The sequence below is a fragment of the Scomber japonicus genome, chromosome 2 (assembly GCF_027409825.1).
Source record: "Scomber japonicus isolate fScoJap1 chromosome 2, fScoJap1.pri, whole genome shotgun sequence".
NCBI classification, from domain to species: Eukaryota; Metazoa; Chordata; class Actinopteri; order Scombriformes; family Scombridae; genus Scomber; species Scomber japonicus.
In genome coordinates this window covers 13,192,992-13,436,756 of record NC_070579.1, presented here as the reverse complement: position 1 = coordinate 13,436,756, position 243,765 = coordinate 13,192,992, and the positions used below count along the sequence as shown (strand labels likewise).

Below are 243,765 nucleotides of genomic sequence, written 5' to 3'. Positions count from 1 at the left end.
GTCCTTCAGGGGCGCTTCCTACTATGGAGACACAGGATAACGGTCACTGCCCCGAAAATTACCCCGAAGTTCCTGCAGTGGAAACGGCCCTCTGGTGGTAGTTTTCTACTTTGCTGCTGTGCTTACATATTGTTCTATTTCACCCAACAGATGTTGATGTTTTCAAAGACTTTTTGGGTGGTGGTTGTAATCTGTGGGTAGTAATGTGTGTCTTTGATGTCTATACAGTGCAGCTTGGTTTCCACACAGTCTGTCTGGTCTTCCTGTGGTGGCCTCTCTTCTCAGTAAGGCTGCACTCACTGAGTAGGTCAGGTCAGGTAATCTACCGCTACGTATGCTCTGTTTAGGGTCGAATAGGCATTCCAGTTTGCTCTGGTATTATGTCCAATGTGTCAAATAGTTTTCTTATAATTTAGTTTAGTCTAGTTGGGTTTCTGTCTGGGGGCTCTGCTTGTGTTAGTGAACAGAGTCCCAGGACAAGCTGGCTAAGGGGGCTTCTCTCTTGGGTCTGTCTGTAGGTTGAGGGTTTTGTTATTCTTTTTGGTGATCATGAAATTTAAAGGCTCTCTTTTTAATTTCATCATCCTTATTCAGTTCTTCATGCATTATTTGGAGTTTTCCACTGGACGCAAACAATTCTGTATGTTGCATCTCAATTTGTTGTTTGTCCCATTTTGTAAAATGGTTGGCGAGTGGACCCCAGACCTCGCAACCCTAATTGGAAATAGGTTCAATAACAAAGTCCAAGTCTACCACTAATTTCTACATGTGTTACACCTGAAACAATCATCCACTGTCAATACAACACAAGTTCAATCACATAATTTCAGTATTTTCAGTAGAATAGAGAATAAAATACACTCCCTCTCACTACCAACTCAAAGTGGGCAACGCACAGTCTGGGGCGGGCCTGTTTGTTGTCCCCCCCCCCCCCCCCCCCCCCCAAATGGGCCCCCAAAAGAAAAAAGTGGTTTGGGTATCTAGGGTCTCCATATGAACACTGAAAGAGATAATGTAATGTAATCATCCCTCCTATTCATATTGGCTATTGAACCATCCCCTTCAAATGTGCTTTCAATGTAAGTGATGTGAGCCAAAATCCAGTGAGTCCACATCTTGTGCAAAAATGCATTTAAAAGTGAATCTGAAGATTAGATGAGTCTTCATTCTAAATAAGTCATATCAGGATATCTGCCACATTTACAATCTTTTTAGCATCAAATTTCCTCTTTGTGTTTCCTCCAACAGTGTTTCCCTGTTCAGCTGTATTGAAAGTATGGTAACAAAAAGAAGGACTTTGACACTAAATACACTGTAATGTTGAAAGATATCTCCTTGATTTGACTCATTTGGACAGATTTATATTAGCTTCAGATAAAATTAAAAAAAAAAAAATTTGCAAAGAAGGAGGGCTGCGGATTTGCTCATCACTTACATTTTAAGTGCATCATGAAGGGATCGTCTAGATCTAAACAGGAGGAACGATTACTAGCAAGAAAAACCTGTTTCAGTGTTCATTTGGACTACTGATTATTGTTTTTAGGTAGATTTCAAAACTTGTGAACCTTCTCGTTAATTCCAAGTATTATAGAGAAATTACAAGATCAGCCAGAGGGTACTGTATAATCAACTTATTTTGTGGCCATGTCTTATTAAAAAACATATGTCAAAAATGAGTCTTCGTTCACATTGTATTGTGCTTAGTTTATGCACTTCACAATGAAGTATTATTCCTGCCCTTCACCAGAATTAGCCCAAAGTTCAACATTTTGGGAAATATGCATAATCACTCTCTTGCTGAGAAATACCACAGTGGTATCAATCTTCTCATCTAACTCCCAACAAAGAAATCCTATAAGTATGTTTTTACAAAATTGTTGAAGTGTGTCTTCAATGCGTACCAACACATTTCACAGAGTCAGATAGGTGGGGGTCAGCAGGGGCCCACATAGCAGGTTAATCCACACACACAAGGCTGGATTGTCAGATGTGCAAAATTAGCAGCTGGCCAGCATCAAAGACACCCAGGGACGCCAAAGTCTCAGATACACTGCATGAAAGACGGGTCCTGGATTATTAGCTACGTAATCTCTGTCTCACAGAGCAGTGCCTCCCAAACTTGGGACTGGGACCCCTAAAGTGGTCACAAGATAAATCTGAAGGAGTCATGAGATAATTAAAAACAATCAAAACTCTGTATCTTCTCTATGGTTTGTGAAATACTGGATAGTTTTAGCAGTCAGGCTCATAGTATCATTAAAACAACATAAAACATCAGTGCTTGGTGAAAATGCTCACAACTCAAAATGCAACATGTGACAAGAGGTCCGCAGTAAAACCAAAAGAGTACTAAATGTGTGTAAGCTTTGGGGTATGCACCGCTATCGCAATATTGGGTGACATTATCACAGTTTTAAAGTGAACTTTGCTTTATGCTCTGATCTCGAGGTTGTTTTTTTTCTTTGAATAAAAAAGTTGTAAGACCTGCTGTTTTAGTTTTGTGCTCAACGTTACAATCCTAGATTAAATTATGTTTAATCAGGATGGGCACAGCAAACCAGAGATCATGTTATAAGTACTTCAGCATAAAACTTGCTCACTCTGTAAAAAGAAAAGTGAAGTGGTGTTGTGTAAATTTCTTATTTTAGGAACTTGAACTTTATGTTCCCATTGTGCATATTTCTAAAAAAAGGTGAGTTTGACTAAATTACCGCAAACATTTTGACCCACAGTCCACTTGACGTCAGGTGGTATTATTCCAGCACCAGTACTGGTCAGACCAACACATTTCTGCACATGCAACCCCTAGTGGTTACATTCAGCCATTATGCCTGAAATCACAAGGTTGTCTATGTGAGCTGTATTCAGTTTGGCGAATTGCAACTACTATGAGGACTTTGCTCCACTTTGATATATGATGAGCTAAGGCAGACCATGTATTACTTCCTTGTGTTCAGTTTAGCTCATATCTTTACTGTCCCATCAGAAAAAAAAACATTTTGCAGCAACATAAAAACACAAAATCGTGAAAAACAAACACAATAAAAACACACAGAGACAATAAAATGTGCCGGTACTATATTCACAATTCATATTAAAAGTAAGGAAAACATCAACAAGAAGAATAAAGATAAGAAGACTAAATTGCTTGTGGAAACTTGTATCTCTGACCAGAGGGCAGGATGACAATTTCCTTGACAAGAGGATAGTCTGGCTTTGATAAGATGGATTTGGAGTCCCCACCCCACCATTTCTCATTTCCTTATGACAGCTTTTTTCCTTTTTCTGCTGGCTGTATTCTCATTGACTCACTTGGCAAGCCTTTTTCCACAGTTTTGGACTTTGTCCTCAGTTGATTTATTGGCCATTAATAAAACACTTAATTACAACCTTTAACTCATTTCAATGGGTACCTGATTAAACAGTGCTGCTGGCAAATAATGTCCTTAGAAAACTATTTTCTAGACCTCAGGAATAAATAATTACACTTTGACCTCACTGTCACAGTGTTGTTTTATAGAGCCAACATTCAGGCTCTAGGCAAAATCGGATTGGATGAAATTAGTCAATTGTTGCCTATTGACGTCAGCATGTAATTAATTTCATTCAGAATTCAGAAACATTATATAGTTCGTTTTAACAATACAGTACTAGAAAACAAAGATGTATGTGTATGAGAAAAGTATGTTTTTTTAAAATGTCTGTCGAGCAATTTGGATGTGAAAATGGCTTCTCTCATTTGAAGGTGGTGTGGTGTCACTTATGTTTATTGTGCCTTTAATCTATCTGAGACAGTTATGTTATGTGTAGGAGGTTATGTGTGAATGACAGAAACCTCAGACACATCTCAATAAACTGAACTTGCAATGTTACAGGTTTAAAGTGAGAAAGGGGTTTTTAAAAAGGTGTTTCTTCTTTCACAGGAACCCGCCCACAGCTCCACGCAATCATACCAGCAACGATACACTTCAGTTGCGTTGCATTTAATGGAAAATGAGATTTAGTATTACACAGATTTGTGTCAACCAAGACTTGACATGATGGTGAAAGAACATGCTGAACTGGTGCACCAAACACACCTTTAAACTTCTAATCAGTGCTGTGACTATAAAAAGGGGAACTCACCGATGAAGAGGAGCTGCCTTTGTCTGAGTCCCACAGGAAGGAGGGAAGACTATATATATCTACTTGCATTTCTGACCTCTTTTAGAGATTAAACATAAACAATTAAACAAAATGTCCAGTGCTGGCACTTAAGAAACACTGATCAGTCATAAAGTGATTTTAAGGTGCTGAGTGTGAATTACAAAGTCCCTAATCGATGTCCCTGGGGACCTTTGTGCAAGTTGCTCTCTATCTCGTCATCTTTCTACTGCTGTGGCCAAAATAAACTTATGATCATCCTCTACCATAATTACATAATGATCAGAGAAACATTAAAGTGCCCCTCCACTCTGAAATATGTTCTTTTTGTTCCTTAAAGCAGGAGTCCAGGACTTTTGTCTCCCCCCTTGTTGCAGTGAGAGTAATTACAAAAACACTGTGGACACGTGTACATCATAGGCTGCGCTGTAGCCTACTCTGTCGCTACTGTCGTGGCTGTAAAACAGTGGTTTAATTATTTTGAGTGTCACACACACCCCACGAAATGACTCATTTCACTATAAGAATGTGATCAATTTGGTCTGACAAGTTAGCAGAAGGTTTACAAAGTCTCCATGAGCGTGCAAAGTATGCATTCATCTGGCCAGTGTGGGACAACTTTATTGTGTGCTCAATTGTTCTTTATACTATTGTATTGCTGGAGTTTTGACCTTTTCATACATTTTGGTTTAATGCATAAACAGCTAATGCAGTAGGTGAGAGAGTGATATACAATTGTCTTTGTTTAGTCAGTTAGTTAGTTGTGTTTTGGGAGTGCTTTTACTGGTGTTGATTTGTCTTCATGTTTTATTGAATAACCAAGGAAACTATATTTGTGTTTTGTAGGATACCCTGTGAAGCTGGAAATATATATATACAATTATATATTAGAATTTATTTTAAAAAAATCAATAGTACAATTATCATAATACCTGTTTTGAACCTCCATTGTTAAATCTGACCGTTAGAGAGAGAATACACATGGACTACATTCATATATTTACAATTTAATCAGATAAAGAGTCCTGAGATGTAAAGGATACGTTTGTCAAAGGCAACATTTGGTTGAGAGTTTGGTTGTTACAGTGTGAGCTTGTACAATGACAGAAGAACAGATCGATAGATAAGCCACACAAATAAAAGTATAGGCAACATTTGGTTGAGAGTTTGGTTGTTACAGTGTGAGCTTGTACAATGACAGAAGAACAGATCGATAGATAAGCCACACAAATAAAAGTATAGGCAACATTTGGTTGAGAGTTTGGTTGTTACAGTGCGAGCTTGTACAATGACAGAAGAACAGATCGATAGATAAGCCACACAAATAAAAGTATTGCATTTACATAGTAAAACACGCTTAGTCTATCCAGGTTGTTGTTCTGAACTCGAAACTAGTTTCAGTCACACTCCCACTCTTTTCCTCTGAATACACACACTCTGCTGCCAGCATAGAGGTGATGGTGCAGGTCGGCAGCTCAGCAAAGGTCTGCAGTGGGAAGGTGGAGGAAAAACTTGCGTATTTGGAGCTTTGCCATTTTGTATGTTTGTGCTTAATTGACCAAATTCTGCAGAACGTGGGTGTGTTTGTTGGCTTTCCTGTTTGGGTAGGGTATAAATATTGAGACCCATCCCAAAGAAATAACATAGAATAGCTTTTTTCAGTTTCAGACTTGAATAACAACTTATGTCGTGTATATTTAGTGTTTATTTGTACTTACTAACAAGCCCCTGGTGGACCTGTTTCTAACACCTAGTTAAAGGGCAGTACTGATGTTCTTCTCTGATTAGACTGTTGCCACATTTTCCATTAGACTGTTGTGTTCATTTGCATTTTTCACTTGTCATGTTTCAGTTCGCATTAGAGAAAAGAGAAAGAGAGACAGTACGGGGGGGGGGGGGGGGGGGGGGTATCACATGAGGAAAATGTAGCACACACGGTGCCAAGTTCAAGGTCTTCACACCAAATATAGCCTAAGTTTAAGAATTATTATTAGGCTCATATCACTCACGGCCATGTGGCAAATGTTCAGAGGCCTGGTACTAGTCCACCGATCATGGTTTGGGATCCCACACAGGGGGTGCAGGTCCTCAAAGAGCCAAAACAGGGCTGACACAAGTGACAAAAGTGAAAAATGACTAAACTACAGCTGAATCAGCTTTTTTCACAGCAGATATTTTGACTTGTCCAACACAGTTGTAACTAACATTAACTGCTGCATTGCATTGTGGGACCGAGCAGCGATTAATGTTTGACTGGAGGAGGGACTCAACCCTTCTTTGAACTGTGGAAATTACAGCACTTCCTCCAGGCAGTTTCTCAAGAACAAATAATTATAAACTAGTTTCTTTTTAAAGAATGAGCTTGAAAACCTTGAGGAAGTTATTACAAAACTACTTGACCTGTAAAATAAAACAAGCGTCCAGAGCGTCCACAAATCTGATGAACAGTTAAATCAGTCACGGTGCAGCAATAACACTAAAACATCTGTACCTCCAAATTATATATATTTATTCTGATTTTAGAACACAATATTTAATAACATGTATATATATATATATATATATATATATATATATATCAATTACTGTTAAACATACTGTCCATTTGACTGCCTGTGCTGTACATAACCACCGGCTGTATGTATATTAAGTAACTTATCACTTTCATTTTCAGTACTTTTTCACACCTTTGCACTGTTTGTATCCTGTTAACAGTTTACAGAAATATTTCGCTTCTAAATATACATCATATGCTTGTTGTTTATATATTTATGCATCTTTTTTTTACTCACTTGCTTTAATATAAAAGTGATATGTTTATATTGAGTTATCTTTGTTCATCTTATAATAATCAGCCCTAATCCACCATGGATAGATAGATAGATAGATAGATAGATAGATAGATAGATAGATAGAGAGATAGATACAGAGTAGACAGATAGAGTGGATTAGGGTAATGTGGGACAACTAAGTTCCAGTGCATTTTTCTTTTTTTCTATTCAACTATTTTAAAGCTAACTGTATATGCGTACTGTCAAAGTTATATTGTTTAAAATGACACATGTGAACATACAGACTGCTAGTTTTATAAGCTTAAAGCTGTAGGCCTACTAAATTAAATGACCAAATATGGGCACGCACATTTCAGAATGCTTGAGTTCAATATCCAAAAATTGTCTGTTTTAACAAGGAAATATCTTTCATAATGATATTAGGTGTTGATATAATATATTGGATTCATATGTGAATAGGGTAAACAAGTCAGAATTGCAAAAAGTGTCCCACATTACCCTAATCCACCCTACATAGATAGATAGATAGATAGATAGATAGATAGATAGATAGATAGATAGATAGATAGATAGATAGATAGATATATAGATAGATAGATTGATTGATTGATTGATTGATTGATTGATTGATTGATTGATTGATTGATTGATTGATTGATTGATTGATTGAATTAATTAATTAAAGGCTTACTTATATACAATAAAATATAAAGTATGAAAATGTGAGTACAACACAGGCTTGATTGTTGCGCCCTCTCGTGGTTTGATGGAGGACTTGTTCAGATCTGTCGTTTGTGTAACCTCCTTCAGGTCCCGCCCCCCACCTCACATCCTATTGGTCAGCGCTCTGCGGAGACACAACGTCATTGGTCAGAATGCGCTCGACGTCACAGTACCCGGAACGCGGCGTACACATGAATGTGTTGTGTAAGCGTCCCGTCGTTACCTGCAGCACAGTGACAGTAAGTATCAATGTGAAGCTGCTTTAACGCTCATTTTAATAAAATCTGAGGTGTGTGCCAGAGAGGAGAAACAATGTGACGACGCATTTCTGTTTAAACCGTCTGCAGAAATGCCGACGTCCCCTGTTAAAACCCGGATCCCGATCACCAGCTTCGGGCATCTCATAACAGAGGTGAAGGTAAGAAGAGGAGTCACTAATGCATGCTATATCTGTGATGAATGGATTTAACTATATTCTATATGTAGTGACAACAGTATCAGTCCAGTTATAATCAAAATATCACATTGTTTGAACTTATGTGTGTGTGTGTGTGTGTGTTTTTTTTTTATTATTAAATGTGGATTTCTTTGCATTGTCCTGTCATGTAATTTTAAGTATAATGAGTTAGTTTTGCTGGCTGATGTTTGGAATAAAAAAGGCATTTTAATTACTATATGTCTGTTAAATAAATGTTTTTTTCCCCTACGATAATCTAAACCATTGGTCCTCTGTTTCACGTGATAAAGACCCCTAAAGTGACAAAAAATAGACAACAAACGCCCATTTAGGTTAGGGTTAGGGTTAGGGTTAGAATTAAACAACAGAGTTACAGAACAGAGTTAAACAATAATAATAATACTAATAAAAGTAATAGTACATTTTATTTGTAATGCACTTTACATTTGAAGCAAATCTCAATGTGCTACAAGATAATACAAAAAAACATGAATAACATAAACATAGTACAATTAAGAGCAAAAAAGCAGCAACAAGCAAGGTTAGTTAATTAAAATTCAAAGGTCCTGCTAAAAAGAAATGCTTTAAATATTTTTTTAAAAACTCTCAGTAGTTTGTAGTGCCCTCAGCTGGTCACTTAAGAGCATGTCATAGACGAGAGACAGCAGAACAGAAGACCCAATCACCTATTACAGAAAGTGTGACACTCATGACCTTTTTGTTATTACAGTGAAAATAAATCTTTCCACTTTTTGATGGGGACCCTTCAAGGACTCCTGGGGGTCCATGGGCTCCCAGTTTGAGAACCACTGGTCTAACCTATATCAAATATAAAAGGCAGCACCTTACAGTAGATCAGTTTTGAAATTTTAGGCAATTACAATGAAAGTTACACATGCCTTCATTAAGACTGCTGCTTTATAGTATTGTGTGTGTGTGTGTCTTCTCTTACATTGAAGCTGTGTGTGTGTGTGTGTGTGTGTGTGTGTGTGTGTGTGTGTGTGTGTGTGTGTGTGTGTGTGTGTGTGTGTGTGTGTGTGTGTGTGTGTGTGTGTGTTATGAAGGATGCTCTAATCGTCATTAATTATTTATCTACCGGCTACATTCTTGATAAATCGATATCTTGTGTCTTGTTGTGTAATGGTTTGCATGTGAGAGTTTCGTTTTCATGCCCGTCTGCAGCCCATTTTCTAGGAATGTTTCAGTTTCAAGATGAGACTGGGAACTGATTTCCTCCTTTTGATTCCCATTTGAGACATCAGCATCAGCTAAGACAAATTAAGTCATCCATTCACATTTCTTAGAACACATGAACATGCAGCTTCAGGATCATTTCAAATAAATACACAGCTGATAGCCAGCTGTTAAATCCTTATGAGTTAATCTTGCATTTCTGTCACTTAACCCTTCTGTTGTCCTCCCATCAACTGTGCACGGTTTATAAAGCATAAAGTATAAATTATCACCCAATTCTGTGTTAGACCTTATAAGCCAAACTTCATTCCAACTTATTACCACAGCTTTAACACATATTTTTTGGGAAATTATGGTCAATACGCCTCATTTAAATGATTTAAAGCCTGTCGAACTCCTGGGTTAAAATTCATCCGAGGACAACAAGAGAGTTAAACATTTTGATCTTTCATACTTGTTATACTACTTTGTTAACAGACTTTCATTGAACATCCAGTTATCTCCTCTGTTAAAATGCTCCTCCTAGTGGCAGCTGGAGGTATTACATAACCTAATTGAGGTGTTTGACATGCTCCTTAAGGTATTTAAAGCTTTCGATGTCAGGTATATCTACATGGTGAGAAGTCATATTTAAAGCTGCAATTAATTATTATTTTCATTGCCAATTAATCTGTTGACTATTTTCTTATTTTATCAATTAATTGTTTAGTCCATATGAGGTAAAAAAAAGAAGTGAACACAACTTCTTAGAGCCCAAAGTGAAGCCTTTATATTACTTTTTTTTTCTTTTACTGATCCAACAGTCCAAAACTAAAAAATATTAAATTTACTATCACATATGATAACAATAAACATAATTGCAAAGTAATTGTTGCAGCTCCAGTAAAGTCAGTAGATACATTTAAAAGTATTGTAATCATGGTAACCAGAGTCAGACATCTATGTTATGCTAATGTGGGATATCGATTTACGAAGACATTCAAGCCTGAACTGTTCTCGAAGAAATCTTAATAGAATCAGGAAAAACCAGGAGTGCAGCTGCCGTTAGTAAAAGGTTTAAACAGCCACGTTTCAATCCATTACACTCCAGTAAAAGAAAATGGTTTCGTTTTGAACAATGATTCAAAAAGTGTATTTGGATTGAAGAAAAAAAAAAGGATTTCCTCTCTACTCTGCAAACAGTCGAGTAGCCTCATCAGCACTCTGCGGTCGTTCTGCCTCTCCCCACCCCTGGCATTCGTCATGCAAGTCTAATGTTCACAATGGAAATTATGTGTATTAGTGTTAATCAAGACAGTGATGGAGGTAGTGGTGTTCCTGAGGTTAGAGAAACAAGCTTGTGACAGGAAGGCCATGAATTCCATCTCCAGACTGGCAGAATAATTCTGGGTGGGGAAAATGAAAACAATATGCTTGGACCTTCCTCCAGACCACCACTGATTGTCCCTTGAGCAAAGCCCCTTAACCCAAGGTTCTCCAACTTTCAACAGCTCTGGAGACTTTGTAAAACAAACAATAGCAGCAGGATTTAACTAATTTTTCTCATTCAACTTCTCAAATACATTGTGCATGTTTGAGCTGAAATCCAATCTGAGATGCGAGAGTGGAAAACGGCAAGAAAACCATCACAAATTAAGTGTTGAGAGCAAGCTGGCCATGTTTAACATCGACATCACAGTATGGAAATAAGAGATGTCGTAGCATCTCTTATTTAGCATGTAGCATAATATGTTGGCTATACTGTTGTTTAGCCCAGACACATATATCCTGTTAAAGGAAGTATTTAACATGCCTTTTCACTTTCTGGCCGAGAGTTGAATGAGTTTATTAGCTTTAGTCTTCTGAAATATGAAGCTACAGACAGGAAAAGGGTTGCTTTGCTTTTCCAGCTGATAATGACGAGATACAGAAAGGAAATACGAGATTACATGCAGCAAAGGTACACAGGAGGTATCAAACCAGGCATGTTCCAGTTAAGTTTAGCGTCTGAACCACTTGGCTACCGGGTGGAGCCATTTGTCCATTTTCATCTTCATTTTTTGTACAGATTTTTTAAAAATCAAGATAGAGCATAATGAATTAATTTGTTTAGTTTAGTTTAAGATAAAGACTGGAAGAGAAAAGGCTGTGCACAACCAAGAAATAGTCCAACACATATCCTCCTGTAAAGATAAGATAAGATAAGATAAGATATTCCTTTAAGTGGAACTATATTATATACTTATTGTAGCAGCAAGTGGATAGTAAAAAGATAAAAGAGCATTGGTAGAGAATTAAGAACAATAAAGAATAAGTACGCAAGCAATAAAAAGGAAACCCGAAGGGCCTCAGTTAGAAATGCTTGTTTGAAAAAGGCACCAAAGGGCCTAACATTTATACATTTTAGTGACATCACCTAAATAAATATAATGTGTTCAGCATCAATAACAAAAATGTTCAGTCATTAATTAAGCAGTAAGTTAGTAGTTGGTTAAATAATTGTCTGCAGTTTTGGGAAAAGCCCCTCAGTGTTTGACCGAAGGTAAATCCAGCTTTAAACTACAGATACACAGCAAAAAGACAAGGGAGAGTCTGTGGATGATTTTCTGGAGTTCAAACTTATGAATAATTCAGTTTAATACGACGTGAACCAATAGTTTGTCAAGCCAGTTCTGCTTCATCATGCCATTCAGCTACTGTGGGTTTCAACATGCAAAAGCAATCAGCTTCTCTTTTGTGTTCAGGCCTCAGCTGTCACTTTGTTGTAGAATAATTGCTCAATTTCTTGTTACTGAAGCTTTCTTTTTTTTGATTCAGAGTTTATGTGCAGCACTTTAACCTTCTTACAAACAACGTTATAAATGTTTTTATCATGATAAATGTACTTTATTGTGTAGATTCAATTTATAACGTCATTAAATGTGATGGTTTCACATTCACTATGAGTCGAAAGAGATTTGCATAGCTGATATGCAAGCAGGGCTGGGTGGGTTTATTGTTAGGTTTAAGTCTGTAGTTACTCTTCTTTCATTTCCTCGAGCTGTTTGAGTTTTTTTGTGTTTGTGTGTTTTATTTATTAGATTGTTGTAATTATTTTCATGCATATTGAGTTTAAATGAAAGTAAATGTGATTTTATAAATTACACTGCTTTGTCCATAAAATCATGAAAATGTGTAAAAACAACTGACTTCTGTGCCTCCTCCTGTGTGCTTGTGTGTGTGTCTGTGCGTGTGTTTATATCTGCGTGTGTGTGTGTGTGTGTGTGGTTATTTCAGAGGCAGCTGTTTGGCATTGAACCACCAACTTCCGTGGAACTGACTGGTTTGAGGAAATACTTTAATAGCTACACCCTGCAGGGTCGCAGAAATGTACATAACACACTCACACACGCACATCTTCCATTAAACATGAATTTTAACAAAGTTAACACATATCGAGCTCACACAGTCATTAATGTGTCCTCATCTGCTCGTTTTACAGTGTGTCGTGGCTACTTATGGGATCCTGGTGGTAACAGCAGCTGCCTACATGGTGCACAGGCAACACAAAAAAGAAAACCAGACATCCATCTCTACAGCGTGAAGGATCAGCGTCTTGGAATAACATTTATTGGCACTATTTATAATGTAAGGACAAAGAATGAAGAAGTGACACTGCCTATGAGTGCAGGACTGCTAACATCTGTACTGTACTTTGTGAATAAATGTTTATCTATCTCTAAACGCTTCATGGGGTCTGATTATTATTCAGTGTTTCAGGAGCAGTCACACTGGTTACCATGGTATCATGGTGTGTGTAGTAACATTGTTTCCCCACAACATGTCAAACTGCTGCTGCAACTAAGTCGTTTTTATTCATTTTTAGATAATTTATTACCCACAGAGCCTGGTGTGCCCAAAATCATAGTGTTTAGACTAGTGTTAAACTAGTAGCCCTGACAACGATCAGTATGCATCACTGTATTTAAGTCCACATTTAGGATTTTAGGTGTTTCAGTTTTACAGTCTGAATAATTTCTAAGTGCAGTTCAGTGCCTGTTGTTTGTGTCAATTACAGTGTTTGGTGTCCCTCAAGGGATTTGTCTTTGTCTGTAGTGGTACATACAGCTAAATATAGAAAAATAGGTACATTATCTCAATATGTATAGACACGATAGAACTCACTATCATTAATTGTAATTAGATATTTTTCCTAAAAGAGAGAGAGCAGGAGCAAATCAGAGCATAATTAAAATAATTAAATGTTTAAAAATAGAGATGCAAAAGAGGCAGAGTCCATACATTGGATATCCAGTCACAAGTTAATTGTACCCTGGTCCAGTTTTTAGCAGTGTCATGGAGCTGGGGACAGAGGAGAATCCTGAATACCTGTCCTTTTTATGTGTTGACTGCACCTTCTGATCTGTTCTTTTCTCAGTGAATACGCAGGTCTGCACATCAAGACATATGCAGACACTGGGTAAGTCTGAAACTTTGAAATTGTCACCAAGGTCTGATAATGTATAGCCTACATACTCGTATTTCCTATAGGTGTATTTATTATTATTATTATTATTGTCATTGTCGTGGGATTTTAATTTTAATTTTATATTGTTATATGTTCATGTATACACACCAGACAACAGATCCAACACATTTATGGTATACTTTCCCTGTTTTAAATAAACCAATAAATGTCATAAAATTATTTTTATGCTATCATTGTTCTGTATTAAAAAAAACGTAAATCTTGCATCACATTGTTTTTAGCCTGTAATGATTTTTGCAGGGTTCTTTTTGTGTTAAATGAATGTGTTTTAAAAAGATATGCACACACACACACACACACACACACACACACACAATATACACACAAAACTGCACACACATTTATCTGCACATCACGTGCTTTACGGGAAAGAGAGAGCAAAGTGAAAGCGAAAGTACATAACACCTGAACGTTAGGGCGCGCGTGCATGTGTGTATGTGCACGCGCGTGCATACTACTTGCTTGTGTTCCTGTGCTTAATGAAGACTAATGACTTTTTGCAGCCACAACCCGCAACCCTGTTTACACCAGTCTGACTTTATCCATAAGATATGGGGAGTGCGCGGCTCCTCCCACCAAACGCTGCACTTCAAATTTAAAACCGAAAGTAAGACTCTCTTTAATCGAGCTGCGACCTTGCGCAGCTTGCGACCCTGCAGAGAAACTGACAGCTCCTCACTCGTCTCTGGACTCAAACAGTCAGTTACCTGCATGTAAGTACGTTTTTTTAATAGCTTAAATACTGCAGAAATGATTGAGGTGTGTGTATGTGTGTGTGTATGTGTGTGTGTGTGTGTGTGCGCTGAATCTTCCATCTACACTCCCACGGGTAGCATCATTTTGTAACAGAATCAATTAATCAAATCTGGACCCTTCTGCAGCTTTCATGAATGCATAATAATGAGAAAAAAACCCAACAATAAATAAGCAACTTTAGATTTTAGTCACATGTAATTAAGTTATGAAAACGTTAGTCAGCTACGTCAGCGCCTGTTTTATGGATTAAAACCATAACAAGCTCCACGTTATCAACATGTCATACTTTTTTTTTTTTAGCTTAATTTAATACGTTTTAAATATATTTGACTTCATTAAAAAAAAATGCATTAATAGTGACAGAATGATCTCTACGATTTAGAGATTGAGTAAACTGTCTGCACTTGTGCTGCAGTCCGTCAACATTTGAACACTTTTTTTTTTTCGTTGTTGTCACTGAACTTTGACACAAATTGGACTTGAAAATGAACAGTGACTGTGTGGTTGACTTTCTGCCCTTTACAACTTTAATTTCAGGGCATTTTCATCAACTCTGGGTGAACCGTGAAGGGATCGTATCTGTTATTGTCCTGCTGCATTGTTTAAATACATTACTGGATATATACATATGAATCAGTCAATTAAACCATTGTTTCATAGAGGTTAATGCAGTTAGAAGCACTTTCACAGATGACTAACAACCTGATGATAGCACAGATTAAAAAATGAAAGTTAAGTCTTAAACTGCAAAGTCATTGTTTGGTGTACAAACATATAACAATAGAAAATATCCCGTTATAATACAGACTACACTGAGAGAGAAAACACTCAAGAGATACCAATCTAAACAAGTAGTAAAAATAGTCTCAGTGTAGTTTGTCTGTACTAGGACTGAGGAAGCATTTTGTAATTTAAAAAAAAAAACTTTCAAGAATAAAAAGTGCCCTAGAGGAAAACTTCAGTGACATATTTTGTTCACCTTTCAAATAAAACTTTAGATCCTCTGTAGTATTTTAAAATGATTTGATAGAGAAAGTGAAAGTGTTACTTTGTCATTATCTGACATCCGGCCTTCTCCGTGATTGATGAAGAGGTGCTTTATTGTTGCTTTATTGTTAGTCACATGATCTGTAATTCTACAATGGGCGAGGACACACGCACACGCACACACACACACACACACACACACACACACACACACACACACACACACACACACACACACACACACACACACACACACACACACACACACACACACACAAGTTGAAACGGTCCTAAATGCAGTGCAGTGGAATATACAATTAAAAGACTAGGCTGCTGTTTTCTTTAATGTGAGCAAACCTTGTGTGCAGAGCCGAATCAACAAAGAACAGATCCTGCTTGCAAATCTATCCACAATATCATATTACCCCGTAACTGTATGCCCCCATTGTTTTTCAGAAGCCATTAAAAACAGTCACATTGCAGCCCTGAGTGAAATTTTCCTCCACCACAAAGGGTTTCGTTACTGTGGTTTGATATTGGTTATCGGTTCGATCTTAAAATGGTCCGTAAAATCAGAGAAAACAGAGAAAAATGTTGATCAGTGTTTCCCAAAAGCCCAAGGTGACATCATCAAATGTCTTGTTTTGTCCATAACCTGGTGATATATCAGTTTACTATCATAGAAGATAAAAGAAACCAGAAAATATTCACATTTACGAATCTGGAACCAGAGAACTTGCACAATAAAAAAAAACTTAACTTGATTATTTGATTATCAAAATAATTGTCCATTAGTTTTATAAGTTGGCAACTAACCCTAACCCTAACCCTAATCGTTGCAGCTCTACAGCGATCACATTATCAGCCACAGCAGAGCGCTTCTTTGTACACCAGATGCCACTGAGCATGTGTGGGATGTGGTTCACTAACTTCTTGTGCTACATATATTTGAGAAACTTATAATGTGGCACAAAGTCAAGAGGTTTTTATTAAATCATTTTGGAAAACAACAGAGCTCTACAGGCACAGAGGGATAACATATATCAGGCTTTGTATACATTTCAGCCTTATCCTTTAAATGTGAATATCTGTGTTTCAGCTCCATCACATGACAGAGAAGAAGATTCAGCCTCTGCTCTCTTCCGGTGCTCTGCCATGCTGCTGATGAATCTTTATTAAAAATCAGAAGCTGTTGTTTGAGAGACATGGAGCCTCAAAGAGGACCGAGCAGCAGGTGACAGACCCGAGAGGAGTAGATAATGGAGGATCTGCCGGTGAACAGAGGAGGAACTGGTGCAACAGATGGCCAAGAAGAGGATTCTTCATTCTAGAATGGTCAGAGACAATCTTGATAGAACAGTTGTACAGAGCCTAGAACAGAACCGTGCAGCTGAGACACAGAACCAGAGTCAGCCTCCTGAAGAACCCGCCAGACCCGAACAGCCGCGGAGTCCAGAGGGAGCTGAACCAGAGAGCCGAGAGCCGTCCAAGAAGCAACTAAGTCTGCTGCACTGGAGACAATTCCTGACTCAACACGACTCGGAGGAAGAGGCAGAAACCTGGAACCAAGTTAGTACTCAAACTGTTTATTTTCTACAAATGACAACTTTTAAGAAAATGTGGCTTTTTCGGATTTGTTTATTTTTAAACTGCAAAATTTCTCTCTCTCTTTATCACAAGGAAGTCAGATGTCAATCGAGACAATTTCATTAAATGTTCTGCTTATGTTAGGCGCATGCCTTTATAAGTACCCTTTCCTGTATGAGATGACTAATGAAAATGACGTATGATGTATTTTCCACAAGGAACTTAGAGTCAGGGATGTGGGATGTGTGACTGGGTGATACTAATACTACTACTAGTAATATAAATAAATAAATATTCTAAGTATAATTCATAGTATTATTTGTTTTTATGGAGTCATGTAGATTCAGATTTTTATTCCAGCCAATTCTTATTGATAATAATTAATGCATAAAAATAACTAATTCAACTAAGAACGAACCACGGACATCTAATACAGATGTTTGAATGCATTTTAATTGCTGATAACAAAATGTGACGTGTCTGCTATGTTTGTGAAGTTAAATTCTCTTCACTATTTATGATTAATATGGAGTTTGCATATCAGTTTATCTGTATGAAATCCTTCAGAGAAAACAAAGTCACACACTACATCACTCTGGTCAAATTCAGACAGCAAAAGTCAAAAGATATTTTCAGTGTCATTTTTTTCTCACAAATCAAACCCCAGTGTCTGAACACAGGACTTCTAATCTGTAGACATTTGTGCAGAGCATTAGTAGTATTATTTGTGGTAGGAATAGGGATATTATAGTGTTATTATTCATACAGTTTAACATCTCTTAAAATGTAACATTGTAGCATCAAGTAGCATCACAGACATTCACAGGCAACCAGAAGAATTACATGATATGATAAATAAATGGTCCTGAAGCAACAAAAAACAAAAAATATGGAAAAGTGATTGTTAAAAAGTAAATGTGAATAGAAAGTATTTGAGGTAAAAAAAAAAAGAAAATGATTTTTTCTTGGACTTTTTTGCAAACTTTCTGTTTTTTGTCTGAAGTGCAAATGAAAGAGAAGCTCCAAGATTAAATTAATAATAATTATTATCATTTTTATAATAATAATAACCTTTTTCTTTCCCACTGTACCTTGGACACACATATAGACGATCAATATTTGTGACTAGCAAATTGTTGTTATTGATTTACAGTTTTTCACATCATCAAATTGATTAAAAAAAAAATAAGATTAACATGTTCACACAAATTAAAACATTATGTGTGAACTAATGGCTACACCACGAAAAGCTTTATCATTAATATCATCAAACCCTTCAGAGTCACTTTTTTTGGGAATCCTGGAAAGGTGGATTCAGGAGTTCTTTAAGGATATTTTCAGGATGTTTGTGAGTGAAGCTGAGTGATTTCACTGGTTAACGTCTTCAACAACAGGAACCAGCTGGGGGAAATCTTTCGTGTTGTGTTTTGATTAACAATGAGAAGAACAATCTGATTTATACCTGCAACAAGGTTTTTTGAAGTTAAACACTGCCTTCTGTATATTTTTACCAAATCATTTCCACTTCCTGTTTCCGCTGCAGCCGGTGCCCAGAGACAACACTGAGACCTTGCCCACTCACCTCCGTCCATTCAGCAGCTTTGCAGAGTATAAACTGGTAAAACACACTTACCAGCAGCTTCAGTATAGTGGATTCTACTGGGGGCCAATGACAATGGAGGAGGCACATGAAATACTCACACGCGCACCGCTGGGCACCTTCCTCATCAGGTAATCCAACACTTTCATTTTCATTTTTTAAAGATTGTTTTATCTCCTTCGACTGTTTGAAACGTTGTATACTGGTTGCCCAAATCTCCCTTAATAGTGCTTAATAGACTTCAGTGGTTTCTTACCTGATAAATAAACATGAAATAAAACTAATACATTACTACTACTACTACTACTATAAATTGTAAGTTAAATTAAGACTTCTATACTATAATATACTATAAGTATTTAAGGGTTTAATTAATTTCACTATAATGGAAGAATTTTTGCCTCTGCTACGAAAACACATTTTATTCCATTACAACTTATATTTACTATAATTACCGTAATAATATTTTATTTCTATTCATTATCTTTTTTTTCTCTGAACTTTATTAAATATGTAGACAAGCCACAAAACAGAAGTGAAGGGACGTCACCAGGGGATAAAAAAATAGCTTCTAAACAAAAATAAATCAGTAGCAAACAATTTACTTTAAGAAAATACACATGAGAAAAGCTGAAGTACAATATAAACTTGAACTTCTTTCTTATCGTCAGAAGAAATGATTGTTTACACTTACTGTTTTGTTTTTTTTAAAGCAATGATTTCAGCTTATTAGGTTTGTTCCTATAAACATTTTTGGGGGATTTTTTGTCTTTATTTTGTTAGTACACGGTGGAGAAGCTAACAGGAAACAGAGAGAGAGAGAGAGAGAGGGAGAGGGAGAGGGGAATGACCTGCAGCGAAGGGACGCTGGCATAATGTGGCATGAACCTTAACCACTAGATTACGAAGGCTCTCCTACAAACATTTAACTTAACAAAAACAATAATTCAATTCAATTTCTACTTGTGTTTGGGCTCCTTTGTTTTATAGACATGAAAACCAAACAGCACATGTTCAAAACACAAAACAAATTCAAGAAGGATGTGATCCACAATAAGCAGTGATTATGACACGAAGCCTGACTCGAGGACTAATTTCACTTTTAAATGTATTTTAAATAAATGTTAGATTGGTTATATTTATTTAAAAGCTTGAAAAAGATTTCTTTAACTTTATTAGATATCAGACATTTATGAGGTTAGCTTCAGATCTTTTTCCATTGAAGGTTTTGAATCAGATTATTCCAATAAGATATATAAAAATAGAGACAGTATCCTTCTGAGATAATGTCTAAATGCGTTTCATAGGGTTTTGATTGTCTAGCAAAACAGAGCAGTATTACCATTACTACACAAAGATATAAAGGATAATAAAGGATTCTTTATGTTTTTACACCAGCACAGACGTTATCTAAATACATTATAGTGTATTATAAACCATTTAATAAATATTTATATACTGCTTATAAATAAAGATATAATAGATAAAGCGTTATCCAGTCATCTGTTTTATTCAATTAGGGTGTGTTTAAGTAATGTTTAATTTATTTTATTTAGTGTTAAACAGTTAAAAACAAAGTCCAATAACATGTCCTATAAAAAGTATTATACCCCCCCCCCCCCCCCAAAAAAAAAACTAAAGGTGTATAGAAAGTGACTGTTTGTTGCTATGGTGTTGCAGAGACAGTGGCCAGCCAGATGTTTTCTTCACTCTGAGTTACCAAAGCGATGACGGCCCGACTAGTGTTCGTGTCTTGGTGAACAACCTGCTCTTCAGTCTGCACGGCAGCCACAAGACTTTCCCTTCACTCTTCGCTCTGCTCAATTATTACACCGGCTCTTCCTGTAAGCTGACCAGGCCGTATCGCAGGCAGCGGCCGGAGAGCCTGAAGCAGATGTGCAGGAGGGCTTTTATACGCACTTATGGAGCAGACAGTACATTACCTGGACTCAGCACTCAAGTGAAAGACTATGTTCATGCATATCCTTACTGTATATAGTATATAATAGTTAGTTAGTTAGACAGTTAGTCAGTCATTACAGGAAAAAAATCAACATTACACAATATTCAGAAATACATGAAGTAGCAACAGGGGAAGCAGTGAGCAAGTCATCGTATTTAGGGCTGCTAAATGTTATGTGTATATGTAGAAAGAGATGCTTTATGATATTTATCATAAATGTCATAAGTAACACAAATTCATCTTGAGTATTTGATCTTCAAGTTATTCACAGATGATTTGCACACATTATCAAAATGGTATGCAAGGAGTTACAATCTGTGGCTCATGTCATTTTTAATTTTTTTTAAATTATAACATTTACATTAACAAATCCTCACTTGTTATCTGTGAATGATGACCACTTTCAACAATCCCTGTGTTTATGCTGCACCAGTGCCTCTTTTTATGTATATATACATATATCGGTACATAGTGTCCACCAAAATGTAAAAGTTTGCTGCTGTTTAAATCTGTATTAACTATTTTTTGGGGGGAAGAAAGAAAAAGTCAAATAACAGCATGCAGGTGAGTTACTTCACTATCTCAGCCTTCCTCTGTTCTGCTGTGTTGTCTGTTAGGAGCTATCAATGAGGAGAGTCACACCCACCTGCTGCATAAAGCAGGTGGGTGTGAACAAATAGGAAAAGATCTTTCTATGCAGTGATGTGCATGTAGTTTTCTGTAATTTGAGTTAGTATAGTATAGTATAGTATAGTATAGTTTATTTATGAACACTTATTTTAACACTTTAATATCCTAAAATCAAAAGTGTAATGAAAAACAAAACAATATTTTTACACCTATTTCCACTTTAATTTTTAAATACAAACAATTAATTTTGCTGCCTCAACAAATATGAAATACAAGCACAAATAGATCAATTCTATCTGAATAGAAAAAAGATACAAATAGAAATACTGGGCATTATGATTTATTTTGGGCTTTTTCTGGCCACATGATGAATGTAAGTCTATTCTCTTTTACTCTGCTTCTTTATGGAAGCCAAAAGCCACCAAGTTTGCAAGATCATGAGTTAATTATCTCATGATCCCAGGATAACAGGGTTTTGTTTTTTTGTTTTTTTGTATAATGAGACAAATACCTCACCAGTTGTTTTGTTAGTGGATGAAAGAACAATCCAGCTAATCTGTATATTTTATCCAGCAGGATTACTGAAATACACACCTCTGAAGTTGCAGCTAGTCTTCTCATTAAATGAGGAAGATTTGAAGGATGTACTAAAATCATCCTGTTATTTTAAGAAAATTACCTTTTTGTTTTCTTAAAATAATCCATCATCCAGAGAAAATCATTTTCTGAAGAGATCAACCAAAATTATTGCAACCTTGGCCGCTTTCGGCTTCTATAGTTTTGGTCTCCACCGACTTAAGAAATATCTATCTTTGATCAATATTTGAGTTTCTTCACAATCACTTCAAAATAGTAAGTCCTTTATTTTTTATCTTGTACTGAACAGGGATGCATTAAAGGGGTATACAGTGAATGTGGCATAAAGCCATAACAAATCCACCAAAAGTGGCTAAAAGGCTCCAAAGCTGATGATATTTCCCTATGAGTTTTTTTTTTAAAGTTTATTTATTTTTTAAGATTTTGTCTGGCATAGAAACCTTTATTTAGTGGTATACAGACTGGAAACATGGGAGATGGAGGGGGGGTGTGGCATGCAGCAAAGGACCTCCGACCGGGATTCGAACCGGGGTCGGCTGTGTATATGGAAGGCACTCTAACCACTCGACCACCGGCGCACCTTTCCCTGTGAGTTTATCTCTAACAGTCACATTAGATGTAGCCATTGGATTCATTGCTAATCTATAAGTATTGATTAATGCAGTTTTAAAGTCCGGACTTTGATCCGCTGTTCTTCAACACTTGAAATTGTCTTATTATTTGTGTCTTTAGTTTTTTTTAGTGCTGTTTAATATCAAACATTGTAGAAGTGTGATATTCTTTGTAACATTGTGCCAATACTTAATAAATGTTTTACTCTAAAAGCATGCAATTGAAGCAAAGGCTGGATTTGTGATGGGTGTGTACTTGGGCAGCAGGATTGGAGACACACATGCAGACACTGAGGCAGAACAGGTGTGGAAAGTGACTTTACTAGAAACAGATCACAGAATCTGTAAGAAGGCTTGCAGATTGATGCAAGAAGACCATCTAAAGAGCGCATGTGGGGTGGGGGGGGGGTACACAGAATATTAGGAACAGATGGCTAGACAACATGATGATGTGTTATTGTCAAGGCAAAGGGCTGGAGAGCTGGTTACATACTGAGGAACTGATGGGATAATGAACAGGAGAGCAGGTGTAGGTGTCAGGTGACCTCGGGAAAGTCCGAAGGAGTCTGGTGGACAAGTGAAGAATGGCAGGTCTGGAGGCAGCCCATTACCTTGAGGTAATTAGATTAATTTTGTAACATGCACCACCGAAGCACATATAGAGGAAACCTTTGTCCCCATTTCATACTAAGTGCATGCAATTTGTCTGCTATACTAAACTTTATACTGTTTTCGTATGTGTAGTAGTACACAGGAAATGAACATACCAGGTAGATTTATTCTCACAGGAAGCCACTTCAACCTCATAGATGATTTTTTTTATGTTGTTTTCCCAGATCACTCATGAGGTGCGTGAACACCTTTTGCAAATTTGTGACAATAGCGTCTCAACAGCACTGCATCAACACTGACAAAAATGTTTTTAGTATCAATTTTGAATACAACACACTACAGTCTTTAAACCTGTTTCATATATAGTATGGAATTGGGACACAGCTCTTTTAAAATACCTAATACAGTTTACACACTGCATATACTCAAAAAATATAATAATATAATATAATAAATATCTGTTTAATGTCAGTGGTGAAAGGAAGTAAGTACTCAAGTACAATTTTGAAATACTTGTACTTGAGTATTTCAACTTTATGCTGTTTTTTTTATTGAACTTGAACTCTACTGCATTTCAGAGAGAAACATTGTACTTGGTTACTTTACTGATGAACCACTGGACTAAACTAGCTAACTGTATATAAAGTAGTGTAAACTAGCTCCACCTCCAGCAGCTACAACAGTAACATGCTGCTCTAACACTGATGCTTCACTATTAATAATCTAATGATGTCATATATAATAATATATCAGTCAGAGGGACCAAACCACTACTTTTACTGTAATACTTTAACTACATCAAGCTCGTAATACTTCTGTATTTTGTACTGCCATATAGGGCTGTCATTCTTCACTCAAGTTCGAAATAATGGGTTACGCAAAAAAAACTAAACAGACAAAAAAATTGTAACACAGATTCAAGGTCTGTGTATCATTTGTTTATTTGAGCTGCTATATGTTTGTCTGAATGTAAAGTGAAGCTGCAGCGGTCTGTCAGGTGGTCGTTCATATATTCATATGCAGGAATAGTAAATATCACATTTATGAAGTAAACCTACTGCACATATCTGGTCAGTGGTCTGGGTCTCAGGAGGTTAAACCAAACTAACTTGATGTGAGGGTCCACAGCTAATTTGTGCCCCAGGTCCCTTTAATGGGGTATTCCACCTCTGTATGAAGAGACTCTCAGCAGGGGGGAAAAAATCTGCCAGTGACACAGCCTTTTTTGTCAGTACATTTGTGTCACACAGATGCACCAAAAAAAAAGGTCCACATGGTACAAAACAGTTTAAAAAAAACAAAACAAAGTAGCCTACAAGTCTTCTGTCATCTGTTCCACTTCCTGTCCTAAATCTGACTGGCAGTGGCCCCTTTAGTCTAAATTAGCCCTGCACCAGGGACACACACATACACACACACACACACGCACGCACGTACACACTTTCCCTGCCCTCAAATTATCTCCGTCTCATTAACCTTAAACATGTTAATGTAAAACCATCACCACCCTGACACATTTAGAGAAAAAAACAGAGTAAGGAAAGACGAGAAAAAAGTGCTCTACATGATGCATAATTATCATGTATACATAATTATCTATATCTATCTATCTATCTATCTATCTATCTATCTATCTAATTGCTGTTGATTGCCCCATGGGTACACGCGCTGCCCCTCGCTGAGTGCACCCCATGCACGCGACTGGATGAATTATGATTACGATGTAACTACCTCTCCTGACTTGTGTGACCGCACGCGCTCAGTCAAGTACGCACACTGACAGGGATTACAACAACTGGAGTGGCGCGCGCACAAGTACTTCGTGTTTAGGCCTATGTAATGCCATATGTGTGTGTGTGTATGTGTGTGTGTGTGTGTGTGTGTGTGTGTGTGTAGTGTGTAGTGTGTGCGTGCGTGTGTGTGTAGTGGTGTAGTGTGTGCGTGCGTGCATGCTTATGCGCACTGGCAGTGGTGGCGCGAGTTTAACCACCACGGCGGCGACAGCGGTCACACGTTAACATCAGCGGCGGCTCGCGCGTTTCACTCTGCGGATTGAGGGCTCGTGAGATTTCAGTGGTGCGGATTTGACCCAGCATAGAGGAGGGCGCTCGAGCTCCACCGTTTTCACGCACGGCACGCACGCACGTAGACCCGGTGAAATCGTCACGCGGATAGAATCTGTGGAATCTGTCGCGAGTGACCGGGGAGCATCCGGACAGCGCGCGAGTGGCGTCCGGTCGGCTGTCGGTTGTCGGTGGTGATCGGCGCGGGTCTGCAGCAGCGCGAGGTGTGGAGGCAGAGTGGGACTTGAGCTGGACTCCCGGCTGAATCGGAGCATCCCAGTCCCGGCAGCAACCATCCCTCCTCAGCTCCAGCGGGAGGCCCGGAGCGGAGACAGGATGTAGCAGCGGATTAACGGAGGAGAGAGGGGCGCGAGCGGACCGGGGCGGGACGGAGGGGACATGGGGAAGGACCAGGAGCTGCTCCAGGCCGTCAAGACCGAGGACCTGCTGACAGCTCAGCGGCTTCTACAGAGACCTCGGCCGGGGAAAGCCAGTCAGTATACCTCCATCCATCCATCCATCCACACACACACACACACACACACACACACACACACACACACACACACACACACACACACACGTCATTACCAGGTCAGGGCAGTGCAGGCTAAATCTGATGTGATGCCTTTTATCCTAAATGGTGCACTGTGCGTGTGTGCGTGCGTGTGTGTGTGCGTGCATGTGTGTGTGCTTTCCTGCGTGCATGTGTGTTTATAAGGGTGTTTGTGCTGTGACGTTGAGTGTGATAGTGATGACGTTGCACATGTGTGAGAGCAGTCATCATACAGTAGAAATTAGGAGTGTCATCTATGCGTGTGTGTGTGTGTGTGTGTGTGTGTGTGTGTGTGTGTGTGTGTGTGAGTGCGAGAGAGAGAGGTGGAAGTACATGGAGGTCCTACACTGCTCTCGGGACAGGGGGGATTATTGGTGCGTGAAGACGCCAGATGTTGGTGGTAATAATGTGATGATCGTAAGTGCACACGTGCAGACATTTTGTGCATGCGCGCACATATGTGGCGCTAAAAAAAAAGTGCACGTGCATGTGTGCGGGTGCTTGACGTGGAGTCAGCTGGGACTCGAGGTGATAATTAGATTTCAATTACAGCCTTCAAACAGCTCTCCTCCTCTCCTCCTCTCCCATTTCATCGCCACAGCTCCTATACTCCCTGTTTGTCGCATCTCCTCTCCTCCTCTTCCCTCTTTCGTATCTCCTCCTCTCATCTCCTCACCTCCCATTTCTTTCCTTCTCTTTCCTACCCCCCCACCCTTTTCCTCTCTCCTCTTCCTCCTTCTCTCTTATTTCCTCCTTTTGCCTCATCTTGTTTCCTCTCACACATCACTTACTCCCCTTCCTCCATCCTCTCCCTCCTCTTTCCTCTCTTCTCACTCCTTCACTTCCACCTCTCCTATCCTCCTCTCCACCTTTCCCTCTCCTCTTCCTCACCTCCCTCTCTTCCTTCTCTCTTTCTCTCATCCTCTTTTAACCCCACTCCCTCTCTCCTCATCCCTCCTTTATCCTCTTACCACTTTCATATCTCCCTTTCCCCTCCTTTCCCTTCTCTCTCCTCTCCTCTCATGTTCAGTCCTGCCCCTGTTTCCCCTCTTCCTTTCCCACTTTCCCTTATTCCTTTTCCTCTTTCTCTATTCTCCGCTTCCTTCTTCTGTGCTCTTCCCCTTCCCCTCCCAGTCTTCTCTTTTTCCTCTCTTCCCTTTCCCTTTATCCTCTCCTGTCCTTTTCCTCTCTTCCTCCCCTCTTCCTTTCCTCCTCATTTCCTCCTCCTCTTCCTCATGTGTATGTATATTTATCTCTGAACATTCCAGCAGTGCCACCGAAAAGAAAAATGCTTCTCCTCAAATGCCAGAACAGATCAGCTCTGAGTGCTCAGTCCACTGCACAACGACAAAGAGGAAAGGGGGGAGGAGGGGAGGAAGGGGGAAGGGGTGAGGGAGATGAGGTTTAGAAAGGGAGAGAGGAAAAAAGAGTAAGAGTACAGACCAGCGGGAGGGACACACGGAGATCTGAATGCAGCGTGGTAAAGAGACAGGAAGTGATGGGAAGAGTTTAAAGGGTGAGTTATGGACGTTGTGTATTTGACAGCGTGAAACCAGGTTTATGTTTGAATAATTTAACAGGAAGCCAAGTTTCCCTGCTGGAGATGAATCGCTGCCTACACACACACACATGTGTGCACACACACACACACACACACACACACACACACACACTGACACATCAGGTGTTAGTCATGTGTGCACGGTTGTGCTTTGTATTATTAACAGTATTCTGGTGATGCTCAGAGCACCAGTGTGGCAGGTGAGAGGGAACAGCTGGAGCAGCTGTTTGCGTTGTCAAAATATACAACATTTAAAGAAATTTAATTGGTAAAAGAATTGTGTGTGAGTGTGGAATTGTAAAGATGAATCGATTTATTAAATAAGTCGATAAGTCGAGTCATTTTAAAAAGAATCTTTGGCTACAGCTTCTTAAATGTGAATATTTCATGTTTTTTTTTAGTCCTCTATGACAGCAAACTGAATATATTTGGGTTATGGATTTTTAGTTGGGACTAAACAAGCCATTTAAGGTGGCATCTTGGACATTTTTCACCATTTTACTGATTTTCTAGACTAAACAACTAACCAATTAATAGAAAATAAGTGACAAATCAATCTATAATTCAAATATTTGTCATTTGCAGTTCTACATGTGTGTCCTTTTTTACCTTACAATCCTTTTCAGTCACTGTGTAGTAGAGCTGTCAACGCTGTACTTCTAAAATTTATGGTTTGAAGATACATCTTAGGAAGCGCTGGGACACATCATCAGTGATGTTCCTGAGCTCATCGGGTGTGTCGGCTCTCACAACATCAGATCACTCACTCAGGTGACCCAGCCAGAGTTGATCAGACCCTGACTTGTGTCCCAGCAGAATTAACCCACAGTTCCGACCTAATGATCCATATCCACTTAGAGAACTGCCCCTATGGTGGTTAATGGCTCTTCTTTTATCCACTCCTGTGATACCAAGAAGGGTGTAGATCTTCCAGAGTCCATATTAAAGTCATAGAAGCAACTCTGACATCTCAACAAACACATCTTCACACTATATCAGTCTGTTAAAATAAACTTGAAATCAAAAATGTTTGGCAGTTTTCAGATTTCAGAAATTTAGAAGGTGTTTGTGATTTAAATGTTATTTTTCTCACGGTCAACAAATCTCATGGACAGACCGAAACCAGCATCGTGTTAAGTCCATGTCTCAAAACTTCTGACTTCCCTGTCTCTTGCTCTCATCCCCAAACTCATGAAATACTACTGGAGACTAAAAAAGTTTTAGGGAAGCAAAAGATTATTTTCTCATCAGCGTTTCATAGATGAGACTTTTTTTTTTAAAGTGATATCTTCCGTTTGCTTGTTTTGTGCTACCAACAGTCAACTCTGACAGGTTTTTGGCACAGCTTGTCTGGTTTTAACATTAGAGGAAGTAATCTGACCAGTAAACCAACAAGAATATTCCAGGAACTGATGAAGATGAAGTTGAAAGTTGAGTGTCAGTCACATACTCATAGCGTCATTCACCTCCAAATATAATCAAGGAGGGTTTAAAATACAATTAAAGCTGGAAGTCTCAGTAAAGTCATTGAATTGCTGAATGCACAAAAGTATGCTAGTTATTGTCTGGTTCATGGAGTACTGTGGTTATCATATCCTGGTTTCAGAAATGTGAAGATTATAGCTAAAGCTATCTTCAGATTCCACTAGAAACTAGGACACTGTTGCATGTAAACACCTTAACCAGGTTTCTTATCACTGTCTGCAATGTGTGAAAGTGTTTTCTCAACATAGACCACAGAGAAGTTGGCAGGAAAAACAAACAATGACACTGAAACGAAAGTAAAAGTCTTATATTGGTAATAAAAGAGGATGTATTGTATTGCTCAGATCAGATGTCAAGGCCAGATTTAGTAGAGTAGATAAACAGAGCAGGAAACAAAAGTTAGTTTGTTCCATTTTTGCTGAGAAATGGCAGCGGGAGGGGCTGGATGTGAAGATATGCCTAGACTAACAGTCAGCTCGATACTGGTAGATTCATTTCTAAAAACTAGGATACTAGCTAATATACTGAGCTACAACCACAATAAACAGCAGCAGATATATTTTGAGACAAGTGGAAAGTGAAACAAAAAAAAGACAATTATCATAAATGTGTCTTGTAATCTTCTCTCTTTATTTTTAAAACATTAGTGGGGTATTGGATGTTTATGTTAAAAATGGTCAAAGGTCCAAAATGTGAGGTGAAAGTAAGTTTTAAAAAAAGTCAAAAGCCTTCAGTCTGCTCTGAATGCTTAATTTGCAATGTGACCTCTACTTCCCCCATCAAACTGACATCAAATCGTTTGCGCATGCCTTTGTTGCCTCCACAGGTTGTTCATGTTGTCCACTCACATATTTCAGATCAGATTTCTGCTTAAATGTTTACAACTGTATTTGAGAAGTTCCCATTTACAGTAAAGGACGAGAAAAAGAAGTGAAATCTGGCACAGAACAGAGCGGGCTCATCAGGAGGGGGACTTTAAAGAGACAGGAGCTAAAAAACAGCCTGTTTCAGACAGAGACTGAACTGAGAGGCTGCATTAAAAGGGCCAGTAGAAGATAAATAAGGAGTTTTTTGAGCTGTAAATCATGCAATGGTATTCTTGTAAAACCACAGAATAAAAATATAGACCTGGAAATGTGCATGATATGTCCCCCTTTAAAAAAATGAAAGAACAAGGAATCAAAATGTAATTGTACATTTCATTGACTGCTGAACGAACATTTGGGGTGTATTTGCTGCAAAGAAAGGTGAGGATGCCTTTTGTTCTTTGAAACCATAACTGATAACTAAAATGTGTAACTAAAACCAACCAATTTCCCAAAAATGACTAATCTTTGGATATCTCATAATTGTAGCTTGTTTTGTGATGCATTGTCTGGACTATTTGCATAAAGTGACCCCTTATATTCAACTCACTTTTACATATGTGGGTGCAATTGTCTGAAAACTGATGACATTTAGTTTTAGGCTTTACTGGAACTGGAAGTGAAAACATGTTTCCATCACCTCCAACACAAGTCGGAGGTGATGGAAACAGGACTTCAGAACATTTCTAGTAATGAGTACCCCTGAGAAAAAAAAGCCTCCACTTCACCTCTCCTGAGGTTTTGGGGAATCTGCCCTGTTACATTGAAGGCTGCCAGTAGCCAGTCGCTCATCTGTGCTCTCGGCTTATTAAGATGGAAAGGTTTCAATTTAAATGTGAATGTTTCGATTTCAAGTCAAATAAATAATATAAAACGGGGGCTCCAGATTGAGGGAGTTTTTATTCAGATGTCGCAAAAAAAAAAAAAAAAAAAGATATCATAGTGATCGCTGCCAAGTGATTGACAGTCTGTGAGAGTGGCACGTTGAGGGGTTGCTGTGGTAACCGGGGCTCGGTTGCAGTGTTGTGCCTAAAATTAACATAAAAAAAAGATATGAACCCTGGTCCAAGGACAGAAGAAAAAGCAGAAAAAACATTGTGGTACACGCAGTTCATAACAGGGAGGTAAAATTTATCAATGTAAAAAATTTAAGGCAACAAATTTATGTAACTGATACGATTAGAGAGTTATGAATGAAATTATTTGGAGGATTAAAATTTGTTTTAGCTCTCAAAACAGAAAGGATGAATTGTTTTGAGGGCAGAGTGATACCCCATTTTGATTAAATATACATGATGGATTCAGGTTAGAGGGAGAATATTATGAAGTGGTGCCCTGATTCAGACTTTGTGTGAAGAAAGAATGAAAAAAACCTACAGAGAAAAAGACTGGATGGGTGTTGGATGTTGTGGTCCCGTCATAAGTTAGCGGTCGGAGGTCATGTGGCTATCTGGTAGTCTGATGGTGACACAGATATCTGCACTCATTGATTCATCTGCTGGACAGGGGGGGAGGGGAAGGGATAGTTCTTATTTTTAATCCACGATAGATAGGGGCGAACCTACACGTGCATACAAACACACACACGCACACACACACAAACACATGCACGAGGATGATGATGTCAGCCGCGGAGTGTAAACGGAAACTGCAGAACTACCAATCAGCACGCGCTCTTTAGCAAATTACACAGAAAATTAGAGTGTGAGAGCAGGATAAAGGGATGAAGTGCAGATATAGCTGCGGAGAGAGAGGGAGAAGCTTTTCCACAGATTACAGAACAGCTACAGATTACGGCCTGTGGATTAGGAGGGTTTGACCAAAAAAAAAAAAAAAAACAGGAAAAAAAGGGGGAAAAAAAGTAGAAGCTGAGAGACAAACAAGCCGCTTTTTTCTGTGTCCTTTTCAGAGTGTCTGTGTATTTGTGAATGTTGGCGTCTGTGTGCGTCTTACTGGATATCCTGCTGCCTGCTGGCATCTTCATCCTTCTCACGCTCTGTCAAAGATCAAGGTTATCACTTGTGCACATTCATACAGTCACAAGCACGGACACACAAACCTCAGGATATACATTGTTTTGGATGGATTGTATGAATGTTGCTGTACTGAAATGCCTGTGTAGTAAATAAAGATACACTCTAATGACAGTTACAAATGCATCTGAGATTAAAATTCAATCTGAGATCCACATGTAAACAAACGATGAAGCCATAAATTATTCAATCTCCACTCCAGATTAAAACCTGCATTCACTCTCAGAGCGATTGACAAGTCCTTTTAAATCCAGAGGTATGACTTTTCAGGAATAGCTCAACATTTTCACTGTGTTATAAATCTCCATTTCCTTTTCTTTTTTTTCTAAGAGTGAGATGAGGAGAGGAGATGAGATGTACCGAGTTAGAACAAGGAGGCTTAACTCTACAAAAGGCTAGAGCAGATGGAAACAAGCTAACGTGGCTCTCTCTAAATTTCGAGATTAAACCTGCCAGCACCTTTAAAGTTCACTTATTGACATCTAGGGGAAGTTACTTGTTGAACTTTTTTGTGCAATCACTTCCCAGATTTTTGCCATCACTGTGACATTGCCAGATTTGGTGTCATCTGTACAGAGACTGGAGTTCACTGACAACATCTGGCATCCTGCACTATAGCCAAAGACCCTCAGCACAGAGGTGTAATAAGTGGACAGTAAATCACTTTAAAACCATAATTAATTGTTTGCACATTCCTGTAAGAGATTCAATCTGTTAGATTATGAGCTTTAGAAGTGCTGCTAGGTGGAGCTTTACAACTTTAAAGAGAGCATAGGGTAGCAGTTTCCCTTAATATTTAACACCGAAACATGAGAGTGGTATCAATCTTCACATATAACTCAAATTTACCAAAATGCTCACTTATTACTTCGACAATAACTAAATTAAATGTATTAATGTTTTCAGATGATGACAGTAACGTGTGTTTTACATATCAGGTCTATATATTAATAAGTTGAGAAACACACAATATGCAGATTTTTCATTGTAGCTCAAACTTCAGGTGAATATAGCACAGGCTGAGCATTTCAAGAGTCAGGTTTAGTTTCCATAAGTAACTTCTCATCACAGACTTTTTTTTTCTTGCCTCTTCACTTCTCCTTGACCTTTGTTGTTGTTGGAGTGAATAAACTGTTACAAAGCAGTGGGTTGTTTTAGAGCAGTCACAGGTATAAAAAGAGCTGCCGTCTACCTGCAGAGAATATTAGAATATGTAAAAGAGGGAATTCATTAATCACTGAATCCTGAATAGGTTTAAATTTGGACTGGTGCTATAATGAGTATGGCACTCGTCTTCTTCGCGCTCTCTTTCTCACTCGCTCTGTCTCTTTTTGCTTTTATGTGTTTCAGAGCTTCTAGGAGCAGCAAAGCGAGTGAATGTTAACATCCAGGATGCAGATGGGTAAGAGACAACAAGTCCTCTGTCCTCTTCTTTTGTTTGGCTCATTATTTTCTTCTTTTTTTTTGATCATATTGAGCCATTCCATTTTTTACATAACACAGTAGCTTCACAGTTGAATCAATATTATATTTTTTGCTCTGATTTACTCACACTTGTTTATTTATATTGAAAATAAACATTGTCAGTCTATTAGGAACACCTGGCTAAAAGTAATGCAGTCTTATACTCCAGCCCAGCAATACATCCTCCCTTCTTCATGATTATGATCATGTTTCTGTTGAAGCTGTTTTACAGAGGTGTTGATCCAACTTCACTGTTATTTTGTAGGCTGTAGTTTTTGATGCTATTGAACTCTATTCATTTATATACTGTGAGGTGTTTTTCCACTCATTGATATAACTGCGGGTGGATAAAAGATAAGAAACAACCGTCAGTATAAAGGAACATCACCACAGACAGAGCCTCCAAAAGGACCTTCAAGTTGAATTAACGCCTTTAGAAAACGATTTCCACAAAAGCAACAAAAACATTTCACCCTCATCTCTGCAGAGCTGTTGCAGTAGACTGCATTAGCTACAGTAGGTGTACGTAATATAATGGCTATTGCAGCTAAGAAATAAAAACATCATTTGGTGATGTGAGACAAGAAGACCTGTTGCAAATACTGTGTGACAAGGGAGCATTGCAGTGTTTATGGTAATGGCTCCCAACCTGGAGGTCAGGAGCCCCCCGCTCCCCCTGCAAAACGATTGCAGAGTAAATCTGAGGAGTCACAAGATGATTAAAGAGTTAGAAAAAATAACTTTTCTAATTTTTCAAGTGAAATACTGCAGGCACTGTTAGGCAGAGCAAGTTTTATGAAAAGCTTTTATTAAGTCTGTCATATCTGTTTAAAATGCTGACCAGTTCCGACCTCACAGGGTCTTCATCAGGGCGGATAGGGTAGCAGTAATTACCGATATGCTCTGCTGACTACAGACTTTTAATATGACTTCTCTCCTTGCTCTGCCTATGAGTGCCTGAAGAGCATTTTCGTGTCTGATAATTTTCTCATCCTCTAGAGCACCTAAAAGTTCCCTGGGCTAACTACGTGTGAAACTGATCTGTATTCTTCCCCAAATACTGGGTATTTCCACATTTCCACAGGCCTCTACAAATGCCTAAAACAAATCAATCTCAAAGAGGCAAAATCTCTTTTTTGGCTGACATGCCAACATCTCATGTTCACATTAAAAGCCAGAACCTGATGCTGAGTCACCAATACACATTTAAAGGGTTCACATGCAAAAAAGGTTGAGCACTGAGATCTCAGATTCAAACCTTGAGACATGAAACACCCACAATACCTAAAGATCCCCTCCAGGTATGTTTTAAGATTTAAAAAAATCTTGGTGTTCTTGTACCTTATTAGAAATTCTTAAAATAACATCTACTCCTTCTTTCTTATTGAAAAAAAACCTGTGCACTGGATGCTTCAAGTTTTGCACATCACACTTGTGTAAGTTGCATATTGGACCACGATTAGCTCCAAACTAGCTCTGATGTCACTAATCATGCTCGTACGTACACAGCGCAAACACAGATAGAGAAACTTTCCTCCTTTCAGCAGATTAACATGAAACAGTCGTCTTGAGTCAAGCTTTGCACATACATCATTCTGCACAGTAAGGCTCAAACATCAAAGTAGAGGAAAAGAAAGCAAAGCATATCTTTTACTGGGGGGGGGGGGCTTTAAGTGTTATTGAGCAAAACACCAAACTCCTGCGAGGCTGGCTTTATTGTGTAAAGCCAGCCTCTGATTTCCCCACTGACACAATACAATAAGAAGGAAAGAAAAATCTCCCTCTGTAATCAATAAATGATCAAATATATCACGTTACTCATTATCCCCTACTTCAATCTGTCTTTGAAATATATAGCCAGCTGATGAGCTCAAATCTAAAGACCGTGATTACCTTAAAGGAAAGCCAGCTCTTAATTTGCTCAAGAAATGTTCCCTTATCAACTGTGAATGTATAACTATGGATTTTGGCTATATTTAGACTCATGATTGGTTAAGCTTTTTATGTGCACATGCTTGGTTTACGATTGTGTTCCATTTGGCTCCATCAGATAACAGACATCTTTTTATTATGTTGATTGGAATCAGATAATTGGATTCTGCTCCTTGTGTAATGACCGATGATTCGTTGATTTGACTCCAGGGCTCGGCCCTTATATTCACCAGGGACCCATTAGACACACACACAGAGAGGCGCTGTGTGTACTTTCGGCTTCGGGGTAGAGAGATTGCTTATTAATGGAAGTAGGTCATTTGCCCCCTCCCGTCGCTCACACAGAGCTGAGGGGCGGAGCTGCTCTACGCTGGAGATTATTTCAGCAAAGTTATGCTCTGGTTTTACACGTTACGTGTATAAATGTGTATTTTTACACATAATCTGTGTCTGTGTGAAGGTTGTCGCCGATACACCATGCTGCTCTGAGTGGCAATAAGGAGCTGATCTCACTGCTGTTGGAGGCCCAGGCAGCAGTGGACATTAAGGACCATAAAGGTAAAAATACACACACACATCCACAGAATAAGACTGTCACTACAGCTTACTGTGTTACTATGAAGCAGGAACAAAACACACAAGGCAGGCCAAAAAAAACCCAAACTCAAAACAGACAAACAAATATATATTTCCAGAGTTCCCTTTGTGACAAATAATGCCCTCTTATGTAATACAAGGTGATCTCTCTGAAAATACAATCATATTTTTTTGGTGTGTTAGTATATTTGTGAGAAGTGACAGATTTGTGTGCACAGCAAACAATAGAAAATGAAAAAGGAACGCTCCAAGGCTGCAGGACTGAGAGCCAAGTGGAAGCAGAGCAGACCAGATTTCCTTTTTTTCTCCATCTCCACCCAAAGTCTGGCAGATTCCAGAAGAAGGAGGAGGAATCTCAGGGCAGATGGGAAATATAATCCCTCCAGGATGTAGGTCTACTAGCTCTGTCTTCCCAGTCAGTCGTGCCCAGTGTGTCTCTAAATAGAGGCATACACATGGCAGGCATCCTCACCAGGTGGCCTGACAACCTCGCCTGGGTTTTCTTGGTGGAGGTTGCAGGAAAAACCTTAAATCCTTCTTTCAGTGGCTCCCTAAGTCTCATGGAAAGCTTGACTTGTTCCTCAACCTTGTCGCCATTACACTTCGGTATATTGCTCGCATTATGGTACACAATGCTTGAACTTAAAGGCCAATCATAAAACCTACACAGAATGTGCAGCTTCCCTTAGCTCTAAGAGTGTGTCAGTATCTTTCAGATCATTGTTTTGGTTTTCCAGCTTCCAACTATGTTGTTTTGGTTCACCAATCACTCTCAAAAGCATTGTTTTCAGCTTCAGCAGGCAGCTCTTTTCAGCAAACAACGCTCTGGAAACTCACTGTACACTACCTGCTCATCAACCACACTGCAGAGAGACAAGCTGGGGAACACAGTGGAGCATTAAGCAGCTCAAGAGCCAGATATCTCCCCTCAGAACAGAGCCAGAAGAAGAGTGATTGTTAGACTTCAGTGCAGAGTTTGCTTCATCAGAACTGCTTGTCGGACTGCCAAACACCTTTCGGTTTCTGACCTCTTTCCAAAAACCGACGATCTGACACATTTGACCAGCTGTGCAGGCGTGGGAAAGTAAGCGGGGTTCACACTTATCTCTTGAACTCTCTTTTTTGTTCATTACACAACTGAATCACTCACTGTTCATGTAAACTATGTGGTGCAAAACTATGAATGACTCATAACACAATGCCTGACGTGGTTGGATAGCACCTCATATAACCCAGTTATTTTATAGCATAACACCGCCCATGGATTTACCAGGGGGCCGCAAACACAGCTCCAAATGAATGTTCGGTGTTTGCTAGATGTTAAAATACGCAATTATTTTCTAACAAAGTTTACCATCTAACCCTAAAAGAATATATCAGTGGCGCGCTTGTAGCTTGCTTATGTTTGCTCCCAAGTGGCCAACAAATCACAGGTTTAAGATTTATGCCTCACCCAGTTGGGACAATAGTGTTTTCAGGTTTCTCTTGAAAAGGAGATCTCATTCTCAATGAGTATGAATAAACCTGACTGAATGAAGCAAAAAGGAGTCATCTCTGACTTGGACTATTTGATCCCTCATCATAAGCAACTACAAAATGTTTTTGTGCAAGACCCCAGTTTAGGTCACTGACCTGCATATCCTGTAGGCCTGTACTTGCTCTTGTCCTTTATGAAATAAGAGATAAACAGGATATGATGCAAGCAACTGCATCAACAACTCTGCCAAGACACTCCTGGCAATCCAGTTAAGGGTATTTCCAAAAAAGATAGCACATAGTTAGGAATATCAAATTCTCTTTTTATTACCAGTGAATAAATAAACTGAAGGGTTCGCTGCTCTATGAGCTGATCATGGTCCACATAGCTTCAACCCTAAATGGGTTTAGCCATGTAGTTAATCATTAAAAAGGAGGAAACTAGGAAACCCAGCACTGCCTGACAAATAAAACACACTGTTTCCAAAATACACATGGTATTCAAGGTAAAGCACAGGATACCTCTGCTAATGAAAAGGGCTCACAACTTTCCAGCAGTTCTCCAAAAGCACCTCCTCAGTGTCCATTACATCAAGAATTCACCTCTCATCAGTCTCTCTCTTTCCCTGCAGTCTGGGTGATATCTTCATATACACAAGCTTTAGCTGCTGCAACTCCTGCAGCTGTCTCTTTATCCTGCTGGCCAGCACCTTCCCTCTGAGTCAGAAGTCCTTCATGCCAACCAACCGGGCCTGGAGGGCTTCTTTATTCAGCTCCATGATATGGCTCTTCACTGGTATCAAGACTGGGGGTCTTGGGTTGCTGCCATGAGAAACGTGCTCATTTCTCCTTGTAGCTACTGCCACAAAGTGGTGTTTAATGTGTCCTGGCTAATATCTCCTCACTGATTATTTGCTTCGTGCTCAGCTGGACTTTGCAGTGACTTGCATTTCCAGCGAGGCTCCAGGTCTTCTCTTGGGTCTTGTTCAGCTATTTATGAGGGTTTTCTTGTCTTGCACTTTGTATGAAAACAATTTGTCTCGGACGTCCCGTGAGCATGATGCTCCCACAAACAACGCTCCCAGGGTCATCAAAGGTCAAAAGCATGTCAGCCATAATAAAATTGCCATTCCAGGAGGGACTGAGAGTCTGTGTGTACATCTGCTGCTGCAGAGTCAGATATGAATGACACGCCTGCAGAAATTGCAAAGCGTTGGGCTTCCTTGTTTAAAATAAACCCAATGTGAATTATTGTAGAAAATAGTCAATTTGAGTGATTCTACTTTAAAATTAAATGAAAATCAGAGATGTGTTTGCATATTAGATAAGCAGTGGTAGTAGTAGAATATAACTAAGTACATTATTATATTATATACTTCTGTTCCACCTTTCAAAGGGAATAGTTCCACTTTTTACTCAACTACATTTACAAAACAGCTACAATTTATTTTCAGATTACATTCAAAACTAATTCTTTGTTTAAAAAAAATTGATGCATTGTTAATGATTTAACTGCCAAAATTCTGTAGTTAATAGTTAATATAGCATCAATAGTAATAATAATGATAATAAGTTATATATAATAACTATGATTATATGGATAACAAAGTATGACTTCATTGACATTTACTTGTTGCAGAGTTCCTTTTTTTAATTGTAGTATTTCTTTTTACTACCAGAAAACTACAAGTTATGAATACTTCTGCAAACACATTAACATTAAGTGATTGTGTATATTTGCATGCATTCATGTGTCTTTATGTTCTCATCTCTTTGTATGTGTCTGTGTACATGTGCTCATGGGGTCCTCTGTGTGTGTTTTACTGTGCCGTCATGTTTGGCTGTGTGTACTTGTGTGTGTGTGCGTGTATGTGTGTGTGTGTGTGTAGGGATGCGTCCTCTGCATTACGCTGCATGGCAGGGGAAGACTGAACCAATGAAAATGCTGCTGAAGGCTGGCTCATCAGTCAATGGACAGTCAGATGAAGGACAGATCCCTCTGCACCTATCAGCTCAGCATGGACACTACGATGGGGTAACTGTGTTTGTGTGTGTGTGTGTTTTAGTGTGTATAATGGCCTTGTGTGTGTTTTTGTGAGGTATGTGTATCGGTGCCTGATGATGTATGCATGATTTGCGAGAAAATTCCCAATACCAGTAAGATGTTTGTTTCTGTGTGTTGCAGTCGGAGATGTTGCTACAGCACCAGTCCAACCCGTGTATCTCAGACTCAGCTGGGAAAACTCCGTTGGACCTCGCCTGTGAATTTGGACGTGTGGGAGTGAGTAGATTTGACAAAAAATAACCAAATCAACTCACACACTAATACATACATAAACACTTTTTTTTTTATATAAAATTGAATCTTTTTTAATCTTTATTCAACCTGAAAGCTTAATTTCTGTGTCCTGGCAAAAATAGGCAGCAATAACAATGAGTTACAAGGTATGTTTCCTTACACCTGTTTTTATTCACAGTCTCAATTTTCTTAAATTTGAGCAGATTTAAATCTGTGCTCATGTTTCCGCTCAACTGAAGAAATGAAAATCAGCAGTAGATTTAAACATCAGATCAGGACACATGAGAAAACTTTAACACTCATCAAATGAATACATGAAACAAAGAGAAATGTCATATTTCTGTCATGTTATTTTTTTCACTGTTTCAGGTTTGACTGGCGCTCTTTTAATTATGTCATCACGTCGTGCTGCTTCTTCTGAAATTATCTCATTTGGGAAAATAGAGCCACCGGCTCTTCATCTTGATGAACTGACTCCAAATACTGTATATGCAGAATGGCAGTATCAGGAAGAATTTTTTTTTGCCAATATTCTGGAAATGTTGTTAAAATCCTATATGTGTTAAATGTGGATGGTAACTAAGATACAGACAAAAAACAGACAGATGACACAAAATATTCAACAGTCAAATTTAAACAGAAGGAACAGAAACTGCATTGTCAACAATCTAAATGGCACTTTACATTTATAATCTGTATGATATCATCCCTGGTTTATTTGGTGACAACTTTGGTCACCATGGTAACGGCATGTGTGGTATATTACTGTAGCCAACACTCGTTGAACAGCTACTTTGTCATACATATCACCATTACAGCCAATTGTGTATCTGTTTACAGCAGAACCAAGCATCCTCACTCAGTGGTTTTTCACACAACAGCTGCACTGTTCCCTGCAATATATAAAACTGATCAGCTGTCCAAAAATGTGTCTACAAAACAAGACACAGAATACCTTAACTAACAGTAGAGGGAAATATTCGGTTTGCAGTTGCAGTGACATAATAAATCTCTGATGCAGTGTTAGGAGAGTGAACAATGAGCTACAATTAAAAACAATCATGCTGCGTTACATGCATGACTCGCTTCCTGTAAATCTCTCATGCATGTGAAGGCTAGTTCAATGTGAGAATGGTGGACTGAGAATAACCACTAATATACAATGAAAACTACTACAGAGAGAGGTAATTAATGAATATAAATACATAAAAAATACATCTAAATAGTTTGATTTAATGAAAATCTCAACTTCAAAGCAAGAGCCATAAAATGTGTGAGTGTGTGTGAATGGGTGAGCATAGAAACATTATGGCGAGCTTTTGATAGGAAGTGCTGTATTGGGCCTGATTAGCAAGTTGGCACCTCTTATGGCGGCATCTGCCATCAGTGTATGAATGTGTGTGTTAATGTTGGCATGTGTTGTAAAGCACTTTGAGTGGTCGATACAAGTAGAAAGGCATTAAATGAATGCAATCCAATTAACATTTACATGTAGGTATAAGTTATGCTGCATGTGTGTGTGTGTGTGTTCTTAGGTGGTCCAGCTCCTGCTCAGCAGTAACATGTGTGCAGCAATGCTGGAGCCAAAACCCTCCGACCCCAACGGAGTGTCACCTCTCCATCTCGCAGCCAAAAATGGACACATAGATGTCATACGGTCAGAACAACTTGTCCTTTCAGTCTGCCTCATTCAGTTTGTTTCTGTCTTCATTCCTACCCTATCTACCCGTCTTTCAGTCCTTAATTGCCTGATGTAATTTAACCTCAATCCAGTTAAACATCTGTTGCAATGTTAGATATAAGCAGGTCTGTAAAGTGAGTCTTTTTAGAAATGCATTTAAAGATACTTTTGTAGACTTCCTTTTATGTTGATGTAGATTTTATTTAAAGCACTTTTTGAGATATGTTTTGAAAGGTATTTTTCAAATAAAGATTATTAATATCATTGTTTTGTGCACATAAACTTGCAGGTTGCTGATTCAGGCTGGTATAGATATCAACAGACAGTCCGAGTCTGGTACAGCACTACATCAGGCTGCCCTCTGTGGGAAGACAGAAGTAGTACGCCTGTTACTGGATGTAAGTCTATCTGTCTATCTGTCTGTGAGTTTAATGTGTCTATATAAGCAGCTGTTGTTAACGCTGCCTCCCTCTCCTCAGCCAGCCAGGTTTGCACCTCAGATCTTGTCGTTCGTCCCACTGAGCTGTGTGATGAAACATGTTTCAGTCATGTTAACTTGACAGGAACACAGTGGTCATTTGTCTAATTTCATGAATTCGTCCCGTATTGATTAAGATCTGTTGGAGAAAATTTGTAAAACTACCAAGGTTAACAAAGTCATTGCAGCCTTGCAGTACTAAACAAGGCCGGAGAGAGGTCTAATCTGTCAAATTACCATGAATAATGCTCATTTTATTATGAACAAATATAAGTACTACTAAAATACCCTGCCCCCCACTCCAAGCTGAGGTCAAAAGTTGGTAGTCCTGATAAAACTGTAGCACACTGGCTAATATGTTATATGTCATGTAGTATTCAAATCAACTTTACTTTGTGTTTTAGCACTTTTGTCACCTTGTGAATGAAATGCCAGAGTGAAAGAAACTTTAAAGGCTCATATACATAGAGGGTCGAAGCCCCTCAGAAACACAGTGTATACTTGTTTTTTGCTGTTATTTTAATACTGACAAAAGTAATAGTTCCTTCACTCTACCTCCATCCAGAGTGGCATCAGTGCAGGCGTGAGGAACACCCTGAGTCAAACTGCTCTGGACATCGTTAACCAGTTCACCACTACACAGGCCAGCCGAGAGATCAAGCAGCTACTGAGAGGTGAGAATAAGAGTGCAAACACACAATACCACAAAATGTAGTTTTGACATAATACCAAGCAATAAGAAAATCACAAATACTGTCACAGATTCCTTTTAATACCCCTTAAAAGCAGCTAAAAGACTATCATGAAGGGGAGAGTCATGTATGATGTTGTGCTACTTATGAATGCTTTTTCTGTAACATTAAATGATTGCAAAACAAGCATTTCCTCTTCCTCTTTTTATCACCTGACTCTGCAGCCCCCCACAGCTTTATGAAGCTGTTTACAACTTTACAGTTTTGATTCACTTTCACTGCTCATCATCATCATTGTTGACCACAGCAGGCAGCTGTTTTCAGCGTATAAACTCTAAAAATTCAATCTGCACTACCTGCTCAGCACCAAACTGTAGACAGACAGAGTTGTAGACTAGCTGATAGACATAGTCTAGCATTTAGCAGCTTAAGATACTGTAGATAGATACTTTATCCTGAGGGACATTCATGTGTGGTTGGATGATGCTATCAGTGCAATTAAGAGCCAGATATTTCCCATTGGAGTTGGTGGAGACCAAAATCAGAGCTAAAAGAGAGTAAATATCGCACTTACTGTCGCCAGATGGACAGAAACACGACTCCAAATCAGCTGTAATGTTACTCTGGGTCTGCTGGATGTGTAAATAAACAACTATTTGCAAAGAAATTCACATTATCAGCTTAAAAAGTGATGATGCGTCAGTGTTGTATTCACAACTTGTATCCACAGCCCTCAAGTAGCCAAAAAATATGATATTGCAGGTTTAATTACTAAATCAAACAGATGAAAAGACAGATTTTAATCATACATAACAAAAATGTTTATTATTTGATTTCTTGGAACAGCAAAGTGATCACTGTGAGCATATTGATTATTGATGGTAATATCAATACTAAAGTAAAACTTTTAACTTCTTCCCTCCTACACTACTTGACTCTTCTTGCCTCTACTGGTCATATTATATTTCTGTCTTACAGATGCTTCAGCTGCGATGCAGGTACGAGCACTGAAGGATTATTGCAACAACTACGACCTTACCAGCCTCAACATCAAAGCTGGAGACATTATCACGGTATTCATAACTTCGAAAATGCAATTAATTTCTGTCCACTAAAATTCCTCAGTCAGTGTAGTAAATTATATCCTTTATAAATGTACTATATGAGCAATGTTTTTAGCATTATTAATAACTTTTTATTCATATTTGTATAGCATTGACTTAAACACTGATGCCAGTTGCATGAGCTCATATTTAATTTTAACCTAGTTGTAACATGTTAAAGTGTATATAAAGTGTTCACAATAGGGATTTGCACATCACTTAATTAAAGTGGGATTAAAAGGTGAGATTAGTTGTTACTAGATATTTACACCTAATAACTGCCAGGTGTAACGTACTGTAGCTAACAGAAGTAACCCACAAAGCTAATGTTACCGTGTTAATACTTCACCAATGACTGAAATGTAAATTAGGTAAATATGGAATATGGTCGACATATCACTTGACGCTTAATTAAAATGATGGGTAATACTAAGGAACATTTTATGAATTACATTTCACAAAAATAAAACTTTTACTAAACATTATGCTAATAATGTTAGCTAGACTACGTAAATGACTAGCTACTTAAATAACATTGGTTAGGTTAGCATGAACAGATATTCTACTCACTACAAACTGCATAAATATAAATGGATGTATGCAGAAAGTCCCAGTTTCCACATTACGTAAGTCTCTACTAGCTAAGACCTTTTTAAAAGTAAAGTGGTGCCCAATTCAGTAAATCACTATACTCAGAAACTATTTAGCTCTAGTTACTAAGAATTTAGAAAGAACTTTACACCCAAACTTAATTATGGTTTTATGACTAGCTGGTGCAACCCAAGTGTAAAAAATTCACAATCTTATTATTTAATCAGGATTTTGTAAAATATATGTGTGTTTGTGTGTATCGTCAGGTTTTGGAGCAGCACTCTGACGGCCGATGGAAAGGCTGTATTCACGACAACCGCACAGGAAATGACCGGGTGGGGTATTTCCCCTCCAACATGGTGGAAGTCATCAAGAGGGCAGGTGACCACCCACATCACAGCGGTGTGTGTGTGGGGGGGTTTTGGGTGGGGGGGTTATATGTGTGACTGTATGTGCGTGAGCTCAGCAGCTGTTGTGTAGCTATGACTAATCATTAGTTGTAGATAGTTGCAGTATCATCTGCCTCTTTAGGCAGCTCATCTGTTTTTCCCAACCATCTTCCATTCACACAAGACTGTCCCCTACTGGCTGTCAACACTCCTCTCCGCTTCTATTTCTTCTCCTTCTGTCACCCTCCCTAGTTAATAAACCCAACCTGGGGCCTGTATCACAAAGCAAGAATAGTGGGTTAGCTAGCGATCTTTGCTCTTGACTCACTTTATTGTATCACAAAGCTGGCTCGCTATTAGGTGGTAACTTATCCTGCAAAGCTAACGAGCACGTTAACTTCAGAGGATCAGATCAAAACTTGTCAGTAGGCGCACTACTGACACATCATCCTGACAGAGACAAAAGTACCACATTTACAATATAAAGTGATATCCAATTGACGCCATGCAAGTCATCCAAGTTTTGGTTTGTTCCATTTGCTGTCTCCTAACTTCTGGTTGCTGTTGCTGACTTTAGTCAGTTCCTCTCAGGATTTTGCAGTTTTTTTGTGATTACTGTAGCCAAAAATGCTTCTTCTTTTTTTTGGCATAGACACCTTTATTCAGCAGTAGACAGACAGGAAACATGGGAGAGAGAGGGGATGTGACATGCAGCAAAGGACTTCCGGCTGGGGTTCAAACCGGGGTCAGCTGCGTATGTGGCATGTGATGTGGCAAAAAATTCCAATAAAATTTGCAACATATTAAGTATTGTATTAAGTATAGTATTTTTAAAAAAGAGTTCCATTTATAAGCCTTAATTAAATAAATTAACATTAAGCTCAATAATGTCATTAAAAGAAACCCATTAACATAAAAAAATGAAGTGTCATTTCCAAAGTGCCAATTTTTATATTTGAGGTAGATAATCTCTGCTGTCTGAACAACACATCAACTCGTATCCTCCTGACTAACTGAATGTAACCCTTATTTAAGAATTGTTTTGCATGGTCTATGGCAGTGATTTCTGTTGGCAAGCAAGTTTTGTTTATCTTCCACCTGAATATGCTCCTGAATCTTTGCTGAATGCATGCTGTGTACTGTTATAACAAAAGTTAGCACAACACAAAATGTGATAATTGGTCCAAATTACAAGTGATCTGTTGATTTGAACATTTCATGTGGAAAACTTGAGGTGATTTAGCTAAATTGCAAGTTCTGGCAAATATTGCAGCGGTTTCTTGAAATGTACATTAATTAAGCTAGGTTATCACAACCAGATAAGGTCAACCTTCACAATGGAAAACAGTCTGGTGTAGACAGCAAGTTAAACAACAGAGTCAGTCCACATCTTTGTTGCAGAAACACATAAGATCAGTAAAGCACAAGATTAACCCCACTCTGATAGTTGTGTGAGAGATAGAAGAAATGGTCTTCATACAACCTTAAGTCTACTGGACTTCTAATTAATTCTTCATGTTAGACCTTATAATTTCTTATCTACAGGCCTTTTTTGACCATTTAAAGTAATAGTTCATAGTAGTTCATCAAAATGTCAGTATTCATTTATTCTCCTTACTCATTCTGGGTAGCTGAACATTCTCAGCATGTATTAAAAAGTCATAGGATTTAAATGTGTACATTTCACCTTACTAAATATCACATTTTACTGCGGCAAACCAAACTTCCCTGCGCTGTTTCATCTCATGTCATATTAAATTCTCTATCCATGATCCTGAGGATGATACATCTGATCGACCTGAAAAAAAGATCTGTACTTTTTCCTTGTGAAGGAGCTCGTAGCTGGATTAGAAAACTCAAAAATTGGCTTCATGATAGCAGTTATCCAAGATTACAGACATTAGGCTCAGTGAGACCAAACTCATATGAACTTGCTTTGTGATAAACGTCCCTGCTCTGCTTGACTGTGATGCTTTTGTTCATATTTCAATTTGCTTTATTGCTACAGTGATATTATATTTTAATTTATATAAATATATTCCCTGTGGATATATGGATGTATTTTTCTCATATTTTGATTTTAAGTAATTATTCTTTTACACATTTTCTGATATGATTAGACTTGTTTTGTTTCAAGTTGACTGATCAGTTGTTGTTGTTGTTGTTGTTGTGTTGTTGTTGTTGTTGTTGTTTTGCACCTCCCTCCTCCTGGCATGAGTCCAGGTCACTCCCCCTCCCAGCAGTGCCACACCCTCCTGCTCCGCAGGCCCAACCCCTGTCCCATTGCCTCGGTCAACGGACATTCATACCCCCCCACCAAAGTCCTCCCCCTGCATCTGCCTCCCCCTCCATCCCCTCACCCCAGCACACAGTCCCTACCTCGGTTCTCCTCCTTTGGGTACGTTCCACTTCCCATTTCTCCTCCTTCTCTCTCGACTCCTCCTCTGTCCACTCCTCCTCCTCCTCCTCCTCCTCCTCCTCTCTCCACTTCTCAGGAGCAGCAAAGTCAGACAGGTACATACTGTAGTACACTTTAAATCACAGATAAGCATACTTTTTAGTAGATAGAAACAGTTTCACACACTGTTTAACAGTCACATATAAAGTGTGTTAACTATCTGTCTGTTTTAATAAAGGATAAGTACACAGAATGGTATCTAGCTGTGCAGATGTTTTGGGTTTTATTTGCCAAAGTTTTGAGATATCGCAGCTTATAATTTTTTCATATGAGATATTCCCAAATCCAATTATCTCAGAGGCAGGTGTGTTGGGATCTGTCACTTCAGTCTAGAGAAAAGAGGCTCCTACACTCTGCTGTTCATCAATAAATTGTGATGCTAAGCAACAGCTGAGTGCAAGATCTTGTTTTCTCAAGATTGAAGAGATATCTGCTGCAGAAACATCAAAAGCCAAAAATGACAAACCTCATACACTTACTCACTGACTGCTCAGCAGAGAGATGCTCCTCAGCTTTTATTGAAACAAAAAAAGGGGAAAAGGAAAATTCAATTTTCAACTTTCAATTCAAGTTATCTTAAGGCACTGTTCAAATAGAGCAGGTCTAGACAGTACTCTGTAATTTTATTTAGACACCTAAAATTCTCCCATGAGCAAGCACTTGGCGACAGTGGCAAGGAAAAACTCCCCTTTAATGGGAAGAAACCTCAGGCAGAACAAGGCTCTAGGTGGGCGGCCATTTGCCTCGACTTGTTGGGTTGAGAGAGAAAGAAGGAGAGGGAGAGTGATAGAGAGAGAGAGTAAGAGAGGGACATGGATTGTTTAAACTTCTAAATATAGATTGGCCTCAAAAATCCAGGCTCTACTATGGATTGTCTTGATTATCTGGGAAAATGTTCAGTTTTTCAAACCTACTGTCATTTTCAGTGCTGTGGTAACCACAAAACAATGTTTTGTTATCATGGCCCATGAAATATCAGTGACATATCTCAAAACCTTTGCTAATTCAAACTGAAACTGATACGGCTACTTTGAAAAAAAAAAAAAGTTTCACAATGTGAGTGAGCTGAAATGACTAGATTCATGGCTTCACTGTCATGTAACCTTTTAGAGGCATGTACATCATTTTGTATGAAATTTCCTGTCAACTGGCATGAAATATCTGTTATCTATTATGGTTTGAACAATGTTTGCTAGCACAATATAATATATGAACAAACCTGCTTAACAGTACTTGGGGTTACACTTTTCAAAACTGCGGTGTTACCACAATGATTAACTCAGCATTCATGAATTTGCAGCTTTGTGAGTGTATCTTTGTGAGCCTGAGTGTTTGCTTCTTTAGTGCAGAGCAGTTAAACTGATTGTATATATTAATATATTTTACTTTGTTGAGTAGTTGCTGCATTTGTAGTTAAAAAAAAACTGAATGAAAATGAAACTTAAATGGTGGCAGTAACCTGTGTGTGTGTGTGTGTGTGTGTGTGTGTGTGTGTGTGTGTGTGTGTGTGTGTGTGTGTGTGTGTTTGTGTGTGTGTTTGTTTGTTTGTGTGATTGTATGGATTTGTGCGTTTTGTGTATATGTGTGTGTGATTGCGTGTGACAGGTTCGCGTACTGCCGAGTTGAGTCCTCAAGGCTCTCCCACTTTGGGCCAGCAGAGCAGCACCAGTGAGGACATCTGGGTACTACGCAAACCACTCTCAGGTAAAGCAGTGTGTGTCTGGTTGACTACGTGTGAAACTACAAATACTATCCTGACATACATATATACTATACTGAGCAACGTAGTCCATATAATATCCTGAAATACTTGTTTATGTTTGGAGGTGGTGAACGCAGTGGCAGTGTGGGAAGCATTGGCAGCGCTCGGTCATCAAGCAGCCTGCAGAGCTCTGGGAACACACATGTTCTCACCACACCTGCACCCAGTCCACACCCTGCACCCACACCAGGAGTCAACACACACGGCCTTAACGCTCCAGGCCTGAACGCACAAGCTGAAGGGCTCAAGGTAAGAGAGATGTTTTTTGCAGGTGTTAACAGTTTGTTGCTATTGATACTTCACAAAACAACATACACATCATTTCTTGAAAACAGCAAAACATTTTCAGGAAGCAATTCTTGTTACCAAGTAAACCACATTTCTGCTTCCTGCTGTTTCCCTTTCTTCTTTTCTGTTTTTTTTTTCTGAAGTAGACCAAATGCATAAAGATGATGGCCTCCTGAAGTGTCAGCTACACCAAATGTAGCAGTCAATTGTGTGTCATATTATTTCATTTACTATTATTTGCATGTTTTGGGTCTGAAAATGAAGCCTGGTATTTCAGTCTGATGAGCATCAGTGTCACTGGAGTCATTCTTTATCGTTAGTCTTATTGAGACCTCTTGCAAACGCAGATTTGTACTTTCATTCCTACATTTGGTTTCACTTCCGCTGTTGAGTGCACAATGAAGTTATAATTACAAAAATGATTCAGGTGAAAGGTCAAGATGTATTAGATGGTTTATTTACATCCAGTTAGTTTCCACAACAACACAAACTTACCCACTGCAGTTAAGACGGAGAGGTGATAGATACAGGTGTTTGCCTTTGGTGCGTCTTATTGTCTGTGCATCATTTTTCTTCCAAATTCTAGTGTACTTTCATTTTATAGTCTCATGCACCTTGTAGGTCTGCTGTCTGACACTTTCATTGCATTCTAAATTTGTTTTCATCACTGGATGTAACTAGTCAAATTTTAGTTGCTACCTAAAAAATACAGAATTAGCGATTAGCCAAATTGGATGGTGTTACTACATTATGCTGGAGGGACATCATCTATTTTATGAAGTTTTTATTGCAGAGCTTTTGCTGCACCAGTATTGGGATATTGCAGGAAATGCATGAGGAGGAGAGTCGCAGGCCTGTTATATGTGCACTTAGTCCACTGAACTGAATCACATGGCCCTTTTGGGATCTGAATGATTATGCTTGAGTAAATGTTTCATTTTCTGTGAGTGTGTATGAGCATGTTTGTGTGTTTTAGCTCCTGGCCACCGTGCTGTCCCAGTCAGTAAAAGCCAAAGAGCATCTCTTGGAGCAGTCACAGTCTGTTGAGCAGTCAGCGAGTAAGCACACACACTCACTCACATATTTTCAGCATTATTTGAAGTGATAATTTGTGTAGTAGTTAAAAGTCAGTTTTGCCACTGCATTCTCCCAATTGATCAAACACAACAATTTAAACGGATAGTGTAGTGTAAAGTTCATCATCGTCTACTAATAACAAATACCTGTGATCCAGTGATTCAAAAAAGACATTCAGTCTGGAGTAAAGTGGTTAAATGCTCTAATTAAAGATCATTTAAGCAATGTTCACAAGTACAAGTACCTTTAGGCTTGTTTAGATCGCTGCTTTTGTGAATCATGTTTTCCTTCATTTCACTTTTAGTCAAACAGGCTCCTGAAAGACCAGCTGTCTGTTCATATCAGACACAGGCAGAATTTCTTTCCACCACCCTTGTACAACTGAAACTGAACTCATGTCTTATTTATAAAAGCTGCCTTTAAACGTTTCTCTAAAAAGCCACAGACAAGTCACTCTTTCTTGGGATAAATCAATTGTGGTTCTCAGGAATGAAGGTTTGCTTCTAGTAAAGCAGAATAATCTTTGTGTAATTAGCCTGAGCAGTGATAACATTCCTGAAAAATTAAATGATTAATGAACTGCATTCGTGTAGTGTCTTTCTAGTCTTCCAAGCACTCAAAGCGCTTTTCACTAAATGCCAACATTCGCACACACATTCACACAAAGATGGCAGAGGCTGCCGTGCAAGGTGCCAACGTGCTCATCAGATGGAGTTTCTAATACTCATTCACACATACACTCACACACCAATGGCACAGCAATTTGAAGTTCATGCCCAAGTACACTTTGACATGTGGACTGGAGGAACCGGGTATCGAACCGCCAGTCTTCCAATTGGTGGCTTAAAGGAGGCATAATGAAGGCATATTAACATGTAAACTCAAAAAAATTGAAATGGGCATTCCTTATGTTTTGGACTGGCAAGTTGTGCTATAATTTATAAGCCACAGCCTATATTGAATCACTGTATTAATAACTATGTTTGGCCCAGATGTAACTCCAGTCCTGTCAAATGAATTACAATTTAAATGGTGCTACCAACTATAAGGAGCCACAAACTGTAACAATGTAATACATATATGATGTGTGTAAAAACATGTTTGATGCATTTATATTGATATAAAGTGCATTGTGTCTGCATATACTCTCTTAGGTTATATAGTTGTTGGACTCATCCTTCTTTGATAGAAGGTATAAATTAGCATATTAAATCTGTCATATGTCCAGTGAATTTAATGATATGTGGGAAGTGTAAAGCTGAAACATCACCACAAAGCCTGCCAAGTGTGAAACCAGTTACCAACACTATTATGAAGAGCTATATAAGCAATATAAACACTAACGAGGACTTAAAAAAAAAAAAAAAAAAAAAGTTTGAAAAATATATCTACATCAAATAAATATCACAGCACTGGCTAGATCTTCTTTGGATCAAACTAAACAGATTTTAGTTTAAAGTGAATTCATAAAAATTAAATCAAAAGGTATGTAATAAACTATGTATGTGTAATGGTAATATATTTTAACGTTTTTCTCTCTTTTTTTCATCTTCTCACCCTCCTCCGGCACAACTCAACCTCCACCCCAAGGCTCCGCCAGTTCCACAGTTCATGAACAGCGGTCATTTGAGCGCAAGGCAGAGGAGGATGATGGGAAAGTGAGTTTTTGGATCACAGATTGGTTCGCTCGGGGTGCTCCTCTTTCTGTTGCTTCTTCTCAACAATCGCTGTGGTTGGACCTCTTCAAGGGGTGGGGTTCACTGGGTAAAATGAGGTATCTGCTAGGGTGGTTGTGTTTCACCTGAAAAGATGACACCATGAGGATGGGCATGCCACTGCAGTCTCTGTGACTGAGCGCGTCACCATGGAGACAGGCAGAGTGATAGACACATTGAGGAGTCAGTTGCTGTCTTGCCTTCTTGTCCCTCCACCCTCCCCATGCCCTCGCACCACACTGAGACACCAGGCACCCGCATGCTGCCACTGTGTTCTAGAACCTGCCAGCACTGTGTGTTCCGTGAAACTGAGGGTTAAACTGTGTGTGTGTGTGTGTGTGTGTGTGAGTGTGTGTGCGTGTGTGTTCTAGAAGCAAGCAGGCGCTGCATTCTAGAATTAAGCATTTTCTGGTTGCCAGGAAACAGCGATGTTCTATGATAGAAGTTTTAGCTGTAGTGTTTTACTGTGTCCTCATTGGTTGATCTTATTGATTGGGATACAGGTTTTTAACATTCTACGACTCATCATTTACATCATTCAGCATATACTGCGTGTCAAAGGTCATTTAAAGGGTCAGTTCATACAAATTGCAAAACCATTCATTTGCTTTTATGCTCATTGGTACCTGGTTCCAGGCCTCTGAATAACCATCCATATCTCCAATTTGTTGTTGTTTTTATATATTTTTCTGCTGTTTTCATGGCTGGAATAACAATCAACCAATCAGAGCCTTTTAAGCGGGATAAAAAATTGATACGTCTTCATGCTACATAGCTAGCTAGCTACCTTTATGCAAGGTAAAAAAAAGGGACATGGCAACAAAAATGGTGGAAACCAGTGTATCAGTACAAGTTGTTATAAGTTGATTGACAAAAATAACTTGGTATAATTCTTTGATTGTCATGAAAATCATTTAGTGAACCGGTCCTAGTTATGCCTACTGCAACTTCTGGTTTTTGTGATTTTGGTGAAATGAAATTTAAAATCTTTCATATTATCTTTGTTAACAGTTAGTTATGGAAATATCTCATCACATGACTTTACTCTATATAGCCCTTGGGGTGTCCCTGAATTCACAACTGTGTTGGAATTGTAGAAAAATCATTTGGAAGTATTTTTCTGGGTCTCAAATGACTGTACTGATCATACTAGCAGTACTTTACAAACCTTGGTTCACCTAAATGTAGGCAGTAGACTAAAGACAGGTTGTAGTAGTGTCTGTTTTATGCTTTTTTGTATCTTGCTATTTTGTGATTGAGAATAAGTTCCCATTCATTGCTCATAAAAGAGTTTTCTAGATTTTGCTGCAGGGCAAGTTTCCATTTTGGGGTTTCTATGCTGTTTTCTAGAGCAGTCTTCTTTGCTGTGTTCTAGAACTGTCTCTTATTTTCTGGAACGTTTTTCCTCTTCTTTTCTAGAACAGTCTTCTCCTCTGTTTTCAAGAAAATACTTCTCTGTGTTCTAGAACAGGCTGCTATACTGTGTTCTAGAACAGGTCCCAGTTCTGTGCTCTAGAAGAAGCCTGTCCTAGAACTGTATTTTCTTCTATTTTCTAGAACAATTTTCTCTCCTGTGTTCTAGAAGTGTTTTCTCTCCTTCATTCTAGAGCTGTATTCTTTCCTGTGTTCTAGAAGAGTCTGCTCTGTATTCCAGAGCAGGCTGCTATGCTGTGTTCTAGAACAGGTCCCAGTTCTGTGCTCTAGAAGAAGCCTGTGGACTCTTCTAGAAGCAGGCAGTGGTGTTTTGTGCTCTAGAAGCAGGAAGTAGTGTTTTGTGTTCTGTGTTCTAGAAGCAGGCAGTAGTGGCGTGGCTGGGTGAGTTTCAGCTGCAGTTCTACACCACCCACTTCCTCACCGCGGGATATGATCTAGACACCATTAGCCGCATGACCCCTGAGGTAAGGTCATGACCCCTGACCCCCTCACGCCCTGCCCCTTGTTTGTCAAGGCTCCTCCCAGCTCAGCTCTCAAATCAGCTCCCCACTGACCTGGATGATGTCATCATGACCCTCCTGTCTCTGTCACCTGACCCCCGGTGTGAGTCCTGAGCCTCAACCAGTCACTTCTCATACTCTGTCTGCTTCATTTACATACCTGTGTTCACACATGGCTGTGTGCTCCAGTCTGTGCTGGCTGTAAACGCTGTTCTTTGTTTGTCCTGTAGTGTGTTTGGAGTGCCATTGTGTGTGTGTACTGTATGTGTTTATGTGTGTTTTTATGTGTACTGAAGCAGACACAGTGGTATGACATAAATCCCCTAAGGGCAGGGGACATTCATCAGAGATTACCCAAAGCAGAATATTCCTGAAGGCATATCACACACAGTTTATGTAGAAATGTCAGATGTATGCAAAAAAAAAATGTTTACATTTAAAACCCAAGCACCTATAGTGGTGTGGTGAATTTCTGATGCAACTAAGTGTGCTTTGCTTTGAAGGACCTGACAGGGATTGGGGTCATGAAGCCTGGGCATCGGAAGAAGTTAACATCAGAGATCAGCAAGCTGCCCTCCACAGACTGGCTGCCAGACCACAAGCCTGTAAGGCTCTCATGTGCACTATACAAACTAGAAAAAAGGGGGATGTATTGTATTTTGGCAGCTGCACACACACAAGCTTAAGTGAGCAAGATTTATTTTATTCATCTCTGTGTATGTGTGTGTTTTAGGCCAATCTAGCAGACTGGCTGTCTCACCTGGGTCTTAGTCAGTACTACCAGGTTCTGGTGCAGAATGGGTATGAAAATATTGACTTCATCTCTGACATCAGCCTCGAGGATCTGCAAGAGATTGGCATTACTAAGCTTGGTAAGTGACAGCTTTAATTGGTAGCAGTGGGATAGAGTAACATCATTTATTATTTTAGCATTATCATTATTCTGTAACTTGTTGTATTCCAACTTTAAGACATTTTGTGAAGTGGGATCTTTGCTTCCTCAGTACGATACACTGAATTTCACATTGGAACAGGATATTGTGTCATATAAAAAGAAGGAAGTGTCAAAACCAATTTAACGGTTTGTTTACTGGTGCAGAATAACATCCCTATTAACTCCTTATCATTTCACTTCCCCCTTTGTTTAACCTCAAGTGGTTTTAAGGTTGCTAAAATCTTCTTATTCTACATTCACTGACAGTATGGTATATATATTCTGTATATTTACAGAGTGAAATATTTAAATCTGAGACTCTATGTTTCTAAGGCTGTACCATCCATCAAATGGGTATATTCAAGATGCCTTGTGCATCATTTTATACATATTTTCCCCAAAATTCAGCCTGACATATTTGGTATCTTTGAAAAACTGGAATCTCACAACAAATTTAAAGTAAAGTTGCAAAGTTGCTGCATTGACTAGCTCACCAGCAGGCCACTGATTACTGAGGGCTTAGAGATTCACTTTTTAAAAGAAAATGACAGTTTTCCAAGTTATTAGAATGTCCTTTTCATTGTGAGTCTCGTCCAGCTTTGCAGTCTATATCTACATTTTTATACCTCACGCAATTTTTCCCTTCTTCTCGCCCACATCACTGCCTTCCCTCAGGCCATCAGAAGAAGCTGATGTTGGGAGTGAGGAGACTGAAAGAGCTACAGAGAGGAGAAAGTGGCTTGGAGCCTCCTCAGAGCCCCTCTACACCTCCGTCCAGCCCAGGAGGCAGCTCAGAGCCACGGAGGGAGGCGAGGATGCAGAGGGACGGTGCGCCCAGTCCCCTAGCCAAACCTCGCCCAGGTCTCACTCATTCACAGACCCCTCCCCACACACCGACGCAAACTCCACCACAAACCCCACCACATGCTCGCACCCAGCAGGCCTCCCCCAGGGCTCGGCCGCGTCCCTCCACCCAGATGGCAGCAGTGGATTCATCGGTGCCGCTGCTCCGCCTGCCCAGTGATGAGGAAGACCGACGGAGAACTCACAGTCTAACTGGCTCAGAAACAGACTCTAGATACGCCACTGTGTGCCGCAGCAGCTCCTCGCGTACTGCCGCCCCTAATGATGTCACTGTTAACCGCAGCCAATCATCTGTCACACTCCGTCCTCGCCGAAAAGGTCGGCCCCCGACGCCACCTAAACGGTCCTGTTCTTCCATTACCGGGGGTGATGGAGAAGGAGAAGGACAGGGGGAGGGGCTTCTAGGGCTGCCAACCTATCGAGAACGGCGAGCCAGTGACTGCGGCAGCCTGGGATCAGCTCTAAGAGCTCAGGGCTCAGCGGGCCTGGAGAGATCAGAGGGGGCTTCTGGGAGTGTGCGCAGCCTTGCCGCCATGCTGGAGACATCCATTGTGGGTGGAGCCAAAACCCTGCCAAGGAATCTGGGAAGCAGCACCAGCTACCTGCAGGTGTTTGTGTGTGTGTGTGTGTGTGTGTGTGTGTGTGTCTATGTGCGCATGGGTGTGTGTGTATGTGTGTTTGTTGTGTTTGTTTGTTCAGTGTGTGTTTGTTTGTTCAGTGTGGGCTGTGAGCTGTGTATTTCAGATAGCATATTAGCAAAGAACATGTAAAACAGTTGTATGTTCTCCAGGTGAGTCCACCTATGCTTCGTCGCCAGACTGGCGCAGGTGGACTTGGATCTGAGGAGGATGATGTCATAAGTCGACGCAGGACCATCAGTGGACTAGAGGGCCTTCCTGGTGATCAGTCTGGCCTTCTACCTTGTCAACCAGCCCTGAAACGTCCAGAACCCCGGCCCCGCTCCATTGTCGTCACCTCGACAACAGAAATTACAGATGGTACTGCAACACTCCGGAGGAAGGCTCGTCCTCTGGCGACAGACTCCGAAGCATCTGCGAACGTGCCCACCACTGTTGTCACCATGACAACTGGTTCTGACACAATACGCAGGAGACCACGCATATCTGAGCATTCAGAAATTGTCACCCAAAGCAATAACCAATCAGACTCTCCCAGCAGTCAAACAGATGGCGGCTGGAAAAACGGAGGCGAGCCGCAGCAGAACGGTGGCGTCGTCCTGAGGCGGAGGCCGGTGTCTGAGGTCTCTGATAGGACGGAGGCCAGCAGGGAGAGCTGTGAGTGGATGGAGGCCAGGAAATCTCTGAAGCCACCTGTCTCACCCAAACCATCCACAGTCACCCTGAAGAAGGCACAAGTTGATCCCCCAACTCCGACTCGAAGGGTCCCCATACCTGGTCCTGATAATCCTGATACAGCACAGAGCCCAGGTGAAATATACATATATATACGTACACACATTTTAACATTCACAATGTAGCTTCTGTGACTGTGTATGTAATCAATCAGTATTCATATCACTTTAAGGCCACTATGAGTACATTTTGTGATCATTACATGAAATTATTCTGCCACTGAGGTGTGCCAGAGTCAGCAATGACAAATTCCACATTAAGCAGAGATTCAGACCAAGGGCCACATTGCATTAAAACAAGATTCAAGATTCCTTTTATTGTCATTCAGCACAACATCAAACATTGGTGAGACAATGAAATATGATCCAGGATGTTCAGTTGGAGAAGATTCATGCATTTAAAAGCTTATCAAACACCAAAACACTGATTGTTTGTAATATATCATGAAACAGATCATTTTGAAGTTGTCATGGTGGCAGCTATTTTATCTTTGGTTGAAACGATGGTATGCATTATCTTTTATTACTTTATACTAATATACTTTTATATCATAAGTATTACAAAAATGCAGTTTTTGCCTCTGTTTATTTAAGTGACAGAGTGTTTAGTACAGAAAACATAAAAAACATTCATGAATTATGTATGCAGAATATTTAATCAATTATTCATGGTATCAGCAACAGAATGGCATTTACTTTGTGTGTGATAATGTAACACAGATTATTAATTTGAAGTAAGTGAAGCTTTAGCAAAACCATTCAGAATAAATCAGTGTGGTTTGACCTTTTATCACCCACCAGAGAGAAAGGTCTGCCTTAGTTATAAAACAAATCATTTTGATTGTTTCACCCCTGTGATGAATTTGGACATTAAGTTTTTTTTTATGATTAATGACATTGTTTAGAATGCCAGGCAGCTTTTGGAGACGCCATATTTTCTGGTTTTAGTTGTATGCTCTGCTGTGCATCGCAACTGGAGGATATAGATTATTATTTATTCATGCTTATATTTAATGTTCATATTCATGTTACTTTTTATAATGTTAGATATTTGTGAATGTTCTCCATAGTGTCAGCGTAATATGGACAAAGCGTCAGAGGTCATTGTAAACTTTTTAATTTAATTAAATATCACCCTTTCATCAGATCTTTAAATACTGGCTCTATAGGTTATTTTCTGCTCCTTCATTCACTTTTGTATCGAGCATCAATCTCACTGTAGGTTTGCTAGGTGTTAACACACTACTATGGCCAGATGTGTATAAACTGACATTGTTCTCTCCGATTGTCACCAGAGCCGAAGCGTGTCCCTCCTCCTGTGTCCCCGAAACCCCGTGGACCTCCAACAGCACCCAAACCAGGCAAAGCAATAGTAGCTTCAGCTACCATGAGCCCGAGTCCAGTTGCTACCAGCCCAGCTGAAGCTAGCCCTACTCCAGCCACTAAACCCATCCCCTCTCCGCTCCCTGCCACCCCTCTTCCAGCCCCCGACACTCCCTCTGCTCCCTCCCTCTCTCCGGGACTCCCTCTTACCTCCCCTTCTCCGGCCCAGAGTCCCTCCACCCCCTCTCCCCACCCTGTCAAACCCCCTCGCTCCTCCATCGCCGGCCTCTCCATTGATCTGCTGGGAGGACGGGAGGTCGAGGAAGAAGAGGAAAGGAGGAGAGAAGAAGAGGAGAGGAGGAGAGAGAGGGAGCAAAAGAAGCACAAAGAGCAAGAGGAGGAGAGAAAGAGAGCAGAGGAAGAGAACCTAAGGAGGGAAGGAGCGACAGAAGAGGTGGAGAGTCCAGTAAAAGAAGAAGAGCAGGTGGAGGAAGTGGAGGAGGAGTCACAGCATCGTTTGGAGGAGACCAGTGCCTCCTTGGCTGCAGCTTTGCAGGAAGTAGAACATAAAATGAAAAACGAGGAAGCACAAAATGAGTGAGTATTTAAAGATTTTAATTAGAAAATATAATTTATATCCAACAACAAAGTATTCATGATTTGTTGTTGGATATAAATGATGATGACACCCAGGAGCAGGCAAACATTACTCACACTACAGTGACTCCCATTTTAGGTGATAAATCTCAGGGTTATGAGATCGTTAATGGGATGGAAAGAAGAAAAATAATGCCCTATACTCACATTTAGATCCGTTTTTGTCACTTTCTTAGGTTTTTTTGTTTTAAATGAAATATTAGATATTTTCTCCTCTTCAGGCCTCTCAACAGTTATTCATATGAAACAATCTGAGAGTTTTAAGGGGGAAGAATCACTCTCTGGTTAAACTGCTCACTACCTGTGACAAACATTTACCAGCAAATACTGCTTCATTTCATGGGTTAGGGTTCGGGGGTTAGGGTTAGGGTTAGGGGTTAGAGTTAGGGTTAGGGTTCAAAAAGCTTGCAAGAAGTTGTGTATGGGCTCATCCAGGGGTTCCCGTTCAAGTCATGTTTATTTTCTACATAGACAATGACAGCGGCTTCTAAGGCTTGGGTGGGTATGAAAATGTGTCAGTTAAATCATCGGTATAATATATGAGCAACTTTATTAGAAAATATTTAGTTGTTTGATAAGTGTGTGAACATAAAAACACAAGTAGAGAGGTTTGTACTCTCTAGGTCTGTACTACTAAGTGTATAGTAAGAAACATCCATTCACCATGTTTAAAATCTGTTGCATAAACCGCTAACATTGAGCTGAAGCTAAAAATAAAGCTTTGCAGAAACCGGATAAGCTCACTTTCACTGGTTCGCTGTCAGATTCTCGGTCAATGTTGGATGAATTAAAAAACCAGGGTGCAGAGTTTTGTTCCCATTTGCAAGTGCTGCAGCTCTAATTAGCGCCTCTGGCATCTAAACCATTGCAAGGCCGCTGAGACTGATGGATACTGCAGGAGAAGTGAAAGCCACTCTACTTAACAAACAGAAAAAAATTTGATGTCGAGGCACATTTAGGAAATCATTAAAAGACTATTATAGCCGATGTGAAAAATCTCATTGTGGAATTATCTTAATGTATTATCGCTCTACAAATTCCTGTTGTCAAAATCAAAAAAGTGATTCTGAGTAAGCTTTATGGTTACACCACTTTGACATTTTTGCCATAATCTTCTAATATATTCTCTCAAAATGGATCAAAAGCAGAAATGTTATTTATACATTTATTTTCAAATTTTAACCCTATTAAATTTGACCTTTATTTGTGATTTTACATAATTTTTGCATATATTGATGTGATACTCATTAATTAATCCTCATTAACTGATTATAAAATATTGATTCCTCCACTTTACAACTCTATTCTGCTGCCATGACTACATATTCAGCTAAATTCTTCCTTTCTGCTACCCAACTAACTCCCAGCTCTCTCTTTCCAGCAAAAAGGCGACCGTCTCCATCTTGGACGACATCGGCAGCATGTTTGACGACTTGGCAGACCAACTGGATGCAATGCTCGACTGATCTCTTGCCCAAGTCTCATTTCCAACAAGCCCTTTCCCTCTCCCCGATCATGTGTAGGTGTATCAAGAAAACTCTCCCAAGGCTTCTCGCTGGCGCTCTGAGTGTGTGCGTGTGTGTTTGAGCGGGCGTGTCCCTCCTGCGCGAGAACTTCTCATGTAGCCTTGTACAGTGTACTGAAGAAGGGGGTCCTCTCCGTCTGGTGCAGTAGCTCTAGTGCGCCTCCTGAATGCGAGGAGGCTGCTCCCACACAACCTGTGACCTCTGCAGCCCAGCGAGTTATCGCCCAGCCTCGGGCGGCTGTGTGGACCGAGAAGCACAATCATTTTCCTCATTGTTTTATCTCTACAGACTCTGGCTAGGACAGAGACGCTTACTCAGTCAGACAGGAAGACAGACAGATAAGCATATTGCTTGCAAAAATAAGCACATACACTGACTGACTGATGGGCAGACAAACAGACAGGCAGATAGATAGATAAGTAGATAGATAGATAGATAGATAAGATGCATACAGATGAGATAACCAGAGAGAATTTTTAAAAAGCACATGGAAAGACAGGCCGCTTTCTGAGTCTGTCTCACTCCTGCGATGTCAAAAGGATGCATTTTTCCAGATGAATCGTAGCCTCTATTTCTCTTCTGTATGAGTGGAGGATTGTGGTTAGCCGGACTTCCTGCCCTGTGTGTCGTCTCTGTTCACGTTGTTGTTGTTGCTGTTGTTGTGTTATCGTTGCCGTTGTTGTCGTTACGAGTGTGTGTAGTCCCTGCTGATGCTCATGTCAATGTCCTCCCACTCGTACAGTAGTTATCCTAAAGATCAGAACGACGATATAGATGTGTGTCCATGAGTTTTGAAACACTCACACACGCGCACAAACACACACACACACACACACTCTTTCGCACACAAACACACACACACACATTCATATTACATTGGTTTTAATCTTGCTGGTGTTCTGCTTTGTTGGTGTTTAGCTCCATCTATGGAGTTTTGCTTGGAAATGAATCTATACACACATTACACTTACACACACATACACACACACACATACACACGCACATCACACATGCAAAGACACATATATATACAAGCACACTCATGCGGTGTATCCCTTTTGTCCTGCTGCAGTGAACAGTGTTTTTAAAAGATAATCCTATATTTCAATGCTTTATATAGTATATCCAGTATACATACATAGAGTTTATAATATATCTGGGTATTTGAGCTGTTAGAGCTCCCTCTAGTGTTGGTTAGTGAAACTGCCTCTAATCTGCCCACCTTCCATCTTGTCCTCCCCCCTTTTTATCTCCCTCTGTGTCTGTTTTGTTAACTCTGCATCTCTCTGTGCCTTGGTAGTGTTCTTTCATATATTTAAAATTACTTTTTTTTTGGGTCTTTTTTTTCTTGCTTTCCACTCAAAAATGTTTAACGGTTTCTCTGTTTCCTTATGAACTCTCGCTCCTTGTGTGTCTGTGACGTCAAAAAGTAGCTTTTTTTGGTTGTGAGTCCTATATGATCCCTTAAATCAGTCGCCCTGTCTGCAGTCCTTCTGTAACCATTGAGAAGCCTCGTACGAGCCCATATAAACCGCCCCTGTAAGCTGTAATAAATTGGCTCCGCTTCTCCTCGGCTCCCCAGTTTTCAGTGGTCTCCCCGCCCCCCCCCCCCCCCCATGTAGGCCAGATAGTGGGTCAACCACAAAGTGTTCATCCTGATGAAGAGTCCACTTTTATTTTTATGCTCTTTGAAAAATAAAGATATATTTGAGAGACAGATGGTTCTATGTGAATAATGACGATATTAATTCTAAACATTGACTCGAGGTGAGCTGATTGAGCCTGTACATTTATGGTTGAGTTCTGGATGTGTTGTGACGGCTGTTGTGCCATGGTTGGGTTTAGGTTGTGTTTCTGCTGTGATGATGCATTCCTGTACAGCTGTGATCAGAATAAATGTATAAATTAAACCTTAAATGGCTTTGAGGTGTGCTTCTTTTAGCTCTCAAATGCAAGCGATCAAACAATTTCCACACTAAATGAATTACACCACAACACAAACACTTTTCTCACTTTGAATCACATACCATTTAATAAATATATAAATGAATACTTGAACATTACACCCACACTGTATGTTATAGCTGAACGTGTCACTCCAAAACCATGGGCATCTACAACCACAACAGACTCCACTCTTCTTGGAAGTTTTTCCATATGATTAGTTTAACCTGGCTGCTGGGATTTACTCTCATTTTGTCACAAGAGCTTTAAAGGGGCACTGAGTGAGGCCTGGCTCGCAGTTGGTCGTCTTTTTCATCATAAAGGTTTTGCATGAGGTTGAGGTCTGGGATTTGAGAGGGTCAGCTCTCAAGATCCAACACAAAAACTCAAGATATTATTTATTTACAAATGTAGTTTTGTCACTGACATGTTGAAATTAATCAGAAAGACTTCCCATGTAACGGTAGCCACTGAGAACACCAAAACCAGATTTCACCTATATTAGACAGTTTTAGGGAAAAAAACAAGATAACATAGAGGTCTTACAGTGTAAAGTAACTTACATCTGATACCCTAACCTGTTTCCAGCGGTTAGGGTAAGTGTAGGCTATATTAAGCCCACCAAAATCTAAGTTCAGGTGTTTTTTTATGGATACTGACATGATTTATAAGGGAGATCATTTCTTATAAAGTAAAATTTATCTCTCATTTGAAAATGTATTCATTAGTTCATGTAGATTTTGGAATATAAAATAAATATATTTTATGTGCTCCAAATAAGCCCATGTCATGATTTATTTACAAAATATAAAAATATATTGTTTTCAAAGAATTAAAAGCAGCAATATTTGTACTCAGTAACATGTTAAATATTAAAAAATGAGGAAAAAACCCTCCTGAGTAAAATGTTAAAGGTATGGCTTCAGATGTAATCCCCTGTCATCATCAACATTTAAGTAACTATATTTAATGACACATTTTTTCTCACTAACTGTAACAGATTAAAGTTACATTTATTTTGTAATTAATTACAAAACGCTGTTACATATAACTTGTTACTTCCCAACAATGTTTAATCTGTAACATTACAAGCTAAAAAACTATTGAACGCATCATCAGGTCTGGTCTAACTATGATAACGCAAATATGATCCCAGAAACTACTATTCCCGTGATGCTTTAGTAACACCGGAAGGGGCGGAGCTTATACTTGGACGGAAGCCGTGTAAACTTACCGGTTTGAAAGGAACTCGTTCTTTCTCTGACTCTCACCATGAGCAGGAGGACGTGTCTTCAGCGTCCACTTCAAACTTTATATAATGGCAGTAAAAATGTTCTCAAGTCGCCCTCCTTTCCTCCAGGAGCATGAAGAGGAGCAGAGAGAGACTTTTAAGAGGTGAGTTTGGTTTAAACACGTGGAGGACTTTTGTGTGCTACCATGTTGGTTCGAGTAGCAACACGTGGGCGAGGAAGGGTTGCAGAATGACCATGAGGTTAAATCAACACATCTTTAAAATAGTTACAGCTTAACATGATTATTTAGAGCTTGGAAGTGACATTTAAAAAGCTCCACCGTTAAGACATGAGACAAAGCTGGAATGTAATAGTTTTTCCCTCCCCCCTCTCTCTCTCTTTTCAGGAACTCACGTTGAGGCCTTCTGGACTCTTTGCATTGATGAAGAAACTGAAGATGACTTTCCTTGAACATCGGTTTCATTGGAGAACATTAAAGGTGAGTCATCATATACTGTAGTGTGAATAAATAAGGATTATGATGCTAATAGTTTGGTCATTAATATTAGAAAATGGTAAGTGCCCAAGGTGACGTCATCAACCCGAAGACACAAAGCTTATACTCACAGAAGATGAGGAAACCATAAAATATTCACATTTGAGAAGCTGGAATTAGATCATTTGGACTTTCCTTAAGAAAATGATTCAAAAAACAACTTATCAATAGTTTAAAACTTTAACTTTTTTAACTGCAGTTCTTCTCTTGTGGTAAACCTGAAAATGTTAAACACAGTGAGTCTCAGTTCCTGCCACACTTTCCTCTATAGAAAGTAAACTGCAGTAATCAACACTATAATGTTTGCAAATATGTGATTAACAACCAAATTATCCTCCATGTCTTGTGAGATCTGAATAACACCACCTAATTCTATCTCATGAGGCATATTTTTCTAATCCTCCATATTTCTCTTACAGTCGAGGCTGGAGCAGGTGAGACTGAAGACCTCAGAGCCAGCTGCATGAAGATCAAGATCCTCCAAAGATGCTCTTAATTGAGTGAGACCTCATCAAGTCTGGTGAGTCCACTTCCATGTGTGTCGGCAAATAGTTTTCAGCCGGTGATGACAATTACATTAACGATGAGAGTTGTTGTTCAGCTCCTGATTCCAACCCTTCTCTCTGAGGCTTCATTATCAGTGTTTTAAAGTAAGCCAGGTGTGTGATATAGGCTCTAAATTGTAACCTTTTTTTTCATACAGGTGTGAAATGGGAGACTGGTGAGCTCTGGAGTCTAACCCTCGAGGGATGTTGAGTCTCGAAGGTCAAAGTTGTGGCTGAGCAGGACCTCGCTGGATGCGAGAGCTGGTGGGTTTACAGTGTGTTTGCATTTTAATTGAGACCTTTTCAGCCGGTGATGACAAAATCAAACAACTTTTCTGACACCTACTATGAGAGTTGTTCTTCAGCTCCTGATTCTAACTTCTCTCTGAGGCTTCATTATCAGTGTTTTAAAGTAAGCCAGGTGTGTGATTTGGTCTCTAAATTGTAATCTTTTCTCATACAGGTGTGAAATGGTAGACTGGTGAGCTCTGGAGTGGAATCCTTGAAGGACGTTGTGTGTCTCGGACTTCGCTGGATGTGACAGCTGGTGGGTTTATAGTTTTTGCATTTCATTTGAGACACTTTTAGCCGGTGATGACAAAATCAAACAACTTTTCTGACACCTACTATGAGAGTTGTTCTTCAGCTCCTGATTCTAACTTCTCTCTGAGGCTTCTTCAGTCGATGCTCACAGGATTATCTTTTTTCATAATGTGAAGCATAACTGAGCTTTTCTCTCCTACAGTTTGACTCCGCAACGCTGAGAGTGACTCTTAATCCTGCCAATGACTGACAGTGATCCATTTATTTCACTGGTAAGTCTGTATTTATGTTTCAGGTCGATGACACAGCCGGTGATGACACATATAAATATATTTTCTGACACCTCGTATGAGAGCTTTCAGCTCCTGATTCTAACTGCTGTCTGAGGCTGCTGTGGATCGTTCTCCTTTTCGCCTGTTTCACAGATTATTCTAATCTGCATTTTTGTCTCTTTCAGGAGTCTCAAACACATCATGCAGATGTTGTTGCTGGCCAGAAAACTGCTGCTCCCTCCACACTGTATATGAACCCTGTTAGTAATATGACACTGTTGGATTAGCTTGTGCAGAAACAGTTTACTGTGTGCTCGGGCCAGAGCCTCCGACACGAAGGATAATCTGAGGGTGACGCATCACAACTGTGATAGTGATGCTTTGATACTTGAGGAGCTGTATTACATCACTGTGATGATAACTACACTGAATAAATATTTACTGTCTTCTGAATGGTGTCTCTGGTGTTAATTTAATCTCCAATTTCAGTAAAGCATCAAAGATCAGGCATGGATGAATCATTTTTAGCTGTCTGAAGTCGGTCTTGGAAGTGATGTGTGTGTGATAAGGCTTTTATTCAGTTTTGATTGTTTGATCATAAATTGGTGTCTAAACCAATGGCCTGTTTGGACCTTCAGATTTACGCAATATTTGGAGCCCTCTGCTCAGAAATGTTCCTTCAGCCAGATGTTGATGGGAAAGTTTCTGTGTACTTAACTCTGAGTTAACGTGTGTGCATGCATGAATTGACATCACACCCGTTTGAGCTGTTTGCCCTCTGCTAATTATTAAACCAGCTATTTCAACTTGTCTGCCAGTTTCCTACCAACAAGGTTTCATCAGGTGTTAAACTGACTCAGGTTGGTGTGAACTACAGGCCACTTGCAAAAAATCTAAATCACTTGATGGTAGTAGCTTTACTGTTGGTATATTGAGTCAGACTACATTATAGCTAAATTTAGATAGGACTCAATTTAAATACTGTTTTGTTTTCCTCGTGTGGATAATTTGTTTAATTCAAAAAATGTCCCAATGTGTTGCGAGTGTATCTGGAAACTGGTTTGGAAACAGTGCAGCTCAGTAACAGCACATATAACAGGATGTTTTATCCATCTCAGATATTTCTTGTTAGATTAAAAACAGAAAAAGAGACATAATAATAGTCTCATGTCACTTCCCTATAATTCTTGGCTGTTTAACCTAAAATGTCTAATTTGCTTGGGGTGGGGGTGGGGGGGGGTCTCTGGGGATTCAGCCTTGGTATTATTAGCACAGGCACCGACATCACCCCCTGCGGCCATTTCAATATAAAATAGTTTTCCCTTTGGAGTGCGTCCTCATTTGCGTGTTTCCTTCCTCAGCTCAGCTCAGCTCTGTGTGCTGGATTTCCATACAGGTGCGTCCTCGGCTCCAGCCCTCGTTTGACAGTCAAAACAGGCGGTGGGGCTGCTTTTCTCCGCCCTGTGCATCCTGCAACCCAGTCTCTATCACAGAGGGGCACTGCGGTGAAGTTAGTTCCAGGTTGGAAACATTGACAACAAGACATCGAGGTGTGTCTGTTTGATCTCCAACGTAGCAGAACAAAATTGTTTATTGGTTTGGGGTCTTTAGGTCCCATTCATTATCTTTGACTTTTCCCCACAGGAAACTACTAGATTCATTAATATATTAAGTAATTAATATACAATAGAAGGTGGAGGAAAACCCATTAGGTGTGTGTCTGATTAGTGCTATATAGCAGAACCATTGTGCATTAATTTGAGGTCTCTAGGTCCCATTCATTATATGGAAACTATTGAAAAAAAGACTGCCCCCTACAGGAAACTACTGGATTTTCTTTTAAAATTAATATAAAATAGAAGGTGGAGGAAAACCCATTAGGTGTGTGTCTGATTAGTGCCATATAGCAGAACTATATTGTACATTCATTTGGGGTCTCTAGGTCCCATTCATTATATGGAAACTATTGAAAAAAAGACTGCCCCCTACAGGAAACTATTATATTTTCTTTTAAAATTAATATAAAATAGAAGATGCAGGAAAACCCATTAGGTGTGCCTAATTAGTGCCACATAGCAGAACCATTGTGCATTAATTTGGGGTCTCTAGGTCCCATTCATTATATGGAAACTATTGGGGGGGAAAAAGACTATTGAAAAAAAAAAGACTACGGGGCACTATGGGATTTTCTTTTAAAATTAAATTTAACATTTTGTTTTTTTAAATGAATAATGCCTATAAAATAGAAGATGCAGGAAAACCCATTAGGTGTGTCTAATTAGTGCCACATAGCAGAACCATTGTGCATTGTAAATTTGCACTGAGTGAATTAAAGTAAGGTAGAAACCACTGTTGAACCCAATATAGCTGTCGACTACCCAACCTGAAACGTACTTCACCGCGATCAGGGGAGTGCCTTGCACCGAGGACAGCCGACACACACACACACACACACACACACACACACACACACACACTCAGCCTCCTCCTCCTCCTCCTCCTCCTCCTCGCCTATCTGTAGCCGGACTCCTCTCTCTCTCCACCAGAGAAACTCCAGCGCTCACTCCCGCTGCTCCAAGCCCCGTCTGCATCCCACATCAGCCGGCTGCACACAAAATCGACCCCCGGTCCCTTTTTCGGTAGGCCTGGTTACGGTAAGAGCTGTTGTTTCTCATGCACAAACAATTTCGATAAATCTGCTCGTTAACCGGATGTTTTGACGCACAGTAAAGCCGTCGATATGCGTGATTTTGATCCTGCCGAGATCGCTTACATTGATATGATAAGAGTTGCGACTTTAATCGGCTGTAAATGACAAAAGAAAGATGTGGGATGTGCTCATTGATGGAGAGACATGGAAGCTTCAGGGTTAATGTCACCGCTACATATTTGGATATTGTAATTAAATGATGAAGTGATGAAGGCCCCCCCCCTGTTTTTCCTCCTCTTCCTCCTCCTCCTCCTCCTCCACGGAACAGCTGGCTGTGAGGAGCACACACAGCCGGATGGATGCTGGTGGAGCAAAACAGGAGGCACCGGACAGCCGACCTACTTAGATCCATTTAGATGAGGAGGAGGATGAGAGAGGAGAGGAGGAAGATGAGGAGGAGGAGGAGGAGGGAGAGACAGTTTCCAATAGAGAGGACTGAAGTGATCCATGGTTAGCTTGAACTCTCATGTGGGCCCTCTCTCTCTCTCTCTCTCTCTCTCTCTCTTCCTGCTGTAATGTGGCCTGTGGCAGGGTGGGGCACAATTTACAATAAGCAGTAATATAAAAAGGAATGAGCAGCAGCCTATCATGGCCTACTGTACTGTAAGATTACTTCATGGTTGTTGTTAACCCCCCCCCCCCCCCCACCACCACCACCCTCCTCTCCCCCCAAAAGTGCTTTTCCTCATCTGACATACAAATACCTCAAAACTGCATATAACTTGATACTTGATCTGAAAGCTGCAGTAACCCAAGACTAGAGCGCTGTTATTAAGAAGCACGGATGTAAAGAGACAAAGTGCATTTCCTCAAATGATGTTCCTACTTGAGCATAACTTCATGTCATTTATCTGATAGATACCATTCACACTGTAAAGGTTTCATTAAGTGTATATTTTATATGACTATTCTACATAAGACATATTTTATAAGCTCTTGAAATATGATTCACTGCTATGGATAAAGCAGAAAAAGGCGTTACGCTCCAGTACATAAGGCCTTTTCCTGACTTATACTTGGCTTATGTTTTTTTTTAATGACTTATATGACATATATGGATTGATATCAAGCATCTTGGCACGTTAGCTTGTATAGAAACTGCTCCAAAGATCAGAGAATTGATACGACTAACAAGTATTACCTGTCTAGCCGAAGCCTGATGACATGTGTCGTTCACTACAATGAGCACAATGCCACTTTATTTTAGAATCCCTGCTGCCAGAAACACTCACTACCAGAGCACCAAATGTGTATTAATCCTCTGCTTAAAATAGTCCCCAACACATGCTCTATTTACTCCTGTCTGAGTCATGTTTATTATAAAATAAAGTACAGTGGACAGCTGTGTGTGTTAGGAAATCTTTTTATTTAATAACTACATATTTACAAGAGCTTTTAAAAGATTGACATGTGACAGACACAGTGGGGGAGACGCGGATTAATACACTGTTGTTTTTTGGTCTTTTAATGGGACAAAAAAGCTAAATATAGAATATCGATATTATTTAAATTAAATTTTGGGCAGGATTGGCATATTTCTGTATCATGTAATTGCTGCTTTTACTTGATTATTCCAAAACTTCTTCTATCACTGTTAACAACTATTTAATAACTAAGTAGTTTTAGGAAAAAGTCACAGTCAAGAGGTTCAGTTTTCACTTATTTTAGAGTAGAAACCTTTATTTAAAAAGTTGGTCTCAGTTGAGGGGGTCAGCGTGGCATTGGGACAGTAACCATAATCATATGTTCCTCTGTAAGTGGTGATCATCTGTTCTTTATAAGAGTTTTTTTTTTTTTAAAAGATACTTTCATAAATCAAACTGAGCAGTGGGAGAGAGCGAGGACTCCCACAAAGGGTCATAAGATATTTCTGAGGGGTTGTGAGATTATTTTGGGACAGAAACATTTTCGGCTTTTTTTTTTAAATTCATTTTCAGACTTTCATCTAACCTGTTTTTTTTTTCTCTTGAGGATTATTTGGTCATTTTGCATCTCTAGGACTGAAAGTATTATTCACTCTGTGGTTGCGAATGTCGACTGGTTGTGACCACTTCAACCAGTGATGTGAGGCCGCAAGTAGACATGGCTCAGTTTGAATCAGTCACAAGCAAAGAAAAAAAAAAAGAAAAACCACTGAAAAAGAAAAAAAAAAGAGGGCTTAGGGTTATTCTTGTCTTTATAAAAAGGAAATCTACTCAAGTGAGAGTAAATTACTAGCTGCCATGTATATATTTCCACAATATTACCGCAGCTGCACTTCATGGCAGAAGTGGCTCAGTTACGACATTTGATTCAGTTTGATTTGCATGAAGATCAAATGACAGAAACTAAAGATAAAAAAAGGGAATTTCCCATCATACATTTCTGTCTTGTGCAACTATAACATCGAGTTTTCCTTTTTATTATCTTGTGGTTTACTCAAAATTAAGCGCAAAGAGCTTTATTACAGGAGATAAATATCACACTGTGTATCTGTGTCTGTGTCTGATATGAAGAAGTAGGCTGGTCCTCACTACAGCAGCTTCAAAAAGAGAACTACACATTTTATTTATGAAAATGTCCCACAAAAGCTGCGTCAGAAAAACCCTTAAACCATTTCTCTGTGAAGCTCTTTGAATTGCACTAACCTGTGTGAAAGGTGCTAAACAAATAGCCTCATGAAACCAGATTTCAGGACTATTTAAAGGATGAGGTTGTGATTTTATACATTTTTCTTATTGTTTACAAATCTCACGTGCAGAGTCAAACTAGCAATTAACTCCTCCTACTTACTTATTGTGTCTGTATTCACTGTTTGATATATCTTATTCTTCCACTGATGTACAGAATCTATTAAAAATTAGGGCTGGGCCGATATGCTTTTGTGCCGATTCGATTCTCTAACGATTTTTGGGTCCCGATTCGATTTAAATTGCAATTCGATTTTACCAAGTATTGCGATTTTATATTTCAATTATTGTGATTTTCTTTCCTTAAACAAGAACAGGCTGAACCAAACACTTATAATAATGATAATACATCATAAGTCATATTTACAAAAAACAATACACACATCACATCAGTTTGTAAGATTTATTTTAAAAACTGTGCACCTGCCCTCACAAAAAATATTCTCATCCGCCAACATCTTACAATAAACTAAACTGCTACATTTAGCTGGTCTTTAGGGGAAAAAAATAAATAAATAAATAAAATTCAATTCTGGTATGAGAATCGATTTTTAAAAATCACCAGAAAAAAAATCGCGATTAATATAAAAATCTTTTTCTTTTTGGCCCAGCTCTATTAAAAATCACAGCTGCATGTTCCTCTGGTTTATTTAGAAACAACAATCATATTTTCATGGGAGTTTGTTATAACGCAGATACCGCTGCACAGAGCTTCACTAGCTTGTTGTTGTACGCGTCACATCTTGACTTTGTACTACTGTACATTGTAAATGTCTCAAAGTTAGTGATCGCTGCCTTACATAAAAACACTCTGGCTGTTATTACTCTTTGGAGTCATTTCTAAATAAACTCATGTGTCCTAATTCTTGGTGGTGAGGTCATCGGAAAATAATGAAAGTCTACTACATAGAAGAATATGATATATCAGGCTTTTGAGTTCATTATGGGTTTGACACATCAGACATAATGACGATAAAAAAAGTTTAGAAAACCGCAGCCTCATCCTTTAACTCCAGTTACCCTTCAGGCAAATACTGAACTTGGGATGACCACCCTCCATGACTTTGCAACTTATAATTCATGTCTTTTTTTCATGTGAAGCTATTGGATGGATGTGGATGTAATTTCTGTGTTTTAAATCCATGTTCTCACTACATGTTTATTCACTGTGGTGTGTGTGTGAGCAGCAGAAGCATCATGGAGGAGTTAGACGTCCCACAGATGAGGAGAGAAGTGGAGAGCCTTCAATATCAGTTGGCAATCAACAGAGAGAAATCCTCCATCACCGTTACTGAGTGAGTGTCCACTGTATGTATGCACACACACACACACACACACACACACACTCTCTCTCTAAGTGTCAGATTTTTGCTCACAGTGAGTGTTTGTGTCTGCAGGCTGGTGAAGTGGATCGAAGGATGTGTTTGTGAAGATCCATTCCTGAACCCTGAGCTGATGAGAGCCAACCCCTGGGTGGAGAAGGGAAAGTGTGTGATCCTCTGATCACACAGACAGACACACACACACACACACACACAGACACACACACACAGACACACACACCTAAAACTAAAGAATCATGCACTCCCACACACAGTCACGCTGCACTAACTCTCTCTCTCGCACACACACACACACACACACATTATTGCTACTATTATGTTTATTTATTTGGAGACTCCTGAATGCTCTCAATTTATGTGAAGACTACTGTGTGTGTGTGAGTGTACAGCACTGAGTAGCTTTCTAGAAGTTTGTTTTGACGGACTGCTGAGAAATGTTTAACAACACCTTTTTATTGGCTCTTTACACTGTCAATCAAAAATAAAGACTGTTTTGAATTCATCATGTGTACGACACTTTGATTGAGACAACACAGAAATCAAATACAGGTCAGAATAAGGCAGTGTATATATATATATGTGTGTATATACAGAGTGTGTGTGTGTGTGTTACAGTAGTTCTCTGATGTACACATTTCGTCTGACAGCATTGGACATGCCCTCGTTGAACCGGAACCACACGTCACTGTTGCCCACCGCTGTTCCCATCGAAAGAACCGCACACTTCTCACCTGGAGACAGAGAACATGAGATTTATTTATTAAAGAGGAGAAGAAACGCCAATGTTTAAAGCTTCAAGTGACCTCATGACCAGTGCATGACCAAATAATTGTTTAATCTACAGTCACAACTAACAATTATCTTCAAAATAGATTTATATGGAATTATTTGTTTTGTCAGATCAGCAGATATTAACTTTGCTCTCATAGAAAAAACAGCAAATATTCATATTTGAGAATATCGAGGAATGCCAAACATCTGGTATTGCCGATTAAAACATGATTTCAACTATTAAATTGATTATAAAAAATTGCTTTTCTTTTTCGGTCTGTTGTTGGACTCATTTCAGCTCCAGTTTAATCATAAAAAGTGAATTAATACATTTGGATTTTCAGCTTTTAGTTCTCTTGTCATTAGAAAAACTGAATTATTTTAGTATCTTTAACTAATTCAAAACATCACTTTGAACTCTTGAAACTAGCAATAAGTGATCACCTGTAATTATTTATATATTATTGGCTTAAAAATGTATTAATAAAGTAATAATGAAAATCATTAACTGGAGCCATTTATGACATTTAGGCCCAAATTATACTTTCAACATCTGCAAAGTCACAAGTGTGCAGGTAACTTAAATGTGATCATCTGTGTTCAGGTCTGCAGGAGTCTGCAACGATGCAACTAAAAACTTTTAAACTTTAAAAATCTTTTCGGACACCTCAACTCAGACACCGAGAAACGATCAGGGACCAGATGTCCTTTTTTTCGGAAATGGAAAAAATCTCAACAGGAAACTTCTTGGGATCATGGTGGGATATCAGGTAACATGAGGTAAGGGATTGCCGATGGGACTTAAAGCTCAAACAATGTAAGAACGAGGATGGGAGGTTTAATGGCGGATATCTGATCTTTTTAATCAGATCGGTATTGGCACCAAACTGATAATGCATCCTACACGTGTGGAACATGTCTGTGTTCACACGCGTCCGCCACCGTTTAGCAGCGTGTCATGAATTTAAATCAGTGCGTCTCAGAGAGTGATTCATGATTATTTCCACAGTTTCCACATGAGGTGCAAGTTATGCAACGATGGAGTCTAAACGAGGAAGAGTTGTGGACGTTTTTCTTTGGTAGTTAATGTTTGTGCTTTTGACCTACAAACAACCACAGCTCTGCATTTCCAGCCTGATTAGCCTGTCGATAAATGTTCAGGTTGCAGAGCTTTCAGAGAGGTTGGAGGTTTTAATGGGTCCACCACAAATGAGCCCTGAATATGGACCAACCTTACCATCTAAATAAAGATAATACAGCTGTTTGTAAACCATGCTGACAAATAGCAAAGTTATCATCTACCTGTACACCTGTGATAAACTATGTCACGACTTATGATTACAAATAAAGCATTGTGGTGCTGCAGCGATGCCTCGGACTATAAATCATATTCTCCAGATGTAACCCCGACAAAAAACCCATATTCATCATTTTTATAGGAATTTTAAAATGAAAGCCATATCTAGGTAGGTACATTTCATTTACCTAAATAAAATATGAGTAACACTCTTATTTACAGGTCCCTTCATTTTATATTTATTTCCCAGAATTGTCCGAGAGTAATATGCAGGTGATAAACAGTCAGTTTTTAGGACATTTAGGACATTTTAAGCTAGTTGGTAAGTGCCCACTTATTATATTTGGGTTCATACATAGTTGTTAATTTCTAAAAATTCTTAATAAATTAGACTCTATATAAAAAAATACTTTGTATGTCCAACGATACATTAGCATCATAGGTTCTTATAAAACTAGCTGCTGGGTTTCTCTGAATTCAAATATAATGAATCAGCACTTACCAACTAAACCAACCTGACACTTTATTTTAGTATTATTTCTTATCATTTATATCTGTAAAATGTCCTAAAAACTGTTAACCCTCCTGTTGTCCTCGAGTAAAGGAAGGAAAGGAGGGAGGGAGGAAGGATGGAAGGGAGGAAGAAGGAAGGAAGGAAAGGAGGAAGGGAGGAAGAAGGAAGGAAGGAAAGGAGGGAGGGAGGAAGAAGGAAGGAAGGAAAGGAGGGAGGGAGGGAGGGAGGAAGGAAGGAAGGGAGGAAGAAGGAAGGAAGGAAAGGAGGGAGGGAGGAAGGATGGAGGGAGGAAGGAAGGAAGGAAGGAAAGGAAGGAAGGAGGGAAGGGATGAAGAAGGAAGGAAGGAAGGAAAGGAGGGAGGGAGGGAGGAAGGATGGAAGGGAGGAAGAAGGAAGGAAGGAAAGGAGGGAGGGAGGAAGGATGGAGGGAGGAAGGAAGGAAGGAAGGAAAGGAAGGAAGGAGGGAAGGGATGAAGAAGGAAGGAAGGAAGGAAAGGAGGGAGGGAGGGAGGAAGGATGGAAGGGAAGAAGAAGGAAGGAAAGGAGGGGAGGAAAGAAGGAAGGAAGGAAGGAAGGAAGGAGGGAGGGAGGGAGAAAGGAAGGGAGGAAAGAAAGAACAGTCAAAACAGCCAGGTCAATTTGACCCGGGAGGACGACACGAAGGTTAAATACTTGTTACTTACTCCAGGAAGTTTTATAGAACACATAATAAAGGCTGTAGATCAGACTGTGTTGCGTCTTTCCATGATGCTGATAGAAATATAGTATTACTGATGTTAGGGGGGGAACATTCAGGTGTCTGTGTTGCTGACGGTTAGATCTCGTGCTTGCAGTCTGCCGTTGTGCCTCAGTGGCTAAATTAGGACTGTTACGTAACACACATCAGTTATCACCTCTCGTGTGTTTGGACCTGAAATGCCTCGAGGTATTCTCCCTAACCGGCCTCCTCTCTCAAGGGGGTTTGAATAAATGGAGGTCCGCTGATGTCATTTAGTCTCTACGGTACCTGAGTCTGAGGACGGCTGGGCTCTCAGAGGTTTGGGGGCAACAGCTCGACCGAAGAAATCCACCTCCGGCTGCAGGACAGAAACACACAGAGAGTGACGGAGAGGCGGAAGTCAATCAGGACGTTTCTAAAACACTCAAACACTGTCCTCGATAAGAAGGTCGATATCAGTGAACAATCACATGAACACACACACACACACACACACACACACACACACACACACACACACACACACACACACACACACACACACACACTTTCATTAGCCTGATTTCCCAGTTTCACCATTAGAGACTGTAACCCAGTGGCTTCTCATTATCCTCATTTCTGCCCTCTGGAGGCTCAAACTCTTCATCACTCTATTACTGGACTATTGTAGCGCTCCGACACTTCCTCACAGAGACGCTCTGATGCTCACTGCTGCTCCTCTCTGGCTCCACCTACAGGCAGTAACTGAAACATACAACTGTGAAGCTCAAAACTAGTAGGAAGAGGGAGCTGTTGATACTTCTCCAATTAACTAAGCAATCAATTAACCAATGACCTAAGACAAAAGGCATCTTTGTCAATTATCTAATGAGTTAGAGACATAAATGGGCAGCTTCTAAAGACTTCTAGTAATCTTTAAAGTGACAGCAGCACTTTTTCCTCCTTTTCCTTTCTACTTAAAGTTTATCAAGACATCTTGAGCAGTAGGGCGCACCTTGCCTACAGGTTTGACCTAGCAAGCTACACACAGTGGACTACACACAGTCATCTTATAGTGTGGTCATTCCCAAATGTATTTAACCCTCCTGTTGTCCTCGAGTCAAGGAAGGAAGGGAGGAAGAAGGAAGGAAGGGAGGAAGAAGGAAGGGAAGGAGGAAAGGAAGGGAGGAAGAAGGAAGGATGGGAGGTAGGAAGAAGGAAGGAAAGGAGGAAGAAGGGAGGGAAGGAGGAAAGGAAGGGAGGAAGGAGGAAAGGAAGGGAGGAAGAAGGAAGGAAGGGAGGAAGAAGGAAGGAAGGGAGGATGGAAGGAAGGAAGGGAAGGAGGAAGAAGGAAGGGAAGGAGGGAAGGAAGGAAGGGAAGGAGGGAAAGGAAAGAAGGAAGGAGGGAAGGAAGGAGTAAAGAAGTAAGGGAGGAAGGCAGGGGGGAGGAAAGAAGGAGTGAGGGAGGAAGGAAGGACAGACGGAAGGAAGTAAGGGAGGAAAGAAGGAACAGTCAAAACCGAGGCAACATGAAGGTTAAACCCACTTTGTAGGGATTATGTTGTCATCATGATGCCCCTTTTTCACTCACACAACATGCAAACACAAGTATTCATAAATTGCTAAAATGACACCAGATATCTGTTATAAGAAGATATTTTAGCAATGTAATGAAACCAATAAGATTGATGTAAAATATGTGACTGCTTTTTATTAAATCCAAATTTTAGGGATAATATCTCACACTACACTGTAACGTCGTATTCTCCTGTTTTTATCGGTCTCGTTCTATTTAGCTTCATTTTATTTCCAATTTAACACTTTCAATTGTATTTTAATGTCTTTTAATTTTGCCATATAATGCTTTTATAACCTGCATTGTATATGAATCACTTTAAATTGCCTTGTTGTTGACATGTGAAATACAAGTAAATCTGCTTTGCCTTGAAGAGTCATCAATACAGGCGTTCACATAACAGAGGAAATCAGCAAGTATAAGGCTATGCTGTTTTGTGGAATGGCATGTTTAAAGCTGCACTTGAAATAAACAATGAATTTTTATCTGTTTTTGTTTTGTTCAATGTTAAAATTAGCTCATGTTGGTTCATCTGGAGCTGTGCCGAGGGTGTTGGGATAAAAAAAAGCATTTATTGAGCTCTCTTCACAGTGACACCACTCACCATTGTTGGCTCTAATTATCAACATTTGAGACTTCTGTGTATCTGCTGGATATGGTGTTACTATTAAAACCTGCATGTTCAAGCTGCTATGTCACTGACATTAGCTGTAGCATACCTTTTTTAGTATGCGCTTTCAGTTTTCGTCTTTTATTTCGATGGTTGAAAATGTGAAGTAAAATGTGATTCATGTAAATATCACCTTGATTGTATTAATTAGGGGAGACATTATTGAAAATGGACAATAAAAGAAAACAAATCTTTTAGCATCTTGTGGCTCATTCTTCTGGCACCGCAGAGGGCCATGACAGTCACTTTGGAAACAAGTGAAATGATAATAATGGTTTTTACTGTGTTTACTGTACAGGCCGTGCTTTAACCCATTCTATAAATACATCTGAAGGGAGGAGTTATCTCTCACATTGGTCAGATGTGATAAACACTTCTTCACACAGCTGCATAACACAGATTCAGTTCCTCATATGAGAACAAAAAAAAACATGAAAACAAACCCACATTTTCAGTCAAGACTTGTTTTTTTTCTCTCTGCTGGCGTCTCCAGGGAATCAATGCAAGCTGATATAATGCCAAAAATAAACGTGCATGTGTCTCACCCTGGTCTCCACTGTGGTCTGTTTGACTATGTTCTCCAGTCTCTGCTGATGGTTCCTGGTTGTTTTAGGCCTGGCGTCTTTTTTTTCTTCCTCTTTCTGCATTACACACACACACACACACACACACAGTAGATTATAAATACATTAGATTATTAACACATGTGGTGACCTGATTGTCCACAGGCTGCATATAATCAACCCACATTGTGCCTAGTGAATCATGCTGTGTGAGAAGAGGCTCACCGCTACAGGATTTCGTTGCAGCATTATCTGCTCGGCTCTCCTCATCTTCTCTTGCTCCATCTCTCTGCTGATGGTTTGTTTGGCCTGATATGTCAGCTGGCGGCGGGGAGGAAGGCCTGGAAACCTCACCACCTCCTCAATACGCCTGCAAAAAACACACACACACACAAACACAATGAGTATGCACACAGCAGGAGCACTCAGTTTATACAACATAACACATTCATAACATGCTGCAGCTGACACAGAGGTGAAGCTTGTTAAATCAAGTAAATAACAAAAAGCTTCCACTTTGGGTGACATAAACGATGTTTTCCGAAATAAAACCCAGAATCTGTCACTCTAAAACCATAATCCTCTTAACGCTGATCTCCATCTCTCTCCAACACACACACACGCGCACACACAGGCGCACACACACGCGCACAGTGCCAGTAAATACTCTCACTCCATGTCTGATGCTGCCTATAAATATAACCTAACGAAGACATAACACTGTGAGCTATTTATTGCAAGTTATCGTTAAATATCAGAGGTCTTATCAGAATTTGGCAAACTTAAATGAACAATCCACTTAGATGATTCAGTTCCACCTAAAATATGTTGAATAAAACACACTGAAACTCATTAGGGCTGCAAGTAAGGACTTCTTTCATCGCAGATTATTTTCTCAATGAATCGTTTGATCTATAAAATGCTAGAAAACAGGTTACTGAAGCCCAAATTGGCAGGTTTGATAGAGAAAAACTCCAAAATCTAAAAGACATTAAATTTGCTTTCACATAATGATGCTAGTCTAATAGCATCAAATCCACACAAATGACTTGCTGGAACTGTTTGGCATTTCTGCTCTAAAAATGACTCATTAATTAATGAGTAATATAAATAAAATAAATCTTAGTTATGAGAGCTAAAGACATGGATGGATGTATTATGTGTGATATTTAAATCAATCTTTATAATCCGTATAAATCCCAAACTTTAGTAATTCAGGTTACATTTATTTAACTTTATACTAATTACATTTATTTCTGTCTTAGTGTTTGATAAGCGGTTAGTACACTGTATATAAAGTCCAACATGAAAACACAGTACAGTGTTTTAAAGTTTAAAATGTCTTTTGTCTACAAAAAAAAAACAAAGATTGAATTCTCTCCATCTTTCCTGCTCTTAACTCTGTAAAGCAGGTTAATAATGAATCATTCGGCCACAGTTTGACCAATCAACCAATCAATAGTTTCCAAAAAAACAGAGCAGCCCAATCAAAAAGTGCTGCAGGGAGTGGGCGTATCCGCTGTCTGTGATGTTAAATGTTTATACCCTCAGGTATGTCCTAAGTCTTCAGCGCAGAGTATCAAACAGACGTGTTGTGGTGTGCTAAGGAGGGCAGATACAGGAAAGTGTAGACCAGCAGAAGCAGCAGTAGAGCCACAACTAGAGGCAGACACCAGTCGTTGGTGACCAGCACCTCACTGCACCGAGCCTGCAGGAAGGAGCCACGATGCTCCTCGGTAGCGGCTGGCATGGCTTAGATGTTCAGGTAATTATCCCATTCTATCAACACCAGTGTCCTTCGTATATCAATAAATTAAAGTCCAAGATGAATGAAGGTCTTCCGAGTTAAAGTGTAGTCCAAGTTTGAGCCACAATATGCTCAATTCTGCTGATTTCTTTCCTTTTCAGGCTTTTCTTTCAGCATTTTTCAGTATTTTCCCTTCATCCTCCTTATTTCAGTCCTGTAATGATTCCAACCTCATTCCATGCATGCTTTCATTTGTTCCTCCATCCACCTGTATCTCACTGGCGAGGCTTTGTAGTTTGGTCCAACACCATCATCACACACGCACAAACAAGCACACACGCACACACCAGGAGTTAAGGGGATTACTCTGTAAGCCAGCATGTAGAGTACCACAGTGTGGTCCTGGAAGCCCAGAAGTGCCTGACTGCATATGTGTGTGTTTGCATGTGTGCGTGTGTGCGTGTGTGTGTACTCACGGCTCCAGGACATATGTGTACTGTCCCTCAGGCGTGCGGTCCTGCCTGTACGAGAGGTTGTAGGCCAACATGGTGTCAATCAGCTCGTGCATCTGCTCTTTCTCTCTGCTGCTGAACAGCTGTGGATTCACCTGGAAGGTAAACACAGGATTTAAGATTTCCCGTAGTTACTACCATTTTTTTAATACTTTGATATAAAATATGATGTATGTCCAGTTTGTATACCCTCTCCCCACCTAATAACTCTGTACCCAAGCAATTCATATTCACAAAAACAGAAGCACAAAATGCACATAATCCAACATCAATACACTGAGCTGAACTGTTTCCATAGCAAAGAATACTAAAAACCGTCAAGTACTAATTCAATTGAACTTTTTTTTTTTTTTTTTTACAAAAAAACAACATAATTTGGTACATTTTGTAACACTGTTAGCAGAAAGACTGATTTTATTAATCTGGAAACAGAAAACCAGCCCACTCGCTTTGGCTCAAAAATGTCATGAAGACAAGATTAATTTTTTTTCCAATTTTCACTGAGAGGGAAAGTTAATATGTTATATTTGATACGGCAACCTTTCATTGACTATTTTAATAAGACAACTTGAGATTGGTATCTGATAACAGAAGGGGGGGGGGTAATAAATGTGCATATCATTATATTTACACATGTACCAAACTTAGTGACTCTGGGATGTTATCTGACATTTTGAGCCTGTTGGAAAAATATACATAGACACACAGCATAAAATAAAATAAACATTACAATGTGATCATGACTGAATATTACACATCCGCATTAAGTTATGTGTTGGGCTTAACGTGTGCATAGAAAGAGGCCAATTTTACACCGAATGTATGCCTTAAGTCTTTATTATTGCATATTTGGTATGGCAGTAATACTAAAGTAAAGGAAAGTAATCTGGTTACATTACTTTAATATTGTAGTACTTGGATTATGTTACTGACCACATTTTTTAACAGGTAACTGTATCAGAATACATTTTTAAAGTAACTCTCCCAACCCTGGTCTTCATCATATTAAGTCCTTGATTTCGCTCTGGATTTTGTGACAATATGAATGTATAATACAAATAAGATTTCAAGTATCAACATTACTTATTGTTAATCACTGTTCAAAACAATGATTTCTTTTCAAAAATGTTTTCGCTGTTTTTGAATGGTGCGTACATTTGCAACAAGTGCATTTACATAATAAATAACATTCATCCATTCACACAAGCCAAATTGTCACTGACTCCACCCGTAAAGGTTCAGTCAGTGACAATTTGGAGCATGTTGGCGTTCATGTATCTTGCTCAAGGACACAACGACATGCGGTGTAGAGATACTTGTCATCGGTATTTTGAGAAGAGGATCCGGTTGTCAGACCGACATCCCTACTTGTAGGTGATGACTTCTCCCTTACAGCCACAGCCGCAGCCACTTCCCTCACACACCACCTCTGTCAGGTGACAAATTTGCAGGAACAAGTGCTTGTTCTCCATCTACTTTAACAACTATCCGCAGCAGGAAAGACCTGTACTGTGGCCTCATCTTGAAATTCATCCCAAATCCTGTGGCAGTGCCATAGGAGAGGGATATGCGTACAAATATGTACTGAACTCGCAACTTTAGATTCACTGCCATGGCCAATACAAGTGTGACACGTCATACATTTGGTATTTATAGCACTGCTTTCACGTCAATGTTTCACCTATGGTGCCAAAATCATTACAAGGGCTTCCCATAAAACCATATCAATTATTTCAACATGCTAACAACGTAAACAACACTGAAATGTATTTATTTATGTTCATAATCTTAAATTTGATGTCCAAGTTTTGATTTAGTACACACCCAGTTGTAAGGCATGCTGGGAAGTTGTGTGACGACAGCATATCTACAAACCTGTATTGGCAGATTAGATCAGCTTGTAATTAATGTCTACAGTGCGTTCTACAGTCTGTGGCTCTAAACTACCATATGAATTCACATACGACCAGGGGCAGAATAAGGGGTAGCTTTTGGGGCTGCAGTTTTCTCAAAAGCCCTGAATCTAATATTGTGAGCTTTTCCCCCTCTCTCATGTCTGAACCTTGCCCTGTGAACTTGAACGCATCATGCTCACTACGTGCCTGTACCTGCAGAGTGAGACAGAGTGAGGAGGGCAGGACTTCACCTTCGTCGGATCATAGCGACATGTAATGGACATTTCTTTTAGTGTGCGTCTATAAAGATGTGAGTTACAGATTCCTTTAAGTTCGTTATGCTCTGTTAGAGTGTATATTTCGCCATGAGTGTAACTGAAAGAGTTACTTGGTGTTTCTTCCATCTGATACGTGCTATGATTAAGAGCTACCTGCTAGATTGTAAAGTCTGTAGATGTCTATGAGTGTTATGTTGTGTGTCATGCTTCTGTTCAGTTTATTTGCTATTTTTGTGTTGCTTAAACAAATGTACACTGCATGATTGATCATTAATGACTGTTATAGAGACAGTCATTCATATGCTGTGCAGTTTGAGCATTTATTCAGTGTTTGCTAATCACTATTTTTTACATTAAATTTTCAGCCCTTTTTTTGAAACTTTATATGAAACTTTTTATTGTCAATAATGCTCTATGGCTGTTACTAATAATCACACCAAAAAAATATCTTCCCACTCTTCTTACATACACTTCCCTCTCAGTGCTCCAAATAGTTTCAGGATATAAATGGACTTGTTTCTATTTGCTCTAAGTGCTCACAGCATCAAAAATGAAACTGAAAAAAACATACTCAATATAATCCACAAGCTTAATTGTAAACAGCTTTCACCATTTGGTTAAAAAAAAAAAGAGATCCCATTAAAGCTGCTGACAGTAGAGTTTAAGGATTATCCTGAGTGACCAAGTCATTGTTAAAATGTTAAAATGAGGCGATATAGACAAGAGAAAATTTGCATTTAGCTATTGATGTCTAGACAATTAACCTTTTCCATGAGTTCTTTCCTCATTTAATTCAAGGACACATAGATTAGATAACTATATTTTTGCAGTCTATGCTTTTGGACACTAATACTGTGTTTGCAACTTGTTACAACTCTTGAGTGTTGAGTGTTTTGGTGTGAGTGTGTCATCTCAGAGACGATCTTTAGATGTTCCGTTGGTCTTTCAGATACCCTAGATTTGCTCCCGCCTCATCACCTGACGTAGACGTGTAGCAGTGTAAATAAATGTGTTTGGCTTCAGCAATTTATACATACAGGCCGTAGTTTGGGACAGATGATGTCGAGGAGCAGTGTGAGAGTATCAAGGGTCAACTTGAGCTGACTGATCCTGGTTCTGATGGACGGTGGGATGTCAGCCAACATTGAGATCAAAGCGTTTCTGCTGTTGAGGAGACGAGAGGAGGCCTGGAGAGGACACAACAACGATTCAGTGATCAATATCTGGATTTATTATATCATCTAGACTATTGAAACATCCTGTGTGTGATTAGTACCTCTTGCTGGCTGTGGGGATAACTGATGCGGGGCACGTGCGTGTGGGCAAACAGGAAGTGGAATGTGACAGACAGGAACGGCAGGTATCTCATCAGGGTGAAGTTTTGCCCGTGCATGATCACGTGGTTTAGCCTGTCGGAGAACACTAGCCAATCCAGAGCGTCACACGTACTGTGCAGGTTGGGGTCTCTAACCCGCATCGACAGATAATTTTCATACAGACCCTGAAGAAAGAGAGGGACAGAAATATTCAACCCCTACGTCAGATAAAAGATATCCAAATAACTTATATAAACCCTGAATAGTATTACATTATAGTTTTGATAATATCTGAACTTAACTTTTTCTTAAATGTTTTGATGAGTTTTTTAGTGCACTAATCTAAAAGCAAAATGCTGAGTCAAAGTAAAATATGACTTTGAGTTGAGACCTCTGGAGGGGAGGAGGGTGTCCTGCGTTTATTACCTGAGAAACCTTTTCATACTCTCCACTCGATGAAGCCAGGTGTAGAATGTTCTGAAACCTCTGCGCTCCACCTCCTGAACCCGGTGCTTCGTCGAACCCCTCACCGATACGTTTCCTAAAAAAAGTCACATTCAAAAAATGGATGTTTAATCAGAATCTAGTTAGAGGAAGTTAAAATTTGCCACATCTTGCCATCTAACCACAAAATACACATTCTCTGCCTTTCTATTGTGTTAAATGTTTTACTAGCAGTGGGGATCTTGTCTTCCTTCATGCTACAAGGTCAAGGTACAAAATAACAGTCATGCAGGTACAAATCTTTAAAAATGCAGTCAGAAATATATAAATACATACACGTAGTTATAGTTAAGTAATTTCTTTTAACAGCTGGACACTAGTTTTGGCAAACAGGAGTAACTAAATGGTACATTTGTAAGGAACTATTCAGATATAGACTATATCAGACATGCTTTAGCAAGTATTTACTAGTATAGTCCAGAGAATTATATATGCATATATTACGTTAAGGAACATAATAATAATAATAATAATAATAATAATAATGCATTTTATTTAACATGTCACATAGTCCCGTGTGTGTGGCTCAGTGATGGGTTTTTTTTAGCTTTGGCTAAAAGACAGTACTTACCTTGAAAACGTAAAACAAGCTTTTTATGGGTTTTGGCTTTTCAAGAGATTTTTTAACAATAAGAAAAATGTAATATATCAAAAAACAATATAAATTCTCAAGCCTAAAATTAAAACCCCAAATGGAAGTGAAATACAAATGAAGTCGTTGCATTTTCAAACCATAAGAGTAGCACCGATGGATGATTTTTTTTTTACATTGTGGTACGACGATTCTGGCCTGCCTCAAACGGATATTGTGCAGTCTGACACAGATTGTGATTCACATTTTAAAGGCACCTTTACACAGGACATACGGTACCGTTTTGTGCGTGGTAACTGGAAGATCTCCTGCCACAGATGGAAGAAGCCTTTGTTCTGGTCCTTCTGTCCCACAGACACACACTGGATTGTCTTGGCGTTCAGCTGTTTGTGGCCGCGACTGTGGAGGAACTACACCGAGAAGTACACACATTATGATATATAGTGCTACTGCTCATACAAAAGAGCGACTTCATTAGTGGTGCCACCCACCTGTAGTGTGTTGATGCAAGACCTTATGTCGTTGTCAGTCTTCTCACACAGCGACATCAGAGTACCTGTGTCCACCTTCATGCCCTGCCGGAGAGACACCTGCACACAAACAAAAAAACACACCGTAAACGTGGATTATTGGTGTGTTTTCATATGCTTGTCTCCTCCTCTATGAGTGGGTGTGAGTGTGTTTGTGGGAGCGGACCTCTGCCAGTCTCTGTGCCAGTCGGGAGGGCTGAGTCTGGGGGAAATTCAGGAGGAAGGCTTGCTGCCTCAGAGGTCTGAGAGCTGGGACATAACTAGAAGGAGAAAGACCCAATCAAAGAGCAGCTGTAAATAAAACTCAAGATTTACATACTGAGTTGAAATGCCACAAAAGCACCACAAAAATCTACAATTTCTAGCTTTATGCTCCTATTAAACATAAGTCAGTCTTACAGGTCGTTACAGATGCAGATGATTGGTCGAAGCAGGATGGACTCCTTCTTCTTTTTCTTCTTCCCAGACTCTGCGCCGGCCTCTCCGCTGTCTTTCTTGTTCAGAGTTGCCAGCAGGATGTTGATGGCGGCCTTCGGTGCAAAGATGAAGGAGAAAAAAAAGCAGTTATAATAAAAGATTTAAGTGTATTTCCACATCAATTGTTGTTATTTTGCTGGTTTTTACTGATTTAAACAGTTCAGGACCTACCGTGGGTGCTCCATCGATCTCATCAATAATGAGGCAGTTAGGTCTCTCGTTGGCTCCTAACACCGACTTCATCTGTGTTGCCGTGTCGATGCGTTTCTGGAAAACCTCTGCACTGCGGTCATCACTGCAAAACAGCAACGATAAGGTCACCACAGGAGGTTTACTCTGAAATAAAGTTCTGGTATTTACTGCTATTGGTCTAACCTGGCATTGATTTCCACCACATTGTACCCAGCATGCTTTGCTATAATGTGAGCCAAGGTGGTTTTCCCCAAACCTGGAGGACCAGACAGCATTGCCACCTAAAAAAAACCCCACAAAATAAACAATCTCTTTTAAAACAACTAAAGGTGATTAAATTGAAATTGTATCATCGTCAGTTTACAGGTGTGTTTACTTTGAATTTGGGTCGTTTGTACTGGTCCAGTTCAGCCTCCAGTATCTCTTCAGTCAGCTCAACCTTACTCTTGAAGCGATTTGGATTCTGATTGGCTTGATTAGGTTTGGATGAGTTCTGGTTGGGAGCCTGTCTGTCGGATCGGACGGGGCGGGACTTCCTCTCTTTTCCAAAAACAACAGTGTCCCACAGTTTGAGCCACTTGAGCAGACAGCGGTTGGTAAACTGCAAATGAACAGTCACAAACAAGTTGTATCACTGTAGGAAAGTTTTCACAAAAGACTTTTGGGTTTTATTTACATGGGGTATTTCTGTAGACACAGGTGTATCATTATACAGATATGTTAAACGTGACTTACATCATCACTGAGAAGCTCTGTGTAATGCCGCGGAGAAAATCTGTCCACCCAAAGTCGAGAACTTAGCCCCTCTGAGTCTTCAGGATCACCGTCTTCTTCCTCTTCTCTGCTTTCAGTCTCAACTAAGACATCATTCACACTACTGGTATATGAACAAATAAACAAAGACCATTAAGAACCAAATACTGCCTGTAATCATATATTTAATGTATCAGCATGTGCATGTATGTGAGAGAGACAGGTGGTGAGTTACCTGGTCAGCAGATCTGTAAGACGCTGTGATTCCTCCACGACCTGCTGATGACGCTGCAAGATTTTGGAGAGGAAGAGCAGAAATTGATCCAAATTCTCAACAGAATTCACTAGAATTTAATCTACTGAAGACATTTTTATATTTTTTTAGCATTTTTAAAAAATAAAACAAATCATTTTGATGTGTTTAGGAATAAAATCATCAAAATAAAAACAGAAAAACATCAATTACTCATTATAAAATGAGATTACTTAGAACTGTATAAATCATTTTACATCAGACAATTAGCTTTTTTCTTGGCACTAGATATCCTTAAATCTGTAATCTGTTGTAATAATCTCTGTAATAATCTGTATTTGGCTCTGATACCGATAAAACCTTCAGCACACATGACCAGTGAGTATAAACACTGTATTACGTGCAGGCTACTTGGGAGATCATAACAAACCAACAGCTGCTCGGACACTCACCCTGTCCGCCTCTTCTTCTCTCAGCACACCTATTGGCACAGCGAGCAGTCCCAGACTACCCAGGGAGTCTGGCACCATTCTGGACTCCACAACCTGGAGACATTCAGGCAAACACTGAATAACACATCGATACAAACTTTATAAGCATTAGACACCACAGCGACTCCACAATGACAGTAAATCAGAGTTTAAAGAGTTGATGTGACAGATGTGTAGCTGCGGAGGAGTTTAACCTTTGCCCCAGTGTCTTCTTTCTGACGGAGGTAGACCCGACACCCTGATGAGTCCGTCACAGTGATGTAGTCTCCCTCTAAAGGGGGTCTCTTCAGCACATGCAGGGATAATGCCGCTGTGGGAGGTCGCCTGGGAGACTCTGGGATCGTAGCAAAGCCGCTGATATCCAACACAGCCGGGGCAGACCTACGACACAAACATGTTCACAAGTTTAATTAAAGTGCATCTACAGCTGTAACTAACAATTATCTTTCTCTGGTTTGATATAAATCCTAGATAAGTAGTTTAAGCTATAAAATGTGAATCATAATAAATGTCCATCACAGCTACCAGGGAGTAAAGTTATGTTCTTAAATTGCTTTTTCGTACAACAGACAATTAAATTCCCCAACTGTATTCAAATACCCGGTTTTCATACCAAACTTGAGGCATTTTAACTTTATAAATGACTTCAAATTATTAAACCAATTTGTTCTTACAGTGTTCCCTCTTCCTATCGTCCATCTTTCCTACCTGACGGTTTGAGGGTGGTCATACTGCTCTGGAGAGGACGGTGGGGTGATGTCTTCACCGTGTGATGGGGCTTCGCCGTCATGAATCTGCGATGAGTTGAAAAGTCGCTTGACTACCCCAACTTCCTGCTTCTGACGCTTCGCCTTTGGTGCTGCAAGAACCAGATGAGGTTTAAAGATCAAACTTACAACAACAAATAAAACAAGAAGAACAAAACAGACATGAACTCACTGGTGCGCTGCTCAGACAGCAGGTGCTCGATGTCGGATATATCATCTCCTGGACCCTGCTTCTGACGTTTTCCAGGTTTGGGAGATTCCGCTGAGACGAACAAGCAAAAATACACACTTAATATTACTGCTGAAAGCCATCAGGTGAATAATTGGACAAAAGACAAACCAGCAATTCACAATAATTTAATAAAAGTTATTTATGAAGCAAATAGTCTTATCAGTCTTTGTTCCAGCCTATCCAAATGTGAAGACTCACTGTTATATGACTGTAAATATGAAAGCATAACACAGTTCTTTTAAAGATGCCACTTTGGGCTCTGTAAAAAAATTTGTGACTAATCGTCATCAAAATCAGTCACCAAGACAAAACTCTTCAGGACTTTATTAAAATCTAAAAACTTAAGAAGGGAACATCAACTTATGCAACTTGTGATGAGGGGTCACGAAAAGGTTATAAAGGGTCACAATTATACATTTGTTACATTACTGCTAATCATGTATAATAGGTATGACACACATATCTTACTAATAATGCTGCTAAAATCTCATAGACCTGGAAAGTTGTAGACTTATGAGTGTGTTTGAATGTTTATGATGAAGTTAGGTTGGGTTCACAAGTCAGGAAATGAATGTAGGTCTCACTCCACCTGGTATCTGTGAATTATACATTAATATTAAGTGGCCGAATGTAACTAAGTACATTTACTCAATTACTATAGTGAAATACAATTTTGAGGTACTTGTATTTTACTTTAGTATACACCGTGACCTAATACCTATAATTATTTCACAATGTATAATATAATAATATAATCAGTCAGACTGTACTTTTACTGTAATACTTTAACTACAAACTCATACTACTCATGTACTTTTACTTAAGAAACATAAGGTTTTTTTATGCAGGGCTTTTACTTGTAGTGGACTATTTTTACCGAGTATTTCTTCCACCTCTGTTAAAGTTTCTACTTATTCTTATTAGCTGGTTTACATGCAGGTTTTTGCTCACCCTCCATCTGAGCCAACACTTCCAGCTCATCGGCAAACTGGTCCTCGAAGTCGTCCTGTATGTCGAACAGCTCATCGTATTCGTCCATTTTGGCTCCAACACAGTGTACACCAGAGACGCTGAGGTTATTCTACACAAAAAAACACAAAAGCCTTTTTTAAAAGATAAAAATCCCTTTCACGACTTCAGCAGCAGCTCCGACAGAGGAGCTTTCCCGGGATTTTTTTTGTTGTGAAGTATTACATCCGGGTTAGGCGAGTGCTCCGTGTTCTGATTGGCTGTTGAAACCTTACTCACCGCGGAGGGTATTATTATGAATATTACGGTAAATATCCACCGTGTTCTGATTGGCTGTTGAAACTTTGCTCACCACTTACAAATATTATGGTAATTGTCCTTCACCCTTTTAATGTCAGGGAGGTTTTAAGTGTGTTTTCAACACAAATTAATCACCATAAAGCTTAAGAGAATATTAGTTAATCTTAGAAGATAAGTCCATTTTTTTCTATTTGCATATAAAACCTGATAAAAACTTTAAAAGTAGTTTGTAAATAACTGTTGACCTGACCAGCTGGTGGCGCCCCATGAAAGGTCATGTTGTAGAGATTAATGCTTGCATTTCTTCATCATATTTGACTCTTCTTTATCTTTCATCATCCTTGGATGCACTTAATCTGCCTCAGGTGAGTCTCACCCGTTCTTCTTAAAGTTTTAATTTGAGTGTCTTTTATGCCTTTTTAGGTGTAGACTACTTGTAAATGTCAGGTAATAGCCTTTATATAAGCCAGTTAAACTACTTTGCAATTTCCAGAGTACAAGAGTCTTATACTGTCACAGAGAGGGTCAAATGTCATCAGTACACATTTTGAGCAGAATATGATATTCCTTTTTGAGGCACCTCGAGCTATTCAGGTCTACTGTGAATCATTCTTCGACATGTATCTTGAGACGTCATGCTTGAGCATAGCATGGCTACAAAAATGCATACTAACATGTATGCAGGTCCGAATGTGGAGATGAATAAATGTGGAAATAAATATGAAAGTTTAAACATATATGTAAGTTTTGCATATGAATCATCACAGCCATTTATTCTTAACTTGCATATGTATTTCTTGTGTCACTTTTGGGCCCCCACAGTGAAGGTGACACTGATTGATTGATTGATGATTTGATTGAAATATTACAATCTACATACTATAAGATTTATTTGAATGTGGGCCTCTTTTATTAATATCTCAGTAAAATCTCCATGCGTGTTCTAAGACATTAACATACCCTGCTTTGAATGAATATTTGTGTCTGATATGGTTTTTCCACAAGAAAATATTGCCTAGTTATAAATTTTAAAAATGGACGTCTACTCATTCTTTCCCATTGAACATACCAGAATCTGTGTTATGCAAATATATTTCATTTCTGAAGTTTAACTGCTGGACACAAGACATCTCTTCCTTCACTGAAAAATTCTCATTGTATAAAAGCTTAAGATTTCCACTTCACACTTGTTTAATTTGCATACAGGATTAAGATGACGCTGAGTTTAGGGCATGTCTGTACCTCCAAGCATGATTTATGACATGATATCTTAACACGATTAAAGACATACAGCAAGTTTTAACCCTCAAACTTAATTTAGCAACACATTCATTCAGCTCATCATTTCAAATCAAAACACTATCTCATACTTCAGAAATGTATTTAAAATGGAAATTTAAAGTTTGTTTGTTCCCTCTTTTCTATGACTACTTCACATATGACACAGCATGACATAAAAGTTTTAAAATAGATTATTTATACACATTTATTTGTTTTAATGGTTTGGTGTCTGTCCCTGTATTTAAGTCATAACTAATCAAATACAATATTTCAAGTCCTTTCAATTGCAAAGTAATAAGAATAACTGTTCTAGACTTAAATCATTACATATAAATCTTTGTTCATCTTAAGCTTTTACATTTTGTTCTTTGCGTATGCTTGTGTGAGATTAATGATGATGTGTGTGACGTCAGGGTGTCTTCATCACCACCATCTGCTCCATATAGCGGACAAACACTGACCAGCAGTTTGTGTGTGGTACTGAGTTAATTTCACATCAGGGAGCACGAAAGCCAACTCACCGGACACTCTTTTTCTTCCTCTTGGCTTCTCTTACACTCGTGTTGAGTGAAAAATATCCAGATGTGCTGAGAGGAAAGGAACAGTTTGTAAATGTGAGAGCACACACACAATAAGTTGGAAACAGGTGTTAGTTTCAATACAAAGCTGTTGAAATCAAACAGTTATTCCCAAATATACAATGCTTTATTTATCGAACATTTTCATTTATTTAGCTTTCATCAAAAAAAAAAAGTTAGCAACAGTTGATTGTGATGTCTTTTATTCATGGTCATGTGTACTTTTCTTTTAACTATGTTCAATCCAGTAAGTAAATGATTGTAATGTTGTTTGTATAGTTAGTATTTATAGTGATCTGACTACATATAGTCCAGACAGTAAGTATTTGGACAGTTACACAATATATATATTTTTTAGGTTTTGTACTTCAGCACATTCAGTTTGAACTAAACGATGGATCAGGGACATCTTGGAGGGAGGGAGTGTCTAAACCACACGGCTTATCCACAGGGATTCCTCCTGTGTCCGTGTTCGGCCCTCTTCTCTAGTCATTATACACCACATCACTTGGTATCTGCTTCCATGGTTTCTCATACCATGAATATGCTAACGATGCTCAGTTCTTTCTAATGTTCCTCCCAGAAGACCTCACAGTCTCGTCATACCTCACCAATATCTCAAAAGCTTAACCTCTCTAACGCTGAGCTCCTGGTCTCTCTACACAACAGATCAAGCTCGAATCAGCCCAACTAATGCCCACAAAGTCTGCCCGAAACTTGGGTGACATGACTGATGACCCACTAACCTTTAATGCTCACGTGGCCTTGCTCAGTCATGTCTATTTGCCCTTTACAACCTCAGAAAGATCAGACTCTACCTGCCCGAGCATGCAGCACAACACCTGGCACAGGCTCTGGTAATATCAAGCATTGACTGCTTGACTCCAACTCCTTACTGGCAGGGACTTTGGATAAAAGTTTCTGCTAAATGAAACTGTAACATTTGGACTTGAATACTGAATGTTTCTTGGGCAGCTGTGTTTCCTTTCAACATTAGTTTATGCATAAAAGAGCTTGGACGTGGCTCAGGGTTGATTGAGAGTTGCCATTTAAATTTGGGTGGAATTTTTTATCAATATCATGAGTGAAGATAATGATGAAGCTGAAAAAAAGCAAAAATCAAGCAGAGCACCTGAAGAACCAAAAACTTTGTAATTGTCCACATATTTACTGTCTGGACTCTATAAAAAGACTAAATCATCTGTCACTTTGAATGTAAAGATGCACTTAACCCTTACATACTGGTCAGGGTCTAATTTGACTTTAACTTTTCTTTTAGCCAGAAATTTGATACATTTTCCTAATGTGACCCAGAATATGCAAAAATGGAAATATTTCAACTTTTTAAAACCATTTTTGTGCATCTGTGGTTCAGAAATGATGTATAGAGACTAATTATTGAGGGAATGTTGTGAAATCCCAGAATATGAACAGTATGTAAGGGTTAAACAGACTATCTATCATCTATCATCATTCAATATTGTAAAATCCCAGATGATTACGTCTGGAAATATAAAAAGTTTTTGTTGAAAAGTCATCAAGAAATGACTGTAAATTGAAAAAGAAACTGTAAACACATTCATTTAGTAAAAGGTAGTGAGTTTCAAACATGTCTGCCTTATTGGAGTGAAAGTGTTTCACGTGCTTCCTGATAATTACTGAATGAAACCGTAAACAGTTCACACACTCTCTGGTTCTCTCTCACACACACACTTTCACTGACTCCACTTAGCACTTACCAGCAGATGTTTGTGTGTTTAGACGCTAATGATTATAAACTTGTCATCGGCAATGATTGACTGTGTGTGTGTGTGTGTCTATGTCTGTGTCTGTGTGTGTGTGCGTGAGTGTGTGTGTGTGTGTGCGTGTGTGTGTGTGCATCAGCGTGGACTCTGGTCCACATGAGCATCTGCTGTACTCCACTCTTCAGCCATACCGCTCACTCCATTATCCCCTAGCAGAGTGTGTGTGTCAGCGCTGCAGGTGCCACATTAAGGTGATGTGTTTAATCATCAATTCAACCAAGGGACTGCCTTCTTCACACGTACATGTAGCACCTCGTCTCAGGGCTGTCTGTAACAGCCAGGTCAGCTCGCAGTCCAATCGAGAGGGGACTTCACCAAGGGCTGCAGTGTGTGTTTGAGTATGTGTGTGTGTGTGTGTGTGTTGGAAGACTGTTTTTTTAATGGACTGGAAGGAAAGCATTTAAAGGTTTTTTATTAGACAGTGTAGTAGTAGTTAGTTTTTATAGTTTAGGCAGTGTAATACATTCTTCTTGGTGTTTTTAAAGCAGGTCTCAGGCTGAGACTGTGTGAGATTGTTACAGGTGTGTGTGTATATGTGTGACTGTAAGTAAAGGGCAACACAAGTAGAACATTTGTGTGGTTCTGGTGCATTTTTAAGTGTGTGTGTGGATGCTTGTGAACACTGAGGATGACTAACTCCACCATCAACTTCTACGCCCTGTCGCAATCATTCAGCATCTCTGACATTATCGTCATAGCAACATATTTTCTCCTCAACCTCGCTGTTGGCATCTGGGTAAGAGTCAGAGGTGCATTTATGTGTGAGTTTTCTGCTTGTGTGAATGTTTGTATGGACAGATAATCAGTTACGGTTGTGTGTAACACTTGTTTTCTCTGTCAGTCGTCATGCAGGGTGAGCAGGAACACTCTGAGTGGATATTTCTTGGCTGGACGGGACATGGCCTGGTGGCCGGTGAGTGTGTATCTTTAATAATGTGTTCTGTATTATCTCTAACACTCCTGATGTTGTTTATGTTGTTCTGTGTTCTTGATCTGCACTTGGATGCTTTATCTGATAAACTATTACAAGTCTCTAGTGGTAAATATCAGTGTGTGTGTGGGGGTATGAATGTAGATCACTAACTATATAGTTATAATTGATTAGTTTTGAATAGTTTGTTAAGAAAAAAAAACCCAAACCCCCCTTTAAATGTGAGTACTTTGTGGTTTCTTTAGCCCTCTATGATAACTGTATATCTTTGGGTTGTAGACTGTTGGTCAGGATAAAAAAAGATATTTTAGTTTGCATTGTGGGCTTTGGGAAACAGTTCAACATTTTCACCATTTTCTGGCATTTTATAGATGAAACAACTAATTGATTCATTGGGAAAATAATGGTCATATTAAACAAGAGTAAAAGTAATCATTAGTTGCAGCCCTACATATGATTGTAAAAGGCAAAAAATATAACTAAAAATCAAAAGAAAGTTTAATCTCAGCTGTAACATGAAGCCTGACTGTATGTAACCTCTGTAAATATATTGAATCTTGTTTTATTAATGTATTCAGATTGGAGCATCTCTGTTTGCCAGTTCAGAGGGCTCAGGTCTGTTTATTGGTTTGGCTGGGACTGGAGCTGCTGGAGGTATCGCTGTCACTGGCTTTGAATGGAACGTAAGTACAGACATCCATCCATCCATCCATTATCTATCTATTAATAGCACTTTACCACAATATAGTCTGGAATGAAGCAGAGCTTGTCTGCTAATCTCTGTACATGCTATTTCTTTTGTGGTGTGTTGTACTTATACGGCTGACAAGAGAAATGATTTGTGCAAGAAAAGAACACAAAGCTACAATCATTTCAAAAGCTATTTTACCTAATAGAAAATGGTTGTCTAGGCAAAAAAAAAAAAAAGTGGAACAATTGATTGAATTAGTTTCCTTTTTTCAGCTGTAACAGAGAGCGAGCAGCAGGGGGCACCAGCAGAACTCTTTAATGCCATGAAGTCATGTTAAGTGTTAGACATGAGACAGTCCATTAAAACCAGCAGCTTCACAAAAGCTCCTGTATGCAGAGCACATAATGAGTTTAAACTTTTGCCTCAGTTTGGCCTTTAAGATTTTTCTGCCTGGAGCGAATGTTGTGGCCGATCTGGTCAAACCTCTCTGTCCTCTCTTACCATCTCCCTTCTGTCTTTCTTACAGGCCACCTATGTGCTGCTGGCTCTGGCCTGGGTTTTTGTGCCTGTCTACATCTCCTCAGGGGTTAGTTTGCACACACTCATACACGCAAACAGAGGTGCGTGTGTGCTTTTTTTAAGGCTGGCTACGCAGGTACATTTAGGTGCCAAAAGACGTTGCCTACACAAGAACTCCCCGCCTTGAAAATTCCCAAACAGGGTGTTACACTACAGTGCATGTACTCACAACTGTCTTTTAATAACAATGATAATTTATTACTGTGTTCATTCCTAATTATTTTCAAGAAAGCAGATCAAACTTGTCCAGTTACTTCATGCCGATTAGCAAGTTTTTAAGTTTGCTTCAAATGCTTATGCGTTGACGTGTTTTTGTTCAGATTGTGACAATGCCAGAGTACCTGGGCCGTCGTTTTGGAGGAGAGAGGATCCGTACCTACCTAGCTGTCCTCTCGCTGCTGTTGTCCATCTTCACAAAGATATCAGTACGACAAAAAGACACATTCACACTCCATTTGGTCTCATTTGGGCCTTTCCACCAATTAGCAGCACTATCTAATCTGAGTCATGTGTGCTGGCAGTGCTGATGGATGTGTTGTCTTTCTTCCACCAGACTGACCTCTACTCTGGAGCCTTGTTTGTTCAGGTGTGTCTGGGATGGAACCTCTACCTGTCCACTGTCCTCATGCTGGTGGTCACTGCCCTCTACACTATTGCTGGTACACAAATACTACACATCTGTTACTACGGTTTTCATGAATTTTTAAGACACATGATGCTTAACCTTCGTGTCGTCCTCCCGGGTCAAATTGACCCCGTCTGTTTTGGCTGTTCCTTCCTTCCTTCCTTCCTTCCTTCCTTCCTTCCTTCTTTTCTTCCTTCCTTCCTTCCTTCCTTCCTTCTTCCCTCCCTCCTTTCTTTCTTTCTGTCCTTCCTTCCTTCCTGCCTTCCTTTCCTCCTTTCCTTCTTCCCTCTCTCCCTCCCTCCCTCCTTCCTTCCTTTCCTCCTTTCCTTCTTCCCTCCCTCCCTCCTTCCTTCCTTCTTTCCTCTGTCCCTCTTTTCTCCCTTCCTCTTTCCTTTCCTCCCTCCCTCCTACCTTCCTTCCTTCTTTCCTTTCTTTTCCTTTCCTTTCCTTTCCTTTCCTCTCTTCCTTCCTCCCTCCTTTCCTTCCTTCCTTCCTTCCTTCTACCTCTGTTCCATCCTTCCTCCCTCCCTTCCTTCCTTCTTCCTCCCTTGCTTCCTTGACTGGAGGACAACAGGAGGACTAAAAATGTTGCTGGTTGATGATAAAAGGTTTCATTAACACACTTACTTCCTTTCAGGCGGTCTTGCTGCTGTCATCTACACTGACACTCTACAGACAGTTATCATGATTGTAGGTGCAATCATCCTAACAGTCACTGGTATGTACAATTTCCATAATTTAAATGAAAACTGAAATAATGCAGCAGATATTTTATAGGAAATGTGTTTTGGTTTTTTTTGGTCTGCAGCCTTTAACAAGATTGGTGGCTACAGTAACCTGGAGCAAGTTTACAGAACGGCGGTGCCAAGCAAGATCATTCCTAACAGTACCTGCCACCTGCCACGTCAGGACGCCATGCACCTGTTCAGAGACGCTGTCACTGGAGATCTGCCCTGGCCCGGCATGACCCTGGGACTCACCATACTGGCCACCTGGTACTGGTGCACTGACCAGGTACATCTACATGAACAGAAAAAACATGCATGTGCATATACTGGCAAAGCAAGTGGAAACTACCAAAGCGTTGCATGTGCATGTGCAGTTCCTCTAAAAGATTGCTCAGGAAAACCAGCTTCTCTCTAAAAATACCCTGATTTTTTCCACATACAGTGTCTCAATGGCCAGCTGTCTCTCTCTTTATATGTTCTGATTGGACTTTTGAGAAATGACTGTACTGTTTCTTTTATTATGTTGTTTTGTTTTGTAGTTTTTGGCAGCTTGTTCCAGTGCATAGTTTGGTTAATAATCATAGTGTGTGCCTTTGTTCTCTGCCCCAAATACTCAATCTCCAGAACAGCTAATAAACAGACATCGTCCTGAGACTGTTCTGCTCACTACTGTTTCCCAAATAATTAGAAATGTATACATCTGCGGGAAGTCATGTTGTATAATCAAAAACTCTAGGATAGCCACTAAATGGACCTAGTGGTGATACTGTGTTGTCCACTTCTGTTTCCAGGGTAAAGAATGAGCTTTCAATCACATTTTAATTATTTGTTTGGTTTTGCTCACACTACGTGGCCTATACTAGCCTCCATCCTGCTAATGTGGCTGCATCCAGGAATCTTAGCAAAATAAAAGACAGAACGATCAGGCTGATCCGCCCTGTTGACCAGATGAAGATGTTGTGCCAAACCCAAACTCAAGGTTTTAAAAATCCCTTCAGAAAACTAAAAACTACATTTATATTCCGTCTGTGAGGCAAAGACGAACTATAAATACCTCACTGTGCACATACACAATCACCAAACTATGCAAGGTTTTACCCATTTCAGTTGCGTGGGTACAAGCTCTAAGCTTTATTACATACTTCCCTGAAAAAAATATATTTATACTGCTGCATGATTCTCCAGTTAATGGTGGATTTATCTGAGCATGTCCAGTCAAAAAACTTCACTACATTTCATCATTAGTCTGTCAATTTATTCAAAACATTCACTTTTGGTCCCATATCAGTGTTTAACATCACATATAAACCTGTTCTTTACATCGGAACAATCAAAATGGTAGCCCCACCCTCACAACATCAGTAACCAATAACAATGGCATCCACACAAGAGCCACCTGTTTATCAGTGTGCTGACATTGATTGTCACACATACATTGCATACATCTGTGTCTTTTGGATATAGACACAAAATTCCAGTAAAAAACTTCAGAAAAAGAAAAGCACTTGAGGTAATTTAGAAATATTTGTTCAGAGGATTGTTACTACATCACAGAGTATTACAGATGACCACCAGCGTGGCATGTAGTAAGAAAATACCCTGCCTCTAGTGTGAATCTTGCTCAAATGTGCCTGGTTAAACATTTACTGTATGCACGTTTCTAAAGACACAAATATCAGCTGATATGTTATTATCTGAGTTAACTTCCTCACAGTTATCAGTATCTGCCTCTAAAATGAGTTATTATACTATTCAGAAGCCATTTATCAGGAAGCATTAGTTTAGAACATCATGTGATTCATTTACAGACAATGCCTTTCAAAACATGAAATAAAGGGCCAACCCTAGTGGATATAGTAAAAACAAAATCCCAGTTACTGTATGTAGTTCTCCAACTTGTATGTTGAGCCTCAGGGTTTGAAATCAAGAAATGACGTTGATGACGGAGAGAGAGAATATTCCAGACTGAAGTATCACCTATATTTTAGTAGGAAGTCCATAACGTCCTTGTGTACCTGAAGTGGCCCACTGTTCTACCTAGCAGGCTTGTTGTTATTTTGAGGCACCTTCTTCTGCGGGGCTCCAGCTCGCGCCCTCAAGTGTTTTAAGTTGTTCAGTTTTGAGAAAGATACTCCTAGTAAACCTGATTGGTTGGCTGGCGGCTGTGTCGAGGCATTATCTGCCTTTCTGTAACCCGGGCTGTGGCGCCGTGGTGACCGACCAGAGCGTGTCTCCCCGCGCAGGTGGGGCGAATCCGGCTGCAGCGTTTGACCCTGCCAGTAACGGTGTCCTCCAATCACAGGACCTGTTGCTCGGGTGGGGCGGTGAAAACTTCCTGGTTTGGCGATGACTACTTTAGGTCCTTTCAGTCGTGCGTCTCGACCAGGAGATCTGGAGTCTTGGAACAACTAGACATAGAGAAGAAGCAGAGAGGGATGAGTAGGACATCATGAAGTCTAAAAGAGTTAGACGTGAAATCCTCCACTACCTTTACATACATGCTGAGTCCTTTACTATTTTCTGTGTGCTAACTTCAGGTCAAATATTTCAAAGCATCCTATCAGTGCACCCATTTTTATGCAAATGATTCACAGATCCACTTTGATTCAAAAGGTGTGTATATAGCTTAGATAAGACTGCTGTGACTCTCTTTATTTCTATTCCCTATTCTGACCCACGTATGAATAAAGAGAGACACAGCAACTGTATTGTAGCTTCAACTGATTGAAAGCCCCAAGACTAGATCCAACACGGGATTTAATATAACCTCAATTGTAGCACCTTTAAATTAGTTGTCTGTATGTTTTAGATTAGATTTTAAGATTTTAATGACTATCCTTACTCAGGGTTGGCTCCTGACTACATTTCTAACCTGTTAACCCCTTAAAGCACAAAATTTTAAGAACAGCATTTTCTTTCTTTTTTTTCATTCTTTTAAATCTGTGCTTTTACTGAATTAATTATTTTAACTTTATCTTAGACTTTATTTTAAATTGCATTTACTTATTTTATTGCACTATACATTTCTTGTTTTTCTGTATTTTCAGGTGATTGTGCAGCGGTCCCTGTCTGCTAAGAACATGAGCCATGTGAAAGGAGCATCTCTACTGGCTGCCTATCTGAAGATGCTGCCCTTCATCTTCATCATCCTCCCTGGCATGATCAGCCGGGCTCTCTATCCAGGTGCGTGCACACACACACCCCTATTAATTGAAGAAGGGTATTGTTACTGACTGCGTGTAACATCTTGCTTTGGCGCCACTGGCGAAACACTCATATTTTGATTGATATATAAGCGTGTGTTAGATTGTCTTCCCTGTAATTCTTGATGATCAACCTCACAGCGTACTTGTTCCCGCCAGATATTACGCCTGTACACCACTCTTCTTGTTATTGACAGCAATTACACAATAAGCATTAGTGCCAACATTTACTTGTCACTGTGGTATCTCAGGCTTTAACTAAAAATGTGCCCTTCAGAGTTTCCTAAAGCCCACAGTGGCGTCTTCATTGTGATGGTTTTGTCTGTGTAACATTTTGTATTATATATTATATTTTTAATATCAATGAATGGTTTTGTGTAAAAACCTTGAAAGAAATGGTGGAAAATGTGCGTCATAATTTCCCAGACCCAATATCTAGACCAACAGTCCAATAAAACAAGTTCTCACGTTTTGGGAGCTGCACCCAACAAGCACATGAATTGTTGGTAAATGTAGAGAAATGAAGTCATTTCTACTGGGTGCTGCTTACCTGTCCTATGTGCCTATGCGGTGATGGGTGACCCTGCCTGCGCAGCTGCTGTGATTGACGGATGAGGTTGGCGCTGTCCTCAGACTGGCTGGGTTCCCGTAGATCCAGCATGCTCTGAGAGAGGCGGGCCATCATGTTGACCCCATCCCCTTGGCGAGTCCCCCGACCTGACCCCGTCGTGACTCTATTAGTCAACGGGTCGCTCGGCTCCTGGTTGGAACAATCATAAAACTCCTCTTCTGATGCTGTGGAAGCGCTTGAAGGGTCGTCATTGGCTGCTCGGTCACACATGACCTTGGTGCTATCTTGGCTATCGCCATCGCCATTGCTGCCAGAGTCCCTGCCATCCTTATTTGATGTAAGACGGCCACGGCCTGACGTTACATCTGACGAGGATCTCTTTCTGTTAGAGGCTGGGGTGTCCTGTTGGTCAATTTTTACCAGAGTGACCTGTGCTTCACTAGGCAGCTCTGAGGGTGCGGGGTCAATAACCAAATGCAGTGTGCGGCGTTTAGGAACGGGAGGTGCTGGAGGTTGTGTCTCTGGAGGTTGTGTCTCTGGAGGTTGTGTCTCTGGAGTTTGTGTCTCTGGAGTTTGTGTCTCTGGAGTTTGTGTCTCTGGAGTTTGTGTCTTTGGAGTTTGTCTAACATTGTCTGTCAGCTGTGAATCTGCAGTAACGTTGGATTCACATGTGGGTGTGTGTGCATTTGGTTTGTGAGTGTCCTGTTTTACAGGGGAGTTGGGCAACTGAGGAGGGGCTCTGGAATCTGTTGCATCAGTGTGGTCTTTATTCGGAGCTGTGTGTTTCTGCTCTTTGGGATCTTTGTTGGTTGGGCTCACAGGGGTGGGGGCTCCTGTTTTTGTATTCCCAGAGGGAGGTTCTGCTATTTCTGCAGCTTTCCCCTTCTGACCTGACGCAGGTTCCTCAGTCTGAGGTGGCAGTGTCAGCGGTGCACTGAAACGTATAGCCTGACTCACCTCAAACCGCTCTGACCTCTGTAAGTGGACCTGATTGGCTCGCTTTTCATCTCTGATGTTAATGAATCCAATCACATCACTCGGCGGGTCTGGCTCCGGCCAGGTGGGAAGGTACGGGATCAGGTACGCTTTCTCCAAATGGGCCAATCCAGGATGTAAAGGCGGCTCTTCTGAAACATCCTTAAGACGTCCTTTCCTAAGTTTTAGCCCAATGGGATTCTGGGAGTTTGAGTTCTTGTTGCTGGAGTTCTGGTCAGACGAGGCGGGACTTGTGTGTGTCCCTGTGGCAACAAGGGCATATTTTGGATTGATGAGCTTCCTAGCAACAGCAGCTGACACAGGAGCAGGTGCCGCCTGAGGGAGCGGGTCAGGGATCGGTTCGTCCACCAGAGGAACCTTGCTGAGAGACACACCTCTGGACATGAGGAAAAGGTCCCGAAACTGCAGGTCGAAGGTCTCCACTGCCTGTCCTGTGATCACCGTTATGAGGTTACGGTCCAATCGAGAGGAGGACCAGGTGAAGCTGGAATATCACAAACATGAAGAGATTATTTTACACCAGTGTTCCCCTTTTGTCTCCAACTGAATGTCACTTAGATGAGATATCTTCCAATCTGCTAAATGTGTCCCAGTTTCTATCAGTCTCAGTAACCCTTTCTTCAGTGTTATAACTCCTACAGAGAAAACCAGTTTAATCATTACACAAGATCCTGAAGTCATGCATCACACTATGCTCTTTGATCGCATGATTCCTGTATGTTCGTCCTCAATTTCCTGGTGGAACAACACTGGGGGAAAACACTCTAAAGCAGCATTCAAAGATGTTGGTTAACAGGTAACTGTAGACCAAAATGAACTGAAAGTCTGTGTGTGTGTTGAGGTGAAGGTTTATAATGCTGGAAAGTCTGCATAATTTCAGGCGTAAGCTTTTGCAGATACAGTTGATCATGCTGTAACAATGCTTCTTTGTGTGCCCATGGAAAAAAAAAATAGTGGGTTGGATTTTTATGTAATTATAGCTTCTTGCAAATTATTTTGATGGCACACATATTTTTTGTAAAGAAATGAGACATTACTGGTGAAAACTGGCGCTATCTCTGTGTTGCTCTCAGGCCATTCATTTCAGTGTTCCCGGATCAGAGGGTGGGGGCAGGGTGTGTATTTGCATGTACAGCTATCAGCCCCAGGGTTTTTTTTTTAATACTTCCACTGGGAGGTACCAAAGTTGTACATTGTAATCCCACACGTAGTGACTTTAATATATATTCTTATATCTGTATCTCTCTTGTATCTCTTATTGAGGCAAATGTGTTAGCAAAAACTTTTCTATTAACTCATCCAGAAGAGCAAAATTAGCATTTATTTGAGTCACGTCCCTGGCCCCGCCAAATTAAATCATTGGCCTCCACCAACTCCTAAGGAAAATATCAGTCTATTTGGCTGCTTCATGCCACACTATCTCACCAGTTAGTCAGTAGATTTGTTGGTCTGCTGCTTGGTGCTGGGCAGGTAGAATGGGCTTATTATAGCTATTTGCTGTAAACAGCTGGCTGCTGCTACTGGAAACTGAGGCCAGAAAACAAAACACTGAACTGAAAAACAGTGAAACACTCCATCGAGTGAAGAGGAACTGCAGAGTCGGGTGATTTTCATCTGTTGATTTGTCTCTTAGTGACACCTTTCACCTTACACAATCATTTGATCCATTGTTAATATAACAATTATTGATTAGTGCAGCTTTAAATACATGAGTAAAATATACTGCATGTACAATAGTGCACGCTCACCTGTATGAACCAGAGATGGCTCTGTCTCCATCTACCAGAAGAAACTTCTCGCTCAGAGAACCACGCACACTCTGTGCCGACCGTGTAAAAAACTCCACGCCTCCACAGCAGCGCACACGCAGATTCTGCACATACACACACACAAAAGGTTAATTCGAGGTAATGCTGAGTGAAAAGAGGCTCTAATGGGTTTATGTTGACAAGAGGAAGGATTTTAGTGAGCAAAAGAGGAATCAAGATGAGACAAGAGAATGGCGAGACAGAGTTATTATGTTGCTAAATTGCAGTGTTTCTGTATTAATACCAACATAGCCTCATGATTGCTGACTCGACAGGTTAGAGCATGGACTGCATCTATGTATGTACATGCCTGTATGGCACACCCTGCAGTGTTTATCCTCGGCCCTGTGATAAGGGTGTGGTTCCTGGTCTAGTGTTACCTCATAAGTAAATGTTCCATGTGAAATCTCACAGGAGACGCGAACCATAGACGTCGTAAATGCTTATAATAACAGCAGAGATGGCACACAAGAAAGAAGTTGAAAGAGAGGAGGTCTGGTGGTTAGAGCTATGAGGAAGAAATAAGGAGAAATGAAAGAGAAAACATTACAGAAAGTAAAGTGTGCCTGTGTGCGGTTTAACTAATTGCCTACAGCAAAGACAGGAATGTACCTATTATCTCTCTGACTTGGAGGCTAAAAAATTTACAAAAACCCCATGAAACACTAAGTATTTTCCGTAAGTGCCTCGACCAGTTTAACTCAGAGAGGCAATTGAACCTATAGACCAACTAGCTGATGCATGAACGTTAGTCTGCTGGCAAAACCTGTTAAACCTACAGTATGTCAATAATATGCCTTCCTTTCAAACTATTTTTTTTACATCAAACTATATTTTGTAAAATGTTTCTTCAACTAAACATTGAATTTATATATTATGCTGCACTTATCAAGAGTAGACATCTGTCCAATTTGCTCATCTCTCTTATCAAAACATCACTTGGGCGTGTACATCTGTGTGTGTGTGTGTGTGTGTGTGTGTGTGTGTGTGTGTGTGTGTGTGTGTACCTTTAGATGTCCTCGGTGCATATCAGCTCTACCACACATGGAAAGAAAGCAGGGGACTGACGCCATATCAATTATTATGTATACAGGAACTTTACGTCTGTAGGCCGCATCCAGCAGGTCTCGAAAGATATCCACATCTGTAAACACATCCATCACCACAGCTATCACCTACACCCACCCCCGCACACACACACACACACACAGAGAGAGAGAGAGAGAGAGACACACAGAGGAAACCAAATGGTGTTAGTATTTCCTGGTCTGTTAGGGTGGGTTTGATTTAAGCTGCTCTTATCAACAATAATACACCCATTAAAATCTCAGAGGAAGCGGAGCACTTGTGAGACCTGTATTCAAACAATAAATAAAATGGGCATGAACCTAGAAGGTGCACAAAGAGACTGCTTAGTTAGAAACACTGAGTTTTTGCAGAGTGGTGACAAAAACGTGAATTGGCTGGACAGTGTGTGTTATGTGGGTTCATCAGCTTACTGCCCTACTTTTACATTTTAAAAACAAAGCAGCAGAGCTCGAGGGAGTTTAGCTCCAAAGACTGACAACTTGGTGAATTTAACTGAACAAGAAAACAATGAATTACTCTAATTTTTTTTTTTTTACTTTAATGATAATAAATAAAGCTCAGGAAAAAGCGAGTTAGTGGACCTTGAGGTTTGATTTTACAACATATTTCAATTCAGCTTCATTGTCATTATATTTGCATAGATAAAGTTATAAAAACTCAAAAGGCAAAATAAGGTAAATTGTATTAAATATACATCTTAAGAATCTGATTCATTTCAATGAATGCTGTATGAAGCTCATGTTTAGGGACAAGTTGTTAGCGGAGTTCAGAGGCCTTTGGCTACATAGAAACAACCAGACAGAGGAAAGGTATCTAACATTCAGTCAAATTCATGTTTCTGTAGCTTTGGGCCAAACTTTGACTTTTAGTATGTGTACATGTATGAGCCAGCATTCATGTGCGTGAGAAGCAATGTCGAATCGACGATGCACTGCGGCCCTGGCTTGCAATACATTCAATGACGTCAGAGCTTTTTTTTTTTTTTTTCCACACAGGTGTGTCAAGATCAGACTTGTTTCATTAAACCTTTGTTGGGCATGTGGGAGAACAGAAGGGAAAGAGGCAGTTTGAGAGAAAGGGCAAAGGGAAAATAATGAGAAATGAAGACATGCATTGCAAAATACTGCAGAAAGATCACATTCAGTTAAAAAAAGAGTCAAATTTATGTTATTTTTGATAGATATAACTTAGTAAAGCCCCATATATAACTGCATATCTATCAGTACTAAATGGAGAAAACAGTTGAGGATGTGAACTCTCTAATGAGAACAATCATTCTCACTCTGTCAGTGGTTTATTGTGTATAAAATAAACAATGTTACTTTATTAAAGACGGGTGGACAATAACTCAGACCATAAAATGCAATATAACACAATAACCCTGCAGTGATTGTGGTGTTTGTGTGTTATTAAACAGGGAATTATTATTGATTTATTATTTACACTGCACAGCCAGAAAAATATTAAAACCACTTATTTATAGGACTGAAATCATTATCACAATGTTAATAAAAATACTTTAATATTACCAGTACGGCCAATACAGGCAAAACTGTATAAACAATCAAACTATGTGTAAGAATAGAAGAATAAAACAATAATAATAGAGTTTGTGAGTGCAGTTACAGCTTACTTTGAAATATTAGTGTGGAAAAGAGAAATGAGTAACATTTTACATTTTACATTATAATTATGTTTGATGAAAGTCTATAAATGATCATATTGAATTACTGCCAAGACGTAATGTTGACTCAGTTCTGCGGTTTGAGTCTCTATGTCTGGATGTTGTTGAATTGGACTGAATTATTTTAAACAGACAGTTTCTATTGATACAATATGATATTCAATATATGATACAATATAATGAAATTCAGTACAACAGCACAACCACAACCTTAAAAACCAGGGTGTTGTACCATAATCTCTCTGGCACACTGTCAGTAATGCTTTAAAATGATAGGTTACACACAGGGAGCAGACTATTTAATATACTGGTCTGGTGTATCATATTTCATTAAATGTTTGTGTTATTCTTTTTAACTCTGGGTGTTGTAATGTGTTTTTGTTACAGAATATGTATATTGCTGTTTTTAATTCTTTGAAATCAATATTTTTTTATATGTTGTAAATAAATCTTGGGCTTATTTGGAGGACACATGGGCTTAAATGGTGTCACAGTACCAATTTAGGCCCATGCCAGACTTTTGACCTTTCTCATAAAATATCGTTATTTTATATTCCAAAATCTACATGAACTATTGAATACATCTGTAAATCAAATGAGAGATAACCCTTATGACCTCCCTTATAAATCATGTCAGGATCCATGAATAACACCTGAACTTAGATTTTGGTGCTTAATTGGTACACTTACCCTAACAGCTGAAAACATTGGTTAGAAAATTAGAAAAGGAATCAAAAACTAATCAAATAGGCCTATATGTTACAAATAGTTGCATTACTTATTACATTTTAAATAGGATAACTAGTTATCTGTAACCTATTACATTTCCAACCCTGCCATCACTAGGCCTATAATCAGGTCTACCTTCTGGGCTGATGCGATGCTCTTGCGGACCACCTCCTTGATGTGTGTTTGCCCCTCAGTTGGGGGTTGCGTGTGCACGGTAACCCTGGTGACCCCCCGGTATGAGACGGAGTCAGGCCAGCCCAGGTCCAACTCTGCCACTGAGGCCTCAGACCGGTCTGGCCAGTATTGAAGCGACACCTCTCCATCTCCCCCTTCCTCCCCGGACCCTGGGGTCGGAGGCCCTGGTCCTGGTGTGTCTGGTTTAACGTGATGCTCGTACCCGGGCCGGTATACTTCTGCTATGTGTACAATCCTCTCTATCTCCGGTCCCGACAGGAACTCCCGCACCTTGTTCTCGGTGATGTAGTCCCTGAACGCATCACGGCCCCCGGTGATGAGAGCCTCGAGGGCCAACCTTTGGTCCTCGCTGTAGAAAAACTCCGGTTTGCTCTCACTCACGCGCCAATTCACGTGATGATCGTCCAAACACTGGACCTGAGACAGAGCCATGGCTGCAAAATAATATCCCCCTGCCTGGTCAACAAAGAGTTAAGTAGAGAGACAGATCTGACCCAGTTTCCAGTCGCGGGTTTAAAGGGTCAAACCTCAAAAAAGTGCGATTTGACATCCCGGTCCATTATATGTGCGCGTGACCCGGGGCTCCTGAGGATGTAAACAAATTCCTCTCTGATCGGTAACGATTTTAATCTGATGAAAAGCAAACCCACTATAGCAGCTCCTGGACCCAGATCTCAGGTTACTCACATAGACTCAGGTGTTGTGTGCACATAAAGCAGCTCCCCGCCCAAAGCCACGCCCTCACCTGACAGCCTGGGCCAGGTAGAGGTAGCGGCACCGGCACTGGAGGCGGCCCCGGTTCAAGTGCTGCAGCCTCGGGGCCCGGCTAACATAGAGACAAGCAGCTGTCTGCCTGGATGAGTGTATCACAGTGTCTGACAATGAGTCAAGTCTAGAGCTGAACCCCGGGCTTGAGTTAGAGAAAAGAAGTCACTAATCCTCCTTTAAAAAAAGTGGTGAAACTAAGCGTGAGTCAGTCCTCTGTTGCGCTGACGAGTCTCTTTTCTTCCTTTTTTTTATGTTGGAGCAATGAAGTATGAAGTCTGACTCGCTTCACAGATGTTCAAAAGCTCAAAAATGGCAACTTGTTCAGTTCCCCGAAAGACAAAAAGAGTAGCTTAAATCTCACCAACGTGGCGCTGAATGAGTCTCAACTTTCACTTAAAAAAGAAAAAACGCCCATGACTGCTTCTGGTTGTCTCTCTGTCTCTCCCGGTTTTCTGTTCACGTCCCTCCAGACGGAAAGTTCAACGAGGTCCGGTGATCAGCGCGAAACTGCCGGTGTGTGTCTGACCCTGGTATTCAGCAGCGGAAGCTCGGTTACCGGAGGCTGAAAGGCGGAGTGTCCGGTAGTTGGTTAGGAAAGAGAGGGTTATAAACTCCACCCTCCTTTCTTGGACTGAGGGAGGAAAATCTTGTTTTTTCATCCCAACTGAACACTTACAAACATACCAGTATCAAATATCCGGCTCTCTTTGTGTTTTAAGGATTACTGACAGTGTGTCTGAGTGTGCTGATGCAACATCTGTTTTTAAGGATTTTAAGAGCATAGCTGTGTTATTGGACTTTATGTCATATCATCAGGGTTTGGATGGTTACTTTATAAATGTAATAGGTTACAGATAACTAGTTACCCTATTTAAAATGTAATAAGTAATGTAACTACGTAACTTATTACTTTTAATTACTTTTCTAATTTTCTAGCACATGTTTCCAGCTGTTAGGGTAAGTGTACACATTAAACACCAAAATCTAAGTTTAGGTGTTTTTCATGGATACTGACATGATGTATAAGGAAGATCATTTCTTATAAAGTAAGATTTATCTCTCATTTGAAAATGTATTCATTAGTTCATGTAGATTTTGGAATATAAAATAAAGATATAACTAAATGAAAGTCAAAAGTCTGGCATGGGTTTAATTGGTACTGTGACACCATTTGAGCCCATGTGTGCTCCAAATAAGTCCATGTCAGGAAAATATAAAAAATATTGTTTTTAAAGAATGAAATGACAGCAATATATGTATTCAGTAACAAGGGAAAAACCCTCCTGAGCAAAATGTTAAAGGTCTGACTTCAGATGTAACCCATTTTCTAATCATTAACATTTTTAAAAAAATATTTAATTACACATTTTTTTCTCAGTATTCTATCATTAAATTACACAACACTGTTACGTGTACAGTTACTCCCCAACACTAGTCTGTACACCATATACTTTTATTGTGTGATATTGTGTGTATATAATCTGGGTGGGCAAAACACCTTTAAACATGATAAAGTCCAATTAAGCAACACCCTAACATAAAGGTAAAGTTGAAAGAGTGTAATAGTTAATCCATTACTATTATAAACTGACATTACGTGGACTTCAATATGTTTTGTGTATGATAACTATATTCTTTGACTTCTAAAACTAACTGTAGTATGCTATCACCCTAATGTAATAATGATTAAAAAAAATAATTTTAAGGAAAACTAGATCAATATCAGGGAGTTGTGTCACTTGGAGCAATGTCCTATTAAGGAAATCCAGTGTGGATACCAGACTTTGTAACTGGCATGACTACTGGTTAGTGATGTGTCACTGATAAAACATGGTGGGAAACGACTAATGACTGTCTGAATCAGGGTTTATTATAAAAATAAACTTTTAAAGCAAGTTCACATTTTGAGTTTACCACATATAGGAATTCCCCAAACGGGTAGTTAAACATTACACTGATGTGATAAAACGTATCAGAGATCCTTATGACTCCAAGTACAGAATGGAGGTCAGGAATTAACTGTATAGTGACTCTGGAGAAAATCATTGGAGGCCGTTAAGAAGGGAGGTTTTTCACATGTGTTCATATGTTGCTTACAGGCATTTACGTGTGTTTGCTCATTAGTTTGCATTTAGAGTGCATATTTACTTACTGTGTGAGCAAACAAGGGGAACATATAATAACTACATCTGCTCATTTAACTGTAATTTAGCAGCATTTTTGTGTAATTATACATGTACAGGTTACATTATTTGGAATCAGTCATTTTTGATTTGTGTTCACCTATCCCTCTAAGGGGAAAGTGGACACACGCCATGCCCCCCCCCCCCCAAAAAAGCATAAAGCAACCAAAGGATTCCCTCACTAGGGGTCAAGTATTAAGGCGTGTCCCGTTCTCTTGGTGTACCACACATGCACTTCCTCATTTGTTGAGAATAAGGAGAAGAATGACTCATCTGATCATTTCCTGACTTTTTCCCACATCTCTTTAGACCAATATCTCTGGTTTCTGTACCATTTGAATTCTGAAATGTGCTTCATGTTTAAAATGAGGGGTTTATGCACTGCAACTCTATTGTAACATCCCTCTATATGTGGTAGTCTGTTGACCTTATTTATTGATGTTTCTCCCATAGATCAAAATGTAGATGTCACTTTAGTCACTTTAGTCACTTTTCCTATTGATATATCAGCCAGTTGAACAGTCTTCTGCCATTTATGCCCCAACAATCAACCCTCTTAGATCTTTTCTTCTTGCCATCTTGATACAAAATCAGAATGAGCTGGGCCTGCTCAGCATTTTTATACATGCCACATAGCTTGTTATATAGATGTTAATTGCTTAATTGTACCATGTAGCACACATATATGGAAGCATTATCATTCATTATGTTTCTTGACTCACTTATTCAGGTTTTTTCCTTTAACCCCATATAAATGCGTATGTACATATTTGCAGTGTAAAGTGTTTACTGCAGAATAAAGATCATGTCTAACATTATAGTCGTCTGTATAATGTATAACACACTGTTTCTGTTTCCAAGTATTTTTGTCCTCAAGCTGAATTTTAAAACAGTTTGTGTGTCTCCTCATGAGTAGAAATTAGGGCAAAGAGGGACATGAATTCTGCATGAGTAGAATATTTTGTTCCACTCCAGTGTGTAAATGACCCCTGACTGTGTTTCATGTTTCAGACACTGTAGGATGCGTTGACCCCGAGGAGTGCAAGCGAGTGTGTGGAGCCGAGGTGGGATGCTCCAACATCGCCTTTCCCAAACTTGTCATTGAGCTCATGCCAAGTGGTGAGAGTACTGCTATAACTTCATATATCTTATAGAATAAAGTAGAATATAAAGGCTTTTACTTGAATATGCATGTATATCCGTGTGTGTGTGTGTGTGTGTGTGTGTGTGTGTGTGTGTGTGTGTGTGTGACAGGTCTGCGGGGGCTCATGATAGCGGTGATGATGGCCGCTCTGATGTCATCACTGACCTCCATCTTCAACAGCAGCTCCACCCTGTTCACCATGGACATCTGGAAGAAGCACCGCCCCCGAGCCTCAGAGAAAGAGCTTCTACTGGTCGGCAGGTATGAAACTCACAAGAGGAAGTGGCTCAGCAGGGTTGCCTGGCAATAAAAAAGGCATTCACCCGGAGGATGACCTAGATTTGAGAATTCCTGTGTTTGAACCCAGCACTGAAACACTAGTTGACCACTTTAATAACGTGGTGAAATTTTAACATTATCATCAATAAAGAAAATAAAAGTTTAAGATGTGTTGTTTGTTCCAGGATTGTGACAGTGATCTTGGTGGTGGTGAGTGTGGTGTGGATCCCCATCCTACAGTCAGCCAACAGCGGCCAGCTGTATGTTTACATCCAGTCAGTGACGAGCTACCTCGCTCCGCCCGTCACAGCTGTCTTCACTCTGGCTGTTTTCTGGAAGAGGACCAACGAGCAGGTAACAAACACACATGCATGTCCTCCAAGAGCCCTTATATTACAATCAGATGTAAACACAGTTATACAGTATAGGGATAGGGTTAAAGAAAGAAAATAGAGCCACAACAAAATTCACAAGCAGGTAGTAATCAAGAAATAAAATGATCTGCTTTGCACATGACCCAACGCTACTGGCCCCCAAATTCAATATGTTTAGAATATTGGGAACAATTATTAATTTGAGCTATTATCATTAATAAAGAAAATGTCAGAAAATGAATCACAATACCCAAGAGCATGAGTTAATGTCTTCATGATGCTTCTTTGGTCTGATTAATCATCCAAAACCTAAAGATATGAGAAAAAGCACCAAATCTTTACATGTTAAAGGTTATAACAAGCAAATGTTTGGCAATTTTCCCTCATAAACACTTAATCAGTCATGAAAATTGTTGATTTTCTTTCTGCAGATCAATTAAATGAATAATCAACTAATTGTTTCAGTTCTATCTACAGTCAGAAACATACACACATATAATACTCCATTATTTAACAAAGGAAATGAGCAGGATAAATTACAACTGCGACATATTAGGATACAAAGGGTCAAGCATGGGCCTTGAGGTCAAGGAAGAAACAGCACTTAATCTTGGCAGAAGGACACAGTCTTCTCTCCTTGACATGCTGCTGTTTGTCTGTGGTGTTTTTAGGGAAAGCATGGGTCACACTGATAACAGGGAAGCAGCATTACTGTTATCAGTGGATGTGACTATGACTGAGCTCTGTAGACAGACAGGTATATTTTGGCATAGTTTATGGGCACAGAGTATTTGTGGCAATATCTGTGAAGGCTTACAGACATTCCACAGAGGAGAGTTTCTTCAGAATTTAGGCAATATCATGCACACCATCATGATTATGGTGATAATACCTTCATTTTCCTTGGCTGAGTATCAACAGTTTTGGCTCCTGTGCACGTTTTCCACTGATGAGTTAACCATTGGGGGGGAAAAAAATCTCTGTATCAACAACTATTTAGCATACAAAACACACAATTCAAGTTTTTCCATTCTGACACCAAACTACACAGAACAAAAGAGAGTTTTGAGGTTTTTCTCTGTGCAATGTTTGTCCTTTCACCCACTCTGTACTGTACTAGTTTGCAGTTTTATTAGTCTCACATGGGACCCAGCTGAGTGCAAACATGCCTCGCTCATTGCTTAGTAATGTGCTGAGTCCATGTGTGAGTATGTGTGCACAACATCGTATGAATGTTTGTGTGTGTTACTGACTTATTATAGGAAGTGTACCGTGTATTACTTCCAGCGTAGGAATCAGAGCTGCCGTTCTGCGCTCTCACTTTAAGAAATGAAAGTGAATGTATCCGATTGATAACAGCGAGGGCAAGTGAGGGCAAGAGTAATTATGTAAAGATAAAGATTACAGAGTGAGACAAACGAGATAACAATACAGTATTAAGAGTGTTTATCAGCCCAGATCTAATAATTTATGTGTGGAAACTTTTTTTTCTTTTGACTACAAGTAGAGACGAGTCCACTGGATAGTCAAGATTCAATCTGAGCTTTAATGGAGCAGCTTCTGGGTGTGTCTGATCTCTGCTGGCATGCTATTTATTTAAATATTAAAAGGAAGAGAAGATTCTCAGGGGATCATTCAGACTGAAAGGCTTTTCCTCTGTTTCTCACTATAATGTAAAAAATCCTACCTTATTAAAACTGAATGAAACCACAAACAGTCTATACTTAAGATGTGGTTTAAATGAATTTGCCTGGGGTTACAGCATGTGTTGGCAATGGGCCAGCAAACAGTGATTTGCAAGTCAGAAGACGCCTCTGTGACGCATAATCGGTTTTTCGACAGTATAACTAGCTACTAGACATAGGAATGCTTATACTGTATTTTCCCCTTCTTTAAATTTTATTAATTTTATTTTAAACATTTAGAGATCTTTGACTAGAATCATGCTTACTGGGAAGGTTATAAAATGTCACAGCCATCTGTTGTTGTTTTTTAATCTTCACATTTCAGTTTAGACCTATAAAACATTGTTGAGAGGGGTCAATAACTCTTTTACAGATAATTTGTGAGCTTTTTTATTTGCTCAGATAAACACGGTGAGCATGTTGCTTTAAGAATATTGCTGCTGTTGACTCATGGGGTCAAAGGGTACATCTTGCACAGGATGTGTCAAATGCTGACTAGTCTGGCACTGTAGACGCAATAGAGAGCAAACAATATAGACCTATTTACACGGCAACAGGACATGTGTATGCTCCTTGAACCAGAGTGACAAATGTGACTCTTGAACACATTAATTAACCCTGTGATTAGTAACATTATAGTCTCTGTCTCTCTTTGTAAGACCGGTAGTACATTTGGGGGATTTTATTCCTAATTACTACATTTACTGTGATGTTTTTAGATTTGTATAACTAAAAATCTGAAATACAAACTATTACACAATGGTTGTCAACTTAATGATAATAGCTAAATAGAAAGATAGAAAGAAAGATAAATAGATCAAAGACACAAATGGTTTTATTGAACAGATAGATAAGATCCCAGATGGGAAACCAGTTTGTTCATTCATTATTTATTCAGGAAATCTCATTTAGATTAAATCTCTTTAGAACAAGTTATAATGACACAGGATCACAATGAGAGCTGACTCACATCACAATCACAAAACAATCACTTTACACACTCTCAGACACACTGCTTAAAACAATTACAAAACATTATGAAGAATATCAGATAGCAAAGCTTTAAAGTCGCCCAGAGTAACTCTAACTTCAAGCTCTTCTGCAGCTCATTCAGTAGTGAGTTGCATATTACTGGACACCAGGCTTCCCCAGTTCACTGTTTGTATGAGTTGAATAGAGCACTGAAACTGGATTCACAAAAGCATTAACTAGCTGTTTCATGCAGGAAGAAACGATGTGTCATCAGTAAAGATCAATATCAGTATCATAAGTACAACACTGTAAACATACACTAGATCAAAAGTGAAGTGAAATGAATCAGAATTTCATTCTCTTGAATCTTGAATCTTGAAAACAGTAATAATATTAGCTCAATAGTAATTCAACATTTATAAACTGGATAGTTAAAATCTTGAAATGTGATTGGTTGATAGTCGTCGATTTTTGTATTAATCCCGATTTTTTTTCTGGCGATATTTTTCATTTATTTTTTTTATTTAATTTTTTTATTTAAGTTTTTTGTGAGGGCAGGTGCACAGTTTTAAAAAGAAATCTCACAAACTGATGTGATGTGTGTATTGTTTTTTGTAAATATGACTTACGATGTATTATCAAGTGTTTGGTTCAACCTGTTCTTGTTTAAGGAAAGAAAATCACAATCATTGAAATATAAAATCGCAATACTTGTTTAATCAGAATCTCAATTTAAATCAAACCAGGACCCAAAAATCGTTAGAGAATCGAATCGGCACAAAAGCATATCGGCCCAGCCCTATAATAAACGCATACTCCAGCTATGATGTTTAATGTACTTTCACAGTTCTATTTTCAATTATCACTCTGCATCTACTGTTAAAATGTTCCCCACAACCTGTAAGCAAGCAGGGACGACACAAAGCTCCACCAACCACTGTCTCACCAGCTGCATAGGAGCAATTAGTAGGCCTAATGGTATTGCAAACACTTTCTGACGTGACATCCAGTGACAGTGTCAATGAATTTGACTATGTGAATAATAAACTGGTTAGGAGTTTGCTGACGTTTCACAGAAACCACAGGCAGCTGGGGACTACTTTCTTGTAAATGAGTATTGTAATGTTATTGTTATTTTATACAACTTTTTTTAATATTGTGTGTATATTTTCTATTTTGTCATATTTGGTCACAGTCTTATAAAAGAAATATCTCACTCCTGGCGAGATACTGGAATATCGTATTTGTTCAAGATAGATAGTAAAGTGGGGACCTTTGTGATAAGCTGATCCTAGAAAAACAAAATCAGACGTAAAAACAGCTGTAAAAGTACAGATAACACTCTAACAAGAGTTTTTGCTGAATAGATAAGACATTTTTTTATCAATGTTTGCTTTGACAGAAACTGACAGTGCTGGTGGCCAAACACAATGTGCCACAACTATGGTATAAAAACCCTAAAAACAGGATCAGTGATACAGGCAGTAAATATGAAATGAAGCCTTTACTATGTAACAAATGAAACAGGAGGGGAAACAGAGAGAAAAAAGGAAATGTGAAAAACATGATGAGAAGTCAAACAGAGCTCCAGATGTTTACTTTGTGTGACAAGGCGATTGTTTTCTCATGCATGATTACGTCCAACTTGAGAGATCACATTCTTCGCCAGTGGTTGAAAGAGAAGAACACAGAGAGTTATTTGTGTCCCAGCACGTGAGTGTACTTAAGAGAAAGGTGGCGATGAATGACAGATAATAATGGTGGGAAAGCGAGAGTGTTATGAGCCAGACACACCCCAGCTGTGATCCAGTACTCCTCCTAAAAAATAAAATGGACACCTTTTAGCAGCAGGAAGTTCAGCATATTAGTCCCTTAAGGAATGTAATGTAATCTGTTTGTGTTTATGCGTGTGTTTGTGTCTTTTCAGGGTGCATTCTGGGGCCTGATGGTGGGTTTGGTTGTAGGTGTGTGTAGGATGGTGCTGGAGTTTGCATTCCCGCCTCCCAGATGTGGCATTGTAGACTCGGCACCTGCAGTGCTGCGCAGCGTCCACTACCTCCACTTCGCTATCCTGCTCTGTGGGCTCACTGCTATCGTGGTTACCATAGTGTCACTGCTCACCCCGCCACCCACCCACGAACAGGTGTGTACACATAGATACAGAAAATAACAAATTGTTAAGAGGAAGTAAGCTTATGTAAGTCCTTTCTTTTTGTTGATACACCCTTAAACGTTATCTGTGAGAAAAGAGAGGAATCTGAACTGGCAGCTGTACAATGGTGAGCTGTTTATCTGAAGGCTGGCCTCTGCTCCAGGCCAGTGAAAGAGGCTGTACCTTCCTAAATCCAAAAGATCAACAGTCAGCCATAGAGAGTAGTTTTACTCCACTACAGGCATTGTAGCACAGCACAGAATGACACATTTAATGCTTCATATGTCAAGTCTCATTCATGTCAAAGATCCAATGGTAAGACTCTGACCGGTGGATGAACTCAAAATGCTTGAAACAGTCAACATTAATGATTAATAACACACACCACACTGTTTCTAAACTCAGTTATCATGTTGATGCATAACCCCGTGATGGAAGAAGAAAGAAGTTCAGCTCCTACAGTGTGCTTAAGTAAAAGAATAAATACCAGAGTATATCCCCAAGTATGTATCCTGCATTGAAAGTTTCACTGAAAGGTGGCAGATTATGCTCATTTCAAGACTTATTGTATTTTAGGGTTCAAAAAAGGTATTATTTGTCTCATACTGGCTACTGCTGCATCATCTCCTTTCACACACATCTGTGTCAAAACAATAAAAGGAAAGGACATTTTGCACAATAGCTGACCTTAAATAGAAGTATTAAGAGAAAAAGTATCAAGTATATCAAAGTATCAAAACTGAAAGTACTCTTAATGGAAATTCTTACATTATCTTTCTTACATATTAGCATGTATGACTAACATATGAACAGCATTTTAATTTAACAGTTGTATATAGACCGAATCATCATGACATCACACTAAAAATCACTTCCTGTTTGATTTGATCTACAGAGATATATGAAAGATATATGATTAAACACAGTGGTCCGACTTGCCTGACAGTTTTGCTTATTTTATGTACTGTGTTACTTTGATAGTGTGTTTGATAAAGCATAACTAAGACATAAGCTGCTTTGCTTTACTACTTACTGCTTATATTTACTTATACTTAATGGCATACGTTTCTTTATTTACTTTTTGACTTGCTTAAACTGACATTTACTTTTGCTCAGCACCATTAAATTGTATGTAGTGATGGAGGTGTTTTCCACCAGGAAGTTACTGTAAAACAAACATTGTGATTGGTTCTATAGTGTTGGGTAGTTTCACCTGTATCAATGCATATTTCATCATATTTTAAAACTTATCATATGTTTTACATGTAAAATCCTATTCTGAAAAGTAACCAGTAACTATAGCTATAAAGGAAATCTAATGCAGTAAAAAGTGTAATAATCGCAGAAGTATAAAGTAAAATGGAAAAATACTAGTACCTAAAAAACTTGTTCTGAAGTGCAGTACTTAAGTAAATGTGCTTTGTTGTATCCCACCACTGCTTTGCCTGTAACCACTCTTATACACACAAATACTCACAAGATTAGCCATCTGTCGAACAAAGTTTTAGATGATGGATGACTCTGTGGTGAGGTAATGAACTATTCCCCAGAAATAAATCTAGGTATCAAGTAGTGACTCATAAAAATGAAACACAACAACCTTGAATGGAAATAAGAAAACTGTGCACATGCCTGACCTGCACTCTCTACTATGTAATTACACTATATTTATCCTCATGTCAGGATGTTATCAACATAAAAACACACAGCTTCTCTGTAAGCGATAGAAGTTGTATTAATGCCCAATAAAGTAAAGGAAATAAAGTGTTTTTTCACGTCTTTTGTTTCCCAGGTGTGTAACCTGACCTGGTGGACTCTGACTGAAGAGTCTCAAAGAGAAATTCCTCTACAGAAGATTTCATCTGTCAGCCAACGTGCTTCCCAAGGTAAGAGTGTGAATATTCAAGCATCCTGGAATAAAACCAGCCATCATATGATAAAGAGTCATCAACACTTAGGTTAGACATTTGAGGAACTTCCTGTGTCTGCTCTGTGTGCTGTTGCAGGCTCTGAGCTGGTGCAGCGGGGGGGTGTCTGTGGTCGGGCGGCAGGATTGTGTATCGCAGCAGTACGGCGATCAGAGGAGACTCCAGCTCCCAGGGTTCCTAGCGTCAGAGAGAGCTTGTTCTGGTCTAGGTTCTGCTGTGCTAACGCAATCCTGCTGGTCAGCATTAACATTTTTCTCTACGCATACTTTGCTTGAGTGGAGGTTCAGATTTTACCATCCTGCCTGCTGAGCATCAGCGATTATCTCCAACAGGAACTAGAAACTCTGCCCACCTGCCAAACAGCCTCTGATTTTCCCCCAATTCAAGTTGGTGGGGAAACAAGATTTCACCTGAATCCTTCAGAAATCACAGGAATATACTCCATAAAGTGAAGTCTGCAAATGTGAATGTGGGTGTATTTAAGTAAAAAACACTCAGAGCACAAACCTCATCTGTATAATCCTCTAAATTTGTTTTAATAATAGAAAATGTTAAGAAACTTTAACTGTACATCAGGATCTACAACAAAATACACATAATTAGAGCTGCAGTTAATTATTATTTTCATTATCATCTGCCTTATTTTATCAATTAATCATTTCGTCTAGAAAAAGTCAGAAAATAGTGAAAATTACCTTTTTAATATCATATCATATCATCTCAGGTGATCAGATTTTTTTGTCCGACTAACAGTCTAAAACACAAAGATATTCAGTTTACTATCAGTTTAATATCATCATATTTGAGAAGCTAAACCAACACATTTTGGCATTGCTTAAAAATGAATTGAATTATCATTCATCATGGATTCATCGACTAATCTTTGTAGCTTTACTAATGATTGACAGTCACGGGATACATCAAAAATACTGCGTCTCAAAACTTTTTTGGCAGAATCAGTGTCTTTAAAATGTTTTAGGTATACAGTATTTGAACAGATGTGCTGTGATGTTTTGATGTTTATGTGTTTTTACCTTTTCACCCTAACCACAGTCTGCATCTTCACCCTCACCTGTTTGTCTGTAGCCTTTAATCGTATAATCCTGTTTACACATTTTTCTGTCCTGATTTTGGCCTAATATATAAACTTTATTATATTATAAGTACTTTGAACGATATGGTTCACTGATTTGATTTGTGGAATCAAATTACACAAAAACCTGTGACTTGTCATCTGTAACAAAGCAAATACCAATTCAGAAATGATATCACACTTCATCTTAAACTTAATACTAACTAATTATTGTGTAAATTATATAGTAGAACACTTAAAGATGTTGTGGCGTGTGATTTAGGTCATTTTTAATATGTTAATATTGATTACAGTTTCATGTTTAAGACTTTGTATGTCTGTCAGTGTTTGCAAATTAGATTTTTACTCAAGCAAAAAATGTTGAGAAGCAGACTTTTTTCCTCTCGTGTTTATTTGTGTGATTTTGCTTTTATGAATCTCTTTCAACCTTTTCTTGGCCCACAACTCGGTATCAGGTCCCAATGTTCTCATGAATCCAGCTGTTGGAGAGTTTTCAAGTTTTGTTTTTTGTTCTGTATGAAAATTGTAGAGATGTACTTTTAAAACATATTTTATTAAAAGCTATATGAGACAAATTAGAGTTTAATTGTCTTGGAAATCTCCTTTACTGCATATCATCAGACCCCAGAAGGACCCTGACCATAAGCTTGAGAAACACTGATATGTTTTATTAGAAATTCATTCAGCAGTATTGGAGAGAATATATGGAATATATTTTTGGATATTGTTCTTTAAAGGACAAAATAATTTGATATCTGGTCCATCAAAATGTCTATTTTTCTTGTGACGTCTCAAATAAATGTAAATATATATGTATATATAACGAGATAATTTCACTTTTTATTTGGTTTCTGTACAGTTACTTACATTTACAATAGATAAAGGGTTGAGGGATAAACAACATGGTAAATCAAAGCATACAAATGTTCCTTCAGTCACATTTTCAATACAAGCAGCTGGTAAAAGTAGGACAGGAGTGCTCAAAAGACTGGCCGAACAGTTCACTTCAGGGCAGCAACACTTGTTTTCATTATCAATTACTCAACTGTTATTCTTTGATAAAATCTGGCAGTCTGTGAAATGTCAGAAAAACATAAAACAGTGTTTCCAATGATTATCTTGTCCGAACAAAAGCCCAAAATTCAAAGGTATTCTGATAATGACTTAAAACTGAGGAAATACGTTTTTCCTGACCTGCTTTGGAAACCTTTTATTCCACTGTTTTCCTTCAGATAAAAAAGAGAAAAACAGCAAATCCTCATATTTAGCAGCAGATACCAGCACATATTTGATAGCTTTGCTTCATAACTGACTTGAAACCATTAAAGCCCCAAAAACAAGAGAGTTTTTTCTCTGTAACATTATATTTATTCATTTTATTTGACAGGAACAATGCTTTTTGACCAACAGAAAACAACGAGAGTAACTCAAAAGTTAGCTTGGGAGGCTAATTTATCATCTGTTGTATTTATGACTAAATAAGCAAGCAAATATGTACATTTATGTGTGATTTATTGATAGTTTAATACTCAAAAGCTCATGATTGTGTTGGTTAGGTCTGATCAAATTTGATTGACAGTGAACAAACAACCCAGCAACTGTCACAAGATTGAGATTCAAATGATGCTGCATCCTGATTGGTGCTCTGAATCATGTGACATCATCTTTTCATCAAATACTGTGTAGGCCTTTTAACCGATTATCACAATTAATTTACTGACTGATTTTCTGTAGATGGATTAATCGAATAATCGAATAATCGTTTCAGCACTAGTTCATTTGTTGGATAAAAGCGAGGTCATGTGACAGATACGTTTCAGTCGTGGGGGTAATGGTCGGTGGTTCGATATGGTGTCAGTGGTACAGCGGTTGGACGTAGTCTGGTGGAAAGACTCCAACTCGTCCGTGACAGCGCCCTCTCCAGCTCAGCGAACCAGAGCAGTCCAGCAGGTCGATGATGTCACCACGCAGGAAGTGGAGGTGGGATGTTTGAGGCGGGGTGTAGTCGCAGAGAGCATGAGCCAAGCGTGGTTTCTACACAAAGACAGAGAATATAAATAGTAAGAAATACATTTTAATATACCACATCTAATGTTTCTGTTAGATGTGCTTTTTAGAAGAGAATGAAATATAAACTTTATGGCCAATTTTGTCCGATTTCTTGTTGTTTCCACTATTATAAACACAATTTTAAACTTTCTGCTAATGCTTACATACAGTTACATAATATTCTGACAGTATGTCTTCATAATTAATCTCTATTCCAAGCTTCTGATCCACAAATGTATTTTTCACACATAAAAACCTCATCAGTCCTTAATGAAGCTTTCAGAGAGCAGAGAGATTAATCTTTAGGAGTTACACAATCTGATTATAGAGAAAAAAGATTAGCAATCATATTAAATTATGGTCTGATGTTACATAAATACCAGCTGTCATGAGTTCAGTGACGAAATAGTGATTAAAAAACGTTTAATTATTATAATAATAACAATTATTATTATTATTATTAATTTTATTTAAAGGCGCCTTTCAAAGCACTCTGCCTTTATTTTTTCTCTTCAATCAGTTCTTATTGTTCTTCTTCTTCCTTCTTATTTTGTATTGCCTTGTAATTACCATTCACAAAATTTTTAGCATTTGGTTTATGATGAAATGTTAGTTTTGTCAGAAGCACTTTACATCTGTTTATGAAGAATAATGACACTTTATAATTTATCGTACCCCCAAAACTGGTTCCTGCAGACGTGGGGAGGACTCTCTGTGCGGGTGAGAGGGGTGACAGTAGAGGCGTGCTGAGGGGAGGGACTCCTGAGAGCTGCTTATATAGGGGTTGGGATAAGGGTTACGTCCACGGCGGGACAGCAGGCGAGGGGATGTGTCTGACGGAGGGTCTCTGAGGCAGACCATTTTCTCCACTGCAATGCTGTGAGTCCTGTAGAAATCCACCAAACGGTTTAGGGAGCAGAAGGACTCGTCCCAGATGCAGTACTGACCGCCGCCCTCGAGCACTCTGAAATGTTCCACCCGGTCACCGTAGCTACAAAGAGAAAGAAAAAGTGGTGGATGAGAACAAACGGGGGGAGGTAAAAGGAGTAAAAGGAGGAATGCATGCTCCTTTGTGCTTCGACACCTGCTGCTGCTTCATTCCTCCGCCTGTTTCTTTGTACAGACATTCACACAAGATATGTGACATACCTCTGTCACTGTGGGGAATGAGACCATAGGCCTTTGCATGTGTGGGTGTGTATCTCCAGAATCATCAGAGCAGCTATTCTCACAGGCTGTAAATCTCATTTGTCAACACTCACACACACATGTGAACCAGTCTACAAAGCTCATAGCTAGTTAGAAAGTAGTTTGTCTCATACTGACACTGTGCAACTCCCTGAGTGTAGCTGTAGGTAAAAGAATAAAGAAATAGAGAGATGTCTGTGGATATAATACACATGCACCAACTCTACTTTTTGCCAATTCACTGTGAGCGAGACCTGATTATCTGCATCAAATCCCACAGCAACACATCCAATACTAAACTGAGGCCAATGCCATGCAAACTTTGGATTGAAACCAATGTTTAAAATCCAGTATTTCCACTTAATAAATAGAAATAGAAACAAAAAGTTAAGTGGTATGGGTGTATGGTAACAATGGAAATAAGTCTAGGCCTGTTTTTTGAACTATTCCTTAGAAGTATACATTGCATTTTAAAATTCAGTATACCAGTGTTGTCAATAAACCTAAACCTTGTACATTGTTTTAATTGTATTATAAATCATTACAACAGATCAGGAGATCATCCACTAATCACAGGCTTGGCGGTTTGAATCTCATTTCCTCGTGCAAGATGGGGAGGCGTAATAAGCTCTAACTGTCTGCTAATTCTGTAGATTTAAACAGCAGCTGAAGACAAACCTGTTTAGACAGGCGTTTAACCTGAATGCAACACGTCTGCAGTTTAAGCTTTTATTGTGTTTTTTTCCCACCCCTATTGTGTGCTGTGTTTTTTTAGTCTTGCAATTTTTAAGGGGTCAGGGGAGGTCACTTCATCTGTTATTTATTTCTTTTTTGTATGTTGCATCAGCACTTTGTGATTAATGTCTATAAAAAGCGTTATACAAATACATTTTACTTTCCTACTTGGTTACATAAGTGATTATCCGTGGTGATAATCATTTATGTAATTACTCTAAAAGAGTGAGGAAACATCACTCACTATGCTCTGATTAAGGCTTGTTTGCTGAAATTGGTCAGACTAAGCCAAAAAAACCCCAAAACAAACTGCAACCAGAACCAAGAGAGTTTTTTTGTCATTTTGAAGTGTTGTAGTTAATATATCAGGGCTGCACAGTGCACAACAAAGAAAAAGTCCTCAGCTCCAACCTTGCATGTTTTCTGGAGGCCTGGATGGTTTTTCTCCTACAGTCACTCAGTAGACTAAAGGCACCATGTGGAGTTTCTGACCACAAGTGGCACGATGGAGCAATGTGCACTGTAAATGCACAAGGAGGGTGACGCAATGCATTACTGCCGGTGGTTTCACATTATTCCACTGACTCAGGTTCAGAAGTAAAAATGCCAATAAATGGAGCAATGCACTAAAAAAGGCAGTGAATAGGAAGGCTGCAAGCTAGTAAACATGTATGCTAACAATGCAGGATTTAAAATACTTAAGTAAATGGTTTATGATTGGATTCAACACATTTGTTAAGCTTCAAGCACACAGACTACATATGCATATCTGTACTGTGTGGGTTAGCCGGTATAGATAAAAGATGGATAGTTGATGTGCTGCAGTGATCAGATCAGAGGAGGCTCAACTGTTTTACACTGTGAAATGGACTGAAGTGTTTGGTAAGGATGAACTGTTTCATGGTTCATCATCACTGCTGTTAAGTATAAAACACGTCTTATGAGTCTTGTGAACTTTGCTTGAACATTATCGCCCTCTGTTGATTGTTCTGAGCAGTACACTAGGTTTGTGTGTTTGTGTGCGTGTGTGCATAAATAAAACAAACATCTAACCCGCTCAGCCCTTACAGGCAGCCAGATGTTATGCCTTAAAACATTAATATGTGCACATTGTGTTCATGCATTTCTGTAACGTGTCTCAATTACATAATGTACCTGAGTTTAATTAAAGACTGTGTGATGTTATGCAATGCCCCGATTATTGACACATTCAATTTAACCTTAATGATTAAATGTGTCCCACGTCACACTGGTGACCCAAATTACACCAATTACACACACACTCACACACACACACCCTGGCTGTCTGTGCGGCTGTGATATTTTTAGTGTAATGGGTTCTTGCAGAACATATTTAAATAGTCTGCTTCCACTCTGTGCTGACCCTGACACGCACTCAAAGACACGTGGATGCTGTAACTTCCTAATGTGCTCAGTGTGATGGAAAACAAACAGAGTGAACACATAATATAACAAGAAGATAAGACTGCTGTGTGTGTGCTTACTGCAGCACTTCTGCTTGTATGCTATGTAATCCATCAGAGCCTACATTATGGTGTTATTTGGCCTTTTAGATTAGACACAGGAACATATGTACCTCTACAGTCATAAAGACACTAATAAAGATAAAGACACTTTCTGGCAAAGCTAAAGAGCTGCTGCTGAGGGAGTAGAGCATGAATGGGAAATTACAGCCAGACAGCAGATTTGACACATGCAAATATGTCTGGTTCACCGCAGCACTAGAACACTTTGAGACTTATTAACATACAATACATGAATAGACTGCAGAGGAATGAAGTCTGCAGCTCCAGCCTTAAGCAGACCATGTATCAGGTGCATGTGTGTGTGTTTATGTTTGTGGTGCGTTTACTGACCTAACAGAGACAGAAAACTCTCCTGGAGCTGATTCACTTTCCCGCACCAGGAAGACTCCAGTGTCCTGCCAACGGAGACGCTGCTCAGCCTCAAGCCTCGACACGCTTCCTGCAAACCACCTACGACAATACACACACAGTATTTAAATTAATCCTCCTTTTTAACACAAACATATTATCAGTGTCATTCTTTAAGGTCACAGAAAGAATGAAAAATCAAAGCAGTTAAAAATATATAAGTGGTTCTCAACCTGCGGTCAGCACTCAGAATAACTCTAAGAGGATCACAAGATGATTAAAGGGTATGCATATCTTGACTTCTCTCAAGTTTCTTTTTTCTTATGAAATACAGAATATTTGCACTTATCTGTGTCATTCAAAAGAAACAATCTAAGAGGGACCATATGGCAGTTCGTTTAAAGGGTCACTGCTGTAAATCTTTTTTTTTTTTTCAAGTCTATCTTGAAACAAGAGTCAGATGCCTGTACAAACATTTAAAGGGCCTTTTCTTACTGTAATGTAACCTATTCATACTAAACCATTTTAAGATTCCCATGCAGTGGAGGGATGGTAACAAAAAGAAGTACATTTTTCCTACTAAAGGTCTGTAACTTTGGAAGATATCCACTTAAGTTCTCTAATCCTGATGACTAAAGCCTCAAATAAGCTTCAGTTTAGCATTTGAATGGATCATTTGTACTGATCATAATAAAAATGATCTTTAAAGGTCAGTTTTAACAGGAGGGATTGTTCCAGTTAATCTTGTCTCAATATGCAAATATAAACCTGACTGTTGTTTTAAGACAGACTAGAAAAACTGTGACTCAGTGCCAATCATATCAATAATATAACATTTGCATCAAATGAGTTGCTGCTTATCATGAGTATAAAATATGTAGAGAATTTTGGGTTTTTTTACGCATGAGGAAGGAGGGAAATGTAGTTCTCTGGCACATAACCGCGCTTCCCCTGGATCTCAGCTGTGAACCAGCAAGAATCATCCTCCATCTCTGTCACCTATAACATACAGACATGCACACATTATCTTCACTTTGCAAATATGCAGAGGTTGAGCTACTTTTATAAAAAACCTCTAAATGTATTAACCCCTGAAAAAAAAACGACACACACACACACACACATACCTTGATAACGTCTCCTTTCTGAAAGCTGATCTCGTCCGGTTCTGTTGCTGTGAAAGAGAAAAGTGCCACCGCCTCCATCCTGTCCAGAGAGAGTGGAGTCAGCCACGAAAATAGTTTCAGTTCATGAATGAAGAGAGAGAGAGAATACAGCTGTGTGAGTAGAGCACATTGGGGTTGATGACACTCGATTACAGGATGAGATAATCAGTGTGTGTGTGTGCAGTCACTGACATTCTGCTCATTAGTTAATGAGAGTTTTCTCTGTGCTCCTGTCCTTCTGTTCTTCCATGTGACCGAGTTAGTGGATGTGTGAACACGTGGAGGTGTCGACTGCCCTCTCCATCTCCATCTCCAGCTACTGTCCGAACACTTAACCCTCTGGGGCTTTAATAAAGCACCGCCACCAGGGAAATCAGAGGGTAGAAATGAGAGACAGAAAGGGAATAAAAATAACCTAGAAAAGAGTGTAATGACCTGAAGTGTTTATGACCTCTCTATTCTTCCAAAAGCTTCCAGCTGATTCACTTCACCCTAAAAGGTTTGAAGGGATATGTTATGCAATGTTTCAAGTGTGACTCTAAAACAACAGTCAGGTGCCAGAATAAACAATGAAACGTGTTTTTGCTCGCTGTGATGATTCCTGCTGTTCATACTGGACGTTAGGAGATTGAATCCAAATGTGTTTACAATGTAAGTGATGGGGGACAAAATCCACTGTCCTGGTTTAAAAGCAAAGATGCTTCAACAGTCTGAGTTAGTCTAATAAGGTAGATATTTTTAGTTAAAACAGTGAAAGGATAACAATAGAGGCACCTTGGTACTAAAAAGACTGTAATGTTAAAATAGATCTACTTGATTTGAGTCATTTGGACAACTGAAGCTTCATATTAGCATCAAATAAAAGTCTTAATATACTGTTTTTTCTCCCAACACTTGCACTGACAGTGAAAGGATCTCTACATGGTCAGTATGAGCAGGGGGAATGATTGCAGCAAGAAAAACATGTGTGAGTGTTCATCTGAGTATGTGACTGTTGTTTTAAGACAGACTTGAAAAATTGTGAAACCATCCTTTAACCCTCCTGTTGTCCTCGAGTCAAGGAAGGAAGGAAAGGAGGAAGAAGGGAGGGAGGGAAGAAGGAAGGGAGGAAGGAAGGAAGGAAAGAAGGAAGGAATGGAGGAAGGGAGGGAGGAAGGAAGGAAGGAAGGAAGGAAGGAAGGACAGAAGGAAGGAAGGGAGGGAAGAAGGAAGGAAGGGAGGGAGGGAGGGAAGAAGGAAGGAAGGAAAGAGGGAGGGAGGAAGGACAGAAGGAAGGAAGGAAGGGAGGGAAAAAGGAAGGAAGGAAGGAAGGAAGGAAGGAAGGAAGGAAGGAAGGAAGGAAGAGACTGGGTCAATTTGACCCGGGAGGACGACACAAAGGTTAAAGACCTTAAATGAACTAAAGGCATTGAAATCTATGGGGGAAACTTGATTCACAGAAGTTACACCATTTATTGCCATGTTTCTGTTTGAAGGTATTCACTATTATTGTCTGTTTTGTAATTATTGTCTTTATATTGTGTTTTTATTTCAGTGATGGGACAGTGGGGGAGATGTAGGACATTAAGAGGAGACAATATGTCATTTTAGTTGATTTAAATGTACTGAACCTATTATGAAATCCAAATCATTAAATATATACAGTGTGTCCACAAAATCTCAAAAGCGATTGATGAGATATGTTAATCAGATTTGTTCTATGTACTCAGTGATTATAAAACTTTTTAACCACATTGCATTTGTCTATTGTGTATCAAACAAAGATACGGGACATCAACGACCTGAAGCAAAAGATAACTGATGCCATTGCCACCACTGATGAGGCTATGCTACATCGAACATGGCAAGAAATCGAGTGCCGTCTTGATGTGCTTCGTGCAGCTAATGGTGTCCATATAGATGATTGAATTTCCACAGATTTGTCTATCCATTTGTAATACATTTGTTAAATTGTAAAGAGACTTAATGGACACCTTGTATATTGGAAAAGAATATTGCACCTTTGTATTCAGAGCAACTAAATGGAAACATAATAAAATCTTGACAAGTAAAACATTTAAAATGCAGATTTAGAGGAAGCAACAGGAGACGTGATGGGTCTGGTGTTGACTCCTTCAGCAGTTAATGGAAAAGCAAAAAAAAGAAAAGAGAAAACTCATTCAAAATCATTTCATTTCATTTAAAACTGTATATTTATTCAAAACAATTCATTTATGTATACACAATGTTTCTACTGGTCAGAACATGATCATTGAGTGTTTGGATTTTTGTTGAGAGGCGGAAACTCTGCTCACCAACCAGTGTTAGAGTATTTGTTTAGTTTTCTTGAATTTCAAATGTCATTTATAATTTCTTTAAAGTAAATAGATCTCTTTTTCTCCGTCTTGACCAGCTGTTTAGAAAAGGATTTGTTTCAGCTGCATTTGTCAGTCGTCTCTGTCATCTGCTCTGCACCTGACAGAACAGATAATATATTTGGATTTTACTGAATAAACCAGCTACACCTGCTGATCGGACCAAAGCTGCTGCTGCTGGAAAGAGTAAAAACAAGAGTGTAGCCAATGAATTGCATCAGCCTGGCAAGCTAATGGTCAGTAATGGATGAAATAAAGCTCTGAGTTTCCAGCTGGATTCAGTGCTGATTCAGGTCAGTATGGTCAGATGTGTGATTTAGACTCAACTGTCAAGATGTGTCGCCCTCTGTTGGAAATAAAGAAAACTGGCGTGTAATTGGACGGCATCATGTCTGTTTAAAATTTCATAATTCAAAGTTGCATAATATATGATTTAGCTTTTCATAATTATCATGAAAAGGCAAATAAACAGCTTGGTATTTTATGTACTTTTTATTTAATTTACTTTTCTATCAGATGGCCTCCTCATTAATTCATTTATTTCAGCCAATAAATGGTGATTTTATTGTGTGTCGTGATTAAGTACAAAATCACTATGCAAAAATGTTGACATCTCAGCCCTAGATTGCAGATCATGTGACTTCCCAAGAAAACACAGACAGGACTGGCTTACATACCATACGAGGACCGCACCCAAAAATTCCCAGAATTATTAAAAACACTCTGATAAATCTTGTTTCAGTGCGCCTCCCACTCCTGGAAACATTTCCTGTAGTCATTTTTTTCTCACTGTGTCCACTGCTGGCTTCAATTGTTACTGAATTTCTTCCACAGTGGCAAATCATCTCACTTTCTGGCCCAGTTTTAGTTTCACCCATCTGTAGACTCACGCTGCCTGGCAACAAATCTGTTAACTACACCCTACTATACTGCAATTGTTGGCTTCCAGGAATATTTGTGTCACTCCTCGCATATGTATGCATCGATAAAATCACTGTGATTTGTTTTTGACTGAAGGAAGAAGAATAACAAGACAACACAAGGTCATACAGTATGAACCCTGACTGAACAGTGTAGTGTTTGTTACTGATAACAAACCAACATGTTCTGCTGCAGAAACCACTTTTGACTGCATATCAATTTACAGTAAATTACCTGAGAAACTAAAGATTCTTATAAAACTGTCTGTGTGTATCAGTAGCAGTCCACTATGACCTCTTCCCCTTGTTCTTTGTCTGAATGAGTGTGAGCAGCATTAGAGGTCAATATGTCTTGGAGCAGAGAGAGGAGCGAGTTGTGGACGTGGTCGCTGCTTTGAGTGAGAACGTCCAGTCTCTCGTCTAGCCGCAGACCCCTCATCGCCTCGCACACGCTGACACACAAACCGCCACCTCTCTTGCTCGCTCCAACCTCTCCCACATCACCGTCCTCTCCAGAATCAACCTCCATGTCTGCCTCTTTTGTCTGATTGTTTTTCTTCCTGCCCAGTATGCTTCTGATCTCCTGCCCCCAGCCCCATCCAGGAAGCTCACAGGATACTGTTGCCATGGCAGCAGCTGCATCGAGGGGCAGAGGGCAGACTGTCTCTCTGACTGTTATCAGGAGACGACAGGCCTTCAGACCAACGGGTCTATCGCAGTCAACCAGACCACTCAACAACGCTGAGAAGACTCCCTGCTCTACTAGATTGCTCAACGCTCCGACCGATTCTGAACCCTCCATGTTTGTCCGTTGAAGACTGTGTGTGTGGAGTGTGTACGCCTGGTCAGACACCACAGCGTAGGGGTGTAGAGAAGCGGGATCTGTGTCCGAACCCTTCCTGTATCCCTGGTGACCTGAAAACGTTTCATCCAGCAGCAGCTCAGCCAGCTGCAGCGTGTGAACCTTGACCTCCCAGTCCAGATCGACGCTGCCTTTCGAGAGGACGGAGCACACAGAGTTCATGAGGAGAGATGACGATGGATGTTTGTGTGAGGAGCATGAAGAGAACCAGGCAATGAAGTATTGTACGACCGCCCGCCTAGCGAAGCCCTCTGTGTCCTCGCACAGAATTTCCAGCAGCCGGTTCACGATTTCAGTCTGACAGAGACACCGACAGAAATGAATATCAATAAATAAACACCAACATTTAATTATGTAGCAGATGGCTAAAAACATTGCACCTCTAAAGACTCTACATGAACACTGATTGGTTAGCTTTCTGTCTGATTTGTCCTCTGTACAGGTTGTACAAGTTGGGTAAGAGCTACACTGGGAATTACATAAGGACACTTCCGACTAAGTACCAATTACAATCATAATGGTTTAAGTTTGTTCCATTTTAATATGCAAGAGGAAGATTTTGATGAAGCTCAGTCTGCACACAGCTAAAATAACACCTGAATGGGTGTGTAGAGCACTTAAACTGAACTTGCAGGTCAGATACGTTCAAGACCAGCAAATCAAAACCCATTTTAACTATTAGGAGACATTATGCTCTAAATCTATAAATAAATATTTCTAATTTCCTCAAAATAGAGAGTTAAAACTCTAAACTAACCTGTGGAATACCATTCACTACATAGATATGAAAACCCAGAGTATGTATGGAAAGTTGGACAAAACCAAAACATACTAAAAAAAATACAAACAATGAAGCAGCTTATGTAAAACCATTTCAAATCTAAAACAAGTTGAAGCAGAAAAAATAAACTCAGATATTGTATTTCTATAAGACAGCAAATATATTCCCCTGCACATTTTTCTACCTACCTGCTCCTGAGTGAGTGCTGCCCCCTGTTGCCAACTGTGTGCCAGTGTCTGAGCCAGTGCAGAGGTGGCACTGGCTCTCACATAACTCTCTGGATCCTGCAGTGCCTCCTTGAGGAGAGGAGTGATACTGCAGCCGCCCAGCAAAGCTTCAGACGCCATGCATGCCTCCTCATCGGCTGTTTTCAAAAAGACTTGCACACCGGCCAGTTGTCCCAAAAACTCCACAGTTGAGTCTCTCACCTCCCAACGCATGTCACACACACGTTTCTGCACGACCTTGATGAGATCTAATAAGCATAAGGTTATAATATGATGTTAATAACACAGCATAAAAACAGTTGGGTGTGTTCACTATTTGGATTCCTCACATATGAGAGTATTTATGAGCTTCTATAAAGGAGGCTGTCCGTGAACACTACCTTGTCTGAGCTTGTCTGTTATAGAGGAGACGTCTGTGCAAACACTCAGCCACTTTATTAAGGCTTTGTAGGACTTGTGTATCACCTGACAAACAGAAACAGGTTCAATGATTATAAAAGACAAACACACAAGAGAATTAATGATTCATCTGACTGACATGAGACTTTATATCGAGCAGGCAAAGTGAGAGACTGAGATACTTTCATAGACAGTGAAAAATCCAACGTGTGCCAAAACTGTCACCCTTCCTGTTTGAGGACAGTGTTTTTATTGGGTGAGGTCACATATACTGTATAGCATACATCCATGCTGTATAGTGCAAAGCAAGACACGTTTATGTGTATAGCACCGTTCAACAACCAGGCAATTCAAAGTGCTTCACATAAAACATGAAAGGCATTGAGACAAAATGTAAAAGAAACACAAGTTGCTATAAAAATACATTTAATAGAATTTAGAATAGAGTAAATAAGAGAAAATAACAGAAGAGAAGAGAGATAAAATAGGATAATAAAAGTTGCTTTGCAGCTACAGTGTACTGCAAGATGAATAAAAATATGATTTAATGAAAAGGTAGAGGAATAGAAAAGTTTTAAACCTTTCTATAAAACAAATGGGATTAGTTGTTTTTGTCTATGAAAGGTCAAAATATATCAAAACAATATGTTAACATTTCTCACTGTTAGAACCAGCGATCAGTGACAAAACTAAATAAATAAAATATGTTGATTCAAATATTTGTGAACACAAGCACACATAACTTACAGTTGGGTCAGAATCAGGATTGTCCAGATATTGTATCAGGAGTGTGAACACCTCGTTCATCTTGTCCTTCGCTCCTGAAACACACACAAGATGGAAACTACACATTTCAACCCTTTACAACACTCACACAAACACACATAAACATATATATTAATGTTGATGTTAAATAGGCCTGGTTATATTTGATTTAATTGGGATAAATGTACTTTAATACTAATATTCAGGGTTAGGTCTTTAGGACTTTATTTACTGTTCTCCATTAAAGTTCAGGAGAAGTGTTTGGGAAATGAAAGTGGACGACTTTTTCTAATTGTATTATCACTCATGTACAAATGGGTTTACCTGGGCTGCTGCTGAGAGCCATCAAAGCCTCTAGAGCACATTTCTGAACCTTGCCGCTGCCTATCACATTCCTGTAAACCTCCCTACAGCCGGTGGGTGAGGACGAAGAGTCACCGCTGCAGATCCTTAACAGTGACAGAACTGCAAGGACAACAAAGGCTGGGTGACATGTGGGGAGGACGTCAGGAGGCTGAGGGAGGGAGAGGGAGTGGGAGAGAGAGATATTCATGTTTGACACTTTCTATAAATAAGAAACACACATTTCTATCTTCCTTACAGTCTTACCACAAGTGTGATATGTGGTGTGTTTGTCAGACCGACACAGATGATGGAGATGCAGGAGGTTTTATTCTTCAGCTGCTCTACCATTAAAACACGATGCTGCTCATCTTCTGCTGGAACAAAGAAAATATTTAGTTATAAAGATGCTAGAACAATAGATTTCTTACTTTTTCAATGTGTACATCTCTGTGTTACCTGTAGTGTCGGTACCCAGTAGAGTCTGACCAGTAATAATATCGATGGGTAACAGCAGTATTCTCGCAGCCTGAGTTGTGTGGACAGCATCTCTGAATAGAAACACAGAGGAAGAAGAAAAAAGCAGCATACATACATGAGACATTTTTTAAATAAATACTAGTTTTCTAAAATGCAGACTAGGCTTGTGTGAAATTATGCAGATGCTTACAGACGACCTCTGCGGAGATAAGCAGCCGCAGCGTGAATGAGGTCAGCAGGTTTGTTGGCGTTCAACATGGATGAGAGAAGGTGGGAGACACGTTCATCAGGGCCAGAGCTGCTAACAGGAAGAGAGTTTTAACACTAGAAGGACCGAGGATGTCTTATGATACAGATTGTCAGATAATTTTGTGATGAGACAGCGTACCTGTTTGCAGCCAGAATGACGTCCATCAGAGGAAGTGTGAGCTGACTGTAGCCTGCCGTCACCAGCTCCTCCAGAGAGTCTGCCACTGTCCGCAGCAGCGTGTCACGCAGGGGAGGCCTGGCCTGAGCGAGGAGCAGTGCCAGCAGTTTGAGGATCTGCAGACTCTGATGGAGCTGTGTGTTTTCTTTAGGCACCAGTGACTCCTTTAGGTACTCCGAGACCGCCACGACAACAGCAGTGTACTTGGCGTTGGTTTCCGTGGTGAGGGCTGGGTGTGAGTCCAGAGTAATGGGTGTTTTGATAGCGCTATATGTCCGTTCTGCATACTGGTCTTTTTTATGAATCCCGTTACTTCCTGCAGGTGAGACCGGCTGAAAGAAGAGCAGGATGTGGGCGAGCATTTGATTGGCGGCTGAGGCAACAAATAGACTTGAGTCTGTCTGAAGTTGTAGAAGCGGCTTGATGAAATCTGGAAAGTAAAGAAAAAAGTGTCAGAATTAAAATCATGAAATGAGAATAAACATTTTATTTTTCTGGGTTTACGTGTGTGTGTTGATTTTTGCTTTGTTATATTTTTTTATTGCCTTATTGTGCAAAGTTGAAAGTTATTTATTAATAATGATTTAAAGTGAGACTATGTAACTTTTTCTGAGCAGTGATAATACTGCAATATTTTACCGGGAGGGGAAGGCTATTTGAAAGGGAACAGACATAAGGCCAGGACAGAGGTGAGAGGAAAGGAAATACATCTTTGAATCAGGTTAAATGAATTTAGTTTTGGATCTATTATTGTACTGTTGGCTGATCTCATTATAGTCAAAATCTTCATTTAGACAAAATAGCATTAAGCAGCCAAAACAAAAGCACGGCTAGGTTTGATGTGTTATTTCTTTATGAGAAAGAGATGAGAAAGAGTTTACTTTTTAAACAATAAATGGTCTGAACTATGAATTAGGGCCTTCAGTACATATTTATTCCTTGATGTTTGCTGCCTCCCTCCTCTCAAATTGTCTTTTTCATGATATGAAGTGTCAGTAGAGTTGCTACATGAAAATATTACCTGATTCTACAAAGAAACTGAGAGCCTTTGGGTGCTGCAGTGTGCCCCTTAAACCCTGGATCCAGCCAATCCGTATACAAGGATCCTCCCAGAGCCCTACTTCCTGCCAACGCTGAACGCTGAAGACCAGATCCAGAACTGAGCGCTCCTGCAGGAGGACATCACCACAGTGAGGTTATGTACTTCAGTGCTGGTTGGCTTTAAAATGTTTAGTGATGGAAATGTATCAAACATGCAATGATCTTTACCTGAAGCTTTTTGAAGCCGTCCCCAGTGGCAGTCATTAAACCGGATAGTCTGAGAGTGAAGGAGATGACACTGGGGTCTGAATCTGTGTTGTTGACCACAGTGGACACGAAGTCAAGCAGACATGGGCAGGTCTCCAGCAAAGATCCCCCTTCATGAGAAGACAGACAAAAGTACATAAATCTGCAATAATGTGCAAAATGCACAAATTCCAGAGATTTACATGTGTGCATGTAATGTTCCTGGGATTAACATAGTAAGGACAGCAGTCTCTTTTTTAGTGGGAGTGGGGGATACTGGGAGCTGTGGTGTTGTGCAGTCTGATTCCCAGTTAGTAATCTAACTATTTTCAAGTTTAGAGTTTACAATTCCACTGACATAGCTCAGAGAGAAATGAAGAATGAGGATGAAGAAAGGATGAAAGATGCCCCGAAATACACCACCAAGTTCAAAGTACTGACCAGCCTCAGTGAACCAGTCCAGCAGCTTCTCCAGGCTGGTGTCATCGGGCAGAGACTTGCTGGAGTCCGCCAACACCTCACACACACGGGGCAGCAGAGACACACACTCCCGGTCCATGCTGTTAAAATATATCACTAATAACTTCACAACTACACTGTTATAATGAAGCCAGCATGACTAATACCGTTATACAGTGAAGGATATGTAGCTAGAAACCAAAACATATGTAACTCAGAGGATATGGCTACTAATAAAACAAAATGTAGTTTTCCCCCTAATGTAATATCTCGCGGGAAATTGTTTCACATCTACCGGCGACTGACTTCCCTCTTCTTTCTTCTTTGCGTCACATTTGAGAGCAGAAAAACTAAAGAAGCTGTACCTTCTTCACTGATCTATACATGCCTGGATGAGATGAACTACATGTGTGCTTCATGTGTGTCTGGTCCATATGTGTTACAGCTTTAAGATTCCGCAGCATGTCCGGTTCCTCCGAACTGGTTCCGGTGTTCCGTTTCCGTCGCCTCGTCCATTTTTCCCATAGTCGCACATGGTGCCACACCGGCCGAGGACCGTCAGCCCCTCACTTTTCCCCTTTTTTGCTCCGTTGTAAGCGAAAAAAATCCGTCTCGGTAGCGCTGTTAAATGCAAGACACGGTGGATATGGTGGACGACCCCGAGTACGAAGAGGAAGAGCCTTCCTTCAGCGATCCGGAGGACTTCGAGGATGACATCGAGGATGAGGGTGAGTAGCGGCAGGAAAGCGGCCGGCTTTGAGGCCCGCTGCATCAGTACCACGGATGCTACAAAGCTAACTAGCATGTCACGTTTGTCCTCTGGAAACTTAGTTAATTAGTAGTAGTTATGGTTTAATATATAGATGTCAAGGTGTAATTAATCGTAATAAATCAACGACATGATTATTTTCTTTCTAAGTATCCCCAACATCAGATTATCCGCTTTATCATCCTCCCCCTAAAACCTCACCCAGACTATCAGTGGCCTTGTCGTTGTCAGTTAGACACTTTAAACGGCTTACCAAAGAAGAGAAGCTCATATTAAACGTTTTAATATTCCTGGTTGGGTTATTAGAGGTGAAACCACCGGTAAACACTACTGTTTGTGGTTTATATTAAGCAGCTGTTATAGGGGAGCTGGTTTCCCCCTCAAAGCTGCTGATAAAACATGTTCATATCTCTATGTCTCTTTCACTTTGCTCCATTTGAATAAAAGGGCTTGGTTAATATGTTGTAGCATTACTATCCTTAAACAGACACCAGTGACTTCTGGAAATGTCTAAGCAAAATAAGGAATATTTGATGATCCCCTCAGGACATGATTTTTTTTTAAAAGGATATTTTTAAAAAATGCTTTAACAAGTAATTTGTGCTTGATATGTGTTATTTTTCTTTCAAAAAAGTTCAGTAAATTTAGTTAAAATCCTTAAATGACAGATTCAAACATTTTCAAGCCTGTCTGAAAATAACAGTCAGGTGCCAAAATGAACGTTGAAGCAGGTTATTCTTGCTATAATCATTAATTTTTCTCATTCATTATGTTCATACTGATCATAAAAAGATGTCTTTATAATGCTCTTACAGTGTAAGTGATGGGGTCCAAAATCCACAGTCCTCCTCCTGTGCAAAAAAGGCACATGGAGGTTTATTATTATTTATAAGGCTAATGTGAAGCTTCAGCCACCCAAATTAGTCAACTCAACCAGTTATCTCTAAAAGTTACTCAGCTTCCGATAAATCCTTTTTAAATGCATGATTGTGAAACACAACTGTGTGGACACACTGTGGATTTTGGTCCCCAAACATTTCCATTAAAAACACATTAGAAGATGTTTATAATAGTAAGTATAAACATGAGGAATGATTACAGCGAGAACACCTTATTTTAGTCTTTATTTGGGCAGCTAACTTGAAAAATTGTCAAATTATCCTTTTAAAGTAGATTACTGGATCACAGTTACCTTTCTAAATAGTAGTGCTGTCACAAATCATGCTTGAACTTGAACTCAGATTTAAGGTGAGCACAGTGAAAATGTCCTCCCAGCTGATGAATGTAAAAACAGTCTCCTGATTTCAAACTCCACACAGTAAAAAAACAACAACTGAACGAACAAGAAATAAAACACATTGTTGAGTTATTAGGTCAGTTAACTAACACAAATGGTATTTAATACATCAGACTTGTAACAAATCCTACCTTCATGGTTACAACATGCAGCTTTTGTTGAGGTTTATTGAAATGTTGACTCAGCTTTATGGTCGTTTTGGTGGTTGTATTTGTTGTGCTGTTGAGTTGAATTTTACTGAGAGGCTAGATCTCTCACTATAATGTAGTATCCTTCAGCAGCAGCACAAACTACAGCTTCCAAAATCACTAAAAGTTGAATCAGTACCTCTCTCAAATAGGTTCAACAAAACCTAAACATTATAATTTAATTTAATTAGGCAGTATTAAACTGTATTGTTGTTATTATTATTATTATTATTATTATTATTATTATTATTATTATTATGAGCCAGATGTGCTGTATAAATTGGTGACTGGGTGCAAATTAACACTCACTTTTTAAATGTTAACTGATTTAGCTGTGGGTGACTATTTTCATCATAGTGCACCACCACTGGGATGAAATTTGACAGATAAAATGTGATACCATCCATTAAAATCATAAATGAGGTCAGTTTCCTGCAGGCAGTAAGAGTTGGGAGTCTTAGGGACATTCAAATCTGTAACATTCATAACGCATAACTCACTTATTTCGCTGTCGGCCTTTCTAATCTTTCCTGCCCCCTTTTCTCCCCTTTTCAGAGTTTTTGGAGGACATCCTGAGGGAGAAGCCCCAGGAGGCTGACGGCATAGACTCGGTGGTGGTTGTGGACAACGTCCCTCAGGTGGGCCCAGAACGTTTGGAAAAGCTCAAGAACGTCATACACAAGATCTTCTCCAAGTTCGGCAAAATCACCACCGAGTTCTACCCAGAGGCTGATGGCCTGACCAAAGGGTATGATCCTCTCTCATTTCTCATCTCTCATCTCTTGTCTCTTTTGTGACTGTTTACTCCTTTTTATTGTTTAATTTAATCCTTACATACTGTTCATATTCTGCACCCTCGCAGTATGTTCTGGGTCAATCAGGTTTTGAACCAAAGTTCTGTTTAGAAAACCTCAATAGCCAATCTGACTAATCTAAGGCTGCAACTAACGATTATTTTGATAATCGATTAATTGGTCGATTATTTTTTATCATTTCAAATTGACAATTGCTGCTTGGACGTCCCTGAGCTGTTAAAGTGAATACAAAATCATAAATAATACTTTAAACAAAACAGCTAAAGGTTGATGTCTGATAGCTTTAACACAATAACATACACATGTATGCTACACAAAAAGGTATTCTCTGTTGTTCAATCGACCTGAGCTGTTGGAACAATAAATAAAACATAAATAATAAAGGAAAATGAAAATGATAAAACCGTTAACAGGATTTGTTTCAACATTCAGTGGCGCTTCTAGTATATAAATTAAAAAGAGTTATATATGACGAACTATAGCATATTGGTAATAAAAAACCTATGTCACACAAATAGAGCACACTTATAAATCAATATTACCCTCCAGCAGTGTCAACCAAGAATAAAGCCAGTTCATCTTGGTGGTGTACAGACTGGTTTTATATTATTCTTAATGGTTGACCACAAATTGATAATGAAATTCTTGCCAACACTTTTAATAATCGATTTTTATGCATTCGTTGTTGCATCCCTAGACTGATCAATAAATGGGCGATTAAACCTTGATTCATGTGTCAGAGAGCAGAGAGTGTATTTTTTTAGGTTTTACACCACTCATTTATGGAGAAAAAACAGCTACTATCACACAATATCATGTCCTATTTTACCTAAAACATGAAAATATAACATAGCAATAATGATTTAAATGTATTTTATTGAAACTGGAAATTACAAGAACTTCACGGAGCTGTGGAGTTTATTGTATAACCATTAGAGCCATCAGTCTTCACAGCTACATCATAAAGAAATCCTTAAACTACTATCTTATTAAAACTATTAACTATTAATTTAACAAAAAGCCATGTCAATAGATACGGGTCAAATTTGACCCAGAACAGCCTCAATGGACAAAAATTAGTAGCACCGATACGAAAGTATAATATTTAAGTATGTAAGCGTTAAGATGTAAAACAGACTTTTTTTGATGCAGGTACATCTTCTTGGAGTATGCTGCTCCCACTCAGGCCCTGGAGGCTGTGAAAAACGCAGATGGGTACAAGCTGGACAAGCAACATACATTCAGGGTCAACCTCTTCACTGACTTTGACAAGTGAGTGTACAGTTTCTAATATGAGAGGCAGCAGTTGTGACAGATGTATGTGATACAAGACCATTAATTTGTATTGCTCATTTTTGCAGGTACATGACCATCAGTGATGAGTGGGAAACTCCAGAGAAGCAGCCTTTCAAAGACTTTGTGAGTGTTCACTGTTGCCACTCAGTTTATCTTCAACTTAAACTGTTCAGTTAACATGCTTATTGTGCAAAGTCAGCAAAAAATGTCACCTCCATTAACTCTGTCTGTCTGTCTGTCCAGGGCAATATGCGCCATTGGATTGAGGACTCAGACTGTCGTGACCAGTACAGTGTGATCTATGAAGCTGGAGAGAGGACAGCCATTTTTGCCAATGATGCTAAGGACCCAATCACAGCTGAAGAGAGAGCAGTAAGTAATTAGACTTCCAGGTTTTTTATTATTAAATATGACTTAAGAGTACTGTTTGGCTCGCAGACTAATAAAGTTTTTGTGTTTTTGCTGCAGCGCTGGACAGAGACGTATGTGCGCTGGTCTCCCAAAGGCACCTACCTAGCCACCTTCCATCAGCGTGGCATTGCATTGTGGGGTGGCGAGAAGTTCAAGCAGATCCAGAGGTTCAGCCATCAGGGCGTGTCACTCATCGACTTCTCACCATGTGAGAGGTAATCAACGATGCTTTATCTGCTGCAGCTAACAATGACTTTCATTATCGATTTATTTTCTCAGTTGTTTAGTCTACACAATGTCAGGAAATTGAGGTTAATCACTGTTTCCCAAAGGCCAAGATGCAACCTTTAAATGTCAATATTTATAGGTTATTATAGAAGACTGAAAAAACCCCACAAAATGTTCACATTTCAGAAGCTGGAAACAGAGAATTTTAGTATTATTATCTTTAAAAGTAACTCAGACTTATTCAATATCAATTAGAGAAAATGGCAATTAATTTTCTCATGATTAACAAATTGATTAAACACCAAATTGTTGCAACTCTAGTCCACCGTAGAGTCCTTTGTTGGCTACATAACACTGTATTATATCTTCTTGTACTGCATTATTTTATGGGCTTGACACAGAGAGGCAGTCTAAATGATGAATATAATTTTTTTTTTTTAAATGTGCATTATCTGAACTGTTATGATCTATGGCCTTCCAGGTACGTTGTGACCTTCAGCCCACTGATGGACACTAAGGAGGACCCACAGGCCATCATCATCTGGGATATTCTGACCGGACAGAAGAAGAGAGGCTTCCACTGCGAGAGCTCCGCACACTGGCCCATATTCAAGTCAGTACACTGTGCTCATTGTCTAAAGTCTTGTTCATATTAGTTTCTCCTGCAGTGTTTGAATGTGTTTTATAATGGCTTACATTTGTTTTCAGATGGAGCCACGACGGCAAGTTCTTTGCTAGGATGACCCAAGACACACTGAGCATCTACGAGACTCCAGTAAGACAACTTAACAAAAATGCACATATATATTGTTATATTTATATAAAGTGTGAAAGTGACACTAAAACTGTGTTTCTGCTGCTTTCAGTCAATGGGCCTGCTCGACAAGAAGAGTCTCAAGATTACTGGAATCAAGTAAGAATCCTTTTAATGTCTTCTCTTCATTATTTGCCCTCTGTAGTTTCAGTATGGAGATTTTGACCAATACGTGTTTGTGTCCACAGGGACTTCTCGTGGTCTCCTGGTGACAACATCATAGCGTTCTGGGTACCTGAGGACAAAGACATCCCAGCCAGAGTGACTCTGATGCAGCTGCCTTCCCGTCAAGAGATCCGGGTCCGCAATCTGTTCAATGTCGTTGACTGCAAACTGCACTGGCAGAGAAATGGAGATTATCTCTGTGTGAAAGTGGACAGGACTCCTAAAGGAACGCAGGTATGCCAAGGGAGAGACAGAGGGTTAACAGTAGAGACCTTGTGTGTTTTTAATTAAAAAAAAAAAAAATCAAATCAAATCTTAAATGTGGTTTTCTGTCTTTTTCAGGGAGTGGTCACCAACTTTGAAATCTTCCGCATGAGAGAGAAGCAGGTTCCTGTTGATGTGGTGGAGATGAAGGGTACGGACATATACGTACTTAGACACAAAGTAACTGATTAGTTACCATAGAAATAAGAAAGAAATAAACTCATCTGTTTCGTTTGTTGTATTTCTAGAAAGCATCATTGCGTTTGCGTGGGAGCCCAACGGCAGCAAGTTTGCCGTCCTCCACGGAGAGTCTCCCCGAATCAATGCCTCCTTCTATCACGTCAAAAACAACGGCAAGATCGAGCTCATAAGTAAGTCGACCTGACAGGTGTATCCTGTAATTAATACATCTCATGTCTCACTGACACCATCTTGGCTTCTGTAAACCTCCACTAAACGTGACACTTTGTCTTTTACAGAGATGTTTGACAAGCAGCAGGCCAACAGCATCTTCTGGAGCCCCCAGGGACAGTTCATGGTGCTGGCTGGACTCAGGAGGTCAGTTTCATTCACCTGTATATTTATGTGTGTGAGTGACAGATACAAAAAGCCGCTGATGACAAACTAAATAACTTTTCTGACACCTCGTATGAGAGCTGCACTGCGGCTCCTGATTCTAACTCTGATCTGAGGCTCACGTTGTTACACATCAGCTGTTGTGTGTCTGGACGTCTTCATGTGTGTATAACCTTCTCTGTTTCTCTCTGCGCAGTATGAACGGAGCTCTCGCCTTTGTGGACACATCAGACTGCACCATGATGAACATAGCCGAGCACTACATGGCCTCTGACGTGGAGTGGGACCCGACCGGTCGCTACGTCGTCACCTCCGTCTCCTGGTGGAGCCACAAGGTACGTGCTGCTCTGTAATGGAAGCGATATGTAACAATGCCATGTGCAAATTCACACTGAGCTTGTCCCGATCTTCACTCACATCTTCCCTCCACTTTTACGTGTATGTGTAGGTGGACAACGCATACTGGCTGTGGACATTCCAAGGCCGTCTCCTTCAGAAGAACAACAGGGACCGCTTCTGTCAGCTGCTCTGGAGACCCAGACCTCCAACCCTGCTCAGCGTAGATTCGATCAAGGTACCGCTATATCTATACATTGTGTGTGTGTGTGTGTGTGTGTGTGTGTGTGTGTGTGTGTGTGTCTGTGTGTGTGTGTGTGTGTGTGTGTGTGTGTGTGTGTTGAGCCAGTGATGACAAACTAAATAACTTTTCTGACACCTCGTATGAGAGCTGCACTGCGGCTCCTGATTCTAACTCTGATCTGAGGCTCGTGTACTCATACAGCACGTACTTGTTCTTGTTTTGGTTATTTGATGATAAATATACTCTTAAGATTTGTGGCTGTTCATCTTTCCTTTTACAGTAACTCTCCCTCTTGTCTTTTGCAGTTGATCAAGAAGGACCTTAAGAAATACTCAAAGATCTTTGAGCAGAAGGATCGTCTGAGCCAGTCCAAGGCTTCAAAGGTTACTCTTTTTTTCTTTTTTTTACTGATCCAGGCTGTTTATGTCTATATTTGACCTGAATTGAGTGTGCCTTTTCCATTATTTTCTGCTCCTTCATTTCTTGGTTAAAACAGCGGGCGTGCTTAAGTGTAATTATTTTGCACACTGTCCTCAGGCTAAACACATAAGCCAGCAGTACAGTTTAATTTGTGAGTGCAGTCATGTTAATGTCTCCTAATAAAGAGATTTATAAGCTCTCAAACTGCTTTGTAGCATAATTTTAGTGTCCATAGAGACATTGTTTTTTCAAAATGAATTGAAACCCCACCCCCCGATGATGATTTAACATCTTTCAGTAATAAAAATGCAACAAGCTGCATTATTATGTTTTTTTTTTTAAGCTGACCATTTTTCATCTGTGTGAGTAGGAGCTGGTAGACAAGCGCAGGGCCATGATGGATGAGTACCGCCTCTACAGGGAGACATCACAGCAGACCTATTTGGAACAGAAAAACCTTCGCCTCGAGCTCAGAGCAGGTGAGACCCCGCCGCCCCCTACATTTTTGTATTTCTAAACCTTTACTCCCCACCACCCTTCACATAAGAATACCACTAACCTTGTCTTTCTGCCCTCCAGGTGTGGACACTGATGAGCTGGAAAGCAATGTGGACGACTGGGAGGAGGAGACCATTGAGTTTTTTATCAACGAAGAAATCATTCCCCTTGGAGATCTGTAGTCCCCTACGCAGGTAACGCTCACATGCTGACAGTTTAATGAGTCCAGCACACAATTAGGATTTATTGTAACAACCTGGTTTGCATTTTATTGTTTAGTCTGCAGCCAGTCAATCCTCTCGGTGCTCTATTATGACATCCTTTAACACCTAGGTCATGTTTTTCAAGTTGAATTAATTTTGTAACACTTGAATTTGTTTGTTTTTAGTGATTCCACATAGTCTGCATCACCATTTGTCATTATTATAGCAATATGGGGAGCAAATGAGAGTTTTGGAAATGAATTGGAGGATGAATGAGGTTTAAACTAATAACTATTTTCAGTCAATGTAGCCTAAGCCTGAACTATAATGTAGAATGAATGTTCAGTGTGTTGCCCGGCTGCCTCACTGAGTGATCAGCTTTGTATCTGTGAGGCCACTGTGGTTTTAAAAGGCCGCAATCTGACTCACCTTTTATCCACATTCCTTCCATCTTTGGTGCCAAATCCAAAGTGTTTCCATACATCACCTCTCCATTCAGCAGAGCTGGCAGGTTTCCACCATTTTGTTTTAACAATAGCAGAGTTTACAGCACTGAGGGCAAAGTGACAGTGCATTTTAGGAGACATGCTGATAGAGCACAAGGCCCCATTTGTTTCACTTACACGCTGTAAATTATGAGTTCAGTTAGATTAATTATCAATCAGGGTAATTAAGTCATATGGCTGAGATTGATATAATCTTTTTCAGGTATTTATTTATGTACACAGATATGGCATTAACATTTGCAAAAATTAATATGAAATAATAAATGTCCAATGTAATGCATTAAATCAAACACATAACTCTATATGTATAAAATAAAGTTTTAACTTTAAGGTTCATTATTAACCTTTTTTATAATAAAAAAATCTTAGCAGATTCAGCATTCTTTTTCTGGAGCTTTCACCTGCTATGAACAAATTATGTTGGTAGAGTTTGGTTAGAAAGTTTGATACAATACAAAACAGTATTTGATATGAAGGAACACATTATTTAAATACAACAGTTTTATAGAGTAATCTCATTATAGATCATTTGAGTTTATTGTACGTCTTAGCTCATGGTTGGAGTGTTGGACTGAATAATTATCTCTTCCCATGATTGTGTGAAACAGATTAAATGTGTTGTTAGCACTTAGACACACACATCATTAATCTGTATTTAACTGGTTCTCTCTTTGTCTTTCAGTCCATCCGTTTTTGTGTGGAAGGAGGAGAGAAGAACTGTGTCATTGATTGGAGGACGACGACCACGCTGTGAATCTTGGGGTTCACCTTGAGCCTCAATATTCAACCTTAGTGACATCATCAAAGCACGCCTTGCGGATCAGCGGCCACACCGAGGGACAAGAGACAATACTTTGTATTTAATATTTTCTCTCTGTCTCTCATCACCATCCGCCCCATTTTTATTTCTCTGTGGAACTTCATATTTAGTAATACTGCCTCCTTTTTTCTATTCATTAATTGGAGTCACTCAGTATCTAATCTGAGACCCGTCACTTATTGGAACTTTTTCTGGGGGTGGAGGTGGGGGGGTTTCTGAACTAGCCTCACAATGCTAGTGTGTTATCACAGGGCATCACAGAGTGCCATACCAGTGGGGGGCAAACGTGTTGTAATGAAACAAGTAGCCTTGTTAATAAATGTGCTGATGTGGCGCTATAGTGGCCTGTATCCTCCTCCTTTCAGACTAGGCTTTCACACAGGGAGGAGGTGCGCAGTGGGAATAACTTTAAATAAACATTTAAACTCAATAGTACCTTTCTCTGTCTTAGTGGTTTGTTTTTTATCATAGAGGGCAACATCTGGTCCCCTGTTCTGTTCAGTCCTCTCACATCTAACAGGGATGACATGATTACAACCGTAGAGCTAAATACACAGCTGCTCCCAAATGCTCTCTTCAGTATTCGATGTGTTGGACACACCCTTAATTGGACCACATCCAGCTCTTGACCATAGTGGACCATGTTATTCATTACACAAACAAACAAAAATGTTTCTATTTATGCATGGAAAACACCTCACCCCAGTCACTTTGCACAAATGGACAATTTGTTCTTTTGTTTTTTAAACTACAAGTATAAAAAGAGCCACATAACAAGTTAACAGAATTAAGCTTTTATATTTTGAGTAAAGTTTTTTTGGGTGGACATCAAGGTTTCTGTCAGCATCATTTCTGCTGACTTACACAAGCATTGAATAAGCAATGTATGAGTTTTATGAACTTTATATAATATTTGAATTTGTCATAAATTTCACACAATTCCCAAACAACATTACCATCTCAGTCAAGTTTCAAGTCTTTTGGGTGCAATAGTGTTATCCCTAATCTTCACAGATCTTTTTTTTTTTTTTAACCAAGCATTTAGATTAAAATGCTCTATTTCAAGTGTCTCAGCCAAAATAGGCAACAACATGAAGTACAAACAATAAAACAACAATATATGTCACAATCTCAGAGTAAAACACTGTAGTTGTAAATCATGAATAAATTAATTTTTAGTCGTCATGAAATATTACATCCAAGAGAGTCAAAAGAAGAAGTGACTGTGCATATTTTGGCTCTTGAGTTGGCAAGAAAAACCCCTTAAACATGTCGACATTAGTGATGGATTTTAAGGGGTCATGTGAAATTCCATCAGGCTTCGGCCATCTGGCAGCGAACAAAATAATAAATACCTTGGAGTGTAATAAAAAAAAACCCACATCAATACAACTCAAACTGCAGCCCAAAAATAACAGCTTGTGTTTGTGTATCTGACAGTCTCAATAAAAACTGAACATTAGAGGCTTCACATGCAACATGATTAGATGGCACTGTAAACACACACATCTGGATCTGAATAAGTACCTAACCTGTCTGCCAGTGAGCATTTTACTTCACGATTTGAATTAACCAGCTTTTTTTTTTTTTTCAGTGCATTTTTTAAACTGCTAATTAGAGCTGGTGTCTTGCTCATATAATACTGTCAAGATCGTTTTCTAAAAATGGAAAATGTATGAACACAGTGTGAAGCTTTGCAGGATATAATTGTACAATAGTGATGATTCAAAATTCATCATGATAACTGAAATGAAGAGCATTAAGCTTCCCCTTAAGTGGAAAATAATTAGTACTGACGGTTTTATTGAACACGTGGAAGTATTTTTATCAAATTAAGATATAGTACACCAGCTGTATCCAAGACAGATTTCCCTGTTAATAATTATAAAGCAACTACGAGGAAAAAATATGCTTAGCAGGAAATAAAGTGAACAGCAAGGAATGTTTGATCAAACAAGTATATGATTCATTTCTGTTTTGATTGCTCTGGTACTATGAAAACATACCAATCAGGATTTGTTCAAAGTTGTCAATTAAATGACATGATAACATGATTTTAAAGCAGACTTCATCATTGCTCCTGGAGTCTAATAAGTTTACTATCAATTCTCATTCCTCATTCCTCTTCAGGACACTTTCAGGTCGTTTTTAAGTTTAGTTGCTGTGTCACCTAGCTGCCATTAGAGGTCTCTATATGTGAGTTTAAAGCAACACATGATGACAATTTAAGGGATTTGAAGGGGCTCTTCGCTGCAGTGAATATGACAATTTCTTAAGACTAGGTCACCTATGTAGCAGAAATGTGCCATTATTTTTTAAATTGGTGGCCTATTACTAGAGAAAAAGGCTGTAGATCCCCCATATCACTCATAAAAGGGAATCCTACAACAACCAGTCAACCATTCAATCCACTGCTGACTGTGTGATTACAGTGTTATGATCCTTTTAGACCAGTCCAAAATATCTAGGAAAAACAAAAATGAAACTAAGCTCCATTAAAGATATAGATCATTGTTCACCACTAAATGTACTCTCGACATCTGTGTTAAACTGTGAAACAATCGTGGATGAACGGTTGAAAAACTGCGACTAAAGGCCTTTTTTCTTTTTCTTTTTTAACATTTTGAACCATGAGGAACAAAGTCAGCTCCACTAAAACAAGCTCAAAATTCTCTGGCTTGTTGTCAGCAGAGTCACAGAGACACTCAGCAGCTGAGGTCTGTGTGTCAGACTGTGACTGTCGCATTGCTCTGATGGTCACTTTCTTCACCACACACTGTTGTGTCTCAACAGCACAATCGTCAGCTGTATATATCTTAAAAACTGTTCAGTAGAAAAGGAACAACAGATATGCAGCAACAACTGCAGGTGTTTTTTAAAACATATCCCTAATTTGGAATTTGAATAGCTGGAGGTTTAAAATCAGCTAAAATCAGTTTAAGGCTTTAAACTGGAGGAAAAAATATGTTTACTTTATTCTGTTAAGATTGTTAAAATTCCTTGAGTTGAAGAGCTTTCACCATATTTCACAATGTTTGGGAGTAGAGGTTTGTGGTCCTAAAAAGAAGACAAACCATGATTATGATGATGATGGGTTTCTTCCTCTGTTCTTCTGGATAGCATGTCTATCATTAGAGCAACAAGAATGAATTTTTAACTGGTTGTGAAACAGTCTCATAGTTTAATACTGATGCATCTGTATGACCTACATAAGCAAATAAGACCATCATCCAGAATCACAACGTAGCCACGACCCAACGTATGCTACATTATCATTTATCTTACTTTAAATGGGACAATAACTTACAACTTGATCATCATGCTGTATTCAAGAAAGACTTAAAAATATCAATGGAAGACAATAAACTCATTAGGAAACTTAATCTTATTCAAGGCTCCAATTAACTTCTATACAATAGGGCCTATTTTTGCACCCAGTGGAGTCGCCCCCTGCTGGCCATTAGAAAGAATACAGGTTTGTATGATGCTCATGAGAAATGTAGTTTACATTACAGGAAACATACCACTTTTATTCACAGGGGTTACTAAAATCAACACAACATTTCTTGTAGTAACTTTAAACTGAATGCTTTTTTGAGTTTTTTAAGATTTATTTTTAGGCTTTTTGCCTTTATTTAGCTACATAGTAATTGGTAGAGAGGCTGATAGGAAACAGGGGAAGACAGAGAGAGAGGGGAATGACCTGCAGCACAGGTCCCTGGCCGGATCTGAACCAGAGACACCTCGACCCTGTGGCATGCACTCTAACCACTCACTTGACATACATTCATCACATCATCTTTATCCTTATTCTACTTTATCCAGAAAGTAAAATATTATATAATTTTCATCGGTCAGGAATAAATAAACTGCAAAGTTTCCTAGCAGATTGAGCAGGCAGTAATTACTGTGCAGTTGTGCGTTTCATATCCAACAATTGCTGCTGTGATGAATCCTTTTTAAGACAAACCAGTTCTGCAGAGACTCCACATACAGGGAACACTTAGTTCTTGATATACCAGCCTCATTTAGGTCCATTAGTCTGCATGGTTAATCCCTAATGGAAATGTGAGCACAGACAAAGTGAGAATATCGATACAAAGAGATTGTTAACCTCATTAACCCCCTCATGTGTGCTCTTTCTCTCTTGTGCAGCCTTCCGCTATGTTGTTTATCAAAATGAACCAAACAGTCAACTAGTGGCTTATTATAGAGAACATGATGCTCTCATTTGTCCCCAAAATGTATTTTGATGATCACCCTCCGTCTGACCCATAATTCAGAAAGAACAAACTTGGTAAGACTGATTTGTCCACATGTTGATCTACTAGATACTTTTTTATTTTCTGGGCAAAATACATTCTGTCAAATACAGTATATGACTTTTTGAGCAACGCAGCCAGTGTGCTCCTAACTTTCACTCTGCTGGTGAGCCGCCTGGTTCTTATGATGTGGAGACAGCTAGCAACCCGTCATTTCCCCATCAGCTCACACATGTTATAAATACTCAGTAAGATGATGCCCTGTTTAGAGTTTTATGTCTCTGAGCATATACACTTTGTTTTGAGTTGACAGAAAAATAGAAACACCTGTGATACAGAGCGTAACAGTCCTGTGATAAATACTACCTTACTCAAAATGTTGAGGGTGTGAGGGTGTCGCTTATGGTGGTGTTGAGTTGGGATGTGATAAACTGAAAGGTGTTTGTAATGTTTTGCATACCTTGTTTATTTATATGGAGGTTCTGAGAGGCTAAATAGGAGAAACACCTTAAATTGATATTTCAGTTTGATTCAACAACAGAAAAATAACAACAAAGTTTGTATCTACTCTCATATTTTAGAAACACTGAGGTCATGAATCTCTTGCAATGCACCCAAAAGCAAACAAAAAAAAAGGTTTATATTTTTCATGATATATTTTTAATACTTCAATATTTGATTTATTCTGTGAATTGTATTTCCTAACATGAATGTCTAAATGGTGTTTCAGCCTCAACCCACACAGCCTGCAGTACAATGTTGAAGGTTTGAATCTTTTTTTTTAATAATGTTGGCCAAGAAGTTTTCAAAAATAAACATATTGTCACTATGTTTAGAGAAGGTAACTAAGCTTTTGAGAATATCATAATCATCAGTCATAATCAGTTTCCACATAAGGTTTGAGCTACTATGAACTTATTGGAGTTTACAGTGTAGTGTAAACTTCCCAAGTATGTGTGTGTGTGTGTGTGTGTGTGTTTGCTTGATTGCCTTAATTGTTTTCATCTTTTTGTTTTTGTGCTTTAGACAGGCATTTGTACTATATAAATAAATCTGCCTTGCCTTGTTTTGTTCAAATTCTTATCTTGCTATTTTTATATATCCTTATTTTGATTTAATATGTTATGAAAGCATATTTTTATTTTTGGAACAGACAGAAAAAAAACCTATCATGCATACTTTTCATCTTTTTCTTTTTTTTGTCTGGTATAGAAATGAGCTTCCATGGAGTCCAGGGGAACCACTGGACTGTCATAATCATAGTCATATAGGCGTGGGCTGGTTTATGGTATATGTGTGTGTGTGTGTGTGTGTGTGTGTGTGTGTGTGTGTGTGTGTGTTTGTGTGTGTGTGTGTGTGTGGTCTAAGTATTCCTCATGTTATGGCTTACACAGTCATGTTGTGGTGACTCTCCACCCTTATGGGGACAAAAAACAAGTCCCCTAAATGTAAACCATTCATTTTTATTGGGTGGGTGGGGGGGCTTGGTTTAAAGTTAAAGTTAATTTAGTATGAGGTTAAGATAAGGGGTTAAGGCTGTAATGGATATGGTTGAGGTCCGGATGAGTCTCCTAGAAATGAATGCAAGTCAATGTAATGTCCCCAAAAGTGTTCTAAATAGGCCATATGTGTGTGTGTGTGTGTGTGAAATGGGAGTATGCATGGGTGGGTGGCTGGTTTCCCCGTCCCTAAATCTCGCGAGGATATGATCCAGTGTGTGCAGTGTGTGTAGACCGCTACAGTCGTGTCCACCCGGTCTCATCACCAGGCTGACAGACACACAGCGAGAGAGAGAGAGAGAGAGAAAGAGAGGGAGGGAGAAAGACGGAGAGAGAGAGAGTGGGGGGACACCGCAGCAGGCAAGCCGACAAAGAGGAGCTGGCCGCCCGGCAACATGAAGCTCATCAACCCGGTAAGATAAAACCTAAGCATGAGATTTAAATGAAGATGATTTCATACACCTAAAGACCTAAAGACTGACTAGGATGTTTTTTTAAGTGTCTCCCTGATGCTCTCTCTATGTGAGGAGCATAAAGGGAAGAGAACCGGGTCTTTTTTTTTTCTTCTCTTCCTCCTACTCAAAAAAAGGAAACCAGATGAAAAGATTCGTGGCGGAGATCAAAAAAGAAAAAAGAAAAAAGAGGAAGACTATGAAGGAAAATAACTTGAGGCATTTTTTTTTTATCTCTCTGGGCATGCTGCAGTGGAGTTGAAGGAAACTGTCCGCTTGCATGAGAGAGAGAGAGAGAGAGAGAGGGGGGGGGGGGGGGGGGGGGGCAGTGAAAGGGCACATTGTAACCTGTGTACTGTATAAATTAAAGTTGGTTTCCGACCGAGGATCAGAGGGGAGGAGGTTGTTGGTCATTTACTAGAAATAATAAATAAATAAACTTAAATTAAATTAAAAAACAACCCCTTTCATGACTAGAAATGTGAATGTATAGAGAAAAAACCTAAAAAAAAAAACTGTTAAAACATGCACTGAAACTTATTATTGTATTATTGGGGCATTTTGAGTGTTAGTGCCCCCCCCCCCACCTCTTTTTACGTCTCTTAAAATAGCCTCATACAGTCAACGTGGAGTTTAGAGTAGAGTTAAAACGTGGAAAGAAAACACCACAGAAAAAAACAACAATTCTCTGTCAACATTATGAACTTGTGGATTTTTTTCTTTCTTCTTTCATTTCTTCTTTCTTTGCCCTCCTCAGACTTCTTTTTTTTTTCTTACTTATTTTATTAGAACCGTCATTTTTTCCACCATTTTTCCCCCCCTAACAGCAGATGTTTTTATGTGCCAGACAATAAGGGGGTGTAAAACCCTCCAGCAGGCTCTTCTGAAGTGAAACAGCTTCCACCCCCACAGCACCCCCCGTTTGTTCACATCTCTCTGTGACAGCTGAGTGCCCAGAGAGGAGCCCGGGGGTTCCCACGGCCCCTGGCAAAAACACAAGCATACCATAATGCATGTAACAGCAAGTTAGACCTTAACATGTGAAAAAGAGGACTAATGTTCATCAACAGTTGGATCTAAAGTTTTAAATGTATTTGGCTTCCTGGTTCTTAATGATACTGAGATTAGAGCTGCAATGATAATGGGTCATTTAAACTGTTAAATGAGTTACTGACTAGTTTGATCATTGTTAGGAGTCATATTTTAAGAAAAATGTCTGTGTTGATGTGGATATTTCCTGGTTTATTCAGTCCTCTGTGACAGGAAACTGAATATATTTGGGTGGTGGACTGTTGATCGGGACAAAACCAGAGATGTTATGTCTTGGGCTTTAAGGAAACTGTGACATGATGTTTTATAGACCAAACAACTAATGATTAATGGAGAGAATAATCATTATTTGGGGCCCCTAATTAAGATCTTATAACAACATTAAAGTACTCATAAAAGTGTTAACAGTGGTAGTATAGTGCAGGCTACTACTTTGCATTTTAAAGTTTCACATCACCTAAAAAACATCCAGTATTTGATATGATATGTTATAATATATTTATTATGACATGATTGGCTTCAACTACTCCAGTCACAGTTTTCCCACTGTTTTTTAATGTAAAATTTGAATCTGAAGTAAACAATATGCTCTCAAATGAATGCTGTAGACTAAAATGTACAATATTTGTCTCTGAAATAATATAGTTGATAATAGAAATATGAAATAACATAGAAATGCTCTCTATTAAAGCACAATTATCTGAAAATTGTATTTAGTCTGAGTACTTACTGACATCCTACCTCTGCTATATGTTGACTAAAAAGACTAAAAGGAAATCTTAGCTGTTGTGAAGCTGTAACTATTAAAGTTGTGTTTGAGAGTTATATTTAAAGTTTTTTAAATAGCTGAAATAATTTACCAATTTAAGTGGTTAGACAAATATTAATTGGTTGTTATTATCTGCTTATAATCAAAGCATGCTTATTTACAGGCATGGATTGATGTGGTTGAAATCATTATGACAATATGAAGGACACTATTTAATATATTATATACAGTATATATGTCCAGCAATATATATATATATATCACAACATGACAAATATATGCAAAGGTTCATTTAGACACTTGCTATAATGAAGCCATTGTTAATATTATTAGTAACAGCTGTGTTTTTTCTACAATGACACAAATCAAAATGTCGACTGTGCAAAAATGATTATTTGGATGTTTGATGTATGTGCAGTCATAAAGTCAGCATGTTATATTTTGTTTTCTCCATCTTAATATTTTCTTTGTGTCTCACTTCACCATTCATTTTAGTGCAGGGGCTTGTTGCCACAGTAACCTGGCAGCTCATTGAGTGTTATATTGTACATCAGCATCTTTTAGGATAGAGCTGATACAGTTAAGTGTTGTGTGATAATAAGATGATCAAGTAAGTGTTTTATGCTTTTATAATATAATATCAGAGCTAAATATACTTTTTTGTAACTAAATGGATCTGCTGATGTGTTTATTTTGATTTGGTGGAAGATGTTTTGACGTCTTAGCAACACCACAGTGTAAAAATAGAAGTACAAAAATATAAGCACCTAATGGGTTATTGTTGCTGACATATTCAAATGAGTCCATGTCGTGTTCGCTGCCACCACGAGTGGAGGTAATGAGTGCTAATGCTAAAAATACTAAAATGTTGTGTAACAGTTGCACCATTAGAGAAGAAAGTCAGCAGACTGTCAGTTAAACAGCTGCATCTACCTAAAAGTATGCAAACATCAGCCGGCATTAGTTAGTAATAGTTTAGTAAGGTTTATCAGCAATACTAACTGTACTGAATAGTGCAAAGGTGAGTTGGACTTTTTTTATTAATTTAACTTTTCATTTGAGGGTTAGAAGAAGGAGATTGGGTTTCAGTCGTGTTTTAAAATGTGACGTTTTAGCTGCTTGACAATGGAGCAAATCTAAACTACTTTAAAAGCTTTAGTAGTTTCATCTGTAACAATGCATCATATTTTAGAAGCTCATCATATGTTTTATATTTTAAATATTGATATTCAGAGCAAGTATAACTGTAAAATGTATATATAATGCATGAAAAGGTGCAATATTCATCTAGAAAATGCAGCAGACTAGAAGTATGAAGTATGCCCTCCACCTCTCAAGCACCTGACTCCACTTTGTTCTTATCAAACAATCAATCTGATATCTCACTCTGCTTCTGTTTTTTATTACCTAGCATTTAGAATATTTATGAGCAATATCTATTTTAACATCAGTCCATTCTTTCTTTTTTTACTTCATTTTGCTTTGAAAGGAGAACAAGGGGCTAAACCACATTTCCTGTTTCTTGCAGTTGCAGCTGTCAGGCAGGAAGTGGCTCCTTCCGTGATAGATGGCAACCATGGAGCTCAGATAACTTCTTCCTCTTTTCTTCACCAATCACTGCTCTGGATCTGATATAACCATGGGAACCTGGCGGGGTCTACGAGTGGCGTTCATCGCAGGGTCTTTGTTCATGATCCTGGCGATCATCGTTTACTGGGATGACGTCAGGGGCTTCAACCTCTACCCGCTGCAGGACCCCAAACACGAGTGGCCTCACTCTGATTCTTACCCTCAGACGACGACTGCGGGCCCTTCACTTACTCCCCCGTCCACCAGCAAAGCAGTGACCACCACCACCACCTCCACCACCTCCGCAGTCCCTACCACCACCACCACCACATCCAGCACCACACCTGCTCGTGAGGAGACAGGAAGAGCAGCTGAAGGGAAGCAGGAAGAGAAGGAGGAAGAGGAGGAGGAGGAGGAGGAGGAGGAGGGAAAGGAAACACAAGAGCAGAGGAAGGTGGAGACAAGGGAGGATGAGGAAAAGGAAACAAGTAGTGCTTCTGTATATAACAGGGAACAGGAGGCGAGGAAGCAGAAGGTCATGGATGTGTGCTCAGGAAAGGATTCGGAGGAATTTCCCGGAAGGACTCGGCCATTTGAGCAGATTCCCAACAGGGAATTGGATCACTTAATAGTGGATGACACACACCAGATTATCTACTGCTACGTTCCCAAGGTACAGATGTCCTCTGTGTAGGGTATTTATGTTGGTTACTCTGGTTAGTTTTCTGTCTGTGTTAAAAATAGTAAGAAAGTAAACCACAGTTGTCCATTTTCCTACAAGCAGTTTTCAGCTGGTGAGCACACACACACACACACACACACACACACACACACACCGACACGTGTTCACAATCCCTCTTCTCTTCTGTCTGAATGTCTCACCTCATTTCTTTCCTTCTCTGGTATGGTTCTCCATTCAGGTAGCGTGCACCAACTGGAAGAGAGTGATGGTGGTTCTGTCTCAGTCTCTGATCTCGCCCTCCTCAGGAAAACCTTATACTGACCCAGAGGCTGTTCCTCCTGACCTCGTACACAACTCGTCTCTGCACCTCACCTTTGCCAAGTATGACACACACACACACACACACACACGCACACACACACACATGCACGGATATACACAATTAAATATAGAAATATTCACAGTGGTATTGTTGAGTTGAGTTAAAGTTGATAATAATCGAAAATAGAAAAAATAGAAATTTAGACGTTGGCACCAACTTTAGATAAAAATCAGCCCTGGTAGTGTTTAGAGCACCCACTCTGTGTGTCGAGGCTACAGGCCTCAGTGCAGGCGACCCCGGTTTGAATCCTGCACCAAGAAGTCCTAGCCTGTGTGTCATTCCCCTCTCTCTGACTCTAGTTTCTTGTCTCTCTCTACTTACCTGTACATTAAAGGCAAAAAGCCCCAAAAAATATACTTAAAAAAAAAAAAAAAAAAATCAGCCCTGAAGAAATTATTATTTGAATTCATTTTAACTACTTGGTAATATGTTCTGTAAATTCTAACTTCCTAAATTCAAATATGTCTAAAACACATTTTAAGGTGAAAAAAAAAAAATCAGAAATAGTCTTCAAAATCTACCATATGTGTAATTTTATACATCGTAAAATCCTCTTCAGGACATGAAAAGCCCCAAATTTCCAGTTACTATACTGAGCACATGACAGGCCAAAAGGACCAAAGGTGACAGTGTGCACGATGTTTGGCCCTTTCATAGTCGAGGTTTATATAAACTTTGTGTGTTACTTGTCATAGTGGGAAAAGTACAGATGTTACTAACATAGTTTACCAAGACCCACTTTTTTTTTTTTTTTTTTTTTTGGGTGGAAATTTTGGGTAAAAATATGTGAGTAAGCTTCCTTGTTTTCTGACTCCATGCTGACGGAAAAAAAACAGAGAAATGAGCGATGGCAATTTGGAGAAATGCAGAGTAATGGGTAGACAGAGTAGGACTAAGAAAGCATGTTTTTCTGATCTCATGCATGAATCATACTTCAATAATATCCTAATTTTATGCATGATGATGAAGATGCAGAACAATAGTAATATATGGGAAAAAGTAGTATATTGTCATTAGTTTAGAGACACTCCCAAATTTTTTATAAATCATGTTTTCAGAGTAGCTCATGTCTTATTAAGAGGTGCCAAGCTCCCTCTGGCTCCCTTGTAGCTTACACCCTGGTTACTAATAATATTAATGATGGCTCTATTACATGTGACAGTGAGCCAGCCCTGCATGCACAGTATCAAGATCCTAAAACTGAAGCAGCTAAATGGTTTCAATATTTGCAACAGCTGCACAGTTAAGAAAGATGCAACCACTTACACAAAATATTAAGATTTTAACTTAACAAGCAACAGGGATGAAAACTAATGTATTACAGCTGTTAGCCCTTTGATAGAACTGGACCAATATACACAGCTGATGTCCATATCAAGACTAATCTCAGACTTTTTTTGATAAGTACTTTGTATATTTAGGCAAAAAATTTCCAGTTAAAATGGGGAAAATCACTCCTACTCTAAACCACATTCCTACAAATACACAGAGAAGCCAAGTCAAGAACTAAAAATGTTTTAACAGCTCAGTAAAAAAAATATCTACCCAATAAGTCACCGTGCAAAAACAGGCAGACCAAAAAATGTGTCCAAACAGAAAAAATTGGACAACCACAAACACAGCACATACTTCACTGCCACAATAATTACCAAGAAAAGGAATCAATGATTCAGGGTGTCAAACCAGAGGCATGAGACAACTTTACAATTTTGTGATGAAAGTTGAAAGTCAGTCTGAACATATCAAGCCCCCCCCCACCCAACCCCTAAATCCATCATTTATTCATTAAAACTAAACAATGCTTAGTTTTTTATAATTCATGAATGTCTCTCTAGCAGTGCAGTGTCTTTTGTCTTAACCTCTTTTCAAAGGGTTATTATTCAATGAAAAGTTACATGCTTTTCCTTTTCAAACAGCGTATGTAATGCTTCTGTCATAACACTTAAATACTGAGTTATATTAAAGCTGCGCAAAGCAAAGAAGTTATTTACCGAGTTGACACTTGGAAGAGGAGAGTGGAAAGGACAGGCGGGGCTTGGTTGCTGCAGCACAGGCAGATCTTTCTTTGCCCTTTGGGAGCTGTCTGTGTTTGGATATGACTTTCCCAACCTGTGTTATTCCGATCTGTATCGTTGAACAAGACACATTTTTACAGGTTTTAAACAGATCTGGCTTTGTTTTTCAAGTCATTTAGTGGCAAATGTTTTCAGTATTATATGAAACTAAATAGCTACAGTTGAATTTTTGATCTTGAAAACATCACAATAACACTAACAGATGATCATGATTTTCTGTGTGTGTGTGTGTGTGTGTGTGCGTGTGTGTCCATGTGTTATGTTTTAACAGGTTTTGGCGCCATTACGGTTCACTATCCCGCCACCTGATGGCACTCAAGCTACAACACTACACCAAGTTTCTGTTTGTACGAGACCCTTTTGTACGTCTCATCTCTGCCTTCAGGAACAAGTTTGGAAGGTGTGTGTCTGTTAAAACCCAAATTAAAACCAGATTAAAAAGACTGCGTAAAGCTTCTCAGCTCTGTACTGACTCTACCTTGTATGTGATGTGCTGTTGTGTGCAGCTTTGTATTTTGTCATGTTTTATTAATGACCTACTGAAGGGACTGCAGCTGAAAATGAGCTATAAGCTAACTCTGTACATGGTCCCAATTAACAAATTACTACTACTTAGTGGATGGATGGAAAGAATGTGTGTGTTTTTGTGTGTGTGTGTGTGTGTGTATGTGTGTGCCAAGGCAGAGGAATGTGCTTGGCTTTTGATCAAACAGCAGTTTTTACGATTCTTGAATTATTATTAAAGTTTATGTTATTTGTGTTTGTCTGTGATTTTGCAAGGCCCAATGAAGACTTCTACCGGCAGTTTGGTTCAGTCATGCTGCGTCGTTATGGTAACGTGTCTGGGAGTTTGCCAGAAACTGCAGCAGAGGCGTTTGCAGCAGGAATCAAACCAACCTTTCAGCAGTTTATCACATACCTGCTGGATCCAGAGACGGAGAAGGAGAGTATCTTCAATGAACACTGGCGGCAGGTATCCGTCTCTCACAGATGGCACATGACACACACTCGCAAGCCAAGACTACATTTAAAAGTTGGACTTCATTTATCAGCAGTCTTGTCTGCATGCTGGTATTTGTCAGTACACATATTTGAGCATCTAGACCACTTAACTGAAGAGAAATCTCATCTTCTTTTATATTATTTTTGGGGTTTTTTTCATGTTCTGTTTTTTTATGTTCTTTCTAGATAATTACATTAATTTGTACATGCAGTATTAGCCAAAGGTTAGGACACACCTTTCCATTCACTTGAATAAGAAAGCGTGTCCAGACTTTTAACACTGTATGTACTCTGAGTTGTATATACAGAGGGTGTTAAGGTTAATGATTTGTGGATGTACAAATATTGTAATACAGCTTATATTATAGTGACTTCAGAGATCACACACACAGACATGCACACAGACATGCACACACATATTGTGGTGCAGACCTGCGGAGCCATAAGGAATTGAAATCTGTAATAATAATAATAATAATAATAATCAGACAGTTTTAAAAGCCTAGACTTTGTTTTTGTGTGTTTCAGGTTTACCGACTGTGCCATCCATGCCAGGTGAAGTATGATTTCATTGGGAGATTAGAAACCCTGGAAACAGACGCAGAGCACCTATTGAAACTTCTGGAAGTGGATCATCTACTACACTTCCCTTCTGGGGCTCGAAACCGAACTGCAGCCAGCTGGGAAAGGGACTGGTTTGCACAGATTCCCATTAATATGAGGAGAGAACTGTACAAGCTGTACGAACCAGACTTTGAGCTGTTTGGCTATCCCAAACCTGACAGCGTGCTCCACAAGTAGACCACAAACACAGCCAAAGGCCTGGGCGCTGCACTGTGTGTAGAGCCCACACCTCACCTATCTGCACACAGCCAACATATGCCTTTTAAAGTTAATGCTGTTTATTTCATTTTTGTTCTTACCTCAAATGACAGAAGTGCCTGCCAGTATTATTTTATTCTCTTCATCAATCTGTCTCAGTTTGTCATCCTTTCATTTGTGAAGCACACTCATGTACACGCTACTTAATCACAGTCTGTTTGCCTCATGTTAAAGCACTTTGAACAGTATTTTGACAGGTCATGAGGAAAGGACTGGGGTTAGTTGTTGCCTGACATTTCTGAAGGGACATAATTTGCAGAGGAATAAAATGTTTTTGTAAGTGCTTGAGTTTCTTTTTCTGACGTCACTGTCTTTTAAAATCAATGGTGAAAGAAGTAAATAAGTATTCAGACACCTTTTCTGAAGAAAAAGATGCAATACCAAAATGTAAAAGTAGTCAATTTCAAACAAAGTCCACCACTCTAAATTTTATTTAAAGGGACATTGCACCAAAGTAGGTTTACTCGTGGCTGGAAGCACTACTCAGCATGTTAAAACAACACAAATGTAACGGAAAGCTTGCATTACAAATTGAAAAGACATAAGACTGGTAGGGTTTACAGAACAACTGATACTGGTTGCATCATATTGTATTTCTGTAGCTTGACTAGGGACTTCAAGCCTGGATATCTATATAACTTTATGGAATTCTAATAGTTTATTGTTTAAAGTAGAAACACAAAAGAAGGGAACCATTAATAGATAATCCATAAGGATAACATAGTGGAGATTAAAAACAAATAATAATAAAGATAAAAACGAGATGTTATTTCATATCACTGAACCTTTAAATTAAACCAAATTGCAGTTGAATTGTTAGTTATTACTAGTGGACTAAATGTGGAATTGATGATTGTGCAATTCATGAAAATATGGGTGAGGAATCCTGTTCAAGGAACTATGTACAAATAAAGCAATCTGTAGTCAATTGGCCTGATAAACACTGAGGTTAACATAAATGATGTACACACAACTATAGTTAGAGTAACACAATAATAATACATTTAATCTATAATGCACGTTCATAGAAAACTAAATATAAACTACAATGAAATGTGCAAAATGAACTAAAACCAAAAAGAATTGCAGATAAAATCAGCTTCATTTTCGCAGACCATTTAAAGTTTTGCTTTTGATTTGGCTCCAGGTGATAATTACTGAGCTCTGCTGTGGGTTGAGCATCGTTAATGGTTACAGAATAAAATAATAAAATGGCTTTGCACAATATAGTACCTTTAATAAACAATGACTTGGTAAACCATATTTGGTGTCATGCGTTACATCATCCTTTTCAGCCTCTACAAAATCAAGGCTTTCCTTTTAATACCTGATTGAGACTAAAACTAAATAAAAACTAAACTAAAACTAGTCAATTCCTCAATATAAAACTACAACTACTGAATCACTTGTTAAACTAACTAAAGTGGAATAAAAAAACAAACAAAAAACTGGAAAACTAAATAAAACTAATGAACATTTCAAAACTATAATAATACTGGTGTGTGGCAGATAATTATTGAAGCCCATTGTGATGAAGAAAAAAATATCCTGTAATAGTCCTGTAAAAGTCACAATAATGACTTACAGTACTATCTCAAAATAATGACACTTTTTCAAAATGACTTACTATCTCAAAATAATGACTTAAGTGTCTCAAAATAATGACTTAATATTTCAGAATAAAGAGATACTATCTCAAAAGAATGAGAAACTATCTTAAAACAATGAGATACTATTTCAAAATAATGACTTCTCAAAGTAGTGTAATACTATCTCAAAATAATGAGATACCAATAAGTCATAACATAAGACATTATTTTGAGAAAATGTCCCATTATATTGATTTACAGGATCTTTTTTTTTCATCACATTGGCGGAAATGGGCTTCGATAGATAATGACGCTCTCCACTACATTCTATTGCACAAAACGTGGCTCTTGTTGCAATCACAACTGCCTCCCTTGTGTCTCTTTCCACGTGGTTTCTCGGAGTTTCTTCACCCCTCCCCTTCTGCCCCTGTCATCCGTCTCCTGATTGGCTGAACCTCCCTGTCACTCACGGCTGAGAGCATGGAGCGGCCCCGCCCCCCTCGCTGTTTGACAGCCCGTCGCTGACGTCACCGGTTCCGTCCCAACACGGAAACATGGACTGGTGACAGTATCGGTTTTACGTCGCTGTTGTTATGGGTTTAAAGCGGCGAGGCTAGTTTAAAGTAGAGTTTATTCGCCGCAGTTTGAGAGCTTTTAACGACGTTAACCAGCCCCGGTTGTTAACGGTGTGACTGATGGACGCTTGCGCTGGAAATGGAGAGAGAGTTCGACCTCTGTTGTTAGTTCAATAGCTTCAGTCCTGCGTTTGTTCACAGCCATGAAACAAAGTGTTTTGGGGGTCATGGGGGCGCTGGGTCGACTGCTGCTGGTCCTCCTCCTACTGTCCTGGGAGGGAAATCTATTTCAGGTGAACTTTTTTTTCTTTTTTTTCTACACTTGTTACTGTTTTTGTTTTGTTTTTTTGTTTTTTGTTGTTGTTGTTGTTGTTAATATGTTTGCGTCTTCAGCTATTTATGCGCAGTGGAGACAACAACTGGCTCCCCTACTGCGCCTCGGTGTCTATTTCAGGCTCGGAAGTTGCCATGATATGATAGCATGTTTAAAGTGTTCAGCTTGCTGGCTGGATAGTCCAAATTGCCTGAAGAAAGCTAATACAAGTGTGTGTGTGTGTGTGTGTGTGTGTGTGTGTGTGTGTGTGTGTGTGTCCAGCAAGTCTTCCATAAGTTGTATGTTAAGGTTAGGGTAAGGGTTAGGCAAGCAATGGTTATGGAAATTATGTAATTTAATGTAATGTCCTGTGAAGTGATGTGGAAACATGTCTGTGTGTGTGTGTGTGTGTGTGTGTGTGTGTGTGTGTGTGTGTGTATGTATGTGTGTGTGTGTCTAGCAAGTCTCCATAAGGGTTAGGTTTTAAGTTAGTAAGTTGTAGTTATAGGTTAGGGTAAGAAAATTAATGTAATTCAATGTAATGTCCTGTGAACTGACGGAAACACAACTCTGTGTGTGTGTGTGTGTGTGTGTGTGTGTGTGTGTGTGTGTGGCTTCCCTTTTGGGGACAGAAAGCAAGTCCACATAAGGGTTATGTTAATGTTAGGGTAAGGGTTAGTAAAGGCAAGTACTGGTTATGTGTTAGAATAAGAAAATTGTCCTCTGAAGTGATTGAAACATGTCTGTGTGTGTGTGTGTGTGTGTGTGTGTGTGTGTGTTAACGTCTGTGAGTGTGCATGAAAGTGTCTGAGCACATCTTGACCCAGTAATAAGCCTTTGCCATGGTCTGTGTCGCCAGTTACCAAGCCTTGGTGGGTAAATATGGGAGCGGCGAACATACACACACGCAAACACACACATGACCTCTCAGCACACAGTGCCATATGAGGAACGAGGAGGGAGATTAAGGATATCCTGCTACATAAGAAGGAACACAGTCTAATTATCGGAGCAGAAACTCTTGGGCTGTCAACTCTTGCCTAGCAGATGTGACACACCCATTCACACACCCACTCTCTCTGTCTCTCTCCCACACACACACACACACACACACACTGTTGTAAAGCTATGTTAAAATCTGTGATACGTGACACTGTGACTGAACTCCCTGTCAGACAGCTGGCCTAAAGTTTCTCTCTCCCTCTGTTTTAGGTCGCAGGGGTCAGATCAGTCACTCTCCCAGAATCCCTCCTGTTCGTCTCAACGTTGGACGGTAGTCTGCACGCTGTCTCTAAACAATCGGGAGACATCAAATGGACCTTACGAGAAGGTTTATATAAATAGACTTTGACACTATCAACCTTATTTTGTTTCATTTTAAAATGATTTTTCATATAAATTCTCTACTGTTTGTTTCAGACCCCATTATTCAGGTGCCTGTGTACCTCACAGAGTAAGTAACACATACACACACACACACAAACTCACACACTCCCACATGCACAAACTCAGACACTCCCACACGCATGCAGCACTTAGTATGAAAACTGTCAGGTGACAAAAGCCTGGCAGCACACTCTGATCAGATCCATCATCATCTTGACTTAACCCTTAAAGTGGACAGCTATTCAAAAGTTGGTTTCTTATATTTGCATGATGATGAATTTTGATGGTATAGTTGCACTTCAGCCACCACAGTGGATACTAGTGTGTCATCCCATACTCTACCACTTCATCTGCAGTGACTTTCTTGGTTGTAATTTAGTTGATTTATGTTATTATAGTGTAATGTAATGTAATTTCATGGAGAAAAAAAAGATGTTCAAATATTTTTTTCATGCCTAAAGAGAAATAAAACAGTTTTTCATAATTCATGCATGAAAGGGTTAATCTTGGATCAGATAAAATGATAATTTTGTAGGTCTCCAATTTCTGATCATTTTCATTATTGATTATTTTCTTGATTAATGTTTAGTAGTTTGCTCTATAAAATGTCAGTAAAAGGTAAAAAATGTTGATCATTGTTTCCTAAAGCTCTTTGTGACGTCTTCCTTTATCCAATACCCAAAGATATTTCATTTGTTATTCACATTTAATGATCTGGAAATAGATAATTGTGTCATATTTTGTTTTTTAAAAAGTGCTCAAAACAATGAATTGGTTGCCTAAATAGTTTATATAGTATATATAGTTTAATTTTCTGTCAATCGACTAATATTTGCAATTTTATTCAAGCAACATTCTCACATTGCTGTTTTGTATTGAGACAACTTTTCTCTTGTAAATATATTTTTGGACATTTTATGCCTTGTTGTGGTTATGTTGCACATGTCTTAACCAGCAGGCCAACAGAGCAATATCTAAAATCTGTGAATTTTGACTTCTTTTTGAATTAGAAAAAAGGTTTTGTACCACACATAGCCATTCAAGTATCTATACTGATATTCAGGTATAGTATTGACAACAGGCTTATAATAGATAGATAATTAAAATTTCTGGGGGGGGGGGGTTTCGTTGTTTTTTCTAGGCCAGGTTTTCTTCCAGACCCCAATGATGGCAGTTTGTATGTACTCGGTGGAAAACACAAGGAAGGCCTGATGGTGAGGGATACTGTGCGTGCGTGCATGTTTTGTTTTTTTTGTGTGTCGGCTTTCACTTTTTGACCCCACTGTTTTGATTTATCTGCAGAAACTGCCTTTCACGATCCCAGAGCTGGTTCAGTCAGCTCCCTGCAGGAGCTCTGATGGTATCCTCTATACTGGTGAGACCTGTATGTGTGTATAAGACTGTGATAAATGTAGAGGCACCATGACCCACTGAACCTGCTGTGTGTTAGACAGTTATGAAATAATGACTGATGAGACAAATATTTGACACACCTCATCACCGTAGCGTTATTAGTTTAATATGTGCGTGTGTGTGTCTCTGTGTGTCTGTGTGTGTGTGTTTGCAGGTAAAAAGCAGGATGTCTGGTTTGTTGTGGATCCTGAGACAGGCGAGAAGCAAACCAGTTTAACCACCTTGTCGTCTGAATCCATCTGCCCCAACACTCCTTTGCTCTATATAGGACGCACAGGTATGCTGCACAGGTGCACACTTGCACGTACACTCTGCTGAGGTGTTCTCATATTCTCTTAGCTCAATATTTGGGGACGTTGTTTTCCAGAATACATGGTGACCATATTTGACACCAAGACACAGGAGCTGCGATGGAACGCCACGTACAATGACTACTCTGCTCCACCTTATGATGAGAAACAAGACTACAGTACGTCCCTGCACACACTTTCAGTAATTAGTGAGATTAGTTCAATATTAAATGATAACATCCTTGCAGACCCAGCTTTGTGACATTAGGGCATTACATATTCACATAATATATTATACACCATTTAAGCAAAATAGCGAAAAAGCGAATATCATACAAAAACACAATAAAAGTGGTCAAGCATAAATAGATGATACAAATAATAATAATATTAATAATAATGACACTAAAAACATGTCTTTGGATGTAATACATGGAAAAATGGGAAAACAGAACCCTGTGCACCTCCTTCAAAAAAATCTGATTCATTTATGTTATGGTTAAGATTTTAAAATGTAATTTTCCTTAATTCATTTTTTATTAATCCTCCACCACAAACTCACACTGGGTGGCGTGGTGGTGGTGGGTTAACATTTTAAAGATGAAAATGACACCTAATATTTGCACAAGAATAACCAGATAAAGTGGTCCAAGAATTACCCGTGATTAACAAGGGCTTCACTTCTGATACCTGAAACATGTAAAAAAACATGTTGAACCTCTTGAAATCATTCCACTTCCAAAACTGACCTGTCATACCTGTTTTTCCTTCAGAGATGGCCCATCTTGTGTCGAGTGGGGATGGTCTCGTTGTGACAGTTGACAGAGAGTCAGGTAGGGGTTTGTGAGTTTCCACTGTAAGATTTTACCTCGTAGTTTTGAGTGTGTGAGAAGTTGAGTGTGTCTTCATATCCATATCTACCCTCTAGTAAAACTGTGAGTGTTGCATTTTTGTCCTCCAGGTGACGTCCTGTGGAGTCAGAACTACGGGTCGCCGGTCGTGGGGGTCTATCTGTACACTGGTGACTCGCTGAGACATGCCCCCCACTTGTCGCTCGCTATGGAAACGCTGCGCTTCCTCACATTCTCCTCTGCCAATGACCAGGCAGACACACACTCCACTTTAAAGTGGAGCTATCAGTTTGTGAAGGAGCAAGCCAGCGCACAAGCACAACTTGTGTAAGTGGAAGTACACACACACACACACACACACACACACACACACACACACACACACACACACACACACACGTAAATGAACTTGTGCCACTCAGTCCTGCAGTCATACCTCTGTCCACACAAACAAACATGAGAACATAACTTCTTTGGCTGAGGAAATGTTTTTTTTGTTTTTTTTAAGACCAACACTCTACGTAGGAAAACTGGACTCCCACCTCTATGCCTCCACCTCCCTTGTTCACCATGGAGTCTCATTAGTGGTGAGCTCTATTATTCATCTGTTTCCATTACATACCCATAATATCCGAGTTTGTGGCGATACTCCTCCCTGGTTTAACAATCGGAGGGTTGAACGGTAACAATATATCAAATCAGTTGGGATAATAAGATAATTGTTGCGATTGATTTGAGCCTCTTGTTTCCATGGCAGCCTCGGGGGTTGACCCTGGCTCGGATTGAGGGTCCAGTGACGACTGGAGTGACGGAAAGAGAAAGAGGGGAGTGTGAGATCACGCCTTCCACTGATGTGCGCTATCCACCAGGGAGCACGAACAGTCAGAAAAACCACTGGCTGCTAATAGGTAAAACACACACACACATACAGTTACCCTTGTTAGGACATTGCATTGACCTCCATACATTATGGACAGCCTAACCCAAACTCTAACCTTAAAATAAACCGTAACCAATTAATTCCTAACTCTAACCTAACCTAAATCCACACCTCACCCAAACCCTTAACCAGGACCTCAGAAATTACATTTTGCCTCATTAGGACTGGGCTTTAGTCCCCAAGAGGACTACTGGTCCCGACAAGGTCGGTGTTTATACCGGGAAAAGGTCCCAATGAGGTAACAAAAACACGCACTCACACACACAGCCAGTTTACTTCAATTATTGGATGTTGCTGGATTAATTCGTTTGTAAGTAGTTAGCAAGACTTATTTCAGGCTTCTTGAAAGTTGGAACAAATGCTGTAATTTATATATTAATAAAGTCGTGTATTTCACTATTAATAGGGGAACTTCACAGATTTTACAAATCCAGTCTTGGGGAGCACAAATGCACACTTGAAAAAAAGTTGTATATCCTTTTTGTGGTTCTAGTCTGGAGTTAGAAACAAGTGAGGTTAACAGACCTCTGCAACCTTGCCTTGCCCCTCTTCTCTTTTAAAGGCCAGCAGCTCAAGGCTACATTAGTGACGGCTAGCATAACACACCCGAATCTCTGACCAAGCTGTTAGCAGTCGAGTTGCATTGTGACTGATGTAGGCACCAGGTTTTGACAAGGAAGCTCATAAGGAGCTCTGGTCACATAGAAATCATAGTTTAGAGCAAAGACAAGCCTCACTGTATGTTCAGCATCTCTTAAAACTGTATGCAGAGACACAGAAAGGCATCCCTCAGTTTCATCTACTGGTGAAATGTGTTCACCACGAAAGAAAGTGATTCCAAGCATGACACAAACCCACTAACTGTATTGTATCTATGTATTTATGTGTTTAGGTCATCATGAGCTCCCTCCATTGGCCCACACCACCATGCTGAGGGATTTCCCAGTTGGCCTGCAGCGTTCTGGTGAGGCAGTCATCCCTCCTCGACCGCCTGGCTCCTCTGCTTCCCCAGTCTCCTCAGGTTCCTACTATCACCAGCGCTACGTGAGTCACAAGTTTAAGCTACTTTGGTGTCAGTACTGCAGTCTTGTGCCTTGGTTAAAATTGCGAAATGCCCCTTTAAATCAGAACTTTCATTGCAAACTTACAGAAGACAAAGTAGGAAAACGCGGGCAAACAAAAGTGTATCCTGCTTTCTTCTCCTTGTAATCATATTGTTTCCTTCAGTTTCATAGAGATGCTGGTAGCCATAGCAACAGTGATGCTTATAAAAGCGGTGGGGATGGGAGGATGTCCGAACAGGCCCAGAAGCCGGCCGCTGTGCTGCCTGTTTATGTGACTCAGGACCGCCTGACTCTGGCTGTTCTGACCCTGCTGCTGGGAGGATGGCTGGCCTTCGCACTCACCTACCCAGCTGTGAGTTTGTGTGCTGTTAAGATGGAGTTTTAAAGTTTTATTCTTAAGTACGTGAACCAATGATGACAAGCTGCATGACATCTAAAGGAGAGTGGTGTATTCAGTTTGGTCTGTAGTTGGCATAGAAACCTTCAAAGTGTCTTTTTTACGTGGATTTCTGGATGTATGATGGAAGTTACTCCATGTGATTTAATTTGGCTAAATTTCAGCACGGAAAAGAAATATATACCCTCAAATAGGTCCTGAAATGCGAGACTTATACTAAAGTTGTTTCTTTTATATCTACACCAAAGCTTATTATTTCACACACTATATTTGAATCACCTCGCTGCTTGAATTTGCTTAATTATAATAAGGTCAAGTTTATTTGTAGAGCACAGTCTTATACAAATGCAATTAAATAGCTTTTACACAGTAATGAAATGATGCTATGCTTGTAATGATATACTTATTAATTGTGTGATATGAACCTTAATCATCTTAACCACTGGCCCATAATTTCTTATTAAAATTGTGATTGATTATTTACCGACATGCACCTCAAATGTCAAACTTTCCTTCACACACTTTAAGCTGAATCGTAATTGCTCTGTTTATATAGACACCGTTTCAAAGGAGAGTTTTATAATCTTCTAATCTTTCTCACAGACCTGTGTTTATCTATCCACCACAATATTTTCAATATTGATTTCAAACTCAAGAGCATGAAGTGTGATTTATATCTGTGGGGGTTTTTTTCCCAGCGCGCAGCCCAGCAGCTGAAAGCTCAACAGCAGCTGGAGGAGGCTTTTGAAACTCGTCTCCAGCGCATGCAGACCAACATGCAGACCAACGTGCAGACACCTGCCTCTTCAGACACAAGCCTTTCAACTGGCACAAACCTCTCAAATGGTAAGCTACTGATAAATACTACGTAGTTACTAGGTTCTTTCTAAATTTCTAAATTCTAAGTTTTTACCACCATTTAATGACCCAGGTGTCTTTGTATTGCACCAGAGAGATGAAGGATTACTCAAATGCACAAAGTAGCATTGAAGCTGCAGTTTTCTCTTAGAAATTAGAGCTTAGAAATTTCAAGCATGGATTTCCTATGTAATAAGTTGAATGGTATATGGCCGACATTTATAAAGCACCTTTCTAGTCTTCCAACCCCTCAAAGCATTTTACACTACATACCAATCACTAATTCATACTCTCACAGCAAAGGCTGCCATGCAAGGGGCCAACCTGGTTTAGTATTTTGACACTTAGAGGTTTACATGCTGTACATCCTCACTTTTCTGTGTCCAGACCCACAGCCTGCACCCGCTGACCCTCCACCGAGTCCTCACAGTCACAGCAGTAGCACCTCAGATGTCAATACAAATGACACCGCAGGGCACAAACCTACAGCAGGTAACACACCCAACTGTGTTTGTAACAAACTGCATATTGTTTCCTTGTTGTTCCTAAACATCCAGGTGGGGTAATGTTCTTGCTTCATTGTTCTTCCTTCCTCTCTCTCTCAAAAGGAAACAGTGAGGAGGTGCAAGTGGGTAAAATATCCTTCACTCCATCTGACGTCCTTGGACACGGCACAGCTGGAACATTTGTCTTCAGGTATTGTGCATCTGTTCATGTATGTGTGTTTTTCTCTTTGAGTACCATGTGTTAAAAGAAAGCTGTTGAAGGAACCATAGTAGTGTATTTGAATGTTTTTATGTAATGAACTATGAAACTGTCACTTTTTACATTACTGGCAACTATTTTCTTAACATATATTTGTTCTATTTAGTTTGTTTACACTAATTTCAATAGATAACCATCAATTCATTATTGTGGTGTGGTAATGCAGGGACCATATTGAAAACTATTCATAGAGCATGCATGACTTTTATTGTTGGCTAAAATACACAAAATCTCTGATATTTAAGCATTTTCTGTAAAACTGCCTACAAAACATAGAATTTCACAGACAAACTACTTTTTCTCTGAGCTGCACGTTATTCTCCTTTATTGTGAACATAGGGGTCAATTCGATGGGCGTAACGTAGCAGTGAAACGAATCCTGCCGGAGTGTTTTGAGGTTGCTGAGCGTGAAGTGCAACTCCTCCGAGAGTCTGACACACACCCGAATGTCATCAGATACTACTGCACTGAGAGAGACCGCCTCTTCACATACATCGCCATCGAGCTGTGCGCTGCAACCCTGCAACAGGTCAGTGTTTGTCAAAGAGCAAAGTGCTGTAAGACCTAATTAGTGCACTTTTTTTTTTTACAGCTATTAAGCAGTTTATATTCAGCATCTGGTCCTTAAAAGTAATTAAATGACAAAATTAAATGTCCTTAATGACAAAACTAACATATACGCTTCTGCGTGTTTTTTATGTCTGCAGTATGTGGAGGATCCATCTTGCTTTCCTAAACTGAATCCTATAACGCTGTTGGAACAGACTATGTGTGGCCTCTCACACCTCCACTCGCTTAACATAGGTCCGAGATGCACGAATACACACATACAAGCTCAAACACAAATTATGTTTCTAAATTACTTGCAGAAACATGGTGTTTCAGTTCTGCTTAACTCACACAGCTAACAAATGTTTCCTCTTCCTCTCTTTCCACCCACCTGCTTCTCTGAAATCACAATTTCTACTTCGCCCTCCATCATCTTTTCCTCTAGTCCATCGTGACCTGAAGCCTAGAAACATCCTCCTCTCTGGTCCCAGTGCGCTGGGTCGAGTCCGAGCTCTCATTTCTGACTTTGGGCTCTGTAAAAAGATCCCAGACGGTCGGACCAGCTTCTCTTTGCGGTCTGGAATACCAGGAACTGAAGGGTGGATAGCTCCCGAAGTGCTGAGAGATACTCCTGGCAACAAACCGGTAGGATGCACACGCGTATATAACATGCAGCATGCACGTTTATGTTGAGCCTGTATCTGATTCTTCATCTTCATCTCCTCTTTTTAGACAGCAGCAGTGGACGTGTTCTCAGCAGGGTGTGTGTTCTACTACGTGGTCAGCAGAGGGCAGCACCCTTTTGGCGATGCTCTGAGACGACAGGTCAACATCCTGGCAGGGGAATATTCACTTGCACATTTTATGGAGGATATACATGGTGAGGGTTAATTTGTTCAAACCTGAGATTGAATGATTATAGTGTTTTTTCCTGCACAAATAATTAGCTTAGATGTGGATTTGTCCCTCCAGGAGTCTGCATCTTTCTAGTTTAATCAATTCCTTTATTTCTGGAGGTGTTACTTTTTATGTACGTTATCTCATACATGATTACATAATGGTTACATCATTGAATCCAGAGCTGATGTTTTCAACGCAGGTCATATCACACCTCAGTGAACCAGAAAAAATATGGTTAGGCTCTAAAGACATTCTTACCCTCAGCTGACCCTCAGGCAGCGCTGTCTACCCAATTGCAATTTTTATACATTTTCACAACATACTGCACAACTGTGACGAAAAATACCTGAAAACAATATCTAATTCTCTACAATTTATTTCCAAATCAGATGATGTCATAGCGCAGGATCTGATTGAACAGATGATCAATGCTGAGGAGTCGTCACGCCCCACCACAGCCTGTGTGCTCAAACATCCGTTCTTCTGGAGCCCTGAGAAGCAGCTGCTGTTTTTCCAGGCAAGTTAAATCAGCTTCCTGTGTTCATTTGGTTTGTAGATAGATTCACAAAACCTGTGAAAGTGCAGGTATCCTTCCATGCATTTCAAAAAGTTATTATGTCTTACTGTTTAAAAATTCCTTTTTTTTATTGACCTTTGCTAGTTTTTCTTTCTTTTTGTTGAGCCTTTTTTTTGTGTATGTGTGTGTATGTAGGATGTGAGTGACCGCATAGAGAAGGAACCGGCAGACAGTCCAATTGTGGTCAAACTGGAGACTGCAGGAAGAGCGGTGGTCCGAACCAACTGGAGGATGCACATCTCTGTGCCTCTGCAGACAGGTATATATACAAACATGCCCACATAGTGTAAGCAGGATAACAAAGCCACAAGTCATCTGTAAACCATTTTTTTTCACCTATAATTTGCAGACTTGAGGAGGTTCAGAACATATAAAGGAAACTCAGTCAGAGACCTGCTAAGAGCCATGAGAAATAAGGTCAGTCTGCATGCTAACGTTGTTTTTTTTCATACAAGCAGACACATTTATTATGTGTCTGACCTTTTTGCCTTCTGCATGTTGCAGAAACATCACTACCACGAGTTGCCACCAGAAGTGCAGCAGACTCTCGGCGAGTTGCCGGAAGGGTTCGTCAGTTACTTCACATCTCGTTTTCCACGGTTACTGATGCACACTCATGCTGCTTTGCACATCTGCGCCCACGAGAGACTGTTTCACCCCTACTATCTGTCCCCCAATGACAAATAGCACTCTCATGACTCTATACACACACATACATACACACAAGTCCTCTTTGTCTTAGCAGAGGAAATCCCTGACAGTGACTTGTTATTGCTTTTGTAAAGCCCAAACTGTTTTTTAGGGGAAGATACAGTGCTGTGAAAAAGTTAAGTTGGTGTATCTCTTGAGTTGTTTTATATATTCATTTATTTTTACACATTTATGATCAAGAAATTATTTTAAAATTAAACCAGAAAACACAAGTCAAACTTCTGAAAAGGCTGCATAAATTTAAAGGGTGACTCCACCTGCGTTCCTCTCCAAGCGTTCCTCTTCCATTTTACAAATGGAAACCCCCCACTCAGCCATTATCCAAATGTAAAGAACGACCCCCAACACACATACATGCAGTTCGCTGACAGTGTGTTGCTAGCATACTTGCTTGTGGCAATTTAGAGCACAAAAAAATTGTCCAGATATACTTTTGGCGTTGTTGCTAAGTGTGTGAGATGTATTTAAATGCATTCAATGGAGCAGAGTGACAGACTGCTACTGAGGGCCCGGGGCAGAGCGGGAGCTTTGGGACAAATAACACCTGCGAGTCACAGGGGATTTTACTCCGATGCAGACCTGTTTACTGGCAGGAGGAGAGCTCAGAGTTTACTTCTTAAACTTTGAGCTGCAGCAACAGCGAGTGCTCAGTCTGTCTCTGGCAACTAGCTAGGTGGGCTAGGGTGTTCGCTATATGCATGTAGCCTCATGCAGAAACCTAAATCAGACCACATGGGAAAATATTTTTACAAGTGCTTTGGAAAATGGCATTTTGACACTAAAAGTTAGTCTGAAATCTAAAATTTAAATGTTTATATCTTAAAATAAAAAATAAAAATGTTTTTAATTTTATGGATTTATACATTTCAAAAAAATGAAAAAGAAAAGAGTGCAAAAGTACTGTACACACATTTTAATCAATGCTGCTCAGATTTCACATTCAGGGCATAACTGCAGGTTGTGAACTCTTAAAAATGTGGCAAGTTGCCTTTTTAGTCAATAAAACCAGATAACATGTCTAAATGTCACCTTAGTTGATTTAAGGTGTTTCAAGAATCATGAAGTAGAAAAAAGCAACATATTGGGAGGTGATGATCACCCGTGAACGATCTATGACATGTTGAAGTGTCATAGCAGACTTTATCACAGCACTGTAAACCAACATAGACTCTGGACAACAGGTTTCAAGATAAAGCATGTCTTGCTGTTACAAGCCTGCATTGTCACAGAAGAAATCTTCATCCATTGTTATCCATTTGAACTGTTTACTTTCCCCTTTGTCCCGTTACTGATGTCTCCTCTGCAGGAAGTGCAAAAGACTCCACAATATTAACTTTGCTGTTTTTATATATTTGATGTGTGTGTATGTGTTTACGGTACTGCTTTACTGAAGGTAGCTACACTGACTGAAAAATGGTTTTCACTGAAAGCAATACATTTACTATAATGGTAAAATATTCATTGTCACTGATTTAAATGCGGGGAAATGTGCATATGCTGTGAAAATCCAATTTATCGCCAGTGTGTTCAGGCAGAAAGGCATAATGACATCTTTGTGATTTTTAACCATTTTTAACTGAAATGCAGTATTTTTCAGAGGTTCACCACTCCTGAATGTTGTTGCCTGAGTGTTTGAACCCTACAAAATGCTTCATAAAATCTCCTCCTGTAACTACTGGATGAAGGGTTGTTCATAATTCTGCAGTAGAATGAATGATGAAAAATCAAACTTTTGTACTTTTTTGGAATGAGTGAATTAAATTCATACTTTAAGTGTGCCAAAGAAAGAAGCAAATGGAGTCCAGCCTTCAGTTTTTTTATATTTGTATACACAAGATGGAGAAAACTAAACGGCAGAGATGCTGACAGGAAACAGAGAGAGAGAGGGGAATGACCTGCAGCATAGGTCCCTGGCTGGATTTGAACCAGGGACACTGCAATTATGTGGCATATGCTCTAACCAGTCGACCACCATGGCGCTCCTGGCAACATCAATTCTTATTGGTTTTGTTTTAATCTATTGTGCTCTGATCTCAATTTTTCCAATACTTTTTAATAATAATATTTTTAATAGAAAAACAAACTCGCATATAACCATTTTGTTGACTTTTATTACTGAGAACACTGTAGACAGAGTGAATGATAAAGAAATGATTCGGGTTCCCATTCATTGTGGAAGTGCCTGCGTGACTCAAGGCTAACATATTGCAGCAGGGGGCGCTAAGGAAAGCTAATTCAACTTCGCTAAAGAAATGATATTTTAATTTTAACGTTATTCAACTTCTTGATCACAAAGCCATTTTATACCTCACAGTTGATGAGTTTCGTAGTTGTGAAGGCCTCATTTCAGCAGATCAAGCGTTGTAAAGACGTCTTTGGGTTTTATGATTTGAAACTAAGTGTAGAAGGCTAACAACCCACACATATCTGAAACATGACAAGGAGATACAACTACATACTTTTATGTGAAGTTTGAGAACCTTTGGTTTAGATCTTAAATAATGCTGTGGGCCATGAATGTCTGTACAGTATGAAAGGCAATCCATCAAATAGTTGCTAAGATATTTTAGTTTGAAGCAAACTGTTTGACCGACATTGTCATCCCTGAGCAGCCTCGAGTGAGCGTCTAAAAAGAAAACTGTTTCATGTACTGTAATTATCAAATTTTCTCAACAATTATAGTAATTGCACTTCTTATTTTCACTCTTGGACCGACTGGAGAGGAAAATCTCATGCTGTTAGGGTTGCTAGACTACTAAAAGAATAATAAAGGGTGTTTGCATGTAATTTGCAGAGTAAATGATGCATCAGTAATGATGCATTAGTAACTAGAAAATTCTGTAATTTCTGAAGAAATTGCGTGTGATTGCTGCATTAATGGCAAATTGATGGATTCAAAATTGTATTATAATTCTTCCAAGATTAAAGTCGCCCACAGGTGGGATCAAACTAAAAGAGAGGGGTCTTATCAAAGGATAACCTCCCAGCATTTTGCCGCCTCAATCCAGATGGGTCTGCCTGCAGGACTCCTGTTGCTGTAACATGTTCTTCTTTTTGTCCCACATTAAAAACTGCAGAGGATGTTTATGGTCGTTTTGAAGAACTGTACATAACGTGACAATATAACAGTGACTTCTTTGGCTTAAAGTGTTAAACAAGGCAATTCATAATAAAGGCAGGATGAGTAGGATTTGTCAGTTGCGGTTAGTAGACACAACATTCAAAGTTAGCCCGTCCCCCCCGACTCAACAAGCGCAGTTTTTACAGAGTCCCGTCCTCACGCCTTGTGCTGTTACTGGCTGGGAGCTACATACCCACTGCCCAAAGGTTGACCGCCAGAAATGTCCCAAACACAGCAAAATAATTAGAAAATCCAGGCAGAGGACAGAACTGCAGATACAGACACCAACACACTCTTCTAGTGGGTCATAAGAAATGAATGAGAAAGATTGTCTACACGTTGTTTTTAAGGGCCTTGCTCATTTTGCCTTTAAATTATTTAGTAGGAGCTATATCAAAGAAATGTTAAAAAAGCACGTTGCTTTCTACTTGCGTTGGTTTCCATAGTCGGCCTTTGTTCAGTTCCTGTTGTCAGTGTTGCACAATTAGCTTTAGGCTGAATGCCATTAAAAGTCATGATTGCCGTTGACTCTGGCTGACTCTTCTCTCACACACTCTGTATCTTAGACATAGTATTTACAGAAAAATGTGAGAATCTATGGTAAATCTGGTAATGGTATTTATTCAAACGTGCTATTACAATTTGAAGTGCTTTGTTGGATATCATTTTTATTCTGGGACTCCACTAGAGTAGTTTTTCATGATTCATAGTTTAAATAACTCCTTATTTATCGTATAATGACCCTTTGTGCACCCGCTCAGTTCAGCCTCTGTCTCTTACCAGGCAGTCTTAGCTCCTGCTTCTTTAAGGCCCCGCTCCAGATGAGCCCGCTCCGTGCGAGCCGCATCAGTCATATTAAGTTGATTTAGATTTATTCGAGGTCCAAGATAATAAAAAAAAGAGCCTAAAAACAGTTATTGCTGCTCCACAGAAATGTAAAATGTTGCACTACTCCTTTTATGCCACCAGAGGGAGACATCTGACTTGTTAATATCTCTCTTACTCCTGCAAACTACAGGATGTTTCTTGCTGAAGAATCAAAGTTGAAGATTTATGAATTGTTCCAAGAGCTATAAAAGTTTAACTTTTACCGTTATATTCACGTAGATGTGTTAATCATCATCTTCCCATATCCATCTGTTATGAACCCGTTCCCCAAATTAATCAGCAATCTGCCCTAAAGGCTTTACACAAACAAGAGAAGCCAAATATGATGCCAGGCCTCACCAAGTTAATTCCACTGTCAGTGTGAACTAAAACAGAAGTGTTTTAATGATGTGACAGCCCTCCGTCCAGTGATGCGTCACGGCCAAATCATCAGCTAATGAACCAGTGGTTGTTTATATCTCACTCACTGTATGATTCAATCGTTTGCTTCTGTGTGTGTGCGTGTGTGTGTGTGTGTGTGTGTGTGTGTGTGTGTGTGTGTGTGTGTGTGTGTGTGTGTGTGTGTGTGTGTGTGTGTGTGTGTGTGTGTGTGTGCGTGTGTGCGTGTGTGTGTGTGTGTGTGTGTGTGAGGCGCAGAGACAGAAACAGAGGGAGTATTTGGCTCATTATTAAATATCAGAGTTCAGCTGTAGGTCCAATCAAAACAGCCTCAGGGAAACATCAGCTTAACCAGAGTCATGAGACTAAATTCACTCACACACATGCAGGCGTATACACACACTTAAACCAACACACACACACACACACACCCATTTACGCACAGAATGAGTGTGTGAATGAAATATCCTGAACTGATTCTGACAAGGACTGCAACTAATTTACATTATCGATTCATTGATTGATTATTTTCTGATTAACTGATTAATTGTTTTGTCTGTAAAAGTCAGAAAATAGTGGGAAACGCTTGTTATAATTTCGTGGAGCTCATGATGTCGTCATCAGATGTCTCTAGTTACATCACCAGTCCAAAATCAACACACCTTCAGTTTACTATCATGTATCTTAAAGAAAAGTGTCAAATCCTCTAATTTAAGAAGCTAATAAATTGACTCCTCAGCTCTAATTCTGACCTAGTTCAACATAATTAAACATACACACAGACAACTACAGGCTGCACATAACACACACACACACACACACACACACACACACACACACACACACACACACACACACACACACACACATGGTGCGGTGCAACTTGAGGACAAAATGTCCTTTGCCTTTCTGCCTCAATAAACGAAGGCTTCCTTATGTTTCAGAGACCACTGGGGATATATTTTTCTGCTCCCTGCTTTTTCCTCTCATCTCCTTTGTAGGATACCGCGGGAGATTGGTTTGGGTTTCTCTGATGTGTGTGTGTGTGTGTGTGTGTGTGTGTGTGTGTGTGTGTGTGTGTGTGTGTGTGTGTGTGTGTGTGTGTGTGTGTGTGTGTGTGTGTGTGTGTGTGTGTGTGTGTGAAAGGAGAGGGAAGAGAGAGGAGAGAGGGGGGGTCAAAACAGGCAGAGGGATGTCGTTCTTACAGTCACTCCATTTTAGGATCAGGACAGGAAGTGGGCCCAACAGAGGAAACATGACCTCCCCTCCCCTCCTCTCCTCTCCCCTCCCACCCCACCACCCCTCCTCTCCTCCCTCCCTCCCTCTATCCTCTTACTTTTTCTTGTATTCCCTCTTCCTCCCTTTGTCTGTCCCTCCCCCCCTTCAGTCTGTGCTTACCCATTTTTACAGGGTCATTTCTGTTCTGTCTCTCTTTCGGCTCCAGAGATGCAACCCTCTGTACGCTGTCTCACGTGTTTGTGTTACGGCGTAGACTTTAAATTTCATTCCGCTCACTTCCTATGTAAATAAATCTATGTTAACCAGTGATTTATAAAACAACTCTTAAAAACTCTAGCTCTAGTTGTTTCTGGGCTCCCTCCCTCTCTCTTGAGACTTGCAGTCTGTTATGTATCAGAGCTCCTCTGATTAAAAGCCAAAGCAAAGGTCAGACTCTGCTGGGTAACGGAGATATCGCCCGACTCCAGCTTTACTCTCATGCCCAGCGGTCTGATAGCTCGAACTGATGAGCTTCATATTACATTATATGGAATGAGGGCCTACGGTAAGCCTCCAGGCTGAACATCAGTATGACATTACTTATCAGCCTCAACTGTAAGCTTTCTGGCTTTGTAATAGAGCTCTTCATGTTCATAAATACTGATTAAACTGCCCCGGGACATAAGAAGAACATACTAGGATTTATTTTTTACCCTCCCTCTCTCCCCCATGAACTCAAAAACATTTTTTTAAACTCCCCTGCCATCTTTTTTTTTCTATCCCCACCCCCCACTCCCAGTCTGCTAATCTTTCTACCACTTTTCACTTTTCAACTCAGAAGGTCTTGACCCGATGCTTTGCCGTATACACACACATACACACACACACACACACACTGACGCCCACACTGAGAAAATAAAGAAACAGCATGTCAGCAAACGGCAGTGTATTTCACCACAGAGCACAGAGCCAAGGCACTGGGAAACAAAAAAACAAAAGCAGACCCAAAAAAAAAAAAAAAAAAAGACCAGACCAAACGGGTAAAGCGAGTGAGAGACCTCCCTCGCTCTCTTCATCCTCTGCCTCCATCCTGCTCGCCTTTCAAAGTCTGCCGTCTGTTTGTTTGTTTCATTTTTTTTTTTTAAATTCGTTTTTTCCTTCAGACGTTTTCCTTTGCTGGTCGTTTTTTTTTCTCGCAGACACATCCAGTGCAATGACGACGTGTAGAAAAACTCATGTGAGTGGAAAAGGTAGGTTAGTGATAACGACAAAAATGCTACAGCAACGTTACAGTTACAGTGATACTGTTAGACAGAGTGGTGTTTGTATGGTAAGGTTTTCACACACAGTGTTGGTCAAACACTTACAGTATTCTATGTACAGGACGTATGAACATGCACAAAAATGTCACTATGCAAACACACACAAACACATATAAATTACACAGTTTAATACAGTATTATAATAAGGTGTGTGGAAGTGCTTATGACTAGCCTCATTCCTCTTGAGGCCATTTGGACTTAATACTCAGGGTGGGAAGAGCAGCTGTGTCCTAGTGCCGCGTACCAAAATCTACATCATGTGAATGCCGGGAATCAAATCTCATTTCATAGATTCATACACATATCAGAGAGAAACTGATTATAAGAGTTCAAAAGTTCAACAATAGGGGTTCAAAATACACATTTTTGATGTGCTTGCAGTTATCCATTAAAGTCATGTAGCAGGAAACCTCAAACATAGCTCTGGTGAACAGTTTACCACAGATCTAAATCAGTGCATAAGAAATATTTAACTGCAAGTCACCATAGCAACATTACTTGATGCAACATTACCAGTTAACTGCCACTGGTGAAACAGGCATATATAGTGCTTTCAATAGTGACTAATCAGTGGTTTATTGTTTGATTGATTCATAGGTCATTTGGTCTTTCAACCTTATTGATTTTCTGATAATTAGGGGGTAACAGGCTGTAAAACATTGACGTATTATCAATGAATGTGTTAGTAACCAGTCATTTATTTACACATCTAACAGCTTTTGGCCACCTGGTGAACATATGTCAAATATTAACTCTCCTTTGAGTTTTTAGGTTTGATCTCTCCCAACTCCTGAGGGGACTATCTGACTCTTTAGCTGCTAAATGCTCCACTACATTAGCAAGCTGCTAACGGTCTGTTGCTTGGGGCTGGACAGGTAGTATACAGTGCGTTTATAAGGGTTTTTTTCTGTTGCTGAAAACAGCTGCCTGCTACAAATGGAAACAACAAGCTGAAAAATGCTAAAATGCTCCATAGAGCTGAGGGTAATTGCATATTTGGGTCATAATTCTCCAATAATCACTACAAGGGACTCTGCTACAATACAATGTCATTTTTTGCCATAGTTAATAATAAATATATCAATTAGTGCAGCTTTAAATTTTCCAAAAATAGTGAACACAATGCCTCAGAACCCAAAATGACATCTTCAAATTACTATCTTTGTCTGACCAACAGTCCAAAATTCAAACATTTTATAACCAAACATACAGAAAACCAGCAAGTTGAGCCCATTTGAGAAGCTGGAAATATTGAGTGTTTGCTTGATGACTTATAAACAATAAACTGACTAAGAGTTGATGCATTTTGGATGGATCGACTCATCCATTAATCAGTTTTGGGTTTTTTTGTCTACAACAAAGTTAAAATGATTCATGGGGGATCATTTATTGTCTATATAGTCTATTGTATTGCTTGGTGTTGGTCAGAAGTGTCCTCAAATAGAAAATACCAGACAACTTGGGTAATGCTTTATTTTATGAGTCTGTAATGTCCTAAATTAGTAAACATTATTAATTATTTGCTAGTTTAACCTTGCTGGAGTTTTCAGTCAAAGCGCAGCAAGTCGACTGTGAATATGCATAATGGGAAATTTGTCTTTAGGCGAGTAATTCAATTTATCCAGAGAATTAAATGTCCAAATAATGAATAATGAATGATTATTTACTCATGAATTTGAGTTTTAATGAAGTGGATATTTCAATTAAATTCATACTTTCTCTGTAATTAAAGAAACTTTTTTTTTTTACAGACCTATAAAATGAAGCATCACCAACACTGGTATACGTTTGCTAACTTCACTCTTGTTTTTGCTCAGTGTGGATTATTTCCATCACTTGTTGCTGTTTTGTGCCCACCCGTCCCACCCTGACTGCTACAAAAGTCCAAAATGGCTGCCAGCAACATGGGAATAAGGTCATATACAGTTCACCCTGTCATTCTCTGCTGTTCCCTTCACGTTCACATGACAAAAGAGCAGGACCAAACAGTGTAACCATATGCCTAAGCCTTCTTGTAAAAGGGACACATATAATATGCTTCAGGTTAAGTCTGGGTTATTGTGGTTCATCTACTGGGATGTTGGTGAGAAGAGAAGAAAGGCATAAGGAGAGAGATGAACCATAATTCATGCAACACCAGGAACTGTGTGTATTTCTGCATGTGCGTTTTTTCCTTAACCCAAGAAGAGTCTCTAATTTAACCGTTTAACTGTTTCTGCCGGAGAGAGAGAGAAGAACAATCTCTCAATTGTGCCGGGAAGGAGAGGAGAGGATAAGTCTTACTATCTGCAGCTGTTCATCTCTCCTATGATGGTGGGATAAGGAGAATAAATACAAGCAGGGAAGGAGGAGAGAGAAACAGAGAGAAGACAGTACAGGAGAGAACGAGGAGTATAAGAGAGATAATATCTTTCCTCTGTTAAAGTTCATTGACAGGAACACTTGTGCAACCTTATCACATAACACAGCATATGACCAGTACGGGCCCAAACCCTCACCCCTCTTCCTCTGTCACGTGTATATTAGGACAAGACATTCTTCAGCTCTCTCTAAACTTTCTTTCTTTTCCCTCTCTTTCCCTCCCTTTCCCTCCTGCTTCTTGCTTTCGCAGTTTGAACTTACTGGATTTCAGCCGGCAGCAGTCTGACTTGGTTTAGTGACAGGGTTGTCATTAGTCTTATATACATCAAAGAAAATAACACTTTCAGTGCCTGTGTCATGTAGTGGGTGCTTTTCTCTATTTTTTTTTTCTTTTTTCCTTTTTTAAACATTTCTTAACCTGTGCACGAAGGCGAGAGTTGTACAAGAAGAAGTAGAAGAATGTGACTGTCTTTCCAGCAACACACATTTATACAGGTTAAATGCAGGGTCTTGTCCTTGTAGACCCTTGCAGTTTCCACAGGGGGGCCAACAGGGGCCAACTGGTCCAAAGTCATGGCTCCACAGGTTCAGAGTTCAAAGTTCAGTTAGATCCACTCGGTGGGTCAACTGACTGCTCCACAGGTCAGTGTTAAAATGCACCCAGGCCTTCACCGACCTGGATCATTCATGGCTGGTTTCACAGTTTAAAAGTCAGAGAAGTCGTCGTCTGCAGCGTGAAGGTCACTGCAGCATGATATCTTTGAGGTTTTCCTGCAGGATGGTGTCCTTCACGGCGTGGAAGACAAAGCGGATATTTTCTGTGTCCACTGCAGTTGTGAAGTGGTGGAACAGCGGCTTCCCTCGGTTTCTCCTCTTGCGGCTGAACGACTGCACCAGGAATGCCTAAAAGAGGAGAGGTGGGACAGTAAGAGTCTGTGTGCAATATACTGTAAGACAACCCCTGATAATAAGATGACCACCCATCCCCTTTTGTTTTAGTTAAAATACATTTGAAACAGTTTTAGACTTGTGCTACTTTTTCTTTTTTTAATCCCCATCCATAAAACCTTTTGTCTGGTAGTTTTCCACAAGCAATTCATGGCAGCTTGCAAAGGTTATGTGTTTATGTATTTATCCTGTATACAAAATTATCGGCTGATATATCAATATATCAGAATTTTTTTAATTTTCTTTTACTCCCTAATATCATTGCCCTCTGCATCGGCCCCAAAACTCCAGTATTGCTCAGGCCTTACTTCTAAGACTCCCTATAAACTGACTTAAAGGAACTCACCACCCTGGCATGACCCGCTCTCAGTACCAGTTTCCTCCCTTCTTTTTAAAAAAAGAATATATGACGATGTGCTCATGTATGGTCTGCTGATGAGCATTTAATCGTTGTCATAAAAGGTTTGACTGTATTTTCCAATTCTTGCTTTACCATCTCTAATCTCTGAGTGAACTTCAGATGCCAGGCTTTAGAGAGGCTTCCTCACATGGACGTGGCTGACTCAAAAGGGCAAAAAGTGGACTGTACTGTACTCGTGTTAAGGCAAAAAAAAAAAAAAAAAAAAGACTTAAAAATATTATCTGCAAATAAATAATGCTCATAATTTGAGTTTGGTCACAACCTGATAGAGCTACGAAAAAACAAGACACAATGAATATGTGATGTTGTAACTGTCAACTTTTTAGTTTCTATAATGTGACCCCTGTTTTTTCAAGCACAGTTTCTTCTTACATTCAGGATAATATGACTTTTGTGTCAGTGGATAAAATAAAACTGGGTTCATATATGTGAAAACTAGACCGGGGTAAGCATCACCAGAGTTGAAGATGTTGTGATAATTGACTTTCTCTCCTCAAAGGAATTAAAGGTTCTGTATGTACTTTGTATACATGAACAAAAGAAAAGAGCTGGAGAAAGAAGTTCAAACCCCGTCTTCACCTCTGCACACCTGGCTAATCGCTTGTGGTTTTTTGAATATTCAGTTTCAGAAAATTACAAAAATTGTTGGACAAGGCTCTCCAGTTCAGGAAGGAGTTCTTTTTAAAGGCCTCAGTATGCTTCAAATAAAATGCTGAAGCATAATGAAGCCTTTAAAAACATTCAACAAATGAACTTGTAGCAGCCTCATAATGCTGACATTAAAACCTCTGTTTGTGTGTGTGTGTGTGTGTGTGTGTGTGTGTGTGTGTGTCTGTGTGTGTGTTTGTGTGTGTTGTACCTGTACGTCCTCTAGCCGGCGCGGGTCTCCTCTGAACTCAGGGAAGTGCTTGCGGATGTCTGCTATTCGAATCTTTTCCACTAGCAGGTCTGTTTTGTTGAGGAAGAGGATGATGGACACGTTGAGGAAGAGCTTGTTGTTTACAATCGTCTCGAAGATATTCATACTCTCAACCAGACGGTTTGTCCTGCGGTCCTCCATCAAGACCTGGAAATACACACACACACATATACACACACACACACTAAATCCTTGGGTTTTTTCAGGTTTTATCTGCACACCAATTAAGGATTCAGTTGTCATCATATGACTGTTTATTTGAACTGGAGCCACAGCTGAAGGAACAATCAAGTTTGCGCAACCAGCCACAAAGAAAGCTTTGTGTAAACCTCAAATGTTGCATCTCTCTGATGTTTCTGGTCCATTTCGTAATTCAAAAAGTTAAGGGTATAATGATCAGACTAATCTCAAAACATCACCAGATCAGCATTTTCATGATCAGAAGTGTGTCTTGAATGTGTAAGTACCTGATCATACTCGGATGATGAAACCATGAAGAGTATCGACGTGATCCCATCGAAACACTGGAACCACTTCTGCCTCTGGGACCGCTGACCTCCAACATCCACCATCTTGAAAGGAATCTTCTTGATGACAAAGTCGTGCTCCACGATCCCCTTTGTCGCCTTCCTCGCGAACAGAATATCCTGCTTGCTTGGGATGTAGTTCTGAAAGGGGAGGATGTTTTTTTTAACAATTTGGACGAGGTGAAGAAATACAATGTTTATTTTAAGTGAACTAGTCTTTGTGACTCACCAGTTGACCTATGCGATCCAAGTTATCCAGGAAGTATTTAACCGACTCACTCTGCAGACAGGAAAAGAAAAGAATCCATTACAACCACAAAATAGAACTGAGTCATCCTATTAGAGATTACCAGAATTATAAGATAAATATTATCAAGTTAAAGACTGTAATCTGATTACTGAAACAATTTAATTTCTTGTATTTCTTCCTTATTTCATTCCCATGGAAGCTGTCACACTGTGGTTATTGATTTAATAATACATCAATCGATGCTTTCTCCCAAACTGCAACAAAGGACAAGATCCATGTGATCCACCACAGTCATATTTGTCCCATCACATTTTTACAAAACATTTACTCAGGCTTAAAATACATCTAAGTACAGCAGCAGTGAGAAAGAACAGCTACTTTTATGGAGGAGATTGACCAATAGTGCAGCACTATGAATGTATTATTACATTGTGAACTGAAGTGACTAACAGGACGTGCTGGGTTATAAATGAATCATATTTGTATCCCCATGTTTGGAATGGAGCAATAAAAATACAGAGAAGAAAAACATCAGATAACCAAAAATGTGTGTGTTTCTGTATCAAAACAGAAATGCAATTTGGATGAGATGGTGTATGGAAAAATGAGGGAAACAAAAACCGCAGGGAGAAGTGGAGATCAGTTAAAATTCATAGACTCAGATGAACTTCAAGTGAACTGTGGAGCTGACCTGAAACCTGATGAACATCATTATAAAATACTTGTCACTCATGGCGTAGTGTTACCATTTCTGGAGAGTTAATTTAAGTATTATTTCTCCTTAATCTTATTTATTATATCGCAATATATCACAATTTTCCTCAAGGGGCTTTTCAATCTGAACAACATATAAGTGGCTTTATCTTTAGACCCTCAGCTCAGATAAGGAATGAAGGAGGAAGGAAGAGCACGGAGGGATAGCTATTCCAGGACTGACAGACAGATGCAACAGAAGTTATGTATAATTATAATAATTATAATAACTTTATTAGTATAGAAACTTTCATAAAAGAAATGCTGTTCAAAGTCCTTCACATGAAAAGGACACAAATATAACTTACTAAAAATAGTAAAAAAGTAGTAAATTAAAGTAGTTAAAACATAGAATAAAGAGAATGTATAAAATCACATAAAATATGAAAGACTTATAATATAAAAGACTATCTTAAAAGAAGTGCAGTAGTGCTTCAGAGTGAAGATGACTAAGAGAAAGCTAGTTAAAGACTAAAGCGAAGAGAAAAATCGAAAATGTTTAAAGTCAGCTCAAAGATGAAAGTACATTATATTCTCATTTGTTGTTATCGCTAATAAACCCCACGGAAAGATACGACTGTTAGTTCTCTCTCCTGTCTGTAACACTCAGCCCCAAGTGAGTAAATCTTTTTAAAAAACCCGGCTATAAATATTCTGTAGATTATTTTAACATACATGTCCTACAACAGCTGTGCAAACATAACTCAAAGAAGAGCAAAAAGTGCATTTTTTGGGGGACTATTTACAGCCACAGACTCATTTAATACACAATTAGTGCACTACAGTGATGACTATTTATAGCAGCAGCATGGTGTATGTGGGATTGAATCATAGTATAAGTAACATGTCAGGTTTGACCTTTAGGTTGTGTTTTTTTTGGATAACAGTGAAGCTCTACGACACAATAGAAGACATCAGGATTTGGATACACACATGATATCACAAGGCAAACAGTTCTAACAATTAGACACCATGCACTGATTGATTTTATCTCCTAGCTGTCAACATGAAGTGAACCAGGCTGGAACAGACTCGGCGCATTTCGGTTCGATCGATGTATGTTGTAATTCACACGTTTTAGATGTCTACTCTATGTTTTCTCTCTTGCCATTCGAGGCAGCAGTCGAGTCGACTATACGTTTCCGTACAGTATGAAAATCAATTAACTGACTCTTGAAACTTGAGTTGTGTAATCCGGTCTGTATTAATTTCTGTAAATGCAGTCTGACCTTCGCTGTAATGGATTTCACAGCCCAGGCTAGTTTTAAGAGCCTCCTAATTGATTGTCATACTGCAGGGAAATGAATGGAGATGAGTGGATTCAGGTTTATAAAGCACATCAGCACGTTGTGTAAAAAAGGATCTTTTGTGGTGGTAAGTATACAGTATGTGGTTTGTTGTAAATGTGCAAAAAACCTGAAGAAACCACAACTTCAATATAAACACGTTGGACATATGGCATAAAAAATGCATGAAACAGTAGTCTTGTGATGTTCAAATCCAAACTCAAAAATAAAAAATAGTTCCCATGATTCCCGACAATAGTTTAAAACTGAACCTCTGTTCTTCTTCTTCCTCCCTCTCTCTCTTAAACACACACACATTCAACAGGAAACAGCTGTGTGTGTGAAAACAGTGGGGAGAGACATGGGGGAGGGAGGGATTAGCGAGTCAGACTGAACTGAGTTACAAAGTCATTTTAGCTCTCCCATCACACAGACACACACACACACACACACACACACAAAAGCAGACACACTTGGTCCATACTACAATATAGCATTATTCCTCTGTAAACCTTCCAAATAATTCCCAAAACCTGTCAAGAGCAGCGTTCCCCCCCCCCCCCCAACTTTGCACATGTTCAGCTTCTGTCCCACTGACCCAACAGAATCTCTTCATGTAGCTGCTTAATTCATCTCTGTCAGCCCCGACATGTCGCGTAACAACCAGGAAACGTGACCCCTGTGCGGGTGAGATGTGACCCTGTGACTCCGCTGCTGACCTACAATGTCACAGCAATAGGAAACACAAAGCCGGGGGGCCCTGATTGGTTCAGCGGGACATGGAGAATAGGAGGGGCAGGTCGGAGGGAAAAGCACGGAGAGGGGAATTCCCAGAGATGAAGGGATACGCAAACACAGACAGGGACACAGACATACACGTGAACGAACACACACACACATATATACGTGAACGCACACACACATATACACACACACTGATCATTTCCACAGACACTTTAACAGCCATCAGCAGAAATGAAACAGCCTGATCAGTGATGCTATGAGAGCATTAAAACCAAAAATCAAAATTTTATTAGCTCGATGATGAGTTTTACTATGTTGTAATGCAGTAAAGCTATAGGTAGTAAAACTGGGAAATACAACTGTGTGTGTGTGTGTGTGTGAGTGTGTGTGTGTGTCTGGATTTGTGTGTGTGAGTGTGTGTTGTTGAGTAAGGCGGGAGGAATGTCTCCATTCATGGCGTGTATGGGCAGATTAGGGGCTTTATTACAGCAAAGACCTGAATAGGCTCACATTCTGCAGTGTGTGTGTGTGTGTGTGTGTGTGTGTGTGTGAGAGAGAGAGAATGTGTGTGTGGACAGGTATATGTGGCCACTTTTGCAATGTGTATGCCACTGGGTGTGACACTATTGTCTGACCGATGCATTGCTTTTCCTAAAAGCTACGATGATATATGAATTCACAGTTGATACTATTTATTCTATTAAAATGCCACAAAATAGTGAAAAATGCACATCACGACTTATTTTTTGCACATTCCTTATTGTCCACCATCATGTTCTTACTTGGGAAACAACTTGAGAATGTAAAGTCAAAGCAAACATAGCGCCTTATTATAGCTGCATTTCTGGCAGTGAAACAAACAAGCTTAATGATCTGGAAAACACACACAAAAAAAGGCTGTTATATAGAAGATATCTGCCTCAAAGAATATTTGGAGTCATTAGCAGCTGAGCAGCTCCAACACACATATGGACGCATATGAAGATAAATATCATTGATAAGGAGAGTCTCACAACTTGATTTGTTAGAAAGGATACGGACATTATATCCCTCCCCATCACTACATTTCTTTCATTGTCTTGTGTCTGATCAACGTCAATTCAAGTCAGTTTCTATTTATACAGCCCAATAACAAGTCTGCCTCAGGAGGCTGTTACACATACATCTTCTATCATTAGACTGTCAATCTGAATAAGTACAAACCACCCACACGAATGTTATATAATATCATTGTTTGAGCAGGAGTCATGTTAAGTGTTTTGTCTGCACGACTGTCCAAAGCCCAAAGATTCATTTTCGATATACTAGGATTTAGGATTTAGGTGTTATGGTGTAATATTTGAGTAAAGCAGCCTTCATTAAATGTCTTGATTCATTAAGCTTTGATTCTAATCTATTTATCATGGAGTTTTTTATCTCTTGTGTCTTCACATTGAATTAGAGGAGTATATAAATAACAGAAAAATAACAGAAAACGCCTCTTTACACAACACTCGGGAGTCAGATTGACTTATTACAAGATAAAACAAAGGCGAAAAGTGAAATAATGACCCAAATCGTCTTTTATAAACATCTGTCACAGTTCAGAGGCTGATTTCCTGCCTCAACTTTGACCTACTGTACTATGGTCTTACAGCGAGGGGTTTTTTTACCCAACATTTCAGATGAGCTCACTTTCAGTTTCACATTGAAATAAAATCATCTGATCGTCTGGCTGCCCACTTTTCTTATCACACTGTGAGCTTGATAAGAAACTTTGTTGTGGCGACTCAAGGTCCAATAAACTAGACATTCATTTAACTCTTAAATCACAACCAAATAGTAGGAAAGAAAGATGATAGCAAGAAGGGGACATGGCAAGAAACAGTTACATACATAGAACAACTCTGACACAGCTGCACAGGGACTTCCAGGTTGAAATCTCATTTAGTCAACCATACAGAGTGTGTGTGTGTGTGTGTGTGTGTGTGTGTGTGTGTGTGTGTGTGTGCACATGTACTTCACTATTTATAGCATCTGTACATCTGTATGAGGCTTCAAAGTTCCCCTACAACACACATACTGTATATAGTCTAAACTCATACCTCCTGTGCTCACGCTGTGCTCACACCTAAAGACAACAGCACCCGTTTACAGTCCCAGCGTGACATACAGCCCTGTTTTGGTCAAGCAAAGGAGATTTTGGTGTTTATATCCTATATCAAACTGTGTGTTATCTGGGTGTGGTTGGGAACATAGAGAAGACTGCAAGTAAACAAAATCCTTGCATGTGCTCACATTGGGTTTGTTTTTCTCTCACTATCTCCTTCACTCTGTTTTCTCCCCCTCTCTCTCTCTCGCTCTCTCTCTCTCTCCTGCAGCCTCCCCATCCCCCTGCCTGCTCTTCTCTACTTTCCACTCCCTTTCTGTCTCCCTCTCATCAGATTCTCTCACTCTCTATCTCTCTTTCCTCTCTCTCCCTGTCTGCCTGTGGCCCCGCTCCAGCCGTGCCTGGGAAAAGCTGACTGTGGTATCCCCGGAAAACCTCTCAGAGAGTGGAGAGAGAGAGGCGGGTGGAGAGTATCTAACTCAGCACATTTACTCCGCAGTAGACATTTTGGTTTTTCTTACACTGAAAGGATAAGACTGGTGTAATTCTATATTTTCCTTTTTGTCAACAAATCTTAGAAAAAGACCCAAAGCAACCCGTGTTTTGATCCGTCTTGGGTCCGTCTGGTCACGTTTTTTAGCAAGTTTCAACTTTGCTGTTCTGGTTCACTCTCAGAAGCAGCAGACAGTTGTTTACAGAAAAAACCCCACAGTACACTACCTGCTTAGCAACAAATACTAAACAGACACAGTTAGCAACTAGTTGGTGAACATAGTGGAGCATTTAGCAGCTAAAGATCCAGATATTTTCCTCAGGAGTTGATAGAGACCAAAAGCAGAGCTAAAAGAGAGTGACTTATATTCATAAAGGGGAACAGAAACCACTAAATCACTCCAAATGAATGATAATGTTGCGCCATAACTGCAGGATGTTTAAATAAGCAACATAACTTAGTTTCGACATCTCAACATAAAATGTGATGATATTGCAGTGTTGTGTTCGCAGCTTGTTCACGGCTGCCCCCAAAATAATCAGTTAATGCAGTTTTAAACCTGTAATAACTGATTGTTTGGCCACATGTTCAGTTGATATGGCAAACTTGTTCATCTATTTTGGTCTCCTCCAACTCCTGAAGGAGATATGTGGCTCTTTAGAAGCTAAATGCTCCGCTATGCTCACTATCTTGTTGCTAACTTTGTCTCTCTGCTGTTTGGTGCTGGGCAGGTAGCGTACGGCTAGCGTGCTGAAAACAGCTGTAAAATGATGAGAGCAGTGAGACTTAATCGACACAATAAAGTTGTAGGCCTTTAAAACAGAGTTAAAAAGATGCTAGCACAAACCTCTCTGTGTTAATCGCTATTAGCAACACTTTACACATACACACATTCATTCGGTTTTATTGTTTAAATAAAATATCAATTATAGCAGCTTTAAAAAAGGCTAAATACTTTGCTCTAACAATTGTTTATTGTAGTTTTTTAACAAATGTTACTCAAATAAAAGTAAATTGCATTAATGTGCATTTGTTGTGGACAATTTTTAACAGAAATCAACTCGAAAAAGGAAAGGAAAGAACACAGTGAAACATGTGGCTCATGTGTTTTTAATAGTTTTAACAATGGAGCTCTATGGCACAGAGGAATCAGCTAATAGGCTATTTTGGCAAAACAGACAAGAGCTGTTAGTTCAATTTATTGTTGCTGTTTGTCTTTTCATGGGATCTGCTAAGAAAAAGAAAAATATATAACATAACCAGTCTTATCCTTTAAGCCAGAGTGATGTCTGCAGGCCTGTGCAGCTGTTGCATACTAGCTTTATCATACATGGACTCCAGATAAGACAAGGCAGTCTGACCCAAAGCTGTGCACTGACATCTCAAACACACACACACACACACACAAATGCACGCACACACACACACACACACATGTGTACGTGCACACACACACACACACACACACACACACACACGCACACACATGTACGTGCACACACACACATACAGTATGCTGAGTGAGAGAGAGACGGAAGTGGCTTCTGTCTGACTCCAGATTTGTTTTGTCACTGATAAATGTGTAACAAGGTAAAAGGTCACACTCTGAGCTTCTGAGCAGACATCATAACTGCAGCGTCACTTGCAATAAAATACAAACAAACTGGCTGCCACAACAAACATTATACACTAACAACAAAAACAGCTGGTGGTGCCGATGCTGGGAGACAGTCGCCATGTGGATAATATGGTTAGTGATCATTCATGACATTCTTCTCAAACCCCTAAGTGTCATTAACCGTCTGTCTGACTCTTCACAGCATATCAGTTGACAGTGTTGTAGAGCTACGTGTTGAACCAAGTGGTTCATAAACTCTTCAGCTACATAAATTAGCTGCTTTTGTTTTCTTAGTTCTCTCACTTCAGACGGCAGAGAAAAGATGAACTTTGAGACTTGAGATGGTCTAAAAACTCAATATACAGACAGTGTATCTCTATATTATCTCACTCTTTCTTTGACTTTGAACTTGCATAGGGAATAAGTAAACACAACTATTGACAGCTGCTTTAATTGATTGATATTTTGCAACAAGCTGGTCACAAAACATTGACATATTATCAGCTTATAAGGGATCAGTTACACAAGAACATGAAAAAACAACAAATAGATTAATTTGGAGTTGTGTTTTAATCAACCTGATGAATAATTTCACCGTTCTTATCACCAACTTTGTTGCAGTTTGGCGCTGGACGGGTATTGTACACTGGGTTTGTAGAGCTATGACGATGACAACAAGAACCAAAACATTAAAGCTGCGGGCTGGAAAACTAAACCAACGAGCCAGAAGACGCTTTGTAGAGCACAGAGGAACTGCAGAATTAGTGATTATTCTCTATGGGTTGTCCCTTTCACATGCACACTGTACTTTGATTTAATGTTAATATAAAAATATTGATTAAAACAGGTTTAAAAAATAAAATGTAGACATCAAATATGCTTGTCTTGTAGCCTGGCTAACACCAGACCGCGTCTCAATCTCATGTGAAATTGAGGTAGGGTCTGGCGAGGAGCTGTTCATTTCCTCGTATTTGAATATGCTTCAAATGCTTCAGTACGCTACTGGACAAACTTACAGCCAATCATATCAACGATACACGATTACGTATTCAGAGCCTGTATGAGCCTGCATATTTATGAAGGAAATCATATAGCACAAGTTTTTGTTCTATTTTTAAAGTGAACTTGGCTTCCAATTTATTTAGCACACAATCTACTGCTGCTTTGAACGGTTGTTGCACCTCCGCGGCCGCCATGCTGGAGTCGCTTACAGTCGTCATCGCCTTGAGCCCGCCTCCCTGTTCTATGATTGGTTCCCTATCTCAGGCGAAAATTTTGTTTAGGTGGCCATGCTAATTTTCAGAGCGAGGTAGAATCTCGCTGGGATGAGAGCATGGGTTTACTCAGGCTACTTGTCTTGCTGACCTAAGTTACAAATTGGCACTACAACAGAGAGAAGCCGTCATCCCCAAAAGAAATGATACAAAATTGTCCTATCTGACATTAAATTGTCTAAATTCTGCCTCCCACTACTCAATGGAAACAAAACACTTAGTTCAAAAGATGCAGAGGTTTGTAATGTAACAATGTGATGTCTCCCAGTGGTAATTTTAAGGCTTTCAAGTCTACTAAAATTAAACAAAATGTTATAAACCATCTTTGGCATTTAGATAAGAGAAGGGGCCATTTAATGAAACCCTCCTTTAGCCTTCCTTGCAGCATTTTCAATAAAAAATATACCGCTCTATTTTCCATCTATTCAATTTGACTAGTTACACACTACAAAGAGAAAAATCCACACATCAGTGAGGCGTGAAAACCACTGGTTTTGATCAGCGTGCGTTTAATATATTAGGACTAAAGAGGAAAAGAATTACACTCCAATCTACAAGCCATTTCAGATTGTGCTTGGTGCAGTGTAGCGTGGCAGATGAAACTCCACGGGGCTCCACTTCACTAGCTCTAATTCCAGTCAAGAGAAAAATAATTACATCTTTTGGAAAGTCTCCACACAAAAAGAAAAAAAATGAAAGAGGTAAGTTACACACACACACACACAGACACACACAGACACACACACACACACACACACACACAAATCCCCCTTAAACATTAAATCCTTCCACAGGCTTCACTCTGTAGGTGCTTCATCACTATGACTTCCTCTTTTTGGATGACAGGTGAAAACATCCATGATATTATCCAGTTACTTCCTCTGAAGTTTTGAGCGTATCATCGATCACTGGCTCTTTGAGAACAGGCTGTGCTTTTGACCATGCAGATTTATACTTTTCTACCTTTCTCTTCTTTTCTTTGGCATTATGTGTCACTAGCGGGTCAATGTTTGCTCTAAATTCAATGTGATAGTTATGTCATTGTGACACTGTGGTATAATTATATTTTTGTAATTGGGACATTTGCATAATTGTTACTGATTGTATTGTACAGTATCTACACCTGCTTAACAAGTAACAATATTTAATGCTCTTTTGTCTTTACATCTTTTCTACGACATAAAGAACAAAGGTTGACTTTCTACTTTTAAACAGTGAATGTTTAAGAGACTGCTGTTTGCGACCACACTGAGACATAAAAGGTACATTATAGTTTCATACTATAACAGATAAGTGAAGCTCTGCTCAGTCATAGGTCATTCATGGGATATTCTTTGGCTGCTGTGCCACATTTAATGAGAAACATCAGGTCAGCTGGTGAGTAACCTGTGACTAAACATGATTCCTGGTCAATGAATGAACTGAAGGCGGGACTCTAATGTCCACATTTATGTTAGGATTAGTGGTTTACTTTGATTTTCACTATAAATTACCGTGCCGGACATGCTAAGCATTCTAATTAAATATCTTAGTCTACCTCATGTTAGATGTTTGATACATGTTTCTTTTGTTTAGGGCTGCAGCAATGAAAGAATAATAATTGGGAACTGCCAGTTATGTTAATGTTAGGCAAAAAAAGTGTTTCCTAGTATCAGGTTTATGTGAATTTTCATCTTTTATTATTTGATTGTTTTCAGATATTTCATATACCAATCAACTGGGAAAATAACAGGCATATAATGAAAATCATTGTTAGCTCTAGCACTACCAGACCTTTTCTCTCGTATTTTCATCCCCTCTTCTGCTCCCATTCTGTTGTTTCTAACAGGAAACTGTAATTTGGATGGCATTTCATGAATAGTTTTATTTGTTTGTCTGATGTTAGTTGCCAGATCATCAATGAAACACGATCCACACACAACATACAATTTAAACCCATCTGTCACCACAACCTAATTCAAGGGGCGTGTGCACAGCTGTGCTCCTGTCCTCCACCCTCTAATGTGATTCACTGTCTGCAGGTACTGCTGGTGCAGAGAGGAGGGCTGGTTTGTCTCAGCCAGCAGCTACATTAACATAATTTGCCTAATATAAAGATGTGTGGCAAACTCAGATTAAACTGTTAAAATATTGCTTTTCTACATGTTTATGCTTATTGAAGAGGTGGTTTAATAAGGTACTTATTGGCTTTTCACTTGCAAAAGTTTTAATATACTTACAGTAACAGTTGTCATCAACTCGCCCAAAAAAAACTCCCATATTTCGAAACCTAAATGTTAATTTGATTTCATATGTATTTTTTCCTCCATCGTTCCACATTATTGTCAGGGTCTGTTAGTGTCAGGGTTTTTAGTTGATTTTCTGTTCTTGTTGTGTCACTTCCTGTTTTATTTTGAAGTCCTTGTCTTACCCTGTGTAATGCCTGTGTGATTGCTTTCCCTGCTCTAATGTGTTTCACCTGTGTCTAATTGTCTTCCCCCTCCTTGTGTATTTAAGCAGTGTTTCCCTTCCCTTCTGTGCCAGGTCGTCTTTTCCTTTGAGTCAGAGTTACAGTGTTTTATTTCCTTGAGTATCTTCCTGTGAATGACCAGTTTTAATTCCCCAACCTTAGAGTTTAGCCTGCTGATTATTGTACCTTTGCCTGTTGAATTGCCTACCTGGTTTTGACCCCTGCCTGCAATAAACATCTCTGAGTAAGCCTGATAATTATAGGAGTGAGCAAAAATGTTTGTGCAAAATTCTCCTTTAAACTCTCATAAAGAGCTTATCGCAGTCACCCATCCATCTATTTACTCATTCCTCCATCCTCTAATCTGGTGATTCCCAGCAACAAATACTTGTACACCAGAGGATACTTCTCCAGCTGCCACAGAGTACAGATTGTGAGATTGAAGTGTAACTCAGCTAATCTGAAAAATGACAAATAACAAACAAGGCTTTCAGTAGTTTATCAGTTGTCAACTTAACCAGTAGTTTACCACCAACCAACTTGTGACATTAACATCACATGCAGCTACTGTGACAGCAAGTGGAAATCAATTGCTAAAAGAACAAATGCTACACAAAAGAGACACCAAACATCGACAACTCCTCGATTATATCTCGTGTGAGTTTAAAGTCCAACTGAAAGCACATTTAATCATTTTTCTTTGCAGTCAAAAATAATGTCGACATGTTTTTAAATGTATTTTAATAGTTCTGTACGCCATACAGAACAAAGTAAACTAACTGCTGTCATTACAAGTCGTGGACGGTGTGTTACTAACAGGTATTTTGAAGAGCAACAATCAAATCAGCATCTAACAAGTCCAAAGTGAAATGTTCATGTATGTTTACGTGGTGTTTAATGTGCTGTAGTTGATGTCAGCAGTGCACTTTCCCCTGATTGTTTGTTTGGTGCACAGGACAAGTCATGTGTTCATGTTTGTAAGTTAGATAAGGAGACTTTAGCAAGAAAGCTGATGTTGTTTTTTTGTTCAGAGTCTGTGGCTCTTGTATTGCATAGCAGGATGCAATCATGCTCAGTGTGACTGCCTGCTCTGCCTATGATTCATATATTGAATTGGCTTTTCAAATAAGCACTCCAGCTACGTAAGTGGATGATGAAACAGTATTAAATTGAAATAATGTAAAACTAATGGGAACAATCAAATCAATGGAGAACACAGGAACAGCGATTACATAGCAGATAATATGTATGCTGTAGTAGACTCAGAAAAGGTGATTCAATTTCAGTTGGAGCATGAGATGTGGTTCGGGGGGAGTCTATCGTACTCACCAGTTGGAACTCAGAGCGTCGTGCGTAGGCCTCATGAATGCCGGTGTCTGCCCAGAGTGCACTCAGCGCCATCACGTACAGCTGAAACTCACTGGGCTCGACCCCCGTGGCGCCCACGCGTCCCTCCCACGACATCACCAGCATGCCCTGTTTCTCGTTCTCACAGGTCTGCCAGGTGATGCCTAGCTTGTCCCGGGCATCCACCAGCACACGCATGCCCTGCAGAAACACACAAGACAGTAGACACAATCAGTACACGTATATGCCTGAATGTGGTGAAGTGCTCTAACAGCTGCAGTTTCTAATGTCAGCAGTATTGTACAAATGTTTCCTGACCGCACAAAGGAAAAAAAATCATAATACATGTGCTGCTTGCTACTCCTGGGAAAAACGTCAGCAATGAGTCTGTTTCTGGTAAACATGGAGTAACTTTAACAGCGCACATGTGTTTATGACACACACACATGCATGCACGCACACACAAACACGCACACGCACACACACACACAGTCAGGCACACACACACACACACACACACACACACAGTCAGACACACACACAGTCAAACTCCTGCATGTGTGGCTGCTGGTGGTTTTCTGAGGAGAACCATGTGGACTGATCTGTGTGGGAGGTCTCCTCCTGAATGAGATTCAATGAAAATTATTCAGTGTTTTATCTGTTTCTCCTTTTTTTCTTTTTTAATCAAACCTTCCATTATTATATTATTATACACCAGTGAGTGATGTGTTCTGCGGCCAGGTTGTAAGTCTTTTTAATTACAGTTTTTATTTGTGGCTTACTACTTCAACTATGACATAATCTTATGTTACTTGTTATTCTTTACTTTTCCTCAACCTCTACTTTTTGTGTTTAACTGAAGCAAATTTTAGGGTATGTTAAAAAAAACATGTCGGTTTTGTTGTCTGATTTATTGATTTACAGCATATAAGACTCAGCAGTGAGCAATGACTACGAAAGTGTTTCAAAGGTCACAGTACGTTCAGGGATGTGTGTATACTGCATGTGTGATGTGTGTCTGTCAGTGAGTCATAACCACCTGATTCTTGTGCAGTAGTCAAGTCCAGTCAAGTTTATTTGTACAGCTTAATATTATATTCAATGGGCTTAACAGGCTCATAATATGAGAAGCTCCCGGCCAAAGCTCCCAAAGAAGAGGGAAATACTCTAAAAACATCTTAGCACACAAGAAAAAAGAAGTGAATAAACTTCAGAGGAGACTATGTAAAGAGATTCCTCTCCCAGGACAGAGTTAGTAGAAATTCAGGTTATTACTGGAACTATGAGTAAATACATGTGGTGTGAGATGCCCCTATGTGACTAAGTGATGTGTTTTTAAGTGTGATCCCATCCAAGACTTTTCCTTTCTCAGAGCGGGTGCTGTTTTTGTTTTGAGGTATGACTAATAAGGACAAATTCTAAACAACCAAGGACATCCCAGAATTGAACTGGGAGGATGTGTAACCATAATGTAATACACATGCAGATTGTACAACAGCAGCAGCAAGTCAGTGTGAGTGAGCTCTGACTCACATCCAGTCATTTTTTCAGCCTGTCTGTCAGCCTGTTAGCCAACATGAACATTATCAATAGTCTTGTCTGTCTCTCTTCCTGTGCCTCTCTATCTTCACGGCTGTTGGTTTTCAGTTAGTTCATGTGTGCAGCACGTCCCAATTCAGTAGCTGAATGCTCCAAATTGCATTTCGACACTGACCCAAAACAAAACCATAACAGGCTGACGAAGCCTGTCCCGTTTCAGAGACTCTTCCAAATGCAGCCAAGAAATGCAGCCTCATTTTGCCCAAATTTGGGGGACAATACCAGTGTATCTTTTGTACCCAACAACAGCCGATTCTCCATGTTGACTGAGCCGGACTGATTTTTGTTGTGAGCTTATTGTAAACTCTCATGAACCCAACTGTTTGTTTGACAAATACAGCAGGTTTAGCTAAAATAAAACTGCCTTCCTCCAGGTTTTTAAAACATGAGAACATGCTGCTTTTCTTGGTCTTAGCCTGAAACGATTAGTTGATTAAGTTAGTCGATTGAGAGAAACTAATTGGAAACTATTTTGACAGTCCATTAATTGTGTAAAAAACATACATTTGAGGATGTAATACAGATGTAATAAAGATAACAGCTGTATATCAGTGCTAATTTTAGGGCTGCAACTCGATTATTGTTTTTGGCCAATCATTAGTCATTTGATCTATAAAACGTCAGAAAATGTTGAAAAAAAGACAATTACTGTGTCCTAAAATGCAAGATTAAACCCAAAATGTCTTATTACAGAGATATGAAGTTTTCAATCATAGAAAATGAAAGAAACCAGAAAATATTCACTTTAAGAAATTTTGCATTTTTTCCACAAAAATTGGCGCTTAGTTTCCTGTCAATCGACTAATCATTGCAACTCTACCTTCTGTTAAAGCTTTTACCGCTGTAGAGATGTGGTATTTATCCTACAAGCCACAGCCTCTCAGTACCTGACTGGACGGGGCACAGGAAACATAAAATATCTGACATCTGAACTGAATTATTCTCACAGTTGCTGATATGGTCAGTGGCATCATTATCAGTCGCCATGGGTGGCAGCTGGCTGGGGCATTTCATTTATTATTATATTGTCAGTGTGATTTTATTGTCTTTCCCTTCCTGCATAAGTGCTGCCCGCCCATGAACTCCACCGCCCTCCTCCTGCCACACAGCACCTGCCTCCTGAGCCCACAGAGACCAGTTAAAGGATGGAAAGACAAAAAAATCCCCTTACACCATACAAGTGGCATGAAAAACAGCCACAACACAACATACAAGTAAGTAACTAGTTCCTCTATTTAATGCACTGATGTGACAAATAAGCAGTAACTATTAAAAAATCTGCAAACGGAAATATGACTAAGACATATAGTACCAAGTTTCTCGACTGTAAAGCTGTGATTTGACCTTTAATGAAGGGTATAAAACAAACTCAGGAAAAACAGAGATAAGAAAAACCATCAGGTGCTCAAATAAAAATGAATAAAAAATGTTGCTACTGTTCTTGTTTATATTCTGTTCTGTTAAAGAGATGCAGCATGTAAACTGGTAGTCGTTCATTGGTGCAAATGTAAACTTTCTCATCAAATGTGTACTTTAGGTTAAGGACTGTAGCAGTTTCACTTTGACATGTGTGAAATAAAAGATTCCACTTTTACGAGGCTTATACCAGAGATTTATCTTCCACTGGGGCTATAATTATTGAGACTCAGGAGCGGAACCACACCTGAGCTCCAGCTTCGAGGTATTTATTTTAAATAAGCCTAATTGCCCTACACACCTGTGTGTCCCCTGTCAGGGTTATCCCTCCTTCCTTCCCGCTCCTGCTGGCTTCTCTTTCTCTATCATTATATTCCCAGCAGGTGAGACCGTCCGTTCCTCCACCCAAAACCACACACACACCACAGTTCAGGTGATGTCTCAATTCGACAAGATATTGCAGGTTTGTGGAAGCAATCATGTTCAGTTTATGGTGTCATGAACCAAATCATTTTCACTTCCATTGAGGTTTGTTTTAATGTATGTGTTAATTGTGCACTATTGATTTATGTCAAATTCACTGCCTATGAGGTTGCAGCCACAACAGTTGATTAATTGATTAGTCTATCAACAGTGAATTAACCACAACTGATTTTGATAACTGATTCATGGTTTTAAGTCATTTTTTTATGAAAACGTGCAAAAAATCTCTGGTTCAAGCTTCTTTCATAATGTTTTTGCTCTCTTAAGTCATCCATGACAGTAAACTAAACATCTTTGGGTTGTGGACTATCGGTCAAACAAAATAAGACACTTAAGGTTCTTCTTCTAAAGACCAAATGACTAATCATTAATCGAGAAAATAACCAACCGATTAACTGATAATGAAAATAATCGTTAGTTTCAGGCCTTGTTTGTACTGTTTGCTACTATATATTCCTGTATTCCTGTTATTTCACATTATAGAAATAAGCATTGAATCTGAAACTAGCTAATTTAAGCAATTTCTGCGTAAACAATTACTGAAACAGTTATTTGATAGTTAAAGCAGTTGCCATCAATTGACTGATTGATTAATCAACTAATTGTAGCAGCTAAAGAATAACACTGTCAGATATTGTGGAATAAGATGAGTTTAACATCCTTTAAGCTACTTTAGAGGAAACAAAAAGGGGAACATCATCTTTTAAGTCAGTTAGCAAGAAAAAAAATGGCTAAAAGTCAATGGTCCCAGCTTCTTAAATGTAAATATTCGCTGCTTTTCTCTTGTAAATTCAATACTTTTTGGGTTTGGGCCACTGGTCAGACAAAACAAGCAATTTGAAGATGCTACATTGGGCTCTGGGAGCTTATAATGAACATCTTTCATCATTTCCCAACAGGTTATAGGCTAAATAACAGAATAATCCATATCAAAGGTGAAAATAACTGTTACTAGCAGCCATTTAACTAATAATGTTGTTTCATAAGACAAAGAGTTTTCAGGGCAGATGAATAATGGCAGGGTGGGTCAAGGGATTACGCACATGTAATGTCATGTTGATATTTCTGTGAACTGGTTCGAATTAATGTATTACTTTATATCTCTTGGGCAGGAAAGACGCAAATGCTTTATTAGAGAAGACTCTCTTCATAATCAGAACAACATTTTGAACAGTTTGTGGCATTGGGCATTGTTTGACTCTCTTTCCGCTCCCACGCATCATGCATTATGTGTTTTCAGGAGGTTGGACGGAGGTGAAATGTGTGTGTGTGTGTGTGCGCTTGTGTGTGTGTGAAGGGGGATACTATTCATGATCTGATCCGTGACAGGACCGCCACTGTGTGCTGGTATTCGGGGGGAGGGGGGGGGGGGGGGGGTATTGGGGTATTGTACTGCCTTGGCTGTAGAAGTGGAGGCTCTTATCATCCTTGTCTGAGCTGTGTGGCACTCAGAGCGGATGTGCTCATCCCTCAGGAATAGTCTGGTATTGTTAGCTGGTGAAGGAGGCCCGGCCATGACAGCAAACAAAGGGACACTCACACACACACACTTCAGGATAAAAATATGTACTATGTCAACAAACCTCTATGTGTGTGCGTGTGTTTGTGAAACCCAATTGTGGGATGAAAATGTCAATATAAAGGCCACTATTTATCAGCTGCTTTCTTGACATAATGATAATCATTGGTCTATAAAATGTAATCTCAGAGCCCATGGTGATATCTGATTATTAAGTTGCTTGGCTGAAACACTAAAATATTCAGCTGCCAATCATAAAATAGAAAAGCTACAAATCTCCACATTTAAAAAGAGAAAGAAGCTGGAACTAGTAAATTGATATTGAACTTTGGTAGGCCTACAAAATTGGTGATTTTGCTTTAGGAAGTTAACACTTATTGCAGATTACTTTAACTGTCAATCTCCTAATGGATAAACTGTCTCATCTCTAGTCTAGATGATAGCCTGGATCTCCAAAGTCACTTTCTCACACATCATTGATTATCTAATGTGGATTGACATGCATCATTACTTCAACTCAACAAACAAAAATATCAATTTAAAATAGAAACAAAACCAGCCAAACAGGAACAGACAGCACTTGAGTGAAAACCTGGAAGTTTCAATTTTGGACTCAAGTCAATAAAGTTTGCCTCAAGGCCCCCAAGCTCTTTATTTCCTGTCCTTACCTTCAGTATATTATCATAGATAGTGTCCCGGAAATCCAGCAGTGCTTTCTGATCAAACTCTTGTCCATTAATGATGCGCATCTGTTTGAGGAATGTGGACTTTCCGCTTTCTCCGGCCCCGAGCAGAAGGATCTTCACCAGCCGCCGGACAGCTCTCCTCTCCCGGGCGAGCATCGCGTCTATCTCCCGGCTCCTGCGCCGTGCCTCCCGCTCCTGCGCTGCGTCCCTCTCCCGGCTCCCCTCCTTGCTGCTGGCCGGGTCCCTGCTGGCCTCGGCCGGGAGCAGGCAGCGGCTCAGGGTGCGGACCACTCCCGACATGGCGAGTCTTTTTTGGGGGGTTGAGGGAGGGAGGGAGGGAGAGGGGGAGGAAAGTTCACCGAAACTTCAGTGGGAAAATGTTCATTATAGGATCCACATGCGCTTACATCCACCGAATAAATAGAATAATAATAATAAAATAAAAAATCTCTACATTTAGACTGAGAGGGTGAAGCTGTTATCTATTAGACAACCCGTGTCCATCTTGGTTAGACCGCGTCATCAACCAAAATCGATGTGCAGAGATGAGAAACAATGCCAGCAAACTTTCAAAAAAAAAAAAAAAAGTTCAAAATTTAAAAAAAAGTTTAAACTTCTTCTGTCCAGAAAATAGAAGATAAGTTAATCATAAATCCATAAATGTATCCACCCAAGGCAAAAACACTAGTAGAGAGGCGCTGTGAGGACTGCGGTAATAACTCACACAGCGGGACAGCCTCCAGACTTTCTAAACACAACCAGTGGTTTGTGAAGTTGGGCAGCGGGGAGAGAGCAGCTCCTCCGGCCGGCGGTGGGACGGTCACAGGCTGAGGGGAGGGGAGGAGGAGGAGAGGGAGGAGAGGGAGGAGGAGTAGGGAGAGGGAGAGGAGTGGGAGGGCAAAGGTGCTCCACCGGGGTTCACCATCAGGGGTCGCCAGAGGACAACACAACAAACACTGAGAGTAATTTATTAGGAACACCTGTGCAGTGGAAATTCATCAAATACAACAACTCTGCTATAAATTATACTTTCATGAAGCTTACACATCTTCAGTTTGTGTTTGTTGTCAGTGGTGGAGGGTGTAGCAGATATCTTGCCACCCTCATAAGATAAGATAAGAATAATAATACATTTCATAAATAGAGCGCTTTTAACAATACTCAAAGACGCTTCACAGAATCAAAGACAAATTAAAACAATAAAACCGTAGAGAATAAATGAAAATGCAGTCAATGAAAGCAATACAGAGAAGAAGAAATAAAATATTTAAACAAAACAAAAAAAAAAGAAAAGAAAAACATCAAAACAATCAAACATTAAAAGCGGAATTGAAAAGATGAGTCTTGAGAAGTGATTTGAATTTGATGAGTCCCAGAGTCACGGAGGGATTTTGGGGAGAAGGCTCTGTGATACTCCTTTATTAGTCCCCCGATAGAGAAATGTACATTATTGCAGCAGCAAAGAGAGCGTCAATAAGAAGAATGAAGAACAATGAATAATAAGTAGGAGTACAAAAGCAATAACACAGTAGTAAAAATATAGGAAAATAATTGTAATGGTAACATTATGTACTCATACACAGAAAGGTTAGAAATGAAAGAAATGTCACAAGAGCAGCTTCAGTGCATCTTAGCATTGATTCAACAAGTCTTTGAACTCTACTGGAGGATTGAATATCACTCTTCCACAAAAGATATTCATACTCATTTGGTGTTTTGATTTTGGTGGTGGAGAGCGCTGCCGGTGCTGGTGTTTAATTGAAGTCGACATCTGGTGACTGTGAAGGTCATAGCATACAATGTACATTATTTTCATACTCATCAAATCATTCAGTGACCACTCCTGCCCTTTTGATGGGGGGCATTATCATCCTGGAAGAGACAACATCAGGATAGAAATGTTTCATCATAGGATAAAAGTGCTTTTGTATTGATTTTCAGTGACTGTTCCCTCTAAGGGAACAAGTGGACCCAAACCATGCCACTAAAATGCCCCCCCGCAGCATAACAGCACCACTAGATCCCCTCACTGTAGGTGTCAAGCATTCAGACCTGTACCAGTTTTTCCTTTAACTCGTTACTCGTCTGTACATCAGTGGAGTGGACAAAACATTAGGAACACATTTCAATATAATGCAGTACAGTACACCATGACCTCAGTGATTAACATAAAGTACAAGTATCACCTTTCTGACAATGTGAGCAAAAACTGAAAATGTACCAGCTTGATAAAAGACTTTATGGAATGGTTCTAATGAATTTCATTAGGTTGCACAGGTGTTCCTAATAAACTGCTTGAGTATAGTTTAACCTTTAAAAGACTATAATGAAGTTATTTTCATACATTTTTCTAAAAGTCAAAGGTCAAGGGTCAACACTCAAAAGTGAAACACATTGGCTAGATGCTGATTGAGATGAAGTACCAGTCAAAAGTTTGGACACACTTTCCCATTCTCTTAAGTAAGAAAGTGTGTCTACTGGCACTGTATATTGGGAAGCTGTGTTGCAGATTTTTAAGTCAAGGGAAAATGTCCCAATAAAATATCAATAACACTGAGCAACATCCCCGCCCTTGTAACCTTTATACAGTTCATTACAGATAGATGTGCAATTCTGTACAATAATATCAACTGACAAATAATTCAGTATCACTTTCAGATGCGTCTTATAAGCATTAATAAATGGATTTATCCATGGTTAATATTTAATTTACTGATGCTTCATAGATTATTCATAAGGGGCCATGAATTATGAACTACTTCTGGGTTGCCAGATTGTGGGAAATGCTCCTCCAGCATCAGACTTGCTTTATCTATTTATCCCTTTAACTCATTATGCAGACCGTAACCTTATTAACCTTATTTACAACTGCAGACTCAATGAATTGCTAAAAGAACTCAGATTTATCAACATGCATTTGACAGACAAGCTTTTGCTGATGGTTTATTATAAAATGAGACAATTAACAAGACCAAAGCCTCAACAGTTTGAATGTGGAGAGAGAGAGAGAGAGAGAGAGAGAGAGAGAGAGAGAGAGAGAGAGAGAGAGAGAGAGAGAGAGAGAGAGAGAGAGAGAGAGAGAGAGAGAGAGAGAGAGAGAGAGAGAGAGAGAGAGAGTTTTTCAGCGATTATGGTTTTACTGATTTATACACAAAAACGCCATTAAACAAACTTTTACTACACCACTTACACCTTCTGTTGACATGTCAGCAGTCAGGTGTCCAAATGAACAATGACTTGTTTTTCTTGGTGTAATCATTCCTCCTGTTCATGACCCCTTCATAATGCACTTTATCTAAAGCTAATACGAGGCTTCAGCCATCTGAGTTAGTCAAGTCATATCTATCTATCTATCTATCTATCTATCTATCTATCTATCTATATCTTTCAAGGTTACTGTTTTTGAGAGCTCTTTTTGTTACTATACCTCCATTCCAGCTGGACAGAATGCTAAAAAAAGGACTCTAACTGTGCGAGATATCACTTTATTTGATTAACACAGACAATTGAAGCCTTATATTATCTTCATATAAATGTTTAAATACATTTATTTATTAAAACGTTGACTGTGGATTTTGCATTTGGAGGGAATCTTTTACTACAGCCAGTGAACCCTGTTCCAATATTCATTTGGGCCCCTTAATATTGTTTTCAGACTTAAAAAACTGTGAACTTGTCCTTTAATGCCGAGGCCACTGGCTCCATGGACGTGTTGTTGTTGGTATTCTGTCTTGAGTTCAAAATAAAAACACAAGTCCTCCCAAATCCTAATCCTAGCCCAATGTTCTCTTTTCATTAGAACAATTTTTCCACATCTTTTCTCCGTCAAGAAGTCAGACTGCAGTGTTTACGCCTTTACAAACCAACCTGTGTCCCTGAGTAAAGTTAAGCTTCTCTCACAAGCAAAACAACAGGGGACCCTCAGCTTGACAGCCTCCCTACCAGAGAAATGGGAGCTTGTTTCAGACTAATCATCTACAGGATCGAGGATGTTTCAGGGCCAGTTTCTACTACAAGAATAAGCTGCCCCACACATGCCAGTTGGGTTTACGCAGACCTTGAGTGCTCTAGCAGACTTTCTCTCTGCCCACCAACTGTCTGCTGTTACTAACATGGTGACTGTGAGCCAAAGGAAGTGGACCCAGCGGACACTGGCCAGCTGGATGAAGCAGCAGACGTGGAGGTTGAAGGCTGTGTGGATGAGTAAGGGCCAGAGGAAGTGGACTCACCAGAGAAAACTCATTTTGGACGAGACTGATTGTGAGCAATGCTAATTAATCAGCATTCACCCCTTCCAATATCAAAGGAAACACAAAGGCCGAGTGATGTTTTTTAATGGTACATCAGTGATTTCAGTCAGTGTTGCAATTTGATTTAATCTTTTTAATTGGGATCACATGGCTTTATCTCACGGTTTTCTTTCTACAAAAAAATCATCCCAGTTCAGTCAGTTTATATTAAATCAGTCTGCTGGTGGAGACTGAAATATCTCAACAACTATTGGATGGATTACAATATTAGGGGTCCTACACTGACTTCACTATATACTCACACTTATTTTGTACCACAATGGATTTATGGTTGACAGCCCTCTAATTCTTGGTCTTCTATCTCACCAAAATCAACTAATTGCACTTTAATATTAAAGTAAAATGTTATGTCCTTTTTTGTATATGCGCATCTTGGGAAAAAAATCATTCCTTTCTCTTTTGCTCTTCTTGTGGTTAGGGTTAGGGTTAACCCTTTACTGTCTTTTTTTCCAATTAAAGAGTTATCTCACTCAAAGGTCTATAACAATCTTATACTTGTAAACACAAATTTAAAAATTTTCGGCACTAAAAATATTCTTGACTGACATTGTCTCTATCTTTGAATTCAGAGATCACCAGTCCAAGAGAGCAGAGGCCAAATCAAAAATGATGTGTCAGTTCTTAATTTCTAGGACAGAGGGCGCTGTTGGATAATAGTTGATGCAAATAAAATCAGGTGCGGCTTCTCTTTAAAATTCTCCCTTTTTTATCCCCAAGAATTAAAAAAAAAAAAAAAAAAAAAAAAAAGAAAACACAGAAGAGGAAGGAAGAGATGTTGAATGAAATGCACGGTCAGCAAGCAAGGTATCAGCAACAAACCATGAAGAGGCTGTGTCAGTCACGCTCACAACATCATGTCCTTATTGACTCAATCATGAAGTTTAGTGTCGAGCATAGAAGACGTGGAAGCACACACACACACACACGCATGCACGCACACACGCACACACACCTAAGAACAGGTTATTGTATTAAAATCAAATGACTCCCTCATTCAAAATCCCACAGCAGCACCTGTGAGGTGTGTGTCTGCACATATTTTTTGCATGTATGAGGAGGAGATGTAAGCAGATTAAAATTCATCAAGACAGCAACATACACTTCTCATGTAATTAGCCTAAAAGCCTTTTTCATCAGGCTTGGAACAACACACACACACACACACACACACACACACACACATATGCACCCACCCACACACACACTAATGGACACCACCGCAGTCTGCTTATATGCTCTAATATTCCACGTTTACCTCTTAACACTGCTGAAAAAAAGGAATCTGTGTGATGGCACTGTTGATGCCTGGGTGCGTGTTTTTGTGTTTGTATGAGTTATTTATATGCTAATGAATCTGGAAGGACATGTTGAGTGGTAAGAGAGTGTGTGTGTGAGAGTGTGGGAGAGGATAGTTGGTGTCACCACAGTCGGAGAACAGATGGTGGAGGAGAACCTTTAAGACGTAGACTATACGTATGTCGCCTTTCTGTTAGAAGACATAACAACACGGCTGCAGCTCCATCCTGAACTATGTTTACCCCCCCAATATCCTCTTCCCTGTTATTCCCACTTTACTCTGATGAAATATTGTTATTCAGGCACACTGTCTGGATGCCTGTCTGACTTGAGGTACTTTGGCACCAAACACACCTTTTGTACCTGACTGAAATGCCAAATGCAGCTGTTAGGGATGATTGACAGGCCCACACTCCAGACAGCGCAACATGCTTGTCTTCTTTCCGCTCTCTAATGGCAGAGCCGCTCTGACTGCTCCATGCCAGAAAGATGAGACCCAGTGGGTTGAGTGGCAGTCAGTATACTTTTCTTTGTGTTTGAATTTCAGATGCTTTTGCAACATTAGAGGATAAATTCATTTTTATTACAATCCAGGCCTCATATTCATACTCCATATGGAGTGAATTATTATGCGGATGTAGAATATATAATATTGATGTTTAGCGTCGCCTCATCACTCCCCATGGAAACACTGAGCTCAGCACAGCAGGGAGTAGGGAGTGACATAACTTACACCAAGGGGAACACAGACTTAGAGCCTAAAGGTGAATGTTGCTTTTGAAACTGCTTTATGAACAGCAGAAGCTAATGCTAGCTTGGAGCCAATGGTGGAAAAAGTATTCAAATCCTTTACTTAAGTAAAATTACCAATTTAGAAATGTAAAAATACTCCATGACAAGTAAAATGCCTGTGTGAAAAATCCTACTTAAGTAAAAGTACATAAGTATTAGCAGCAAAATGTACTCAAAGTATTAAGGAAAAAGTACTCATTTGGTCCCTCTGACTGATATATTATTATCCCCAACATTATTCAATTATTAATAGTGAAACATCAGTGTTAGAGCAGCATGTTACTGTTGTAGCTGCTGGAGGTAGAGCTAGTTTACACTACTTTATATATAGAGTTAACTAGTTAAGTCCAGTGGTTCCCAGCCTAAGGGTCACCAGATAAATCTGAGGGGTCGCTAGATGATTAATTGGAGAGGAAAGAAGAAAAAACAAATCTCTGAGACACAAATGTGTTTTCAGTTTCATCTTTAACAATGTATTGTATTCTAAAAGTTTGTTATATTATCCATTTTATCAAATGTTTTATCTGAAGGTAACTAAAGCTGTCAAATTAATATAGTGGAGTACAAAGTACAATAGTGATATGATATTATAAGTAGTATAAAATCAAAATATTTTATATTTCAGTATAATTAAGTATAAGTACCAAAATTGTACCTAAGTACAGTAATTGAGTAAATGTATGTAGTTAACTTGAAGCGAAATTGTCAAGAAGTGTGTTCACACATTGATTGACAGCTGTGAGCACCCACTCTTGATTTTGGCCCCCTCTGATTGGTTAGAAAGTTGAAGTTCTCTAAAACGGAAGGAAATATATCTCTGCACCTCTCCATATAAAGATATACTTTGAACTATATTTCAACTTAAAAACATAAGAAAAAACCTATTGTAGCTTTAATCATGTGCACTGGTTTACACAGTTTGACTCTAGGTTAGCTTGCAGACAACGCTACTTTTTTCACCATCATTGCTGTGAAATAAATTACTGTTCTTATGAAGTTAATAGCTGAGATGTTGGAACAAGGTGCTAAAACACAGTTGAATGGGGGAAGAGAATCTGAACGGGAGCTGCAAAATTATTACCCTTTAACAGTTTGGACGAAGATGAAGTGGAACAACACATATTTCGACGACTTGTTCATCTCGCTCGTGTTGCCTGCCCCACCAGGCTTCAGTGTAGTGATGTCATGTTGTTCCCACTTCTCGGTAAGTACTTTGGCGAGCACAGTGTATCCAATAAAAATCATGGCCAGAGGAATGAAAATAAATCCTATGTTGTAAAGTAAGCTACCCTTTAATCACATATCTTCCATACACACTATGAGGAATATATGAAAAGGTATCTAACAAAGAAGAGATTATTACAAAATCCTGACAGATTTACTGATAAATTAGATAATCAATCAATAAATCTGAAAATAATGGACAGATTAAATATTACATACTGTTCAGGTAACATAAACTAGCTTTATATAGTGAAATATTTAAACTCTTTGTACATAGCAAGTGGATAAAAAACATCATTTAAATTCCAATTCAATAACATTAATTGAATTCATGATGGCTGTTATGATCTCCTGTTTTATGTAACATAGACCATAATATACTATAGTGTGATTGTGAATAGTGTAAAAGCTAAAAATTACATTCTACTGTCTGAAAGCTTCATTAAGAATTAATTACCTTTTTATTAGGTGGATATTTATCAATGAAAAACAGACTGGTGGTTCTGAAATTTGGTGTTACATTGTTGATACTGTGAAGAGTCAGAATATGAGCAGTATGTAAGGGTTAATTGAGTTTTGAATTTATCATTACAGGATAAAAAGTTCTGCACGCTCAGCTCCATTTTTAGTTCTTTTAATCACTGATGCTGCGACAAAGTCTTTTCCTATTTATCCTGAGTGAATCCTGCTATCAGCACCAGCCCCTTGCAGACTACAGTGTGCTTTCCTATTATTTTACTTAATGAATCATTAATAGATTCATACACTCAAAATAGTCTCTCATTCATACATGATGTCTTTTGGTTGATATCATCCAGTTTGATTTATATCATTATAAATTATTGTTGATATTATCCCAACATTCCAGCCAAACGTTAAATAGATGCCCATGGTGCCAGTAGGTGCGGGTCCATTGATTGCTTACTGTGGAGCCGACACTTTGGCTGGCTCCTCAAATTAATACATGTGAACGCTGTACTTCAACACCTCACCACCCACAAGCTTTTCCCTGTCTGCAGGCCAGCGTTTTCCATTTTACACTTGAGGCATTTAGCTGGCACTCTTATTCAGAGTGAATTAGACGTGATGGAACAGTCGAGTGAGCTTAAGTTCCTGTATGGCTGAAATTATCAGCATGTTGAAAATCAAAAAATTTGTCTTGTGGCTCAGCAGTCACGTAAAAGCTAAAATGCTCAGAAAATAAACATAAAGGAGTTTTTTTTTTTGTAAATGAACTGAAGAAGACAATGTAATTCACTGGAGAGAAGCTGTTGTCAAGTGTTGCTTAGTTGTTGTTTGTTTAGTTTAAATAGAGTCATTTTGCAGATGTGCTCGATTAAAAAGGTGATTCATCCACCATTAGGGAGCCAGGAAAAGAAAAAAAAACTGGGTGTGGAATGGATTGATTAACAAGCCGTCTTTAAGAAAAGCCTTGTTTTCCCGGTGTTGGAGATGGCCCACAGCAGGGAGAGATAGACAACACAATGAGTAAAAGGAAAAGAAAAAAATAGAGATAGATTTAGAGCCCCACAGGCGTATGTTGCACTCACACAGGTGTTTCCACTTAATTTGACTGATTAGACCACTTTTCAGGGGCTTTGTAGACAAAACCAGACTGCGCTTGTTTGAAATCTCCATCACTCTCTTGATAGTTTTGTATAGCACCTGTTAGGGCGGACCACTTTCATCTATGTCACTCTTACGGCCTCGGTGCGTTTCAAATGAAGTAGGTCATACGAGGTGTTGCTCATGTTTGAAGGCAAAAGTGTTTACACCTGTTCCAAATCACCACACTCACAGTGAAAACCACCTCCCGGTGACGTCTCACTGCCTCCACAGTCTCTCTTTTGTTTATCCAGTCTTTATCGCCTCAATGTGATAAATCATCTCTCTTTCAAAGACATTTCTAGGCTATATTTCAATCTAACATAAAAGCCATTTAAAGAAGCAGCTTGGAATTGAGAGAATGTGACTTACTCATTTTCTTGTTGGGCAATTTTATTATCTCTTTCTACACAGTTTAGAAAATATACTACAGTAAAAGGTTAAGATACACTTTAACTCTGCTCATGACTGAAAAACAACCTTGGAAAAAATTGTTCTCCCGCAGTATGTTGTGTTGCTATTGTATGTTTAGATAAGGTCAGGAGTTTTATGACAAATGATCTATTATCATTGTTTATTCAGTATTTATGTTTTGAGCTGCCTTTAACAGACAGAGGAGACGAGTCCGTGTGTAGGTCTTCAGAGTTTATAACAAGAAAGTCAAATAAGGACTTTAAAGGAAGAGTTGAGGAGTTTCAGGGATACAGAGAAAGTCAAGTACCCCTTAAAATAACAAGGGTCTACATTTCTGAGCAGTCTTACAATATAGAAAATGAACTCAAGGAACATGCTGCATTTTTTTTCACAAAGACCAATGAAATAAACATTACATGAGAGGTTGCATTGACTTACAGAAGCTAAAGGAATAGAGACTAATCAGACATGCTATGGTACTGTACACTACACACAGGTGTTGCTTATTTTAACTAATTACTCCTTTTCTCAGTACAACATGGACATGTACTAAACATGCTTGACTGACATTTCTGACTGTCTCTTTGGTCTTGTTGAACCTTTCAGTTGGGACATCCTTACTGCTCTTAAGCTGCTTTATAATGAACCTGTGAGTTTATGGTTATGAAATGGGAAGCGTGTACACGATATGCTTGATATTCAAGTGGGTACGTGGTGAGAAAACGACTGCTAGACAACACGGAGACCAAAAGACTCCTCGCTACATGATGATTGGCATGTGGAACATTAACTGAGACGCATTTAGCTCACAGGTAGGTAACGTAATGCAGGAAATGCAAAGGCATAATGGCAGAGGGAATGTAGTTAGGAAGTTAATATCAGCATTTTCCTCAGATATATGATAAAATTACCAAGAAAAACTCTATAGCAGGGGTGTCAAACATGCGGCCCGTGGGCCAGAACCGGCCGGCCGAGAGGTCCAATCCGGCCCAGTTTCCTTCTTCTTCTTTTCCTTTCTTCCTTCCTTCCTGTGTTCTTTTCCTTCCATCTGTCCTTGCTCCCTTCCTTCGTTGCTCCCTTCTTGTCTTATCTTCTCTTCCTTCCATCTGTCCTTGCTCCCTTCCTTCCTTGCTCCCTTCCTTCCATCTGTCATTCCTCCCTTTCTTCCTTCCTTCCAGCTTTGTTTCCTGTATTCTCTTCCTTCTCCTCCCTATTTTCCTTCCTTCCTTCCTTCTTGTCTTCTCTTCTCTTCCTTCCATCTGTCCTTCCTTCCTTCCTTTCTTCCTGTATTCTCTTCCTTCTCCTCCTTCTTTTCCTTCCTTCCTTCCTTCCTTCCTTCCTTCCTTCCTTTTAGTGATCCGGCCCACATCAGATCAAATTGTGCTGTATGTGGCCCTTGAATGAAGGTGAGTTTGACACGCCTACTTTATAGGATTAAAATTACACAATACATTACCTTACCATCCACCGAAAAAATGAACTGCCATGGCCTCCACCATGTCTGAAAATGTCAACAACACACCATATGAAGACCCCCATATGAAGACAGCATTATTAGTACACAGAGTCTAGTAACATCACATGATTTCCAGCATTGCTTCACCAACATCAACCTAAGCTGAAGTCTGACAATACTGATTTGCTGAAAACAGCCATGTGCGTGTTAAGCATTTAAAATAGAAATTCACTTTCACTGTTTCGTTCATTAATTCTCATGATTAAATTTATACACAGTGGGATAGTTGGGTCACGTTGGCTTAATTGTGGTGTTAATAACCGTAAGATGAAAGGTATGATTCCTCCCATATGTACTGTGCTGCTCACTGGTCTTTGCTTTTGCGAGCAGGAAATTAAGATGACGTTGACATTTTCTGTCCAGATATTAAAACATGTGGCGTCTTCAAACATCTCATCTCATCAAAATTGTGTGCTAAGGCCTGTAATTAAAAAAGATGGTGTGCTGAGCCATTTTTAACTCAAATAATGCTAATTTTTTAAATTTGGTGTCATTGTCAATATTAACACAAGCATTATATTACAGCTCAAGAGACATGAGAGCAGTAACTCTTTAACTAGCCCAACTAAACCTGTTTCTTGTTATCATAAAATGTTAAAAATGTTGTTTAGTCTGCAATAATGTGATTGTATGTTTACATTCTTATAAACTCCTCGTAAACTCTCTGTTCTCATTTGTTGCATCTGTTTGCAATTTGTAGCGCAGAGAAAGTGTTGCAATCATCGTCACCAACTAAACAATAATTGTGATAGTTATGTGTTAATTTGGCCATCGTAATGTACAATAATGTGATCATTTTGTGACAATTAGTAGTTGTAACCAGTCTAGGCTGTCTGATTTTAATGCAATGATCAGGATAGTAAAATATGGATGATGCATCTGTGTTTACACGTCTCTTTTAATGTGATGATTTTCCAGCGGATCAGACCACCCGCTTCCATGCATCACATAAATACATCAGCAATTTTTTTTTAAATTTTTTTAAACAATGTGGTTAGATTTGTTGCCAGTGTCAAAACATTAGTTAATCTCAATCAATATGTGTTCATGTATTTACTGAAAATCACTCATTTATGCATATTTGTTCTCTTGGTTTTTGCTTGTGTAGGATAATTTTACACAAAATATAATGATTTGAAAAATGGTACCCTAAACATTTCCCATATGATACGATGATGATGATGATACGCTGGTGTCAATCATGGTAGCTGCACTACACCTGAAGGCAGTCTGTTTCCCCAAATTATTGCACCCTTGGTAAGTGGAGAGAGGCATGTAGTATTTATCTCTATGTATAAATGGTTAAAAGGCTGTAAAATGGTTACATGGCAGTATTACTGAGAATTAGTGAGTCATATTATCTGGTGCCAGGAAAGGTGCATGTGCTAACTGAACAGCACTAAATTACTCACTGTTTTCCATATTAATGTGTTTTTATTACTTTGAGTTGTTTAACATTCATTTAATGTTTTAAGTGCAGTGTATGAAGAGTGTGCAAAAATAATTACACTGTTAAAATTGAGATGATTTGTTTACAGCCCGCTTAAAAGGTGTAGTAAACGATACTAATCCAATACATTTTTTTTGTCAAAATCACAGAATCTCTCCTCACTATCCGCTAGTTCTCCCTTCTAAGTGCACGCTGATAAAAAGTCCGGCTTCAATACTATACACAGCCTGAGCAGATAAACATGCTCCAGCCAATCAGAGACAGGGAGCGTCCATGCGCGTTCACGGTCAGACAGAGGGGGGAGGGGAGGTTACGTAGTGTACGCAGTCAGAGCGAGAAACGTCTGGTACAAACAAATTGGAGAAGGAGAGGTGGCCAAGAAACATCCAGAGAGGACAAAGTTAGAAGAGCGTTTAATATAAAAGAAGGACTTCGACCAGACAAGGACCCGCGGACACATCAGTGTGGTTTTCTAGCGGCGGAGGAGCGGAGAGTGAATCTGCCGGACAGGTGAGTAACATCAGCGCTGCTTCACATAAACTGTAACGTTACCTGCTGCCATTCAGCTCACTGTCTAGTTAGTCAGGATATGTTGTTGTTGTGATGTTTTCTGTAAAGTAGCAGAGTTGTTACTACAGCTGTTTGACGCTCTGCACGTTAGCAGCGCGCTAACGTTAGCTACAACGTAGCTGCTGCGTAGTTGCTCGCTGTGGGGAGCGTATTTATGTTCCCCGGGTCCTATGTTCCCCGATCGCCGCTAACTCGGTTTCTAGCTCAGCGGCTAACTCCGCTGTTAGCTCGGCACCTAATTGCTAACTCAGCAACCGAGTTAGCCGGAACATAGGGATGATCCCCTCGCGGTGTATCTGGTGTTTGTTCACTGCTTTCAACGTGTTTACAGTCACACTAATCTCACATGAGGTTGCAATGCGGTCTGGTGTTAGCCAGGCCTGCCACCTGTACTATCAGAGAAATAAATGCTGCTAATTTACATTCCTGTTGGATTAACTTTGTTATGTGTATGTCTCATTTGACTTATTACCGCGAGACTGTCACAACAAAAGATAAAACTGTTCCCACCGTAATAGGAAAAACAATGAAACATCAATCTGTGTGTCCTAAAGCCCAAGGTGACGTACTTGTTTTGTTCACACCAGCAAAATATTCATATTTAAGTAGCTTGAACCAAAAAATGTGGACTTTTGTGGAATCAATTATCAAAATAGTTTAATTGTTGACAACTGTTTGATTAATCAACTAATCGTTGCAGCTCTACATTATGATAGCTTTCCAGTCTGTAAGTATTACAGCATGCAGTGTTTTTGGCATCTGATAAACCTTCAAATGCACTAATCTGCTGTTCCAACTTGACCTCCTGGATTATATTTCATTGTCTCATCGGTATGTTAAACAACACCAACAGCATCTGCTACATTCAAGTGGTCCAAGCGGTGTCAGACAGCTCATAGACTCAGGTTGACTTCATCAACTCATCCTTTCAAAATGTCCTTAGCTTATCCAGAAAATTGAGGATCTCGTTTCAGTGACCTTGGTGAAGTGAACGTGGATTTAGGTGTGGAGACACACATGATGAGAATGTGGAGGTCAAAGAGGTGAATGAGATGAGATAAATGGGTGGAAAGATACACGAGGGACAGAAAGAGAAGGTGAGATGGACAATTGACAGTTTTATTTTCACCTCAGAAACCGAAAGAGATTGTACAGCTGGCTCCTAAGTCTCACACCCACACACACACAGACACACACAGACAGACAAAACATAAACACTTCCCTCCTTCTTTCCATCAGTTAGTTAAGCTCATGTTAAGCACTAAGAAAAAACAGGATTTCTGCGTCATGTATGTGTGTATGACACTGTGGGAAAGCCTATGTGTTTGATTAGTTCTCTTACTACACACTACTCTGTTTCTCTCTCTACACACACACATCTACTAGTGTGTGTTTCTGTATGTGTGTGTACGTGTGTGTTCAGCAAGTGTGTCGCTATCTGAAATGGCATCTTCATTGTCGTTACCCTTCATTACTGTGAGCATGTGTATGTGCATGAACTTGTGTGTGTGTTTGTGTGCGTGTGTGTGTCTGTGTGTTTGTTTGTGTGCAGGGAAAAAACCCAATTACCACAGGTAAATAACACAACACTTCACTTCACAATAAGATACCAAACAATCCAAACAAAACATTTATAAAATGGAAAAACCTCCTTTCCTTTACCTTGTAAAATTAACATAAAGCTACCACTAAAATTGGATGTTTTCTTTAGGAGGGTCACCAAAGATTGTATTTCCTCACAACAAGTCCTCACAAGTTTAGATAAACTTCAACATGCACTCATTTCCCCTCGGGACTGAGCGTAATTATGAGTCTGCCCTGGAATGGCTTGATAACTAATAAAACAGATTTTGGAGGGGGGGGGGGGTGGGGGGTAAGGAAAAGAAAATTAAAGTGTTGGAGTGTACAAATCCTAATTAAAATAACCCAGTGTTTACAGTGCGGGACACACAGAGAGAGAGAAAAGGAGGAGGAGGAGGAGGAGAGCAGAGGATGAAGAAATGTTAGCATTAGAGCTGGGAAGGAGAGAGGTGGGTGAGGAGGGAGGGTTATCATATTTTCACAGGAATTTCCTCATTTAAAATCTTCATTAGGCGCTCCCTCACTTTGTATTTGTTCTCGGCTCCTCTATCACACCACAGAAACGTGTGGTCCTCAGCTGTGTGGAGCGATATACTTTGTGTGTGTGTATATGTATGTGTGTGTGTATGTGTGATAGTGTGTGAGACAGAGCGAGCAAAGCCTGCATGTCCAAGTACATGTGCATGCTGGCTCCTGATTATTCTTTGAGTTTATTAATTACAACTCTTTGTCATTCATCCAGGTTCTATCAGTTGCTGCACAGAACACTCTATAGCCTCCTCTCTGCCATCTTTTCCTTTATTTTTATTACAGCTCTGCCTCCATCTCTGCTCCTCTCTCTCTCTCTTGCTCTCTCTTTCTCTCTCTCTCTCTCTCTCACAACGGTTTTGCATCAAAGAACAAGAGACTTTAGCGCGTGAACAAATAATTTGCTCTTCTCCACAGTCTATATCTCTCGCAACTGTCGCTTCAGGACAAGCCTGTTGATTTGATCGTCTTTTCTACTCGGTAAATAGGCCGGTCTGGCTTTAATCATTTAACACACATAGAGGTATAGATCTTAATCTGACTAATCCGGGATTACAGCGCAGCTATCAGACACTGTATGTGAGTGTGTTTGTGTGAGTTTGACTAATATTTGGATAAGAGAGCGCGTGGATCTTTTTGCAGCACAAGTGTCTCTTTTTGTTTTCTTTATTTGGGTTCTGACTATCTTCCACAGAGCAGTTGTTGTTAGTCTATAAAAAATAAACACACAGAATAATGGAATAAACTGAGCACAAATGTGAGAGACTGTCTTCAACATGGGGTCTAGAGGTTGCGTCAGTGTCTCTGGACTTTTTGTGTTTTGGGGTTTTTTGGTGTGTTTTTTTAAATGTGCTCTGTGTTAAAAATTGTAATAACTTAATTTTTCCATTTGTGTTTCTTTGTGTGCTGCTTTTCCTTTGAGTCCCAGGCTCTTGTTTTCTTTATTTTTATCTCAGCCTTGCTTTGGTTTCATTCTTTTGTAACCTTGTGTTTCTCATGTGTTGCCACAGTCCTGCTCGCTCTGTTTTTCACCCGCACACCTGTTCACTGTTTCGTCTTGTTAGCCATGCCTTGTTTGCTGCCTGCCATACCATCGTTGACTTAATTGATAACCAATCCTCGTGTTCTCATTTTTTCAGTGCCTGCCCCACTCCAGCTGTCTTGTTCTGTGATCAGTGTCTTGTATATTTATACCAACATGGCTGGTTAGATGTAGAAAGTTTCGAAACTTTCTCAGATAATCGTGACAATATTTCCTTAACCAAGAAGTTTTAGTAAGATAACCTGAACTGAACATTAAGTATAGAAGTGGTTGATCAGAAAAAAGCTCATATAAATTGTTAATAGGTGACTGAAAAAAGCAGTATACTTGGAGCTATGCTAACATGCTCACAATGACAATGCTAATGTTCATCAGATATACATGTTGCACAGTATATCATGCTTACCATGTTCACCATCTTTATTTAGTGTTTCAGCATGCTAACATTTGCTAGCTTTAGCTCTAAACACATCTAACTACATCTGAGGCTGATGGGAATGTCATCATGTATTTAGCCGGCCATAAATATATTGGCGTATAAAGATTTGACCTGATGATGGGACTAGATAGAGTTAAGGGCGATTGTGTGAAAAGTGATTATAATTCATCTCCAGTACAATTTCATGGCAATCTATCCAGTAGCTGTTGAGACATTTCAATCAAAGCCACAAATGTGAACCACACAGTGGCGCTGGAGATAAAGTCAGGAGATCACCAAAGTCAGTAGGATTCATACTCTCCACACCTTGTATCCATCCAACTCTTGTTGAAATATATCTTCTGGACCAAAGTGGTGGACCGTCAGACCAACATTGCTGTACATAGAGCCATGCTACTAGAGTGGATAATGAGTGTTTCTTTTTTAGTAACTGTTTTTACAAGAACATCTACTTTTGGGGGGAAAAACCATGCCTGATGTTTTTATACCAGTGACATAGCGTATGTGCTTGTTTCACTAGTTTTTCATAGAAGTGTGGTGTATTATTCCAAATGGCATTTTGCATAGATAACTGAATTTATGCAAATTGCAATTTAGCCTCTGCAGTTAGCCATGAAAATTGTTCTCACACACATTAGCACAGAAAGAAGAATTAAGAGTAACAGCAGCTAGTTGTTAGTCTGTGTATGCTTGTGTGTATGTGTGTCTCTGTTTGTGTATGTGTGTTTGTGTGTATATATATATTGCCCTTTAAGTACTACATGTAATGTGGCCCTGGCAGTATATTTGTATAAAATGTGAATGTATTTGTTTTCATTAACAGCTTTGACATTTTCATTTTGAGAGAGCTGAACAAAAATCAGTTCACTTTTCTCCTGCAAAGCCCTCGTCTCTGACAGCCTCAATATTTCATGTAATATCAGCGTAACACTGCATCCTTTTGTGTGCGTTGTTGGGGTGGTCTCTGTGTGTGTGTGTGTGTGTGTGTGTGCGCCGCATATAAACACATATATGACCTCTTTTCTCCTGTCTGCTCCACAAAGCCTTCAACTTACCTGCCTGACTGAACACACACAATGCAGCTCTGAGAAACTAAAACACGAGTCCCTGACCGACATGTCTGTTATTGGTGTCTGTCGCCAATCAAACAACACACACACACACACATACACATACACATGTGATGCACCAAAGACGCACAGATGTCAGGGATGAAAACCTCTGTCAACTCAAAGAGACTTTGTCACATTGTGAACTGCATGTGTCAAAGATAAAATTGCATTTTTAAAATGGATATCAAAAGGTGAAATCCATTATATTCAACAAGTGAAATCATGTCACTATGGGCACTTTTTACCCCTGACCTGAAATAAGTGCGTTGTGGAGTCAAGAGACTATGAATGTTTTGCTCAAATTCCAAACAAAGACCCTCTTTAAATGTGTTTTATTAGCTGTCACACACTTGAGACTCATGTTGTGCACAATTGCCTCCAGATAATCACAAAAGCAATTTCAGGCTGATCTTAAATGATTATCTTCCCAGATAATCTTTACTCTCCAGACACACATGCAGATCTGTCGTGACCACCAGAAATGCAAATTGTACAATGAAGAATATCTATGATTTGAAATCCTGTCACATGAGGGGAACATAACTGTCTCACATGTATTTCATTCTTGATGTCATGGGTGAAAGACTGAGAGTATAACCAAAAGGTGCCCAGAACATGAACACTGTAAAAGAATATCACTGAAGTCATGATCCTGAACATGAACATGACTTCTAGAAAAGGGATCCAGTAGGTTGCAGAGGTTTCCGAGAACATTTGCTGTCTTCTTTTCCAACAACCCCATGAAAACACCATCATCTAAAATTTGTCCGTTGCAACGAATGCCCACAAAAATACATTTGTGGCTGCTATTTACAAGAGCCATTAGCACAATTGGGTTAAAGTGCTTGTTATTGTAAAACATTGATCCTCTGTTTAGTGAGGGACAAACAGTAATATGTTTTCCATCCAAAGCGCGCCTATGTAATTAGGAAATTACCATCTTTTTTTGGAATAGAGTTGCAACCTCATTCCATTCCTGTGTGGTGTTAGGACATGGAAAAATGCACACAAAAAAGAGACGCATCAATTAATGTTATGACGAGGTGGAAGTGGAACAAGTGAAATCTCTCTACGCAAGAGTTAACTAAGATAATTGAATCTCCTTCACCGCACTCCTCCTCCTCTCCCTTCACCAGACAAAAAAAAGTCTAGAGAGACTATAATGATGATGATAAAGAAATCCTTCAGTGCATTATTGTATTGCAGATTTTAGAGAGGGGACAACAGAATACATCTCTAGCTCACCACATCAAATCCTACAGTCAGTATCTGAAGAGGCAAATAAGGACCATAACTGATCTGCAGCAGCGTGTCCTTTGCATTTTGTTCAGTCTCAGTTCATTCAAATTCTTCACAGTTCAATGTTCCACCACCACACCAGGATTAACTCACTAATATGAAAACATGTCCTCTTAATCAGTGTTTTTCAACCTTTTTTGAGCCAAGGTACATTTTTTTTCATTTGAAAAAATCACAAGGCACACCACCAACCGAAAATGTTAAAAAAAAATGAAACTCTGTAGCGGCCTATATTAACAATATAAAGTCATTCTTGTCAAAGTGTCTTGAATAGGAATCAAATAAACACAAAGAAAAAAGTCTTATGATCTTTCATATTTCTATTCAAACCTGGGCGTTTGATGTCTGCAGACATGTCATCAATACGTCTGGAAATAGTGTTATCTGAGAGAGGGACTTTGGCTATTTCTTTAACCGCTTCAGGTCCGAGCATCGGGAAGTATTAATGACTCTGCCACAGTACTGTGGGACTTTTTTGATTTAGCTACAAGTTCAGCAACATGGTAGCTAGTTTTAAGGGCTCTCTCATTTACCTTTGTGGTTTTTCTCATAAAAGTTGCCTGTTTCTCCGTGTGTTCACGCAGGCGAACAAAATAGTCCGCATTCTTGTGTTGAAAGGAAGGGTGTTTAGTTTGGAGATGGCGTTTAAGCTTACTTGGGACCATAGCACTGTTGGATAGCTTTTCACCACACACCAAGCACAACAGAGTCGGTGTCGTTGCATCCTGGGTGAAAGTAAATCCAAATGAAGTATAGCTTTCGCTGTATTGCCTCGCGCAAGAGACTTTGCTCGAGGTAACCGACTTTGGTTTCTTTTGACATCCACTCATACTAGGGCCTTCATCTGGGTCCGAATTTGGTCCAGGGCCTAGTTCGGAGTTAGCATTTTTCCTTTTCAGAAACTTCTCCATCACTGTCACCGTAGTCTCACTAGCCACAATGCCACTGTCACTGCCACCTGTCACATCAACGCATCACTAATTCTCTTGTCTCAAAGTACAAGGCAATTAGCTACCTGCTGCCACCTATAGGTACACAGATATATATATATATACACACAGACACTTGACAATGGCACATTATTTGCAGATAATAATGAATATATGAAATGAAAAATATTGCTTGTAGAACCAAAAAAATAGATATGAATTTTAAATATTATAAATAGTACACCATAAATATATTTGTATGTATTTACAATATATATATATTATTTTACAATTGAAATTTAAATGCAACCGACGTACTCTAAACATGTAATATTCATCAATTATCAACATTTATTTGTATTATTTATTTAACATATTTAACAATGACAACATTCACAATAAAAACACACAGAAAGATGTCCTGGTGGTTTGAGTGTTTTAAAGATTATTGTATTTCTCTGTTAAGCAGCATCACTTTGGTACAATAAGCCTGAGACTGCAGAGAAACCTACAGTACCTTCAGGTCCCACAAGACTATGTAGCTTCACAGGTTTCTGGATCAGTGCTTCTTATTGTCACAACACCATCCTAAATTGAAAGGACAGACTCTGGAAAGTCTCCCCTGTAATTTTACATGACGATTAATCAAGAGTTATGTTTATTTATATTGCCTACAGGCCAATGTGTTTCGCAATCAGACTGTGACCTGATTAAGCTAGCCTAATTGGTACCTGTTGTCAAAATCCTCAAAGTGACCATTAGCCGCTCCCCTGGAGAGATGCAGTCCCTGTAATTAGTATTTTGACATCTTATGAGTGGTATAACCTTTTCCAACAGCCTGTAGTGCTGCTCTGGTGCAAATCAAAAGATTTAAAAAACATTTTCCAGCTAATAATAAGGATGAAAAGCTACCATGTGTTGTCAGCTTAATAGCCACTGCTCGCTCCAGATTTTCCTCCAATATTTCTGATATTTCTTACGTCTTACCAATTTTAAACATGATAATTACAGTAGATATCTTGTTCTCTGTCTGTCTAAGTCTGCTGTTTGACCTGTTAAATTTGGATTTGTCTGATAAGCCTGCCATTGGCTTTAAAGACACCAGAGGCTGGTCTGAGGGGGCCAGTATAAGATAAGTAAGGATTTTGGATTTTTTTTTACTGTAAATCATGCAAAGACATTTCAGTCGAGGCCCACAATAAAAACATAGACCTAGAAATGTGCATGTGCAAATACGTCCTCTTTAAGTTAATATGGCCATGTCTAAGGACCTCGTCTCTGGTTATTTGTTCCTATAAAGATCTAACGTTAAGTAATCGGTCATGACTTTACAGTATCTCACAAGTACAGAGATGAGATGTACCAAACGCATTGGAAAAACCAAGATTGACCTTGTTGAGAATCTTTTCCTATTTTCTTTTCTTTTATCATAAAAGGCAGTCTATTTTCTTTGTAAGAATAATACAACAGAAGGTAAGAATGAGACAAATTATATATTGCTTTTTTCCAGTAACGTCAAGGTCCAAGGTTAATTGTATTCACCCATAAGGAAAAAAAAGAAAAAAGATTAACAAAACATTGGAAATACCCTTAAAATAAAATCACAGATAAAAAAAAAAACAACAGCTGGAAAAACATGTCACCCCTGAAAAATGTATTTTAAGCCTGTTTAAATATAAAAGTATATGAATAAAATATATCTTAAAAGATCGATAAACAGTGACTGAGAGCAAGATCTCATTTACCAAGTAATGAGATAATCATGACTGCAATCATTAAGTGTGTTGGTGTTGGTAAGCTCGTCTTTGGTTTGACTAAAACAGGTTTTGACTGACATGCACCAGGTCCCTTTATAAAGTCTGTGAAAGTGTATGTCAGGAGGAATAAAAAGTGTCCTAGACTGAGAATAGCACTGATACAGTTATAAGATTGTATCTACAAGTAGCAGAGTTTAACCAAATATGTCCTTGTTGTTTCTGAAATAACACATTCTTATGAGACCTCTGCCCCATATTTCCTTTTGTACTGCAAGAATAAACATAATATTCACAGTTTGTTGTTACCTTGCCCACCTCAACAGGCTCCAGTTGTCAGATTATAATATATCCTCACTGCATTCTGGCTGTATTTCAGGCACCATAATTATAAAAAGGCCCTGGGTGCATGTTAATAGCAGGCGTAAAAAGAAACATTATTTTCAGTTTCTATTGAGAATGTCAAACAAACAAATAAATGAAAGGACTCTATGATATTATATCAGGAGGGGAAACCCTGCTGCTGGTAGGATACATTTGCTGAAGACTAGAGGCTATAAAATCATGACTGCATTTGTGAAAGACACAAGTGGGTTGGTAGTTTCTCTCTTCTTTCTTTCTTAGACTGTAAAAGATGCTTTCCTATAAAAAACAAAACAAAACCTGTATCTGCTTCTCTTATGCACCTGTGGTACCTTAATGAGTTGAATCAGTCACGTGTATGTCTGTGACGCCTGAACATCCCTGATATCTTTATGCTCTGTGTGTGTGTGTGTGTGTGTGTGTGACTGAAACTAACAACAATGCAACACTCATTATAACAGCAGAGTCTCTGTGTTTCTGCAGGAATGTAAGTGAAATGTTATGTGATGTGTATTCTGCAAGTTGTATAGTTTACAATAAACATCAGAATGAAGAAAAAAGGTCTTTAGAAAAATATCAGATGCTAGTTATCAGCCGGCATGTCTGACATGTCGACATTATCTGGCCGGAGTTACATACCATACCATAGAGAACAGGGACAGTAAACAAACTCCTAAAAGTCACGGACATGAAGAGCAACCGTCAAACCAGTATCTAAACCAAAGTGATATTTTCAGGTGTGTTTACGTGCTGTTAATGAGCTGCAGCTGAGCAGCTAATTAACTAACTAGCCTGCAAACTGGCATCAATTGTGCACTAATCTCCAATGAATGTTTTGTTTGGTAGCTCATTCAACAAGCCGAGGTGCAGGCCTGGGTTGATTTTTGTGAGTTAGATAAAAAAGAAGACTTTAGCAGGAAAGGTATTGTGAGTTTTTGTGTCTGTGGCTCTATAGCAGAGGTCACTAGCAGGTCGACCGCGGTCCGGACCCAGACACTGTCCTATCCAGATCTGGGCCTGTAACTGATGAAATTTTGACGGGCGCAGCTTCTCCAGCTATAACAGTTAAAGTTGAGCGGTCCTTGAAAACTCACAGACCACTATGCATAACGAATCGTCTCATGTGACACTTAACAGCCAATCAAATCGGTCAATTCGGACATATGGAGAGACTCGACTGCCAGTGAGATACACATGGAGAATAGAGTTGTTGAGACGTGTTGTTATAAAGTTATTAGATGTGAAATTAAGTCAAGTTTAAAAGTAAAAAGAGATTATTTTTTATTTTTCTAAAACTAAGCAAAACTTCTTTATTTAAGAAGCACAATCAAAAGCTTTCTGTAATGCACTTAATTTTAAAATGCCATCTTTATTTGATATAAGAAAATAATTTTGAAAATCTTATTCTTTTTTATTGTTAATTCATTTGTTTTATTATTTATTTGACTCCCACAAGTTGAGTGTAAATATTGATAAATGAATTCTACTGTATTTATTTGGCAGTCTACAATCTACCCACTAGACACAGATGCTAACAGAACTACAATGCTACTTCAAGGTACTGAAAAATAACAGACATTATGATGTTGTGGACCTTAACTTGAGGAAATGTTGACAGATTGGGCCTCAGCCTGCTCAACAGTTTGGTAGAGGTCACTTTGTGTAATGATATCTGGTCAAAAACTAAATCTATTTAATGTTTTGGGCAATCTTTACCACTTCTATGAGGTATGTAATGCACAAAAAGACCATCAGATTGTGTTATGGTTGCTATAGATACAGGTTGTGCTAGTGTATAAACGAAGAATAACACAAATCACTACTGACATAAGAGATCCTGCTGGAGACATTTTTGAAGTTGAGTTTCACTTTTTCATCTTGTACATGAAAAGAATGAGTCTCTAACGTGTTTTTAAAAAAAAGTTTTGAACAAATGAGGTGTGAATGAAGCCTGTAGAGGTCTGTAAAATATCACATTTAGGGTCAGTGAGGAAAAAAAATCCATGTTTTATGTTGTCATGGAATCAAAGAGGTAGGAAAAGCAAAGACATGATTTTTTAAATAGCACTTTTTTGGTGTGACCTACAAAGGATTAATTAAATCCCCCTGATCTATAGTGTTGTGTAGCAGGATGCTGTCAGGCTCAGTGTGACCGTCTGCTCTGCCTATGATTGAACTCCACATTATTGCTTTATTCAAAATTTGATTGCCGTGTCAGAATAAAGACTCCGACTACACAATCAGATGATGGAACGGATTTCATTAAAATAATGAAAACACAATGATGAAATCAAAGAATTAGAATACTTAATTTCTCCCTTTTGAGTTCAGATTTTTTTTTTTTTTTTTTCCAGAGTAGATGTGTTTGCTGTGGTAGACCAAAGAAGAATACCCATTTGTTGCCGTAGTGATGGCAGCAGGATGGTGTTTACATTATGGCATTGACCTTTAATAAGATCCAGTGCAGTAATGAAGGAATGTGTCACTTGGTGTACATAACCGCGTGGCTCAGTGATGTGTTTTTAATACTGTTTGGACAACAATGGAGGTCCACAGCACAGATGAATAAGTTATATCAGGCAATGTTTGTTAAGTCACTGTTGGTTTGTTTACACTGAGAAACATATAGAATATCAGCAGGTTTGTCCTTTAAAAGTTTTTTGAAGCCCCCGAGTGCAATGAAAAAAGACAGCATGTGGTCTATGTGTGTGTTTGTCTTTCATTTAAGTCAGTATACAGCCAGTTGGCTACACACAACAACTCACCGTTTGTCTATCAGTACGTCCACTCGCCACAATTTAGCTTTTCTCTGTTTATGTTTTAATTAGTTCATTAGTGCTTGGAACATCATGACGTTTGTTGTCAGGCAGCTTCAGGCTTTATTTGTAAACACCACCCCGAGGACTCCATAAAAACCACAAAGACACATACGCACACTCACACTCATAAGCATCAAATTAACATTTAGAAAGAAAAATATCAACAAAACAAGGACAAGAGAGCAATGGTACTGAGCCAAAGTCTTCAAAGACAACTTCTGACAGAATTCTTGATGAGTCAGAATAAAACAGCAGTAAAATGAGAGGGTTAAAACAGAAAAACAAGAAAACATCATTCTCTTTTCTTCTTCTTCTTCTGTGTGTGTGTGTGTGTGTGTGTGTGCGTGTGTGTCAGACCTAGCTTTCATGTTCACAACTATGTCAGCAGTAAATAGCAGAGAGATTATTCTTTCAATTTTCTGTGATCAGCCACTTAATTATTAAAGCTGTATGTTTGTGAATGTGTCTGTGTGTGTTCTTCTCGCCACTGAAGAAGCACTTAAGAGTTTGTCTGTCTGAGTGAACCGCGCTGCTTTTACACATAATTACGATGTGTGTGTGTGTGTGTATGTGTGTGTGTGTTCTCCACCGATGCGTGAAAATGACCGACAATTTGATTTGTGAAAGATGCCTTAAAAGTGTTTAATAAGAATCGACTGTTATTGCTTATGAAAATGAATATGAAAAAAAACCAGCCTGTTTATTGTGAAACAAAGCGCCAGACAAACACGAACGCTCGGGTTAAAAGATGAAAAAATAAAGGAAAACACAACAGAGGAAAATGAGTATTGAAATGATGAAACTGTTTTTCATTGTGAGGTGTGTTTTTTAAAGGTTTTCTCGATCTAATTTACATACATAGAGGAACAAAATTCAAGCAATAAAAGATAATAAAAGCATTTCAACATTGTCTCATGAAAAAACTGATGAAACGGAGGAATACACCTAACCAGGAGGACCTTTACAACAAAATAATAGACATCTTTGTTCAATGGGAGAGTTGCATGGACTTAATTCTCTCTCTCTCTCTCTCTCTCTCTCTCTCTCTCTCTCTCTCTCTCTCTCTCTCTCTCTCTCTCTCTCTCTCTCTCTCTCTCTCTCTCTCTCTCTCTGTGTGTTGGCGTTTATTGTGATGTATAAGTCTACAATGTGTGAATTGTAAGCTAGATGTGTTCATTGATTAGGTTTGACTGAGCATTAACTCCGCATCTGACTGACTTTGCTGTAATGGATAATTAGTAAGGCCTAATTTGTTGATTTACAGGCTAAATAATTTTATCCATCCATCCGTAATATGAACTTGGGCTGCTGCGTTAATTGAATGAAGACACATGCCACATTGATAGGTCACTGTCTACACGTTACTGGTCATTATATCAGATAGTTATTTCAACGTTATGTTTTTCACTGTGAACCTCTCAGAGAACGGCGTGCAGTACAGAGTCCGTTTTTTTGCTCACTCCTCGCCTTATCTTATCTCAGGTTAGAGTTAATGAGGCCCAGTTAGCAGCAGGCTCCAGCACACATGTTGTTGAGACGTATGCAGTTTTTCTCAAGACAGAGACAAATGGTGTGGCTCAGCAATGATACATGTATAAAATGTTAAATCCATTACTGTACTTATGTCAGGTTATGATATTACTTTCCTTTTTATAATTTTATTGAAAACAATACCTTATTATACTATCTCTTATTAGCTCTGCACAACCCAATCAAGCAGTCAGGTGCAAAGGTCCTTCATAATCCTATAGCCATAGTGGTGGTAGCTCTCAGATATTAGCGTGATGGGACAAGACCCGTAGATTATTCTAAGGCACATGTGGAAAAAACCCAACGTGGAAGTAATTTAGAACTGCATTCTAGCAAAAGGCCACCAGGGGGCGACCGTCTGTATACAAGTCAATGGAGAATTCACCAACTTCTCACTTGATTTCTAACCTCAGTAAACGTTTTCAAAATGTGTTTATGGTCTCAATTGCTAACCCTAATCCTAACCCCGCCTCATGCCCATATAAGTAGAATCTGTGTTTTTATTTTTTTCCCAGCATGCACCTGAAATTTTCAAGATGGCGCTGCCTAGATTTGAAACTATTGTCTTCCGAGCAGCAGTCCACAAACCAATGGGTAATGTCATGAATGTTATGTCCATTTCTTTTATACAGTCTATGGAAAAAACCTTTAAAATACCTTTTTAAAATTCGAGGCATGCTTCAAAATAAAAACACTCATCACGATTTCCGTCATAACCATCAGAAAATGTATCAGCATGATCATCACTGTCAACAGGGTTTAGGGTGAGTCAGCCATGCCTCATTATAGATTTGTCTGTCCAAGTGTTGATGAAGATTGAAACATGTTCATTAAAAGATACACATCAAGCCCTGGGGCTATTTTTCACAGTTTCTCAGTTTGAACACGGTCCTTTACCTCCAGTTAAGGAAAATATGAAGGTCATGCAAAGATATTTAGGCAATCCAAATGTGTAGCAAGAGTTTAGGGAAGGCAGGTCAATGCATGAAATCATGAATATATGGTTTTATGAATTTGGTGTGGAAGAGCTTGACTGACCTGCATGGAGCTCTGAGCCCATTCGCCACCTTTGGGATGAACTGGAACAATGACACCAGCTGATATAAGTGGCTAACCTCACTCATGCTCTTGTGGCTGAATAAGAGCAAGTCCCTATAACTATAACTCGGGTTCAGTAGTCTGTTTGTGCATATCGACAACTTTAAAAAGTTTAATAACTCATAGCCTAACCCAAACCCGGTCGGAGTTGATATACCGGTCCAGTTCAGTTAAGCAAATCATTACTGGACTATAAACCATTAACCTGACACAGTGTTTTAGGTATAATATGTGTGTTTTAATTGTGTTTCAAATGACAGTGAATTAAGACATTTTTGGAGCAGAAACATGTGTGAATAGCTACTGGCATATTCAAATAAACCAGTCTGTTATAGAAAAGTGTTTTCCTAGTATGACACTGCCCAAAATACACTGGTTCGACTTATACACCGGATTTTACTTTAATTAGAAAAACTTGACATTAAGAATATCAAAGATTTTAATTATCTTAACACAAGAATAAAACAAATAATGACTAAAATCCAGTAGACAATGAGCATTGTATGAGCACATGTTTACTTACTGAAATGTGCATTGTATTCCAGGTATCAGGTTCCTATTTACTGATTTCCTTTAAAAGTATATTTAGAAATGGAAAAGTGGAACCTGCACTACCTCCCGCAAGAATGAGCTAGTTATAAAGTTTCTGTTTTTATCCATGTGATCTTCTACCTTTCTGCTCCAAAAAATCCTGTTATATTCATACTCGCTTGTTCTAATGAATTGCACTCTACACTGAGCTGCAGACATTGTACCAAAACAAAGATGGTGACCTTTTCTCCAACAGCTGGTATTTCACTGATGAAAACACTGGCCGTGTCCCCCTCTGACTTGTAATCACAGTAAAGACCACCTTCTCAAACATTATGAAGCATCTATTGTTCTCCTTGGTGAAACAATTGTTGGATTCCTGTAAAGTAGGCCTTTATCATCCCAAACAAATCAGTGAAAAGCCATTTGATTGCTGAATTAACACATATCGTGGACTGATGATCACAGATTGGTAATGTGCCACCAGGAGTCTTGTACTTTGTTAGAATTCACACAGTCTCTGTCGCAGTATCACGCACATACAGTAAACACGAGTGAGCCTTGTCTTGTTGTAGTCTTTTTATGCTCTGTTGCTCCATCGTCAGTGTCTGTTTCCAGTGTTTGAATATTACGGTGTGACAGACATCATGAAACCATGTTTGGCAATTTATATGCAAAGCAGAGAAATGGAGAAAACATCAACAGGAATGATACACAGTTAGACAAGGAGAGATCTAATTGGACAGAGGGATGTTGGTTGTGATTTACTGTAGCTCAGTTGAAAAAAGGGACGTGCATTGAAACAATTGAGAAAGAGGGTCTGATTTATTAAAGGTGTGCATGTATAAAAATGTGTGCAAACTTGAAATCACACGCAAAAAAATGTGCAAGCTGATCTACTAACGGGGCGCACTGAGGTTAGTGTCTTTCAAATGTGTAAGATAATACTCCCTGTCCATTTAAGTAGTACCATAATTAATATACAGACATGTATATTAATCACTCACCTTTCGGCGAAATTCGCCGTTTTGAAACCAAAATAGATGACCTACGTGAATCATGCAGATCCGATGAGAATTTTTTTTTTTTTTTGGGGGGGGGGGGGGGGGTCAAGTGGCAAGTGATTGTGATTTGGAGGTATACGGGAGCATATAAAGAATAGACGCCGCATTGACTGCTGGTGCTATTGTATATTATAGTATAGTTTTGTCTATTGTATTATAGTATATTATAGTGTATTTTATTGTGTATTGTATTATAGCATAGTATACTATATTATAGTTTATTTTATTGTGTATTGTATTATAGCATAGTATACTATATTATAGTTTATTTTATTGTGTATTGTATTATAGCATATTATTATAGTAGGGGTTATATTGTATTGTATCATATTATATCATGTCATATATTATATTAAGTTTGTTATGTGAAACTAGGTTATCTAATACTATGTTACATTATATCATGTTATGCTATTATATCAATTTATTACATGAGGTCATCCAATTCTTTTTATTTTATTTTCCCCCTACATTATTATGCTACATTGTTTATGTATTCATCTCTCTTTAAAATATATATGTACATCTGTATTTATTATTACAACATACTATTGGTTATAATTAACAATATTACAGTATTATACCACTTAATTATACACACACACACACACACACACTGTATACTTCCTACCCTCACATGTAAATATTTTGTGTTATCAGTGTTTGTTCATTGTGTGTAATGTACTGGTCATATTGTTATATATACTGCAGGTATATAATATGTCCATATATTGTTTATATATGTATATAGCCCGATTTTGTTTCTTCAACTTATTAAAACAGCTGACTTTACTGCCACGATCTGCTTCTGCCTCTATCTATATTTTAAGGTGTGTGTATAGTGAGTGTTTTGCTAAATACCGAATACATCATATATCAAGACTTTTCAATTACTGTTAAACCCACTATGAATATTAAAATACGTCAAACCATGTGTCCTGTATCATAGCTACATGTATGACGTTTGCAGCAAAAGAAACCGCGTGAAAATCAGTTTAGTATTCGGTGAGTTATGATTGATTAACTGCGCTGACAGTTCATTGCGCCTGTCAAACACATTACACTGAGTGGAGCGGGTGACCGGTCCAAGATGGCGGACCGGATATGGTTTGTTCCGCGTGTATTACGTTACGTGTTGGACTAAATCCATGGACATATTGAGGAAAGTATTCCGGTTTTATGGAAACGGATTTCATATCTCATCAGAATGGATACTTGGCGAGCTGTACAGAAAGTCCTGAGTCATAAGATGATCGTTGTGGATAAAGAGAAGACTTTGAAGGTATGTAGCATTATAGCTTTTATTACTTAGCTGAGTGGCTAGCCGAGCTAATCGCTAATACTATTACGGCTGTGAGCAACCATATAAGTCGTGAGTGGTCTTGAATGAATCAGGAGAATCTAAGCTTTGTAACAATGTACGGCATGAATATAAATGTTTAAGTGTTGCTGTTTAAAACATTCAGAAGAACGTGTCGCTACCTCCCAACCTCCGGTCGGTCCCGTAGGAGGAACAGTGTGTTATAAGTGTCTGCAGTTCCGATCCTTCATGTTGGCTGAAACAGACAAGTCACTCTCAAACATGCTGAAAACCAGATTTAAGTTTGGCCTGCAGTTAGTCTTCCCTAATGTTTATGTGGCTTTGAGGATGTTCCTCACGTTGCCGGTGACAAACTGTGAGGGGGAGAGCTCATTTTCTCATTTGGGAAGAATCAAAAATGAGCCTGAAGTCCTTTTTATCATTACTGGCAACAGAGTTTGAACCTGTTAGAGACCTGGACTTTAGAGATGCTGGAGGAGTTTGCTAGGAGGTAGGTCATTGCATAAGGGAACTACTCTAATGTGTGTGTGTGTGTGTGTGTGTGTGTGTGTGTGTGTGTGTCGTTGTTAATGTGCATTGTGTTTTTTTTATGACTCTGAAAACATTTGTTGTTGGGATGTTTGATATTGTGGAGATTGTAAAAAGAGGTTGTTTGGTATTTGCTTTGAAGTGTTTCTGCATATCTGAGTGTAGACTGTTTTGATAATACACACACACACACACACACACACACACACTTCATGTGCTGAGAGTCTTGTGTTGAATTTATCTGTCAGTGTGAATCCTGTGCAAGTACAGGAGTTTCCAACAACTACTACATCCACACTTGTGCACTAGTAAACTAGTTGTATGTTGTGTTGGTGTTGGTGTTCAATTTACATTGAACATGTCTCTTTTAATCTTTGCACTTTCATCAAACTGTACTGTCCTCCGTCCGTCTTCTGCCGCTTATCCGGGGTCGGGTTGTAGTTCTACTTGAATTTCCTCCCAAAATGCAGATTGATGCTTTCAAGCCCTAACCTCCATAGAGGGGTCGTATCCTTCTCACCTTTTTCACCCATGACCCGTTTTCATGTCTGAATATATGATATGGGGCGTTTTAACCCCAGTCTGCAAAATAAAGGGAGGAGGAAATGCAAATATGTTATTTAGCAAATGCATTGTGATTGACCAAACTCAAAGGTAATTTTGCTGATGGTAACTGTGCATATAAATAAATACCTTTTAGAAGGGTAGGTATTAACTGGCTGTGCACAGATAACTGCTATGCTCTACAGAATATGCAGAGAATGGAGTTTTTCCACCTGTGTTAATATTTTTGGGGTGGAATATTTTTGGTTTTACTAGCACTTTGTCACAAATATTCTCCCATATGGCGTTTTTTCTGGTAATATATTTTTGCTGTAACTCAATATGTTTGCTAACCGGTTCCACTATAATGTCTAATTTCATGCGATCAAATTTCTTTTTTGCGCTTGTGGGCTTTCTGCTCTTCCAAACTCTACATGTAAAACCACTCATTTAAATACTGCTGTTTGCACCTGCTGTTATTTACGCAGTTATTCTTAGTAGATTACCTGCAAAACGCATGCTAACCAAACATGCAATCTACATGCAATTTAGTACTCTTTATTTGGGATCTTAGTAAATCAGGCCCAGTGACAAGAATGGCAAATGGCTGCTGATCCTATAAACACAGAGTGGAGGATAAGAACTGAACTCTTCCTTTGGGCACTCCATTACTTTTCTCTGTTCCCCTGTTTTTGTGACATTTTGTTAATAATTAGGTGGCTTCACACAATACTTTTGGCTTTGGGGTTCATTAAAATAACCACTTCCATTGTTACCTTTTATATCATATTTACATATTGTATATTGCTGCCCTACCCCCTGCCTTGAAACGCTTCTGTCCACCCTTCCATAACTTCCAAGGTTTTGTGTGGGTCCCATTCTTTGAATGCCAGCCCACTTCGTTTTTCAAGTAGATTCATTATTATTAGACAAATTAATTAAAAAATTGAGTGTATATAAAGAATAATTTCAGAACATTTCTGAAGGACATACAGTACCCTAGCAGCGTACTGCGAGTCCTTCCAAATGGCTGACAATGGAGGGTTGTTAGGCAATTTGGTTAGCAGGGCCTTCAAGGCTATATAAGGCCTCCGTATCGTCCTTCTTCCAGCTCATATCCCTCCTTTTCATTTAGCATCTTCAACCACAGACTGTTATGTAAATGCAGCAAGGTGTGACGTCAACCACTGGGAAGTAAGTGAGCTATCATTCACCGCTGTCAGTAACATCCACATGGCAGACATCGAAGTCTTCAAAACTTACTAATGGAGCAATAATTTCCAAGATTGCGCAGTCAAACTGGGGGCAGCTCAGAATGGCGTGCTCAAGTGTTGCAATTTGATCAAATCTCTGACTGCAAAATCTAATGCAAGATTAAATTGTTTTTATGCTCCACAAAGCCTTCTAAAAGACCAACATGGCTTTCTGCAGTAGAGATGTAATGTGTCTTTTTGTATCATCCTTAGCCATGAAAAAGTTCTGTGGTGGGCACGTCTGGAATAAAAAAGCAGGTGCTGAACCAAATAACTAAATCTGTCACGGCAGGCTGAAGAAGAGCTGGACACTTGAAACGTCACTTTTGATATCCCATAAAATTATATCTGCATTTGGAGCTACAGTGTTCAGATTTTTCACCCTTGGCCTACATGAACTTTAAAACATACAATTTAGTAGTTACTGGTGACTGTATGTATCATTACAGAGAGGTATACAGTAAAGTATTTCTAACTAAAGTCTCCCACAGGACAAAAAAGAAGATAAAGTAGGGTTTTTTTTAAGCCAGTTTCAAAGCGCAGTACTGTCAAATGCAGGTTTCTTTCTTTCTTCCTTCTTACCATGTCTGATCTGGTATGACCAAATACATCAACTTTGAGTACTTCAATCATACCTTATCAAAACTGAAAGAGGAAACTAGAGACACAAGGATTGGACACAGAAACACACACACATACACATACATGCATACTCATGGACAGAAAGACCAGTGGAGAGAAGAGTGAACTAAAGGAGGCTCTGGATGGGGGCTTAAGGGCTCTCATACATCATCTCATTACCTTGGCTGTGTGCACGCGTTATATTCTCACCACCCCACCACCACCCCCATGTGTTTTCTCGTGTGTTTCTGTGCGTCGTCTTCTGCTTCCGTACATGCACGGATTTGTGTGTTTGTGCATCTCATGCGTGAGTAGCCTGCAGACAGATGCTATTATTTGCATGTAAATGTTTCCTCTGCTGAATTTACAGCTACCATCAATCACCAAAGATTTCTACTGTCCACGGACGGTAAAACGGCGGTCTAGCTGTGTGCTCCTACGCCGACTAAGACCACTTTACACACCAGTGGACTAGTATCACAATAAACCGGTATCAGAGTCTCAGATCTTGTCTCTTGTGTCAATGTGGATCACTAAGAAGAAAGGTGGACTGGATGAATGGGTGCCTGGCATCGGGATGAAGTGACTGAGCGGGTTGTCAAATATTGTGAGGGGGCGTTTTTGTTTTTTTCACAAAATAAAATTAATTGATTTTACCATGCAATAGCCACAGAGAGGCTAAATCACAACAGCATAAGGTTACTAGAGGCAGTGACAATCGGAGCTGGAGGAGGCCATGAACCCATTCTGACTGTGCTTTTTGGGGAAGGGGCTCCTACAGTAATGTCTTCTGTGGCTGATGGACCTATAGTTCCATCTTGGCTAACTCAATTTTGATGATATCATTGCTGCTACTTGGGCTACTGGCCTTGGCTGGAGTCTCTGTCATTTTTTTATTTATCTTACAAAACCCTGTTCTGATATTATCCATCCTTATTCCTGACATGTGTATTATGGCTAACCAAACAAGTCTATTCGATAATTTGTTCATTAGGATTATTATTAGTTGCAACCAGGGTAGCAATTATTCTTCATGGGCTCCACACTTTTAAAAAAAACAACACATTAAATACAAGAAACAACATAACACTCATACCTCTCACTCTAACACTCTAAACCGATTCCCCTTAACCCAAACAGCGCCCCCCCCCCCCCCCCCCCCCAGATCACCTCGTACCCTCACAGAGCACTCTCAACTTTAAATGGAAATCGCTCCAATAACAACAACAATGAGAGCAGATCTCAGTTTCCATCAGGAAGGGTGCAACATTGACAAAAATAGACTGAACAACACAAAACAGTCACTATGAGGGTCTGCACCGGAAAACAAGAAGACCCTGAGTCCCTAAATGGACTAAATCGATCAAATTTCTATAGCGCCTTTCTAGTCTTTGGACCACTCAAAGTATTTTAAACTACATGTTACATTCAAACAAAGCATGTATATACTGATGGCAGACACTGCCTTGCAAGGTGCCAGCCTGCTCATCAGGAGTTGCTCATTATTCACACACACACATTCACCTACTGATGGTACAGCCTGTGGGAGCAGTTTGGGGTTTAGTGTCTTGCCCAAGGACACTTTAACATACGGGCTAGAGGAGATGGAGTTTGAACTGCTCTACCATCTGAGTCACAGTTGTCTCAAAGTCGTCCCATACAGTAAAACACTAGAAAACAGTTGATAGGGAATTAATCTTAAAATAACCCACGTTCTCTGCATTGTACAGGTTCTAGGTGTTCTACATGACCGTGTCTGTTGTTATTATATGAACTACTAGAGTGTAAGCTTTTAGGCTTGGACAACGTACAGATCTTATGAAAGAAACCTAGGAGAGTGCTTAAAAATCCTTTTAGCCAGGAGAGAGCATCATGCCTGCCCTTGATGCAGCAACATCTGCCCAAGTTGAAGCTTATCCAAATCTTTTTTAGTTGCACTTGACCAAACTGCCAAGCAATTGTCAAGATGACACAAAACCAGCAATTGCAGAACCTGTCTGATTGAGTGATCATTCAGTAAATGATTTGCCTATTTTGGCTGTAATCATATCAATATGACCCGACCAGGTAAGCTGTTGAACCAGGGTGACACCCAAAAAGCTTAACGTCATGGTCCTGCTCCAAAACTATACTCCTCATTCAGAGGCAAAGAAGCAACTCACTCCTCAATGCATGATTTGAACCAAAGATAAGACACTTTGAAATACATTGAGCACAAGCTTCTTATTTTCTACCCAATTTGACACACACTCAGCTTCACTTTTTCTTGTGGCAGGAAAAATACCATTAATATACACACACATGCATTCTGTTAGACAGGTACCCTCTCATCCAGCTGACAGCATTTATACTAAAGCCGTAAGGCGATTTTTTTTTCAGTAGTATATTATGGCCAGTAAAGTCGAAAGCAGTGCTGAAGTCATGCAAGACAGCACCAACACATTTTTTATTATCTATTCGACTCAGCCAATCATCTGTCATTTGTGTTAAGGCTATTCAGGTTGAGTGGCCATCTTTCTGTGCATGCTGACATTCAAGAATGGAGGCCTTGGATAGAGAAATTATTCAAAATTTGAGAGAAGGCTGGTCCTTTCCATATGTTTGCTGAGAACAGGATGAATATTAATAGGTCTGCTGTTCACCCCACTGATGGGACTCGTACTGTTCTTAGATACTGGAATGATTTTGGCAACTTTCCATGACTATGGGAAAACAATTCCTAAAGATTAAAACTGTGATATACTGGTTCAGCAATATAATCGGCTATAATTTGTAAAAATTTATCATCTATGTTATCCAGTTTGCTTTTTTTTTTTTTTTTTTTTACAATTAAAAAAAAAAAAAAAAAATTAACAGAGGGGGCAAATAACACAACTGAGGGGGGCTGATACCCCCCATGGTGCTTGGCCCAGATGAATGATAGGGAGCTGCAATTCAATCTACAACACTGGCAATAGTGGTCGATAACATAATATAGAGGATAAGCTGAGTGCAGGGAGGTAGACACTCTGAGACTACATCAGCAATAGTTGGAAAATTGCCCAGCAGTTCTAAGATGAAGTTTGAAGATGGGTACTTTTCTTCTTGAGGGTGGAGGAAAAGAGCAGATGTGGTTTGCCAGTAGACATCTACAATCAATATGTCTGGAGATGTTCCTCATTGTTCAAGCATAACACCAAATCGAAATTATGTAAAAATTTGAAAGGGGAAAAAAAAAGGAACAAATCTGCTCAGGTGTGGTGTTTACAAATGTGTCTTGTTACAAAGAAATGAAGGAAAAATCCAACGTTACTTCATCACCTCAGGGTTTAGGAGCTGCCAAAACATGGAGTGTTTTGTAAACGGACACATTGTGGCGCTGCTGGATCTGGAGCTTCACCAAAAATTAATCACTTGTCCTTGGCCGAACTTTCTACCAAATGTCACTGAAATCTGTTACAATTTTCTGAGATACTCTGCGAACAAATCGACAAAAAAAAAACTCATATGAGACTAGAAAACATACATTCTTTGGTAAAGGGTACACATTTTAGTCTTGGAACATAAATGTCAAATATAAGCATGTACTTTGAATTTCTACTTATTTCTGCTAGACGGTGGCTCTGTCAATATTAATCCATCACTGTGACTTAGCTGTTCTCTGCAAGTAACACAAGAGAAGGGAAAATGTGCCAGTGATATTTGTTCAAGCATACATGATTTAAATAACTTGATCATGATTCAGACTGTTTGCTTGCTACAGAAAAAAGGAAGTCTAAGGGTTATAGAGGCACGTTCAAAACATAACCTCCAGAGATGTATGGTGTCTATTTAACAGTGAAGAGCAAGGGCATGGAAATAGTTCATATAAATGTGTGTAGTATTGAATCCACAATGGACTACATTAAAGTCTGGGTGCAATAAGCTGACCATGACATTTTTCTGTTCTGAAACATGGTTTTCAAAGAAAGTTAATATATATATATATATATATATATATATATATATATATATATATAGTTGTCTTTACAGCTATAATGTGTTTTTTGATGTCATCAGCACACTAAGGGAGGAAGAATTGTCATTTAAAAAAAGTTGTTTATGTCTGTCATTACCTCTGCATCTAAGGCAAAATGTTTTGAAGTCTTGGCTGTAACTGTTTGTCTGGGGAAAAATAATACTGAAAAAGTACCATTTGTTAGACTTTATCATTCACCCTCCACATGCTGGTGTGATAGATATCAAACTATAAAAGTTCTGCAGCATCTTATCCTGGGTGATATGAACATTAACTGGTTAGTGAACACTTCTGATCATCTAAGAGATCTCTGCAAACAAATACCTACTCCCCTTCTTCCCCTAAAAAAAGGAAGTAAAAATCACATTTCTATATATTATTTTAACCAATAGACCCCAATATTATGAATTTAGTGGTGTTTCTCCTCTAGACTTCAGTGACCACTGTCCAGCAGCAAACCACATATCATAGTCAAAAGGAATTATAAGCACTTAGGTGTGTTTGTTTGATTTGTACAACTGTGATATTGGGTTTATCGTGGTAATTCCTGGCCCACACTTAGCCTTACATTTTTTATAAAGACATTTAATTCCATTGCAGATATTACATATTTTAAGAAATTCAAACTCAAAAAAAGAAATAATCCTTGGTTTGGTTTGGAAACTGCTAAAATGTGGTATGAAAGGGATGCTGACAACTAAGTCTTCTTCTGATTGGCAATATTTTCATTAACAATGTAAAAAAAAAAGCTCTCACTGTTATTCAAAATGCCAAATCATAATTTTTTTATCTCTACAATATCTGAAAGTAAAGGACACTTATTAAACATTTTGGAAAACAATTAAATCCTTATCACATAATCCCTTTTCATCCTTTCCAATAAAATAGATCTTACCACTATCTCGGTCTGAAGTTTGAATATTTTATTTCACACAGTTATTTATTGGAAAATACTGGATGTCCTCCCACTGTCTCTAATCATATCACACCTGACTGGACAAACAAATTAAACACTCAGATCTTTTCACTGAAGCTTTTTACAAATCCTGAAGTGTTTGCTCTTTGCTTAAATGCTCTTTGTTGTATTGACCCCCAAAAAGCACTTGAGCTGATTAGTTAGAGCCAATGCTTTTATTATTAGCAGCTCCATCTACTAGTTGAATGCTTTATTTTTTCTATCAGACTGTGGTAATAGAAAACAACTCTGACCTTTGGAAGATAAACCACATCCTACCTTTGCATGAAGGGGGTCAATCCAGTGAGCTAAATGATTGTCATCCAATCTCTATAGTGTCTAAAGTGTTCAACAAATCAGGTAAGAACATTATTATCTCAACACTCTCAACATTTTTAAAATCGTACCGATGAGGATTTAGACCTGGACATAGTTCTATAACTGTGATGTTACTAGTGAATTAGATGACGAGCAGGCCTGCATTGCCTTTTTATTGATTTATCTAAGGCAATAGTATACTTTCAATTGGTCCAGCTTCATGAGGGTAAAAAAGGTGTGCCACAGGGTTCAATTCTAGGACCACTTTTACAGTTTTTATAAATTAATTAGTTGAAAATGGGTTATCAATCTGTTTGTGGACGACACTATTCTCTATACAACAGTGCCCTTTGTTGCTCAGGTGGTTCAAAACCTGCTTTTTAATTTATGTGTTGTACAGAAAATTTGAATTGATCTTAAAACCTTTTTAACTATAATACTATAATAATACATGTTGTTTTTTTTAGAAAACTGAAAACAGTTGAAGAGAACATTGCCAAGCTAAATGGGACATGTAGAGGCAGATATCACATTGTGTGTATCAGAAGGAAGAACGAGGGAAAACACCAGATAGAGGCAAAGGTTAGAATTACTTAACATTGCTCAACAGGCCTTACCATTTTGGTCCATCAATCCCTTATAAGGAGTTGTTTTTCACTATATCTAATATTACAGGGAGATCATGTCCACCGTGACACAGAGTAGAATTCCAGGAACTGAGAATTAGCCTGAACATGTCAGGTCCACTTG

General features: G+C 39.3%; 12 protein-coding genes, 1 long non-coding RNA gene and 5 other non-coding genes across 19 annotated transcripts; 13 read left to right on the top strand and 5 right to left on the bottom strand.

Annotated features, from left to right (window-relative positions):
- Nucleotides 1–16,667: 16,667 nt before the first annotated feature.
- LOC128380099 (suppressor of cytokine signaling 1-like) lies at nucleotides 16,668–20,745 on the top strand. The gene is made up of 3 exons (XM_053339798.1): nucleotides 16,668–17,128; nucleotides 18,690–18,877; nucleotides 20,427–20,745. The coding sequence occupies exons 1-3, from the start codon at nucleotides 16,862–16,864 to the stop codon at nucleotides 20,743–20,745; spliced, it is 774 nt and encodes a 257-aa protein (XP_053195773.1). The 5' UTR covers nucleotides 16,668–16,861.
- A 4,876-nt stretch (nucleotides 20,746–25,621) lies between these two features.
- si:dkeyp-9d4.3 (caskin-1) lies at nucleotides 25,622–62,205 on the top strand. Its single transcript, XM_053339855.1, has 22 exons — nucleotides 25,622–25,715; nucleotides 33,074–33,125; nucleotides 35,580–35,677; nucleotides 39,082–39,227; nucleotides 39,378–39,473; nucleotides 41,027–41,148; nucleotides 41,462–41,570; nucleotides 42,216–42,324; nucleotides 43,321–43,415; nucleotides 44,303–44,438; nucleotides 46,649–46,939; nucleotides 48,489–48,587; nucleotides 48,710–48,894; nucleotides 49,910–49,991; nucleotides 51,601–51,668; nucleotides 53,516–53,623; nucleotides 54,163–54,264; nucleotides 54,393–54,531; nucleotides 55,269–56,065; nucleotides 56,248–56,905; nucleotides 58,125–58,749; nucleotides 60,191–62,205. Exons 1-22 carry the CDS (start codon nucleotides 25,622–25,624, stop codon nucleotides 60,273–60,275), a joined length of 4,296 nt encoding a protein of 1,431 aa, XP_053195830.1. The 3' UTR covers nucleotides 60,276–62,205.
- A 1,344-nt stretch (nucleotides 62,206–63,549) lies between these two features.
- LOC128380174 (uncharacterized) lies at nucleotides 63,550–65,873 on the top strand. Of its 2 annotated transcripts, none has more exons than XR_008323471.1 (6): nucleotides 63,550–63,674; nucleotides 63,918–64,010; nucleotides 64,492–64,587; nucleotides 64,771–64,876; nucleotides 65,358–65,427; nucleotides 65,613–65,873. It is a non-coding gene; the product is annotated as an uncharacterized LOC128380174 (long non-coding RNA). The 2 variants fall into 2 exon arrangements; XR_008323470.1 differs by having other exon boundaries at nucleotides 64,487–64,587.
- On the top strand, nucleotides 64,918–65,006 carry LOC128383499 (small nucleolar RNA SNORD60). Its single transcript, XR_008323919.1, has one exon. It is a non-coding gene; the product is annotated as a small nucleolar RNA SNORD60 (small nucleolar RNA).
- LOC128383491 (small nucleolar RNA SNORD60) lies at nucleotides 65,199–65,287 on the top strand. Its single transcript, XR_008323918.1, has one exon. It is a non-coding gene; the product is annotated as a small nucleolar RNA SNORD60 (small nucleolar RNA).
- On the top strand, nucleotides 65,462–65,546 carry LOC128383483 (small nucleolar RNA SNORD60). Its single transcript, XR_008323917.1, has one exon. It is a non-coding gene; the product is annotated as a small nucleolar RNA SNORD60 (small nucleolar RNA).
- A 2,047-nt stretch (nucleotides 65,874–67,920) lies between the features above and the next one.
- On the top strand, nucleotides 67,921–72,627 carry gng13a (guanine nucleotide binding protein (G protein), gamma 13a). Its single transcript, XM_053339844.1, has 3 exons — nucleotides 67,921–68,081; nucleotides 71,994–72,101; nucleotides 72,204–72,627. The coding sequence occupies exons 2-3, from the start codon at nucleotides 72,004–72,006 to the stop codon at nucleotides 72,307–72,309; spliced, it is 204 nt and encodes a 67-aa protein (XP_053195819.1). The 5' UTR covers nucleotides 67,921–68,081; nucleotides 71,994–72,003; the 3' UTR covers nucleotides 72,310–72,627.
- Nucleotides 72,628–72,752: 125 nt separating this feature from the next.
- chtf18 (CTF18, chromosome transmission fidelity factor 18 homolog (S. cerevisiae)) lies at nucleotides 72,753–89,938 on the bottom strand. Its single transcript, XM_053339869.1, has 22 exons — nucleotides 89,728–89,938; nucleotides 88,717–88,806; nucleotides 88,486–88,636; nucleotides 87,972–88,158; nucleotides 87,739–87,831; nucleotides 87,269–87,321; nucleotides 87,016–87,157; nucleotides 86,657–86,881; nucleotides 86,464–86,561; nucleotides 86,260–86,383; nucleotides 86,011–86,141; nucleotides 85,778–85,871; nucleotides 85,573–85,671; nucleotides 85,361–85,491; nucleotides 84,412–84,526; nucleotides 83,946–84,170; nucleotides 83,707–83,856; nucleotides 80,461–80,591; nucleotides 78,466–78,607; nucleotides 78,220–78,315; nucleotides 75,738–75,807; nucleotides 72,753–72,880 (listed from the first exon to the last, which is right to left on the bottom strand). Exons 1-22 carry the CDS (start codon nucleotides 89,813–89,815, stop codon nucleotides 72,759–72,761), a joined length of 2,757 nt encoding a protein of 918 aa, XP_053195844.1. The 5' UTR covers nucleotides 89,816–89,938; the 3' UTR covers nucleotides 72,753–72,758.
- Nucleotides 89,939–94,592: 4,654 nt separating this feature from the next.
- Nucleotides 94,593–119,298, top strand: slc5a10 (solute carrier family 5 member 10). The gene is made up of 14 exons (XM_053339672.1): nucleotides 94,593–94,622; nucleotides 95,219–95,323; nucleotides 95,858–95,917; nucleotides 96,231–96,335; nucleotides 96,464–96,569; nucleotides 97,173–97,253; nucleotides 97,344–97,549; nucleotides 100,311–100,446; nucleotides 111,501–111,608; nucleotides 111,744–111,894; nucleotides 112,098–112,266; nucleotides 116,871–117,086; nucleotides 118,888–118,981; nucleotides 119,102–119,298. The coding sequence occupies exons 1-14, from the start codon at nucleotides 94,608–94,610 to the stop codon at nucleotides 119,296–119,298; spliced, it is 1,749 nt and encodes a 582-aa protein (XP_053195647.1). The 5' UTR covers nucleotides 94,593–94,607.
- Nucleotides 98,497–108,163, bottom strand: LOC128379945 (protein FAM83G). The gene is made up of 5 exons (XM_053339584.1): nucleotides 107,479–108,163; nucleotides 104,849–105,016; nucleotides 103,782–103,906; nucleotides 101,017–102,517; nucleotides 98,497–99,671 (listed from the first exon to the last, which is right to left on the bottom strand). Exons 1-5 carry the CDS (start codon nucleotides 107,968–107,970, stop codon nucleotides 99,297–99,299), a joined length of 2,661 nt encoding a protein of 886 aa, XP_053195559.1. The 5' UTR covers nucleotides 107,971–108,163; the 3' UTR covers nucleotides 98,497–99,296.
- A 2,658-nt stretch (nucleotides 119,299–121,956) lies between the features above and the next one.
- Nucleotides 121,957–127,207, bottom strand: LOC128380088 (GRB2-related adapter protein-like). The gene is made up of 5 exons (XM_053339786.1): nucleotides 127,111–127,207; nucleotides 126,885–126,982; nucleotides 125,966–126,085; nucleotides 122,841–123,156; nucleotides 121,957–122,150 (listed from the first exon to the last, which is right to left on the bottom strand). Exons 1-5 carry the CDS (start codon nucleotides 127,186–127,188, stop codon nucleotides 121,971–121,973), a joined length of 792 nt encoding a protein of 263 aa, XP_053195761.1. The 5' UTR covers nucleotides 127,189–127,207; the 3' UTR covers nucleotides 121,957–121,970.
- A 3,490-nt stretch (nucleotides 127,208–130,697) lies between these two features.
- brat1 (BRCA1-associated ATM activator 1) lies at nucleotides 130,698–136,615 on the bottom strand. The gene is made up of 12 exons (XM_053339595.1): nucleotides 136,435–136,615; nucleotides 135,976–136,124; nucleotides 135,728–135,875; nucleotides 134,668–135,136; nucleotides 134,470–134,580; nucleotides 134,259–134,350; nucleotides 134,067–134,170; nucleotides 133,782–133,971; nucleotides 133,440–133,513; nucleotides 132,674–132,758; nucleotides 132,255–132,541; nucleotides 130,698–131,582 (listed from the first exon to the last, which is right to left on the bottom strand). The coding sequence occupies exons 1-12, from the start codon at nucleotides 136,550–136,552 to the stop codon at nucleotides 130,698–130,700; spliced, it is 2,712 nt and encodes a 903-aa protein (XP_053195570.1). The 5' UTR covers nucleotides 136,553–136,615.
- A 356-nt stretch (nucleotides 136,616–136,971) lies between these two features.
- On the top strand, nucleotides 136,972–146,737 carry eif3ba (eukaryotic translation initiation factor 3, subunit Ba). The gene is made up of 19 exons (XM_053339649.1): nucleotides 136,972–137,180; nucleotides 139,262–139,454; nucleotides 140,674–140,793; nucleotides 140,883–140,940; nucleotides 141,061–141,189; nucleotides 141,286–141,443; nucleotides 141,938–142,069; nucleotides 142,165–142,231; nucleotides 142,323–142,369; nucleotides 142,459–142,669; nucleotides 142,778–142,850; nucleotides 142,948–143,070; nucleotides 143,179–143,257; nucleotides 143,472–143,610; nucleotides 143,724–143,849; nucleotides 144,161–144,238; nucleotides 144,646–144,754; nucleotides 144,855–144,967; nucleotides 146,165–146,737. The coding sequence occupies exons 1-18, from the start codon at nucleotides 137,081–137,083 to the stop codon at nucleotides 144,953–144,955; spliced, it is 2,043 nt and encodes a 680-aa protein (XP_053195624.1). The 5' UTR covers nucleotides 136,972–137,080; the 3' UTR covers nucleotides 144,956–144,967; nucleotides 146,165–146,737.
- On the top strand, nucleotides 143,308–143,395 carry LOC128383476 (small nucleolar RNA SNORD60). The gene has a single exon (XR_008323916.1). It is a non-coding gene; the product is annotated as a small nucleolar RNA SNORD60 (small nucleolar RNA).
- On the top strand, nucleotides 143,955–144,042 carry LOC128383468 (small nucleolar RNA SNORD60). The gene has a single exon (XR_008323915.1). It is a non-coding gene; the product is annotated as a small nucleolar RNA SNORD60 (small nucleolar RNA).
- Nucleotides 146,738–152,367: 5,630 nt separating the features above from the next.
- On the top strand, nucleotides 152,368–161,179 carry LOC128380163 (carbohydrate sulfotransferase 12-like). Its single transcript, XM_053339881.1, has 7 exons — nucleotides 152,368–152,476; nucleotides 155,863–156,249; nucleotides 156,289–156,576; nucleotides 156,824–156,966; nucleotides 159,314–159,442; nucleotides 159,823–160,015; nucleotides 160,573–161,179. The coding sequence occupies exons 2-7, from the start codon at nucleotides 155,974–155,976 to the stop codon at nucleotides 160,843–160,845; spliced, it is 1,302 nt and encodes a 433-aa protein (XP_053195856.1). The 5' UTR covers nucleotides 152,368–152,476; nucleotides 155,863–155,973; the 3' UTR covers nucleotides 160,846–161,179.
- A 2,095-nt stretch (nucleotides 161,180–163,274) lies between these two features.
- Nucleotides 163,275–174,357, top strand: ern2 (endoplasmic reticulum to nucleus signaling 2). Its single transcript, XM_053339577.1, has 24 exons — nucleotides 163,275–163,383; nucleotides 164,616–164,733; nucleotides 164,823–164,856; nucleotides 165,931–166,003; nucleotides 166,092–166,164; nucleotides 166,357–166,479; nucleotides 166,570–166,671; nucleotides 167,266–167,325; nucleotides 167,454–167,670; nucleotides 167,852–167,930; nucleotides 168,101–168,251; nucleotides 169,176–169,327; nucleotides 169,511–169,699; nucleotides 170,443–170,590; nucleotides 170,990–171,094; nucleotides 171,211–171,298; nucleotides 171,707–171,896; nucleotides 172,075–172,171; nucleotides 172,362–172,561; nucleotides 172,649–172,796; nucleotides 173,206–173,333; nucleotides 173,529–173,652; nucleotides 173,743–173,810; nucleotides 173,898–174,357. Exons 1-24 carry the CDS (start codon nucleotides 163,294–163,296, stop codon nucleotides 174,078–174,080), a joined length of 2,940 nt encoding a protein of 979 aa, XP_053195552.1. The 5' UTR covers nucleotides 163,275–163,293; the 3' UTR covers nucleotides 174,081–174,357.
- A 6,283-nt stretch (nucleotides 174,358–180,640) lies between these two features.
- Nucleotides 180,641–204,794, bottom strand: gna12a (guanine nucleotide binding protein (G protein) alpha 12a). The gene is made up of 6 exons (XM_053339738.1): nucleotides 204,196–204,794; nucleotides 198,493–198,711; nucleotides 186,437–186,487; nucleotides 186,148–186,348; nucleotides 185,621–185,827; nucleotides 180,641–184,295 (listed from the first exon to the last, which is right to left on the bottom strand). The coding sequence occupies exons 1-6, from the start codon at nucleotides 204,511–204,513 to the stop codon at nucleotides 184,134–184,136; spliced, it is 1,158 nt and encodes a 385-aa protein (XP_053195713.1). The 5' UTR covers nucleotides 204,514–204,794; the 3' UTR covers nucleotides 180,641–184,133.
- Between the last annotated feature and the right edge of the window lie 38,971 nt (nucleotides 204,795–243,765).

Bases quoted from the DNA above. Each gene is read 5' to 3' on its own strand.
- brat1 (XM_053339595.1), bottom strand. From the start codon at position 136,552: ATGGACCGGGAGTGTGTGTCTCTGCTGCCCCGTGTGTGTGAGGTGTTG. The intron at 136,125-136,434 runs GTCAGTACTTTG...CTTCTCATGAAG, and splicing joins GGACTGGTTCACTGAGGCTG to GGGGATCTTTGCTGGAGACC. The intron at 134,581-134,667 runs GTACGCTGTCTC...TCTTCCTGTTAG, and splicing joins GTCATTCTGGCTGCAAACAG to CAGCTCTGGCCCTGATGAAC.
- LOC128379945 (XM_053339584.1), bottom strand. From the start codon at position 107,970: ATGGCTCTGTCTCAGGTCCAGTGTTTGGACGATCATCACGTGAATTGG. The intron at 103,907-104,848 runs GTACACACACAC...GTGTATGTGCAG, and splicing joins TGCACCGAGGACATCTAAAG to AATCTGCGTGTGCGCTGCTG. The intron at 102,518-103,781 runs GTGAGCGTGCAC...GTGATATTCCAG, and splicing joins GCCATCTCTGGTTCATACAG to CTTCACCTGGTCCTCCTCTC.
- si:dkeyp-9d4.3 (XM_053339855.1), top strand. From the start codon at position 25,622: ATGGGGAAGGACCAGGAGCTGCTCCAGGCCGTCAAGACCGAGGACCTG. The intron at 44,439-46,648 runs GTGTGTGTGTGG...GCATGAGTCCAG, and splicing joins TGACCACCCACATCACAGCG to GTCACTCCCCCTCCCAGCAG. The intron at 48,895-49,909 runs GTAAGAGAGATG...TGTGTGTTTTAG, and splicing joins CACAAGCTGAAGGGCTCAAG to CTCCTGGCCACCGTGCTGTC.
- LOC128380099 (XM_053339798.1), top strand. From the start codon at position 16,862: ATGGCCAAGAAGAGGATTCTTCATTCTAGAATGGTCAGAGACAATCTT. The intron at 17,129-18,689 runs GTTAGTACTCAA...TTTCCGCTGCAG, and splicing joins AGGCAGAAACCTGGAACCAA to CCGGTGCCCAGAGACAACAC. The intron at 18,878-20,426 runs GTAATCCAACAC...ATGGTGTTGCAG, and splicing joins CTGGGCACCTTCCTCATCAG to AGACAGTGGCCAGCCAGATG.
- LOC128380163 (XM_053339881.1), top strand. From the start codon at position 155,974: ATGGGAACCTGGCGGGGTCTACGAGTGGCGTTCATCGCAGGGTCTTTG. The intron at 156,250-156,288 runs GCTCGTGAGGAG...GAAGGGAAGCAG, and splicing joins CCACATCCAGCACCACACCT to GAAGAGAAGGAGGAAGAGGA. The intron at 160,016-160,572 runs GTATCCGTCTCT...TGTGTGTTTCAG, and splicing joins TCAATGAACACTGGCGGCAG to GTTTACCGACTGTGCCATCC.
- LOC128380088 (XM_053339786.1), bottom strand. From the start codon at position 127,188: ATGGAGGCGGTGGCACTTTTCTCTTTCACAGCAACAGAACCGGACGAG. The intron at 126,983-127,110 runs GTATGTGTGTGT...TGTATGTTATAG, and splicing joins AGAAAGGAGACGTTATCAAG to GTGACAGAGATGGAGGATGA. The intron at 122,151-122,840 runs GTACGATAAATT...GTCTTTGTGTAG, and splicing joins TGCAGGAACCAGTTTTGGGG to AAACCACGCTTGGCTCATGC.
- chtf18 (XM_053339869.1), bottom strand. From the start codon at position 89,815: ATGGACGAATACGATGAGCTGTTCGACATACAGGACGACTTCGAGGAC. The intron at 88,807-89,727 runs GTGAGCAAAAAC...TGTTCGTCTCAG, and splicing joins AGTGTTGGCTCAGATGGAGG to CGGAATCTCCCAAACCTGGA. The intron at 88,159-88,485 runs GTAGGAAAGATG...TTTGTGTCGTAG, and splicing joins GACCACCCTCAAACCGTCAG to GTCTGCCCCGGCTGTGTTGG.
- gng13a (XM_053339844.1), top strand. From the start codon at position 72,004: ATGGAGGAGTTAGACGTCCCACAGATGAGGAGAGAAGTGGAGAGCCTT. The intron at 72,102-72,203 runs GTGAGTGTCCAC...TTGTGTCTGCAG, and splicing joins TCCTCCATCACCGTTACTGA to GCTGGTGAAGTGGATCGAAG.
- slc5a10 (XM_053339672.1), top strand. The intron at 95,918-96,230 runs GTTAGTTTGCAC...GTTTTTGTTCAG, and splicing joins CTGTCTACATCTCCTCAGGG to ATTGTGACAATGCCAGAGTA. The intron at 96,336-96,463 runs GTACGACAAAAA...TTCTTCCACCAG, and splicing joins CCATCTTCACAAAGATATCA to ACTGACCTCTACTCTGGAGC.
- gna12a (XM_053339738.1), bottom strand. From the start codon at position 204,513: ATGTCGGGAGTGGTCCGCACCCTGAGCCGCTGCCTGCTCCCGGCCGAG. The intron at 186,488-198,492 runs GTGAGTACGATA...TCCTGTCTGCAG, and splicing joins GACGCTCTGAGTTCCAACTG to AGTGAGTCGGTTAAATACTT. The intron at 186,349-186,436 runs GTGAGTCACAAA...CTCCCCTTTCAG, and splicing joins TGGATCGCATAGGTCAACTG to AACTACATCCCAAGCAAGCA.
- ern2 (XM_053339577.1), top strand. From the start codon at position 163,294: ATGAAACAAAGTGTTTTGGGGGTCATGGGGGCGCTGGGTCGACTGCTG. The intron at 164,857-165,930 runs GTAAGTAACACA...TGTTTTTTCTAG, and splicing joins GTGCCTGTGTACCTCACAGA to GCCAGGTTTTCTTCCAGACC. The intron at 172,562-172,648 runs GTAGGATGCACA...TCCTCTTTTTAG, and splicing joins ATACTCCTGGCAACAAACCG to ACAGCAGCAGTGGACGTGTT.
- eif3ba (XM_053339649.1), top strand. From the start codon at position 137,081: ATGCAAGACACGGTGGATATGGTGGACGACCCCGAGTACGAAGAGGAA. The intron at 139,455-140,673 runs GTATGATCCTCT...TTTTTGATGCAG, and splicing joins GCTGATGGCCTGACCAAAGG to GTACATCTTCTTGGAGTATG. The intron at 140,794-140,882 runs GTGAGTGTACAG...TCATTTTTGCAG, and splicing joins CTCTTCACTGACTTTGACAA to GTACATGACCATCAGTGATG.